At 41.6% G+C, this 288,358-nt stretch overlaps 1 protein-coding gene across 1 annotated transcript; it reads left to right on the forward strand.

The window, feature by feature from the left end:
• The first annotated feature begins 45,870 nt into the window (after positions 1-45,870).
• Positions 45,871-183,111, forward strand: TFEC (transcription factor EC). Its single transcript, XM_065404856.1, has 8 exons — positions 45,871-46,008; positions 144,423-144,674; positions 146,391-146,486; positions 165,512-165,626; positions 166,526-166,579; positions 170,254-170,329; positions 181,669-181,816; positions 182,731-183,111. The coding sequence occupies exons 1-8, from the start codon at positions 45,871-45,873 to the stop codon at positions 183,109-183,111; spliced, it is 1,260 nt and encodes a 419-aa protein (XP_065260928.1).
• The last annotated feature ends 105,247 nt before the right edge of the window (positions 183,112-288,358 follow it).

Below are 288,358 nucleotides of genomic sequence, written 5' to 3' on the forward strand. Positions count from 1 at the left end.
TATGCCAACTCAGTTGCTATAATAACGGTATTGCTAACCCCATGTGTTCAAAAATCACGAGTGAGTCCTCAAATAATCATGGGATTGGCTTAAAATGAGATTTTTAAAAGATAACCCCCCAAGAAATCTTCTTTGTTTACAGCTGATTATTATTTTATTTTATAATTTTTGAGCCTTTAAGGTTCAAGTTTGAAAGCAAGCTTCAAAACAAATCATTCCCATTCACTGAAATAGCAATGAGACTTTCCCTTAAGTACAGTTTTCTGAATCCTTTCTCCATGTCTCAGATTTAATTAGGTTTCTGTTTAGGTTCTTATTCCCAGAAGAGCAAGTACAGCTTCTTATAGTAGAAGTTCTCTCTCTCATTCATAAGGACAAACAGGTCTATCTCTTTGCATCAATATTCACACTTTGCATAAGCTCTTTCAAAGCAGATTTCCATTTTTAATGGTTTTAATTAACATTTACGAAAAACTGGTTTCATATGATATAAAGTGACAGATTTAATTTGTTAAGTGGATAATAATAAAATGTGAATTGATTTGTTTCACTAGAGTTTAAAAGGCTTCTGCTCAATGGGGCCTCCTTGTTAATTCATTAAGCATGCTTTGGACCTTATGGAGATTTTTTTTCTATTTAATTAACACAGATCACTCCCAGGAGATAGTGTCCTCCACAAATGTAAGTGATAGAGACAGTAATTCAAAACCTATTTATAGGTCTTTGTTTTCATTTACTCTAAAAGGGGATTTAAAACAAACCTACATGAGATCATTGTAGTACAGCAATAGCTAGTAAAGTCCTGGAACAATCACACATGCTATGGAAAGATGGTCTTGTGGTTAAAGCACAGGTCTGGGCATTGGGAGATCTTGGTTATATTCCTGGCTCAGGCACTGACTTCTTGTACGATCTCGGGCAACTCACTTCAACCAATACTTTCAAAAATAGACATTTATTTTGGGTTCCTCACTTTGTAGGATTCTACCCTGAGACATCTGGGGTCTATATATCAGAAGTGCTGAGCACCTGCAGCTCTTTTGGAGTCAATGGGAGATGTAGAAACTCAGCATATCTGAAAATCAGGCACAGAATGGGAAGGTGCCAATTGAAGCATGGAAAATCAGTGGCCACTTAAAAACAATTTGGCTATTAACTCTGTTTCTCATTTTTCCATCTATAAAATGAGAATAAATATATTTACTCAACTTCACAAGGATTTACTGTAAGGATTTATTCAGTAAGAATTTAGAAATGAACCCACCAGCTTCAAAATTCTGATTAGTTCAAAAAGCAGTTGCCCAGTAACTCAGCAATACTAGCTGATCAGATCACATTATTTCAGTGCTCTACTTTCTACACCGGCTCCTCATTGAATACAGAATCAAATTAAAGGATTTGGACCTTATTTTCAAAGCCCTTCCATAGGGTTGGCCCAAGTTACCTGAGGCACTACCTTATACTACATGGTCATGACCTTCCATGAGAGCTATGTTCTATTAGTGAAGTGGAATTGTTGTTCTTAAGAGTGAGACTTTCAAACTTGCAGGAGAGAGAGCTTTCTTGACCACTGGCTATGTAATTCTGTTCCAGGAAATAAGAACCCCCCCATGAATCGTACTGACTTCAGGTCCATCACTGTCAATTCTTAAATCAAGATGGGATGTTTTTCTAAAATATGTGTTCTAGTTCAACAGGGATAAATTAGGAAAGTTCTACAAACCTGTGTTATGCACAAGGCCATACTAGATGACCTTCTGCCCTTTATAACCTATGAGTTGGATCAAATTGTAAACCCCATTCCTTTGACCTGATCTTCCCAGAATAATAAAACAAAAACATACCAAATCCCCACGATGATTAGATGATGGAGGCAGAGATAATGTGTTTACTCTTACAATTTTTAGGTTGCTAGAATACCATGGTATAAATATCTAGACAGAAGAACATTTGAGATCTTTGGATGGAAAACATTTACAGATATGCAAAGTATTATTATCCACAGCTGAATTATCTTTTGGTATTGTGCACTACACACAATCCAATTTCTGCATGGGATGAGGCAGGTCCTGAGGAAAAAATATTATGTGATTCCATAATTAAAGGCTGCACCCTAATTAATTTGCCTAAGGGGATAGAGTTAAAGTTGCATGACAACCTTCCCTAACATTAGACCAGCTTATCTTGCAAACTTAATATATTTTAAATGTTGTTTTTGGAATGGATTTTCCTAGTTTTTTTCCCCCCAATAAATAAAGATTTTTAAAATGCTGTCAATTACTAGTTAGCAGAGTGCTGAATAAGGCAGGTCTCCTGAAGCCCTGCTTCATTCAACAAACATATTAGGGCCCTGATTCAAAGTCCTTTGAAGTCTATATAAAGATTTCCCCATGACTTCTGTGCGCTTTGGAACAGCCTATAATAAAGCATACAGAATGCTCATTTAGCCCTACCTCCTTCAGAGCTCTACTTTCACATATCTGATCTGTGGTAATGATGGCTAATTTCTTTTTAATGGTAACTACTGTTTGTATTTGTTCCTGGAAGGTTTGGTAGAAATCTTCCCAATTGCCATTGGCCTCAGAGTCTTGTGCTTTCTATGGGATTTAATGACATTTTCTTGTTCCATTGTTTCCAGTGATTCTATGAGAGCTGCTGGCGTTCAATATGATTAATCAGGAAATTCTGTATTTTGGTGCTGAGATCAAGGATTGCTATTATTCACTGTAAAGTTCCCATAATAGTTAGCAAAGGCTGGAGACAGTTCTTCGCCTTTGTTGGTTATTTTATTCTGTATTAGTTGGCAAATGTAGAGGATTATTCTGGAGGACTGCTGCTTCCTCAGATGAAATGCCAGCAGTGTCCTCCCTCTATTCCACTGTTCCTAAGTTTTATTTTATACATGGCAGTTCAGTTTTCGTTTAATTTTATTCAATTGTGCTTTAAAGATTTTTAGCACCTCTCAGTTGAATTTTTTTGTCTTGCATTTCTAGGTCTGAAATTATAGAAAAATCAAATCCCTTGAGACTCTGTCCATTGCTTTTTTGTTTTAAGAAAGCATTTATTTTTGCTTTTAGGGTTTTTCACAGGATTATTGGTGATACCTCTTTATTGTTGTTAATGTGCAGGTAATTTTTTATTTCCATCGATATAAAATGTTGAAAAGGAAAATCTTTTTAAGGGCAAGCAGTTAAGCTGCAATGATTTTAACATATGGTCTAGGGGATGCTTGTGGTCATATAGAAGACAAGTGGATGATGCAAGAGATATTCGGAGAGAACGTTTACCTTCTGGAGGTTTGTATTCAGCAAGGTAATTAATAGAGCTCCTTGAAAAATCACAACATTTTTACAACCATTTTTATTTAAAAAATTTCAGTGGTTTTTTTTCCACTGAAAATCAATTATTTTGAAGAGCGCATTCTCCAGAAATTCAAAATTCAGTAAGTTTCAGCCTCTTGTAGCACTTAAGCACATTCTTAACTTTTACATCCCAATGACTTAACCACATGCGTAGCTTTAAGCCCATAAGTGAAGTACTTGCTGAAGCTGGGCCTGAATTTCTAGCATAAAAAAGGGGTCCATCCTGGAGTACATTTTTTGTATGCTACTGAAAAAGGTGGTTGGCTCTGCGGTATAAGTCTTTCTTGAGGTATCTGTCAGACTTAGTTAATAATCATTCCCTCACGAGAAAAAACTTTGCTAAGGTTATGGGCATAGGTAGTTGAGTGTATTTTACCTTTCAAGAACACTAGTTATAAAAAACAAAACAAAGCAGACTTTAGAAAACTGGGTAGTTCGGAGTTAAGATTGCACTGTTTATAAAAGGCATCCAACCCACCTGGACTCTGTCGATTTAGGAATGCCCTGAGAATATCAGAAACTTGTACTACTTCATCCTTCCCAGTAACTTAATTTTATCAATGACTATACATACTAGAATAATTTACTTGCATTGTATTGTTATTAGGGCTGTCAAACGATTAAAAAAAGTAATCACAATTAATTGCGAGATTAAAAAAATTAATTGAGGTTTAATCATACTGTTAAACAATAATAGAATACCAATTTAAATTTATTATAAATATTTTTGGATGTTTGTCTACTTTTTCAAATATATTGATTTCAATTACAACACAGAATACAAAGTGTAGTGTGCTAACTTGATATTATTATTTTTGATTACAAATATTTCCTCTGTAAAAACAGATAAACAAAAGATGCAATCTACAAGTCGAAGCATGAAGGGGTACACGAATGTTTAGCATATCTGACACATAAATACTTTGCAATGCCAGCTACAACAGTGCTATGTGAATGCCTGTTCTCACTTACAGGTGACATTGTAAATAAGTAGTGGGCAGCATTATCTCCCGTAAGTGTAAACAAACTTGTTTGTTTTAGTGATTAGCTGAACAAGAAGTAGAACTGAGTGGACTTGTAGGCTCTAAAGTTTTACATTGTTTTGTTTTTGAGTGCAGTTATGTAATGAAAATAATTCTACTATAAATAATATGAAAATAATTTGTAAGTGGCACTTTCATGATAGAGATTGCACTACAATACTTCTATGAGGTGAATTGAAAAATACGATTTCTTTTGGTTATCTTTTTACAGTTCAAATACTTGTAATAAAAATAACACTGCTCTACAGCCAAAATGCTTCTGAAATAAATGTAGTCAAACTTTACTAATTCTGGATCACCGAGAACGAAAATGATGCTTAAAATTGTTGATTGGCTCTAGTTTTCAAGATATGCTATTGGGTCAGTATATACGACCCTTGACTTGGGAATGGCAGAGGATAAGTGAGTTATAAAGGGAAGGGATCTCAATTTAAACCAGAAATGACTAAAATACATCTTTGACTGGGTTTGGACAGTACTTGCTTTTTAGGCAAAACAATGAATGATGCAATCTGAAGCTGGTATTGCGTCATACATGATATGAATTGCATCATGTTATTCCTAGAAGTCATGGATGATGCAATCATAACGAAGCTTACATCACTCTGCTGAACAAATTGCCCTATATCAGCTCTAGAAATCATACAGTGTCGTGCTCTCTTATTTGTCAGTGTTTGATTTTGCAAAGGGACACATTTCTGTTTAGCCAAAGTGAGCAGAGATGCCTCGTACTTGTGTGAACAGTGCAGATAACTTCTGCTATGTTTGTTGTGAAGTGACTTTTGCATCACAAAAGCGCAGTATAACCACTATGGTTAAGAAAGCCTATCACCTTTATTTTGGCTGCAAAATTGGAGATCAGGACAAGAGGTTGGCCCCACACATATGCTGCAACACTTGTGCAACAAAACTTCGCCAGTGGTTGAACAGGAAAAGGAAATCTATGCCTTTTGCAGTGCCAATGATTTGGAGAGAGCCAACAGATCATACCAGCAATTGTTACTTCTGCATGGTGCCTCCAGTTGGGAAAGGTGTGTCAAAGAAGAAAAAGTGGACTGTGCATTATCCAAACATTCCATCAGCTATACGCCCAGTACCCCACGGAGAAGGACTGCCGGTTCCTGATGCACCAGAATCATTCTCACTTGAGTCAGACGAGGAAGAGGAAGAGGATGAAACTTCTGGTCCTGAACCATCAATGTCACAGGACCCACATTTTCTCCCATCCTCCTCCTCTGAACCACACCTCATAACACAAGGTGAACTGAATGACCATGTCAGGGATTTGGAACTACCCAAGAGAAAGGCAGAGCTGTTGGGCTCCAGACTACAGCAGTGGAATCTCCTGGCAGGTGATGTTAGGGTTTCCATGTTCCGTGACCGTCAAAAGGATCTTGTCCCATTCTTCTTCATGGAAGGTGATCTTGTAGCCTGCAACAACATCGATGGTGTGATGGCAGCCCTCAACGTCGTTCACGATCCAGATGAGTGGAGACTGTTCATTGATTCATCGAAGACGAGTCTTAAAGCTGTTTTACTGCATAATGGCAATGTTTTGCCATCAAATCCAGTTGGTCATGCAGTCCATGTGAAGGAAACCTATGACAACATGAAACAACTTTTGAGGTGCATAAACTATGACCAACCTCAGTGGCAGCTTTGTGGCGATTTGAAGGTTGTTGCTCTCTTGCTTGGTCTGCAGACTGGATACACAAAGTACTGCTGTTTTCTCTGTGAATGGGATAGTCGTGCAAGAGATTCCCACTACATCAAGAAAGATTGGCCACTCCGACAGTCATTGGAGCCTGGGAGGAAAAGTGTTCAGCATCCACCACTTGTTGAATCAAGGAAGATTTTGTTACCACCCTTACACATCAAGCTGGGTCTGATGAAGAACTTTGTCAAGGCCATTGACAAAACACAAGCAGCTTTCAAGTACCTCCGTGGAAAATTTCCAAAGTTAAGTGAAGCTAAGATAAAGGAAGGTGTCTTTGTTGGTCCTCAGATTCGTGAACTTCTTCGAGATGATGCATTTGACCATGCACTGCGTGGCAAGGAAAAGACGGCATGGAAAGTCTTCCAGTTAGTGGCAATAAATTTTCTCGGAAACAACAAGGCAGACAACTACAGGTTGTTGGTGGAAAACCTCCTCAAGGCATACAAAAGCCTTGGTTGCAACATGTCACTAAAGATACATTTTTTGCACTCTCATCTAGATTTTTTTCCACCGAACTGCGGAGCAGTGAGCGACGAGCGATTTCACCAGGACATTGCAACAATGGAGAAACCCTATCAGGGCAAATGGAGCCCATCAATGCTTGCAGACTATTGCTGGACAGTGACAAGAGATGCTCCATTTAATGAATACAAGAGACAAGCCAAGAAGCGCCGAGTAGACACTGAATAGGACTAAACTATGTACATAATAGTTTTTTGCCTTTTGTTTCATAATACATTTTATTTATATAACCCTTTTGCTGATTTTTAAAGTGTTACATAAACAGGACAGGTGAAATATTATCATGTAAAGCAACCATAAACACATGAAAAGACCTAGGTTTACAATTTATGATTAAAACTCTACTATCTACACAATATACATAGACATCAAATGTAAAAACTTAAATATCTTAGAAACAGTAGCCAATCAGTTGTTTTAATTGTCATATTTGAATTCAGCACATCAAAATACATAATAAATAGCACATTTTATCTCTGAAGCAGACGACTTTTAAAAAATTGTAGACCAGTGAATATAAAGTGAGTACTGTACACTTTGTATTCTGCATTGTAGTTGAAATAAATATATTTGAAAATGTAGAAAAACATCCACAAATATTTATAATACATTTAAACTGGTATTATATTATTAACAGTGCGATTAAAACCGTGATTAATAATGATTAATTTTTTCAATTGAGTTAATTTGTTTTGAGTTAATCACTTGCGTTAACTGCAATTAATTGACAGCCCTAATTGTTATACTGCTTTATGGCAATACATAAAGACATAGAAGTAGAGCTGCTTGGGAATTTTTCAACAAAATATATTTTGTCAGTAAATGCAGATTCACTGAAACCACAATTGCTCACAGTAGGGTTACCAGATGTCCCTGTAAAACTCCCGTTATTCGTAGCTTTGTCTTATAGAAGCGCCTATTACCCCCCATCTCCTGTCCTAATTTTTCACACTTGCTATCTGGTCACCTTAGTTCTTGGGAAAGGGTTGGTTTTGATAAATTTCCCATTCTGAAAATATTTGAAAATTGAAACTGTCAAAACATCCCAATTTGACATTTTTAAAATAAAACAGTTTCATTTTTCAGGACAAAATGGTTTTTTTTTTTTTTCATTTCAAAATTTAAGTTAATTTATAGGCTTTTATTAAAAAAGTAAACAAAATCAAAATGAAACATTTTAATTGACCCAATCTGAATTATTTTTCAAAATGTCAGCATGTGAAAATTTTTGAAATTTCAGCTTTTCATCCTGATTCAGGATGGTGACTTTCTTTTTTTTTTTTTTTTTTTTTTTAATCTTGAAAATTCTCATAGAATGGAAAAACACTTCCCACCCAGCTTTACATTTAAAAAAAATAATGTCCTGGTTAGACAAATAGCATAAAACTTTTTGTTACAGGCTGGATCCTGTGAGGTATTCTGAGAGCATTCTGACACTTACCGGTGGTGGTCAGAACTTCTGAGGATTACCCCCAAGGGAGAAACTACTGCACTTCCATGAGTAAAAATAAGTGTGTTGACAATTCATCTCGTATAGTACGGGAGATGTGCAAGTATGAAACAAATGATAAAATCAATCTATGCATATTTTTGATACACCCCTTGCAAAGTTGAGGAGATGGTAGGCTGGCAGAGTTAAGGTAGTTTGGATGTCTTGCTCCTGTTTGAGAAGTGCAGCCTTAATTTTACTATTCCTGGGTTTCTAATGTCTAACTTCTTGTGTGTGGCAAGGTGGGGATGAAGTTCTTGAAAATAACATGCAGTTAAACCTCTGACATGTGTCTGCAATTGTACTTCACTTAAATGAAGTTATTTGTGTTGTTATTTCCTTCATTTTTCAAATAGTTTTTATATGGTGTCGAGAACTGAAGAATGCCGAGAGGGGGAGGCATTCCCCCCCTCTTTCCAGACTTCTTGTGGTCTGTAGGAAGATAGACTCACTAAGCAGCTCCAGAGATTTGGAGGAGAGGATCCAGTCACCTGTAAAAGTAGGGCTCTTCCTAGGTCATCAACTGCTTTGCAAGCGTCGTAAATCTTATCAGGGCTTTTCTAACTATTCCCACCCCTCAGATTTATGCTTGTGGAGTCTCTATAAGGTGTAAGCCCTAGGAACTTGGCAGTGAGAGGCTGCTGAGGGCATTGGAGGCTGGAAAGAGCAGAGAGGGCTAAATGAGGGACTTGAGGAGCAGCTCACGACTGCAGGAGAAAACATTTGGGGAAGCATTAACAATTCTCTGGCTTCCACAGCCGATGAACCTTCCCTGGTTTTCAGCAGCAGGACACCATTTAGACATGGGGGAGCATGTGTTTTTCTAGAGGACATGGGGAGTCTGTCAGGAGCAGAGGGTTCAGGGGCAGGGAAGGGGACTCTTGAGCAGCTTGAGGTGCAAAAGATGGCAAAGGAAAAATACTAATGTTTCCTTATCCTGTCTACCATATGAACCTTCTATGGTATGTCAGAGGGGAGCATCACTCCAAGGGAGCCTCACCGGACCTCAGAAAGTCTACAGGCAGGGGGAGACTGGGAGAGAACAGATGTCTTAACATGGAGGAAATTGGGGTGGGGGGGCGAATATTTCTCCTTCCTGAGTCTGCCGGACAACGTCCCTGGGCCTCAGTCAACCATGTGAACCTCTGGGAGGAAAAGTTCTTCTTTTCTATTGACAAGCACCTCTCATGGTCCGGTTACACTTTTTTTCTTGCAGACAATATGCTCAGAGACTTAGGCCTGGATCCACAAATTGACTTATGCACATAGAAAATCACTAGAATCTCCAAAGACTGAGCTAGGCTCCCTATATAATACATGGGGAAAGATATGTACCTGAGAATGGGAGCCAGCATGCTAGGGGCGGAGCTGCATAAGCTAGCCATTGGGAGATGGTGACAAGAGGGGTGTGTCCTAAGCTCCGCTGCTCTCACAGAGTTCAGTCTGGGCTGCAGGGAGGTGCTTGCAATCCCCAGCCAAGAACCCTTTCCTGGAGTCAGGCAGCTTAGGTGCCTAAGCCATTTTTGCAACTCCACACAAAAGTGCTGGAAGAGGGGAGGAGGAGGAGGCTGTTCCGATGTGGAATATTTCAATATACGTCTCTGTCTCTCCTGCTGAAGCCATTATTAAATAATTAAACATTAATTAGCCAGAGAGCGAGAATCACCCTGTAGTCCAGTGTACCTGTACCTGTGCATGTACCTGAGAGGTCTGAAACCTCTGTTCAAATTCCATCTTGTCATCAAACATAGGGGGCAAGTGAACTGGGGTGTCCCACATCCTGGGCTAATGGTTATAAGGAAGCCTTCTCCTTGTTGTTTCATGTGGAGCTACAAGAACAGTTTAGGATTAGAGGTTCTCAGGACTAGCTTAGGGTCATACAGGATGTCAGTAGCAGAAGTGAGAATTAAACCTTGGTCCCTTAATTCTCAGTCTGATGGGACTCACTGGACCACATTGCCCAATATTTCATTCTCCTTCATAAATGTGTTTGAGTTTTCAGTGCTGAGCTGCCCTCTGTATTTTTCAGTTCAGGACACATTTTAAAAATGATCACCCAGGTGCTTCAGCCAGTCTGAAAATATCAGAGGGATCTTGGTTTGTTTTTTGTTTTAGCCTAATTTTTCCTGATATTAGAATTCTTTTGTTTGATTCATTTGACTGAGCGATGGATAACTAGAGATGTATATTTTTGTGACCGAGAATGACTCTGCCATTTTTCTGCCCTTATATTCTGTATAAGAGGAATAGAAATATTGTCCTGCCCAGCTGTATTAGTGGTGTTGCGATGGGTGTAATGTTAAAGTATGGCAACTGAACACTTTTTCCCCTCCCCCCCCCCAGGATATTTAATGCTTACTGCCCTCCTTTTAGCTGGGTTAATCATACCCCTAACATTTAGTGTAGAGCTTCTAAAAAACAAAATATCTCATGCAGACATTTTCACAAGAAATGTAGGTTAGGATTTTTTTGGTCAAAATTTCAATGAAAATTGTCATCAAAATTTCACTTTTTGACCATCTCTGTCATAGAGCTATATGGTGAAATCCTGGCCCAACTGAAGTCAATGGGAGTTTTGACAGATTTCAGTGGAGACAGAATTTCAGCTCTAAACATTCAATTGTTCTATCATTTTATTTAAAGTGTTTGCCTTATTTCTCTCTAGCCACTAGGTGTCTCTCTACCCATGTTACACTGCTCTACAGCCAAAACGCTTCTGAAATAAATGTAGTCAAACTTTACTAATTCTGGGTCACTGAGAACGAAAATGATGCTTAAAATTGTTGATTGGCTCTAGTTTTCAAGATATGCTATTGGGTCAGTATATACGACCCTTGACTTGGGAATGGCGGAGGATAAGTGAGTTATAAAGGGAAGGGATCTCAATTTAAACCAGAAATGACTAAAATACATCTTTGACTGGATCTATGAATAAATCTATGACTGAGTTTGGACAGTACTTGCTTTTTAGGCAAAACAATGAATGATGCAATCTGAAGCTGGTGTTGCGTCATACATGATATGAATTGCATCATGTTATTCCTAGAAGTCATGGATGATGCAATCATAACGAAGCTTACATCACTCTGCTGAACAAATTGCCCTATATCAGCTCTAGAAATCATACAGTGTCGTGCTCTCTTATTTGTCAGTGTTTGATTTTGCAAAGGGACACATTTCTGTTTAGCCAAAGTGAGCAGAGATGCCTCGTACTTGTGTGAACAGTGCAGATAACTTCTGCTATGTTTGTTGTGAAGTGACTTTTGCATCACAAAAGCGCAGTATAACCACTATGGTTAAGAAAGCCTATCACCTTTATTTTGGCTGCAAAATTGGAGATCAGGACAAGAGGTGGGCCCCACGCATATGCTGCAACACTTGTGCAACAAAACTTCGCCAGTGGTTGAACAGGAAAAGGAAATCTATGCCTTTTGCAGTGCCAATGATTTGGAGAGAGCCAACAGATCATACCAGCAATTGTTACTTCTGCATGGTGCCTCCAGTTGGGAAAGGTGTGTCAAAGAAGAAAAAGTGGACTGTGCATTATCCAAACATTCCATCAGCTATACGCCCAGTACCTCACGGAGAAGGACTGCCGGTTCCTGATGCACCAGAATCATTCTCACTTGAGTCAGACGAGGAAGAGGAAGAGGATGAAACTTCTGGTCCTGAACCATCAATGTCACAGGACCCACATTTTCTCCCATCCTCCTCCTCTGAACCACACCTCATAACACAAGGTGAACTGAATGACCTTGTCAGGGATTTGGAACTACCCAAGAGTAAGGCAGAGCTGTTGGGCTCCAGACTACAGCAGTGGAATCTCCTGGCAGGTGATGTTAGGGTTTCCATGTTCCGTGACCGTCAAAAGGATCTTGTCCCATTCTTCTTCATGGAAGGTGATCTTGTAGCCTGCAACAACATCGATGGTGTGATGGCAGCCCTCAACGTCGTTCACGATCCAGATGAGTGGAGACTGTTCATTGATTCATCGAAGACGAGTCTTAAAGCTGTTTTACTGCATAATGGCAATGTTTTGCCATCAAATCCAGTTGGTCATGCAGTCCATATGAAGGAAACCTATGACAACATGAAACAACTTTTGAGGTGCATAAACTATGACCAACCTCAGTGGCAGCTTTGTGGCGATTTGAAGGTTGTTGCTCTCTTGCTTGGTCTGCAGACTGGATACACAAAGTACTGCTGTTTTCTCTGTGAATGGGATAGTCGTGCAAGAGATTCCCACTACATCAAGAAAGATTGGCCACTCCGACAGTCATTGGAGCCTGGGAGGAAAAGTGTTCAGCATCCACCACTTGTTGAATCAAGGAAGATTTTGTTACCACCCTTACACATCAAGCTGGGTCTGATGAAGAACTTTGTCAAGGCCATTGACAAAACACAAGCAGCTTTCAAGTACCTCCGTGGAAAATTTCCAAGGTTAAGTGAAGCTAAGATAAAGGAAGGTGTCTTTGTTGGTCCTCAGATTCGTGAACTTCTTCGAGATGATGCATTTGACCATGCACTGCGTGGCAAGGAAAAGACGGCATGGAAAGTCTTCCAGTTAGTGGCAATAAATTTTCTCGGAAACAACAAGGCAGACAACTACAGGTTGTTGGTGGAAAACCTCCTCAAGGCATACAAAAGCCTTGGTTGCAACATGTCACTAAAGATACATTTTTTGCACTCTCATCTAGATTTTTTTCCACCGAACTGCGGAGCAGTGAGCGACGAGCGATTTCACCAGGACATTGCAACAATGGAGAAACCCTATCAGGGCAAATGGAGCCCATCAATGCTTGCAGACTATTGCTGGACAGTGACAAGAGATGCTCCATTTAATGAATACAAGAGGCAAGCCAAGAAGCGCCGAGTAGACACTGAATAGGACTAAACTATGTACATAATAGTTTTTTGCCTTTTGTTTCATAATACATTTTATTTATATAACCCTTTTGCTGATTTTTAAAGTGTTACATAAACAGGACAGGTGAAATATTATCATGTAAAGCAACCATAAACACATGAAAAGACCTAGGTTTACAATTTATGATTAAAACTCTACTATCTACACAATATACATAGACATCAAATGTAAAAACTTAAATATCTTAGAAACAGTAGCCAATCAGTTGTTTTAATTGTCATATTTGAATTCAGCACATCAAAATACATAATAAATAGCACATTTTATCTCTGAAGCAGACGACTTCTCAAAAATTGTAGACCAGTGTTTTATTAGGAAGTTATTTTTATTTGAGACTCTCTTGTTTTTGTTCTCCCTTGTCTTGCTACATTTCAAGTCTGTTTCCCTGTAAATTTTGCTCCTGTGCATTCTTTTTTAGAGCAATGATTTCCAACCCCCGGCCCCAGGTGTGTGAATTCCAGACATGGTCGGTGAGCCTTTTTATCCAGATAGGATTACAGTTAATGATAGAACCTTTGACCCTACTTAGGTTCTTCCACCATGCTCACCACTGTGTTATCTGGTCACCTCCATGGTGGCAGCTCATTTCTTATTGTCTCCTACTTCACTGACTCTTAGCACTTCCCATCGGATAGTCAGTGGAACTAGTTGTATTGCTTTTCAGCTTACCTGCTCCATTCCAGAGTTTTGGTGACACTGAGTGCATCACAGGGCATAGAGAATGCAGAATTCCTCTGAGAACTCTGAATGTGCACTAGGGGTATGTCTATACTGCAATGTAAGCTCCGTGCTTGAGCCTGGGCTCAAGTCTAACCCCAGTTGTGTCTAACACTGCAATTGAGCTAACCCAGGGCTTGGACCCAGGGTCTCAGGACCCTGGAGGGTGTGAGCTTGAGTTAGGACAGGACCCAGGGTCTGAACTCTATTGCTTTGCAGTGAAGATGCAGCCCTGCTTGACATGGGTCCTGGGAATCAGCAGGAAGTATCTCACAATTCTGTGGGACAACTTTCTTTGTTATACCAATAGAATAAAAACCAGCAGGATCTTATTAAGAGGGATAAGGCAAAGATGCCACATTTATTGTAAATATAATGGTAAAGCAAAAGCTAAAAGTAAACAACATTGTTTGACTACTTATTTCTATCACTACTTATTTCTTATACACACACACACACACACAGATTCATTCACACAATCATTCATTCAAGTTCTGTATAGGTGTTATAGTTACAGCCTAGAAGTTGCTCATGCCAAGTTACTGGCCAGGTATCTTGGTCATGAGGATGGAGCCGAGTCTCTGTCAGATGCACCTGATGCTCCTGGAGGTTGGCAGCAGAACCAGAGACTCAAAGTCATCAGTCTTGAGAGTCCATTCTTATAGGAATTAATTCCTATGTTAGTCTATGGGAGCTGTTTCATTCTGCTGTTGCTGACTCAATCAGCAGATGGCACATTCCTGGGCACATTCCTGGTGGCTCCAAACTGTCCAAAGTTTGTGTTTCTCATCCTTCCAGGTGATGGGGTGGATCCCAGTTTACCCTCCGGTAAACTGAGTGTCTGGTCATCCACTTGACACATTCTTCGGCCGATGGATACTCCCTTTCTAGGCTGGCACCTCCCTAACCATTCATGTATATCAAGCATTCATCAGCATACATTCCATACCTTAACCATATTTTAATTTACTGTCTCCACCACTTTCGGGGTGTGTGCTAATTCATTTGAGACTCCTGGCCCTTTAATCACAGAGGGTGGGGGTCTGTCCTAGGAGCTGTTGCTATTACAATGAAGTGAAAGTCACTTTACGGCTTATAGTGTTTGTTTACATTGTATCAATTACTTCAAGAACAAAGTCAATTAACTTGTTTGTAAGTTTTACATAGTAATAAAGTATCTTTTACAGGATAGATACAATCAATGGTTTCTACAGACAGTAATTTATAAGTTTTAACAGAAGACCCAAGAGATTTTTGTACTTGGTGAAACTGTTGGATTTTAAAGTGTGGGGGACAAATTATGAGGGGGTCACTGTCACTTGGGGGAATCACTGTTAGTACCTTCTTTAATATCCCTACATCTTTGTTCTCTCAATCCCAACAATCTGCAATTCGCTGTATTGAAAATGGAAGCCACTCTCCCGCTTTGCAAACGGCAGCAGCTCAGGTCAGCATTAACCCATTGTCTTCTGATTACCGATCTGCAAGCACACTATCAGAGAGCCTCCTGGATTTGCAATGGAGAGTGAACTGATCAAGTGTTTTGCAAAGGAAGCTGCTTCCTTGTAACATGCACGGCAGTCAGTAAAGTTTTTCCCACAGTGGTCCTAGCGCTAGAGCGGCCACATTTTGGGGGAGAGGGGCGGCACTGGGAACTCTGGGATATGGTTACTTTGACTTGGGTCTGTGCATTGCACTCTGGACACCAGAGCCCTAAATTTGAGCATGGATTACAAAAATCTTAACATAGGGTTAAACTACAATGTGGAAACTCAAGCCCAGAGTTCCCTAACACAGGTCAGCTGACCCGAGTCCCACTAACCCTGGGCTTACATTGCAGTGTAGACATACCCTAGGTGTTGTGCCTTGCTGGAGGAAGGGCTGAATGGGGAGTGGGTATCTTATCCCAGCTCCTTTGTCATTAGCAAAGTCAGAGTAGGGGAATGCATTTCTGGGGCTATATCCTTTATTCTCCCACAAGCAGCCATGGCAGTCATGCATGGATGGTGGGTACAACAGGCCAGAGGAGGCTAAGCCTCCCCAAACAGCTGGCCCACCACCTTTGGAGCACGCTGCTGTCGAAAGGGTGGGTGCCCCTGCTGTGGCCCCGCCTGCACTCCACCCCAAGGCCCCATTCCCGGTCGTCCTCTTCCTCCAAGACTTCGCTTCTTCCCATCCCCGCTCCACCTGCATGGGAGGCGCACATGAGAGGTGACCAGCCAGCTGGCTGGCCAGTGAGAGGGTGGGGGATGGGGCAAAGAGGTGTGTGAGCGGCTGGCCAGCCAGCGGGGCAAAGAGGCACCAGCGACGGGTGGAGAGGGCCTTGAGCAGGGGGCTGAGCAGGGCCAAGGATGGAGCATTGGCAGGGCTTCTGGGGGAGGAGGTTGAGTGGGGGCGGGCCTCGGGGCGAGGCCATGCTCCATGTGTGTGCAGCCTTCCCAAATGGAGGAGTCACGCACCACCCATGCAGTCATGTAACAGTGTCAATGCTGCTTTTAACTAAACCACGATGAAAGCAGTCTCTGAAAGAACTCTCCACTGCTCCCCACCTTGGACCATATGCAATCAACCTGAAAAGGCTTCTCAGAGGCAACAAGGCCTGATATGTCAAGTGGGAAGATGCTGAGACTTTTTTTTAAAAGACTGTTGGAACTGAGACTGGTTTTTTTCACTTATCAGTGTGAGAACAGAGCTGGGCTAAAAGGATTTGTAAATTCAGAAGTAAGGAAAACATAATGGGCCTCATTCTTAGCTCTTGATACAGTGTGTCCCTCAGCCCCCACAGCACAAAGGAGCCATAAAGCTGCCCTAATGTGGTAACCAAAGATTTCCCCCAGAAAGGGGGAATCTGTGTGGCACAAATGTTAAACAATCTGTCTGCAAACCTCTTCCTCACTCCAGGGCTTGTCATGTTATTTCACTAGTTTTTCAGGCATTGTCATAAAGACTTATGGACTAGAGAGGATCTGAATTTATAATGTGAGGAACAAATTGAAAAAATAACCCATCCCTCCCCCCTTTTTAAAAAAAAAACTGAAAGATTTTATTTATCACAAATAAGCGCAAAAAAAAAAAAAAAAAAAAAAAAGACCTCCTCTTCCTTTTTGTTTTTAATAGGTCTTTTTTAAGGGTGCTGTTTTTCTGTTGAAAAATGTTTGAGGACCTTTGCACACAAACCACTATTTCGGCCCTTGTGCAATCGTAAAGGCATTCTCAACTTATTATTGGAAACTGAAAGACTTGAAAGGCTGTAGAGAATGTGCACTGGTGGGCTAAGTGCACATAGCTTTGTTTCCTTTTCTCTTACATCTAAGTTTTGTTGTTATTGGAATCATGCACTTTATTGTCACATTAAGTCCTGCTGGGGATGGTGATGTGCCATGAAACCACTGGAGATTGTAGACCCTCAGTCAGTGTTTACCATTGTTCCAGAGGCTGTATTAGCAGCAGAGTAAAAGGTCATTCAGAGTACTTCCCCCCCACCTCTTTTTTTTGTTCTTTTTGTTTTGGTTTGTTCTCCCCACCCCATCCAACTGGCACTGCTCATCTGCACAGTGTGATGCCCTGAGAGTCAAAACATGCTGCTAGAGTGTTTCCAGTTTGAGATCCACTGGTGCCTTTTAGGTATCCTTGTTGCATTCCCGGAAAGCAGCAGACACAGTACAGATCTACTGTACTGATCTCCCACAGCAGCACTTACAGCCGAATGAGTGCAAAAACCTAAAGCTTTATACAGCTTACTGAGTTTTCAGACCAGTCAAGGTATTGGAAGATTAGTTCTAGCTCAGCTTACCTGCTTTAAGTTTCTAATATGACAGCTTTGTTTCCAGCCTCCCACGCTTTGTTGCAGAGGGATTTTTGGGAAGGTGGGAAAGGCTTAAAATGATATTTGTGATCATGCCAGATTTTACTGTGATCTTACCTTAAACACCCATTAAAACTCAAATTAAGCAAGACTCCTGCTGTTGACCCAGTCTACTGTGAATGGGCCTGTGTAACTGTTCTATCCCCTTTGAAAGTAATAAAGTTGGAGTGGGGGGAGGAACTGTTAAGGCTTCCTTTTTGAAATATAAGAATTTTTACTGTAAGGATGTCTATTTTTTTAATGCTTTGATTGCTTAAATATTTCCACAGAAGAAAGCATACAAGATTCTTAATTGCTTCCTAAATTGGGTAGCCTCTATATCTTAGGCAGAGAATTAAATTATTACGTTCTTCTTGTAGATCTGTGTCTTATTAATCTTCCAGATAAAATGAACTCTGGAGTGAAAATCATTAATCATGACATCTTAATAACACACACTTCAAAAGAAGTATATACCCTTTCAGATTAAAAAGATTCTATCTGTGAAGCCAGTGCTTAATGTGACATACTGGGGACATCTAGTGGAGAAAGCTAAAATAGTAAAAATACCATAAAGTTTGCTAAGGATGTTTCTTTCTCACTATAGTTAAGACAGAATCAGGATCTACATTACTTGTACCAAAGTTTGCTCTAATTTAAAACCCCATAGTATTTGCTTCCAGAAAAAGGGGGGGAAATCTGATTTTTTTTAATGGTAGTGTATATAAAAAATCAACACATTGTACATGCCTTTAAATAACACATTTTAACTATTTTAATTTAGTTTTGGATATATGTTTCTATTAAATACCCTTCCCCAGAAATGCTATATATCCTTCAGAAAGTAAATTAACCTCTCTGCTTCAGATTCCTCATCTGTATAGAGGGAGGACAATACTTACCCACCTTCCTACAGTGCTTTGAGATCCCTGGATGAAAGATGCTCATAAACTCATAATCTTAAAGTCAGAAGGGACCAACGTGATCATCTAGTCTGACCTGCACATTGCAGGCCACAGAACCTCACCCACCCACTCCTGTAATAGAACTATAATCTCTGGCTGAGTTACTGAAGTCCTCAAATCATAATCCAAAACCTGCAAGTTACAGAGAATCCACCATTTACACTAGTTTAAACCTGCAAGTGATTCATGCCCCATGCTGCAGAGGAAGGTGAAAAATCCCCAGGGTCTCTGTCATCTGACCTGGGGGAAAACTTCCTTCCCGACCGCAAATATGGTGCTCAGTTAAACCCTGAGCATGTGGGCATGCTGTATCAGAGGAAGTATAAATGGGCCTTCTTTTGCAGGAAAAGTTGGCATTGAAGTTAATTTGTAATTGTTAAGTATTATTATTATTTATTGAACTTAATCTTTAATTAGCTGTGATAGTAGGCGGAACATTATCAACGTACTTTGATTTTGGGGACTATTGCATTAGATTCTAATCTATCAGTCTGTTTCTCTCCTATCACTATAGTATCTAGTCACTGGCCATATGCTAAATGCTCAATTCGGACTCTATCCTGAGTAATTCTGACTCTCCCACAAAGAAGAGGTATATTAGCTCCTGACTTCTGCTTATGGGAGCTCTGCACAGGGTTGACATATCCTAAGATTGGTCAGGATTTCAGAAATTCCATGGAAGCTACTGCAGCAATGTGGCTGCCTGTGGAGTTGCTACACTCTGAAGAGAAGACTGAGGATGAGGGTACAAAAACACCCTCTTTGGGTGAAATAGCTGGGGCTGGCCAAGAGCTGTACTCTGTCTAATGTGTCTAGATTGCTTTGATGCAGCTGCATGTATGCAAGAGTAATTTGGGCCCCAATAGGTCCTTCATCCTCACCTGCCAGCTCTGTTTTAAAATTGGCTCCAGTGTTTCTGAGGGCCACTTGGTCCCTTCACTATATCCCTGGCTGTCAGTCAGCTGGGGTGATAATGTCCCACAGTCTGGGAAGTCAGGACACTTTCCAGTGGCCCCTCTCCTACATATGGCAGTGGTGGGAGGTGTGGGGTTACTGATTCTGTCTCCGGGGAGGAGGATGGGGCTCTGCAGCCATGTAGCATCTATACAGCAGCCTCACCAGGGATGAGTCTTTCCTTAAGATTTAGCTTCCCCATTGGGACCGCAACATCTGGTTGAGCCATGGCCTTGAAAGCTGGACACCACCACCGGCTTTCGGATCAGGATTTGGTCCTATGCAGTATGTCTATGGAGTGAAATGGCACTAAGAATATTGCTTTCATGCTGGCCACTAGCAAACAAGAATATTAACAAATTGGAAGGAATTTTAAATAGTGACAAAAATGACTAAACAAGAGACTCCCTTAATATGTATATCATGGCCAAAGTAGGGAGGGATGTTGCAATCATTTTGAAGTGCTCTATCAGAAGATGTAAATACCAAGGAATTGTTTAGGGTGACCAAGGAGGTATATCTAGAGTAAGGATTTGAAATTAAACAAAGAATACTTAGGCTGTCTATCTAGTGGTGGTCAGGACTGGCCTTACCATGAGGCAAACTGAGGCGTGTAGAAAACTGTGTCTGCTGCTGGTTCATATGTATTCTCTCTGCTCTAGATGCACGGAGATGGTGGAGTGCTGTGCTGGAGGAAGGAGGGCACAAGAGACATAACAGGCAGGCAGGAGAAAAGGTGAGAGGGAATAACAGAAAGCAGCAGGAGCTGCAGGGAGAGAGAGGAGTAGCAGCCTCTTATGTACCTCTCTAGCACCCCCAGGAGCCTGGACTGATTAACACCAGCTTCTCAGGGAGAGTCCTGTTTCCTGCTGCTTCCCTGAACCCACTTGAGGAGAACAGGCAGTCAACTGAAGTAGTAGGAGCCAGTTAGGCCCTTAAGACGCTGATATCTTCCCACACTCCGGCCCTGCTATCAGCCTGCTTATTTGTCCCCTTCAATTGAGTGTTCAGAGCCACTATAGCTGGCACAGAACAGCAGTCATGAGTGAAAGAAGAAAACACCCATCTGGGGCAGCATTCTGAAAAAAGAAAGAAAGCAAAGGAAGCTTTTCTATCTAAGCAGGAAGGAACTCTCCTGAGATACATAGACACAAATGTTCACGGTGAGCTTTCCAGCCCCAGTGAGGATGTGAGTGGTGAGATGCCTGATCTTCCAGTTAGTCAGAGTGCAGGTGACCTGGCAGCTACTGCAGCATCCATATCTCCATCTCGAATGGATGTGACCATGCACATTCCTGAAGAAAAGTGTAGATCAGAGAAGAGTGTGGTGGAGGTGCAAGAAACAGCTGCTGCTGAGTTTAGTTCCTTAAGTCTAGATGATCCAGGACTGTGGACCCACTTGAGCAGTAGCCTGAGGGACTTCCTTGTACTGCATGGGCCACAGCAAGTGAAAACCTTCATGTTCTCCAAAGACAATGAAAATAGAAGTTTCCATCCAACACATTACTGGCGTGAAATCGCCAGTGGTGATAAAGTGGAGAGGCCATGGCTTATGTACTCAAAAACCCAGAATGCTGCATACTGTTTTTGTTGCAAACTCTTCCAGTCTAATGTTCCAGCCATATTGGGTTCTACAGGAACACAGGACTGGAAAAATCTGGCTAGAAATCTGGCATGTCATGAGAAGGCAGCAAATCACCAGAGACCATTCCATAGGTGGAACGAGCTTGAGATGAGACTAAGGTTAAAGTCCACCATGGATGATCAGCATCAAGAGAAGATTGCATCAGAGTCTCTTTACTGGCAAAATGTTCTGAAAAGGCTCATTGCCATTGTGAGAATGCTTGCTACCCAAAAACTAGCACTGCGTGGCACTTCAGATCAGCTGTATGTGCCATACAATGGAAACTTCCTTAAAATTGTGGAGCTGATGGCTGAGTTTGATGCTGTACTCCAGGAGCATCTAAGAAGAGTCACCATCCAAGAAATGTACACACACCATTACGTTGGAAAAACAATTCAAAATGAGATCATACAGTTACTGGCAACAAAAGTCAAACAGAAGATTGTGGCTGACTTCAGATCTGCCACAAAGATATTACTCTGTTATTCTGGACTGCAGACCTGACATCAGCCATACGGCACAAATGACTTTAATGGTGCGTTTTGTAACAACAACAGAACATAGTGAAAATGTCCCTGGAATGGTGACTGTCAGAGAGCATTTTCTAGAATTTATTGACATTGATGATACTACAGGAGCTGGTCTGACAAATGTGCTTCTTAAAAAGCTGGAAAATACAGGAATTACGATAGCTGACATGAGAGGTCAGGGCTACAATAGTGGTGCCAACATGAGAGGAAAGAACAGAGGACTGCAGACATGGATCCGAGAGTTAAACCCTCGAGTTTTTTTTTTTTTTTTTTTGTCCCATGCAGTTCTCATTCATTGAACTTGGTGGTCAGTGATGCAGCATCAGCTTCTAGTGAGGCTGCTGAATTTTTTAATGTAATTCAAAGCATTTATGTATTTTTCTCTGCATCACTCATCAATGGCAAATTTTGAAGCAACATCTGGGAACATCCTCTCTGACACTGAAACCACTGAGTGCCACATGGTGGGAAAGTTGAGAGGAGGCGATAAAGCCTATCAAACACCAAATTCAGAAGATAGATGATGCCATAGTTGCCATTATGGAGGATAATGCTATGACAGGAACTGTTCGTGGGAGAACAGTGGCAGAGGGAAATGGAATCACCAGAAACATACATAACTTAACATTTCTGTGTGGCTTAGTATTGTGGCATGACATACTGTTTGAAATAAATGTTGTAAGCAAGAGACTCCAAGGTGTTGACCTTGATATCTCTGGAGCAATGGAACAACTGGACAAAGCCAAGTCATACCTACAGTCTTACCGGTCAGATGAGGGATTTCAAAACGTTCTGAAGAGTGCACAGAAGTTGGCAGAGGAACTTCACACTGAAGCTTTTTCCCCACCCATTCAAGAATACAAGAGTCACTGAAGAAGAAGACATTTTGATTACGAGGCGCGGGATAATCCCATAAGAGACCCAAAACAACAATTCAAAGTTGAATTATTTAACCAGGTGCTAGATTGTGCAATACAGTCAGCTGAAGAACGTTTCATGCAGCTCAAGGAACACAGCAGAATATTCAGGATGTTGTATGATATTCCAAAACTCCTCACTATACCTGAAGAAGACCTACACCAGCAATGCGGGGCACTAGAGACAGTGTTGACACATGATGACATGCGCAATATTGATGCGAGTGATTTAGGTGATGAACTGAAAGCCCTTTCAAGATACATTTCAGCAGGATCAACTCCAAAGGCTGTTCTGGAATATATGTGCAGAAATAAGATGACCACCCTCTTTCCAAATGCTTTTGTTGCTCTGCACATACTTCTAACACTTCCTGTAACAGTTGCCAGTGGAGAACGCAGTTTCTTCAAGCTGAAGTTAATAAAAACACATCTGTGCTCCACCATGACACAGGAGAGGCTGGTCGGCCTCACTATAGCTTCTCTAAGAGCAAGTAGCACCAAGATGCCATGTAGGGCAATGATGACAACTGCTATAGGTTCAGTACTTCTCTGCTGTTCTTCACAAGCTAGGAAGAACATGGATCCATTCACAGGTGGTGTCCAGGGGCCTCAAAGAGAGAGGCAGACTGAAACTCAAGCTTTGTATTTTGTAGACTTTGTATTTTGTCCTTTCAAGATACCAACCTGTTTCCACAGCAGCAGACAGTTCACTTTAGATCTAAATGATCTGATTTACAAAGAAACCAGAAAATTCATCAGCATAAGATCAGCTCCACTGTGTGACCAAGCAGCAGTAGCTCAGATTAATCAGGTTATCTGCCAGAAATGTCCACTGATAAATCATCCCAATCTCAAATTGAAGGAGATAATGGCCTTTGTTTTGGTGACAAAGATATAATCTTTCCTTCCTGATATCTAAACCCAACCCAAACACCAGATCCAGAAAGAGCCTAGATATATGAGCAGAAATCCCCCCCACCTGGGACAGTCCCTTGGTTGTCACAGCAGCTGTGAAATTCTGAGCTGATCCAAAATAATTGTCTACATTCCAAAAGAAGTCAATGGGCTTAATCAGTTTTAGTGCCTTTATTTCACCTGCAGTGAAAAATGCCATAAACCCAGCAAGACCTTCTGGGGCGTAATGGGTTGACTGATATAGCAGCACTAACCCTATTTTGAGATGTGCACATGAGATGGGCACGCTTGGTTAAATATTTGTTGTAGTCAGTCTCCTATATTTCAGACTTGATGCACAAAAAAGCATAACCATGCTTCCTGTACAATCTTCCTTTTCCTCATGCCTAGGAAACACAACCAAAGACAGTTGCACCAATAATGGTCCCATTGCATCATCCAACCAACTCTAGGTTATATATGCAAAGTCAGCAGCCTCATCCATATCGTCATGTGAAATTATCTCCCAAGGGAACTGATGGAAGATCTGTAGCTTTACTCTTTTAGAACTGTATTGGATAAAACACTATACTTTGTGTCTGTGTGTGTGGAGAGATCATTGGCAGGAGAAAGCACCTAGATGACCTATCAGTAATAGGAGGAAGTGAGATATTTATATATATAAAATGAAAAACAGTCAAAAAGGGTGGGAGGTTATGAATAAGACTCTGATTTGGAGAGTTGAAAGACGTGACTGGTATTTACCTACTGGTCTTTTTCTTTGGAGTTTGCAATAGAAAGTTATTTATTACGAATGTAGGATTTACTTTCACTGTGTAAAAGGATTACACCATTGGAGAGGTAAAATATGGATCTGGTAATAAATGTAATCTACTGTGTTAATTTCAGCAGATTTACTACAACTAAAAATTCAAACTGAAATTTAAATTTGGAAAAATATCTTGTAGGTTCCAGGAATTTCTCTGTCTTACAGAAAAGCATAACAGTACACAGAAATAGACAATTGCCTAAGGGTTTCATTTCACTGAGATAAATATATGAGATTTACCAAACATTTTGTTAAGACAACACTGACCAGAATGGTGAAACACTTCCTGGATCTCAACTATTCCCTCTGCTTCCACAGTGAAAGCAAATGCTGCTTGGGTAGATGTCCCCTGGGGACTACAGATGCAGGGAGTGCTGTTTTACAGATGCATTATTCACCCTTCCTCATTCCCACAGTAGACTCTCCATGTGTACTCTGGAAGGTTTGGACTCCGCAGTCTTGGAAGGGGAGATAGCTAGGATGGCAGGGGGAGGAACTGATATCTGTGGCAGTCTTTCCTCAAGAGGCAGTAGATATCCATTCAGACATGCATACCTAAGTTAATACTGCTTTGAAACAGTATTAACATTGGCTCCATGCGAGCAATGCCCTCAGAGAAGGGGATTTGCTCAGATGGGACATATGTTTTCACAAGGCAGAGGAGGAAGTAGCTCAGAGGGCTGCTCTTCTGCTGGACTTGGGATTCTCTGTGTTGCAGATTCCCTCGGACTTATGGTTTTGGGAGGCTGTGCTCTCCTCCTCTTGAAAGGCAAGACTTTGTAAAATATTGTGCAAGGTCTTCCTCTAAGACTTTCCTGTCTCCCCTCTCCTTCCCTCCCGCATTCCCCAGAGATACCCAAGGGAGGGTAAAAGAAGGGCTTTTTGCCTCATGTATAATATTTTGACACTGCAGGGCCTGAACATGCTCTCCCTGAAGTCAATGGGAGCAGAATCAGGCCCTCAAGGTATTTAGATAGGAGCGGGTTATGTTTTAAAATTATATGCATATTTTTTTCAAGATGTATACTTTGTATAAACATTACATTCATTTAAATTAACATTTATTAATTGAAAATGAAGCACAAATAGAGTCAACACATTATTATTTTTTGCTCAGTAGCTGTTAGTGTGTGGTGGGGGAAAAGCCCTAAACTAATTCAAAATGCCAAGCCATATAGCCTCCCTTTCCAGGTATTTGCCTTATGCATTAAAAGAAAATGCCCTTACAGTACCTTTTTACAATTTACATAAGCTCAAAATCCATGATGTAGAGAAAAATATGACTTGCATAATGAATCCATCACTAAGAAAAAATGAAGGTATGCAAAATAAACAAATCAACCAGATGAATACTAATTATCTATAAGCAAAATCTGGAAACACTCAGTATGCAGAACAAATCACTTATTGCAGTGAGCACTTATAACTAATTTCCTGCAGGAAGAATTTTTTCCACTAGCTTTAGTGAATTTATATACACTATAGAAAGGTAGTAGCTAAATAAATATTATTTTAGTTTAATTGGATTAAAATTAGAAATGCAAATTCTGATGCACCATGTCTCTAAATCCTTGTGTCCCTTTTTATGGTAATACCCGTCTAATGGTTTAAGCCTATGAAGAAAAAACACTGAAAATTTTAACTAGCAGCTTTGTAGGGGGGCAGAAAGAAGCAAAGAAGATTTAGTGGTGAAAAGAGCAAATAAATAGGTGCTCCAAGATTAAAAAGAGGGTAGAAGTGCATGCTGAGCTGTTGAAAGACCTCTCTGTGTTTAAAGAAAAATATTGTTTGGTTCTTTCACCAGTGCATGATCAAAATAAGAGGTACAAATTAGTTCATGGCTGCTGAAGCTACAAAACATCATGCAGAGAGCTGTCTTTGGGAACGTTTTAATGAGGAGAAGAGGTCATCAGACTGTGACATTGCTTTTCAGAATTCTTCAAGAACAACACAGACTTCCTGTTCCAAATGTGGTAAAGAATAAAACAACCTTAGTAGTAATCGTACAACTTTTGAACCGTGTTCCTTGGAAATACAGTACAGTGCTCATTTTGTAGCTTTAGTTAGCTATCTCAAAGGAACTCTTCCATATTTTCCATGTGCCCTTATTTCAAAAGTACAGTGAAATGGTAGAGCTTCAACGAGGATTATATTTATAAAATAAAGTTTTATTCAGTCTTCTAAAGAGATTTTAATGTTTTCATTGCTCTAGGTGAAATGGTACACTGTGGCTCTGTTCATTAACATTTAGCATCAGTGCAAAAATCAAGGATTACCACATGCAGTTTGAAAGGACATCCAAAATGACTTTGAAATTAAATTCACTACAATCTTAGTTTTGCAGCATTTCAAAACGTGCTTTTAAAATTTATAAGTTAAGATAATGACATTCTAGGTCAAATATACCCAGCCCAATAACAAGTCCCACATAGAATGTCATTACTTAAACTTGCAATGTATTGTTGTATGCTGAATGAAATCGAAGAAGCTTGAGTTTATTTGACAAAAAAAAATAGCCTCAATATTGTTTAGACAGACCACTGGGGGATAGAAAGCATTGGTAAATCAAATAATCGTTCTAAGCCTGAGTAGCAGGAGTTCTGCAATTTAAGTGGCTGCAGGATTAGGCTCTATATTAATAGTATTGTAAACTATCCTAGTCCCAAACAGTCAACAATGTACTTTGCTCCTAATAAATAAATGTTACTATACAAGACAACCCCTGTACTGACACATGCACACAATTCTAATTCCAAAGTCTCTGTTACAAAACTCCATAACAACAAGAGGGAATACAAATAGGTGTGATACAACAAAATATAAGGTAATAGTGATATTATTTTAATTTAAGGATGACCTGGTGTTACTCCCAACTGATAAAGTCAATGCTTAACTTATAGAAAGCACTGTGTTACATTATACACTTTCTCTTTCTCTTGGTTAGAATAGCTATAATTAATTAAGCTCTAAATGAGCTTTATCAGTAGTGGTACAAAAATGGAATAGAGGGAATACTGCTTATTGTGTTGCAGTGTTATGCTATGGTTCTGTTATGTTTCATATGCTATTACAGTACAACCAATTACATTACAGAAGTAAAGTGAAATAAGAACGGTATCATCTTAGCCTTTTGTCTCTGTTTATTCCCCCAAATGAAGAAAAAGTGAAACTGATGCCCACTCCTGCTCCCCAGAAAAAAAACCCTCTCATATTAGTTTCAATGGCATTTTTTTCTGAAATAAAAAATGAAGGCAAAGACCCATCCTCTGACTTTTTTTTTACATTGTATACAATTATGCCTAACATTGAAAGTTTACAAAACATGCATAGCTATGTATATTTCATCCATTTCCTTTAACACAATAATGATTAGATTATGAAATATATTTAAAAATATTTTGTGTCATTAATCTTAATCTTACAATTGTAAATATTAACAACTACCTACATTTGTAATCAGGTCATTCCAACTTTGAGGAATCTTGTATGGATCAGTTTTCTTAAACATATCTATTTGCTTGTCTTCTATAAAGTATGCCACTACTTTTTCACATTTACATGCTCTAAACAACAGTGGGGAATATTTTAGTTGGATGTTTCATCTCTAAAAAATCTCAGTGTCAATTTTTCTCACAAAGACTAACAAGTTTGTTGATTTTCAGTTTAAACCTTTAACCCTGTTTGAATGGATTGATGTCTTTTGCCTTGATTTACGATATTCTTCTGTCAGTGATTAGGGCCTGGGAGTTTGGGCTAATCTGAGATTTCTCCTCTTTTTTTTGTATTGTCATTCCAGTGCCCATTCTTCTTCTTTTTCCCCCCTGTCTAAGAATACCATTGTATTCTATTCAATAACCATTGCTCACTAAAAGAAGATGTCTTAGATAGCCAATTAGCTGTTATGCATAGAGTTTTTAGCCAGCATGGTAGCAGTATTTGTTACAGGACTGTAAGCAAAGCACTGAAAAGTAAATGTTAAAAAAGAGACAGTGGAAGAAAAAGGAGATTCTGAAAATCTGAATTTTGCTTTCAATTATCCCAAACTACATCTACAGGCAGTAATGACAAGTGTCAGTTTTCAGAATCAACATGATATGAGACAGGAATCTTTGATTCAGTGGATAAACTGTGATGTAGAAATATTGGAGCAGCTTTACTAGTAAGTATGCTTTTATAATTAGTGTATCAATGATTCTATGTTTAATGCATAAGTGATACTGGGGTTTTGGAAACTTTTAGCAATTGTCAAAAAAAAAAGACACTGTATCATGTTCTTAAGGTCAAACTCAGTTAAACCAATGGGTCTTTATTGACTACAACAGAGTTACAATGATGTAACCAAGTGAAGGATTTGGCCCCAAATCTTATTAAAACATATACATTTTAATAGGCTTTGAAAAGCAATGATCATAGGCATTGCTAAAATTAATGGATATTTTGCAGAAAAAAATCTTTTATATAAGATCAGAGACTTTTCACAATAGATTGTTTACTGTCAAAATACTTTTTGAGTCAGAAATGAATTATTTGCATATGCTACAGATATAAAACCACTGTTTTTATTTAAAAAAAAATAGATCATTCATATGTAATGATAATTTAAAACTAAAATCCTATAAAATTGCATATATCACATTATGTGTAGATTATTAACATAAATATTCATTTTCTCAGAATTGGTGATTTGCTAAGTATTTGCAAGTGGTTTTACATTTATTTCAGATCTAGATTTTTATTTCTTGGGTCTAAATTTGACCTAAGAATTATACAAATTATAGTGATGTTCTATACTAGCAATGTTCTATTTTCATTCTATTCTCTAAGGGATTTATCCTTCAAATTTCCGGCAAAGGACTTATGCATGTGCTTAGCTTTAAGTACATAAATTAAAGTTGGTTAAAAAACTGGAAACTTCAAACAAAAACAAAAAAAAGGACCTATTTCCTGTTTTTTGTGTGTGAAATTTTCAGTGACACTCTTTACCTACATCTTTATAGAATCTGTTTCCCCAAAACTGGGTTTCAGTAAGAAAATGTGGGTTTTGGTAATCACATTGAAAAGTCTATGATGATTTTGAACGTGATTTTAATAAAATTGTTGGTCAAAATAGCACAGCAAAATTTGCCAAGATTGGAAAATTTCTGTAATATAGACAATTTTTCAAAAAAAGTTTCATTTTTTAAAAAGGCCATTTTTCAACAGAACAATACTGTGTCAAAACTTTTGACCAGATCTAATATGAATAGTCCTACTGAAGTCTGTGACTTCTGGCCAGAGTGCTTGGCACCTTGCTAGACTGATTCTTAAAATTCTAAGTATATGAAAAGAAATCATGCTGATTTACTATAGGATATATTCTTTACCATCAGATTAGATAATAAAGTAAAACTGTATTTTTATAATCTATGTAATAGTATTTTAATAAGCAAACTTACTTATGAGTTGTATAGAGTAACATAGAGACCCTATACTGTATTATATCCTGGCCTATGCCCATAACATCTTGTTTTATGGTCTGATTAGATCTCACACCCTATATTTGATTGGAACTAGTTAGTGCTGAAGTGAGAGACCTAGGAGGAAAATCTAGGTGCTGTAAGAAGTGGTACTGGTGATTCAGCAAGTGGTATAGTTCCCTATGAGGCAATAAAGAACTTGGGCTACAGGAATGTGTTATGGGGTACTGTCATGGAATACAGCTGTCATGTTCTATAGGTTGTCTTATTTTAGCATTGGGCGCAGTGACTGACATAGATATTCTGGCCTAGAATACGCGTGCAACTCCTCACTGAAGTTGACATGAGTTTTCTCTGGCATCTGAGCTAAAATAAAGCCTAGAGATGGAAAAATATTTTGGGGTCCTTTAGGATCAAAGGTGCTATGTAATTGAACATATAATTTCTGGACTATTAGTCTATATATAGCCTATTATAGGTAGATACATTTAGACAGAAGAACTCCATTTAAAACATTAACATTTTAATTCTGAATCATACCTTTCTTTCTTATTGACATTTTTGTGTTTTTTAATGAACTGTACAAGGAAGCACCTGTAGACTATTACTGCATTAGACCTGAGATCTCTAGAATTCTAAAGCCATCGTCCCAACTCTGTTTCCATCAGTGGAAAAGAGCCAAATGGAACCTAGCTGGGACAAGGAAACTGAAAACCCTTTTCTACAAACTAGTGTCCCATTTCTTGGGATACTCTAGAAACTCCTCCAATAGAATCCTGCAGCATTATTCATGCTCAGAAATTTAGGGGTGGAGCGAGAAGTAACTACTCTTGGAAATGTGACTGGGACAGCATGTTGGACAGCCAAGGTGCAGTTAGCCAATAGCAGCATGGTATTTAAAGGGCACATGCTGCGGCTGCCATGGGGAAGAGTGGCCAACAGGGCAGCTGTATGAAGACAAAGGGCCTGTACTGGTGCCCTAAGATCCAATAGCTTTAGGAGGCCCAAACCTCTACCCATTCCATGTGGCTTGGCAAGGTAAAGTGACTCCAACCCCAGGAGAATGTTCCCTTCACGGGAAAGACCTGTACTGGGGAGAATATGGCCCATAGCGGTAAGTCAGGATTACAGAATCTGAGTGAAGGAGAACAGAGAGACAGAAAAATAACAGGAAAGAAGCAAATAATTGGTATTAATAGATTGATAGGTCCAATTCACATTTAAATAAACTGGTAGCCAAACTGTGTGTATGTAAGTAAATGTGGTTTTCTTGTGCCACCAACCATCATTAAAGCTCCAAGGTTAAGAATTAAAAATAAAATCTCTGGTCTTCAAACCTATCAGAATGATTATAATTATGGACAGACATTCAGCTTGATCCTATTCTCTAGCACCTGGCCTATCACCTGGTAGAAGACTGTCAGCCAGTGCTGCATATGAGGCAGGGGCAGGATGTTAATTTTTTGTAACAGGCTTTAGGTGATGTTATCAGTCATTCTCTATGAGGAATACAGACACTTCCTCAAAAGTAAACAAAAAATGGAGTAGTATTTGTTTGTTTTTCCTATAGGATTAGTGTATTGCAGCATATTTGTCTATATTTAAATAAAAGTTGTGGATGTTTTACTACTTCTGTTAAGATGCATATTCCAATTATTTTTAAATCATGATGATTGTGCTGAATGTAAACTCTTGTTACTGCCTGAGCTTTGCATCTGAATAATGAGAAGCTGCCTGCAGTAGCCAAAACCCAAAAGTGATATTCAAATCCCTACAACAGAGACACCTTTATATTTATATGTCATGGCTCTTCTTTATTTGAAAGAGTAGAGAGGCTTTATCTCAAGGCAAAGGTGAAGAGTAGGTAACTAAAGGAGGGTAAATAGATCAGTTTTCACAGCCTATCTAAAGCATTTTGCAGAATTTTCAAAATGATATAAAAAATCTTGACAGGGTCAAAGTTTGAAAATGTTTGCAGCACTTATAACTTCCTAGCAAATGAGGTGTGTGGTGGGTTTTTTGTTTGTTTTGGGTGTTTTGATTTTTGTTTTGTAAAGAAAATCATCTATTTTTACAACTGCTTAATACCTAGGACCGAATTTTTAGGGAGATAGTATCTGGAAGAATGTTAACTCAGAATGTAGGAAGTAAGTCTGTATGATTATTATTCACATGGAAGTGTGATTGAGAACTGCAATTCCATTCACTCATCCTCTTGATCCTACTGTCACGTAGCTTGAGGGAGAAAAAGGTCTCATGCAGGCAAGAAAAACATCACTAGTGAATGCACTTGCCAGGACAGTTCACCCTCATAAAGTTGTTAAACCAGAATCCAATTAAACAAATATACTGGGAAATAGCTGGATACCTCCAAATGCTACTACCCAAATATCAGCTGGGATTGATCAAACAGGTGTTTAAAAAGAAACAAAAGTATATTAGAGATGAAGCTGGCAGCAACATTTATTGTTAAGGTTGCTTAAAACTTCCCATTATAACACACTACTTTCAGTTACTTGTAACTTTGCTGAATCATTTGGGGCTAAAATTTTTCATGCCAGGTCTCTTCCTGAGTCTGCTTTTTATTTATTTATTTATTTTTAATGTTTCCCCCAAAATGGTACTGCTGTCTCTGAGAATGAGGTTAGGGGAAAATAGTTTTGTTTTGACAATGTTAAAAAATCCTTACAACTCTTGGAATTGACAAGCTGTTGAGCTACACAGAGTTCTTCTTCAGTACCTTTCCCTGACCTGAAGAAGAGCTCTTTGTGGCTTGAAAGCCTGTCTCTCTCACCAACAGAAGTTGCTCCAATAAATGATATTACTTCACCCACCTCGTCTCTCTAATATCTTGGGACTGACATGGCTAGAAATACACTGCATACAACTCTTGGAATTGAAACTTGCCCGGGGGTTGCCCTGGGATAAGAAGGTTGCTGTCCATGTGAAATCCACCCAAAGTTGACTAGGGTATAACTGATTTTTCAGAGGTTTTTCATATGATCTGTAGACTCTTGTTAGAGGGTGGCAGCAAAATCCCCTGATTACATCTGCACTGAGTATGCTCCATAGCCACAGAGCCACTGAGTATGTTTCAGCCTAGGGTTGCAGAGGCTGAGCAACACTTCTACTGCAGTTGCTCCTACTGGCTGCCAGGAGCCACTGTGGTGCCAGTCATCAGAAACAAGAGCAGGGAGCCTGTCTCTCCTGTGCTGTCAATGTTCCCCCCTTCTGGTACGTAATAGGTAAGAAAACTGGTTGCAAAGTCAACCAATCAATAGTTAGGAAATGACCAATTTAAGGTAGCCCGCTCAAGTTTACTTTGCCCCTTTCAGGTGCATCCATTATGATACTGTCTTTAATTATATGGTCACACACTATTAATTCCAGAAGAGCCCTGTTTTATTTCCTGTACAGAATGGATAGTGTTTTGGGAATAAATCAAGGTTGTATAGAGAGTGTTGTCTATAGCAGTGGTTCTCAAAGCCGGTCCGCCGCTTGTTCAGGGAAAGCCTCTGGCGGGCCAGGCCGGGTTGTTCACCAGCCGCGTCCACAGGTTCGGCCGATCATGGCTCCCACTGGCCATGGTTTGCCGCTCCAGGCCAATCGGGGCTGCAGGAAGGGTGGCCAGCACATCCCTCGGCCCGTGCCGCTTCCTGCAGCCCCCATTGGCCTGGAGCAGTGAACTGCAGCCAGTGGGAGCCGCGATGCTTTCAATAGAAATTGAAAAAAATGACAAGATAAATAAAAGTGCTGCATCATTAATCATTGGACTGCTGGTGTAATTTGCTTAATTCAAAGTAGAACTGAGCAATAATTTCTAGAGGACTGAAATTGTGCCACTCAAATTAAATAGCTGAGTGTGAAGATCTTGCCCTCTAGTGGCTTGCAAAGATGATAATTGCTAGTACTACTGTTAATTATTAGATCTACTTTTTTTGGATCCATGGGTGGGAAGTTTAAATCCCAGCAAGTATAGATTCCTCCCAAATTAAAAAAATGCTGTTCATATCAAAGGGACTGATTTAATATTAATATCTGGACCAGAAGTTTGCTGCAAATCCAATATCCTGCACCAGCTATGGATGTTTTTGGAGACTTCTATATATAATATTCAGGTTCCCTATCTGCTTCATTAACATAATTAGGAACAGAATTTATTGAGCATTAGACAACTTTTTAAAATAGAAGCTGCTTGTGTGCTGTCTCATTTCTATCTTGAACCTGCTAGGGTATGTCTACACATCATTTTGGAGTCAGCCTCTCAGCCTGGGTTGACAGGCTTGGGCTTGGAGGGCTCCCGCGAGTGCTCTAAAAATAGCTGTGTAGACACCACTTTGAAGTGGAGTCTCAGGCTGGAACCTGGGCTCTGAAGTCTAGGGAGGGGATTGGGATCAGGCTGGGAGGCTGACTCCAAAATGCTGTATAGAGGTACCCATAGAGGGCTCTAGAGTGAATTAACATGAGGGATTAGGGGCCAGATACTGAGAGGAACTGAGCACTTCCTGGAAGGTGCTAAGTACCCTCTCTACTCCTGGTGAGTTCAACAGGAGTTGAGGCCACTCAGCACTTGTTGATTGACATCAGGCCCTAAATCACCCCAAGGCAGTTGTCCTGCTAAAATACTCCTTGAAATCAGTCCCTGGGCTGCTCAGTACTGTAACTGCTGAATCTGCTGATGAGCCTGAAAATAGGAATAGAAATTAGGGGTGAACTTTTCAGAAGCATCTAAATGACCTAGAAGCATGAGTCCCATTGATGGTCAGTAGTGGGAAATGACTCTGAAGTCACCGAGGCTCTTTTGAAAATCCCACTGCAGAATGTCATATTGGGATGATAGGGAATGGTTGAATTTTTTTGAAAATTTGAATTTTCAGTGCCTTTTGGGGGGGGGGGGGGATATTTTCTGACCAGCTCTAATGGCTAATATTCACCTACTATGTTACTTGTCTCATTTGTTCAAAGGGGAGGAGTGTCTCTTGACTGTGGTACTGGTCTGAGGCTCAGGAGATCTGAGTTCTGTTCCCTGCTCTACCAGAGGCTCCCTGTGTGGATCCAAGCACTTAAAACTTGATTTCATGAGGTGCTGAGTACCAAAGCAGAGATCCCAAAACTCCCACTGACTTCAGCTGGTGTTTTAGATGCTCTGCTCTTCTGTAAAACAAATCAGGCCCAAATCTCTCTTTGATGATTTTCTTTACAAAACAAATCAAATTTTTCATCAGTAAAATGGAGATAATAAGACTTCCCTGGATCAAAAGGGGTCTTGTGAGGATTAAATTTGCTAATGTTTGTGTGGCACTCATATAGTATGTCATCAAACACCACAGAAAAACCCATAGTCAAATAAGTAAAGAGAAAATACAGAAAAGCGATGGTGGGAGTCCATAAATTGATGTGCTGCAAGGAGGAGCTATTGTTATGATGGGGGGTACCTGTGACTGCATGACTCACAACCCTCTTTGAGATTGGGTCTGAACACAGTCTTCAGTTAATGTAACTGTCAGGATAACTTCACCACAAGCACCTAAGACAAAAGGAGTTGTGAACTCACCCAACAGTTTGGACTGAGTGAGTGGAGAGCTTTTGCTGAGTGTTGTGTTGGGTAACGTGTGTGAGGGAAGGCAGAACATACAGAAACCGAGAACACACTGAACAGAGAGAGAAGCAGAGGCAAAAAGCAAGAAAGTTAAGCAGTAGCAAGTGAACACTGTGACCCTGGAAATAGCTAGAGAGCGAGCTTTCGGGTCTGTTGGCTGAAGACACTTGGGGCTGTAAACTAAGAAACTGCACCTTTTGTTTTTGGTGCCTCCTGCATTCAGAGAAGCAAGACTTTGTACATTCTTTGTAAATAAACAAGATTAACATAGAAAAATGAACAAAGAAAACACCAGACTCCATCAATTTTCACTTCCAATGGGAACATCCCAGGGCCCAAACTTTGACTAGCCACTCGGGTCAAAAAGGGGCAACACTATTTTTGCAATGCACCATTTTGTTTCATAACAGGAAAGAGGTGATTGGCATGGGGCCCATTTTCCCCTTCTTATGTTTCCTATATTCTAAATTTGTTTTTTATGCTTAATCCAAAAATGTTGGCAAGATGAGTGAGGAAGAGGAACACAGAAATAAAGAAAGATAATTACATTTCCTCACAGATTTCCTTTCTTGTTCCTACCTGGTGAGGTAGGATTGGTGTGCTGAGACAAGCTATACCATTTATAACTAGAAGAAAATATTGTCTCATGTCAAGAAACATTAGTTTTTGTTTTAGACTTCTCTCCTCTAGCTGTGCTGTGCTTGGACTGGCTACCTTATCGACTAAGCATTTATTTGTCTTTAGTTGTGTAATATGAATAGATGGCTAGTCTGTAATCTGCACCATGTTCTAAGCCAAATTCTGTCCTGATATGTGGTCTTCTGTGGCATGGAGCCGATAGGAGCTTTATGGTCCATATGGATCTGCAGACTCAGAAATAAATTCTCATCTGGAGGGAGTAAGACTTCTCTGGGAATGATAGCTTGTGTCCAATTCTTCTGCATTTTCAATGGGGATGTCAAAGCCTGACTGCACTATATGGCAACTGGACCTATAAAGGATGACATTGGGGTGGCACTGAGTGTGCACTGTTGAAAAGCTTAGTGCTGTTGGGCTCAATGGGGGTCTTCCTTAGTTGACTGAGTGTAGGGGAGATAGAATCATAGAATCGTAGGACTGGAAGGGACCTCGAGGGGTCATCTAGTCCAGTCCCCTGCACTCAGGGCAGAACTAAGTACTGTCTAGCCCCTCCCTGACCGGTGTTTGTCTAACCTGCTCTTAAAAATCTCCAATGATGGAGATTCCACAACCTCCCTATGCAACGATACTCACGGCACAAGGAACACCGCAGGTACCTTTTTTGTTGTTTTAATTTAAAAGAAAATAAACCCATCCTCATCTTGGCTCTGCTGAAGCTGTAAGGGGTGATGAAGACTTTGGGCTCCCTCCTCAACCCCAGCAAGGGTCAGAAAAGGAAACTGAGACACATGAGCTTCCCGCCACTCCAGCAATTCCTTCCCTACAGACTGAGTGTGGGTGCTGTTTCTCGGCTTCCCTTTCGCCTTGTGCACTGGGGAGGGGAGAGGGAGCCCCAGAATTGGTCAGGGTGGCGGGCAGCCCAATTTATGTGGCAGTCTGGAGTTTAGGCACCCCAGGAGGCTTTGTAAAGAATGGTCTGAAATTGCCTCACTCCTCAATCATTTGTTAAATTTGTCTTTAATCAAATAGCTGACGGGGGGCAAGGTATGTTCTGGATATGTACAGTGCCTAACACAATGGGGTCCTGGTGCATGAATGGGGCTCCTAGGCTCTGGAAGTATACATCAGAACAGCCTATATTCCATCTATTTCATATTTGTGTGGAAAGAAGGAAACACTTCTCTGGCAAGCTGACCTCTTTTTTTAAAAATAGTAGCTGTTTGAATCTTCTCAGAGTTTTGGATTCCAGCACAAGCGACTTCTCTCACATTCTTCCTTTGGCCCATACATGCATTGTGCCTGGTGTGAGCTTCAACCAGCTTGCTTGAATCCAAGCCACTATCTCAGCCCCGGACCCCGTAAGCAGGGCAAAGACATCCTGTATTTAATTAAAAAGAGCTGTAAAGCTGCATTTTACCCTCACACTGTTAGCACTGCACCCCTAATCATCTCACTGTCTCCTTCATACACGTTAACTATGAAGGGGGGACAAATTAGAACCTGGTGCTTTGTGTTTCAACAAAGGGTATGTCTACACTACGAAATTAGGTCGATTTAATAGAAGTCGATTTTTTATAAATCGATTTGATACAGTCCCCACTAAGCGCATTAAGTCGGCAGTGTGTGTCCACAGTACCAAGGCTAGCGTTGACTTTCGGAGCATTGCACTGTGGTAGATATCCCACAGTTCCTGCAGTCTCTGCCGCCCATTGGAATTCTGGGTTGAGCTCCCAATGCCTGATGGTGCAAAAACATTGTCGCAGGTGGTTCTGGGTACATGTCATCAGGCCTCCCTCCCTCCGTGAAAGCAACGGCAAAAAATCGTTTCTCGCCTTTTTTCCTGGGTTACCCGTGCAGACGACATACCACGGCAAGCATGGAGCCCGCTCAGCTCACTGTCACCGTATGTCTCCTGGGTGCTGCTGGAAGACATAGTAGTGCAGAGCTACACATCGGCATCCCCTTGCCTTGCCTTGCCTTGCGGACGGCAGACAGTGGAATATGACTGCTAACCATCATCATCGTCCCGTGGGTGCTCTTAGCCAACCTTGGTTAGGCTGGTCAGGGGTGCCTGGGCAGACATGGGTGCTCCTGGCCGGCCTCGGTGAGGTCGGTCGGGGGTGCCTGGACAAAAATGGGAATGAGTCCAGGTCATTCTCTTCTTTAAGTTTCATCTAATGGAGATTCAGTCCTGCCTGGAATATCATGCCAGCTGGAGGCTTCTGCCTCAGGCTGCTCTCCCAGTTGGCAGCACCGCGCGGTCGCACCTAACCCAGCCTACCCCTTGCTCCCATGGCTCATGAAGCCTGGACAGTAGTAAGGAGCAGTTCAACTATAGGCTGAGCAAGTGCATAATGGTGGTAGAATGTACCTTTGGACGTTTAAAAGCTCGCTGGCGCTGTTTACTGACTCGGTTAGACCTCAGCAAAACCAATATTCCCATCATTATTACTGCTTGCTGTGTGCTCCACAATATCTATGAGAGTAAGGGAGAGACGTTTATGGCAGGGTGGGAGGTTGAGGCAAATCACCTGGCCGCTGATTATGCGCAGCCAGACACCAGGGCAGTTAGAAGAGCACAGCAGGGCGCACTGTGCATCAGAGAAGCTTTGAAAACCAGTTTCATGACTGCCCAGGCTACGGTGTGAAAGTTCTGTTTGTTTCTCCTTGATGAAAACTCACCCCCTTGGTTCACTCCACTTCCCTGTAAGCCAACTGCCCTCCCCTCCCCCCTTTGATCTCCGCTTGCAGAGGCAATAAAGTTATTGTTGTTTCAAATTCATGCATTCTTTATTAATTCGTCACACAAATGGGGGGATAACTGCCAAGGTAGTCCGGGAGGGGTGGCGGAGGAGGGAAGCACAGGGGTGGGGTAGTTGTAGGGACACCCCCTAGAATGGCATGCAGCTCATGATAGAAGTGGCATGTCTGAGGCTCTGACCCAGAGCGGCCATTTGCCTCTCTGGTTCTTTGGTAGGCTTGCCTGAGCTCCTTAAGTTTCACGCGGCACTGATGCGGGTCCCTGTTATAACCTCTGTCCTTCAAGCCCTTGGAGATTTTTTCAAATATTCCGGCATTTCATCTTTTAGAATGGAGTTCGGATAGCATGGATTTGTCTCCCCATACAGCGATCAGATGCAGTACCTCCTGTTCGATCCATGCTGGAGCTCTTTTGCGATTCTGGGACTCCATGGTCATCTGTGCTGATGAGCTCTGCGTGGTTACCTGTGCTGATCAGCTCGCCATGCTGGCCAAACAGGAAATGAAATTCAAAAGTTCGCAGGGCTTTTCCTGTCTACCTGGCCAGTGCATCTGAGTTGAGAGTGCTGTCCAGAGCAGTCACAATGGAGCACTCTGGGATAGCTCCCAGAGGCCAATACCGTCAAATTGCATCCACGCTACCCCAAATTCAACTCAGCAGGGTCGATTTCAGCGCTAATCCCTTTGTCGGGGAGGAGAACAGAAATCGATTTTAAGAGCCCTTTAAGTTGATAAAAATGGTTTTGTCGTGTTGACGGGTGCAGGGTTAAATCGATCTAACGCTGCTAAATTCAACCTAAACTCGTAGTATAGACCAGGGCAAAGTGTTCATGTAGGAATCACTGGGTGAAATCTATGGGTTGTGTTATCCAGGTGGCCAGATGTTATAGCTAGTTGCGGTACTTTTACTGGTGCACATAAGAGCTAAGTATTATTAATCATTATTTAATCCTACATTAATTAATGACTAAAAGCAAGTTATAATATCACCAATGTATTCACCTTCCACAGCACCTTCAAATCAGACTACGACTGCTGATGTTCCTTGGTTCTGAATTTTTTCTTTCCGTATCTGGGCGCCCTAATGCAGGGAGGAGATAAAGAGATTATCATGGAAGAGCTGAAGGACAATAGGCCTTAGTTAGGATTTTGACTTCAAATGTTTGTTATTTGATGAAAAGTAGGAGGAAACAAAACCACTCATTATGCATCAAACTCTGCTATTGGTTTACCCTCCCACAGCTGAGGTTTTTGTTAATAGCAAGGGAATATCTTTAATGTCATTTTCTTTTGCATCTTTCCCCTGCAACAATTACTTCTTCATGTACTGTTCTTTATCCATGTCCTTAAAGTCCAGTTTTCCATTCAGTTTTCCATCCTCAACTCTGACAAGAAAACTATATTTATAATTATAAAAATAAATTTTTAATTATTATGGGTTTCTTCTGACTTATAGCAGATAACTGTACAACTATCCTCACCTTTCCAGCTCTCCCTGTGGCCATACTGAGCACTACTGATTACATGGACAAGTGATGCAAACATCTGACTTAGAACTTTATGGGCTCAAAGACGTTAGAGAGGAAAAAGACCTGATAGGTCATTTTGTCCATCCCCTGCCAATACAGGTTCATGACCTATTGTCCAGTAGCTGTACTAGTGCTTTGCCAAGTCTAGTTTTAAAGGACTCAAATGATGGGACTTTCTTTGGGACACAATCACTGTCTTTTAAGAGTCACTGTCAAGAATGTTTCATGGTATCTGTTTAACATTCTTAATATACTAATCATGACTCCCAGTGATAACCTCTTGTATTATTATAAACATTTCATCTTCTTCCTCAGTGTTACACCTTTCACCTACTTGTGGACTATTATGCATCTCACCCATTTGTCATTTAATTCTTATAAATCAATCCCCTGACCCCTTAGCAATGCTTGCTGTTATTCTTTTTCACATAATTTCCTTTTTGTGCTGCGGGGAGCTCAGAGCTATATGTAGTAGTAAACTCAATCTCATCAGTGCTGTAGAGAGAAAGGATATTGCCTGATCCATAATTTGAGGCCTTTGGAAATATAACCCAAAATCTCACTGGTGTTCTTTCCCCCCGCTATATTGTAATGCAAGTTCATACCTAATTTTCTGACTAGCTCTCACTCTTTCCTTTCCCGTCTACATTTTAAACATCATTGTTGAAATTCCAATTCAGTGAATCATCCTACCCAGTTTCAGGCTAGCCCACTTATTCATTATCTCCATTGTTTAGTAGTGGAGCTCATCTGACTTGTTTCCCGTAGTCTTTTGTAAAGATGCATCTTTCATACAAAATATCTCCATCTTCTGTTTTACTCCGACTGGAAGTAAAACACACATGCCAGGCTTTGAGTTATATAAAAACTTTTACTTAAAACCAGTAGGGAGCTAAAAGGGGATCTGGGTGACTGCAAGATGGGATTGCTCTCCATTGCCCCCCTCCCTCAAGGCCTCCCCTCTGCACTGGGCCAGGATTAGGATTATTGAGCTGGGATGGAGGGTGCTGCTGTGGGGGGTTAGTGGCACCACCAGTGACTCGTTATGCCCCCTCAGGGCTGACCAGAGGTGGGGCAAAAGCAGCAGTTTGTCCAAAGCTTTGTTTGTGAGAGCCCCCAAACCGCGCGGTGTTGCGACCAGGTATGCGGGGTCATAACACCACAGGCTCAGCACGTAGGCCCCTCCATCACGATTGGGGGGTGGCCAGGACACCTGAGTGGTGCTGTGATCCCGCGTGCCAGGTCACAACACCCTGAGCAGGGAGCCAAGTCCAGAACCATGGGACAGGAGCTGAATCATTGCTGTGCAGTGAATGCGGGGCATCCCCCCCCAAATAAGTCTCCTCTCAGTGATACATTTTTTGGAAGGGTGGTCAGCCTCAGTTTCAGATTTTGCCTCAGGTCCCCCTCTGTGCACACACTCCCACCCTCCCATCCCGGTTGCAAACCTGGCTCTGTCATTGACTGTCTTGCCAGTTTTGAATTCAGGAAGTTGGTATCTCATATAACTCCATAAGGGGAAAAATATGAATAAGCACTAGTGTGTCTTTAAAAATCAGCTTCATCTAATCTGAGGTCACAGACACTAAATGCCTTAATCATAATTGTATGTTTATAGCATGGTATCACAACAGGGCAGAGTTAAGTCTGTCTAGATTCTTTAACTCTGCATTTCCATAAGTGAACATGTTGAGCTTTCTTTTAAATGTAACCTTAATTCCAAATCCCTGCAAGGTCTTTTACCATTCAGTTAGTGATATGCATTGTCAACCTGCACTCCATTTTCACATTCGTTTTTTTCTTTTTTAATCTTGGAATTTCCTTGACCAGTGGAGTTAATTTTGAAAAGTTAGATAATTTTGAAAAGTTCAAAATTTTGAAATTTTGAAATTTGAAAATTTGAAAAGTTCAAAATTTCAACTAAAAAAGAAAAAAAATTAAAGAAAGGCTTAACGATTCCAGCTCCCACCTCCTCCCCCCAGCTCCCACTCTGAAATGAGGAACAACCCAGGATTAGATGGCTGGATTTTTTTTAACTTTGTTTTGTTATTAATAACATACTGGAACAAATTCTGAAAGTAATTTTTAGAAATAGCTGTTCAATACTTTATATATTCGAAGTTAATTTTTACTTTTATGACTTTTTGGGGGTGGAAAAATCTTGAGACAAACATAACTTTTTAAAATTGAAAAAATACTTGAGATTCTTTTACATCTGTTGCAATTGTATCTTACTGTCCTCCTTCCCTGCCATTGTAAGAAAGCATTCTATAATACATATGCAATTTCATTGGTATATAACTCTCTGTCAAAACTTGGCATACAAAGAGTTAACCAAGAGTTCCAATGAAATGCGAAGAAATCTATTTGGCTGAGTTGGTGTGTACAAAAATAATGTTTGTGGGTTTAGATGCCTTTTGTGCTCCTATAGTTCATATATATATTTTCATTTTCAGGTTACCATTGACTGAAATAGATGGCTGCCTTGGGGCATTTTTGAAGGGGAAAAATAAATGAAAATGACTAAGTTCCTTTGTTTAGAAGAGCTACTGTTCTGCATATCCAGTAACATTTTTAGCACACTAGAGAGGGAGTTTTATCTGCATGGGACTGCACTGCAACAGTGATATCCAAATTGACATAAGATTGCAGAGCCCAGGAAGGAGTTCTTGCAGCCACTTGTGTTAGTTTGCATAAGGCAGACTCCTCAGTACTCACTGGGGCTCATATCCAGTACCCAGCCTGATTAATTCATCTAGGCCCTAGGCATATAAGCCGTGGGGTTGGGAGAAGAAACTCTAATGGGTTGCAGAGTGACTGTGGAGCCACACTGCAGAGGCTATTATAGCTCAATGACTGAAGTAGTTTCCCTGTGGCCTTATGTGGCCCTCTCAACCCTGCAGTACAAGGAAGAGAAGAGCTGCATAGAGAAGGTTCCTCTAACCCACCTCTTTGTTTCTTATGTCCCACCTCGTGCCTGGTGCAGCATAGGAAGTTCATGCTGGAGCCAAGCTCCATGCTGTGAATGGGGGGGTCTGATCCATCTCTCAGTGAAGTCACTGGGAGCAGGAGCAGGCCCAGAGTGTGCACCCTCTGAGCAGTATCCCCACATTCAGCCTCCTCTATGCAGAAGCATGGCACTGTTACTGCTGCAAGTGGGGCAGGGCCTATGAGGCTGTCAAGGAGGGGGGTGGATTTTCACCCTTAGTTCCTGATTCTATGTTCATACTAAGCCCCCAAATCCCATTGAACTGAAAGGGAGTTTTGGATGTTCAAGGAAACATGATATACTGTCTCATATTAAGTACCAAAAGAACATTAATGTCTTCAGGATAAAAATAATGCAATAAAAAGGAAACAGGGTTTATTTTCTCTTGTTCGTTGGTGGCACTGGGCTGCGTTCAGCTGCACAAGCCATTTAGTACTTGTGTCTAAGGCACAGCCCTAGGAGCCAAGAGATGCCACATGATTTTATTCTCAGCTCCATGCAGGCTTCCTTTGTCACTTGGGGCAAGTTACCTAAATCATTGGTCCCCAGCAGTAATATGGAACTTTTGCAACGTCCTGTTTTGAGACTCAATTCACTTATGTTTTGGCGCCAAAAGAGAAGAAAGGAAGACCATAATCCTGCAGCCTATTCCAAGTGGGCAGGGCTCCATTGACTTCAGTGGGTCTCCATGTCCGCCTTCATGGAACCACTTGTAGGAGCAGTGCTTAAGTTATTACATTACGGTTCAACCAAGTATGCCCTCGTTATGGATTCACTTTAGCCAATGTCAAATAAACTGCGAAGGATGAAACCTCAGTGAGAGAGCAGTGCACAAAAGTTACCAGCTGTCTTCCACTGAACCTCTAGAAACAACAATAAATAGTAATATTCTATATAATGCTTTAAAACATTTTTAATGTTCCTTGATATGTATTGACACGCTAGCTCATAACAGCTACTTAAGAGCTATTATAGTCTAAATGGTTCATAAAATGCATTTTTCAAAAGACCCTAAGTAAGTATTTGCATAATGGGGGAAGGAGTTATGAGCTTGAGAAAAATAATGCACATTTTTAAAAGTCCTGAGGATATACATTTGGAACATTGCCTATATTCATATTTAGATGGTAGACTCTAATGGCTCCTATTTGGTTATTAATACAGATTTTTGGAAATTGTCAAATTTCATATATGTCTCTCACAGATTTTTTTCTTTCTTCCCTTTTTTTCAAATGAAATAATGTATTAATTAACATTATTTAAAGCTGATTTTAAAAAACAAAACGGCTGCTTACTGCACAGTGTGAAATTTGTCCCCATTTTGCTTGATCTTTCATCTAATATTGCCCTCCTCCAGAGGCCTGGAACAAACAGTGGGTGACCTGATCTCATGTATCAGGCACGTTGCAACACTTAGACCCACCAGTGTGAATTAAAGATGGACTTGAAGCATTAATTCTGAATTTCCTGGGGCAAGTCGATAGAAACCATCTACATAACATTATTTTAAAGTCTATGATGCTGATCCTGTAAATCCTTATGTGAATAATACTTACGTGCTCCTATGAATTGTCCTCTTCACTTCTGCAGGACTATTCCACATTTATAAGGATTACTATTGTACAACAGGGTTTTGCAGGAATAGGTCCCTATTTTGTATGTGACTGCATATAAACTGGACTATAAAAGATTTCCTGCCCCCTAAACATGAATCAATGATATACTTGACTATTAGCAACAAAATTCTTTTAGCAAAGTAGAGTGGACACCGCATATGGAATTAGCTTTGCCTTCATTGCTTTTTTCAAGAGGTTACTTACATATATAGTATAGCTGCTATAGTACAAGTAGGAAACAGAGTAAGGAAAACTGCAGGCTTATATCAATTGTGCTCTATTCTTTTTAACTGGCAGTTGTTCCTATTTTGAGTGTTTGTTTCTACTTTAATGAGGATATCAACTTTCATCCAGTGAGATATGTGGGTCACTTTGTTAGTGCACTTATACACACCAAGGCAATGCACCAGCTGGAAATTTTGACTTTTAGCTGAATTATTTCTCCCCAGCAAATGGCTTTCCTTTTGACATATTTTAATGTACTTGCACACTGAGAGGAAGAGTGGGTGAACAGAAAACAGACTGTTTTATTAACCCAGCAGTCACCTTTGAGGTTCATACATGTCCACTTCTTTCTTGCCTTTGTACATAATCCCAAGAGACTAGTACCTGGCTTCCCTTGGAATAACAAAGTCAGTCACAAACCTCCAAACATGATTGTTAACTGAATGCCAACTGTTTCTTCTCATCTTTTAGTTGGGGATTGTGTCCTTATGGGTGCACTCTAACCACCATAACATTAATTTGGTTTTCTATTTAAGGAACTGTTCTTTCACTGTAGTAGCCTTACATTGTGATATAAATTAAATTGCTGCTGCTATTTTGTGTGTTTTTTACAGTGATTCTTTCAGCTCTGCTAATAGTGGAGCAGGAGGAACTAAAGCTATGTTGCAGATATTAACTGGACTACAATTTCAGCTCTGAGGAAAGATACAGGATCAGGAGCGGATGGACAAACACTATCAAGAAGAGGCCCAGGCATGTTATTCGTGGTGCTATATGCCAGTTCCACAATATCGAGGATTCAAAGGATTTTTTCCAGTGGGAACACACATTCCATCAAACAAAACGTCTGACTTCTCTGAGGTACCCGTATTACCAACAATCATTGATAAAGCAAAATTCAGTATACTGTGCTATGTGTAGAAAGCTGGGGTTTTAAGCAGTCTTATAATATAATGAACTCACTTGGATCCTGAAGGGGAAGGAAAAAAGGCTGCTGGAATTAACACAGCCTAACAGAGGGGCAGGTAGTAAGTAAATCTTAGCACACTGGCTCCTCTTTGGGCCCATCCCTGATCAAAAACACCCTACCTGAGCCAGAAAACTTAGGCTCAGCTTTCTATTGACCTAAACCTGCCCCCTTACAGTGAATCTGTGGGTGACCTTTAAAAGCCAAACCCTTTCCCTATGGGTAGTGGAATGGTCCTGGGGTTCACCCGATTCACCCTACTATACTCATTATCAGTGGATCAGTTTATGGCAGCTTTCCTGGCTTACCTTTCCTCCTCCACTGATGGTGGGAAAAGTCCTGGGCAGCCTTCAAAACTCAACTCCAGTCAACAGCAGTGGAGGAGCAATCAGGCATGGGATGATTGCCATTGCCACTGTTCCCACAGCCCCATGGCTCTTAGAGGCAATAATGCCTCGTCCAGTTCTCCCATCTCAACCAGGATCAGTTTGAGATTGATACCTAGTGGTCATACTCACCCATGTTATTTTGGTGGTGGCAGTGCATTACAGAAGTCAACATTTACCAGCAATTTCCAAAGAGTGGTATCAGCTCATACAACTGTATTTCCCTCTACTCAGAATAGGAGATTACTGTGGTCTCTCAAATGCCACACGGTGGTAGCAGTTGATAAATGCTGACAGTAGTTTGCTTGTTTTTTAATGTATTAAACCAAAGGACACTAATTTACAATGAATGAAATGGCCAAACACCTATTTCAAATGTGATATTCCAGGACTGCACTGGGAGATCATCATCTGGAATTTTATTGGCTTTCTTTCTTTCTTGAAAATAACTACATTTAGCAGTGGGGAAAAAGACACAAGCAGAGGTTCGGTTATTATACAAAATCTAAATATGACCATGAGTGTTCTAGGAGCGTGTTTGACTGCTAATCAACTTCCCCACCCCTATTTGCCATTCCCTTCCCTTTGCCCGCCCCTCCAATCACCCACTCCTGCAGTCTACCTCACCATAGCCTGGGGAAAAAGAAGAGATTTTTTTAAAATAAAGTTTTTATTTATTCCTTACAGCTTTTCTGCCCCTGTGGGCATTTGTCTGCCTGTCTGGCTAATGTGCTGTAATGAATTTGCTGTCTGCCATATATACACCGTTCTATCAATCAGTGAGAGGAAATGCTGAGTATGGTGAGCGCTAACAAGCACTCTCAGTGGGTCCGTACACGTCAGTTCAAATGTACTGGCACTTTACTTTTCCCCTACAGGCTGCCTTTAATTGGGAGGAAATAAATGAGGCCTGCATGTGGTTGGTACCATGACTTCCTGCCAATCTTCTGCTTTGGCAAACTGACCAACAGCTTCATCCTGCAGGGCAGCGCTAACTCCCCTTTCAGCTGCTTTGTTGTCTCTATGGTAACCTGAGACAGGGGGCGCTGCAGGAAGATGCACTCAGAACTATAGCTCACAGGTGATCAATGAGTGCTTAAGAGCCTGCAGGGATATCACTTGCCTTCAGGTAGCAAATCATACGGGAAAATGGAGAGGAAGGGACAAATGGAGAAGGAGGAAAATGAGAGGGTGGAAAAATGGAATATGGCAAGTGAGGGGAAGGAAAGCAGGCTTGGTGGGTGGCAAGGGAAATTACTTGAAGAAAGAAAATGGGGGAATGAATGATTTTTTTCCATTGGAAAAAAGGCCTTTTTAAAAAAACATTTTGGTGAGTTTTCTTTAAATTATCCACTTTTTTCAGTTTTTTTAATAAGTTTTGGTGTTTGAGCTTATTGTTTTTCCTTCTCCGCATCTCCTGTTTCTCCCCTGCTTTTCAGTGGCAAAATGAGGAAGAGAGAGAGAAAAAATCATGGAAGCTGAAAAATAGGAAGAAGCTGGGGTGGCAGAGAAAAACCCAAAATTTCAACTAAATATTTTTCTTTTTTAAATTTTTTATGAAAAATGCAATAAATTTTGAATTGTTCCCTTTTGAAATCTGAACCAATAATGACTTGAAATTTTCCACAAAGAATATTTTTCATTTTTTGACCAAATCTAAAAATTACATTCAGCTCACCAAAGTTCTCTTTACAGTTTCAGCTGCGTACATAATTTATCTTCACTTTTCCTGCCCTAAATGTTGGGTAGTGGTATTGTGTTGCTTTGAAGAGTTGCTAGATACACCCCTTGGGTGCCTGCATTTCAGTGGAGGGTTACATGATTCTTGCATATATCTGCACAGCCCCCTACACGCCTTCATTCAGGAAAAGTCCACATAAATGTCAGTGATAACTTTGGCCTGAGTAAATTGAGGATTGTGCCTATACTGTGTGAAGCACATTAGGATCCCTTAAGGCACAAGGAACTATGTATAATTAAGATATTATATGAATTATCATTATTACTATGGTAATAACAATAAAATATTCAATGCAAGGTATGTTTATTTGTAGGAGAGTAAAAACAATCTTTGAAAAAAGATTAACTGAAAATAAAACCCTTAAAGTAGAGATACAACAAATAATTTTGACTAGTGGCCTCTATTAACCCCCTGGATTGTATCTACTTGTTGTAGGAGAGATCCTGAGTCTCATAATGGCTGCTCTTGGCCACTCTCCCAGCATCTCGCTTCAGCTCATCTCTGTGAGCAAATGAACTCTTTGTAGCCTCAGAGTTTACAGCTCTCCCAGGTGAATCAAACTAGAATGACTACACAGTCCCTGTGCAAGCTCTCCAAAGATTCTTAACTCCTCTCTACAACTGTTACTTCACTGCAGCCCTGCATCTGATTTAGATCAGTACAAAGATCATTATTATATTTATAATTTATATTGTGGAGGTACCAGAATCCGAGCCCCATTAAACTAGGTGCTGTATGGACACAGAAAAAGAGACAGTCCCTACCCTGAAGAGTTTATTCATCTACAGGGCCAGCCCACAACATTTTGGCACCTGAGGCAGGGAGCTCAAATGACGCCCCCATACCCCCTCGCTTGGGCCAAAACTTTGAAAGGTCTCAATTCTGCCTTCTTCCTTTCTACTCCTCTCATGGTACTGCTCTGCTACCTACCCCACTAAAGGAGAACTAACAACTTAAGATGCCTTGTTCAAAAATTTTAAGTAACACTTAACTTTCAAATGCCTGAACAGCAAATGTAACTTTTCATGTCTGCATAGTAAACATTGGCATTTTTAACTGTTTGAATAATGAAAGCGATGCTTTCTGTGCCTTCTTGGTTGCAAAGATTTGAACTGCTTCCTGAAGGTCCACAGTCTGGGCCAGCTCATGCTCTAGTGAGATGGTTGCAAGGCCGACCAGCCTCTCCTGTGTGATTGCGGAGTATAGATGTGTTTTTATTAACTTCAGCTTGGAGAAGCTGCGTTCTCCACTGGCAACTGTTACAGGACGTGTTAGAAGTATGCGCAGAGCAGCAAAAGCATTTGGAAAGAGGGTGGTCATCTTATTTCTGCACATATATTCCAGAACAGCCTTTGGAGTTGATCCTGCTGAAATGTATCTTGAAAGGGCTTTCAGTTCATCACCTAAATCACTCGCATCAATATCGCGCATGTCATCATGTGTGAACACTGTCTCTAGTGCCCTGCTGGTGTAGGTCCTCTTCAGGTATAGTGAGGAATTTTGGAATATCATACAACATCCCAAATATACTGCTGTGTTCCTAGAGCTGCATGAAACGTTCTTCAACTGACTGTATTGCACAATCTAGCACGTGGTTAAATAATTCAACTTTGAATTGTTGTTTGGGGTCTCTTATGGGATTATCCCATGCCTCATAATCAAAATGTCTTCTTCTTCAGTGACTCTTGTATTCCTGAATGGGTGGGAAAAAAGCTTCAGTGTGACGTTCCTCTGCCAACTTCTGTGCACTCTTCAGAACGTTTTGAAATCCCTCATCTGACCGGTAAGACTGTCAGACATAACAACAACCATAGTTCACTGCAATAAGCAAAGCCTTGCTTTTTGTGATCTTCTAGTTGTCGCAAAGATTATTTTCTTCAACCAATCAATCCCTCTACTCCATGTATGCCTCCCTCATGGCACCTCCACAAAGAAATCTAATCTGCCCTAATATCCCAAGCAAACCTGGACTACTGCAGAAGAACCGCTTTGTCTGCTACATCCTTGATGAGAGAGTCACACTGACTTTCTGCCAAGCTTTTCTTTCTGCATAAAGTTGATATCAGTGACTCAGAAATTGCTTTCAAGAGTGTGCATCCCAAAACTCTGTTTACTCTTGTGTTTTTGTGGGTGAGTAACCTTCTTTTGTCTGAGGTCTGAGCTTGTCTCTTCCTGTCTGAACTGGCATTTGTCTGTTCTTCTGAGAATCTATGTGGCTAATATACCATACTAGAAGAGTGGCTGTGAGAGAGAACAGAGTGATAAGAGTCTCTTCCCAGTGGTGGCTCTTGATCTGTATAATGCTGCCTTTCACATCTGTGGAACTCTACAAATAAGAAGTCCAGAACAATACTGGTTTTCCCCGTGTTACTGAATGAAACACATGGAATCTTTGCTACCTGTCAGTCTGAGAGACAATTGACGGGCATTCAGAAGCAGATAGAGAAAGAGGAGAGGGAGAAAGAAGTCGGGGAGAGAGGAAAAGGACAGAAAGGGAAAGAATGAGAACAAGGGGGAGAGGAACAGAGGAGAGAGGGAAATAAAACAGAAAACACAAGAAAATCAGAGTAAAACAAAAGTGTGGAGGAATGGGAAGAGGAGGAGGAAATGGAAGAACAGACTATATGAGCAAATGGAAGGGGAGGGCAGAAACTGAAGAAGGGAATCCAATGGAAGAAAAGAAAGTGAAAGAAATAAACAGGATGGGAGAAAAGAGTTGGGGGAAATTGTACAGTAAATAATGTGAAAACAATTGATTGAAATATTCTAAATCATTGATTCTACAAATGTCTGCAATTTGATTAGAGAGACAAGGTGGGTGAGGTAGAAGCTGCCCCACTGACATAGCGCTGTCTATACCAGCGCTTAGGTTGGTATAGCTACGTCACTCAGGAAAGTGGACTATTCACATCCCTGAGCCAAGTAGTTATATCAAAGTAATTCTGTAAGTACACTGAACAGTCAACCCGTGGAACACCTTGCCAGAGGATGCTGTGACGGCCAAGTCTATAACAGGGTTCAAAAAAGAACTAGATAAGTTCATGGAGGATAGGTCCATCAATGTTATCAGCCAAGATGGGCAGGGATGGTGTCCCTAGCCTCTGTTTGCCAGAAGCTGGGAATGGGCGACAGGGGATGGGATCACTTGATGATTTCCTGTTCTGTTGATTCCCTCTGGGGCACCTGGCATGGCCACTGTCGGAAGACAGGATACTGGGCTAGATGGACCTTTGGTCTGATGCCAGTATGGCCGTTCTTATGTTCTTATAAAGCATAGAGCAGGGCACAAAGTGTCACAGCTAAATACAAGGTGGAACAGATTGTCTAGCATTAGTAGTATTTCAAGGGACCATACAAGGTGAAGTGGCCCATTAACACCCTTCCAGTCATACAGGGGAAAGGCAACTGCGGGGTTGTTAGTGGGTTATAGATTGTTGTAATAAGCCATAAATCCAGTGTCTCTATTCAGTCCATGATTTTTAGTGTCTAGTGAAGTTATAAATTTAAGCTCCCAAGCTCATCTTTTGAAAGTGTTGTGCAGGTTTCTTTTCAGGATGAGGACTGATAGATTGAATATAGAGTGATCACTTTGTGAAAAGTGTTCACCCACAGGCAATACAGTGTTTTTGTCTTTTATCATTTTCCTGTGTGAGTTCATTCAAGAGCCTAGTGATTGTTTGGTTTCATATAGTTGCATTTACTGCACTGGATGAGGTACACCACATGTGATAGGCGTGTGTATGATCCTTGGATCTTGAAAGATGTGTTGTGTGGGGGGGTGTTGATCATTGTAGAAGTGGAGATATGTCTGCTGGTTTTGCATCTGTTGTTCTGGCAGGGTCTGGTGCCACTTGAGTTGGTGTGTCCTGATCCTGGGAGCTTGCTTCTGATGATGAGCTTAGAGAGGTTGTTGTTAGAAGACCAGAAGAGGGGGTTCAGGAAAGACTTCTTTCAGGATGGGCTCCCCATCAAGTAGGGGTTGTAGTTGTTTGATGATACAGTGTGTGGGTAGTAGGTGAGAACTAGAGGTCAGAGGGGGTTTTATTTCTGTATTGAAGCAGGCTCTTTCAGGGTATTTGGGTGGCCTGTTCATGATGCGATCTACCTCTCTGGTGGAGTGTCCTTGTTTGGTGAAGGCAGTTTTGAGTATGTTTAAGGTGTATATCCTGGACTTTCTCCTCGGAGTATATTCAGTGGTATCTGAGTTCCTGGCTGTAGATAACAGATTTCTTGGTGTGTTTGAGGTGGTTACTAGATCTATGTAATTTGACTAGTGAGTCTTCATCATACACTATGGAAGTTTCCATAAATATAAACATATTGATATTCATTGACATACGGTAGTTGCAATAAAGTGATCATGATTGGTGTAATGATAGTAGGAACTTTGTTAAAGTTACCAATAGTGTTGGATGGAGGAATCACTGTGTAAGTGAGCCTTATCAGCAGAAGCACGTGGCTTAAACTTCGCAGGCATGCCAGCAACACCTATGTACTATTCTTAGCAAACAACAAGTTAAGTAAAGCATTTACTGTTACTTAAAATGTTTCCAGTATTTTTTCTTATGTCAGAATAGCAAGTTGGCAACAGCTATTACATGATGCCAGAACAAAACAAAAAGTAAGAAGAGTATAACAAACCTGAAAAAAAAATGGACAAACTAAAGCCTCCGGGAAAGTTCGTGTTTGAAGGAAATGCAACAGAAAACTGGAGAAAGTGGAAGCAAAGATTTGAGCAGTACAGAATTGCAAGTGGTGCAAACAAAGATGAATGGCTGCAAACAGTATTACTTCTTCATGTGGCAGTTTAAGAAGCAAAAACATTTAAGAAGCATTCAATTCGATGCAGGAGATAAAAGAAAAAAATACAGATCTTAAAGAATAAGTTGGAAGCATACTGTGCACTACGAAGAAATGTCACATATGGGAGGGCACACAGAAGTCAAATAGATGGGGAAAGTATACACCAATACATGACTGATTTAAAACTGGCAGTACAATGACTTGTGAATTTGGAGAACTGTGTGAATTGCTCATTAAAGACTACATTGTATGTGGTACTGCGTCAGACTCAGCGCAAGCAAAGTTGTTGAGGAGACTAATTTAACCCTTACACATGCTGTGGACATATGTTGAAACAGTTGAAATGTCTGAGTAAACCAGAAAAATACGTGCACGCATTGCAGTGTAAGTCCACCTTTAGTAAACTCCCAGACATGCAGTCATGTACTGGAGCAGTGATTCTCAAACTAGGGCCGCCGCTTGTTCCGGGAAAGCCCCTGGCGGGCCGGGTCGGTTTGTTTACCTGCCGCGTCTGCAGGTTCAGCTGATTGCAGCTCCCACTGGCCACAGTTCGCCGCTCCAGGCCAATGGGGGCTGCAGGAAGCGGCGCAGGCAGAGGGACATGCTGGCTGCCCTTCCTGCAGCCCCCATTGGCCTGGAGCGGTGAACCACAGCCAGTGGGAGCTGCAATCGGCCGAACCTGTGGACGCGGCAGGTAAACAAACCAGCCCGGCCCACCAGGGGCTTTCCTGGAACAAGTGGCGGCCCTAGTTTGAGAACCACTGCACTGGAGGGTGTCCTGCTTCTAATAAAAGCCCTGATCAAGAGACGCAGGTTTAAAACAAACAAAAGGAAGTATTTCTTCACAAAATGCACATTCAACCTGTGGAATGCATTGCCAAAGGATGTTGTGAAGGCCAAAAGTATAACTGGGTTAAAAAAAATTAGATACATTCATGGAGGATAGGTCAATCAATGACGATTATTCAAGGTGGTCAAGGATACAATCCCGTGATCTGGGTGTCCCTAAGCCTTTGACTGCTAGATGCTGAGACTGGATGACAGGGGATTGATCACTTGGTGATTTTTCTTCTGTTCCATTCCCTTTGAAGCATCTGGCATTGGCCACTGTCAGAAGACAGGATACTTGGCTAGATGGCCCATTTGTCTGACCCAGTATGGCTGTTTTTATGTTGTTGTGTAACTCTAAGTGGTCAGTTCGAATACAGGGAAAACTGTATTCCTGAGCTGCATCTAAAGGCAGAGTGATAAGAACAGAAAAATTATACATCATACATCTAAGTGTAAACAAATGTATATGATAATAGGAACTTTGGAGTAGGAAGCAAAGTTACCCATAATGTTGTATGGGGCGGGGGAGGGTCATTCTGTAGTGAGCTTAGCCAAACTAGTGTAAAATAAGCAACTTTGGGTTTGTTTTTGTGAAGTTGAGTGGGATTTTTCATACAATCATGCCTGCATTTCCCCCCCTGCTTGTGAGGCTGCTTTCTTTTTCTTGGACTGTGCTGTACAGGCATTTTTGCTGCAAATCCCTGTCTAGCATCATGACACCATGTAGCAAATCCTCCCCAGAGTTTGCTTGTTTTTTTGTTTTTTTGACCAGTCAGTAATGTTTTGGGTCGTTTTCCTGTTAATAATACACAAGTTAAGTATTACTTAAGAAGTCTCCAGTATCTTTTCTTTTGTTAAGATAGCAGTTGACAACAGCAAATGGATAGAGCCATGCGTTCCCCTCCCTTACTTCCTGTTTTAGTCAGTGGGATCCCCTTCTCCCCCGCCCCGGTCTTTTGTGATGCAATCAAATCAGCAAGTTCCTTTTACAAAAGTAGTCATGTTCATAAACAGATCAGTGCATATAATATGATGACTTAGCATGAACTGTAGCCTTTTAAAAATATTTTATCTTAGTAACAATCGCGACGCCTTTTGTGTCAAAGTGTTTGTAACCTATTTAGCTAGTGAACAGGGGGGAGCAACGGGAGTCTGACAGGGAGATCCCCTGATGAAGGAGGAGCAAGCACTAAATCTTGGGGTGAGTGAGCTTGTTTGTCTGTTTGTTTTCTCTTTTGGGTTGCTTAAAGTTTACAGTGTGATTTGTTGGGGACTGTGTTTTTGAGGACTGTGTAGGATGGGGGGCCAGAAGCTAGGGTGACCAGATGTCCCAATTTTATAGGGACAGTCCTGATTTTTGGGTCTTTTTCTTATATGGGCTCCTATTACCTCCCACCCCCGTCCTGATTTTTCACATTTGCTGTCTGGTCACCCTACCAGAGGCTGAGTGTGCACTAGCAAGTGTGCACTAGCTGAGTGTGGACCAGCAAGGCTCTAGCCTTCTATCCTTTGACCCTTGATCATCCTTGTGACTCCCCTTCCGCTGGTGTGTTGATAAGGGGGCAGGGTTGACCTAGGAGAGAAGGGCTTAAAAGTAAGATGCTAAGCGACCAAGGGGAGCTAGCAAACAGGCCAGCAAACAGGAGTTTGAGAGGAAGTTTGTAGGAAGAAGAAAGAATAAAATCATCATGGTTTGGAAAGGCAGCATTATCAATGCCAACACTGCTCCTGGCTCCTGCATCTGTGTCCTTACAGAGAATCTGACCATGGATACCTCTACTCAGGTCCTGGTGTGGATTTGCAGAGATTGTAGCCTTCATTTCCCCATCAAAGAAAGCAGTAGCACCACTGGGAGCGGGAGTGTGGGGGGGGAGGAGGGGGGAGAGGGGGAAAGAAACTGCTACTTCACAGGGAGGAAGCTGGCTGCTGATTACTTCTGGCAATAGGCAGTGCTCCACTCCTGCTCCTAGTCCACCCTCCATAGAGATAAATAGTCTGTATGCGGCCTTGGCAATAAGGATCATGAGGAGTCTCCCCCAAAGATGGAGGAGGAGAAAAAGCCATGTACCCCCAAGAGGGGAGAATCACAACCACCACTCCCAAAAGGAAACAAAGGGCTGTGGTGGTTTGTGACTCCCTTCTAAGGCGGATGGATGCATCCATCTGCTGGCCTGACCTGGCGTCCTGGGGTATGCTGCCTGCCAGGGACCCATATCTGAATCATTACGGAAGGTTTGCCAAGGATCATCCGGCCCCCTGACTACTACCCCATGCTGCTCATCCATGTGTGCTCTAATGATATTGCAAGGTATGACCCTGAGTGAGGGTGAAGAAGGTGAGGGCACAGGTGGCGTTCTCATTGATCCATCCAGTCAAGGGCAGGGATCCAGGCAGAGCCAGACACATCCTTGCAGGTGAATGCTTGGCTGTGCAGAAGATATCACTAGAAGGGCTTTGGTTTCCTTGATCATGGGATGCTGTTCCAAAAAGAATGCCTGCTGAGCAGAGATGGGGTCTACCTATCAAGAAAGGGAAGAGTATCTTCAGATACAAATTAGCTAACCTAGGGAGGTGGGCTGTAAGGTTGGTTTGATGGGGGCAGAAGACAAAAGCCCACAGGTGAGTTCAAAACAGGAAGGCCTGGGTGAAGGCTCAGAACATGGGCAGTCATAGCAGGGACAAAGGAGAGACAAGAGGGAATGCAGAGGGGAAATCAAATGAACATCTTAGATGTTTGTATATTAATGTGTGGAGAATAAACAGGAAGAATTAGAATTAGAAATATTAGTGAATGATCACAACTATGGCATAGTTGTCATCACAGGACTAGGTGGGGTAATTCACATGACTGGAATATTGGTATAGAAGGGTGCAGCTTGTTCAGGAAGAACAGGCAGGGAAAAAAGGGAAGAGGTGTTGCCTTGTATATCAATGATGTGTACCAGGGGTCAGCAACCTTTCAGAAGTGGTGTGCTGAGTCTTCATTTATTCACTCTAATTTAAGGTTTCGAGTGCCAGTAATATATTTTAACATTTTTAGAAGATCTCTTTCTATAAGTCTATAATATATAACTAAACTATTGTTGTATGTAAAGTAAATAAGGTTTTTAAAATGTTTAAGAAGCTTCATTTAAAATTAAATTAAAATGCAAAGCCCTCCGGACCAGTGGCCAGGACCAGTGGCCAGGACCCGGGCAGTGTGAGTGCCACTGAAAATCAGCTCGCGTGCTGCCTTTGGCACACGTGCCATAGGTTGCCTACCCCTGATGTATACACTTGCACTGAGGTTGATATAGAAGAGGGAGGCAGACCTGTTGAAAGTCTCTGGGTAAAGAAAAAATAAATGAACAAGGGTGATGTCATGGTAGGGGTCTACTATAGACCACCTAATCGGGAAGAAGAGGTGGATGTGGCTTTTTTTAAACAACTAGAAAAATGATCCAAAACACAGGACTTGTTTGTGATGAGGGAGTTCAGCTACCCAGACATCTGTTGGGAAAATAATACAACAGGGCACAGATTATCCAATAAGTTCTTGGAATGCATTGGAGACAAATATTTATTGCAGCAAGTGGAGAAAGCGACTAGGGGAAAGACTATTCTAGATTTCATTTTGACAAATAGGGGGGAACTGATTGGGAATTTGAAGGTGGAAGGCAGCTTGTGTGAAATAAGAGTTCACATGATTCTAAGGACTGTTAGGAGAGAAAACAGCAGAATAAAGACAAAGAGCTTTGAGAAGGCAGACTTTAGCAACCTCAGAGAATTGGTAGGTAGGATCCTTTGGGAAGCAAGTCTAAGGGGAAAAAAGAGTTCAGGAGAGTTGGTAGTTTTTTAAAGAGACATTAAGGGCACAAGAGCAAACTGTCCCAGTGTGTAGGAAAGATAGGAAGTACTGTAAAAGACCATGCTGGCTTAACCAGAAGATCTTCAGTGACCTACAAGTCAAAAAAAGAGTCATACAAAAATTGGAAACTAGGTCAGATTACAAAGGATGAATGTAAAAAGAACAAACATAAGCATGTAGGGACAAAATTAGAAAGGCCAAGGCACAAAACGAGATCAAACTAGCTAGAGACATAAAGGGTAACAAGAAAACATTCTACAGATACATTAGAAGCAAGAGGAAGACCAAGAACACGGTAGGCCCATTACTCAATAAAGAGGGAAAGACAATAACAGAAAACAGAGCAATGGCCGAAGTGTTAAATGCCTTTGTTTCAGTTTTCACCAAAAAGGTTAACAGTGATCAGACAACTAACATGGTGAACATCAGCGTAAATAGGGTAGGATCTGATGCTAAAATAGGGAAGAACAAGTTATGAATTACTTAGACAAGTTTGATGTCTTCAAGTTGGCAGGGCCTGACTAAATACATCCTAGAATACTTAAGTAACTGGCTGAAGATCTCTGAGTCATTAGCGATTATCTTTGAGGACTCATGGAGGACAGGAAAGATCCCGGAAGATTGTAAAAAGGAAAATATAGCACCTATCTATAAAAAGGGCAATGAGGACAACCTAGCTTAACTTTGGTACCCAGTAAGATAATGGAGCAAAACATTAATTTATAAGCACCTAGATGATAACCAGTAAAAGTCAACATGGATTTGTCAAGAACAGATCATGTCAAATCAACCTAATAGCTTTCTTTGACAGGGTAACAAGCCTGGTGGATAGGGAGGGAAGCATTAGATGTGATGTATGTTGACAGTAGAAAGATTTTTGATACTGTCTCACATGACCTTCTCATAAACAAACTAGGGAAACATAGCCTGGATTAACCTACTATACGGTGGGTGCGCAGCTGGTTGGACAACTGTACACAGAGAATAGTTACCATTTGTAAGGATCCATGGATTAGAGCCTGGGATGGCTGATGTTCCCACAGTGCCACCAGGAGGCCATGCAGGGTCACAGCCAGGGAGCACTGTGGAGAGTAGGCGCCTCAGGAAGTACTGCCCAAAGGAGCCAGAGTGATGGTACTCTGTAGCCCTCTGATTGGCCAAGTGTCCTACTTAACCCTGCCAACCTCATCTCGTCTCCTGATCTCCAGTCTCTGACCCCAGCCTGACTTTGATCCCGACTCTTGCTTATTGAACTTGGCTCTAGCAATTCCTCCAACCCATGCTAACTGACTACTGTCCCTGATGTGTGGACCTCAGATCAGTTGTGAATGCTAGGCCAGACCGCCTACGTCCTGGTCCCTTACATCAATGGCTCACAGTGAAGCTGAAAGGGCATATCCAGTGGGATCCTGCAGTGATTTGTCCTGCGTCCAGTTCTATTCAATGTCTTCATAAGTGATTTGGACAGTGGCATAGAGAGTACACTTATAAAGTTTATGAATGATACGAAGCTGGGAGGAGTTGCAAGCACTTTAGAGGACAGCATTAGAATTCAAAATGATCTTGGCAAACTGGAGAAATGGTCTGAAATAAATAGGATGAAATTCAATAAGGACAAATGCAACGTACTCCACTTAGGAAGGAATAATCAATTGCACAAATACAAAATGGGAAATGACTGCCTAGGAAGGAGTATTGCAGAGAAGGATCTGGGGGTTATAGTGGATCACAATTTAAATATGAATCAACAGTGTAAAACTGTTGCAAAAAAAGCAAACATCATTCTGGATGTATTAGCAGGAGTGTTGTAAGCAGGACAGAAGAAGTAATTCTTCCATTCTACTCAGCACTGATAAGGCCTCTGTGACTAAGTGGGGGTATGCTGTGCTGAGGGAGGCCAGGCCTGAGGGCCCTGAGAGTTTCCTATGCTGTGTTCAATCGCTCAATAAACCCTTCTGTTTTATGCTGGCTGAGTGTCACTCCAGTCTAGAGAACAGGGTTGCATTATTCCCTTTGGGAGTGGAGGCCCCGGGGGTCCAGAGCAAGTGGACTCCCTGAGGGGGCTCACGGAGAAAGACAGGCGTGCTAAGGCTCAGAGAGGTGCGGCTCCAGGAGGTGAAGGGGCTTAACCCCCGAGAGAGAGTGGATCCCCGAGAAGGGCTGTCTCACTGAAGTGGGTTCCCCCCACAGACTGCACGGGGCCAAGAGTGGGCAGGACTTGTGAGTCCATGACAGCCTCAGCTGGAGTACTGTGTCCAATTCTGGGATCCACACTTTGGAAAAGATGTGGACAAATTGGAGAAAGTCCAGAGGAGAAAAAAAAATGATTATAGGTCTAGAAAACATGACCTCTGAGTAAGGCTACAAATTAGTCATGGATATTTTTAGTAAAAGTCATGGACGGGTCACAGGCAGTAAACAAAAATTCACGGTCTATGATCTGTCCATGACTTGTACTGTATACCTCTGACTAAATCTTAGCTCGGGGGTGAGGGACACTGCTCGGGGCGGGGGGTGGGGGGCAGCTAGGGGCCAGTAGCACCAGCTGACAGGGGCCACCAAGCAGCGGCCGCTCCAGCCACTCCCAGGGCTACCCACCTGCCACTGCTGCCGCCACCACTGGGACTGCTGCTCAGGCAGTCTCTGGGGCCAGCTGCACTGGCTGCTGCTAGGGTGGTCCCAGGACCAGCTGCCCAGGGCTGCCTGAGCAGTGGCTGGTGCAGCTGGCCCCAGGGGCCGCCTGAGTGGCTAGCCCCAGGGCTATTCCAGCAGCAGTCAGTGTGGCTGGCCCCCAGTGCCAGCTGCTTGGGTGGCCCTGTGGTCAGCCACACGGGCTGCTGCAGAAGTCATGGAGGTCATGGAAAGTCACAGAATCCATGACTTCCACGACCTCTGTGACAGACCCGGAGCCCTACATATGAGGTTAGATTGAAAAAACTGGGTTTGTTTAGTCTGGAGAAGAGAAGACAGTGGGGAGACATAAGTCTTCAAGTATGTAAAAGGTTGCACTTATAAAGAGAAGGGTGATAAACTGTTCTCCTTAACTACTGAGGACAGGATAAGACGTAGTGGGCTTAAATTACATTAAGGGAAATTCAGATAAGACCCTTACAGTTAGGAAGTTTTTACTAATGTAATTAAACATGGGAACTAATTACTGAGGGAGGTTGTGGAATCGCTGTCATTGGAAGTTTTTAAGAACAGATTAGATAGGTATCTGTCAAGGATGGTCTGGATAATACTTAGTCCTGCCTCAGTGCAGAGCCCTGGACTAGATGGCTTATTGAGATCCCTTCCAGTCCTACATTTCTATGATTTCTATTTGTAATCTAGTACTGCCTAGAGGTCCTAAGTGACATTGGGCCCCATGTTTGCTAAACACTATAGAATCAGAGTAAGAGACTCCCTGCCCCAAAGAAACTACAATCTAAATAGATAAAATGCACCAGCTCAGGGTTTTCCAGGATTCTTGAAGGTATGCATGAAAAAAATGAAATCAAAACTTCAGATACTCAAGAATTGTAGTCAGTTGTAGTCGGCCAGCTCTCAGCCCGGGCTCTGCTGTCATTTCTTTAAGTCCTTTGTCCCTGGTTACCCTCTGGAACCCCAATCCTGGGCAAGCTCACTGTTCCCCACTGGAGTTGTGCTCACTACCACTGTCTTCTCAGAGTCTAATTACCTCCAGTCTGTGGCACTGGACCTCAGGTCCAGCTACAGGGCACTGAGGGAAAGCAGATGTCCAGAGCAGCCCCAGTCAGGGCTGCAGTGTCTGTCTGTCCTAAGTGAGGGGGAGGGGCAAAGGGGAGGCTGGGCTGCCTTGGCTACTGGGCTCCCTAGCAGCCTCTCCTCTTGAGCAAACTTCTCCCTGCTTTGTGGCCAGCTTCACCTTTTGAAGCTCCCCTTCCTCAGGTAGAGCATGCTCTGCATGTGCACCTAATTGGTGCTGCATGAATGCAGGGGCACTCAGGCTTGCTGTCCGTGGGATGAGTGCATGTCCCATCAAATCAATTCCACAGGCAGTATGGTATGTTTTTCTTCATTTTGGATGATGTACTTCACACAAAATCCCACTCTCACTATACTGGGCCAAACACTTGGGAGTCTGCGCTCTATGAGAATGTATCTTTTATAATTAATCATAGCCACCTTATTGTTGACACGTCTCCATACCTTACTATAGACACAGAAGCTAATAGAACAGCTGCTTTGATTCCCCCATATAGATAGACAGATATAGCCTAAATACATTGCTGTCTGGATGGTGCATCCTACTCAAAAGTTTGTCAGATCCAAGTACAAGACAGTTAGAGATGAGTCTGCATAATATGTTATAGCTGTGCTGAAGGCAATGCCTCCTTTGTGACAGCATAGCTACAGTAACAGCAAACAGGAGCAAAGGGTTATCTATAATGGAACAGACGAATGATCCACCTAGTGCAATATTCTGTTTTTGACAGGTGCCCAGTGTCAGTTGCTTTGAGGGAGGACAGAAGGCCCAATTCTTCCTGATTCCAGCTGATGATCAGTTTAATAACCCATATGATATGAAGTTATCCAGGCTGATGTAACTATGGTTACATTCTTTTTAAAATCTTGCCAGGCTATTTGCTGAAATAATATCCGGTGGCCATGATTCCCACAAGTTAATGATATATTGTGTTCACATCTCTTTTTGTATGATATTCATTTTAAATTAGTTACCTTTCAGCTTCAAGGAGGGCACTGATGCTTACATTATGGGAAAGGACAAATAATAGTTCCTGCCTCATCTGCTCGATCTCATTCATTAATCTTTGTTATGTCTCTTCTTTCTCCAAACTACATAGGCCTAGTCTTTTTAACTCCTCCTCATGTGAAATCCTCTGGTCCCACCATATGCCTCATCATTTTTGATGCCATTCTTTGGACCTTTTTATTTTTGTGATGTCTATTTCTGCACATAGCTCCTGATACCTGTTGACCCACTTCTGGGCAATAATTCCCATAACATGGAGATCACCAAATCTAGCTCTTTTCTGTCCTCTGATATTTCTGCTACTGAAAAGGAGAGTTCAGCATGATCTTCACCTTCATCAGATGAAGAAGGCATTAATGCTGGATCATGTCTGTTCAAAATTTACAGTCATTTCTCTCTTATGGAATACTTCTCTAAGGATGTAAAACTGGCACCTGTTCGGATTGTAAAGCACTTTGTGATTCTTTGTATAAAAGGTGATGTACAGTGTAGAAGAAAGAGCTGAGCAGGAGAGGAAAAGATTTGATCCAGCCACAGGATATGCTGCCTTCCACCAGCCTATCCCCTGTTCAGAGTCTCTAGTGGCGGGTGGGAAGTCCACCAGGAGCACACCACATACCTTCTCTGCTGAGAGTCCTGGAGCTGACTGGTATACACCACAAATGGGTGGTGCTAGCCCAAAAAGAGCATGGCCAGGGGTCCAACAGATGGAATCATCCAGGACAGCCATATTTAAAGCTAGACAAGCTGGGTGAGGTAATAGATCTGAAGAGCAGCTCTGTGTAGCTTGAAAACTTGTCTCTCTCACCAACAGAAGTTGGTCCAATAAATTATATTACCTCACCCACCTCTCTCACTAATTCCTGGGACCAATATGACTACAACGACACTGCAAAAGTAGTTTAAAGCTGTCCTCCCATAGTGAAAGTAGAGAGTGATGGTGTAAACCCCGTCTGCCCTTCCTGGTCATGAATCCGTCTCCTGAGTTACAGCAGTTTTACTGGTGCAGGGAGGCAGGGGCGGCTCTATGTTTTTTGCTGCCCCAAGCACGGCAGTAAGGTGGCCATCGGCAGCACGCCTGCGGGCAGTCCGCTGGTCACGCGGATTCGGCGGCATTTCTGCGGGTGAACTGCCGGTCCCACGCCTTCGGCGTACCCGCCACCGAATTGCCGCCGAAGCTGTGGGACCAGTGGATCTCCCGCAGGCATGCCGCCGAAGGCTGCCTGACTGCTGCCCTCAAGGCAACCAGCACGCCATCCCCCGCGGCTTGCCGCCCCAGGCACGCGCTTGCTGCACTGGTGCCTGGAGCCGCCCCTGCAGGGAGGTGCAATTTCCACCTGTCTGTGACGATGAGGGTAAATCAGGCCCGTGAAGTTGCAGATCAGAAGAGTACCAACAATAGGCATTTGGTGTGATGGACTAGGGCACCAACCAAACTGCACTAGTGATATATCTGAAAAACACCAGCTCAAGTTTTGGACTTGTACGGAGAAAGTTAAGTTGAAGGAACATAGTGAAAAAGAGCTTTGCAATTACAGTACTGCTGCTCTGTGGCAAAAGCTATGGTAACTGAATTTTTGAAGAGACCTGACTTCCAAGCTATTAAGTAGCATTCATTGAATTAGTAATTATATCAAATTTTGAAGGATAATATTAATGATTCTTATGCAAGTGTTTGTTAAACCTGTAATTCAGATTTAATGGATAACCAAAGGCCGCTATTATAAAGAAAAGAAAGTTACACTTCACTTGTGAGATTAATTTTATTTAAAGCAAAATATCTCTCTCTAGAAAGCTGGTGGTATTCAGCCTAAATTAGCATCTAGTGAAGTGAGTGGTTGAGCTTCAACTGACATTTATTAGGACAAATGCATAAAGGCTGTGCTGTGGTGCTCCCATTTCATTGTCAGTGCAATTAGTTGCCACTTTGGATGCCAGAACTATCACTGAATAAAAAATCAAATGTAGGGAAATAAACTATTGGTTATTAGGATCCAATGAATAATTGTTGTTGTTTTTTTATTTAAATTTTGTGGCAGAATTTTATACTGCTCATGAAAGCGAGAGACTGAGCTCTCAGGCTAGATCTAGGCATAGTGGGGTGGGGAGGTGAAAGTAATCATATTAACAGTGGTTGGTCTTCCTCAGATGATTGCAAACCAACTCTGACTTTTCCAGAAAACATTGAAATTACTGGATGTGTTTATAGTTGCCCACCTCCTTACAAGAATCAGGATTATTTATTTTCTCCTGCTTGAATATATTAAAATTAAAAAATCCATTTTGTCCTCGTACATTATTCTGAGCTTCACCTTGGTAGCTCAGCAGTTTACCTAGGGCTCCTTTAACAAATCAAACATGAAGTTCATCTAACAGTTTGACCGACTCCTCTTCTTATAAGAGCTTTCTTGTTTTCTAAAATATCCGTAAACTTGAAACCATAATTAAGCCCTATCCCAAAATGCACAGATTACAACTACCCACTCCAACTGGTGCAAACATGAACGTAAGAACTCATCACCTCTTATTATGCTCTTTTCAGGCTGCAAATCATGTGTAAACATTATTCTTTTCAAATTAAATTTTATATATTTGCCATAAAATGGAGCATTATTAGGGGCCCAAGAATGATCCAATATGAAGAATTAACTCTCTCCCATTGAGAAGGTGGTCCCTTCATGTCAAGCCTCAGATCACAAGCAAAGCAGTGTCTGGCAGCATGCACTGTGGCTGCTTGTACAATGGCTGGCCTTTGGATTAATACAGGAATGCAGTTTTTAAGAGCTGCAAGTCCCTTAATCTTTATAAAGAATGACAATCATCTCTAAATGTCTGATCTTTTTCTTTTGTTTTTTTGCTTTTTCCTGTTGGGATCTGTCAGCTAGAAAGTTATCCAGATAAACTTTTGTATCTTGAAGTTTTCATGCACTGGTCAGTGGTGTGAGACCACATGCAGTGGTTTGAGACTAGAATTTTGGTGGGTGGTTGAAACTCTGAAAGGTATAAATTTGAAATGAAGTTCTTCTAATTAAGTCACTGGAGTAGAACTTGGGAAATCGGGCTTCTGTTCCTCATAGTGCCCTAGATACTTTGTCCACACAATTAACAAATTACTTAGACCTTGTCTACACTGGAGAAATCTGACATGCTAACTACTGTTTGCTCTCCCTACCAGCCAGTAACAAATCTCATACCCCCAAAATACAATTATTTCCAGTGATGCACAGGTATTCACACCACTGTTTAGTTTAGGCTTGCTTTGAGCAATGCTAACAATCATGTCCTCCTCTGTTCTGGTGATCTCTGCCAGTCCAGTGACGGGCTGAGCATAGTGTAATAGCCTGAAAGATGCAAACATTCTCCCTCTTCAGTGCATCCAATCACATAAGTTGCCTGTCTAGTTTACTTTCTGATCTTCACGGCACAGAGTCACGTTACTGTACAAATAGTGCTGCATAACTACTATCTTCTGGCAGAGATCAAAGGACTTTAGGGTCAACAATAACAAAGCCTTGGACAGTAGTAATAGGTCAGGCCAGAAAAAAGGTCTTTCTTACAAAAAAAAAAAAAAAAAAAAAAAGCCCAAATCTTTGCAATTCACCCTTCCACTCAGCTTGAGGTGCCTTGCAATGCAGTTGTGAGGGGCAAGAAGGATGAGGAGAAGAATATAAATGCCAGATATTCTCCAGAAGTACTTGAAGTCACATTGGAATATAACTGAAACGTTGCCATGATCTCATGATTTATCTGTGGGACTCAAGAGCCAGATAGGACAGTGTAGGCTGTAGCCAAGCTGGTTCAGGGGGACAAGAAATTGGTGGACAAACTGATTTTCTGCAACAGGTATGCAGCCTTTTATTGGGGCGGGAGAGGGAATTGTCCTGGTCCTCATGAACGCTGCCATTAGTATTTGTAAAAGGGTAGATGTATTCTCAAATATCTCTTTGCCTCTGCCCCAAGAAGTTTCTCCTTCTTTAGCCTCCACTTGCTTCCAGTATTCATCCCTCCTATTGTCTCTACTGCCCAAGCAGAAGCTATCATGCTTGTTCAAAAGCCTCATTCATCTCTGGCACATTGGCCATGCTATGTATTGACTTGTCCACTTTCCTGACAACATCACCCACTATGAAGTTCCTAACCCCAAACCACTCCCCGAATGGCCAGTAACGAGCCAGGTTAATCAGCTTCCCTCAGGAAATTGCCACTTACTATTCTATAGCGAGTAGAACTCTCATCCTGGTTGGTCTGACATGACTAGGTTGGGGCCAATGAGCTACAAAAAAAAAATCTTTCCAGATTCTGGAGTTATAGAGCCATTGCTACTCATTCCAGATGTCTAGAGCAACTTGCTTCATCTGTCACTGTGGTTCTCTGGACCAAAAAACAGCACTCCACCATTTATACCATACTGCATGGAGTCAGCTATTCCAGGCCTGGGGGCACATGTCCATTACAACCAGAATGCCATTAGCTGCTGGTCTCTGTTCCTCATCTCTACACGTATTACTTGTACTACCTTGCTGCAGATGACTTGCCTCCTTATGACTGCTTTACTGAAGTTACACGCAAAACCTTTCTTGCTGAGCAAGGAATGAACACAGACTATGTATCTTGGCCTCTGTTTTGAGACAAGGACAAGAAATGGCACTGGTGCTTAGGGGCAGACAATGATGGGAGTTCCCCAGTGAGTTATGGCAAACTGATATCTTCTGCCACAATTCCAAGAGCCTCCCCAAAGCCCTTCAAAAATCTCCCTCAACCCACTGATTCAGGGAACTGTGCAGTAGGTACACAGAGGACATTGAAACTGCAGTTGTGTAGTACACAGCAAGTGTGGATGCAGAGTAAATGTGCAGCCAAAACTGCTTGGGTAATATGGACACATGCAGCACTGATGGTACTCACATCAGTGCTGTCCACTGGCTCAAATACCAGTGTTTCAATTCTCTAGTGCAGATAGATACACAGCTTTAATTTCTGCACCTCACTTGTAAAATGGGTAAATGAATACTCATGGGGGGGGGGTGTTAGAATAAATTCATGTATGTCTGTGTGATGCTCCGATCTCACAGAGACAAGCACCATAGAAAATCCTTTTAATAAATAAAAATGTGATGCGCAAAACTGGACACTATTTCAGCATAACAAGTTGCATCCTAGTTGCATGTGAGGAAACCTTTGACTGGCAATATCTATTTCAAGAGTGCTTAGGCCAAATGGAGAAAAATACTATTCTAAATTAATCATAATCCACAAATTGTAAATTGCAGCAGTTGTCAAAAAGAAAGCTCCCCCCTCCCCCCCCAAACATTCTACATTCCACTTATTTTACCCAAGGCTGCATATTTATTTTGAGATTAATTTGGTACATGCAGTGAGTATTTGCCAGGTTTTTTTTTCTATTTAAATCTTCAATTCCAAAGCTATGTTTTAATCCTATTACTGCTAATTGAGTGAAGTCTGCAGTCTTTTTCAGTTAGGTGAAGTTCAAGTTGTAATTGGTATCAAAGAAAGGCACAATGCAAGAACTAAATATTAATATTTAACTCTTGCCATTTTATTATTTCCACTTGAAAATCACAGCAGTGGTTAAAAGACCATTGATGAGTTCACGAGGGCAGTGAATTGGGATGAGATTTTCACTTAGGCGGTGAGATTAACAAAGAATTGCTAGCTTTGTAAGAAGTGTAAATTAAATATTATATTGGTGCCCAGTAGAATTGGTTATAGTCAAGGGTCTGGCAGTATTCCCATTATGAAGCTCTACCTACAGGTTAAGTATCCCCGCTGTAAAAATTTGCTCGAGGCTAATACTTGGCATACAAGATTCCAGCCCAGGAGCTATTTTGTTTCAGATATTCAATTTGGCCTTTTTGAGATAACAGGAAAAATGTGACCATGTGGGATGTTGTTTTGGACTTTAGTAGTTTTTAAATGGCTGTGATTTTTAAAGCAGAATATATTCGGTTATAAGTGTGTAATGTAGACTACTTGATTGTAATATTGAAAACAAAGACAAGGAACTGTATTCTGATATCCGATGCTTATACTTGAGCAAATTCATGTTGCTGAAACCCAAGGATGTTCAATTTGCTCAGTATTTGCATAGGACCACTGAAGGCAAGAAAGACTTAGTGGCTTTGGAAGTAAATATCACCTTCAATTAAAGAACATTTGGGAAACTTATCAATTAAGAGATGTTTCTGCCTATATGTATTTCCCTTCCTCCCTTATACTAATTTTTCATAGTTAGGGACATTTATGTGGTTACAAGACCTTAGATTCATAAGCCAGAATCCTGCCTAGAGTGTTACATCCCCCAGTTCCTATGGTTGAACATTTGAAATCAGACTGGATGTGTTCCTCCAGAGAGGAATCATTCTGGTATCATTTTAATTTTAAAAAAAATCTTCTGAATGAGATGTCCCCATAATATTATGAGTGCCAGCAAAACCACTTGCTGATAGGGAGAAAATTGATAGGAAGTAAGGCTGAGAGTTGGAAGAAAGAAACAAATTAGATCAATGTACAGAATGGAGAGCAAAGAGAAGAAAGAAATAAGCAGCGTGAAAAATGTAGAATAAAAATGACAGATGCAGAGCAAATAGGGCACATAGAGAAATAAAGAAAGAGAATGAAGATGGAAATAATACATGCAAGTCAAACAGCCCCTGTGTACATTGATATATAAGAAAAGGAAAAAAAAATCATCATTATTATTATTAATTTGTATCTCCTAAAAGTGATGTTAAGCATCTCATTGGACATAGAGACAGACAAGTTCTTGCATTGCAGACTTTACAGTCTAGGTTAGTCATTTGGTATAACTAGCAGTGGTAATAAAAATGGTTCCAAATTGGGACACTTGATCCTAACCACCCTTCCCTCGAACACTGTGATTTCAGGGCAAAGTCTAAATAATTAATAAAATAAGAGTAGTCACTATGAAGTTTATTCTCTCCTGGAGACACAACTCTCATTAGTTTATTGGGGAAATTGACCAGATCACTAAGCTTTCTACATTATAGTTCCATTTGTGTCTCAAACATAGCACAGTGGCTTGTACAGGTCTAAGAGTCCTGTGACATTTACAGTACATTAATTTGTCCCTAATGGACCCAATTTTTACAAAATCAAAGATTCTAATGACTCATGGCCTACTGGCCTCCTAAAGCCAACGGGAGATTTTCCTGATCAAGGATAATGGAACTGTAACCAGAGTGTGTTTGGATGAATATTAGCCTGTAGCTCCCATTGATGCTACTGGGATATATATATATATATATATATATGTCAAAGGATTACAGAGCCCATATTTTAGTAAAAAATATTTGACCACATTCTCTCCATATATTATAACGTCCATTGTTGTGAAAGGCAGGTCAGAACTATGTGCCAAAGGACTTGAACTTACAAACAACAGTCTGAATAGACTGTCCTATATAGGCTGTAATATCTAAATGTATAGGGAAACAAACTCCTTGAACCTGGTCTTCCAACAGTAAACTCCTAGTGAAACCAGTGGGAGTTCTGCATGGAAAAGAACTGCAGGACCAAGTGCAAGTTAAAGGTGGCTAAAACGAAACTAACATTTGTAATGTGGTTTATATGGATCTTTTGAGCCTGCATCTTTCCCAGCCTGCTCCACAAATGCAGTCTATATGCTGTGCAGAGTCCAAATGACCTCTTTTCCAGGGATTTGGCTTTATTAACAAAGAGTAAGATTTTAAAAAGTTCTGCTCAAACCTTTTACCCAGGATTGGGTCCTGGGGTCCTTCTCTACCTATCTAAATACCTATCTTAAGTACTTTTACAATCCCTCTTACCATAACATCCAAGTATCATAAAAGCTTTAATGCATTTGGCCTCACAACAAGAGCTAAGTGAATTTGTTTCAGTAAAAATAATGATTTGTTTTCACCAAAAAATGTACTTTTGTGGTATCAAAACTATTCACAAATTCAGGTCAAATTGAATAAATAGTTTTGGCTGAAATAAAATAAGAAACATTAGAAAAAAGACTAAACATTTCACTTTGACTTTTTCATTTTAAATGTTTCATTTTGAAAATGTCAAAATGTTTCATTTCAGCTTTTCATTTTGAAATGGCGTTTTGTTTTCAAATTTGGCCAAATAAAAAACAACAAAACACAAAGAAGGGTGAAAAAACACTCATAACCAGCTAAACTGAAATGAAAAAGTTGAAAAAAAATTGTTTTGAATCAAATGAAAAGTTTTGGTGAATTCAAAATGAAATGTTTTTCAAGTTTTTTCAATTTGATGAATTTTTTAAAAATTGGTTTTGATTTGAATCTGATTTATTTTTATTTTTTGGTTCAGCCCCTAAAACAAAAACCTGTCTGTGCAGCTCTACTCACAACACCTCTGTATGAGGTGTTTCCCATTTTACAAATGGAGAGGCCCAGAGAGACTAACTGATTTGAACAGGAATTCTGTGGTAGAGCAAGGAATTGAACCTCTCTTAAGTGAAGCCCTAGGCTTGTACTTGACCTACTGGGCTATTCTTCTTTCATCCTGATTGCTGTTTCCAAAGAACCAGTCCTACCTGACTTATCTCCAGCTTAGGTAGCTAGTCACTTGTCTCAACAAGTCAGCAGAAGCTACTTAACCCTTTCTCAGCAGGATCAACACTTGCTACCAGGGAGGTGTGTTTCATGCAAATACTACTTGCTGTTATGGTAGCTGAGCAAATTTTACTAAGTAAAACAATATGTGATATTAATTCAAGGGCAGATATTGAGTTGCTAAAGCTATCATAATTAATGACACCATTTTTTTTAGAAAGGATATTAAACCTTGTACTTCAGAGCTTAAGCCAATTTCTAACTATTAAAGAGCAGAATGAAATGTATATGGGAACAGATGATCCCACATCTGCCTACCACGAGGCTCTTACACCTTCATCTGAAGTATCTGATGCTGGCCACTGTCAGAATCAGGATACTGGACTACATGGACCTCAGGTCTATGTTCCTATGAAATGCAGACTCTTAGGCTATGTGACATGGTTTGATATTGCTATGATATTTTTGTTCTGCATAAAATAAATGTTGCTTTCCTGCCTGCTGTTTGAGAACTGTCATCTGACCCAGGGCCTGTTCCAAAGGACATTGAAAACAAGGGGCAGACTCCAAATGACTTCTACAGGCTTTGGATTAGGCCCTAAAAGAGGAGCTTTTTTTTTTTTTAGTTAAGGAAAACTATCACTCTGTTTTTTTAAAAAGAAAAATGACTCTGAAAAGGTTTCTAAAGCATTCACATTAGTGATACCACTGTGATGAGATTTTGTCTCAGAAGATATGCCTCTTATTCTAAAAATTTGCATAAAACGAAAGGTATAATTTTGTTTTTAGGAAATGTAACTTAAAGGGAACCTAAACCTGATCAAACATAAAATGGAAAAAATGTATTTTTTTTCATTATACTAAGTCATGTCTCTGTGCATACCAGGCTATTTTAAGCACACTCCCTAGCAGCAGAAGTGCTGATGACATCTCAGAAGTGATTCCCACACTGCTGTGCTAGTTATCACCACAGCTAATGGGCCACTCTTGTGATAACAGCAGTATTGCTTCTAAAAATGTGATGATCGTCTGCAGATAGAAACCTCTTCCCCTGCATTATGCACATTGATTAAAAAAAATACTAAAACACTTCTCCATGGAAAGGAGATCTGGAAGAAATGAGGCTTCACTGGGCTTTTTTTTATTATTATTAAAAATAGAAAAGAATACAAAGAGTATCTCTTTTAAAAGGGATGGATTCTTGTCCTTTTTTATCCTCCTCATTATTAGTAATATTGAATATACATACATGCATATATATAAAATCTGCCCTTTTCCATATCTATATCTATATCTCCCTATATGCATGGTGGCATGACTTAGTATAAAGATTTCAAATAAGGTACAGTAGTATCCAAAGGCCTCACTGTGTTTGACATTGTAAAAATGCATATGAAGACCCAGTCCCTGCCCCAAAGACACTACTATCTGATTCTACAAAATGCTTCTGGTGGAGTTTTGTTCACTTCATTGTGGATGTAGGGATCCTTCCATGTGAAGCCCCTTGCAGGCAAGAAAGCTAGTGACATAGAAAGTTGGGAGAAGATGGTTATATTCAAATATTTATATTTTTATATGCATATGTAATTTTAAAAGATATTATAGGTAGATAGAATAAATGTTACTAGCCACCATTTTCAAAAGTAGGAGCCTAAAGTTAGTCTCCTAAATATATATTTAGGCACCTACCTACAGCTTAGATTTTCAGAAGTGCCAAAGGATATTTCTGCATTGTATTCAGGAGATGTGATTGCAGCATGTATAGACATACCTGAGTTAGCTTGTATCTAACTAGATCAAAGCTAGCTTGAGTAACAATAACAGTGAAGCCACAACAGCATGGGTGGTGGCAGGTCAATTATGAAGACAGGCTTCCAGGCAGATGAGGCTAGCCCTGCTGCTGTCTGTCAGCACAAGTTCCATTGTCTTAAAAGAAACAGTAACTAACAGATGGTGTGGAAATGGGTGTGTGTCTGGAACTTTCTTCATCCCAAACCCTCTAGGATCAACAGCATTGTTGTAGTTAGCTCCAGCCAGACTGCGGATTATTTCTTCCGCTATTGGAGGATGAAAGTGATTCTCTTTATAGCTTTATTAAATTCCTCTGAATCTGGGCATATTCTCAGACTCTTGTTTGCTTTTCCTGCTACCACCATTGGCTGTACCCATTCATTTGGTTCACTAGCTTTCTTTACAACTCTTAAATTCACCAGGCATGTTAGGTCTTTCAGAAACCAATCTCTCAGTGGAAGTGGAATTTTCCTAGGTAAAGCAATAAATGGGGTTCCCTAAGTGTTTAAATAAATGTAATGTATGTCTTTTAAGCAACTACATTAATTAAACACACTGCTGAAGTCTTCTATTATTGCTTGTTATTTAGACAGTAGATCAAACAAGGCCTTAATTACATGTTTGATCAATTCTATTTTTTCACAAACTTTTAATCATTTAGAAAGGCTGAGCTTCCACACCTTAACTCTCAAAACCAATTGGTCGTGCAATTTTTATATCCATACACTTGAGATTTGATATTTGAAGTCTTGTGATTTCCCTCCACTCTCTGTTGAGAATATTTATTTTTTATTTTTCTCTCTCAGATTGGTTCCTGATTTTCTGGTATTCATTTTCTGGCAATACATTGGCATGGATTCCTATATCAAGTTTCCCTGTGTCAGGGTCTCTATTTGCAATTACTTTCTTGTTTCTATTTTCCTCAGTATTGACATGGGGCCCCGTTGTAATAGTTAACTAAGGCACCAACTCATGAAAGCATTCCCATTCTGTACAGTGGTAAGCACATCCTTAAAGTTAAGCACGTACTTAACTGTTCCTTGAATCAAGGCCAAAGTGTTGCAATCTATCAGTTTCTGTAACTATATGTGCAATGCCACAGCTGTGATTGTGCATGGTGATGATTCTTACTGTATAGTTTTAGCTGACTTTCCCACACATAGGACATTTCTTACTAGGATGTCTAGTGCCATACTTCCTAAAGCCCAACTTTTGTGTTATGTTACTAATCATTGCTTCTGTTGATATTTTGTGAAATGCACTCTTTCTAGGAGCTATTTCATTTAAAGCCATCCACACTAGGTACTACTTTGGGAGGGATTTTACTTGATATTGTGAAACAGTTTTTCAGCTCTGCAGATGCAGAAGTTCATTAACATTGTTGCCACAGAAAGGACTATGGCTATATCTTATTTATTGTTACTGCACTGACTCCTCCCCTGATTTGTCAGCCCATGTTCATTTTGTGGTGGTTTGCTGCTCTTCTTCCACAAAGTATTTTTGTGCTGTAAGTTGTTGTAGCAGAACACCAAATAAATGGTTTTGCCCTGTGTGTAGAAACTTGTCGCATTTAGTAGCGAGTTGCTGTGCTTGTGATGTGCATGCCATGGAAGTATAAGGCCTATTTCTCCGTATACCGTCCTGAAAACCTGTAGCATCTTATCTGTTTCATGTGAGTCTTGTGCAATGTAAGCATGACTTGGAAACTGCTGTGAGATCCTCAGATGAAACACACGGTGGAAAAGCAAAGTATTAGTTTTATTATTAAGCAAAATCCTGTAGTCCTCACTCAAGCAAAATTCCCATTCAATGGAAATGTTTCTTTAGCAGAACTTAAGGATTTGGCAATCATAAATAAAATATACTGCTTACTAGCTAAGAGAGAGGATCTAAGAATAAGATGCTATTGACAGGGGAAAAGCCTAGTTTCTGAACCATATTGTTTCAAGAAGAAAGATGAATCCATAAATGTATATGGTTTCAAAACCATTTAATTGCCTTGCAGTATTCAGCAGTAAGATAACTGAGGGCTACACCCTTTTAAATGAAGAATTTAAGGTAGTGGTTCATATAATCTTTACTGTAGCTCATGTATCTTATTTTAAAGAGGGTTTTTAATTTGTTACCACTTTAGAAAAGCTGGGTTTTAGCCTAACGATGTACAGTTCACAGAGGGGTCAGATAGTAAAGCTTAAATTCACTGGGGCCACATAGTCTATATTTACATACAGTGGAGAATCTAGTCAAGCATAACTTAGACCTTTTCTCCAACTTCTTTTTCTGCTGCTTGCCTGTTACTTCAAGTTTAAACTGATTGCTCTTTTTGGGTATCAACCTCCCTTTCTGTCGCTGCCTCTGTTATGTGACTAGTACAAGCAGAGTTTAGTCTGCTCTTGGAGACCTTTTTATCAGAGTGTTTTGAATAATGAGCTGAATATTTATCTGTAAACTGGAAAAACTCTATTCACACCTGGATTTGTATTCTTCCCCAAATTTTGATTGTTCAGTGAAGAAATCATTTACTGGTCCTGTATTTAAAGAGAGTATAGGGGTCTAGAAAACTGGGCCTTCAGTGTACCTCCAAAGTCTTTTATGGAAAGTCCCACCTCCTGAAAAAGAAAGGCAGATAAAGTGGGAGTTTCAAAAGCACTCAGGCTGTGTCTACATTACAAATTACTTTGGTATAACCTACATCACTCAAGGTGTGAATAATCCACAGTCCTGAGTGATGTAAGTCATACCAGCCTAAGCGCTGGTGTAGGCAGCGCTGTGTCAGCGGGAGAGCTTTCCCATTGACATAGCTACTGCCGCTCGCAGAGGCAAGAGTTATTAAGCCGACGTGAGAGCTCTCTCCCATCGGCTTAGAGCATCTTCACCAGAAGTTCTACAACCACTGTAAATGATGTAGCATAGACATATTCTCAGTGTTGGCCTAGCTCTAAGCCAACTGAAGCCGAAGTCAAAGGGAATTTCTATTGACTTCAAAAGGAACAGAATTAGGCCAATGCTGAATACTGAAAATCTCATCCAGGATTGAAAGAGTTCATTGACATAAGAACGGCCATACTGGGTCAGACCAAAGGTCCATCTAGCCCAGTATCCTGTCTTCTGATAGTGGCCAATGTCAGGTGCGTCAGAGGAAATGAACAGAACAGGTAATCATCAAGTGATCCATCCTCTGTCACCCATTCCGCGCTTCTGGCAAAACCGAGGCTAAAGACATCATCCCTGCCCATCCTGGCTAATATTCAGATATTATTATTTATTGCTTTACTGCTTAGAGATCTCAGACAGGTCAGGGCCCCACTGTACTAGGCACTGTACAAATATATATGAGCTCCTGTGCCAAAAGAGCTTATAGTCTAAAAGATGTCACATCTAAACTTTCAAGATCTGGGTGTTAAATATAGCATACATTAAGGAGAATGGGTCATAATATAGACTTGGCTCATATAATCGAGTATGAAGATTATGTTCAGGCCTGTTGGAATGGGCTTGTAATTTGTACCTCCTTATTACAATGGGGATGCTCCACCTGCTGCGGGAGTCACCCTGGGAAGCCAGATGGTGTTTATACCAGCATCCTGCCTACGGATTCTGCTGGTGGAGGCCATCTTGACCGGGACTCCAGAAAAGCCCTGGTGAAACAGAGTTTGGAAGCAGCCCATCGCTCAGCCATTCTGGCCATAATCCTTCCTTGACCATTACTCTCCACTTTGCGGGCTTCTCTGGCCAGCTCTGTTCCTCAGCAGTGCAGGGGTATGTGGGGAACATTTCCACACAAATTGACTGCTGTTGGGAATCTTATGTCCTAAGATATGTCAGCAGTAGCAATTTTTTCTCTCTCTCTCAGCTCTCACACACACACATAAGCACACAAGCTGCCATAGTTGAATCAAGCCAGGATCTGTTTCTTTTGTAGTTCAAAGGATTCCCTATATGGATTCTTGCATGTAGTGAATCAGCACAGTATGTAATTTGGACATGAACCTTGGTTTATTTGTTACATTAGACCTAATTCTCCACTGTCTTGCACCTTAAATAGTCATTTACGTCTCTGAAAACTGGATGTAAAATACAACCAGATTGGAATGGGAGACTTTTAGATTCACTTTGCATAGGTTTAAACATCTACCAAAGGTGCAAGGCAATGAAGAATCAGGCTCCTAGTGTTTAAAGTGATAGGGTCAGATTCAGATCCTCCTCCCACCCCGCCGCTCCTCTCCTCCAATGTCCTAGCCCTGTATGCTGCTCCAGTGGCATAGAGAGTCCAGATCTATGTTGCAAGGGGCCAGAGGAGAACTCAGGCATAACAGAGCCCCTTCACAAGGACAGGTGAAAGGGGTGTGCTGAGGGGGAGGAAGTCAATGGGCGAGGGAATAACTGCAGTGCATGCTATATATCCCATGAGCATCTCTCAGAAGTTATCTATACATTAGAGCAGCCATTGGAACTGCTTTAATTTACGCGGGGGGAGGGAAGTGTCATTTTAGGCTGGAATAGTCCTGCATTCCAAAGGCCACTTTTGCCCTATTCTTCCTGGTCTGCACTTCCTGTGCAGCACAGAACGTCAACTATGGTTCTGCCTATTCACTGCTCTACAGCCAAAATGCTTCTGAAATAAATGTAGTCAAACTTTACTAATTCTGGGTCACTGAGAACGAAAATGATGCTTAAAATTGTTGATTGGCTCTAGTTTTCAAGATATGCTATTGGGTCAGTATATACGACCCTTGACTTGGGAATGGTGGAGGATAAGTGAGTTATAAAAGGAAGGGATCTCAATTTAAACCAGAAATGACTAAAATACATCTTTGACTGGATCTATGAATAAATCTATGACTGGGTTTGGACAGTACTTGCTTTTTAGGCAAAACAATGAATGATGCAATCTGAAGCGGGTATTGCGTCATACATGGTATGAATTGCATCATGTTATTCCTAGAAGTCATGGATGATGCAATCATAATGAAGCTTACATCACTCTGCTGAACAAATTGCCCTATATCAGCTCTAGAAATCATACAGTGTCGTGCTCTCTTATTTGTCAGTGTTTGATTTTGCAAAGGGACACATTTCTGTTTAGCCAAAGTGAGCAGAGATGCCTCGTACTTGTGTGAACAGTGCAGATAACTTCTGCTATGTTTGTGGTGAAGTGACTTTTGCATCACAAAAGCGCAGTATAACCACTATGGTTAAGAAAGCCTATCACCTTTATTTTGGCTGCAAAATTGGAGATCAGGACAAGAGGTGGGCCCCACACATATGCTGCAACACTTGTGCAACAAATCTTCGCCAGTGGTTGAACAGGAAAAGGAAATCTATGCCTTTTGCAGTGCCAATGATTTGGAGAGAGCCAACAGATCATACCAGCAATTGTTACTTCTGCATGGTGCCTCCAGTTGGGAAAGGTGTGTCGAAGAAAAAGTGGACTGTGCATTATCCAAACATTCCATCAGCTATACGCCCAGTACCTCACGGAGAAGGACTGCCGGTTCCTGATGCACCAGAATCATTCTCACTTGAGTCAGACGAGGAAGAGGAAGAGGATGAAACTTCTGGTCCTGAACCATCAATGTCACAGGACCCACATTTTCTCCCATCCTCCTCCTCTGAACCACACCTCATAACACAAGGTGAACTGAATGACCTTGTCAGGGATTTGGAACTACCCAAGAGTAAGGCAGAGCTGTTGGGCTCCAGACTACAGCAGTGGAATCTCCTGGCAGGTGATGTTAGGGTTTCCATGTTCCGTGACCGTCAAAAGGATCTTGTCCCATTCTTCTTCATGGAAGGTGATCTTGTAGCCTGCAACAACATGGATGGTGTGATGGCAGCCCTCAACATCGTTCACGATCCAGATGAGTGGAGACTGTTCATTGATTCATCGAAGACGAGTCTTAAAGCTGTTTTACTGCATAATGGCAATGTTTTGCCATCAATTCCAGTTGGTCATGCAGTCCATATGAAGGAAACCTATGACAACATGAAACAACTTTTGAGGTGCATAAACTATGACCAACATCAGTGGCAGCTTTGTGGCGATTTGAAGGTTGTTGCTCTCTTGCTTGGTCTGCAGACTGGATACACAAAGTACTGCTGTTTTCTCTGCGAATGGGATAGTCGTGCAAAAGATTCCCACTACATCAAGAAAGATTGGCCACCCTGACAGTTATTGGAGCCTGGGAGGAAAAGTGTTCAGCATCCACCGCTTGTTGAATCAAGGAAGATTTTGTTACCACCCTTACAGATCAAGCTGGGTCTGATGAAGAACTTTGTCAAGGCCATTGACAAAACACAAGCAGCTTTCAAGTACCTCTGTGGAAAATTTCCAAGGTTAAGTGAAGCTAAGATAAAGGAAGGTGTCTTTGTTGGTCCTCAGATTCGTGAACTTCTTCGAGATGATGCATTTGACCATGCACTGCGTGGCAAGGAAAAGACGGCATGGAAAGCCTTCCAGTTAGTGGCAATAAATTTTCTCGGAAACAACAAGGCAGACAACTACAGGTTGTTGGTGGAAAACCTCCTCAAGGCATACAAAAGCCTTGGTTGCAACATGTCACTAAAGATACATTTTTTGCACTCTCATCTAGATTTTTTTCCACCAAACTGCGGAGCAGTGAGCGACGAGCACGGCGAGCGATTTCACCAGGACATTGCAACAATGGAGAAACGCTATCAGGGCACATGGAGCCCATCAATGCTTGCAGACTATCGCTGGACAGTGACAAGGGATGCTCCATTTAATGAATACAAGAGACAAGCCAAGAAGTGCCGAATAGACACTGAATAGGACTAAACTATGTACATAATAGTTTTTTGCCTTTTGTTTCATAATACATTTTATTTATATAACCCTTTTGCTGATTTTTAAAGTGTTAAAGAAACAGGACAGGTGAAATATTATCATGTAAAGCAACCATAAACACATGAAAAGACCTAGGTTTACAATTTATGATTAAAACTCTACTATCTACACAATATACATAGACATCAAATGTAAAAACTTAAATATCTTAGAAACAGTAGGCAAGCAGTTGTTTTAATTGTCATATTTGAATTCAGCACATCAAAATACATAATAAATAGCACATTTTATCTCTGAAGCAGACGACTTCTCAAAAATTGTAGACCAGTGTTATCTAACATATGCAGTATTGCCAATGTCAACCTCAAGCATTCAAAAATGAGGAGTTAGTCCCCTAAAAGTGATGTGATTGGTTTAAAACTTGAAGGGATTTAAAAAATAATAAATGTGGGACTCTTCTGAATCTTTAGGGTTGATGTTTTCAAGCTTTTCTCTGTAGCCATGAGGGATCACAATGAAAGCTGAGATTCCCACATAGCTGATGCCAGGTGCTGTGGTTTAAGAAAAAAGCCAAATATTGTGAGAATTGAGATAAAATTACAATATAGTCTAGTCTAGTGTGTAGTTTTTACTCAGTCTCAAGCCCAAGTCTGTTTAAGTAGCATTGCTGACTCAAGCTACGTCCTGTTTTATAATTATAGAAAACTTTATCACTATATACTAATTTTCATTTATAATAAGATTGCTGTACTATTGCAGAGAAAACTCAAATGTCTTGGTTCTTTAAATCACCTATTAATGAGATAGAAACCTTATGCTTGGTCTTTTTAATGAGGAATAGGCAAGTCATAGAATGTGAAAGATGTCTACTTTATGCATGGACATGGTTATGTAAGAATAAATTAATTCACAGAACTCTTTGTTGTCCTCCTAGTTTTCATGTTACAGTAGCTTTTGAATCTGAGTTTGAAAGTGAACACTTAATAAGTCTGAGTTCCTGAATAATGAGTTTTTGTATTAGCCAAGCCAATGAGTCAATCCAAAAAGAAAGGTCACTGATAAAATCTTGATTAGACTAACCAGACATATTTTACATGAGCTTTCACCTGAAGATAGAACCTGAGTCGTTCTGAGTGCATGTGTAAAATATAATGAATTGAACAAAGGTGTTAATAATAATCTTGTATTCTGAAGTTTGTGTTCATGGGGGGAAAGGAAGCACCATCCTGAGCTTATTTAGGTTCTTGTGGCAGAAAAATGAAATCTATAAACAAACTTTTTCCTTTAATCTTTTTCAACTAGCCTATCCTCCTGGGTGTTATACAGATTCTTATGTAAGACTCTTAATTATTGAACTGTTCTTTTGACCTGGTTGCTTGTAGGGTATTGGATTTCTGTTCTTTGCTGACAGAGATTAACACACAGGTTGTCAAAAATGCCAAAATACTGCTAAAAATTTGCTTTGAAAACAGAGATATTACAAAAATCTCCATTTTGTTGCTGTAGCTTGAACATTCCAAAAGCTTCAATTTTTAGCTCTATGCCACTATACTTCATACCTGTTAACGATAAAACCACCTCTAATATAGGGATGCTATTCCTTAGTTGTTAGCTGCACAGAACCCCATAATGACAGCATCATGTAATATTAAAAATGAATGGTACCCCTAAAGGTAATAATTAGCTATCTGAAAGGTTACTTAAGTTCCTAGAATTATGATTATATTTAAAATGTTATAGAGTGTTCCTTGCAACTGATGTATTTTTTGTTTACTGCACGGTATGGACCTCATTTTAAAGGAACATCCTTTTTTGGGCACATGTGAAATGTATACACTGAGGGCTTGGTTTTCAGCTGAGCCTCGGCACTCTCTTTAAGGGTATGTCTACACTGGAGCTGGACGTGTAATCTCCGTCATAACCATGCTAGCTCTGATTGTGCTACTGCGCTAAAAACAGAAGTGTAGCCACAGGGATATAAGCAGCAGGACAGGCTAGTTGTCCAAATATGATTCTGTCTCAAACCTTAGGCACATATTTGCACCATCACAGCTACACTTTTTCATGCGTTTGCTCAGTCAGAAGTAGTATGGGTGTGTCTACCTAAATTGGAAATTGCACCTCCACCTTCACTGTAGACATACCCTAAGGGCCCAATTCTGCCACTCATCCTCAATATCCAGCTCCTCAAGTATTCCTACTGATTTCACAACTCACAGCCACATTGCAGTGACCATAACAAATTATGAGGCAACATTAAGGCACAAGAATTTGATTTCAGTGGGACTTTTTGAGGAGTAGGTTACTACTGAGTGTGCGTAATGGTGGAAGACTACTGTTCTAATTTTGTGAGTGCTATCTTGTTCCTGCAAATTCCCCTGTAATTTTGCATTCATAATTTGTCATCATGATTGTGGCAATGTGGGTGCAGGTATTGTGACAGCAAAATTACATCCATATAATTAGAGGCCAACTCTAAAAGTCCTCGGTGTAAATATCCACATTTGAGAATGCAAACACAGCAGTTAAGCATGCATTTACTAGATCTTGGTGCTGAAACATGGTAACTGAGAATACCAACAGATACACACACAGTTCGAATTCACAGGAAAAGGAGGCCCTTTAAGCATTTGGTTCTCTGTTTTTATTTCCACTGTTAAAAAATTGTCCCTTTTTTTAATTATAAAATTTTAGAATTGGAATGTTTCAACTAGCTCTAATCAGGAAACAAAACAACTTGATTCTTCTTTCTAACAATGAGACTATATCCAAAAATTATATATTATAGATAGATATAGATATACATACATCTCTCTCTATATCTATCTATCTATCTATGCATCTATCCATGTATCTATATAAAGATTTGTTGAACTCAGTGTAGTTACTGTCTGACAAAGATAAAAAAAAGGAGGAAGCACTCCATTATTATTTGGTTGCTGTCAGTGGCTTCCAGGGGGGAGAAAGAATGCAATATTGTAAAATTTTCACCAATTAGTTCTTAAATCTGTCTGTTGCTTTATTGTAAAAGATCTAGTCCAAACATGCAGCAGTTGTGAGTACGGATGCAGCTATGTGGGAAAGAAAACCAGGTTGCTGTGGCTTGTGGCCTCCCTGGAGAAAAGAGAATACAATTGTAGAACATTACCTAACAAGTTCTTAAATCTGCTTTGGCCTCTGTCATAGGAGCCCTAGTGAAAATATTTTAGGCAAAGCTTTAAAAGAACCTGGAAGGCTGTACAAAAATGCTAAGAATTGGATTAATTGGCATAATACAAGGTGGCTGGGCACAGTTGGGGAAAGTGTCAGTGTAGGGAGAATCCCCACCAAGTAAGACTGTCTGTGCAATTAGCTATCTGAACTCTAACCCTTCTAGAATAATTAATGAATAACAGAGGGGATCAAGACAAAGACACAAAGTGATTTGGTGGGTGCTAGCAAGTAATACATCAAAGAATGCTGGTAATTGGCCCTGTGGCTTTCATTCTTTGCCCTATTTCTTTCAATTCATTGACTCAAAATAATGGGTTCAGGTTCATTATCAACAGGTTTTAGCTGTAAGAGCACAACACTTCAACAAAGCTATGATTGTAGCAGTGCTGGTGGCTAAGTAAAAAGTTGTAGACTGCAGCACTTGAAAGGGAAAGTAGCAGCATAGGCGTGCGCTTCCTATTACATGAAACAGTTGGTATTCACAAAATTATTTTGAATTTCCTAAGGCTTGGTTTCCCTACAGTTACAATGCTGGAGTACAGTTGGTATGGGCAGGTATGTATAACTCCACTTAAAACAGTCTTATAGCAGCAGTGAATATATTATGTTCCTTCAGTTGTAAGAAATAAAATTGAATTCTTGGCATCACGTGTCACATGAATATGTCACTATTTACATACTAACTGAGGCAATTCCTTATTTTCTTTCATTGTTCTGGAAGTATTGTAGTAAATTGCAAATAGTTCGTTTTCAATCCCTAAAAATATTTTCTTGGTCTGTAAATGTTATGATGGGTTTTTTGGCCTGAAATGGACATGAACTATGTTTAACAGTCTACAAAGGTTTTATTCTATACATTCATTGGAAAGATATTGACCTGAGAAAGGAGGATTTTTCATTAAAGATATATAACTTGAGGAAGAAAATTCAAGACACAGGAGAGCAATAGGGCAGGTTCTCTATCAGGTATTTCAGAGTGGTGAATGATAAATATTGCTTCGCTAAGGCTCTGTTATTCCAGTTTTCCATCATTGTTCTCATATTTTGCCCAACTAGTTACAGACTGTATTATATGTTATCATTTTATTAGTAGTATTTGAATTAAAATTCCATTTGCAGCAAGTAGTGTAACGATAAACTTGTCATTTTTGTCTAATATTTGAGAAATGCATTCATTGATGATTTAAGTTACATAAGCACGAATGCTGTAAGGACCCTTTGTTAAGGTAAAATGTTGCGGATTTGTACATAGTGAATGTGCAAAATGTGTAGGTGCTTAAATGACCACATTGCACTTCCAAACTGCTTCAGAACACTCAACATTTCAAACTGTTGAATAGTGAAAGGCATGCACCTTACATTCTTCATTAAATTAACAGGCATTTTATTGCTATTGAATCCTAGGAACTGATCCAAACCCTACTAAAGTCAGTGGAAAGACTCCCACTGATCCCAATGGGCTTTGGATGAAACCCCTAGTTATGAAATAGCTGCTGTTGCAACTATTGGCTATTTGAACATTCTAGGTCAGATTCTGAACTTGTTTACACCAGTGTCTTTTTGGAGTAGCTAGCAGCAGTGGCTTCAGTGGAGCTACTCTGTATTTACGCTGTGGAACAGAAGTCAGAATCTCATCCTGAGGGTTTTAAAGTTTGTAGATGTTAGATAGAAACTCAGTGGTTAACTTCTTCGATTGCTTCACAACCTACAATCTTGTACAACAATAGAGATGGATAAAAAGGTGTTGATATGGTCTGATGGTATTTTTTGTTAACTATACTTATGCTTCTAAAATGACATTTGTTTGTGGAGCATTCAAATATAGGTATGATGAGTCAGACTGTAATTATAGCAGGCATAATCCATCCTCCCCCTCTGTCCCTTATGCGTGTATATATATAGATATATATACACACACTGATTTTAACAATGTTCGAGATCTATTTATAGGCATTATGGACAGATATCGCTGTCATGCTTTCAGTCTCAGCATGTATCCCTTCTCATTTATTGCATAGCATGAGAAAAATCTTTTATTCTGTAAAACTAATGATCACATTTGTATGTCTTCTGTATTAATCAGCCATTTATTACTTACCAACAAATTATTTGCAGCAAAAATGTTGCTTGACACAGAAAAGATTTTCACCAAACTATTCAGATAAAACAGTTAAGCAACATTTTTGCTTTTTATAATTTTTTTCCCTCCCAGCTGATTTTATTGGAGATTTTGAACGTAAAACAGATAAACAATATGTGAAATAGGCTTGGTCTAATGGTCTGAGACAGGATCAACAGCACTGTACTCCTGAGTTCATATTCTATCTCGGCCACTGGCTTTTTATGTGGGGCAGTTGACTTCTTGGCCTCAGTTTTCCCATCCGGAAAATGGGTGTAGTGAAATTTAATTGTATCTTCCTCACAGGGTGTTATCTTTTTAAAAGCACTTTGAAGGTGATGAACATTGTGTAAGTGTTGGCTATTATTCTTGTTATTGGTCTTAATGCTAGTACCTAGTGGTAGAATAATAAGAAATAGATACAATCATAAAATAAAATTGTATAGCATATGATCTATAGAAAAGTGATCCCTCATCCAAATAATCTTAGGAACTGATAGATTAAGATAGCAGTTGATTTTCCTCCCCTCCCCCCCAGATGTCAGCATGCTTTTTAGGACTGTTACTTCTCTTTATGTATCTTTATAACCTTAAAATGAGTAAGCAGTAAGTGTTCATGTATTGGAAAAAAAGTGCAGGTTATAAAAATATCTTTGTCTTGAGTGATGAAAATATTTATTAACCTCCTTGGATATTTATTTTTTGGTGTACGGAGGGTCTGAGGCTTGAGGACACTGATGTTGGTTTGGAAAACTGGAGGCTTTATTATAATTTAAATTTGCTTCTCAGTTTTCTTGATAGGCATATATCAAGCTCCCCATGGGTACAGATTTACATGAAATCTGTGGTTGGCAAAATATCTGCTATTGTTTCTACCTGTGGAAACAAAAATACACCTGCTCTGTGGGGCTAACCTAAACTGCTCGTTGCTCATGGAAATATGAGGGAAAACCCATCTCTGTGTATATACAGTGCCTTGCTACCATGTAGAATGTTACCCTCACATTTCCAAAGTTAACAACATTTCCCTCTTTAGCCTACAGGGAGGTAGTTTTTTCTACTACTGATAATGAGTTCTGCACATGCATATTGACAGGAGATTATATTTGGTAGCAGAATGTGTCTTATATTTGGGTGGTCCTATGAAGCCATTTTTTGCCCCTCAGCTGTAACCTATTCCTGTCCATTATTATGAACAGGGACAACTGAAAGATTTTAAGAAACATTATCAGACAGTTATTTAAGTTGTTTTATATAAAAAGTGTGCAGAGGATGGAGGGGATTTTTACATGGATTTAGACCGGTTTCTGTTTTCCAGTCTTCACGAAGTGGATAGTGAGCTCTTTTAAAAATGAAAGCTGAGAGTCTCTTTTCAATGTCTAGTCTCCCCAACACAAGGGACCCTGTGGTTGGTAGCCCTATGGCTAACTCTGTCCTTGATTCAGAATAGCTCTTAAGTATGTGCTTAACCAAGTCCATCCTTATTCAGGAAAGCACATTGTTTATGCACATGTTTAAGTTATGTGCTTAAAGTTAAGGACATGTTTAAGTGCCATTCATGAATAAGGATGGTTTCCTAAATCCGGACCTTTGTTTGGCAAGTATTCATGTGCTTAAATATCTCAAACTGTAAAAGGATATTGGGCCAGATTCTTGTTAAGTATAATTTTATTGCCTTTAATGGGGTCATATGGGGTTTAATTTGGTCCATTATCTACTGTAGATCAAACACCAAATTAAAAAAAAATCACTATTACATCCCTTGAAGTCATTGGATTAGGCAGAGGGAAACACAGGGCACCAGTAGTTAGAACAAAGGTCTGGAATCTGTACTTCTGAGTTTCATTCCCAATTCTGCCACTGACTAGCTGTATAACCTTAGGTAAATCCTTTAATTTCTCTATGACTCAGATTCCACACCTGTCAGACAGAGATAACAATACTTACTTACCTGCATAATGCCTTTGAGATTCTCAGATGGAAGGCTTTTGCAGCAATGGATTGATTTATTCTCATGGCCATTAGTAGCAAAGTTAGTTTGATGGGTATCTTTGTGAGCTGTCTCATTGCTAATGTTTTACCTATTTGCATGATGTACTCCTCAGGTATTTTGATAACAGCCTCTCTTGATTTCAACCAGGAGGATCTGATGAGTTTGTCAGGTGAGAGACCAGGAGTACTGATCCGCACTGTGGGCAGGAGATGGCCTCTCTCAGCCTACTTGTTACCTAGCCCCCCCTTTCCCAGCTCCATGTGGATTTCATGGAAAGCAATGACTAGAGGTGAAGGGAAGAGGCAACATGGGGCATGTGGGGAGGGAAAGGGGAAGTATAGGACATTGCCTCTACCCTCCATGTTTCATTGGCCAGTTCATGGAAACAGGATGGCCTGATGGGCTTCTCCGCCCTTCCCCTGGCCTCTAAATGGCTCTTCCCAGGCCAAGGCTGCCATCTTTAGGACCTGAACTGCACCATTCACCCTCCTTATATGGCTTTTGTTGTAGTATACATGCGTTGGTTCTCCAGGATTGCTGTGGGCCTGGCCACCTTGGAGTGTCAGGATTTTCTCACAGAGCAAAAAAAAGCACGTGGACTTTTTTCACCTTATAGCACGCTGGAGTCCTGGTTTTATTAGGGATTTAATTGTGTTGAATTTATCACAAAATTTGCCAATGTCTAGTGTGGTGAATGCTAGATTGTAAATGCTAGTTCCTTAGGTAAACCCAATCATGGGACCCATGAGACTTTTGTTAGGTCCTGTATTCCTTGGAAGACAGAGACCCCTCATTCATATCCTCATCCTGCTACAAAGGGAGAGAAGTTACATTTCCAGCATCTGGGCTGAATCCTTTGTTTGGAAGGCTATGCAGGGGGCAGCCTGCATTCCTGCTGGTTTTAGCTTGAAGCTGATTTTTGCCACACTGGACCTATTCCTGGCCAGGGTACAGTTAGTCCCTGTTGGCTATGTTATAGTTAAAAGAAGTTGTGGCATGTTGCTTAAACCCATTCTCTGCCTTGTTTGCTTATATGTTCTGAATAATGCATCATGCACTTTTTGCAATGGAGGCAAATTAAAGCTAGTTTAGTGTCATCTTAATAGAAATAAATTAAAAAACCCATGAAAATACTGTACTTGTTACTTTAAATTATTCATTTACCTTTTTATTTTATAGTCAGCAGTTCCCTTTCTCCTCCATTCCATCATCTCTTCAGCTATTCCACATCCCTTCTCCTATTCTCTGATGTAATAATAGGCCCCTTCACCATCTAGAGTGACTATCTAAACATATCTAGAAAAACTGAGTGGGGAGATGATGTGTGTCCTTTGATTGTGAATCTTAGACTTTGGTTGGACAAGTGGGTGTAAAACCTCCTATTTGGAGGCAATTGAAACTCTTCAGATACAAATATAGTAGCAATGTCAACTGGGCCCAAAAGTGAGAAAAAAAAATGCCTCTCTGCAGGCTTCAGAATATAGCCCCAACTTTTAAGAAAAGCTCATAAAACTTATGATTTTTACGATTATTCATAATTCTGAATAAATTGCATTACGAGAAGACCCTGATTATAGCACTTTTTAATCTCAGTCCAACAAACATTTCTGCATCACGACATATACCTGAGTTGCCCTTTTAAATACCTAAACCTTGATCCATATTCAAGGCTTTTTTTCCCCTTGAGTGTGCCTGCTGAGATGAAAGAGTCATCTCATCATGTATTAATTTTGTCTGGTATATGGAATATCATTATGCTACAGCTTTTGGGATAGGCTTGCTGGTACATTGGAGAATGTCTCACCTTTAAAGTAATCGTTAAAGTTTTCCTTTCAGCTCAAAATAATATTTTGATGGGGGGAAAGAAGGGGGGGTTATATGGAGTCTATTTCCATTTTTCATTTACTACATGCAATTTTTTAACAATTAAATGAAGTTAATTTTGTGAGGAAACAACTGATCTTTATTAAGTCCCTGCGTGTTTCCCAAGACCCAAATCCTACCCCAATCTCTATGTCTGCAGACAGCCCTGGTCAAGTGAAGTGGGTGCTTCCTCTGCACCCTGCAGACCTCTGATACTTAAGTGTTTCCTGGGGTGAGGCAGGGGATGTGAAACCACCTGGATCACTGATGATTTTCTTCCTTGTAAATGGAGCATACTAGCCAGATAGACAAATGCAGCAACAGAAGATGCAGTAATGGCTGCTCAGCTGCTGCTCCTCCTCTGTGGGGATCCAGAGCACATGGCCCAGCTAGTCAGGCTTCACTCTCATAGGGCTGGTCTACACTGGGGGGGGGGATCGATCCAAGATACGCAACTTCAGCTACGCGAATAGTGTAGCTGAAGTCGAAGTATCTTGGATCGAATTACCTGGGGTCCAGATGGCACGGGATCGACGGCCGCGGCTCCCCCGTCGACTGCGCTACCGCCGCTCGCTCTGGTGGAGTTCCAGAGTCGACGGTGAGCGCGTTCGGGGATCGATATATCGTGTCTTAACGAGACGCGATATATCGATCCCGGATAAATCGATTGCTACCCGCTGATACGGCAGGTAGTGAAGCCATACCCATAGAATTTAAAGCCAGAAGCAAAGGGACTATTATGATCATCTAGTCCAGGGGTGGCCACATGCGGCTCTTCAGAAGTTAATATGCGGCTCCTTGTATAGGCACCGACTCCAGGACTGGACCTACAGGTACCAACTTTCCAATGTGCCAGGGGGTGCTCACTGCTCAACCCCTGGCTCTGCCACAGGCCCTGCCCCCACTCCACTCCACCCCTTCCCACCCCCTCCCCTGAGCCTGCTGTGCCCTCACTCCTCCCCCTCCCTCCCCAGAACCTCCTGCATGCCACAAAACAGCTGATCAGGAGGTGCGGGGAGGGAAGGGAGGCGCTAATCGGCAAGGCTGCTGGTGGGTGGGAGATGCTGGGAGCGGGTGGGGGGAGCTGCTGGGGGGCTGCTGACATATTACTGTGGCTCTTTGGCAATGTACATTGGTCAATTCTGGCTCCTTCTCAGGCTCAGGTTGGCCACCCCTGATCTAGTCTGACGCCCTGCACATTGCAGGCCACAGAACCTCACCCACCCACTCCTGCAATAGCCCCATAATCACTGGCTGAGTTACTGAAGTCCTCAAATCATGATTTAAAGATTTCAAGTTACAGAGAATCCACCATTTACACTAGTTTAAACCAGCAAGTGACTCGTTCCCCATGCTGCAGAAGAAAGTGAAAAACCGCCACGGTCTCTGCCAGTCTGATCTGGGGGAAAATTCCTTCTCGACTCCAAATATGGTGCTCAGTTATACCTTGAGCATGTGGGCAAGACCCACTAGCCAGACACCTGGGAAGGAATTCTCTGTAATAACTCAGAGTTCTCCCCATCTAGCCCTCCTCTGTCGCCTCCAACTGATAAGTCCCCAGGTTATAGCATTACTTGTTGTTAGTCCCTAAATGCATGACCTTGCACTTGGCACTATTAAATTTCATCCCATTTCTATTACTCCAGTTTTCAAAGTTGTCCAGATCTTCTTGTATGATATTCTGGCCCTCCTCTGTATTGGCAATACCTCTCAACTTAAATTTTATTAGTGCACTCCCACTTTTTGGACCAAGGTCTTTAATAAAAATATTAAATATGATTTGTCCCAAGACTGATTCCTGAGGAACTCCACTAGTAATCTCCCTCCAGCCTGACAGTTCACCTTTCAATATGACCCATTGTAGTCTCCCCTTTGACCAGTTCCTTATCCACCTTTCAATTCTTACATTAATCCCTATATTCTCCAGTTTAACTAATCTCCCATGTGGAACTGTATCAAATGCCTTACTGAAATCCAGGAAGATTTGATCTACTGCATTTCCTTTGTCTAAAAGATCAGTTATCTCCTCAAAGAAGGAGATCAGATTGGTCTGGCTCAATCTACCTTTTGTAAAATCATGTTGTATTTTATCCCAGTTACCATTTACCTCTATGTCCTTAATTACTTTCTCTTTCAAAATTTGTTACAAGTCCTTGCATACAGTTGAGGTCAAACTAACAGGCCTGTAGTTTCCCAGATCACTTTTCCCCCTTTCTTAAAAATAGGAACTCTGGTTCCAGCTGTAGGGAAGTACTAACTACAGAACAGTGTTTAATTGTTTAGACATTAGTAATTGATTTAAATGCATATGTTTTAACTGTAGCTGAATTTGCAGTGCTTTTTTTGTGACAGGAACTGATTGAAAATAACTTGTTAACCAATGCCTCTGGATTTAAATCATGTCACAATTGAACTATTGTACCTCTAGGGTTGTTGTATTGCACCATAACTAACAGGGGTTAAGCTAGGCTATTAACCTAACATACTACTTACCGAGGAGACATGAACATTATATTTCCCAGTTTGCTAAAATTATTTTTTATGAATTAGTAACATAAATGACTCAGAGTACGATCTTTCACTGCTTACTCACACAAAGCTCCTGGTAAATTCAATGGAAGATTTGCCTGCATATTCAATGCAAGACTACGTTCAGGTAATTGTATATGCACTGTAAGCTAGCACACACTTTTCTTTTCTAGTATATATTTATGCTTGGCACAATTTTTATTTTTTTATAATTTTGATGGATAATATTGTTTAATTAAGCTTTTTTTGCACTTATGTTCTTATGTTCTTACACCTCTACCCCGCGACCCGATATGACACAAATTCGGATATAACGCGGTAAAGCAGTGCTCCAGGGGGGCGGGGCTGCGTACTCCGTCGGATCAAACCAAGTTTGATATAACGCGGTTTCACCTATAATGCAGTAAGATTTTTTTTGGCTCTCGAGGACAGCTTTATATTGAGGTAGAGGTGTATGTATTTATATATCACTTGCATGTTATTTCATTATAAATTTTAGAATTTCCGTTATGGAATAAAGAGTGAATAGTATATGAACATTATGTATGCATACAAGTCTTTATTTGCATGGGTATATGAAGATAGACTATAATTTAAATAACCATGCATACTGACTGCTGAATATAACTTATTTGTTCCCAAGGGGGGAAAACCACATAAAATGAAAGAAAGCTATGATCACCAATGAGAGACTCTATTAGTTTAATAATTGCTTCCAAGGTCATGGCCAAGTGTTTTCCAACTTGAGTGCCTAAAATTAGGCACCTAAGATGGGATTTTCAAAAGCACTTAGATGACTTAGCACAGTTCTCAGTGAAAATGAATGGGACTTGTATTCCTAAATCACTTATATGATTATGCACCCCTAAATGCATATTTTGGCACCTAAATCAGTGTCCTGTTGTTCAGTTGAGTTATACATCCAAAGCTCCAATAGGCTTCAGTGGAAACTGAAGGGGCTGAAGTGCTCCAAAAAATCAGACTGCTTATTTAGTTGCCTAAATGTCGATTTAAGGTAACATTTTCAAAAGTGCCTAAATTGCATAGGAACTTCAGTCACATTTTCAAAAGTGACTTATGCCCATATTTTTAAAGGTATTTAGGCACTGCTGTGCTCAGCATTGCAATGCTTAACTGATTTAGGAGCCAAGTGTCTCAGTGCTTACATGCCTTTAAAAATTAGATGTAGGATCCTTAATCAGTTAGGTGTTGCAAGGCTGAGCGCACAATGCCTAAATACCTTTAAAAAATCTGGGTGTAGGAACGTAAGTCTCACTGAAAGCCAGTGGAAGTTAGGCTCCCGAGGGCTAGATTTTCAAAGGTATTTAGGCATTTAGAGATGCAGATAGGGGATTTTCAAAAGGGCTTAGGTGCCTAATTTCCATTGGTGTGACATTCTCCAGGGTACAATCTGGACTGCTGGACAGCTGTGTCCCCTCAATTCTCCAATCTGGGGTGCTTTTTCCATTGCTTTTTCCATTGCTTTGCTGTGAGAGCCTTGCTCACACAGCCTCTAGTATGAAAATTACTCCCAGCAGAGTTATGAGTGCTTCTAGGAAACTTCTAGAAAACCTGAATGATATTGCAGAATGACACCAGCAAATTCCCTTCTGTGCAATACAAGTTCATAGAAAGTCTGTCATTTCATTAGTAGAAAATGATATGCAGAAACCCCGTTATCTCAGATGGAGGTTCCCAAACACTTCAATCCAAACACAGTGGCTTAGATAAACAATAAAACAAGTTTATTAACTACAGAAAGATAGATTTTAAATGATTACAAGTAATGAGGCATCAGTCAGAATTAGTTACCAAGAAATAAAAGGTAATTTAGGTATTAGTTTGCATTTTAACAAGCTAAATGAATGCAAAGCAAAGGTTTTTCTCGCCACAGGCTTTTCTTGGCTGAACTCCTTCAGTCAGCTCCCCCCACCCCTCCCCAGTTCAGTGTTTCTTCAGGCGTCGATGTTGTGAGCAGAGATAAAGAGGGGAGTGTTTTGGGGTTTCTATTCTCATTTCTTATAGTTCTCTTTTCCCTTTGAAGATCATCTCCACCTGGGGTTCAGGAGACAGGAGGTCTGGGGAACAGGAACCCTTAGCTGTTTCTTTGCCAATATGTAAATTTCTTGCTCACTGTCTTCTTCCTGCCAAAGACTGGCTGCTTAATCAAGTGATAGTCCACTTGATTATATTGACATCTGGCTGAGGTGTTGGCTAGCCTTTTGTCTCTGGGGAACTGGTCTGAAGATGTTTCCCCAGACTTGGAACATGCCTCCTACAGTAGAATTTTATAACTTTACATACAATGTTGCCATACATTTTACCAGGACAATAATGTTCAGCAGATTATGAGTTTTCAAATTATCCCTCACAAGGCAATATTTTGTACAAAATTTATCATAGATCTGTAAAAAGGGGGAACATAAGAATACAGTCTGTCACAGTGGTCCATATCCAACAAGTGTCCATACTGCTATTTGACTTTAATGAAACTATGCTTATTCACCAGCTGAAGATCTGGCCCTGTAAGTACAGAACAATGAGACAGGACATTATTTTGGAAAAGTGTATGTCAGAGTGACTCCCTCCTTTAAGAGGGAGCAGAGTCCCCGTGCACCTAGAATGATTATCCGCTGACCAACAGGGCTTAAGGGGGCCACCTGCACCTTGCCAAGGGGAGATTGCTAACAACCACCTGCAGCTGTCTCCCCCTTGATAAGACACAGGTACATTCCCTTAAGCCCTGTTGGGCAGCAGCTGATCAGTCCAGGTGCACCGGCCCCCACTCACTCTTAAGGGAGCCAGTCACTCTGTGGCAAATGTGCATCTTGCACATTGTTTCAGATTTAATAAATGACATTCCTAATATAGCAATTTATGAACACTAATCTTCATTTCTGTAAAGCTAAATTTTAGAATTAGTCTGCAATATACTATTTTTATTATGGATTGATGTTAAGATACCATGAACTTTTTTTAGAAGAACTTCAAATTTAGAATGCAAGATTTCTTTAATTGTCCCAATAAAAATCAGATGAATAAGCCAGAGCACAATCTAATAATTTAATCCAAGCCTAATACTCTTTGTTCTGAATGCTTCTGGAAGGAAGCAAAATTGAAGAATGATAACGAAGTTAGGTTTTAAAACACACATTGCATTTTAAATTTTATCTGTTTAAGTTTGATTTACATATAAAAAGACTACGCATACTGCATACCTTTGAATTTCAAGAATGTTCAACACCTGAACTGACAGGAGACTCCAAAGGTGACAATTAGTGATAGGAAGAACAACTCTTACAGAATTCTTATCTGTGTTAATTTCACAAGTTGTTTACACATGCTGAGGTGGGAATTGCAAATGCATTTGAAAACATGTAAATTAAAGAAGCTGACTTGAGCTGTGGCTGTAAAAGGGGAGCAAAGGTGGTTTTAAACTATGTTTCCACAGCACCAGTCTTTGACTAATATGTACACTTCTCCAAATTGTGCCAGTTTCTTACAGCCCTAAGGGGTGGTTTTGGCAGCCAGGGATAAGTAGCCATTCTTCCTACACTGACAGCTGTTTGAACATCCCCCTGCACAGAGGGGCCTGGATAAAATGACTAGGGCAGCTTTGCACCAGTAAAAATAACAGGAGTACTTGTGGCACCTTAGAGACTAACAAATTTATTAGAGCATAAGCTTTCGTGGGCTACAACCCACTTCTTCGGATGCACCAGTAGAGCATTGCAAAGCTGTCCTAAAGCAAGATCTTCACAATAAACTGCCAGGGTTTCAGGATTTCCATGCTCTGCTCACGGTTATCATTTTGTTATTGTTGCTCATATGTACCTCATATGTATGTAGCCTATTTAGATTGTAAATTCTGAGCTAGAGAACCGTGTCTGTTTGTAGAGCTCCTAGCACTTGTTATACTTTACTGTTGCATATGAACATGGAGAATGCAAGTTGTGACTCTACACTGCCTTCAATACAGGGCTGGGTACAACATAGAAAATCTGCCCCATAAATAGTGACAATGTAATGCATACTAAGAAAAGGTGCGCCTGCAAAAACTAGTAGTTCCAGCTGCAAAAATGCAATTGTCACATGCAAATCAAGCAATTGTGCACATAAATGGCGTATTAAAGTCTTCAGCTAGGTGTCTGAGTTACATAGGCCAGTTCAAAACTTGGTCACGTGAAGTTTGGTTGGGGGGAGTTGTAACAAAAGTCTCAAGACTATACTCACTTTATGAAAAATGTATAGTAATTTCTTTTTCCTTTAGCAAAAAAAAAAAAAAAGTTGAAAACATAGACAATGTGTGTATAGCTCAGCTTTCTTTGAAGTTGGTGCACAGCTCCAAGGCAAGTGTTCATCCTGCTCTTCCCCTTTAAGGATTGCCCCCTATTCCCTTCCCCATCCTGAGGAACTGGCTCTGCTGGCCTGTGCTTGGGGGGGGGGGGGGGAGAGGAGCCACAGCTCCACTACCTTTCACCTTACAGATAGCAGAAAGGTGGTATTTTAATTTTTTTAGGTGCTTAACAAACATTGATGTAAAGAAATGAGGAGTGAATTTGTTCAGAGGAAATAAGTTCAGCCAAACCTAAATAAAATCTGTAATAAATCAAGGTCCCTGCCCTGAAGAGCTTACAGTTTAAATAGAGAAGACAGACAAAGAGAAAGAGGAAACAATGGCAAATTGAGTTGCCCAGAGTCACATAACAGGTCAATGGCAGCCCTGAGCTCAAGTGTCCTGGCTCAGGAATCTAAGCCCAGTGCAATCTCTACTAAACCAAACATATTTAGTATATTTTTAACCACCGCCTCCCGACACTTACTTCTGCATTTCCTGATTCCAGCCAGGCCAGGGTTGGAAACAGTTGTCAAAATAGTGGGGGGAGGGGGAGGGAGACCTGCTCTCATAGACTTTCCAGCCTAACCATAAACAGGAAGTATTGAAAATATTCCAAGATAGCCAAACTCTCACAAGACTTTGTTTTGCAGACACAATGAGCCAAATGTATCTGTGCTGCAAACCAGTTAAACTCCATGGACTTTACTGGAATTGTTCCCACTTGAACCAAGTTTGAATTTGGCCCAATAAATATGGATAGTTTTATTTTACCTTATTGTTCATTGTTAAGTGCTGCATGTGCTCAGTGCTGTAGAACAGAGGTTCTCAAACTAGTGCACAGAGCACTTGCTAGTAGTCTACAGTGAACTATCTGATCACATTGTGCTGGTTCTCCTCCATATTTCCATCAGTTAGTTCATTCAAAGACTGCTACAATTACACAGGACACTTGCATAGTTTTGTTTTTATATAAAGGCAATTGCTGTGGTTGCTGCAAGGATGTTATGTGAGTGCCAATGGAGGGGTTTGGTGGACAATGAGGCAATCTCTTTGTATTGAAATGTGGTCAGCGCTATGAAAAAGTTTGAGAACTGCTGCTGTAGAAGACACATAATGAGGATAGTCCAGGTCCCAAAGAGTTCAAAGTCTAATAGAGAAGAAAGGATAGACTATGAAGTTGGGAGGTGGGAATAACTTAGGCCTTGTCTACACTACGGGGGTAAGTTGACCTAAATTATGCAATTCCAGCTAGGTAAATAACGTAACTGGAGTCGACGTAGCTTAGGTTGACTTACTGCGGTGTCTACACTGTGCTTGGTCGACGGGAGACACGCTCCCATCGACTTACCTTACACTTCTCATTCTGGTGGAGTACCAGAGTTGACGGGAAAGCGATCTGTGGTCGATTTAGCGGGTCTTCACTAGACCCGCTAAATCGATCCCCAGTGCATTGATCTCTGCAGTATCGACCCGATAAGTGTAGACATGCCCCTAGTGTTCTTGCTTTTTATTTTTATTTTGACAAAGTTTAAATAAACATCCAGCTTTTTGGGTGAACCTGTTGAGGTTTGCCTATCACTATTCTAAAGAGACTCCAGTAGACTCTTATCTTCTTAACTTGCATCATTCTATAATTTTTGGGCTAGAACTCTATTTAAAGACAATTTCTAAAAATAGGACAGTGACATTTCATTACCTTGAGCAACTAGGGTATGGTTCATGCTATTTCTTAGAATACACTGGTGACCCCTTGTTAATTCATATTAAGGGTAGCCTCTGTTCAGTTTTAGTTACTCACTGTAAAGCTAGCTTCTTTACAGAACTTTGGTACCTATTGAAGTGTTTTTTCTAGTATCATAATTTAAGGCTATAAAACAAAGTTAAACCATAAGTGGCCTACTCTTCAGTTGGTATCAATTGCTGTAGCTACTTTAATGGAGCTACACAGATTTACAACCGCTGATGATCTGGCCTAATATGACCAAGCTGAAAAGGTAGGGATTGTCTCTCTTGGAAGGTGAAATTGTATCTGTAACCCATTTGTATTAAAGTATTTAAGGATGATAAACAGTAGTTGTCATTTTGTAAAATTTTAACCTTCATGTACCTGTTTAGCTTCAGCTCTGAAATATTCCAGTCTCTGCTGATGTAGCCAAGGATGCAGGGCTCTCAGTAGTAGCAAGTCTATGTAAGGTGTGTAATAGGGTACTTGGAGGGCTGGGCAGCCTAGCAGTTAGCACACCTGATGTTCCCAACTGTAGGTGTCCCCAACTGTGCAGCAGAGGTGTCGGGGGATGTTGCAGGCAGGGCCAGCTCAGGCTTTTTTGCTGCCCCAAGTGGTGAAGAAAAAAAAAAAAAAGCCGCGATCGGCGGCGCTTTGGCGGCAGGTCAGCCGCTTCATTCCTCGGCGGCAATTCGGCGGCGGATTCTTCACTCCGAGAGGGACTGAGGGACCCACCACCGAATTGCCGCCACCGCCCCGGACGTGCCGCCCCTTCCCATTGGCTGCCCCAAGCACCTGCTTCGTTCGCTGGTGCCTGGAGCCGGCCCTGGTTGCAGGGAGACCCAGGCCCTCCCTCTCCACCAGGTCCCAACCCAGGGCCTTGTGTGAAGCAACACTGGCAGGGTCCTCCCAGCAGACAGCCTAACTCCACTGCCCTGGGCTACTGCCTACCCATGACCCTTCAGTTTGGGCATGGCCCCTATGGTCCAAACAGTCTGTAGTGTCTCACCTGGAGTAGCCTGAAGTCCCTCTGGGCAGAGGAAGATACAAAGTTGGAGGGGGCCTAGCCCCACAATGGCCTTATAGTCAAAGAGTAAAGTTCCTCACTGCTGGGTGCTCCCCAGGGGCCTTAACAGTCTCTCTCGGTCAGGGGGCAGTACTGCTGTCCCAGCTCTCATGCTTGTAGTTAAGCTCCCCTCCTGTAGAGAGAAGCAGTATTAGCTCTTGCCTCTTCACCAGCCAGCACTGAACTGAGCCAGGTTCTCTCCTTTTCTTCCTCCTCCAGGCCTGGCACTGGCTGCAGGCATAGCGAGGCAGGGCTAGCTGGGCCCATAGGCTCTCTTTAACCCCTGTTCTGCTGGTGTGAGGGTTCTCTGTTCCATCACAGTAGAGTAAGGTGTGAAGTGCCCACCAGGTTCCACTGTGCTAGGGGAGCCAGAAGTGCCAGTACTGCCCTCAAAATGGTGGTGGCTGGGGAGGGTGTATAGCCAGAGGACACAATGGGATTTGTTCTTTCCCAGTATATTCTAGGAAGCCTCCATCAGCAGGGCTCCTAAGGTGCACTGGATATGTTAGGGTTTTATTCTGGCAGGTGCTCAATGCCTCCTGGATGTTTTCACTTCCCATTCAGGCTAATGGTGCTGGGGGTGCTCTGAGAAATATAGAAGGCATCCAGCACCTTGCATCAAGAAGCACTTTAAAGTCCTCCATTGCTAGATTCCCTGGGAAGAGCCAAACTCCAAATGTTGACTGTCTTACCCCAGGGATAAATGCTTTTGTCAGCAACTGTGGCTTCCTCAGGTGCAAAGGGATGCAGTTTGCAACCTACATGCCACTACCTATAGATCATTCCTTGCCTGAGTCTGCAGCCTTCTGCATTTTACAGTGAAATCCCAGAAAGAATGTCTAACCAATTATAAACACCAACAGGAATCCTAGTTTATCTTTATAGTTATTAATATGATAGTAAGTTGAAATATTCCTCCTTTCTAACCAAACTGAATTAATCAAACTTATCTTTCTCTTTGATGCCCACAACTCATCTTCCATGATGCATTCTGCGAAATGCTCAAAGGGTTAAATTAAAGATGAAACAGCATGCAATAGTGTTCGGCAGAGGTTCCCCCCCGCCCCCCAAAAATCATATTTAAATGATAAAAAGCCTTTCTACAGGGTTATTTCCAAACTGTAGAGTTCCTGTTATATTTAATAATGTAACTTCATACATAATGATAAAACTTAATTCTTTAAATTTAATTTCTGGAATTACCAGAATGAATTTACTATTGATGTACAAGAGGAGTTGAAATAATTCACATACTGTTTATCTGAATATTGTTTAAAGTTAACTGTTTATATGATACACCCATTTTTTTCAATGGCCTTTAATCTTGAAGTCCTCCTTTTATTTTAATTCCATTGGTTTCATTATGTTTTCTACATTGCTGTTTCTGAGTTCATATCATTGCAATTATATTTTATTTTAAATTTCAGTGGAAATGTGCTCTGTTTGTATGTTATGAAGGTTTGCCAAGAGCACGTGCCAGTGAGGCCATATGCCACTTAGTGTTTGGAACAACTTCATTACATAGGATATTTCCAAAGGCAGATAGCCTGGCAGCTGCTGCATGGCTGGGAGGTTACTTTCTTCTTTAGCCTATTTCCATGAAACAGGAACAAAAGGGATGTTCAATGAAACTGGAAATGGATTTATCCATTTAAAATGGATAAAAATAAACTTTTTTTGGTTTATAAAACACAATATAACCTGTGGAACTCTTTGCCATAAGATATCTTGGAAGCCAAGTGATAAACCAGATCCCATTGTTTTAAAGCATCTACAGTTACATTAGAACAAAACTTTTTTAGCAGAGACATATACTCATGTTTCAGGGCAAAAGTCAATCATTAACTGCTAGGGCTTAGCAAGAAACTTCACTAGGGACAGGTTATTCCATAATTGTCTATGCTGAGGTTTCTTACACTTTCCTTTGGATCATCTGGTATTTGCCACAGGATGCTGGACTAGATAGGCCAATTGGTATGACTTTTCCTTTATTCCTTTACTATCTCTGGCAATCACCCCTTTTCATAGACAAGTAATGCAGTAGAACCTCAAAGTTATGAACACCAGAGTTACAAACTGACCGGTCAACCACACACCTCATTTGGAACCAGAAGTATGCAATCAGGCAGCAGCAGAGACAAAAAAAAAAAAAAAAAAAAAAAAAAAAAGCAAATACCATACAGTATTGTGTTAAATGTAAACTACAAAAAAAAGAAAAAAAAAGTTTTTTTAAAAAAAGAAGATTTTATAAGGTAAGGAACTGTTTCTGTGCTTGTTTCATTTAAATTAAGTTAAAAGCAGCATTTTTCTTCTGCATAGTAAAGTTTCAAAGCTGTAGTAAAAAGAACAGGAGTACTTGTGGCACCTTAGAGACTAACAAATTTATTTGAGCATAAGCTTTCATGGGCTACAGCCCACTTCATCGGATGCATAGACTGGAACATACAGCAAGAAGATATTTATACATACAGAGAATATGAAAAGATGGAAGTAGCCATACCAACTGTAAGAGGCCAATCAATTGTAGTAAGTCAAAGTTCTGTTGTAAACTTTTGAAACAGCCATCATAATGTTTTGTTCATAGTTACGAACATTTCAGAGTTATGAACAACCTCCATTCCTGAGGTGTTTGTAACTCTGAGGTTCTACTGTAATGTGTGTTCTGGTTGACCTCTTAGCTTATGCAGTCGTAAATGGGCCAGGCCTACCTTGTCCCAAAACCTAAATAGGCTTACAGTTCAATACAAGTGACTGAGCCAGATTATCTCCAAATCTCAAAGTGAGAGAGTGGACATTTCAGCTGACTCAAGTATCATTAGTTCCAGATGGTGGGTTGATGCCTAATTCACAGGAAATGGTTTATCCCTTAATTCCAAACCTGTCATCCTTTTTAAGGACAGTTCCCTTTGGACCAAGAACCAATCGTTAAATCTGGAACGAGGAGCAGGGATTAGCTAGTGGTCGCCCACCTACCAGAAAAAGCAAATTCCATTGGTCGGACAGTGCGGCAGTTTCACCACAGGAGGTTGGTTTTGCAGCATCAAACTCTGCAATGCAAGGCCAGCTAGAAAGGCTGCTTATGTAGACTGATCACACAGCAGTAAATTGGATATTGCTTTGGATATGGTTCTCTTGTTCAGTTATGGGATATGACATAGTGTGAATTTTTAAATTGATGCCTTTGGACAAAGATCGTTGAACAGTGGCAGTGATAGTTCACCTGCTACTGTGCAAAGATCAGGATAATATAATATAATGATAGTTCCTGGTGAACTTTTAAGCTATTGTAACATTTGTGCAAAATAACAAATACTTTCAGAATAGACCCAATCGTTTGAAAAAATATATATAATGTTTACCGTAAGTTAGATATTTCCAAAGGACAGGTTTTTGTCAGGGAGCAGTATACTTGAAAACAATTGTATTTCTTTTTTGTACAATAGAGAACAAAGTACACCTCTTTTTCTGATAACCTTGGCATTTTCTTATCATACATGCTTCTATACAGAATGAGAAAGTTACTGCTTGCAAGAGATTTAGAAACTAATCCAAAGTCAATTGAAAACAAAGGAAAGACTCTGATTTACATCAGTGGTCTTTGTGTGCTACCGTAAATGTCAGTGATATGTAATTTTTTTAAAAATGTATAGTTTTGTGTGTGTATGAAGTTAAATGTTTAACAAAATTGGACAAAAGCAAAATCTAATGAATTTCACTGTGTAACTCATATATCAAACTGGAATCTCTGAGAGATAATATGCTATTAATTTAATTAGAATTAAAGAATTCAGAAGTAATTTATTCCCAGAGTGCATTAGCATGGGTCTAAGATCAATGAAATGTGTAGTAGAATCCACCAACCTGCAGTGCACATTGAGACACTGATTAGAGGGACTGAACTAGAAGGACAGAATCGTTGGACTAGAAGGGACCTCAAGAGGTCATCTAGTCCAGACCCCTGCACTCATGGCAGGACTAAATATTATCTAGACCATCTCTGACAGGTGTTTGTCCAACCTGCTCTTAAAAATCCCCAGTGATGGAGATTCCACAACCTCCCTAGGCAATTTATTCCAGTTCTATTTGAAGTCAATGGAAGTTGAAGATGCTCAGCACTTCTGAAAAATCAGGCTGAATTTGAATTTTTGGATCATTAGATTGGTCTAAAATGCACATTTCAAAAGAGGCCTCCATATTTGTAAATATGCATGCTGGTTTGCATCTGTGTCCCTTTGCTAACTGATGGGGATCACACTCATAGATTTGCCCTGAAACCACTCCAACCTCCCTCTTTGGACCACTGTCCAGTCTACATTTTCCTGCTCCTTGCAAGCCACGTGTCAAGGATTGGGATTATGTCTGGACCCTACACAGGTGCACATCTGTAAGGTGAATCTTTTTGTGCCCTCCCATCCTGGTGCACTCATACAGGAGGTCAGTCTAGCCCTTGCTGGTTTTACATGGTTTCTGTTGAGAGGGTGTCATGAATGAAGTATCACAACTAATTCACAGTGTTGCATGTAATACAAATTTTTGTTAACCGTGCAGGTGAAGTTTGAGAATGCTATGCATTATAATCAGATATTCAGCCAGTTCTCATGGTCCTTAAGAACTGCTGTTGTCCTTCAGTCAAAGACTTTTCTTAGACTGTCATTACTGGGTCTAAATCTCGTTCTTTCAACAGTAATAACTTTATTTTAATAAATGGAGTTACAATGGTGTAAACATAGTGAAAGAGAGCAGACAATCAATCTTATAATTTGAAGGCCAATACAGTGGGAAGAGACTGTTTTGTAGCTTGCCTTTTGAGTGAGTGAGTGTTCAGTAGCTTGCCTTTTGAACAATATACAAGAAATAGAGGCATCTAGTTTATCAGTCGGCAGCAGCTTTTATCAGACCCAATGAGATAACCACATGCATATGTGTATCAATACCTGAAATGAACCTTGAACTAGAGAGGAAATATGTTAAGAATGTTGAGAATCCGCTTCTCCCTCAATGTTCTGCCCATTTCTGATCTGGTCAACTTTAAAATCTAATTTTTATTAAAAAACAAACAAACAAAAACAGTAATCAAGTTAGGCCCTGAGTTCCCATGGCAGGATACAAGTGACATACATTAAAACTAATGAGATTAATTAATATCCTGAGTTGGAAGTGTAGAGCTCATTGACTGTAGTCTGGGGTCTAAAGCTTTTGAGATAAACCTCAAGCCCTCACTAGCCCCTTGACACTCATAGCTCTTCCTTTGCAGAACCTCTTACTTCTAAGAATACCTTTTCTAGGTACCCCCTTCCCTAGTGAACTCCCTAAGCAGCTCCCCTGGAAAGACCCTCTCATCAGCTTCTTCCTGTGTTCTGGTCACTCCTGACTGAGCCCTCATAACACTTTATTAGGCTCATGTGTTACTTAGTTAATTAACTGTCATTCAGCCACCTGGTCAAGTAACTACTCACAGGTGGATCTGGGTTAACTCATTCTCCTTAGGAGAGCCTGTCACTGTTGGCTGGGTGGCCTGACCTGCTGAGAGGGCCAGCTACCCTGCGACACCTTTCAGCCTAGACATCACTGATTGATTGATTTCGGACTGGTACCATGACAGACATGAGGCTGAAGGGTAGGAGATGGGTACTGATGCAAAATGGTGGCCAGCATGAGATCCAAGGCAATCAGTAATAACAAGTGCTTTAACTGAGAGGTGATTTTTAAAAATATTTTGTAGTATGCATAAGCTACTATATAAATATTATCTGAATGCATTATCATTTAGTTTGCTGAGTCATGTGGCAGAATTCTGATAAGAGTATGAGATCCATTAGGAAATTCATGAACATTTGGCATGTTTTGAACAAGTCTTTCTTTTTCTTTTTCTTTCTTCTCTGCAATCACCCCACAAAAGTTGATTTGGAGGATCTCAAATGAAAGTTTTATCTCCTATAAATAAGTGATTCCACAATTACTGGAAACGCAAAAGGGACATGCATCCCCCTACTGTTTGCTCTGAAGACCTCTTATGTTGATAGTGTGGTTGTCACTCAATAAAAGTAGGCTCTGCCTTATAATGGATGAAACGCACCAAAAAACTTATTTGCCCTCGTTTCTTCTGCTTGGCTTTGGGAACACTGAGGATGTTTGCATTTCACCAGGCAAGGTAGAAATAACATATGCTAAAATAACAATTGCATGTGGCGTAGTTCATAGAGATTATCACTGAATGCATGTGTCTGAATAGTGGGGAAAGGCTTTCTGATTAATGTTCTTGCTACTATATTATAACCAGTCCCTGGCTACACAGGAATGCATGGTTATCACTAGATTTCACACAATGGTCCTCCAGCACCAAAAAGCAACAGCCCTACCACTAGCACAACAGGAGAAGGTTCTTCAGCTAAATTGAGTACAGAGCCTGTAATAAGTAGTTGAACATTTGTGTTTCTATCCAGAAAATGGCAGTGGCATACATACACACAAGTCAATGTGTTTGTGTTTACAGTACTTTGTTTAGATATGTTCAGAGACTCTTCAGTAAATTTCCTGAAGTATTTAGTACTTCATTGGTAGATTGGGTCTATACTAATCTACAAAGATACACAAAGGCAATTTTTCTTGGCTAGATGTTATTGTGAACTAGATATTGCTATAGCTTATGGAAGACTTTCATATCTGGAGACCCAGGTTCAGAAACCTGCTGTTATCTTGTAAATGAAACGTATTTGGTGATATTAATCTTGTCCTAAGCAGACATTTATCCTTATCACAAAACCACCGCATCAGATTTTATGGATGATAAAGGTAAGCCCCAATAATTGAATAACTGTAGTGTTGCAGGTAAGGACTGAGGTGTGTGAAGACTCTTTCACAGGATCTGCCTGCATTATACCTATATCTATCTCACTTTTATGAGTGCTACAATTCACATACAATTATTTTTTCTCTGAGAAAGGGCAAACAGTTGGTGCCAACCTACAGAGTGGCTAGCTATTGTTATTCCTTCTTTTTTTAATTAACAAAAGCACACTGAATATTCATAAAAAGTTGACATTATTTCATTAGTGGTTGTAGGGATATGTATAAACCTACTGATATGTTCTCTGCTGGATGTCTGCATGGATGTTTCTAAAACATGACTTTTGGAGAGCACTGCAGGACATGCAGCAATAGACAATTAACGTTATTGAATGTGTGTTCCCAACCTTTCATTCCTTCTCTCTTCTTTGTTAATTCAGAACTGTGCGCTGATTATTATGAGTGAGATCTGGCACATGAGCTGCAAGCCCTGGCAGAGAAAAGCAGATATGTGGGATAGAAAGAGAATATTTTTCAGACCTCTTGTCTCCTTAGATGTAACAATAACAAAATTTTTTTCCTAAATGTCATTAAGACTTTTTTTAAGGAATGAGGTTGTCAGGGTTTTTTCCAAATGAGCATTGCAGTACAGCCAATCCCTAGAGTTTGAAAATCATGAGTCTGTTCCCCTTCTCCCCCCAAAAAATCACAAGATTTCAAACAAAAATTAAAAAAATAGAGCAAAACCAATTTCTCTCCCCACTTCCACCCCCCTGTGTGTGTGTCAGTTACAGTGTGACCAACTCTCACAATCTTGATTTTGTCCACTGCTGCAGGAGCTTTCACTAGAGGACCCAGTTGAATCCCGTTATGCTAGGCCCTGTATAAACACATTGCTCTTTGGGTCAGGGACTGTCATTTTGTTCTGTGTATGTATAGTGCAGGGATCAGCAACCTTTGGCATGCGGCTCACCAGGGTAAGCACCGTGGTGGGCCAGGCCAGGCCGGTTTGTTTACCTGCCATGTCCGCAGGTTCGGCTCCCACTGGCCGCGGTTCGCCGTTCCAGGCCAATGGGGGCGGCAAGAAGCGGCAGCCAGCACATCCCTCGGCTCGCGCTGCTTCCTGCCGCCCCCATTGGCCTGGAGCGGAGAACCGCGACCAGTGGGAGCTGCGATCAGCCAAACCTGCGGACAAGGCAGGTAAACAAGGGTGCTTACCCTGGCGAGCCGTGTGGCAAAGGTTGCCGATCCCTGGTATAGTGCCTTGCACAATGCAATCCTGGTTGACAACTAGGACTCTTAGGCATTATCTCAGTACAGAGAAGTAAGTAGTCCCTGTCCCAAACAACTTGCAATCTAGTGGGAAGTTTGTGGCAGGGGAGCTGGAATTGGGACTTGCCAAACTCATCTCATATAGGGGCTACCAAACCATCCATTAGTAGTTCTTAATGTCCACTGAGCTAGGCAATATTCAAACTGGTGATCTACAGGAGACAGGCTCTATACTTCACTGGCAACACCCTGAGGCATCCAGTTCCCCATAAGCATTAATGTTACACCTTAAAGAAGGACACATGGTTCCTGGAAAGGAAAGTTTATTAAATCAAGTTCTGATCTTTTGGGAGTTTGCATAGACAGGGTCTTCCACTCTCTGGCCCCACATGCAAAAATCTTCCACAGCTTGCTGTCTGTCTCAAACACACTGTAAGTCTAGCACACCCCATTGTGGAAGGGGAAACTCCCATTAACTAAACACAAATAATAAAAATGCAGCAGTAAAGCATGCATTAGCACACATCCAAGTTCACTTCTGAATACGTTTTGCAATAAAATAGAATCATCAATCTTACAATTACCCCCAGGTCTTTACACTAACTTTTACCCATAATTTCTTTTTCACACCCACATGGGTTATCAGCAGGATATTAACTCACAACCTTCAGAGGTGGGAGCCACTGGTAGGAGGAATGCATGCTGTTGTCCTCTGTGTGGACCAGTCCGTGCAGGGATATGCTCTCAGGGCCAGTGAGTTACAGAAGGAGACAGCTGGAATGCCGGGCATCCAGATTCTTGTTTTCCTTTCCCTGATCTGGAAGAGGAGCATGGTCTAGTGGTTTCAAACAGCATAGCTGAGTTATCTGACAGGGTAAACCCAGGATGTAAAAAAAGTGATTTTTCTACCACTTAAGATAAAGATTCAGATCTTGGTATGGAAGCAGTTGCAGAATCCATAAATCTGTCATAATATGTCTCATTGCTATAGTGTGATGCAGAGCCACACTGTATAAGTCTATGCATTTAATTTGCCATGCTCCTTCTGAAAGACTGTGTGGCAAAGTGGATGAGACTTAGCTCTGTTCTGTTAGAGACCTGGGTTCTATTTTCAGCGTTTTCTGAAGTGATTTTATGCAAGCTGTCAGTTATTTTAGTTGTGAAACTGGTGAATGATAATTACTCACAGTGCATGAAACCTTGGCTCATAATAAGAGTAGTGAAGTGCACAGAAATATTAACAGCAGTCAGTGGAAGAGCAGGGACTGGAACCCATGATCTGTGGGCTTGAAGCCGAATGGGGCCACTAGCAGATTACTGTCTCCTAGGAACAGGGAAGGAATTGTCTCTCTGAGGCATGCTTCATAATCTGTGCTGCTCCTGGGGGCAGATTGTAATGGCATGGTCTAGCCCTAAATTTGAAAGGAACAAGCATCTGGTCTCCAATTCTACAGCAAGAGACTAAAGAATGTCTCCCCGCCTCCACCGTGCACACATTTTTTATGGAAAATGAGTCAGTTAATTTTAGGATAGAGCTGACATTATGCATAATTCATCCACTCATGTGGCTGATCATGTGGTGTTCCTGGTGCCGCACTGAAAATTTTTAAATGAATGTTTTAGTGACAAATAATGAATAGTGGACATTCCTGAAAGGAATCAAGTTATCTTTGGGGATGGAGGTTTGCTGATCTGCACCAAAACGCAAAGCCAGTATGAGTCCCATCCATCTTGCACTGAGGTCCATTGGGTTTGTAGACATTGTTTACAAGGCAAGAGTCTAGCACACCTTTTCAAAATCTCTGCGTAAGTGGATGGAATGTATATGCATCAAAAGCGTTATGTGTTCTATACCTAAACAGTACACATGATTATATAAAATAAAGGTTCAGTTTCTCTGCTGGTGTAAGTCACTTTAACTCCATTGTACAGCTACACTGATTGAAACCAGAGGACTTAATCCTACATTCTTCTCAGATTTCTTTCAGTTTTGCAAGCAAGGCCATATTTCGAGTCTATCTTTTAAAACAGAGCACATGTAAGTCACGTATCCAGCTATGTGAATCAAACATACTATTGAGTTTGATAGTTATATCACATGTACAGGTACATATATTGTTGCTTTAATGCATTCTCTCACTACTTTGATAAAAGCCTTAAGATGTTACCACTAGTTCTTTGATGTTTTCTTCTGATGTTACAGGACATCTTTTCCCCCCTCCTCTAAATATTCTGTTTTGCATAAATATGAGCTGGCAAGTTTTTTTCTAGTTAAGAGTAGAAACAAAGTTTTATCAATGAGAACAAAAAAAAAGTAATGCAGACTTTTATGTACTGTTGTCAAGCACAAAAATGTTCCATGTGGATGTTTACATTGGACTTGTGGCAAACATATTATTAATTCTAAATGAAGTAATACATTGTTAATGTATTTTCAAAAGTCTGTTTTCTTTTGGTACACATGCCTACTTCCCTATAGTATTTATAAGAATGATCTCTGGTAACTCCGAAGGAATAAATTTTACAGTGTTTATGATCCTATAGTTCAGATGTTGCTTGTGGATCCAATCCTGTCCATAAACTTATAGTAAGCCCTAGTCATGCTTATCAGGGATTGATCTGTTAGCAAAATTCAGCCCAGCCTGAATTTCGACAGGTTTTAGCCCCAAATTAGTATTTTTATCTTGAGAAGAAAAATTGGTTAGATGGTTCTTAATTTATACAAGTAAAACATCATGAAATATTTCTAATGATTGTCGCTGTTGTTGACTCCAGAGATCCCAGCCAATATCAGGGCTCCACTGTGTTAGGCACTGTACAACGTCTCTGCCTATAGAAGGTGCACAATCACCAACAGTGCCACCTAATAATTAGGCTGGGTTTTAGCATGGCGTTTCCCCATTGAAAGCACAGTCAGATCCCTCAGTGCCCCACCCCAAGGGTTTCCAGTCATCCCGTTTAGCACAGACACTTTGTTGGGGCTGGGCCCTTGAACAGTCAAGGCCTTTTCCAGGAGGTCTCTCACCTAGGTGAAGAATCCTGGTGTGGTAATGCCCTCTTGGGGTAAATAGGGGAACCCAGGCCCATCCTCTCCACCAGGCTCTGATCCAGGGCCCAATGGTGGGCAGCCACACTCGACATCTTGGGATGTTAAGCTATGCCCTCCCCAGGATCACTTCCTACCCCAGTCCCCTTTTGCTTCCTGGAGTAACTCACTCTATTCAAGTCTCTGGCCTGCAATCTCAGTTGCCTGCTTCTCCTCCATGGGTTTGCACAGGCCTGCGTTGCCTGGTCCAGGCAATGAACTCCCAGGTAATATTTCCCCTTCAGAGCTCAGAACAGTCCTCTGCTCCCTTCCGTGGTCTCTCTCTGAACTGCTCTGCTCCCCTTTGTAAAGTCCTGCCACCAACTTGTTCAGGGTTTTCAGGTGTGTCTGGGCAGGGCCGCCTGGGCCCAAAACTGTTCCTTAACCCCTTGCTATCCAGGATAGGTTCTGTATACCACATCACACTGCCTAAATATATCTATCTAAATATATAAAGGGTGGGGGAAAGGAAGTACTATTAGCTGGGGAAGTGAGGCACAGGGAGATTAAGTTACTTGCCCAAGGTTAGACAAGAAACATGTGGTAGAGCCAGGAGTTGAAGCCCCATCTCCTATGTGCCCCTGCCCCAAGGGTTTCCAGTCCTCCTGTTTAGCACATCCAGTGGTATTCTATGCTACTTTACCAGTAAAAATTGCTCTAATCTACTCCTCCCCTGGCTTCCTTTCTTGCTCATCCTCCAGGCAGATGGTCAAGTGCTGGGGGCCTAGATTCTGAAGCCCTTTATGTAACACTATTAAGACTTTGAATTTGATGCTGACATACTGACATCCACTGAAAATTGTGGATCAGAACCAACTGTTAACATCTTATCTAGGGAATTAGGAGAGTAGTCTGTAAAAGTGACTCACTAGCTAGTGTACAATCTTGTGGCTGGGTGCAGCATGGTCAGGTTTTCCCTCGCTGTTGCCTCACTCACCAGCCATTCAGGTCTGCTGGTGGCTCCCTTTAATCTTGTGATGTGGTCCTCCGGGCACATCAATTTTTAGTCTCTTCCATTTCAGGGTAAGTCAGCGTCCAGTCCAACAGCCTTGTTCCAGGACTCCAGCCCAACTCTTGGCCCAGTAGGCCTTATGTACCTTGTCCAGGGCCTTCACTAGGCCCTCCATTGTTTGCAGGGGAACCCAGCCCCTCCCTTTACCCTGGGTTCCAACTCAGGGCCCCTTTAGCAAGCAGTTAAAGTCTGCTCCTTAAGACATTTTGTTTCTTCCTACCATAGCCTGCCTCCAGGGCCGGCTCCAGGCACCAGCCCAGCAAGCAGGTGCTTGGGGCGGCCAAGGGGAAAGGGCGGCACGTTGGCCTCTTCAGCGGCAATTCGGCGGTGGGTCCCTCAGTCCCTCTTGGAGAGAAGGACCTGCCGCTGAAGAAGAAAGCGGCGCGGTGGACCTGCTGCCGATCGCGACTTTTTTTTTTCCCCACCACTTGGGGCGGCAAAAACCCTGGAGCCGGCCCTGCCTGCCTCTAGGCCTTCTTCCCCAGCCTCAGAGGAAAGGTAATAAAGGAAAGGCACAACACAAAAAGTCCAAACATACCCCTAGCCTCCCTCCTTTCAGGAGATACCTGACAAGCCAGAGCCCACCTCAGTGTCTATCACACAACGTTCAAAGCAACTCTATGCCAACTGCATCCTTCGCCGTGCTCCTTTCTAAGAGCTAGTGCAGAGAGGTCTGCTAACCCTAGGCTTCTCCTTTTTAAGGCTTCTCCTCCAAGACTGGCATACCTTGCAGGTGTGGCGGGGCAGGGCTGCCTTAGCCCAAAGCTGCTCTTTAACCCCTTTTTGTCTGGCGCAGGGTTTGTACGCTCCATCACATCTCTACATTCTAGAACCATTGCTGACTTCACTCACACTTCAAGGAAAGTTCAGAAAAGGACTCATTACATTAATCTAGCCTGGATAGCGGGACTTTGCAGATAAGTTTGTAACGTGGGCCTTCTTACTGAAGTCCAAATCCTAGGGTGAATGCACAGCCTGACTAACCATAATTGTGTGCTGCTATGTTCCATCCGGACTAGGAGAAGGAATCCTTCCTACTGGCTACGGAGTTATTCTGTAGCTGCTACTGCAGGTGCAGGGCTGCAATATCCTCAAGGCGCCTTTCCCTCTTTCCAAGTGAAGCATGGTCAGTGGGTTGACATAGTCACACTGGGCCGCTCTTCCCTGAGTCCATCCCCAAAACTCCCCTACACAGTGTGGTACAGAGACTCCCTTGGAACATAGTTCAGGATCACACAGGGGTTTTGTGGAGTTTTGACTTGGTTCAATGCCATGAGATGGTCAAAAGCCTTACTGAAATTAGCACCATTGCTTTATTTTCCTTCCAAAGTCTTTCTTATGCTAGTCACTTCATTCTGGCAGAACAATTTACAGCACTTTTTGGCTGATGCACTGTTTTGATCTGTTGTTCTCAAAGAGCCATCAGCGCGCTTTGCTGTGCAGGCATTAAATAGAAGTGGTGCATGCAGTGAATTTCAATTTGCAATTAAGAAAATATTTAAACAGTAGGTGTCACTTATGGTATGAAAAGAGAGTTAAATTTGTTCTGCACATTCCCTGATTTATTTTTTAAATAATCAAAAGCCTCTGATACAAGACTACCAAGTATTCTTTTTTTGAGCCATATCTAGTCACACATGTCCTATAAGTCTATTTTTAATGTATCCTTCCATGTTTTCTGCTACCTGTCCTATTCTAGCAAACTACCTTGGCTCCCTTCATAGTAGTTATCTATATTTCTTCTCTTTATTTCACAACATTCTCCAGTTCATTGTCATTTTATCTTCTTCCTGTGCAATTTCCTTTACCTGGTTTTGCTTTTTTACCAGTTGATTTTTACTAAGATGCCAACCATACTTTTCCCCCTACTTCACTATCCAGCTTTGTCCTCTGTACTTTCTTGGTGAGTGCCTTTGTTTTTGCTTAAAATAACATGGCTAGTAATACAAAGATATCAAAAATATCATTACAAGCAGAGATGAGACTTGCTGTTCAGTCTTCCAAAGGCTATTTATCAAGCCTTAATTCTTTTCTTGACCTCATCATCTTGCCTGGATTAGCATGCAATGGCTAGTCCAGCTTCTAATTATTTTTCATCCATAATACTTTCTCTTTCACAATTGTATTAAACATGATTTTGGTCCACATATTCATCATGACTCAATGTTTCCTACTCTTCCTAGTAAAATTTCTGATCATTGCTTCAAAGTTTTTCAGCAAATATAATGTCACCTGCAAATCTAAGGTGACTTGGGTATTCTCCATGTATATTGCTATGCTTTTCTTCTCATTCATTCAAGGTTTATGAAGACCTTCTCCAGGCAGGTTGTGAAGTATTTTGGTGACATAGCTCAACCTGCTCTATTCACTCTCCTTGTCAAACATAAATGTCAACTCAACTGCACTAAAAGTGTTTTTGAAGAGAGAAAATTTACAATAATGTGAACTGAACCTTTGGAAGTAAAAATGAAACTTTAGTGGTTAACATGAAAGTCTTGCTTCAGGAGTTGAAATGTAGGTTAAATTTAGCTAGGCAGAAGACTTGAGTGTTATTTTAATGTGATATGCTACATTCTTATACTGGAGATCCAGGCTTCAAATGCACTTCAAATTAGTGGGATTTCCTGATCTTTTGGGAAGGGTAGCCTTGTGCTATACTTGGAATGCAGTGCACCATTTGGAAGTACAACTATGAGAACGGGGTATTGAGGGGGGGGGGAAATCAGCAGAACAAAGAATGGCACAGATTCAAATGTTGGGACCCGACTTACCAGAGTGAGTGTATCCTGGTTTACTTTGTGAATTCTTCACTCATTCTGGCAAGCAGTTATTCATGCTAGCAGTTCCATTAACTTCAGTAGGATTTCTCCTGACCAGAACTACTCACCAGAGGAAGTCTAGACCTTAATTAGAAAGGTGAAAACCTTATTGACTGAGGGAGAGTTAATGGAGAAGATACTTTGAGTGCCTTATCACCAAAATATGTGAATATATAATAGTCATATCCACATGTATATAAACCTGATGGAAGAGAAAACTACTGAAGCCAACTATAATCAGAGAAAATTGTGGAATTGACTTCAGAACAATGAGTCACAAACAAATATGTTGAACGGTGTGGAGGATATTTCCAGTGTTTGATAGACTGTTAGTCTTCAAATACAGGAAGTTAGTCCATCCTAGATAAGAATAATAATATATTGTTAGGAAAATGCTGCCTTGGTGGGTTTTTTTGCAAAGAAACAGTGATGACAGAGCAATAAAGCGATTAAGGAAAACCACAAACATAGCTATTCCATTACCCTATGGTTTCACTCCAGCACTGATTCTTCAGTTAGTAACACATTTTACACACAAATAGGAAGTGTCTTTGCTTGAAAGTGCTGTATCATTTCTTCTTCCTTAACTGAAATTCCAGACTGACTGTAATGAACCACTTCTCTTTTCTTTCCCCTCAATTAACTGAGTTTTTCACAAAGCATAACATACATTATTCGTGGTCAGGTATTTTACTGTGTTATTCTTTTGTTTGTCCTTAGCAAGCTACTTACGTTCTGGTAACAGGACTCGGAGTTGATGCTATAAGAGCAGGGCCGGCTCCAGGCACCAGCTTACCAAGCAGGTGCTTGGGGCGGCCACTTTGGAGAGGGGCGGCACGTCCAGCTGTTTGGCGGCAATTCGGCGGACGGTCCCTCACTCCTGCTCGGAGCGAAGGACCTCCCGCCGAATTGCCGCCGCAGATCGCGATCGCAGCTTTTTGTTTTGTTTTGTTTTTTTGTTTGTTTGGCTTCTTGGGGCGGCCAAAACCCTGGAGCCGGCCCTGTATAAGAGATGATAAAACTGACAAATCCAGTCACAGCTGGTAGGTAACTAACCTACTGAGTCAATGTTTGTACTTTAAGTGGTAAAAGCAGCCTAATCAATACTTGCTTTATGTTGCACATGTAACTTAGCAGAAACTGGGATTATCTTGTTAAAGCAGATGGAAAAGACGACATTTTGCATCTTTTCCATGAGGAGGCTTACTCATAATGCTGGTAACAAATACTGCTATTGGTAAATGTCACCCTATTTGACATTCATATGTCTTCAGTTGCTGTTGAACAAATTCTTTGACATTCCCTCATTGTTAGAAGTTCTGTATCTCTTGTAGCTTACAACTGGGAAATATTTTAAAATACCAAAATTAATCAAAGTATAATGGAAATCAGAACATGCAAAGACATAAACATCAACAGGCCTGCTCAATAAGATGTTTTTATTCTTTTGTGATAATTTAATTTGAAATTTCACCTCATTATTACACATTTCATGGCATTAATTTAGAAACAGTTTCAGTATGATTTAATAATATAGTGTTCTTTGCTATTAAAAATGCTGGATCCATGTTTCAGATTTGAAAAATGAAGTTTAGTAACCACGATAATTATTTTCTATGGAATTCTACATTTATAACTTATGTGCTTTTTTACATTAGGACTATCGTGTTTATAAGGCTTGTTAAGTCTTCCTTATTCTGTACTATAGATCTTTGAATGATCACTCTTAATAATGTCATATCCATATGTGACAAAGTTCCTCCTCTATCTTGGTGGGTCCTGTGCTTATTGGCGGATTTTCTTGTCTCAGAGATTCATCATGTGGGTTGGGGAACAGCCCAGAGACCTTCCCCTCTGGAAGAACCCACAGTCCAGGTCAATTGGGAGGTTTGGGGGGAACCCGGGCCCGCCCTCTACTCCAGGTTCCAGCCCAGGGCCCTGTGGACTGCAGCTGTCTAGAGTGCCTCTTGTAACAGCTGCATGACAGCTACAACTCCTTGGGCTACTTCCCCATGGCCTCCTCCAAACACCTTCCTTATTCTCACCACAGGACCTTCCTCCTGGTGTCTGATAACGCTTGTGCTCCTCAGTCCTCCAGCAGCACACCCTCACCCTCTCACTCTCAGCTCCTTGCGCCTCTTGCTCCTAGCTCCTCACACGCTCACCACAAACGGAAGTGAGCTCCTTTTTAAAACCCAGGTGCCCTGATTATCCTGCCTTAATTGATTCTAGCAGCTTCTTCTTAATTGGCTCCAGGTGTCCTAATTAGCCTGCCTGCCTTAACTGGTTCTAGCAGGTTCCTGATTACTCTAGTGCAGCTCCTGCTCTGGTCACTCAGGGAACAGAAAACTACTTATCCAGTGACCAGTATATTTGCCCTCTACCAGACTCCTGTACCCCACTGGTCTGGGTCTGTCACATATCCCTCCCCCCTGCTCAACGCCAAGGGGTTGGGCAGCTTGGGACGCCAGACAGTGCACACGTGACAAGCCATCGGCGTTGCCATGACAGCTCCCTGTGTTGCACACGGAACTGGAAAGGTTGGAGGGATAAGAACCATCTGGTCACCCTTGTGTTCTTCTCCTTGTTCCGCTGCATCCATTGAAGAGGGGCATGGTTGGTCACGAGGACAAATCTGTGCCCGAGCAGGTAGTAGCCCAATGTTTCCATGGCCCATTTTACAGCGAGGCATTCTCTCTCCACCACTGCATATTTTCCTTCCCTTGGAAGGAGTTTCCGACTGAGGTATAGAATTGGGTGTTCCTCCTCCCTGACCATCTGTGAGAGAACGGCCCCCAACCCTACTTCCGATGCATCCGTCTGCAGGATAAACTCCTTGGTGAAATCAGGGGCTATCAGTACGGGGTTACTGCAGAGGGCAGTCCGTAGGTCTGTGAATGCTTCCTCAGCTACGTCAGACCATCTCACCAGATCAGGTCCACGGGCTTTCACTAGGTCTGTCAGGGGGCTTGCCCTTGTGGCAAAGTGGGGGATAAATCGTCGGTAATACCCCACCACACCTAGGAACGCCCGGACTTGTTTCTTGCGACCTGGTCGGGGCCAATTTTGGATGGCCTCTAACTTGTTCACTTGGGGTTTTACCAGACCTTTTCCCACAATATAGCCAAGATATTTGGCCTCCGTAAACCCTACAGCGCACTTGGCAGGGTTTGCTGTAAGGCCAGCTCGCCTGAAGGTATCGAGGACTGCCTACACCTTCTCCAGGTGGGTTTCCCAGTCTGGGGTATGAATGACCACATCGTCCAAGTAGGCAGCAGCATAACTGTTATGCGGGCGTAATAGCTTGTCCATGAGGCGCTGGAAGGTAGCTGGGGCCCCATGTAGTCCAAAAGGGAGGACAGTATATTGAAAAAGACCCTCTGGTGTAGAGAACACAGTCTTTTCCTTTGCGTCTTCTGCAAGGGGAATCTGCCAGTACCCCTTTATCAAGTCTAGGGTAGTCAAGTACTGGGCATTACCCAGACGATCCACTCGCTCATCTATGCGAGGTATGGGGTATGCATCGAACTGGGATACTTTGTTTAGTCGCCGGAAGTCGTTGCAAAATCTTGTGGTGCCATCAGGTTTGGGCACCAGCACGATTGGGCTGGACCACTGACTGTGGGATTCTTCGATGATCTCCAACTCCAGCATTTTTTTTTTTTTTTACTTCTGCTTTTATTTCCTCCCTTTTTGCCGCTGGCACCCGATAGGGCCTCATTGTTACTCTGGCCCCAGGGTTCGTGACGATGTGGTGATATGTCTCGGTTGTTCGACCCGGTTTTGTCGAGAACACATCTTGGTTCCGGAAGATCATCTCAGACACCTCATTCTTCTGGTCTGGTGTTAAATCGGGAGACACTCTCACCTGTTTGGAAGGCTTGTTTTCCTGGGTTAGGTCTTTTTGGACCGTTGTGCATGCCTATTGTACATGCCAGGGTTTCAGAAGGTTAACGTGATAAATCTGTTCTTGTTTTCTGTGTCCTGGCTGCCGCACCTTGTAGGTTACTTCCCCCACGGGTTCAACCGGCTCATAGGGCCCCTGCCATTGGGCCAGAAGCTTGCTTTCTGCTGTGGGTACCAACACCATAACCCGATCCCCTGGTTGGAACTGTCGCACTTTTGCCTGGCGATTGTAATGGGTTCGCTGGGCCTCCTGTGCCTTCTCCAAATGTTCCCGCACAATAGGGGTAACCCAGGCTATCCGGTCTCGCATCTGCATTACATGCTCCATTATATTTCTCCCCTCATTGGGTTCCTCTTCCCAGATCTCTTTGGCGATATCTAGTATGCCACGGGGGTGACGCCCGTATAATAACTCGAAGGGGGAAAACCCACCTTCCTTATCATAGCCTTGAGGGTTCGGTTAAACCTTTCTACCAACCCATCAATCTGCGGATGGTAGACCGAAGTTCTCAGGGTATGTATATGGAGCAGCGTACAGAGGTCCTTCATTAGCTTCGACATAAATGGGGTTCCTTTGTCGGTTAATATCTCCTTTGGTAGCCCCATTCGGGCAAAGATCCCCACCAGCTCTTTGGCTATAGTTTTAGAGGCCGTGTTCTGCTGGGGGACGGCTTCTGGGTAGCGAGTAGCATAGTCCAAAACAACAAGTATATATTGGTGGCCCCGAGCCGTCTTCTCCAGGGGTCCCACTAGGTCCATGGCTATTCACTCGAAGGGGACCTCTATGATGGGAAGGGGTACTAAAGGTGCCCTCAAGTGGGGACGGGGACTGTGCAGCTGACACTCCGGGCAGGAGGCACAGTACCTCCGCACTTCTTCATGTACTCCGGGCCAGAAGAACTGTCGTAGGACTCGTGCCAGGGTCTTCTCTACCCCCAAATGCCCCCCAAAAAGATGACTATGAGCAAGACTTAATACAGCGTTCTGGTGTTTTTGAGGTACTAGGATCTGCTGTACCTTCTGCCCCTGTACTGGTGCAACCCGGTATAAGAGATCCTTCTTCATTATGAAGTAGGGTCCTGGTCCCTGGGTTTTCCCTTCCACGGGGACCCCATCTATTTCAGTCACCTCCTTCCTAATATTGTCATACCTTGGGTCTTCTGCCTAGTCCCGTCCAAAATTTCCTCTCCCGGGGCTAATCTGCCCAAGATCTAGGGGCCCAGTCTCTGTTGCCTCTACTGGTTCAGAAGCATTAGGGTGGGGGTCAGACTCAGGTGCTTCTCCCTCCTGCGTGGCCTCCTTTTCAGCTGCGCGGGTCCGCCTACCTACAAGAGCGACCCTCTGGCTTTGGGTCAGTATTCGGGTTCCCAAGGCCTTAGCTGCCCTTCTTTCCCTTTTTGTCTTTCTACCCTGTCTGGGAGTGGAGAACAAATCTGGGGATATTTCAGAGAAGATTGGGGGTTGACAGTCTGCTGTGGATGCCTCATCAATTTTAGGGTCCCCATCTTTCTCCAATCCCCCTACTGGGAGTAAGTTTCCAAACCCTGGGAAGTCCCTCCCTATGAGCACCGGGTATGGGAGTTTAGGGACTACACCTGCTGCTACCTCAGTAGTGTTCCCTTGGATCTCGATTTTTACTGGGATGGTGGGATAGTAACTAGCTGTCCCATGGACGCATGTTATCCCCGTACGTTTAGCCTGCAGCAGCTGACTACGCTTCACGAGTGTCCCTGAGATAAGTGTGATAGCACTCCCCGAATCAACCAGTGCCGTGGTCCCTACCCCATTGAGTTTCACTGGTCTGGTATACATATGTGGGGTTAGTGAGACCCCCACAAGGTGGATTAGGGAGCATGGATCTGCCCAGTTCCCCAGGTTACACTGCATCGGCTCCTCAGCATTGAGACACTGTGCAGCTATGTGTCCCCACTCCCCGCAGGCATAACATCTGTATGGAGCCCTAGGCGTTCCCCGGTCTCTTGGTTTGGGCAGTCTAACATCACGATCCTCTTCTCTCTCAGTGCTCAGACTCTTTGTGGACTTTGATGGGCCTTCAGCCTCTCTCTTTTTCCACCTGGGCCCTCCTGGTGGCCCAGTCACCCGAACTTTAGGGCTTGGTGCTGCTAGTTTAACCCGGGGTGCCTCTTCCTTAACTGGTCGGGTCAGCTCCCTCGCTGTCCTTCGCCTCTCTACCAGGGCAACAACCTCGTCATAGGTGGCGGGTTCGTTCTGGCTTACCCAGGCACGAAGGTCTGGCGGTAATCCCCTCATGTATCGGTCGATGACCAGAACCTCTAGTATCTCTTCCGGACTCCGGGACTCTTGTTTGCAACCACTTTCATGCGAGATGGATGAGGTTATACAATTGGGACTGCGGGGTTTTGTCTTCCTGGTATCTCCAACCGTCATACCGCTGGGCCCGCACTGCGGTCGTTACCCCAGATCTGGCCAGGATCTTTGCTTTCAGCTGGGGGTTGTCTGCCTTCTGGGCCTCCCCACACAGGAACGGGGCAAGGATGCCAGACCACTGATCTCGAGGCCAGGCCTCCCGTAGGGCTGTCCTCTCAAAGGCCAGAAGGTATGCCTCTACATCATCCTCCCGTGTCATTTTCTGCAGCCAATGGCTGGCCCGTATGAGCCACGTCCCATCATGGCCGCGATTCAGCTCTGTAATGGACTTTACCTGGTTTACCAGTTCCCACAACATAGCTCGGTCTTGAGCAGCCTGGTCCATCAGCAGGCGATTAGTCTCTTGCTGCAGCCGCACTGCCTCCTGTTGGGCGGCTGCCTGGACACGGGTAGCCTCCTGCTGGGCCGCCATAGCTTGTATCAGTGCACGGACTACGTCATCCATTGTGGTGAAAAAAAATAAACCCTCTCCCTTTTTTTTGTTTGTTTTTTGTTGTTGTTGTTTTTTTTAAATCACCCTCCTTCTTCCGCCGTGCTGTGCACCCCAAGATCCCATTCCTGACACCAGTGTGACAAAGTTCCTCCTCTATCTTGGTGGGTCCTACCCTTATTGGCGGATTTTCTTGCCACAGAGATCCACCATGTGGGTTGGGGAACAGCCCAGAGACCTTCCCCTCTGGAAGACCCCACAGTCCAGGTCAATTGGGAGGTTTGGGGGGGAACCTGGGCCCGCTCTCTACTCCGGGTTCCAGCCCAGGGCCCTGTGGACTGCAGCTGTCTATAGTGCCTCCTGTAACAGCTGCATGACAGCTACAACTCCCTGGGCTACTTCCCCATGGCCTCCTCCAAACACCTTCCTTATTCTCACCACAGGACCTTCCTCCTCGTGTTTGATAATGCTTGTGCTCCTCAGTCCTCCAGCAACACTCCCTCTCATTCTCAGCTTCTTGCGCCCAGCTCCTCACACACCCACCACAAACTGAAGTGAGCTCCTTTTAAAACCCAGGTGCCCTGATTAGCCTGCCTTAATTGATTCTAGCAGCTTCTTCTTAATTGGCTCCAGGTGTCCTAATTAGCCTGCCTGCCTTAACTGAGTCTAGCAGGTTTCTGATTACTCTAGTGCAGCCCCTGCTCTGGTCACTCAGGAAACAGAAACCCTGTCTGACCTGGGATTAATAGATCACTCTCCTGTAGCCCTCTGGCCTGGAGGGAGGAAGGGAAGGAGGGGGCTGCTCCTCCTCCTCTTTCTCTACTACCTGCTTGCTAGCTGGCTGGCTGCTAGACCCATCCACACCCTTGGTTGCTGCAGCTGCAGCTCCAGCTCCAGCCCCTTGGGGGGGGCCTGCTGGCCCACTCCCCAGAGGAGGGGAGGAAGAGATCCCAGCCATTGCTCCTGCTGCTGGGGATGCCACCACCACCTCCACCTGAGAAGGGTCCTTCCTGCTGGCCACCAGACTGCCGCCTGGAGCTGCTGCGTTTGCTGCTGGGGAGCTACTGGAGCCCTGAGGAGAAGAGGAGGACCATCTGCCAGTGGGGGAGCGCGTAGGAATTCTACAGACCACCGTGGAGGGGGCCCTCCCGGACTGAGTAACTTTTGAACTGTGTTCTTGTGGTGGGGATCTAGACTGTGTTTGTGGGGACACAGGGGGTGTGGTGTGGAGCCTGCCCCCTGGTCCATCTGTGTCCCCCCCCCCGATCCCCACCACCACCATCATCGTTGCCCCCTCCACCACCCCCACTGGCTACTTACCATCTACCTTGAGTTCCTGTCTCTGGGATTTCAGCTGCTCACCTAGGCTTGCTACGCCCTGTTGCCACCATTGGGCCTGATACAGCAGCCAGCTTCCAAAGACTTTCTTTTGCTACAAGCGCACGTGGCTGCACGTACCCCCCCTTTTGGACTGACCCCCCCCGTGCAGCAAGCCCCCAGCTTTGCCCCTGCTGCCTACCCATTTGCCCCTTGCTGCCTTTTGCCCCTCCCCCTTGCCCCAGCCCCTGGCTAGCTCCAGTTTGTTTGCCTGCCCCGCCCTTTCCCTCTGCAGCCTTTGTTTGACCCGCCCCAGCCTCTGAAGCTAGCCCCGTGGTTCCTCTGCCCCATTTCCCGCCTGGTTGCTCCCTTCCCCCTGCGGTCCCCTTGCCCTGATTAGCCCCTCCCCTCGTGCGCCCATGTCCCCTCCTATGCACTTGTACCCCTCCCCGTTTTAGTTTGCTCTGTCTCACTACACCCCCCAATGCTGTTATATCCTCCCTTCCTTGGTGCAACAAGAGGAGCCGGAAACCTTCCCTGAGTCGGTGACTGACCCCTAGCCCTTGATAGCCCCCCCCATCCACCCCCCCCTTTTTTTTTTTTGGCGCCTTCCTCCCCTGCCTACAGCCTAACGGGGAGGAGTGGTCGACCTGCTTCCCCCTTCCCTACCCCCCCTCCAGTGTTTACTCTCCCCCCGTCGTCATTATGGCAGGGGACGAGGAGAGTGAGACCCCTCGGGCAGACCCTGCTGCCCCTCCTCCACCCTCCCCACCATCGTCCCCCCTAGCCTCTACCTCAACCGCCGCTGCCGAGCCACCTACTACCACCCCTGCTGGAGCACCGGCGGTGGTGGGTAACGAGGTGACCTCCGCTGCTGCCACGTCCCTTGCCCCCTCTGACTCTGGGGGAGTCCCTCAAACCGGCAGGAAGGGCCAGGGCACAAAGAAGAGTAAAGGCCCCGCTAAAAAAGCCAGGCCCTCCATGGCAGGGGGTGCCCCCACTGCCGCGGCCCTGCAACCGGCCACGGCGTCCCTCCCTGCTGTTCCCTCCACCAGCTCTGTGGGTGTCCCTCCCTCGGCCCCCAGGGCATACGCCCAGGTGGCGGCGGCCCCCCCGCCTGCCGCTACGTCATCTCCCCCATCCACCGCCTCTGCTACCATCTATAGCGGCCGGGGCCCCTTCCCCACCTTGACCAGGAAGCACGGCATCCGTTGCCTCCTGGTACCCGCTTCACCCCACGTGGAGACCTACGTGCGGGCGTTGGCGAGGGTGGTGGGGCCCACGGCCATTGTGGCGGCCTCCAAGATGTACGGAAAGGTCGTCTTCTTCCTAGCATCGGAGGCCGCCGCCCAGGAGGCAGTGGAGAAGGGCCTGGCGGTGGGGGGCGTGTACGTCCCCCTGGAGCCGCTAGAAGACCTGGGCGCCCGACTGGTCCTGACTTCTGTCCCTCCCTTCCTTCCAAATGCCGCCCTGTTACCTGCCCTCTCTACCCTGGGGAGGCTGATCTCTGTGGTCAGCCCTCTCCCATTGGGCTGCAAAGACCCCACCCTCCGTCACGTCCTCTCGTTCTGCCGGCAGGTACAGTTACAACTGCCGCCGGCGGCATGTGACGGTGAGGCGCTCGAGGGGTCCTTCTTGGTCCCCTACCAGGGGGCCCGCTACCGGGTGCATTATTCAACGGGGGAGGCCCGGTGCTACCTCTGCCGGGCGATGGGGCACGTCCGGAGGGACTGCCCCTTGGCCCAGCACGGAGGGGCATCCGGGACCCCTGAGCCCCGGCAGGGCGCCGGCCCCGTCATCGCCGGCGCCCCTGGCTGCCCGGCGCCCGAAGCCGCCCCTCCTCCTTTCCGGCCCAACAACGCTCCCGCTCGGGCCCAAGGGGTATCTCCCCTAGTGTGCCCAGACGAGCAGGAGGGCCCCGCCTCTGCCGCCTGCAATCTGGCGGGGCCTGTGGAGGAGGGTGAGATAGGGATACCGCCGGGCATAGAAAAGGGCATGCCCCAGGGTGGCTCCTCCCTCCTACATGCTGCCCCACCATTGCCTCCCCGAGTCCCTGAGCCTTCGCCCTTGCTCCCTGACCCGACCCCTGTTAGCCAACCCCTGGATGATGCCATGGAGGGCTGGTCCTTAGTACAGGGGAAGCGGGGCAAACGGAAGGCTCGAGCTCCGCTCCTCCCATCTGATGCGGTAGCCCCCCGGAAGACCAGGAAGGGGGGCACCGATGCTGAGCCTTCCGCTTTGCCCCCGGGTGGGTTTTGTCCACCATTACCGGCTAGGGAAGACGTGGCAGCATCGGAGGAAAGCACTACCCTTCCTCCGGTGTCCCTTCCTATGGAAGCCCCTGATGGAGCCCCTCTCGCCCCCTTACAATCTGAAGCCCCTGCATGCACCAAGGTGAGCGTCGCTTCGGGTGCAGGCGGGGAGAGCCCTGGGGTGGTGGAAGGTGATCTCCCCTCCATTTATGAGGAGATAGAGGCCCTAGGTCTGACCCCGGTTACCCAGGGGGAGGACGACCCTCTGCCAGCGGGCCTCGATCTGAGTGACCTCGCCTCAGCCCCCCTTTCCCCATGTTCTGTCCCCTTACCCACTGCTTCCACTCCCGCCTCCGAGGAGCCCCTGGACTCTTCGACCAACCCAGCTGCAGATGGCACCCCGCTAGCGGCCGCCGAGCCTCTTGAGGCGACGGCCAGTGCCATGCAACCGGGACCCGAGTCGCCAGGGGACTCCCTCATGGCTGAGGGGCAGCCGACCTCCTTCCCGGGTGAGGGCCCCATCGTTGTTTCTCCACCTACAGATGCCGTGGCCTTACCATCTGCCTTGGAGCATGAGCCTGGCATCGCGGAGGGCCCACCTCCCTCCCCGCAAATCCCTGAGCCCATTTGCGGGGTGTTACCCCCCCCACCCAGGAGCCTGGCTGCTGGGGCCCCCGATCCCACTATCGCCCCTTCCCCTGTCCCTATTCATGACTCCGATCCTGCCCCTGACACCAACCCAGTCTCTATCCCATCCACTTCCTGTGATGCTATTGCCGCCCCTGGGGCTGTCTCCTTCCATATCCCAGAGGACGACCCCCAAGGAGCGGCCTTTGTTTTTCCCTGTCCCGACCCACCAGGGGCTGCTATTTTCCCTCCGCCGCCCCCCATTGAGCCAGGATCTGAGGCGGGCCACGTGGCGTCGGCCCATCGGACGCCACGTCGAGGGTCTGCCCCCTGCTTGCCCGTCTCGGTGGGCCACGGGGCTGTGACAGGGGCCCCACTGGGGGAAAGCCATAGATCAGTGACCCCACCCCCCCATACGCTGAGAGAGGAGCTACGGGAGTTCCTTGAGGACGTCCGTGGCTCCCGCAACAAGGTACAGCTTGCACTCCAGCGATGGGGGGATTTTCATCAGATCCTCCGGGCCGCGAGGGCCCTCATGGGGGAGGGTAAAAGGACCGGGAGGCAGGCCGCTGCGGCCTACCAACGGGTCCGCCTCTTCCGTGACTCCTTAATCGCCCACGGGGTAGGTCACGGATTGTTGCGCGGCCCGACGGAGGCCGTGAGCATCTCTGCCGGCGAGGATCCCCCCCAGCCCTCCTCATGGCACCGATCATCTTTGCAACATTAAACACCCGGGGCTGTAGGATGGGTCTCCGCAGGAGCCAGGTGCTCTCCTTTCTTCGGGAGGGGGGGTACTCTGTGATTTTCCTGCAGGAGACCCATACGGATCCGGCCGCTGAAGCTAGCGGCTGGAGTGGGGGGACAGGGTCTATTTTAGCCACCTCACAGTTCGTACGGCTGGAGTGGCGACCCTGTTCTCCCCCGACCTACGGCCCGAGGTGCTGGGGGTCGCCGAGGCTGTGCCAGGCCGCCTGCTACACCTCCGGGTCCGCATGGAGGGGCTTGTGGTTAATCTCGTCAACGTTTACGCCCCGACATTGGGCCCGGAGAGGTTGTGTTTTTATCAGCAGGCGTCCGCCTTCCTCGGCACCTTGGATCCTCGCGAGTGCCTGGTCCTGGGCGGGGACTTTAACACCACCCTTGAGGAACGGGACCGCTCGGGGACCGAACAGCATCCGGCCGCCGCGGATGTCCTCCGGGAGATCGTCGAACATCACTCCCTGGTGGACGTCTGGCGCGACCACCACCCGGATGACGTTTCGACGTTCACTTTTGTCCGGGTGGAGGTCCATCGGTCGTACCACTCCCGGTTGGACCGCATCTATATGTCACGCTTCCATCTTTCCCGGGCCCACTCCTCCAGCGTCCGGCCGGCCCCTTTTTCAGATCACCATCTAGCCACCGTGACAGCCTCTCTCTGCGCAGAGAGGCCAGGGCCGGCCTATTGGCACTTTAATAATAGCTTGTTGGAGGATGTGGGCTTCGTGGCGTCCTTCCGGGAGTTCTGGCTGGCCTGGCGAGGGCAGCGGCGTGCCTTTCCCTCAGCGCGGCGGTGGTGGGACCTGGGGAAGGTGCGCGCCCGGCTCTTCTGCCGTGACTACACCCGGGGCGCCAGCCGACGGAGGGATGCGGCGATAGGGCAGTTGGAACGGGAGGTCTGAGAGCTGGAGAGGCGTCTGGCCGCCAGCCCCGGTGATCCATCCCTCTGCGGAGCATGCCGGGAGAAGCGGGAAGAGCTCCAGACCCTCGAGGACCATCGGGCCCGAGGTGCCTTTGTTCGATCCCGCATCCGCCTCCTTCGGGAGATGGATCGCGGCTCCCGCTTCTTCTACGCCCTGGAAAAAAAGAGGGGGGCCAAGAAGCACGTCACCTGCCTTCTAGCAGAGGACGGCACCCCCCTCACGGATCCGGCGGAAATGTGCGGGAGGGCCAGGGCCTTCTACGCAGGCCTTTTCTCCCCAGATCCGACCGATCCTAATGCTTGCAGAATGCTCTGGGATGAACTCCCGACGGTCAGCGCGGGCGACCGAGACCGGCTGGAGCTGCCTCTCACTCTGGCCGAGTTCTCGGAAGCCCTCCGCCGCATGCCCACCAATAAATCTCCGGGCATGGACGGGCTGACCGTGGAGTTCTACCACGTGATTTGGGACGTCCTCGGCCCGGACCTTGTCACCGTCTGGGCCGAGTCCTTGCAGGGCGGGGTCCTCCCTCTTTCGTGCAGGCGAGCCGTGCTCGCCTTATTGCCGAAGAAGGGGGACCTCCGCGATTTACGGAATTGGCGTCCCATCTCGCTCCTCAGCACCGACTATAAAATTGTAGCGAAGGCCATCTCGCTGCGGCTAGGGTCCGTGCTGGCGGACGTGATCCACCCAGACCAGACCTACACCGTCCCGGGCCGCACCATCTTCGACAACTTGTATCTGGTCCGGGACCTCTTGGAACTCGGGTGTAGGGATGGTCTGTCGTTCGCCCTCCTGTCCCTGGATCAGGAGAAGGCGTTCGACAGGGTGGACCACGGGTATCTCCTGGGCACTCTGCGAGCGTTTGGCTTCAGGCCCCAGTTTGTGGGTTTTCTCCAGGTGCTGTACGCCTCTGCAGAGTGTTTGGTCAGGCTCAACTGGACCCTGACCGAACCGGTCAGCTTCGGGCGAGGAGTACGTCAAGGGTGCCCCCTCTCGGGCCAGCTGTATGCTCTGGCGATCGAGCCCTTCCTCTGTCTCCTCCGTAGGAGGTTGGCAGGGTTGGTGCTGCGGGAGCCGGAGCTGCGGCTGGTCCTGTCGGCGTACGCCGACGACGTGCTCCTCGTGGTCCAGGACCCGGGCGACTTAGTGCGGGTGGAGGCTTGCCAGACCATCTATTCGGCGGCCTCCTCCGCCCGGGTCAACTGGGTCAAGAGCTCTGGCCTGGTGGTAGGGGACGGGTGGCAGGCAAGCTCCCTCCCACCCGCGCTTCAGGCCATCCGGTGGAGTGCGGGTCCGCTGCTCTATCTCGGCGTTTACCTTTCTGCCACGCATCCGTCTCCGCCGGAGAACTGGCTAGGTTTAGAGGGCAGGGTGTCGGAGCGGCTCCGGAAATGGACAGGACTGCTCCGGTGTCTCTCCCTTCGAGGGAGAGCACTGGTGCTCAATCATCTAGTCCTGTCCATGCTCTGGTACCGGCTCAACACCCTGGTCCCGGCCCCGGGCTTCCTGACCACCCTCCGGACGTTGATTCTGGAGTTTTTTTGGTCAGGACTGCACTGGGTCTCTGCGGGTGTTCTCCATCTACCCCTGGAGGAGGGAGGGCAGGGCCTGAAGTGTCTGCACGCTCAGGTCCACGTCTTCCGCCTCCAGGCCCTGCAGAGGCTCCTTTATGGTGCAGGTAGTCCGGCATGGAGCGTATTGGCGCACGCCTTCCTGCGTCGCTTCCGAGGGCTCCGATATGACTGGCAGCTCCTTTGTCTCCATCCGAGAGGTCTTCCGCGAGGCCTCTCCGAGCTGCCGGTCTTCTACCAGGACCTCCTCCGGACCTGGAAACTGTTTTCAGTGACCAGGTCCGTGGCGGCCACCGTGGGGGCAGATCTCCTCGCGGAGCCCCTGCTACACAACCCCCAGCTTCGTGTGCAGGTGGCGGAGTCCCCCATGGTGCGCCAGAGGTTGGTCCAAGCAGAAGTCACCAAAGTCGGAGACCTCCTGGACTACGACCGGGGAGACTGGCTGGATCCCCTGACGCTCGCTCAGCGCATGGGGCTCTCCAGACCTCGTACTCCCCGGCGCGTACTTCAGGAGGTGAGGGCCGCTTTGCCGCCCGCTGCTCGGGACTATCTCGACCGGGTCCTGCGAGAGGGCACACCCCGCCCACCCTCCACTCTGTCCTCCAGTCTTTTTCATCTGGCCCCTGCCCTGTGGACCCAACCAGCCCCCTCCCCTTCTATTCGCCATGAGCCGGCTGCACCATCTGCAGCCGGTTCTGTTCCGGACCGCGCCAAGGAAACATCTATACACGCTCGTGCTCCATGTTCTTCATGTCCTCACCCTCGCATCCCGCCCCGATACGAAGTGGCGGGACCTTCTGCCACCTCTGGAGGGTGAGGAGCCCCGGTGGGCCAGCCTTTATTCTGCTCTGATCCCGAAGCCCACCGGGGACATCAGTTGGCGGCTCCTTCACGGAGCCGTGAGCATGGGCGTGTACTTGGCGCGGTTTACCCCTATCCCAGACACCTGCCCCTTTTGCGGCGTGAGGGAGACCCTGGCGCATGTTTACCTGGAGTGCACCAGGCTGCAGCCCCTATTCCGGCTCCTCACGGATATTTTGTTAAGATTTTGGTTGCACTTTTCTCCTCACCTTTTTATTTATGCACTCCCTATCCATCGCTCCACAAAGTCGTGGGATCTCCTGGTCAACCTCCTTCTGGCCCTAGCGAAACTGGCCATCTATAAAACCAGAGTGAGGAGGTTGGCCGATGGAGTTTCCTGTGACTGTGGGGCGTATTTCAGGTCCTCCGTTCTTTCATGTATCCGGGCAGAGTTCCTCTGGTCGGCGTCCACTGGCTCCCTTGACGCCTTCGAGGAGCAGTGGGCGCTGTCCGGGGTTCTCTGCTCGGTGTCCCCGTCTGGTTCGCTTCATTTGACCCTTTGACCTCACTCCTGTCCCTGTTCTTTTATTAGTTGTCCCCCATAATTTTTTGGTCTCCAGGTCCTGTGGACCCCCCCTTAGGCTGGGGGGGATCCTTTAGCAGTGGGCGGGCTTCGCCCGCCCACTTCCTGGATCCCATAGGTCTGGTCACTCAGGGAACAGAAAACTACTCATCCAGTGACCAGTATATTTGCCCTCTACCAGACTCCTGTACTCCACTGGTCTGGGTCTGTCACACTGTGCAAAAAGTTTCTCTCCATTTATCAACTGCAATATCCAACAGTTGCTAATCCCTTAAATTGAATAATGTCAACAATAAAGACAAACTGGAAAAACACAGATGTGTTTTATTCACAGATCTAATTAAATCAGTGGGACCACGGATGGAGTAAGGTACTATTCAGCATGAGTAACAATATTAGAATCTGCTCCATAATTTGATTGTGGTGCCTTGGTGAGCCTGCATGATCCTATTAGAAAAAAAACAGGTTAAAGAATATTTAGTTAAGTTAGATGTATTCAAGTTGGCAGGGCTTGATGAAATTCATCCTAGGGTATTTAAGGAACTGGTTGTAGCAATCTTGGCACCTTTAGCAGCTGTCTTTGAGAACTCATGGGGGATAGATGATGTCCCAGAGGACTGGAGAGGGACAAATAGCTTTAAAAAAGGAGACCAGTCAGCCTGGAAAGCTACTGGCACAAATTATTAAACAATCAATTTGTAAGCACTTAGGAGATAATAGGGTTATAAGTAATAGCCAACATGGTTTTGTCAAGAACAAATCATGCCAAACCAATCTAATTTCCTTCTTTGACAGGGTTACTGGCCTAATGGATAGTGGGGAAGCTGGAGATGTGGTATGTCTTGATTTTAGTGGTCTAGATGAAATTACCATAATGTGGGTGCAAAACTGGTTGAAAGACCTCAAAGAGTAGTTATCCATAATTTGCTGTCAAACTGTAGGGATGTATCTAGTGGGGTCATTAGTGACTTGATAACAAGAGTGGAGAGCTTAGAGGGGTTGCTAGAGGACAGGATTAGAATTCAAAATGACCTTGATGAATTGGAGAACTGGTCTGAAATCAACAAGATGAAATTCAGTAAAGAGGAGTGCAAAGTACTACACTTAGGAAAGAAAAATAAAAAAATCAAATGCACAACTACAAAACGGGCAATGACTGGCTAGGCAGTAGTACTGCTGAAAAGGATCAGGGGGTTGTGGTGGATCACAAATTGAATATGAGCCCAACAATGTGATGCATTTACAAAAATCCCAATGTCATTCTGAGGTGTAGTCATAGGAATGTTGTAAGTAAGACACGGGAGGTAATTGTCCTACTCTACTTGGCACTGGTGAGGCCTCAAATGGATCTACTCAGCACTGATTAGGCCTGAATTGGAGTACTGTATTCAGTTCTGGGCACCACACTTCAGGAAAGATGTGGACAGATTGGAGAGAGTCCAGAGGAAAGCAACAAAATGATAAAAGGTTTAGAAAACTTGACCTATGAGGAAAGATTAAAAAAGACTGGGTATGTGTAGCCTTGAGAAAAGAGACTGAGGGAGGACCTGATAACCGCCCTTAACATATTTGAAGACTGTTATAAAGAGGACTGTGATCAATTATTCTCCATGTCCACTGAAGGCATGGGCTTAATCTGCAGCACCTGTCTGGGGTGGGCTAGGTTTACTTGATCCTGCCTCAGCACAGGGGACTAGAACACTTGCTGAGGTCCCTTCCAGTTCTACGTTTCTCTGAGTAACTATACTGTTTGGTCTGATTCCTAGTTCACTTTTCAGTTCTAATCTTTAATTTAAATTACATAGTTTGTAAAAAATAATGCCTGTAGCCTGTTTGTTTTGTTTAAGATCATGTACTGTTTTTAGACTGCATGTTTTGAAACTAAAATCCTTCTGGGCTAGGGAGTTAAATTGTTCTTAAATGCCAATAAAGTTATAAAGACTTAAATTTTATTTTAAAACCTGACATGCTGGCCTTAAAGCCTTAGGGCTCCTTTCAGCAAAAGTCAGTTAGATGATTTTGGCCAAGGAGCCATCAGAGGTTTGTGCTTCTTGACTGCATGAGTTCAATTAAGGAGCCAAAAGTCTCTCCAGTATTCCAGTGCAATTGGGACAGCAAGCTTTGATGATATCCCTGTAGTTGTAAAGTACAGCTAGTTGGCCTCACACAACTCATTTCCTACTGAATGAATGTTGTGTGAACAATGGTGTTAACAGACAGAAACAGAGGAAGGAAAGCACCTGAGCTCAACCAATGAATGTTAGCAAATACCACCTTGGGGAAATCCTGTCAAAATAATTATCTTTCCAATTCTTAAAATAACTTTGCTGGGAATGGCCAGTTCTAAGATATAGCCCCTAATGGCCACATGCTGTTGTGTTGATCTTCTGGCCATGGGAGAGCTGTTGTTCTACTTGTACCTTTGTTCATACCTTGCAGAGAGCTTTTCCTTATGCAACACTGGTATTTGCAGTCTCTTTTTTTACATTTGATCCACACAGTCCAATTCCTTATGTTTGCTAATTTACTGAACAACTTTTCTTTAGCTCCTTTGGCTGAATTGTGTATATTTAAACTTGTTTCCTAAGATAATTGCTGTGACAAGTGGGTGGGCTTTTGGTAATGGTCTGTATATCAGGACAGATTAACAGTGGGCAAAGTGAGCAGTTGCCTTTCTATCTTGGGACCATGTGGATTCCTGTCTCACCTTAAGATCAAAGGACTGCAGTCATTCAGTCTTTACTTCAGCCTTTTAATCTAACTCACTTCTCTTTCCCAGAAGCCTCCAACTTAGAGCTGGGTCAAAGTATTTTTCAAAGTATTGTGGAAAATGTGGAAATTGTTTCTATTTTGCAGAGTTTGAACCAGACCTACTTTCCACTAACAAATTGTGAATTTTTGCAATGAAATTTTGTGTAAAAAATGTTATCAAGGTCATAATTGAAATGATTATTGACATTTTTAATTTAGCAAAAATGAAGTTCAATTGTAGGTAACTATTTTAATGATACACACACATGTGTGTTCTGAGACAGTGTCCAAGACTTTGATCCCTGCAAACACTTGTACTCAGCTTTAACTCTAACTTTTTTGCAGTCCTATTAGCAAAACTTTTTCATATACTGGTTTTTTTTTTTTTTTTTTGGTCAAAAAACATTGACTTGTTAAAGATTTCAAGCCATTTTGTACAATTTGTACATTTTCACAATCTCAAAAGCTAGCATTTTCATTGTAAAAACTTTCTGCTATGAATGTTCTATTCTGCTCCAGGCCCTGGTCTTACCCAGCAGCTTGTATGAGAAAAGTCCCATTGAAGTGCATTTTGTAATGAACTCTAAAAGTCAATGGGGTCGTGCATGGGAAGAGGTGTCAGTCACATGAAACAGCTTGTAGGCATGGGGTCCTATTTATCCTCTTTATTTCCAGGTTTCATGTCGACCAGAATATGAAACATTTGTGGTTGTATTTTGCCAACTGGAGCAAAACTTGGAACTGTAATGTCATTCATGTTTCAATAGTTTGTCTATCAAATTAGAAATTTGTGTTTAATTTTTAATTAGATTCTGGACACTTAAATACTGAAAAAATGTTAATTAATGGGCTTTTTCAAGGTCCCACTGAAGTAATGACAAAACTCCCATTGACTTCAATGGGAGGAGGATCAGACTTTCTTGAACATCTGTGAAGCAGATGGAATAGAATACTGCAGTTTAAGGTCTTGATTCAGGAAAGCACTTAAGTGTGTGCTTAGATAATTCCTAATCAGGAAAGCACTGAAGTTTAAACTTAACTTTAACACACATTTAAGTATCAGGGCTCATCTACACAGTGTGTTAGTCTGCACCAGAGGGTGTCAGTTCTAGTGTGCACTAGTATATTGCTCACTAACTGGCCCGTGTGGACCCTGCTGATGTACACTAACATTTCTCTAGCATGCATTAATGTAGCATTGTTTGAAACAGGACTATATTAATGTGCACTAAGGAACTTTTAGTTCACATGAGCAAGGGTCTTTGTGGGCCACTTAGTGCACATCATGCTAGTGTGCACTAGAATTTACACACCTCTAGTGCAGACTAAAGCGCCTTGTAGACAAGCCCTCTGTGACGTCTCTGGGAATTAAGTGCATACATAAGTGCTTTCCTGAATTAGCACTTAAATGACATTTTTTCAAGATAAGAATAAATGTCTACAATCATTGTAATCTTTAAAATGAACAGAAAACGTATCATAGCCCTGATCCTATATCTGGATCCACTACTGTAGACCCAGGGTCCATACTGCTGAGTCTCATTGTCTTTAAGTGTGTATTACAGTATCACCCATGTCCTTTAAAAGTAAAAGATGTCTTTTTGAAAATATTGTAGTCACTTTAAAATTATATCATTTTTCTTCTTTGCAGACAAAAACAACAAACATGCCATGTAAATGTATTTCAAAAGAATATAAATGACAAAAGTTAATAATATATTTCTTACCTAGCTATAGTTGCAGCTGATTTTTAAAGATTTTTGTATTAAATTTATATCATGGCTCTAGTAATGACTGACAGCCATGATAGAGTATTTTAGAGTCCTACCCTTCCCCTTCCATTTATAGCTGTGAGAGCTATTTTAGGACATTGAGATACCAAAATAGAGAAGACAGTAGTGATTGTCAAAGACGTGGCCTTTGTAAAAGAACTTTAAAAATGCACTTTTTTAGTCTCTTCAACCTTGAAAGAACGTTCACAACTTATTGATGAATATGATGTCAAAAGGTTAAACTGGATGAAAAATAATTTATTAGAGTCACATGAGAATTTTGTTTTAACTTGAAAGCTACTATATAGCATCAGCTAAACATAGTTGTGGATTGCCAAACTGGATGTATTTTTCCTTTGTAATCTCTCTTCATGCATATTAATAGAAAAGGTCTCATCTAGTCAGATCAAAGTTCCAATCAACAAAATTTCACATTAAAAAAATTAATTACTGCATTTAGCTTAAATAATTGACATCATCACACATACTTTTAGACAGCAGCCCTAAGACAAGCAGCAACATTATTTGGTGATAAGTTTTTAGATAGAATAAAAATGTTCCATTGTTAACTTTAATTGAAATTTAATTTTGGTATGAAATAGTCTGACAAATACATGCTATTTTTAATAAAGCTTAACAGGTTTAATAAAATGATCAGGACAAATAAATAATTTGTTTGGTGCTGCTAGCAGTTAGGAAAGGCTATTTCATCATCAAATATACTATCTTTCTGAAAGCTCCTTGAAAACCCACAGAAAAATTATTATAATAGTCTATGTTGCTGTTGCACTTGTTATCTTAAAATGGAATTACAGCTTTAGGTTCTTACAGAATATTTTTTTAACAAAGAAGTCGTAATTCAGTGCTTATTTTCTAGTACTAAGATTGAAAGAACGTGAAATCCTATAACTAGAATAGTTACAGTGAACATTGTGTTCCTGTCAAATGGTGATGATGGTGTTCCCCTCAGTGTAACTGTGACTACCACCAGATAAATTTATTTCACAAATAGTTAAAAATGTGGTAGTACATTCATCTGTTACATAAATGGGCAAACTGTAGTGAAGTCAATTAAGTTGCATCCACTATATCAAGAGTGAATTTGATCTAGTGATTTTATAACAAGGTTTTCAGTTTTACCGTTGTTTGCTGAAAATTCAAATTATTTTTACAGCTACTTTTTCTTTGATAAAGCAGTCAAATTTATAACTTCATAGAGTAAACTTCAGAAGGGACCATTAGCTCATCTAATCTGACTTCCTGTATATCACAGGCTGTTAAATGTCACCCATTAATCCCTGAATTGATCCCAGTAACTTGTGTTTGACTGAAGCATATCTGCTAGAAAGGCATCTAGTCTTGATTTGAATACATCAAGAAATAGAGAAGCCACCACTTCCTTTGGTAGTTTGTTCCAATGATTAATAACCTGGATTGCTAGAAATGTGTGTCTTATTTCCAATTTGAATTTGTCAGGCTTCAGCTTTCAGCCACTGGTTCTACTTATGCTTTTCTTCATTAGCTAAAGAGCCCTGATATTTTCTCCAAGTGAAATTATTTATACACCTCTCAATCTTCTTTTTGATAAATTGAATAGATTAGACTCTTAACATTTCTCACTGAAAGGCATTTTCTCCAATCCTTGAATAATTTTTGTCTCTTTTCTGAACCTCTTCAACTTTTCAGCATACTTTTAAAAATGTGGATGCCAAAAAGGAAGACAGTATTCCAGTATTGGAATCACCAATGCCATATACCAAGTTCAAAGGACCTCCTTTCTCCTACCACTGCTCCTCGGTTTATACTCCAATGATCTCACCAGTCCTTTTTGCCACAGCATCACACTAAGAGCTCCCATTGAGTTGCTTTTCCACTATAACCCTAAATCCTTTTCAGGGACACTGCTTTCCAGAATACAGTCCCCCATTCTGTAGGTATGGCCAGCATTCCCTGTGCCTACATGGTGTAACTTTGCATTAGACTCATTTTGTTTGGATGGGCCCCATTTTACCACGCAATCAGGTTGCTCTGCATAACAGCCCTGTCCTCCTCCCTATCCGATGATGTCTCCGCACAGTCAACTATTTTTTGAGATTTCTCAGGCTACATCTACACTACAGCCGGGATCGACGCTCTGAGATCGATCCACGGGTGGTTAATTTAGTGGGTCTAGTGAAGACCCACCAAATTGACAGCAGATCGCTCTCCAGTTGACACCTGTACTGTACCCCCAACGAGAAGAGTAAGGTAAGTTGACAGGAGAGTTTCTCCTGTCGACCCCCCACGGTGTAGTCCCTCCCCCTGGTAACTTGACCTAAGGTACGTCGACTACATAGGTTACGTAGAATATGTTGACTTACCGCAGTAGTGTAGACATAGCCTCAGTTAGTCAATTCTTAATCTATTTAATTTGTGCTTTATTTAAATTGTATAGTGCTAATTTTTTAATCAGAATGTCACATGATACTATGTCAAACGCTTTACAAAAGTCAAAGTATGTTACATCTGAACAATTATTTTAACTCGATCTGTAATTTTATCAAAGAATGAAGTAAGGTTTGTTTGACATTGACCTATTTTCCATAAAATCATATTGATTGGCATTCATTATATTCCTGTCCTTTATTAATTGAATCCCATATCAGCCTTTCCATTATTTTGTCAAGGATTGATGTCAGGCTAATTGGACTATATTTACCTGGGTCATTCTGCTTGTCTTTTTTAATTACTGATACAACATTAGCATTCTGACTTATTTGGATATTTAGAAGAACTATTCATGACTCCCACCTACCCTTCAAATATGGGCTTTTTCTTACCTTTAACATGACTACTATGAAAACCATAGAAATTGTTTGTTTTTCCAATTGAAAAATCCCATTAGCAAATAATCTGGTTAATGTTTGCTTAAATAAACAAATTGGAAATCCTAGCTATGACATTGTGAAAGATACTAATTTTACTTTCATTTTTTTAAATCTAAATTTCATACTTGTACAGAAATAGAATGGATATTACACTATTTTACCATAGATTTACAACACAGTCAAGATGTGTGCTCAAATTAGAAAGAAACGAAGACTTTTGCAGTTGCATCTGTGACTCCTAGAAGAATTATATTTGTACTCATAACTGGCTTGTGAATGGAATATAAATTAGAAATATAGTACATATGAACATGTGAGCTGACGTTTCAAAAACAAGACCTAAACTTTCTCCAAAGTTTGGGAGTGTTTGGATTCAAGGTTTCGGTTCAGCTCAAATAATAACATTCGGCTCTGGGTTTGGGTATGGATTTTTAATGCCTTCAGTGTTCAGGATTTGGGATTCTGGTTCTGAACCATCTGATTATGTAATCCTACCTGAAGTAGGTAAACAGAATCAAAGTACAAAAGGAGTGGGCAGGAGATGAAATGTTCTCTGCTAGAACTTACGCCAGCTTTCATTCATTAAAAAGTCTTAGCAGTAATCAGCCGGGCCTGATTATAACAGCCACAAAAGAATGGTTGGGAGGAGAATCAGTACCGGCTCATCTGCACGTTTCTGCTATCCTGAGTGTTTACCAGTCACATTTTCAAAAACATTTAAGTCACTTAGGAGCCTAAGTCCCATCCCATTCCAAAAGTGAGTTAGGCATTTAGTATAATTGAAAGTCAACGGAACTTAGGCTCCTCAATGCTTAACAACTCCCTTTTGAAAATAGGACTTGCACTATTAAATTACTTAGCTGATTTTGAAAATCGTACTCTCAGTCTAGTTAAAAAAATCATTGCAATTTAGGCGTAAAGCCCAGATTTTAAAAGTGATTTTGGTACCTAAATAGGAAAATGGATGCTTAAGTCCATCATGTAGGCACCACTGACATTTTCAAAACTGGTGCTCAGGTGCCACCTAATTACCCCCAGGCACCTATATTTTGGCCAGTCAACGTTTTCAAAGCAATTTAACTGCTGCCTCAACTCCATATCCAATGCGCAGCTCCCAGCCCTATCTCAAGACGAAGCCCCAGTGGGCCTGAGGTGGGGAATGCCCATCTCACCAGTGGGACTTTATCCCATAGGCTAGTGGTCACCAACCTGTAGATCGTGATCGACGGAGCCTCTGCCAGTAGATCATGATCACCGGCTGCTAAAAGTTCAGCGGTGCAACAGGGCTATGGCAGGCTCCCTCCCTGCCAGCCCAGGCCCCGCGCTGCTCCTGGAAGCAGCCAGCAGTCCCCTGAGGCCCCGGCGGAGAGAGTGGGGCAGGGGTCTCCGTGTGCTGCTCCTGCCTGCAAGCACTGCCCCAACAGCTCCCATTGGCCGGGAACGGGAAACTGCAACCAGTGGCAGCTGCGTGGGTGGTGCCTGCAGAAGGAGCAGTGCACAGAGCCATGGGCTGGGGCCGCAGGGGCATAATGGCCACTTCCGGGAGCAGCGTGGGGCCGGGCAGGCAGGGAGCCTGCCTTAGTCCCGCTGCACTGCCAACTGGGAGCCACCCGAGGTAAGTGCCGCCCAGTGGGAGCCCGCACCCCTCCCACACCCCAGCCCTGAGCCCCCTCTTGGAACCAAATTGCCATCCAGAGCCACACCCCCTCCTGCAGCCTAACACTCTGCCCCAGCCCAGTGAAAATGAGCGAGGGTGGGGGAGAGTGACAGAGGGAGGAGTGATGGAGTGAGTGGGGCGGCGCCTCAGGGAAGGCGTAGATCCCCGTTGCACTTAAATTCAAAAGTGATTTTGTGCATAAAAAGATTGGAGACCACTGCCATAGGATCTTGTCAGGATCTTTGTTGCTCCCACTGAAAGAAAACCATTGATGGCAAGCCTGATTTCTGAATTACAACTTTTTTTCAAGTATAGAATATCAGGGTTGGAAGGAACCTCAGGAGGTCATCTAGTCCAACCCCCTGCTCAAAGCAGGGCCAATCCCCAGACAGATTTTTGCCCTAAATTGCCCCCTTAAGGATTGAAACCCACAACCCTGGGTTTAGCAAGCCCATGCTCAAACCACTGAGCTATCTCTCCCCCACTGCTCCATGGTTAGTAGGTTTTCATCCATGGAAACCGCAATGCAATATGACAGTGACAAAAGTGGTGGTCCAATTGGCAATCAGGTGCCACAAGCTTTCATTGATCATCCTAAAAGCCTAAGAAACAAAAAGATAGTGTCTTCCTCCTCCACATCATCCTTCCAGTAAAGATCCTGGTAATAAAATCAACTAATTGATTAAATCTCCTAGTTTGCAAGAACAATTTAAATTAAGGCAACGTAGACTAATCTAATGAACTACAAATGCTTTATACATTCCTTTTTGTTTATTTTTTACATCTAGTAGTGTGGTTTCAATGTTTCCTGCAGGAATTTGAATCTCCAAGCCATTTTTTCATACATGATAGAGTGATTTCCCCCTCAGTTTAAGAAGAAACTGGTATGGAGAGCCTGTGCAAAGTCCTCCTCATCTGTTATGCCATGCAAAGGGACTCGGGGGGTTCTACTAGCAAAACTGCTGAATTTGGATGTCTGTGCACCACAGGAAGTGTTTCTGCACCAGCATAGGCAGTGTGGAAGTTCGGGAAGGCTAGGAGAGGGGACATACATTCACTCCTTTGCAGTGGCTCTAGGACCATGTGTAACTAGTATGGAGGACCTGTGGCTCTTTGTGGAATGGCAGCATAAAGGAAGGCTACACAGTAATTCTGTACCCTGGTTCTGGATTGGGATCAGTTCCCAACCACGCTGCACTCCACTCATAGAGTGTTCAAATTCCGTAGCTTAATGGGCATGGGGTAGATTTTTACACTTAGGCCCTAATTCAGCAGCATATGCTTGAATTTGAGCACGGGCTTAAATCCAAATGAAGTTAAAGGGATTTAAGCACATACTTAAATACTTTGATAAGTAGGGATGGATTTAAGTTTAAAGTTAAACACATCCTCTCGTGATTTGATGAATTGAGGCCTTAATTAAGGGCACATTACTTTCCCAAACTACCATGAAAATTCCAAGTAAGACCTAACTATTTTTATGGGTATACATTTGATCTAGTTGGTATTATTGAAACCTGGTGGTATGATTTACATTATTGGAGGGTTAAAATCAGTGGTTATAACCTATTTAGGAAGGACTGAGTGGGCAAAAGGGGTGGGGGAATGGCACTATGTCAAAAATGGCATTACCTGTTTCTAAGTCACTGATAACTCAGAAGAAAATGATCCTGAATGCTTATGGATCAATGTGCTAACAGATAAAGCACAAGATGAAATATTGGTGGCTGCCACAGACAAAAATCATATCTGGGAAGAGGATGGCCACTTTCTTGCATACCTATCTATAATGTGTAGGGGAAAAAAGGTGTGTTATCATGGGGAAGTTCAGTTTGAGTTACATCTGCTGGAGGTCTCATGCTGCCAATACTAAAATATTCTTGGAATTTCTAAACATTATAAATGACAATTTCCTAACTCAAAAAGTGTTGCAGCCAGCACAGGAGAATTCTTTATTAGACCTTGTCTCAACAGATAAAAAGGAACTGACCATAGAACTAAAAATTACTGGTAGCTTAGGTACAAGTGATCATGGCTTGATCAAATTTATAATGTGCACACAGAATAAAGTCCAGACAATTAATATATTTATGATACTTTAGTAAGGCCAATTTCACAAATCTGAAAACAATTATGAGCCAAATTATGTAGTAGGAAGAATTTAATGAGACTAATGTGAATGATAATTGGAATATTTTAATAACAGCTTACTGGACTCTCAAAGAGCCCTCAATCAAGGAAGAAGGCTTTATTAGTTAAGAAATAAATAAATAACTGGTTTCGAGGGGGAGTGAAGGCAGCTGTACAAAATAAAAAATAATATTTAACAAATGGAAGAAAGGGGAAGTTGATAATAATGAATATAAATCAGAAGTTAGGAATTGTAGAAAATTGAGAAGGGAAGCCAAGGGGCACAAGAAGAAATCTATGGTAAGCATAGTTAAGGACAATAAGGAGGAGTTTTAAAAATATATTAGGAACAAAAAGAATCCTGATAATAGTATTGGTCCATGACTAGATGAAAATGGCAGAATTATCAATAATACTGCAGAAAAAAGGCAAAAGTATTCAATAAATATTTCTGTTCTGTATTTGGGGAAAAATAGATGATATAATCTCATCATATGGTGATAACATTATTTCTGTTCCCATCTCTGGAGGACATTAAACAAAAGCTACTAAAGTTAGACATTTTTAAATCAGCAGGTCCAGATAACTTGCATCCTATAGTTTTAAAAGAGCTGGCCAAGGAACTTGCTGGATCATTAATACTGATTTTCAAAAAGTATTGAAGCACTGGGAAGTTCCAGAAGACTGCAAGAAAACTTTTATACATTTTTGTAAAGGGTAAAGAGGACGACTGGATAATTATAGGCCTGTCAGCCTGACATTGATCGCAGGCATGATAATGGAACAGCTGATACAGGACTCAATTAATAAACAATGAAAGGAGGATAATGTAATTAATGCAAATCAACATAGTTTTATGGAAAAATAGATCTTGTCAAACTAACTTGATATTTTTTTTATGAGATTACAAGTTTGGATCACAAAAGTAATAGTGTTGATGTAATATACTTAGACTTCTTAAGGTGTTTGACTTGGTACCACACAACAAAAGTAGAACAATATAAAATGAACATAGCACACATTAAGTGGATTAAAAACTGGTTTACAGATATGTTTTAAATGTAATTGTAAACAGAGAATTGTCATCAAGCAGGTGTGTTTCCAGTTTGGTCCTGCAGGGCCTGATTCTTGGTCCTACGCTATTTAACATTTTTATCAATGTCCTAGAAGAAAACAAAATCATCACTGACAAATTTTTCAGTTTTAGAAAAATTGAAGAAATGGTAAATAACGAAGAGGACAGGTCACTGATTCAGAGTGATCTGGATCACTTGGTGAACTGGATGCACACAAAGAAGATGTGTTTTAATACAGCTAAATGTAAATGTATATACCTAGGAATAAAGAATATAGGTCATACTTACATGATGGGGGATTCTATCCTGTGAAGCAGAGACACTGAATCATGATGCATATCAGCTGAACATGAGCTTCCCCTCTGATGTGGGGGCCAAAAGAGCTAATTCAATCCTGGGATACATAAAAAGGAGCATAGAGGTTATTTTATCTCTGTATTTGGCACTGGTGCAACAATTGCTGGAACACTGTTCAGTGCTGGTGCTCACGATTCAAAAAGGATGTTGATAAACTGGAGAGGTTCAGACAAGAGCCATGAGAATGAGTAAAGAATTAGAAAGCATGCCTTATAGTGGTGGAATCAGAGCTCAATCCATTTAGCTTAACAAAGAGAAGGTTATGCGATGGCTTGATTACAGTCTATAAGTACCTATATGGGGAACTGTTAAAGATTCTGTGTGTAGTTCCATTCTGGTGTCCCATTTTTCACAAAACTGTCTCTCCTCTATTTAACTCAAATTAGCCCCAGGGCTTGCAGTCTTCTTTTACCTCCCTATCAGTTCTCTGGAGCAGCCTAGGTTTGTAGCCCCTCCATCATCTCAAGCCCTTCTGCCTCCTTTCTCCCTGTTCTCCTTCCCTTATACCTGGGCTTGTTTTCTTTACTGGTCTTAGCTGTCGGTCTGTGTCTCTGGCAGTTCTGTGCCAGTGTGCTCAACCTGGTTGCCTCTCAGTGAGGAAGGTGCTCCTCTCTCCTCTGCCTATGTCCTGTAAATCCCATTACAGGAACAAATATTTAATAACGAGCTCTTCAGTCTAGCAGAGAAAGGTATACACGATCCAATGGCTGGAAGTTGAAGCTGATAAATTTAGACTGGAAATAAACCATAAATTTTAATGGTGAGTGTAATTAACCATTGGAATAATTTACCAAGGGGTGTGGTGGATTGTCCATCAGTGACAATTTTTAAATCAAGATTGAATGTTTTGGGGAAAGTTTTATAGCTTGTGTTTTACAGGAGGTCAGACTAGATCAGGGGTCGGCAACGTTTGGCACACGGCTCGCCAGGGTAAGCACCCTGGCGGGCCGGGCCAGTTTATTTACCTGCTGACGTGGCAGGTTCGGCCGATCGTGGCCCCCACTGGCCGCGGTTCGCTGTCCCGGGCCAATGGGGGCGGCGGGAAGCCGCAGCAAGCACATCCCTCGCCCGCGCCGCTTCTCGCCGCCCCCATTGGCCCGGAATGGCGAACCACGGCGAGTGGGGGCCGTGATTGGCTGAACCTGCCGCGTCAGCAGATAAATAAACTGGCCCGGCCCGCTAGGGTGCTTACCCTGGTGAGCCGCGTGCCAAACGTTGCCGACCCCTGGACTAGATGATCACGATGATCCCTTTTGGCTTTGGAATCTATGAATATTTCTTGTGAATTAAATGACTCCAAAATATATATGAATATACAACAGCTATTCATAGGATGTATATATTCATAACTTAAAATTATAGGATCGTCTAAACGGCATTCTTAAAATTTTACAGAGATGTTCTACTGAAATGCAATTTAATGTCTTTAAAGCCTATATCATGTACACTATAGCAATGTAGATGTATATTTGTTATTGCAAATCTTAATCTTTTTATATGACTGAAAAAATTAGTTTATGGGAGCCACAATTAAAATAATTTGCAAAGTACCAGCATAACACTAATAAAATAAAATAAATGCTGCAATATTGTACCAAAATACAGCTAATTTAAATGCAAAACACTTTTTATGGGCTATTTGTCTGTGCTGATATATGTTAGGGGAATTAAAAAGAAGTTTATTTAAGTAGAGTGAAAAAATAGAGAAAATAAGGGCTGCAAAGCGAGATTTACTACTGTGTAAGAAATATTAAACATGCCTGCACAAAGGCCACTTGAGGAAAATTGATTACAAGAAATTTGTGACTAGTCATACCGTGGCATAGAAAGAGAGCCACAGGGCTGAAATGACAGTACAGTTTGTGGTGGTTGAATTGTAGGAATGTGACATTGATCTGAAATGGGACCCGTTTGAAGTAGTAATTGTCAATCTGTGCAATTAAAGGATGGCCCAAAGTCTTACTCAATTAGCTCTTTTGGCATGACCACTTAGTTTATAAAATCCCATCGTCTTCAAAAACTGTCATTCTTCAAGTGGAGCCTGTAGAAGACGATTTGGTTTGGGGTTGGTTAGTAGCCATCTAGGATTGTATCTGAAATTTTCCTTTTGCAAAAATACAAAAATGCCTCATTTAACAGACTGTTCTTACTACAAGGTGAGCTAATCAAATATACTATGAGATTTGATGAATGAATGCTGCTGTTTAATTACTGAAACACAGTTAGATTACATGTTGGTTTAGATTCCGTTTATTCATTGTGACACGTATAAAACAATATGTTTTATTGTGCATGCATGTTTAAACATTTGACTGCCATTTTTTGCAGGTATGGTCAGTGTTTTCAATTAGAGATGAACAATGAGTTTGAAAAAAAGAAAGAAATGTACCACAGTTACTCTGTATTCTCAAGATTATGTATAGTGATTGTATTTCTCTCCCCTCTTTCCCCCGTCCGGTCATGTAAACAAATTATGTAGCCCTAAGGAAGGGGGAGGGGAATAATGGTATGTGAAGTATCTAATTAATGTATAAGGGAGTAAAATCTACCAAAGATTGAGATTTATAATGATTCTACAATGCTGATATAAGGGCCAGATCTTCACCTGGTTTAAGTCAGCGTAGCTCCATTAAAGTAAATGCATCTATTTACTCCAACTGAAGATCTGGCATTTTATGTTCTTCTTTACCACAATTAGATTATAAAGCAACATTATGTATAAATAATTGTATTGATAAATGTAAACTTCAAAAATTATTTCCTTTTCCCCACAGGTACAAACACACTTGGAAAATCAATCTAGATATCACATTCAGCAAAGCCAGAAACACCAAGTGAAACAATACCTGACACTTGACACCAAGCTCTCCAGCCAAACCCTCTCACTGTCCCACTGCCATACAGTCCAGCCTGCAGGAGCTACACCCGTTCCAAGAAACGGACATATGCCTCCTGTCAGCGATATTGGCGCTCCAGAAAGTCCGGTTACCAAGTTACTGGGTCTTGGAGGACAACATGAAAATGTGGTATGGCATGTATGTTTAAGATACAGGCAGGGCTGAGGGCAAGTATGGGAGAATGGTGGTTATCTTGCACACCTTGTGCTAATTGTGAATAATAATTAAATGTATGTGTACCAGTTCTTTCCTGCAGCACATCAGTGTTCCCTTTCTTATGGCCTTACTTTGCAGCCCTTGTTCACCCGAGTACTCTTTGCTTACACAAGCAGTCCCATTGAAGTGCGTGGATTCTGAATGCCAGTGTGACTAGCTGCTTGCAGGATCAGACACTTAAACTTTCAGTATATACCTGGATATTTTGTATTTTCAGAATGCATGTCAAATGCAAAATCTGACAGTAGTATATTACTGTCCGTTTTTTGAATATGCACCTGGACGTACAAACCCTTGTTATTTCTGTCTAATAATATTATTTCAAATATATAATGAAGTTAAACACCAGATCAGACTAAATTGTAGATGCAACAACCCACTCATTAATTTTTCAGTTAATTGCTGTATTTTATATAGGCCCAATCTTCAGCTGGTGTAAATCTGTGTAGCTCCATTGACTTCAGCACTACCATTGACTTCAGTGGAGCTACACCTAGTTACACCAGCTGAGGACCTGGCCCGTACATCTTATGCAGTCAGATATAGATCATGTTGGTCTTCAGTACTTCAGTAGATTTCAAGAGATGTTGCATACTAGCAAAAGGAGAATTCATCCAATGGCATAAGAAAAGGAGCAGCTTTATCCCATGATGGGATTTAAATAGAACAAAAAAGACTGACAAATATGCTGTTACCACAGTGTGAAATCCTTTCCACCTACATATGTCCTGAGTAGTAGAGTTCTATGTCAGTGGAGTGTGAAAGGGCTGGGGAAGTGGAATCCAGTACCCCAGTGTAGGGACAAGCTCCCCTTGTACAAACCCTCATAGCATGAGTAAATCTTATCTATAGACAACAGAATTAGCAACAGTATTTGACTATGAGGCCTTCTTCAGGGCTGCTTTGTTAAGAAAACAAGGCATCTGTGAACCAATCCAGACTGTTACTCAAAACTCAAACTGAACCCAAACTGAACTTTTATGGAGGTTTCAAAAAGTATTTTAACTTTTTTTTTCTGTTTAATTATTCATCAATATCACATGTTTCAGCAGTTTCTGATTCTGGCTTAGGACCAGACAGGCTGTTCTGGATATGTGTCCAATCTTTGGAATGAATATCTAAACTGAGGTACCATGAGTTTGTGTGCTTCAACACACAACACATTACTCAACCTGCTGAATTTTGGCAGCAGCATTATATGCTGCAGTATGAGTGACCCGGATTCTTGAACAACCACAGATTCCTGGCAGCCTTCCTGGACCAGTAGACAAATGTGTTACGGATGTGACACACTTGAGAGGGGTTGGGATTGATGGTTACTAGTTACCCACAACCCTTCTAACATCTGATCTTGATGTGACAATGTGGTAGGCTCAGAAAGGGGGAATGGGTAGAGGGCTGTTGGTATTCAGGGAAGAAAGTAACGTAGTGAACCACAACCTCTTTTACTTTACTCATGGGAACTAATATACGTAAAAATCCTGCACAGATAGTAAAGTTTGTATGAGGCTTAAGAATTTGATCTTTGTTTTTAATTCACTTTTGTTGATTGCAGTTTATTTTCTCTTTAGTTTCATATTATCAAAAATATGGATCGTCATTAATAGTTTAAAACTATTATTTTCTTAGATGGAGGAGGTTATTGATGACATCATCAATATGGAATCAAGTTTTAATGACGAAGGGATAGGTTGCTCCGAAGCTACACTACTAATGCAAAGAACTGTAAGTATTTTATGGACTTTAATCCTGCTACTAGTAATATAGATTTGTGATATAGAATTGAATTGTAAACTATAGTTTGAGGGAATAAGCAGTTTTTTCAAGCGGTGAAATTTCCTCCCCATTGTCCTGAGTTATTTGTCTTTGTGCCAGGAAATGCCATAGGGGTTGAGGGAATCCACAGCCCCAGGATGTGGCCAGGATAAGGATAGAGGGTTCCAGCACAGTTCCTCTATTGCTATTATTGTAGACTCTGGGATGGAATAGTAGCTTCAGTTCCTCAATACCCCATGCAGGGGTTTTATGACTAAATAGATCCATGAAAGCCAGTATAAAGTCTCCCCCCCCCCCCCCAATAGCATGCAAGGAGTTCAGAGATCCTCAGTGTAGCAGCTACTCCTACACACTACTCTGAAGGGAGAGAAGGTGGGGTGAGCTCTATTTGTTGCAGAGCCCCTTGGGCTGACCCTCTAACAAGGGTAAACAGCACCCATATGGAATAATAATAAGCACTGAGGTAAGAATACTATCCCTTGTATGAAAAATACCAGTTGAATAATAATATTAAAGCAATAGACTCAATTTTTAGAAAATGTGATGAACAGTCTGTTTACATTGTCAGATATGTTACAAGTTTGAGGAAGGAGAGTGGACAAAATTTGGGTAGTAAATAACATAGAGCATTGTGTATTTGGGGAAATAATTTGAGTGTGCAAACTTTACTTAAGATGTCATCTGTTTTCTCCTCTCAGCCCCGACTCATGTTGTGATCCTTATTTCCAGACTTCACCCTCAAAGTGATAGTGCCCAGATTGGCAATTAGAACTTGGAGTGAGTGTTCAAACAGCTCTATGCCAGTTACAGAGTTCAAATTCTTATTTTTATAGCACGTTGTAAATATGCAGAACACTTTACAGATGGTTGATGAGCAGAGTTAATACTCTAACTCAGATCAGTCTGATGAACGGGGGGAGCCTTACAGTTGCAAGGTGGTATGGAGGGATGGTCAGTGAGAGTGTAAAAGGCTCCATGAAAAGTGGGTTTTCAAGCAGGATTGGAATCCTTCTTTAAAACTGAAGATTTTTCATTAACTAGGTATGCTAATTCCAGCCTCATTAATGTTTAACTTCAGTCATGAAGTACAAACTCTCTGTGTATTGTCTACTCTGTGCATTGTCTACATGGCTACTCTCTTCTTGCAGGTGCAAGTCAGCATTTTGGTTTTAATCTGTCAAACACTATGGACGAGTTTTCTCTTAATTACACTGTTTTGACACTGTTGCAACTCCACAGGGCCAAACAATGCCATTTAGCAGCTGGCTCCTGTTGGAGAAGACACTGGGAGGCCAGAGAGGTACAACCTCTTTCTGAACAGCCCGGTGTGTGTCCTTTAGGATAGTACAGCCTGCTCCCCATGGAGCTCCTGGCTCTGCCTCCTACCTGCCCCCTTTGGGTGGTTAGATGACAGTTCTTGAGTTCTTCAGATACACTATTGTCCAGCATCATGTAAAGCAGAGGAATATATTATTTTCCTGAGTTAAAATATCTCTATATATTTGGTCATGTTATAAAAAGATAACATAAGCAGCTGGTCATCTGGCTTTTACTGAAATTTGGTCTAAATTTCATTGTATCAGAAAACCATCTATTCCTGGTCCCTTGATTAAGAACTACTCAGAGTGGAGAATGCACTAGCTGTATTTCTTCTGCACTTAAGTGTCTACTTTAGATCAGGGGTATCTTTTATCACCAACTTTTTAAATCACTTATGCAAAGAAAGATAAGGGGACAGAGAACATTTAGTCTAGCTGCCTCAATACTTATGCAAGTATTTGTAGACCCCAGTTCTGTCTCTGACCATGAAACATTGGTTTCAAATAAAGCATATCTATTACTATCATCTATTACTCAAAGGAAATGTAAGACTAGCATTGTTTCAGCAGTACTACAGCAATGAAAGAATAACAAACCCGAAACACCATTTTGCTGATATAATCTAGAACTTTAATTAGAAAGACAAAATTAAAAGTCAAACAGAATATGATCGAGTCTCGTTTTTCCATAATCATGAGGATCTAGTATGATGAGACCTGTTATTCTGACTGTTATTAGTGTCTCCAGGCCCACCAACAGCAATTCCGGGCCCCAGGACAGAACAGTCAATGGGCCCCCTAGAAAGGGTCGCTGGGGTGGGGAGTCACTGCTGCTGCGCATCATGCAGGGCTGGAGACGGGCCCCATGCTGCTGCTGGCCCGGTGTGGTGTCACCATATGCGTGCGGCGCTGGACCACGTGTGGGGCTGGTGCACGCACACACACACAAGCCGTGCCCGCTGCTGCCGGCTGGGCTGCTGGTGCCCAGCAAGCTGCTGCTGGCTGCGCTGCTGGCTACGCTCTTCTGGCACGGCCAGGGCTTCCACATGCCCACCTGGCTGCCTTCGGCTCCGCTGGTACCATCCTGCACATGCCTAGGAGCCCTGCAACCCGCCCGGGTGATTTAAAAAGGTCCGGGGCTCCCAAGCCCTTTTAAATCACCCAGGCCTCTGGAAAATTGCCCCCTTTGCTCCCCTCATGGGCAGGCCTGAGTGTCAGCTCTAGAAAATAACTTGAGAAAGAGAAAGAATGACTTTTTTTAGATGCAAAAAACTTGTCAATTTTTTTGACCACCTCTAGTGCTGCGCAAAGCCAACAAAAAAAGCCTTAAAATATTCCTTCACAAATTGAAATGGCTTTATTTTGTGTCCATTTTTTCTGTGAATATTCTAGTCAATTAGTTTGCTAGCAGTAATATTTCCTGAGAACAGAGAATTATAAGCAAATACTGGAGAATACTGGTGAAAAGCACATTTTGAATTCGTAATTATAAGTACTTGCACCAGAAACATGATTGTAGGAATTATGTTCATTCATTTAGGGAATAGAAACAAACCATGTGACCTAGACAAATTTAACCTTGTTCACTGATTACTGAAAACAACCTCTTCTCATAAAATCTACAAGAAGTGTTTGCCCAAAATATTCATGAATGAAAAAGGTTTAATACATCAAACATTGTGAGTTATTCTATCAGTTCTACAGTTATACCATAAGACTCATGGCCAAAAATCTCTATAGGGGCTTAAGGGTCTATCTGCCCTCGCCAAGATCTTCAGCCTCAACTTTGGGTCCTTTAAATTTAATCTTTCTCTAGGGCTTCCAAGTGAGCCCTGTCCACTTCTTGGGGATCCTGGGGTCACCCACTATTCCAGGTTCCGACCCAAGAACCCAATAAACAACAAACAGATACTTCTCAATTCAACTTACTGCTGCTACTTCCCTAGGCCTCTTTATCTTCACCCTTACTTTAAGGCCAAAGTTCTCAGCTGCCTCTCTCTCTACGCAAACCCAGTCAGCAATAAACCTTGGCTAATCCTCATGCTCCTATAACCAGAGAGAAGCATACTTCTTTAATCCTCTGGTGTCGGCCAGGGACTGGCCTACTAGGGCCCTGCATCTCCTTTTATCTGAGCCTGCTGGGCTCTGATTGGCTGTTGGTAGCCCTTCTAGCCCTAGAAGGACAAGGCCTCTGTAGTTTCAAGATGGCTGTTCCAGTGAGGCTCTTCTAGGTAGGCCTGGCAGTCTTACTTTTTGTGCACCTTTTCTCCTATATTGTTGCTTTCTTGAGTGGGGTGTATTAGGACTGCTATGCCTTCTGTAGGGAGCTGCAAAGGCTAGGTACACCCTTTCACAAGGGGATAATACACATGTGCAGAAAAGAACAACAGAACCCACAAAAGTGAGCTAGTGTGTTACAAGGGAACAACCCATTAGGCCACCTGTAAAAATTGCTTCACCTTGCTAAAGAGAGAGGTAGCTGCAGTCTCACAGGGGCCTGCAACCACTGGAAGAAAATACATAGATGAGCCTTGTAGCCCTTACAGGGAAACAATTGATTAAGCAATTGTCAGTTGCCTAGTGGCTCAATCCAGGCTAATCCTTGTGATGCTGATAACCTGCAAAGCAATAGGAATGTTCTGTAGGGAATAATCTTACCCTGACCGGGGTATGGACTAGATGACCTGATAGGTCTTTACCAATCTGTAATTTTTATGACTATGTTAACAGCAGTGGATAAAAAGCTCTCATTAAATCTCTCTGAACCATGATGAATGCACAGTGCTATCTATCTACAAAATCCCATTGCTATCACAAGGTCTTTGAGGTCACAATTGCTCATCATGGCATTAATAATTTGTATTTAATTATTTGTCAAATACTGATGGTTACAATTTGATAATTGAATGGATTACAAAAAATTACTGTCTGTCCCATTTGCTAGAAACCACACAGAAAAAAATATCAGGATATTTCTCTGAGTACTTTATTTAATAACTACGATGATCATTCAGGCAGGTATCCTTTCTGTTAAAAGGTGCACAAAATAATGCTGGCGTAGGCAGCCCAGTGCTGCACATTGTATGGGTAGTTTTCAAACAGTAAGCACTGATGTCATTGGCAATTTTCATAAACTGCTAGGGTTCAAAGCCATTCTAGAGAAAGGGCCAGAGTAAATATTAACAGCCCTCTTTGCTTACTGTGGGTAACTTGAAAAAAGTGCATAACATCGATGTGAATGCTTTGTCAATCACATTCTACACCAGATTAGTCTTAAAGTCCAAGGAAGAATCAAAGTTCACTTTGGTACATAAGCTTCAGCATAGCTCTCCTGGATATTGTTTACAAGATTAATGAAAGAGAAAAATGAAGGAGAAAGACCAAACTATCGATATTGTGGAAATAATAGACTCTTCAAAAATAAAACTGGTGAGCAAATATTTTCTTTGTCTTTCTCCACTAATTTTGACTTTAAAAATATATAAAGCATGTGGATCATGAGATACTAATCTTAGAACAAACAAGATAAAGTACTGGGTTAGAAACTGTCTAATATGTATAGAACCAATAATGCAGTTTGTTAATTTAGATTGCCTCAGAACTGTTTACTGCAGCAATCTTTGAGGAGACCTCTCTTGATATCAGAGAGGACATTCTCTTCTGTTTGTAACCGAGCTGCCAAAACAAATGTTTAGTACCAGTTTTTCATGAGTTATACCAGTCTGAAGCAGGACTCTGTGGATGAAACTCATTCATGGTGTGGAAGACTGGTACACAGCTCTCTGTCCGAGTCAAGCCCTTCATAAGGGCTGCATGGGGGTTATTTTGAGGAAGTGGCAAAGCAAGGATGCCTATGTATCCAACCTGCCACAGAATAGGTTTTTATAACAGCTCTACAGAGGCCAGTACAAAAACTAAAATGGGTGTAGTCCAGGTGAGGGGACACAGGTCCACCTCACAGTAATCAGACATCACTTCATTAGTTTGCTTTGAATTCACATTCTCAGGTTATCTTTGCACCCAGAAGGGCCAGGAACATTTTAAAAAAGGATTTAAATTTATAGTCCAGCACACAACTCTACATCAAGGAGTTGATTCCACACCAAATTCCATAGCTGTACGGGATACATGAGGCCCTGGTCTTCTTTGGCCAAGCCTTTGGCTAGACCATGGATATTTATGTATATGGTAGGTACTAACATTTCTTCTGGGCATATACTGTATGTGGGAATCTGAAACTAGTTCATTTTTCTCTTGTGAATAATGAACAAGCTTGCTGCTCATTATTCAAAGATAAAAATAGCCAGTTTTCATACATAATATATCTGAGCGTTAAGTACCAGGTCAAGCAGTGTACAATTATTAACCAGGTTAAAGATAAATGTAGAAGGTGCTGGAATTTGTGCTGGGTGCAAGTACAGAGGACTGAAACTTGGAGCACTTGCTAATTTGATGTTTTACACGGAAATAAAGAAAAAAGGAAAAGGTATAGTTTTTATTAGTTAACATCAAAGCAAGTTTATTTCCCAATATACAGTGATTGTCATTTAAAAGTCAGTATTTTTAATAAGTAATTATTTAAAAGTTTAATTACTGGAGCACCTTTAACATCCAACTGCAAAAGGGATCCCTAGGCCCTGTAAATGCTCCTAGTAAGAGAGAGCTTTTGCGCCAGAGAGTTGACAGTCTAAAGCAGTGGTTCTTAACCTGGGGTGCACACTCCCTCTGAGGGTGCGAGATTCCCTTTCTGGGGGTGCAAGACATGCCAGATTTTTTTAGAAGGTAAATCATCGAAAACACAAATTAAGCACAGGCACATAAGTACAACTACTTTGTTTCATCAAACCTATGTATTTATTAACATTATACATTTTTAACGATTACTGTAATATACAAACAAAAAATATATCTAGGTTTAAAGAACTGACCTATTTCAATGATTTTTGATAAGGGGTGCGAGAACATATTTTGATTTTTGATAAGGGGTGCGAGAACATATTTTGAGAATGAAAGGGTTGCAGGCTGCAGTAAAGGTTAAGAACCACTGGTCTAAATAGACCAGACAGACAAAGATTTGGGCAAAGGGAGTATTGTTATCTGTGATCTTACAGAGTGAGTATATATATATAGAGAGAGAGGTTTACTGAGTTTTCCCAGGTGTCACAGCAATTCTATGACAAAACCAGAAGTTGGACTCAGATCTTCAGAGACCTGTTCCAGTCCTGAATCACTAGACTATATGTCCCATCTATATATCCCTTCCATTGTGTGAGCAGTTAGCACACACTAAGCCAAATACTGAGAGGTATTTCAGATATCCCAATTTCCCCCCTCTATTTAAAAATAGGAAGTATTTCTGACATTTCAGATATTATTGTATAGTAATTGTATGAGCAACAATTCAGTCACTAGATAGTTATGGACTAAAGTGCAGAAAAAAATCAATGCATGTTTTGAAATTCATATCCATACTCCAGAGATTAAAGCCAACTGTGTCACCTGGTTACACTGAACAAACAAGAGGTAAACGATAGGGAATGAAATACTTTGTTTTTACTTTTTGAATCTGAATGAATAAAACAAATTACATTTTACATAATACATGAAATGGACAATCAAAATGGTTCTAACTTTAGACTTCCTTCCACTTAAAGGATACAAGTGACACCAGTGTAAAAGCTTTATTAAGGCCCCGTCTATAGTTATAATTAGAAAGAATTAGCAAATGCCGTTTTTAAGTAGAAAGGTGCTAACATACTTTTCCTGAATAAGGTAGACCAACAAGAATCATTTTACAAAATTGTGCTATAATTAAAGGTCCAATATTAATATGATTTAAGAGGTGTATAGTTATGGTGTAAATGTGAATGACAGAATGTCCTAACATTTAACATGCAAGCACTGCAATTTAGATGTCATCTGATGTATTAATTTCTATCAAGCAGAAATGGAATTTTACAATTGCAGGTATTGTTATGATACTGTACCCTCAAGAAGTCGGACCAAACGAGTATAGCTATTAGAGATACATGTGTTTGTGGAAGGTATCTATTCTTAACATGTATGACTCCTCCTCAATGGATGGTGACATGCATTTCAAGGTCTAATGGAACAATGATGGCTGCTCACAATATGAGTGCCTCTTGCCAGCTAATTTTAGGATAAATCAGGGATTATTGATTTTGGCCTACTCATGTGGGTGGAAATACACCAGTGCAGATGACTAAAGTGGAATAGAGTTTATAAAGAAATTAAAACTCTATTTAGAGCTGGGCTTTACTGCATTCAGTAGGACTTTACAAATGCAAGAAAATCTAGTTTATTTTGGAAAAGAAATTACCGTTTACTTTGTGTTTGTATAAGACCTAGTAGAATCAGGCCCTGATCCTCACTGAAGACTTTGGATGCTACTGCAATGCAAAAAAAAAAAGGTAACCCGGAAAAATAGTAATGTGATCATGAAATTAAAGACTGTATCATAATTAAGGATACAATTCTGTCATGGAGGTCATGGATTCTATGACTTTCCGGGATCACTGTGACTTCTGAGGCAGGGCTGGAGCAACGGCTGTCTGCCCCTGTTTCAGGAGCAGCGGTGGGGCTGGAGCAGCACCTCGTGGCCAGCTCCGAGGCTGCTGGAGCTGTGGTCCCCAGAGCAGCAGTCCCTAGGGGTCAGCCCTGGGGCTGCCAGAGCAGCTGATTGGTGGGCTGACCGCTGGACCAGCGGCCCCTGGGCTGAAGCAGCGGCTGGGGTTGGAGCAGCTGCCAGAAGCCAGCCCCTGGCAGTGCTCTGGTTTTTAGTCTCCCCCAACCCCCAGGGTATTTTTAGTAAAAGTCAGGGACAGTTGCGGGCTTCTGTGAATTTTTGTTTATTGCCTGCGACCTTTCCCTGACTTTTACTAAAAATACCCATGACAGAATCTTAACGTTAATCATAAGGTTACATTACAAGAAGTGGAAGATTGGAAAAAATGATCAGGGAGGAGTATAAAAATATTGCTCAGTCATGCAGGAGTGAAATCAGGAAGGCTTGGAGTTGCAGCTAGCAAGAGATGTTAAGACTAACAAGAAGGGCTTCTTCAGGTATGTTAGCAACAAGAAGAAGGTCAAGGAAAGTGTGGGCCCCTTACTGAATGAGGGAGGCAACCTAGTGACAGAGGATGTGGAAAAAGCTAATGTACTCAATGCTTTCTTTGCCTCTGTCTTCACGAACAAGGTCAGTTCCCAGAATACTGAGCTGGGCAGCACAGCATGGGGAGGAGGTGACCAGCCCTTTGTGGAGAAAGAAGTGGTTCAGGATTATTTAGAAAAGCTGGACAAGCACAAGTCCATGAGGCCAGATGTGCAGCATCCAAGGGTGCTAAAGGAGTTGGTGGATGTGTTTGCAGAGCTATTGGCCATTATCTTTGAAAACTCATGGCGATCGGGGGAAGTCCCGGATGACTGGAAAAAGGCTAATGTAGTGCCCATCTTTAAAAAAGGGAAGAAGGAGGATCCAGGGAACTACAGGCCAGTCAGCCTCACTTCAGTCCCTGGAAAAATCATGGAGCAGGTCCTCAAGGAATCAATTCTGAAGCACTTAGAGGAGAGGAAAGTGATCAGGAACAGTCAGCATGGATTCACCAAGGGCAAGTCATGCCTGACTAACCTAATTGCCTTCTATGACGAGATAACTGGCTCTGTGGATGAGGGGAAAGCAGTGGACGTATTATTCCTTGACTTTAGCAAAGCTTTTGATACGGTCTCCCACAGTATTCTTGCCAGCAAGTTAAAGAAGTATGGTCTGGATGACTGGACTATAAGGTGGATAGAAAGCTGGCTAGATCGTCGGGCTCAACAGGTAGTGATCAATGGCTCCATGTCTAGTTGGCAGCCAGTATCAAGCAGAGTGCCCCAAGAGTCGGTCCTGGGGCCGGTTTTGTTCAATATCTTCATTAATGATCTGGAGGATAGCGTGGACTGCACCCTCAGCAAGTTTGCAGATGACACTAAACTGGGAGGAGTGGTAGATATGCTGGAGGGTAGGGATAGGATACAGAGGGACCTAGACAAATTAGAGGATTGGGCCAAAAGAAATCTGATGAGGTTCAACAAGGACAAGTGCAGAGTCCTGCACTTAGGACGGAAGAATCCCAGGCACTGCTACAGACTAGGGACCGAATTGCTAGGCCGCAGTTCTGCAGAAAAGGACCTAGGGGTTACAGTGGACGAGAAGCTGGATATGAGTTGACAGTGTGCCCTTGTTGCCAAGAAGGCTAACAGCATTTTGGGCTGTATAAGTAGGGGCATTGCCAGCAGATCGAGGGACGTGATAATTCCCCTCAATTCGACATTGGTGAGGCCTCATCTGGAGTACTGTGTCCAGTTTGGGGCCCCACACTACAAGAAGGATGTGGAAAAATTGGAAAGAGTCCAGCGGAGGGCAACAAAAATTATTAGGGGGCTGGAGCACATGACTTATGAGGAGAGGCTGAGGGAACTGGGATTGTTTAGTCTGCAGAAGAGAAGAATGAGGGGGGATTTGATAGCTGCTTTCAACTACCTGAAAGGGGGTTCCAAAGAGGATGGATCTAGACTGTTCTCAGTGGTGGCAGATGGCAGAACAAGGAGTAATGGTCTCAAGTTGCAGTGGGAGATGGTTAGATTGGATATTAGGAAAAATGTTTTCACTAGGAGGGTGGTGAAGCACTGGAATGGGTTACCTAGGGAGGTGGTGGAATCTCCTTCCTTAGAGGTTTTTAAGGTCAGGCTAGACAAAGTCCTGGCTGGGATGATTTAGTTGGGGATTGGTCCTGCTTTGAGCAGGGGGTTGGACTAGATGACCTCCTGAGGTCCCTTCCAACCCTGATATTCTATGATTCTATGATAATGCATATGTACAAGGGGGCCAAATTAAGGCAATCTTAATTCTTGGATTTTCTAAGTTTTGGGTGCTTGGCTTTGCAACCTTAATATTCTTTTAACAAAGATTATGTATGTGTGTGTGTAATATTGATATATTATATGTTTCATATATGTGGTCTCCACTAAAAAGACATGTACAAAGAGTTACCATGCTGTGATATCTGGAATACCACAGTATTTCCCTACGTTGGGAAATTAGTTTGTTTAGCAGCATTATATTTTCCTTAGAAAAGGAACTATGGTATTTCAAAAAGAACAGGAGTACTTGTGGCACCTTAGAGACTAACAAATTTATTAGAGCATAAGCTTATGCTCTAATAAATTTGTTAGTCTCTAAGGTGCCACAAGTACTCCTGTTCTTTTTGCGGATACAGACTAACACGGCTGCTACTCTGAAACCTATGGTATTTCAGATACTGAATTGTGGTAACTGCCAGCTCTTCAATAGCAACCACAAACTACATTTTTATAACATTCATGTCTGCAGCCATACTAATTCAAGCTGTAATCTCATTAGATAGCACAAATTCTTCAGGGTCAGGCATAGGTGCTGGAATTACAGGTGCAGGGGGGTGCTGCTGCACCCCCTAGCTTGACGTGGTTTCCATTATATAGAGGGTTTACAGTTTGGCTCAATTGCTCTCAGCACCCCCCACTATAAAATTTTTCCAGCACCCCTGGGGTCAGGCCTGTTCAGGAGTTGGATGGGAGAGCCCTAGCAAAAGTACTGGAGCTGCAGAGAGTGCTATTGGGGGCACTATGGACTTGATCTTGCAAAATGCTGCTGAGTCCTAGCCAGAGACTCATTCACACAGTTAAAGTTAAGCATGGACTGAAGTGCTTATTGGTCTAGGCAGGAGTGCACTGTTCAGCTCCTTTCAGGATTGAGCCCTACATATGAGAACCACCATCTACAGATGAGATGAAAAACCAAAATTCTGATACAGTCATTGAAGATCCAGTGACACTTTTCTTTATAAAAGCAAGAGCGTGAAGCCTTGCCAAATGCTAATTTGGTTAATTACATTCTGCTTTCATTAATTCCCCTTGCAGTTTTAGTTAGATATAGTATTATTCACTTCCAGTAATACACTGTCACTGGATGTGCCTGGTTAATCATTTCCTGTGTTAACAGTTGCTATCTTTCTCCGACTGCACTTTTTAAGTGGATGAAATTATTATATGTGTTTGTACATGTATATGATATACATGTCATTTACAAAGTACACACAGACACAAAACTGAGAGCAAGCATGTATATTTAGTACAATTAGGAAATTTTTAAGTGCTTTGGATTCATCACAATTAATGGTGCTATATCGGTGTAAGGTCACTTCCATACACATAATTTATAATTATATCATTGCAAAAGTATTTGTGCTTTTTTGTAAGGTTACAAAGGTTTTTGTGAGGTTGAAATACAGATTTGGAGTATATTTGGTTGAAGCCACAATGGTGTATAAACTTTCAGTGCTACATCATATAACATCGTGAAATCCTGTTGTGACATACAGCATCTTAATATATATGCAAGTAGCCTGATATAATGTGAATGACGCCTAATAATTTGTACAATATTTTGGGGTATATTTTTTTCTTTTATATTTAATTCCAAAATGCCCACATTTTGGGTCACGTTTAAACTAACTTCTGTAACATTTAACCAAGAAACAAAATTAATCATCTCTCATTACAGCAAGAGTGACCACTCAAGGTTACAATTAAATTTCTATTTTAACCTCCTATTTGTTTGGTACTAGAATTTTCCATCCTTGGTACCATGCCAGAGGTGAATTTGTTTAGAGAGTTTCAGCAAAATCCTTTAACAAATTGTGGAATTTTCATATGGGGGGAAAAAAACTCCCCAAAAAAACAGAAATGTGTATACATGTCAAAGGGGCATCAAATTTGTTTGCTTTGTAGATCCTAATGTGATTTAAACAAGAAGCCATATTTGAAGGAAAATAGTTCCGAAGCTTTAATACTAAGAAAACTGACAATTTCTTTTTAAGATATGTACAATAGGACTTCCTGAGGTTTTTGTTGTTGTTTTGTTTTGCTTCATCTATACCTTGTAGTATTGTGGACACATAACTGCATTAAACTTTGCTATTATTTTTTTCTGCTCTGTATAAAGCAGCTTCAAACACTGTGAGGGCACTGTGCAATCTAGGCTTGTAAGGATGTTTAAAATCTCTATATATCCTGATGGAGGAAGCAGAACCCCCCACTCTAGAAGAAAGCATCTATAGTATGAATGGAGGAGGGGAGCCCTGAACCCTGGAGTTCTACTCCCATCTTTGTTATTGACAGGCTTGATAATATTTTGTATTTATATAGCATGTACCAACATTATTTCATTCAGGCACTATAACACCAGTATGTGAGGAAAATTAATATATTTATACTCATTTTACAGATGGGGAAATTGGCACTCAGCGAGGTCAAACAACTTGCACATGGGCACACAGCAAGTCAGTGCCAAAACTAGGATTAGAACCCAGCACTTTTGATGCTGAGGCATGCTCATAACCCCCCTAGTACATAGTGGATGTCAGTCTCTATTGCCTTGCAGCATGTGTAGTCACGTACATCAGTGCAAAGTGGATATCAAATGTTATCATTCTGACTTAGTGTTTTACACCCACTTTGTGCTGAGGTAAATGTCTACATCAAGTGCAGGGTAATTCAGAATCAAATCTAGTGTCTTCAAGCGAGATCACTTTGGGTATGTCTACACTGCAATTAAACGCCCATGGCTGGCCCATGTCAGCTAACTCAGCCCAAGCCCTGTGAGTCCATGGGGCAGTTTCATTGTGGTGTAGATGATCAAGCTTTGTCTGCAGCCCAGGCTCTGTGACCTCCCTGGGGGGATGTCCTAGAGCTTGGGCTCCAAGGTCCCTGAATCATAGTTTTGCTATCTGTACAAAAGGGCTAATAATATTTTCCTACCTACATCGCAGGAACATCCACCTTCATGTCTTTTTGCTTAATACAAAGCTGGCACTTAATCTACTGCCATTTTAGTTTGCTGACTTTGGGCATTGTGTGGAAACAAAAATTCACTTCACAGTACTTCTATTTGATAGAATTGGTCTGACTGCTTTCATGGGTGCAGATTTCTCTGACTTTTCTTACTGAGTTTAGGATACTTTTGCTCCCTAAAATGCTGGCGGCTTTAGGGAAACTTTTACTTGTGACCTGTAAGTTGGCTCCTCGCCCCACGGGGCTTATAAATTCAAGCAGGGAGTTATGGGATCAATTATAAGTCAGAATTGTTAAGATCTTTTTTTGGGAGGTTAGGGTGCCATTATCTTCGTGATGGTTAGGCCCTTGCTCAAGAAGCCACCTCTTGATACTATTTTTTTCTTCTCTCTGTCTGAACATTTCAGTCCTGTTTGTTTGTTGTTTATTTTGCCTGAATATGGCAGAGTGATTGGGCTAATGCTATTTATCCAATGATTTCCTAGCGACTGACAAAGGACAGATGTCTATGCTGATTCTTTTAGGTCTATTCCCTGTCTTTGATACCATTCACCACAAGGTTTCATAGAATCACCTTGTTCCTCGGCTGGAAAATGGTAAGTTACATTCGGGTTCCACTAAAGTCAATAGAAATTTTGCCATTGACTTCAATGGGGACCAGATTTCAGTGGTCTCTCTCTTTAATGGCTTTGTTCTTATCTTTCCAAGTGGTTTTAGAGGGCGATTTGGGGGCAATTGTTCATCTTCCCAAGGTGTTTCTCCACAAGACTTCTTTTAGACACTCCTTTTTAACACCTACATGGAGCTTTGGGGAGATGGGGAGATTATTTGGACTGCACTGCCATCAGTCTATGGATGACATGCAGCTCTGTATCTCATTTTTATCACATACAGATAGGGTGGTGGCTTTGCTTTCCCAGTGCTTCATTGAGAATGGAACATAGAGGAGAGAAAAACTGTCTGAAGTTTAATCTCTATGAGACAAAGGTGATGTTAGTGGGTTGGGAAATGATTCTGGGCCTTTTATATCAGTAGTGGAGACTCAGGCCGGGTCTACACTACAGAGTTAGGTTGATGCACGGCAGCTTATGTCACTCTAACTATGTAAATGTCCACACTAAAATTTCACTCCAACCGATGTAATTCGCACACTACACCAACTTAATAACTCCACCTCCATGAGAGCTGTAGAGTCAATGTCAATGTAGTTAGGTCGACGCAGTGTCAGTGTAGACACTGTGTTGCTTACATCGACTTCTTGCTGGCTTTCAGAAGCTGTTCCACAAAGCCCCACACTGACAGTTCAATCCGTGCAAGCAGTCCTGGTGAGGACCTGTGCCATCTATAAAAGGAGCAAAGTGTAGACATGTACAAGTGATGTAATTTCTGTGCAGCTGTATGCTGACATAAGTTAGGTCAACTTAGTTTTGTAGTATAGACATGCCCTCAGGGAGTTTATCCACCCTTTGTTGAGGTGATTGTCACTGCAGAGGTACTTTTGAACCCCCATCTGCTCTTGGGCTCTCATGTGCAATTCATGGTTAATGCATCATTTTTCATCAGCATCTAGTTAGATGCCTGTGATCTTTTTTCTCAGAGTTGGACTTTGTCATTATAACTCATGCCTTTGTGATTAGATGGTGGAGATTTGATTATATCTATATGACAGATGGCTTAACTCTTGAGTTTTAGATGTGTTCTTCAATTTAACTCATCTGTTCATATCATCCATCCCATTCTTTGTCATCTACACATTCTTATTTAATGGCACTGGTATCTGTGATGGGGCAGCGTGCTGCACTCCTGCCTCTTCCATGAACACAGACCACACTGAGATATTCTTGTTTGTAAACACCACCGTGTTGTTTATATATAATGTTTTAATTCCTCCCCAATACATAGCAGTGCCACAATACCTTAACAGACTATATCTCAACTTTCCCCAAAAGGGGTCAACGTGTCTCTGCTCAGAGGAACTCCTGTGTCAGGCTCTCCTAGCCTTCTGTTTCTCTCCTTCTCTTTTCCCCTGAGCACAACTTGCTGTGCCCTTTTACACAGTTTCCCTGTCAATGGGCTAATTGGCTCATTGACTCTCTAACTCCAATGTGGCCTGGTAATTAGGTACACCTCTGCCCAATTAGGCCTTCTCCAGGGCAACCTAATTAGCATTAGTTTCTTTCCCCTTTAATGGGGGTTCTACCAGGCATCTGCCCCTCCTTGCCCTCAGAGTCTTCAACTTGGATCCTATTACAGGGGCTATCCATTCTGCACCCACAAAAATCACATTTGGTGCGTGGGGGTTCTCCCCATAATTCTGTCTCTGCCTGTGGTCATCAAACCAAGAGCAGCCTGTTGAGCTGTTCTCTCCTCCCACCCCCACTTACACCTTCTTTGGTGGTGGGCGGTCATACTTGCCTCTCTGACTCCTGGGCCTCTGTTTCCATCTACTACTCTTGCCACGCTACATTTCTTGCAATATTTATCTGCGGACTGGCCCACCAGATCCAAGATGGCTGCTTTAACCACGTTATAGTCTCTTGCATGCTCATCACCGAAAGCTGTATATGCTGCCTGTGCTTCCTCAGTTAAATAGGCTGCTAGCCAGAAGTCCCACATTGTTCTGGCTCCCACTGTCACCCTTTCAAAAGTAATCAAAAATGCATCAGGGTAGTCTGCCTGTTCCATCTTATCGAGTCCTATCCCCTGTGCCTAGTTTCTCTTTTCCATTGTAGGACTCAGCAATTTAAACTTTGCAGGAATTGTTGCTGAACCTGGATTTGCTCCCATATAAATTCCTGCCGGCTTTTTTGCTGCTCTGCCTGCCAGGCAAGCAAGGACTATTTATCTGTGTGGTGCGATTGTTGGAAGGCCTTCAGTGTCTTCTACAGGTTTCCAGTCCACACAGATACAGGCACAATCCCAGACAAGCCTCCAGGTTGTGACAGGGCAGCATGGTGCACCCCTACCTCTTCCGTGAACACACTACACTGAGATCTTCTTGCTTGTAAACACCACCGTGTAGTTTATTTACAGAGTTTTAATCCCTCCACAAATACATAGCATTGTCTCCACATTTACACACTGTATCTCAACTTCCTGACCCAGTCTCCAAAAGGGGAGGGAGGTAAGGTGTTTCTACTCAGAGGAACCCCCTGCCCTCCACCCTCCCTTTGCCAGGCTTTCCTAGCCTTCTGTTCCTCTCTTTCTCTTTTCCGTCTGAGCACTCCTTCCTGTAACCTTTTATATAGCTTCCCTGTTAGAGGGGCTAATTGGTTTATTGACTATTCCCAATCTGGCCTGGTAATCTGGTGCACCTCTTCTAATTAGGCCTTCTCCAGGAGAACCTAATCAGTACCAATGGTGAGCAGAGTGCTGGCTCGGTGCTAGCCCTCAGCACTCTGTTACATAACATTACAAATTATAACGTATTTACCATTACTACGATATTAATACCTGGTTTTGAATATGTATGCATAGGTGTATGAGAATTTTACTGCAGTTATTTGAACAAATCTCATTTGTTGGACTATTTGTATGTAAGAAAACTATTATTTTATTAATAGTTATTTTCTCCCCGTCATTTCACTAAAACAATAAGACTAATCCCAATAAGGGCCCGATCCAAAGCCCATTGAAGTGAATGGTAACATTCCCATTTGGAAGATTTTGGATTAGGCTGTTGGAAGTTATTGATTTAATCTAGTGTCAGGAGGCCAAATTCTGCATTAATTTACAGTAATGTAATTCAGAGGAGTGCCTAAATATACACCTGGAGCTGATACAAAATCCACTGTCATAGTTCAGTTATAGTATGACTGCAACACAGACATTGCAAACTTAAAACTATAATAAATACTTCAGTATTCTTTGGTTCACTACTCAGGAATGAAATAAAGGTGCTTAAGATGGGAATGTGCTTAGCTTTCAAATCCTACATATTAAACGTAGCTTGTTCTTGAGTAATACTCAAGTGAATTCCGAACAGTCTTTAAAATTTATTTGCATTGAGAGATCAAATATTTAAGCGGATTTTCAAAACTGATTTGGCGTGGTGATTTCTAACTGTGTTTAGGAACGTTCAGTGCTCTGAAGTGTTAGTCTTCTGATAAGGCGCTTTGAAGTACACAGGTGGTATTATTTGTATGTGTGCAACATGTGCAATGGTAGATTCATTCTACCACTGGTTATTAGGAGAATTTGCAGTGAACTGGAATCTCAAGTGGAAAATCTTTAAAATTAAAGAGATTTCTTCCCCCTAGAAGATAAAGCTTCTTTGTAATTAGATACATAAAATGACTCACGAAAGAATGTAGTAACACTAGCATGGGACACATAAGCATTAAACAAATCTTTACCAAAGTACCTTAGTCCCAAGCATCTTGCAATGAGGTACATGCCCAACCCTAGGGAAGGTACAGAAATAGTTAATTAGGGGCTCAGGAACGTAAAGGGAAGGCAAGGGAAATCTAGAGGAGACATCCTGAGGGGAAGAGGTAGAAGAACTGGAAGTGTTTTCCCAGCCCAATCCCATGGTCAAGATGCAAGAAAGAACTGGGACAATGAAGGTCTATACAGTTTAAAAGAGACTTTGTATATTAAGGACAGTTTACTTTTCCCCCAACTAAAACAAACTGTCTTTGCTCTTTTCATCTACCTTTTTTAAATTTTTTGGACCAGACTGACAAAAGCCCCAGCCCTAGCTCGTTGTACATTGGCCACGGGTGGAGAAATGCTGTGCACAGTAGTTGTGTATGCCATAAAATGGCAGAATACAATACTCGGCATCTTTTCTTCTCGTTTTCCCTGTCTTATTGTCTGTGGGGCTGGCTTGAGTCACATTTGTACACAGCTTTTTTTCACATGGACACACAACAGTGTTTAATTGTAAGTCGGGTGCAGGGATAGTGAGTGATGAAGGGTTGATTATATGGGATTGGAGTCTAAACTGTTCATTTCTAGATTTCCAGAACTGGGTTTTATTTTAAAAGGTTTTAGAATTATTCAAAGAAAGGTTAATATCTTGGGGTGCTAGCAGGAATCCATAGAAACACTCTTTCAACCTTCACTCCCTTTTAACACGTTTTGTTTTGTTTTCAAGTATCATATCACATTTCACAAAGGAAGGAACAATACAATATCATGTACAGCCAGACATGGTAGAGCTGAATCAAGGCCATTAGAGTTTCTGGTCTATCCTTGTAACTTTGCAAGATTTGCCACAACAGCATGTTCTCCAGTGTTCTGTTCACTCCTATTTTAAATGCAATCGGGCCTTAACCTCTTTATATTGTTAAAGCATAAACAATCTGAAATATTAATTCTGAGTTCAATGGTGTGGTTAAATTTTCACTGGGGACTAGGTAAAGACCAGCAAAGTTCTTTTCCCTTTCAACTTACCTCATGTTTGAAGTGTAGCTGCAGTAATCTTGTTATTGGAAAATAGGCTACAGTATTATTTCAAAATCAGACACCAAGAGCCATATTCTGCCATCACTCAACATACAAAACTCACATTGGCTTCTATCAAAGTTCTGCATGTGGAACAATGGCAGGCTTTGACCCTTAACCTTTAATTTTATTTAATACAAGATAATGCAAATTCTGCTTTAGATGCATATATGCAGCTCACACTGAAGAACATGAGACATGAATATGCATCTGATAGAGAATTTTGCTCTTAGCATTTACATATGCTTTTTACCTTTTAAGCTTGTAACATATTGTGATTTCCCCCCCCCCCCCTATTTTTTCCTTTGTTTCCTTAAGCTGTCCAGTAGCATTTTGGATATATACAACAGGGACCAAGGATTGTCACCTTCTAATATGGGTCTTACAAATGCTTCCTGCCCATCTTCTCTACCAGTAAAAAGGGAAATCACAGGTAATATAGCTCTGGGATTTTGGCATGTAATAATTTAGGAGGCAGTGATGTTTGTTTTAAAAGTTCAGTGAACCTTACCAATAAAATATTTGTGAAATACATAGTATTTTTTGCTTAAGAATTTGCAAAGTGTATGCTCTTTCCTTTAAGGAGTTGAGCAAAGAGCAAGGGAAATGTTTACACTGTGTCCTCTACTTTAGCAACTCCGAAACAATGTGTACTCTGTCATCTTTATGAACATCATGCTTCTAGTAAACCTAATTATTTTAGGAAACATAGAGGATTCTTCCACATTTTGGCTCCTAATCAATAGCATAAATAAATTATTGCCCATTAAATTTGTTCCAGGATTGAACAAATGGCTCTTTTAAAAGCTTACAATAAGTCTATTCAAGGAGAATCTATATTAATGGATTAAGAACTTTAAAAGTTACATTCAGTTAATCCGAAGAATGCTAACAACCATGTACAGTTTATTAGTGTCACTCAAAAGAAACAGTGAGTTTGTTCAATATGAATATCTGATTAACTCTTGCATTATGGGATATACAAATCCAGATTCACATTAGTTTATTGTAAAGGTTGGGGGTGGGGGTTCCTCCTACCGTAAAGTACAGCAACTTGGAGAAAAAAGTACTAAATGTAATGTTCTTTCTTGGCACTTCTAATTTTTTTAATTAAATTGCATGTTCAATAAAGTCTTAAGAAACCTGTCAGATGCACTTGAAAATGCAATACTGGTCAAATGCACAGTCTTCTTTAGTAATGTGGGAATTGATAAAAATGCTAAAGTTGTTGCCTATAAATGTTGTCTTAATGAAAAGAGGACCTGTAGCAGGGAGAAAGTAGTAGAACTATGACCCAAGGCTGTTTTAATATATGTTACTTTCTGTCATAAGCAGATACACGAGCAATGGCAAAGGAGAGGCAAAAAAAGGACAACCACAACCTCAGTGAGTATATGTTCTACTTCTATATCATTACATGTTGTGTACAGAGAGAACAGAAATGGAGTGTGCTAGCTATCAGTTATCTGCTGTTATCCAAAACTAACAGAAAGGATCTGTTTCTGGAGGGAAGACACAAAAGAACTCCACAAATACATTGCTTTCTTCCCTGAGACGATAAAATAATACTATGCACTTGTTTAACATTTTTAACCTTTGATGTACTTTACATATTTTCATGAATTAATTCTTACAGCATATACTTATAAATAAAAACTTATAATAAATTATATTATAGTAGTGATTTAAGGTGGCAACCAAGATTGAGGCTCCATTTTTCTAGGCGCTGTACAAATAAATAGCAAGAGATAGTCCCGGCCTCAAAGAACCTACAGTCCAAACAAAGACGGGCAAAGGGTGGGAGGGGACACAGAGATAAAGTGACTTGCCCAAGGTCACACAGTGAGCTGGTGACAAAGCTGGAATGAGAAACATGGTCTGCCGACTCCCAGTATGATACACTGTCCACTAGACCATACTGCTTTCCTTACTTCTGTGAATTATGTATGTATTATTATCCCCATTTTACAGAATAGGAAACTGAGACCCAACTATTCAATGACTTCCCAATTCTGTGGTCAGCATCAGACTAGGATTAGATCTCAGGAGTTCTTATCTCTCCATCTGCTCAGATAACTTTTGACATAGGTTAAGCAGGATACTTCCTGGCATGGTACTGGGAGTGTAGTATCACCCACCCACCCATGCAAGCTACTCTTCACTTGCTGTAGAGTACTTTTTGCTCACTTAGCCTCCCCCCCTCCAGAAGGTATCCTTGTTTCCACCCAGATGTTTGTGGATGGGGCCTTTGGCTTACAAACACACCCTGGAAATCTTTCTGATGGCAGCTGTGGCATCCTTTTTGAAGCCCTGCAGCAGCCACTGCCTGTTTCAGATGATTGGCCAGAAATGGAGTTCCTTCTGAAGGAGGAAAAGACACAGGTAGGAAACTCCAGGTGTTGCTGAGTTGTTTGGATTAATGAGAGGGAGGAAAGAGAGGAGCAAGCATACATTACGGGTGCCAAATCTTGTCTTTGCTTAGTTTGCTCCCTCTGACTGCTAAACCATAATCACCACATGCAAATTAGCTAATTAGGCATCTCAGTGGGTGAGAAGGATGCATTTAATTGTACACAATATTGGAGGCTGGGTTGAAGCCTAGCTATATGTCATGACTACAATATTCAGCCATGGGGCATGTTTCACATTGCTTTGGTTCTGTGTGTACACTTTAGAGCTTAGACTCTATCTGGAGGCTAACCCTACTATCTGTTTGCTTGTACATATTAAGGCATTGAATATAAAGGTTTTGCTGGTGTGATTTAAAAAATAACCCTTTAAAGTAAGCTCTTTTATGAGGATCATATTTTTTAGAGATGGTCTGAAGAGGATTTGAACTACACTAGCATTCAGATACCAGGCACAATTAAAGTTCACATTTTGTAATTATGATCAAAATTTTGCAAGTACATCTGAAAAGGAACTGGAAAAATAGGCTGCATAAATTTCTGGAACCAAAATCATGGAGATAGGTTTGGATCTCAGAAATCAACTCTAATCTATATGAAACTTTAAGATTTTGGACGGGTCCCTATGGTTTTTAAGTTTGTTTGTTTTTAAAATAAATGTTGAAGCTTGTTAGGTGTTTCATGCTACACCAGATCAACAGTCACATCTTAGCAGGTGCCATAATGGAAGGAGTAGTGGTTGATAACTAAACAAAACACTGCATAAAGCTATCTCAAAAATAAATTCCATGTGTTCACTTTGGAACAAAATGCTCTATCTCCTTGTCCTTATAATACAGACATGCTGATGATATAACTAGTTTCCCCAGTAATGCACACTCCCATTGGCAACACATAAAAGGGAGAATACACCCTTTCCTGGGTAAAATTATTAACCAGTAGACTAGACATCCTATTTATGTCTGTCTGTCTTATTGTTTCAAAAGAATTAATAAGGTGAGGGAGTGTAAGTTGCCTGATGCTTTGACCCAGATACTTGGCTTAAGCGGCCAGGTACATTTTCAGAGTCTCATCTCTTAGAAGGTGGCAGACATTCCCAGAACCGTACCGTTGGCTTGTCTACACAGTGGGCTAACATGCTTTATTCAGGAGTGTTTTCTAAAGCTCACTAAGGTATTGCTCATTAATTAGCCCACATAGACCCCGCTAGTGCACTTTAATGTAGTGTCGTTTGAAACAATAAAGTGCACTAGGGTAACTTTAGTGCTCACCACTAGGGTGTCCATGGACCAATTAATGTGCAACACAGTGTGCTTTAGAAATCATACCTCCATAGATTACATTACCCCATTGGGTAGACACGCCTTCATTGTGTAGGTAACTGGAGGAAAGTGGTTTGGAAAGCAAGGGTGGATTCCCTAGATTGGTGAGGGGGGAGGGAGGGAAAGAAGAAGGAGAAAGGTGACAAGACTGTTGATTGAGGGAGACTCTCATATATCTTGCTGGACAGCAATGCTATGAGGACGAAAGGACCTGAGTAGTCAGAGAGAGGGGAGAGCTTTTAAGGGATCAAAGCTGTTTACTTTTCTTTTTTCCCCCTCTGTAACTAAACTGAGAATGTCTTTATCTAGCTCATCTTATGAGTAGTGTAAATCTAGATATGTTAAGCAAACTGCTTGTTTTGTTTTCATTTCATCTTCTCTTTGTTTCTGATAAATCTTGGTTTAAGATTGCTGTTGTGTGGGTAAGTTTTATAGACATAACTAAGGAGAGGTGCTGAAGGGTAAAAACTTTCTGGAATGCAACCTTTACTCCGTCTCTATTGAGGGGCATGGTCAGAGATGTCCTCTTCCAGTGATTCACATGGCTATCAGTCTGCAGCAGGTGAACACAAAGGGAGAAGCTGAAGCACTTACCAGGAAACAAGAGTTGGTCGGGCTGTTGGTCACAATCCATAAAGGGAGTTTTTGACTGATTAAGGACTGTGGGATCCCATAATATTCCTATTGAAGTCAATGGCAAAAAATGGCTCTCAGTATTGAGTCCTACATAGGAAGAATTTGGGAAATGAAAAGTTAAGTATGACCTTATAAGCAATATGAGCCCAATTCATTCCTAGGATTGTGGGCCCACAATGGAGGCAAGTGCACCAGCTACTTTGAGGACCAGAAATGGCCATTACAGGCAGGAGAATGGATGTGGACAGGGGACAATCACAGGCACCTAGTACATGTGATACTGGGGTTTCTATGGAACCCCAGCCATAGTAAATGGTGGCAACCTTAACCCCATCTGCCCTGAAGTAGTGCCCCTGCAGGGAGAACTGCCCCTGTGGGTGGAGGGATATGAATTTGCTCCCTTCTGGACCACAGTGGTAAGTCAGTTGCATTAAAAATCAAAGCAAACCTACATTACTAAGACCCTGAGACAAGTAGGCAAAGGGATGTTGAGCTATAAAGGTTTTGAATTTGACTTGGTAACTTATTATTTCTAAGCTAACTTCAGGATTAATTCTATCATTGTAAATCAGAATGTATTGCACTGGTCCTTATATTGGTCTGCTGTTTTTAACTAATTAAAATGTTTCATTAGGCCTTTTCCAAAGAATGTTTCATAATGAAAAATAGTAAATTGTTATTTTTTTTTAAACAGTTGAAAGAAGAAGAAGGTATAATATTAATTACCGAATCAAGGAGCTTGGCACGCTTATTCCAAAATCTAATGATCCGTGAGTTCAACAGTCATTTCTATAATAATGTCTATAGTATAAATATAGAGGGGAAGGAGCAATAAGATAACCATGAAAATGGCTAATAGGATACAGAGACTTTCACTTCTAGGTCACTAGTTCAAATCCAGCCCAGCTGGTCAGATAGGTAGCAAAAATCATTAACCTCTGATGGCTGTAATGAAAAGAGTTGGTGGTCTTATTGCATTTCCTCAGACAGAAGTTTCCACACCACAAAAACTACCATTACATCTGGGAATAATTGCTATGCCTGTTTGGAGTCTCACCAGAGAGGCCCTGGGTAGAATGATAATGGAGAATGAACCTTCTCATCCCTAGAAATGGTCCCTTTAATGGGATGAAGCAGCATGTGCACTGCTGCTACCTGCTCTTTAGATAAACAGAATAATTCAGTCTCTAAGGCTGTTGATTTGGCACCTTTCATAAAAAAACTACATTCACTGAAAAAAGAAGCTGAAAGTCAAGGGAAAATCAGGTACTTTGAACTGGTACAAAAATGGCTATAATTTTTATACCAATGTATAAATAAATGTACGGTAACTCAAATTTTATGCTGCTAAACCCTACTGCATTCTCTTAATGTTTATATTTTCATCATCCCTTTTAATTTATTTGTAAGAAAATAGTTTGTGTTGTCAACAGTTCTGTTTAATAGATAGTATCTAAAGATTAGCTTTTGGAAAGTCTTTGCAATCAGCGTGGCCTATTAAAAGAGTCGACTTTAACACTTTTAACATAGAAACTTTCAAAACTCTTCAGTAAATAAAATGGGAGGAGGGAAGACACACCATAGTAAAGCCTATTGTAGGATTAGCAAGAACAATTCAGTAAGTTATTTAAAGCCTAGACTTTTAGCTTTGGATTTTTCATGTCACTCAGTGAAGCCTAAAAAGTATGCACCAGTATGATTGTGACTTGGATATAATTGGTTATACAAATATTGTGGGTTTCATTTGTTCGTCAGTTGCGGCTTTGTGATGCTCAGAATAAAATTTTCTGTTGACACTTCAGCCTTTTTTCCTCAGGGCTAAGAAGTTTTTTTTATTAAATTAAGGATTTTTATAATACTAATAAAGCTGTGTGAGACTTACATAAGTATAAGCGTGGCATGACAAGCCACTTTGAGTGAAATCGCCAGTGAGAAAGTTAACACAGTCACAGTCCTTTCAAGGGAATGACATTTTCACAAGCTCAGCTTGTTCTCTGGCATCAACCCAAAATGGATAAAATGGGCATATTGTTGTTGATGCTACTAATACAATGATGGGTGTACCAATTCAGATAAAGTAAGACCCACCCTAAGCCCCCAAAGAAGATTTTGTTCACATCAGATGTCCTGTATAGACACATTGGTAATATTGGATTTAATTTTAGTGTTATATCGGACAGTACTTTAGACCATTTAAATAAAGAATTGTGAGGAAAGATTACTCTGAGAAACAGTGGATGGCGCTGTTGGTTTGCAGCTATGAAGTGCAAGTCTTGAACTGTGATTAGAAATGGGCGAGAGCTGCAAACTCCAGATATGAATCAACATTTTTCAAAAGTATGTAGGGGTGTTTGGGTTGAATATTTTGGTTTGGATTCAAGTCTTGTTTTGATATTTCATACATTATACTGATCTCCTGTTAAAACACATACATTGGCCTTAAATCTGTTGTGGTGCTTCCACAAACACATGATGGATTTAAACTCATGTCACTCAGTGAAGCCTAGAGAGTATGCACCTGTATTTTGGTGACGTTGCTTTACAGTTTTTTGGGAAAAAATAATGAACATGTCACATTTTTGTTTCTTTCGGTACTTGCCTGGTTAGACGACGTGACAGTCACAAAATGACCAATGGATTTGGGTGCCTCCATTTTTAAGTTCCCAAGTTGAGGCACTTTGAAGGGGCCTGATTTTCAGAGGGCATGTGCTCAGTACTTTCTGAAAATCAGGCCCCTTTAAAGTGTCTCAACTTAGTTAAGCATCCCAAAATTGAGGCATCCACAATCACTTTTGAAAATGTAGCAAATATAATATATTATGTATATACATATAGGCCATACTCTAACTTTACTACTGTCTGGTCAGATTAAAATGCTTCAACGAATTAATGTATATGAAGTTCCCTTTATTTGTAATCACAAATTATCCTGTGCCTTGAGCCCATCACATCTATCAATTACTGCTTCCTGGCATGGTACGTCACCAACTCCCTACACCCACTATTGAGGCTCTTGTTCTGCCTACCATCCACCTTCCTCTTCTCTCAGTCAGCCCTCTTTCTTTAAAACACACTGCTTTATACTATCAGTCTGTAACTTTCCTCAAATTCAATATTGTCACCATATTTACTAATTTTAAAAGATGTTTCTGACGCTGGGGACTTGGTTGCAAGGGGAAAAGCTTGGATGATAGTTGGACTAATAACAGTGAAGCAAATCATCCTTAGCATTGGAAGAACAATGCAACTGAGGCAGAGTGATTAGCATGCCTATCCTGGATGGCTGCCTTTGAGAAGATCACATTCAAAATCAGGATCAAAAAGGATATTTATAGAGGCCTCTTATGAGGAGGACATGTCTAGTGGGGTTCTGCAAGGGTCTGTCCTGGGTCTGGTACTAGTCAATGTTTTCATTAATGTCTTGGATAATAGAGTGGATTGTATACTTATAAAATTTGTGGATGACACCAAACTGGGTGGGATTGCTAGCATTTTGGAGGACAGCTTTAGAATTCAAAATGACCTTGACAAATTGGAGGACTGGTCTGAAATCAACAGGATGAAAGTCAGTAAAGACAAGTGCATAGTACTACACTTAGAAAGGGGGAAAAAACAGATGCATAGCTACAAAATTGGGAATAACAGGCTTGGTGGAAGTACTGTTGAAAAGGATCTGGGGGTTACAGTGGATCACAAATTGAATATGAGCCAACAGTGTGATACAGTTGCAAAAAAGGCTAATATTCTGGGGTGTATTAACAGGAGTGTCATATGTAAGACATGGGAAGTAATTGTCTCACTCTAATCAGCACTAGTGAGGCGTTAGTTGGAGTATTGTATCCGTTCTGGGCACCATGCTGTAGGAAAGATGTGGACAAATTGGAGAGAGTCCAAAGGACAGCAACAAAAATGATGAAAGGTTTAGCAAACCTGCCCTGTGAGGAAAGGTTAAAAAAACTGGGCATGTTTTAGTCTTGAGAAAAGAAGACTGGGAAGAGTGTGTGTGTGCGGGGGGGGCTGATAAGTCTTCAACTATGTTAAGGGCTGTTATTCAGAGGACTATGATCAATTGTTCTTCATGTCATCTGAAGGTAGGACAAGCAGTAATGGGCTTAATCTGCAGCAAGGGAGATTAAGGTTAGACATTAGGAAAATCTTTTGAACTCTAAGGATATCTAAGCACTGGAATAGTCTTCCAAAGCAGATTGTGGAATCCTCATCACTGAAGGTGTTTAAGAATAGGTTAGACAAACACCTTCAGGGAATGGTCTAGGTTTACTTGGTCCTGAGTCAGTGCAGAGGGCTGGACTAGATCACCTTTGGAGGTCCCTTCCAGCCCTACATGTCTATGATTCTATGATGTACCTTTACAGGGCAGATTTTGCTTCTTAGAAGTGTTTATATCTCACTTTTATTTTCTTGTGTCTTTGCTGAACTTCTTTTGATCCAGTTGAACTTCAGGGGGGACTCACTTCTGACTGCACTGCAATCCCTTTTCTTCTTTTTAGTTTAGGGGCATGGATTATGTTGCTTAATGGAATAGATGTTTTGAATTTGCTTTATCAGTGGGAGAAAACTTGAGGTGGGAATGTTGTCTCTATTAAGTTACAAAATACTTTGTCTTTTTAGTTTAATTTTAAGTGCTTAGATATCCAAGTGATGGGTACTTTCAAAATGCAAAACTATTAACAGGTAAGCAAAATCATTTAAAAATAAAACTGGATAAAAACACAACCAAACGTTGATATTTTGCTGAAAATTCAAAACCAGTGCATTTAAATATATGTATTTTTTCCATTTTCCTTTTCATGTGTCTCAGCACTTCCAAGTTCCAGTTCTGATTCGTTAAACCAGGCTCCAGCTGGAACCTGGAAGTGCCAAAATACTAACTGTCTCTCTCATGGTATCTCCAGTGAAACTGAAGAAGAAATGGAAAGAATATTTCTTATCCCAGAGCTGTGAGCCGCAGCAGCGGCAGGAGCTGGACTCCTGCCCCTCCTTCCCTGCGGCAGCAGGGCTCGGGTTTTCATCCCCCCGTCAGCCCTAATTTGTCACCGTTATTTTTAGTAAAAGTCAAGGACAGATCACAGGCTCCTGTGAATTTTTGTTTATTGCCCATAACCTGTGCCTAACTTTTACTAAAAATAAAAGTGACAAAATCTTAACCATACACATAATATAATAGTCTGGGGTCAGATTATTGTTACAGTAGCACATAGATGCCATGGGCAGTACTGAGGTTTCACTGTGATGGACTAACATAGGAAGACACAGTAGGGCTGGATTAAGGGGCAGGTGACCCAAGCGACCATCTGGGGTGCTGGGCTTGGGAAGCACCGGGCTTGGGGTGCTGGTTTTCGTTGTTAGTGACAAAAGGGAAAATTAGAATGTTTGAAGTAAATGTTTCAGGTATTCCGTATGCGGATTCATTTTTCACTATCCTCCTAGAACGTTCTGGATCTTTGTAGAATCTCATGGTACCTACCAGACTTTCTGAGAACTACATTTTCCTCAAACCTCCTAGAATGTTGTCAGCCATGCCCTCACGGGTAAATAAGGGACAGGGTGTTGCCAGTCAGTCAGTGAGATATAAGAACAAACTGAAGTGAAAGCCCAGCTGTGATATTGGGAACCTTGTTTTATTGTGTAAGTGTGAAAGTGTACTTGTGTTTTAAGACTTGAACAGTGAAGTAGTTACTAATAGTTTGGCTTTCTGGGGCTCATCAGGTAAGTTGTCCACTTAACATAATGGTAATTTCCTCAATTTGGTAGAACTCCATGGAAATACAATGTCATGCATGAGCACCTACGTCAAGTAGTTTGTAAAAAACCTATGGACCATTACTGCAGCAAAACAATTCAAAATGAACTGATTGACCTTATGGCAAGGATGGTGCTTGATAACATATTGATGCAGCTTGGCAAAGTGAAGTACTATGCCATAATAATGGACTGCACTCGTGACATTAGTCACAGTGAAAAGATGTCATTTACAGTAAGATTTGTTGACAATGAGGATGGCTGTATCCAAGTAAAAACACTTTATCTGTTTCCAGTCTGTGGACAACTCTACTTGAAGAGGCCTAACAGAACTGTTTATGAACATTTTGAATGAGAGTAAAATAAAGCTTCGAACTGCTGCAGCCAAGGCTACGACAATGGCACTAAAATGAAGGGAAGAAACAGGGTTGTCCAGGCAAGGACCCTTGCACTGAATCCAAGAGCTTTCTTCATGCCTTTTGGATGCCATTTCCTCACCCTGGTTGTGTCAGATGCAGTGTCGTCTTCTTTAGATTCAGTATCTTCAGATTACAGCAAAGGATATACCTCCTGTTTTCAGCATCAACTATTAGGTAGAAAATCCTCATGAACAATGTTACAAATCTGACTGTGAAGCCACTAAGTGACACTCACTGGGAGAGCTTTATTGTCAGCATAAGGCCAGTGAGGAACCAAGCGACTGAGGTTTACGAAGCCCTGATGGAATTGGCACAGTCAAGTAAAGCCAAGGCCGGAATCTGACACGAGATGCACAGCCTGGCAAACTAGAACACTGATTTCAAATTTCTGGTCTCAATTGTGGTTTGCCATGATCTCCTGTTCTAAGTAAACATTATAAGCAAGGTATTACGAACTCAGTCGATGGACATCGCGACTGCTACTACTTTGATGAGACGCTGCCTTGCTTTCGTTGTAGCCTACAGAGACAATGGATTTGAAGATACCATCACTGCTGCCAAAGAAATGGCAGAAAACTTAGGAGTTGAATGTGGCTTCAAGGAAACTTGTATTCCTCAGAAGAAGAGACAGTTTGGCTATGAGGGCAGAGATGAGGTGATGGGAAACTAGGAAGAGGGAGTATTTTTGCTCACTTGTTGACACCGCTGGAGTGTCCATCGAAGAAAGGTTCGGACAAATGAAGCACCACAAAAAGACCTGGGTGGTTTTGTATGACCTTAGTAAGCTGCTGGTGGACAGGAAAACACTCTTGAATAATTGTACTGACCTTCACCGGACGCTGACACATGGGGAATGTTCGGACATCAATGATAAAGACCTATACGTCGAATTAGACAACATCTGTTACATTTTGCCACATGGGAAGCATTCTCCACTCCAAGTTCTCCGGTTCATTCATGATGCAGAGCTGAAGGACAACTTTCCTACTGTGTGGATAGCTTTGAGGATTCTGCTCATGCTGCCAGTCACAGCCACGAGTGATGAGCACAGCTTTTCAAAGCTCAGGCTCATTAAAACTTATCTTCGATCGATGATGGTCAATAAGATGTTGACATTACTTGCTATTTTATCACTTGAAAATTCCATTGGCTAGTCTTTGGATCTCTCTGATGCTGTGCTTCAGTTTGTGCGGGCAAAGGCAAGAAAAGCGACCTTTTGAACTAAAACACTAGGGCAGTGTTTCTCAAACTGAGGTTGCCGCTTGTGTAGGGAAAGCCCCTGGCGGGCCGGGCCGTCTTGTTTACCTGCCCCGTCCGCAGGTCCAGCTGATTGCGGCTCCCACGGGACGAGGTTCACTGCTCCAGGCCAATGGGAGCTGCTGGAAGCGTACGGGCCGAGGGACTTACGTGAGAAACACTGGACTAGGGTTAACCTTCTAAGGCTGTCACCTACTGTAACACTATTTAATACTGGTCCACCCAATGTTGGTGCACAGTTCAATTTCTTTGTTAGTACATTTCAGTTATTCTTAAAATTAAAAAGTTTCTATAAACTTAGAGGAAATGATTTTTTTATTTGCTTATATATGGCATGAATAAATACAGATTTATACAGATCCTAGCATGCAGATTTATTGTCTTATATGACAGGGAAAACCTTGCATGCAAATGGTGTATCAAAATTGTGAAATGGGCTATATATTACATATGCAATAAAAATAAGGTATTCAAAAGTTTAATAAATGGAAGGGGAGCACTGAAGATGCTCCTCACATGGGGCGCCATTAGGTCTAGGGCCGGCCCTGGACACAGTCCTTATTGTGAAGAGTTTACAGTCTGAGGTCGTAGTCCTGCAAGCGCTTATTGAGCTTAAGTGACCTGCTCTTGTGTCTGGAGTTACATATGTAAGTATTTACAAGACTTGGGCCTAATTTAAGACATTACATTAGTATGACAAGCAATAGAAAAGAATGGGGAAAGAGGACAAGAATAACAAGTAAGGTCTGAAGGTCTACAGGCTAGTTATATGCACAATTTGATGATTCTGAATTATTTAAAATGTAGCCGTTTTTAAACATTGTTTTAAAATATTATTTACAAAATCAATCAAATAAATAACAACTAACATCAACTGCTTGACTTTGCAGATTCTCAGATGAGTTTGCAGCACTGGTAGCTAGAAAATCACAATTCTCTCTGTAAACGGAGCGAGGTTGATATAGAAATTACTGGGAGACAATAAACATGGAATTCCACAATGCCACTTTCAGTCACTTTTCACTTAACTTTAACTGCATTTCAACTTCAAATTTCGAAGTTTTGAAGAACAGGAAATTGTTATGGGAATTGCTAAATTATACTGATGTTATTTTTTTTTTTTAAGTGACAATATTTTTCAGATTCTATGATTTTTTCCTCTTAATGTTGAGGAACTCAGCTCTCAAGGAAGTGAAGGCCAAGTACTAACTAGAGCTAGGCATACTGCAGGTAATTGTTACGCAAGCTGTGAGGTGGCTGCCTTATGCTGCACTGCCAGCAGAAGTTGGTGCTAACGTGGGCATAGCTGTCCCAGGAAATCACACCAGTGGAAGGGGAACCTCTGTGATGTAGAGCCAGCACAGAAGCTCTTTCATCATCTCTCCTCTGCTGCTGACATAAATAAGTATGGATGGAGCAAAGGGCCTATGGATGGCGCTGTCATACACCAGCTGATCCAAAACCAATCCTTTGCTGTTGCATGCCTTTCCCCTCCCTGCATAGGTCCTAGTATATGAGGGAACTTCTGTCTCTATTTCATGCACTGGAAGGATTAGCTATAATACTCTTATTTCATAAGACATCCCACCATATATTTGCCAATTAGGAGGAATTTTGTACTTACTATCAGGTATTGAATAATACGCTTGTTGGATATCACACTTAAGAAATTGTGACTGTCGTTCAGTCCAGAACTTCCAGACTTAAAAGCAAGGATTCAAATTTCTTTACTAAAGTGATATCAGAAGGGTTGCAAGCTTTTCATCAGAGTTCACACTGGTGGGCAAGCCCCTCAAGTTTGTTAACGTCACCTTATGAACTGTCTAGCATTTGTGCCTTAACGCTTGTGAACCATGTAGCAGTTGACTATTTCCATTGTAAATCTGAATGTAGCAATTAGACTCTCAGTGAAGATCTAACTTAAAGAAAGAGATAAAAATAGCACCATTATATCAGTAGAAATGTCCAGCCAGCACAATTAGGAAATGTAAATAATATTCAGAATATGATATTAAGGTTACTAACATTATTCTGTAAAAAAAAAAAAAAGATTTCCAGTTGTTGATTAGTGGGTTCAAAACACAGTCTATAACACATGATTTATTCTAATGTCTAGGAGGAATATACACTGAAAAAACTTTGTTGTCAAAATTTGCCTGTTTTTGACTAACAACACTTGTGTGAAACTGTTGCAAAAAATATTGGAGTTTTGTATGAATTATTTTTCCACTGTGAGGATGACTCTGTCTTAATCATTTCTAATTTGTTGAACATTGAAGTATCTTGGCACCTAATTTTGCAGCATTATATTCTTTATTTTCAAGCTGAGCGAGTTGGTTGTGAGTGGTCACATGGTATTGTTCTGGTTCCTTGATAGGATAGGCTGACCTTATGTGGATAGGATGATTGGCAAAACCCATTTTGGATGTATTTCTCTGAAGAATATGCTATAAGTATTCTTATTTCGGTATCACTTTGCAAAATTGCCATGAAAATTTACCAAATCAGGCACAAGATCTAGTCACTCACTCTTTTCCTTGAAAATAGAGAAAATATAAATGATATTTTAGTCACCACAAGTTAGTGGGTGAGTACAGTTTTCCAAGGCTGTCTCTGAAATAGTCGAAAGAAGTCTCATTCTGTGCTCTTTTGGTGCCTACAGTCCAAAAATCAATGGGAACTGATTATTGATTTGTTTTAAAATTTATATTTCATTTTCACCATTTACAGAGCATATACGAGTATACATTAATGGCCCTGATCCTGCAAAGCAGCCTATATGGGGGTTACCTCTTACCCCACCTTCAGATCCCAATTTACTACATCCAATCAGTGTCAGAGTTCATGGCAACAGCACTAGTACTGCCCCTCTCTGGTCCACCAAAGGCACCCACTTGTGACTCCCTGGCTGTCATGTCTCTTGGGAAGATACATGCGTCTCACTCCCTCCTGACCAGGGTATTTCCAGGTGACACCGTTCCTTGCCTGCTCTGTGAATTCCCCAGCAAGTCAGACTGCCTGAGCAGGCCTGCTTTGCTTTTCTCCTCATAGGCTTTAATCAGTGTAATTGCCCATAGTTATAAGGTACTACACACATTTTCCTAATCAAGCCATTTATTCTTAAGGTGAACACATTATAGAGAAAATATTTTTAAACAATAAAGAAACCTACACACATGCTTATCAGAGCTCATTGCAACTCCAGCAAGGGTTCTGGTAGGAGACAGTCCTTCAAACCCCACCAAGGGGGTTTTCTGTGGTTCATACAAGTTACAAGTTCATAACCACCTTCGCTCAGAACGAGTACACTCATGAATGTATGAGCCACCCCTGTATACAGATTGGGCCTCTGATCTTGTCCTCATGTAACAGGCGATCAGCGGACAAAGGTCCCCATCTCAGGGGCTGGGCAATGCTTCAAAAGGCTGAGTTCTTACATAACCAGAGGTATATTAGTATATACCACCCCTTAGAGATTTCGTGGGAGACCCCACTTTAAAAGTTCATATTTGTCTGGTCCATTGTTTCAAATAGTCCTTGGAAGCTCATAATACTTCCCAGGGTTTACATTAGCCATGTTTCCCTACTAGAAATGTTACATACAATCCCACAATAATATGTAATCATTTGCATATTTAATACAATGAGCTCCTAAAACTTAATTCAATAAGGTTTGTTCAGAATATTACAGGAAATTATCATATCTGTCACAATCAGCTATTACATGTACAGGACCCGGGGCCATGTGAGTTCTTTCCTCTGTATGGACTCCTACAGGCATTCTGTCTGAAATTGGTGACATGGATTTGCTAAAATCATGCAGGCTGTACCCATACCTGTATTATAAGATTTAGAACTAAATCAAAAAATCTGCATGCTTCATAAACCTCCCCCCCCCTTTTTTTTTTCAAGGCCACAGATCCACAAAGTCCTTGAGTGCAATGTTAACTTTAAGCACATTGACTTTAATGGGACTACTTGTGTGCTTACAATTAAGCATGTGCTTAAGATCTTTGTTTGATCAGTCCCACAGTCAGTCTGATCCTTGGAGAAGAAGTATTTTTCTTCTGGGATGTATTTTTATTTGTGCTGCTTAACCAGCTATATATTGTTTCAAGTGTGGTCAAAGGGTTTGATTGTGATTGCTAAACTATAATTTGTCTGCTTCACCATCAATGAGGACCAGCATTCAGCCCAGACCATTTTTTTCCCGACAAGCATAAAAGCTACCTCATTAGAAAGTCAGGTAAAAGGAGTAGTATATTTGAAATGATCTTTAAAAATTTAGGCTTAAGTCCTCAGTAATGTATATTTCCTAGTTCATTAATGCAGAAATACTGCACGGAGATTTTAATCTTAGAGTTAATAATAAAAGCAATTTTCACTAAAAATATAAAAACTGTAATGGTAGAATCATGATATTGCATTTTAGCTCTCCCACAAAAAGTCACTTTATTACTTTCTTTTGACACTTATTTTCATTCTGGGATTAATTTTACTATATAAGGGCTTCTTAACTATTCTATTAAAATTTCCATTCAGAAGCAATAATATCTAAGAGTGAATAATAGTCATGTAAATCATTATTTCATATTAATGTAAAAGATTTTGTAAGTTCTTATGAATTCTGCTGACATGCACAATTGTGAAAAGGTTATCTCTACATTCTGCAGTGATATGCGCTGGAACAAAGGAACTATTTTAAAAGCATCAGTGGAGTACATCAAGTGGCTACAAAAAGAACAACAGAGAGCTAGAGAATTAGAACACAGACAGAAGAAATTAGAGCAGACTAACAGAAGACTTCTACTTCGAATTCAGGTTTGTATAAGAATGTCACTATGAACTACAAAGATTTCTCACTACTTATCCATCATCAAATTTAATTCATCTATGTCATTTTTTCTTCTAAATGCCATTTATTAAAAGTGGATTGGCCATTTCAGGAATGGTACAATTTTACATAATTTTACGAGTCCATATTTATTGCTATGCAAGTTCTTTAGATTTCTAGAAAAATCCTTTGATAATTGGGCCTTATGCAAGGTAACATATCTATAGAGAACTAATACAATATTTTGAAGAAATGTTGCCTTCTTATGTAGTATATCTACATTATAACTACAGAAAAAAATTCATTTGTTTCCCTAAAACAATATTGAACACTAAATCCTCCTCCATATTTTCTTTTCCTCTTTGTAAAATTTCCACGGCATTGCATTGCCTTGGGGTACATTGTGCCATGTTATATTAAGTCACACATCATCAGTTCATGTGACATAAAGTATCAGAATCTGGGTCTCCATAGCTTGAAATGCAAGATTTAAAGACATATATCATCAGGTAAGGTACCTGCTATCTCTCCAGATAGCAGCCTTGAATTTTTGTGGATAATTAATAAGTAGAAATGTCTGCAGCATTTTTCCATCACTTTTAAGTGGTTCAGTACTGTAGGTAATGGTATTATGGGGGCTGTCATATCTCCTATATTCCCATAGGGCATCCACTTAACTACAGGCTGAGAATTAAAAAGAAAACCAGCCCATGTTGTTTATTGCTATTTATCATGGATTGTCCATATATTGTATTTTGAAACATATTGCCACAACTGGATTAAAAATTACAGTGCATGTGCATGTACAATATGTATGTATATTTAGAACCTTCAGTGGTTCTAAAGAAATCAAGTTCCCTTCCAAAATCATTATTTAAATCTTTTTTGTTTGAAACCATAGGAACTAGAAATACAGGCTCGTGCACATGGGCTACCACTCATGTCTTCACTCAGTGCTGTGGATGTAGCTGCCCAGGTCATCAAGCAACAGACATATCCAGAGGAGAATTCCATAGACTATTCTCAGCAACTGGTTCTGGTACATGGACCAAGTGCTGACCTTTGTGATGGATCAACAGCCTTTTCTGATCCTCTCTCGCATTTCACCGATTTGTCTTTTAGCGCTGCTTCAAAAGAAGAACAAAGGTTGGAGGAAATCTTGCTGGATGACACAATATCGCCATTTGGAACAGATCCACTCTTGTCTTCAATATCGCCTGCTGCATCAAAAGAGAGCAGCAGAAGAAGTAGCTTTAGCACAGATGATGGAGATGATTTCTAAAACTAGAAAGGGCATAATTAATTTTTATAATCATTTGCTGGTGCTAAGAGATTGTGTTATGAATGTAAGTGTGATGTTTGTACTCAGTTCAAAGAAGGTGGAGAACTGTTGTGCACATAAACTGCTGCATGGGTAGGATGTAGGTGAGTGCATATTTCACAGAAAGACGAAAGATGGACATGGATTCATATCTCTTTGCCCAAAATTGACTACATCTGTTCAGAGCTAGCATTTGCACAGACCCTTCCTTATTCACTGGGAAGCCTTTAGCCATTTCCCCCCGCATTCTCACAGCAGTATTAAGATGGTTCCCAGGAAAATGAACACCCACATTGCAAAAACATATTCAAATGCTCTGTTGAATCTACCACTCGCTTCTCTCAAATTTAACAATGTTTTAGTCAGAAATATTTGTTAATTTCTTTTTAAGTGAAAAGGAGAAATTTCAATAAATACAATTGCAACACAACAATGAGGAAACGTTTGAATGTGATGTTCCTGCAATAGAGAGGTTACAAACATCAAAAAAAGGGAGCACAGCGCTCTTGTCAGAGTAAAGTCAGCATAAATTCAGCGCTTCATGAACTGCATCTCTTTATAATGAAACCACAAAGTCCATAAAGTTGTTTTTAGAATCCTTATAATTTCTGTTTTATTCCCATTTAGAAAAGTATCCAATATTTTATGTTTATTTTCGAACGCTTTAGTGCAACCGAAGAAAAACAAAAACTAACATAATGATAGTGATTTAAAAGAATTAATCAGACAGAAACAGATGCAAGGTTTAAGCAGCTTCAAGGCAGATTCTGTTCAGGCAACAGAACATACTAAGAATGCAGGTATGTTCAAGACACAATTAACATATTCAGTGTTACAGTTAGTACAAATAAAAACAGCCATTAATGCTAATATGGCTAACACCAGCTCTTTGTTGCAAACTCTTCTCTCTACTGTTTTTCTTGAGAAAGCTTTTTCCAGATGTGAATTGTACCTTGTTTCCTGTTATGGCATAATAAGGTTTTTCTAAATTGACTATATCTAAATTGATACCTACGTCTATGAGCCAGTTGGATATGGAAGGCAATGCATTGGATTCCCATTATATGCATTTTGTCAGAGAGAATTTCACTTTAAATTCATCTCTAGATTCACTATAAAAATGAAGTAGGCAGACCTTGGAATCATAAGGGATATTCCTGATACCTATTGATATGATCCACTGCTTTCTAACATGCTAGTACTGGGCACTCACAAAACATGAGGTTTGGCAGTTGGAGGGCAGGTAGAAGACACATGATTTTTGTACATAGTGGGATTTTGGAGAGTGATGTATATACTTGGAATAGATGATGTGCAATCATTCTAATGCTATTAGGAATACACTGGAAATTGAGCTGGCCCAAGTTCTTCAAAGCTTTCCTCAACTGAGTCAAAAGAGCATTGTGGGGGTCTTGGTGCAAGTCAAAAAATGTTTCAAAAGTAAAAGTGTTGTGTTCCACTTTGCTCTGCCACAGCCTGCCTAAAAAAGGTATCTTATAGATATGGATAGTGGAGTAGCTAAGGGAGAGTCAATTGGGCTGCTAGTTGAGTGAATGGACATTTATTGTCCAAGAATAAGTCTTTACCCTGATAGATTTTTATTTTAAAAAAAACAAATTGTGCCCAGAAGTCAAATGAGACCTCCTGGAATATCCATTCAGGTTGCTAAATGGATAGTTCCCTTAGGTAAATGCTTTTACAGGGGCCATAGCCCAGGCCTGACTAGTGTGCTACAGCATATCCAAACAGTTTGAGGTTTATACTTATCTGGTGTACTCTTGATGGAATTTTATCTTCTCATTCCATTTCACTTGGACTGACTTCAGTGCATTGCTAGGAGTTTAAGACATGGATTTATAAATTGTATAATTGCATCCAAGGGTCTAGAAAGCATTGCAGACATGTAGTAAAACCAATCTCTATCTGTCTAAAGGAAACATTTGAGTTTTTCTGTCAACTCAAGGAGTTCTATTAGCTCATATAAATCAAATGATTAGACTGTAAGTGCTTTGGGGCAGGGACTCTCTTCTTGTTATATGAGTGTATGAGTGCCTATTCCAATGGGGCTCTGATCCTTGATTGAGGCCCCTAGTTGTTACTACAATGCAAATAATAAATAATAACAACTGACATGTTAAGTATTTTTTTTAAAGAACATCGGGAATGGGAGCATGAAGGGATATTAACCAAAAGTAATTGAATATAGGAAGAAGAGCCATTTTAATTAGAATAGCTCAGTAAACTAGGGTCATCAGGAGAAGAGCCTACTTCACTAGAGTTCACAGTTTTGTCAGGGACTAGCTCAGCGGTTTTCAACCCGCAGGCCGCATGCGGCCCAATTAGCACACAGCTGCGGCCTAGCTCAGCTGTGTGCTAAAGGCTTCTCCATGTGGCGGGATCTGGGTTCCTGGCTGCCTGCAGTGACAGGGTCTGGGGCTGCCGCTCAGCCCCACAAGCTCTGGGGGTCTGGGGTGGGGCAGCTGCCTGGCCCTGTGAGCTCTGGGGTCAGGCACCGGCTGGCCCCGTGAGCTCTGAGGGTCGGGCAGCCAGCCGGTGTCGGGGTCTGGGCTGCCGGTCCTCTGCCACCCGGCCCCTGCAGCCCAGGTAACACATTGTGGGCCGCATATGTAGCCCACAATGATAAATAAGTTGAGAACCACTGGACTAGCTTGTAGTGAAAGTCAAATACAAAATAGGATATATCCAAAGTAACATTCATGCACAGATTCCTAATTTACGATGTGTATTGCCCATTTCAATTGCCAAAGGGAGGGAATTGTTGGCTAATGTCAAGTATTTTCATTTGTCTTTGTGCTGTAGTTTCTACTACATTAGTTTTAAATACACCAATGTGAGTTTGCTCATAATGGAGAAAAAGAAATTAAATATGAATGTGTTACATGATTTTCCCATTGAATTTTTAGACCATACCTAGGAACCATATTGACTTTAAGGAAGATCCTGAATTTAATCACTTCTACAAGTGCTGCCCTAAAAAAGTATTACAGTGCATCCATGAATTTTTTTAAAGTTCATTTTTATTCATCTTACAATGCCCTCAATATGAAACACCAGATGTATTTTCTGCATGAGAAATCTAACAGGCAGTGCTTCTATTTCCAGATACTGACTGCTGTCTCTGCAAATAAATATATTGACAACAACTACACTCTCATCAAGCTGTAGTCATTCATGAAAATGCTTATGATAATGCCGTGTCAATGCCATCAAATCATTTTTCCAGTAGAAATTCATCATTTCAAATAATCATTAGTGTTTTCATGAATTACTACAACTTAATAAAAGATATAGTGTCACCCCTGAAATCAGTGATATAGAGTGGAAAATACTTCTCCGACTCATCTGCTAGGGGATGAAGCTTTGGGGGAAAAAGAAAATTAAGTTGGCTGCTTAGTGGCAGAGTCTATAGTTTCCTGGTTTGATCTATTAATACAAACACGTTAATGCTTACAAAAAAGGCAATGGAGAGGTGCCCTACTGAGTTAAGGAAGCTTCAGAGAAGGCTAGATGGCCAGAGCTATCTCTCTGTTGGTCTCACTATCCAAAACTTCCTAGAATAACAAATTATCTGTGTCAGCTCAGCTTTAGGGAGATGATACTAAAGCTTAGTACTTTCTAAACCAGGGCACAATGCTTTCTTCATTGCACGCCTGTGCAGAGGAAAGGGATTTGATGAATATGGGGACAAATCCTGAAGCAAAACTCCTATTGATGTCAATGAGTAAATTATGTATTGGGACTGCAGGTTTTGGTGCATGAGCAATATGTCCAAATTATGTCTAATACAGCCTTGTTTGTTGAAGTCTTATACAAGAGGTGTGGAGTGTGTCTATGACTCAGGCCCTAAGAAAGAAAACTTCTACAATTCTTCTAGGATATCCACTATCCACAGGTGCTGGAACTAGGGGTGCTGGGGGTGCAGCAGCACCCTCTGGCTTGAAGTGGTTTCCATCATATACAGGGTTTACAGGTTGGTTCAATGGCTCTCTGCACCCCCACTACACAAATTGTTCCAGCACCCCTGCCACTATCTTCATTTTTTATAGATATGTTAAATGAGGAGCTTTTGCCCATTTTCAGTATTAAAAGCTGGTTGTCATATTCTTACAGTATACATGAACCAGTGAACTGATAATTATACAAAAGGAAAGGGAGTTGAAATATTACCATCTTGTTTAATTCATGAAATGGATATAGATACTATACTAAGAAACGAGACCTAAATTATTTCACTATCTACACTGGGGATACTGTTTGAAAAGGTAAAGTAAGTGCAAACATTTTAACAAACAGAACTGCAGTTGCTTTATAGGGTAAAGGACTAAATATAATTCAGTCATTTAATCTTAATAAGAACATTGTTATTATAAAACCTTTTGACTTTAATAGGGCTGTATATATGAATGGAGGTTGTAAAATTATTGTAATTTAAAATTATGTTAAATCTGTTAGATCAGTAAAGGCATTTACATTACTAGCATGAGACTAGAATATTTTTATAATAATTGCTATTTTTCGTTGTTACCCATACAGTATCTTGTTTTCTAAGTAAATGTATGTGACAGAATATACTTTATTACATACTGTACATGCAATCTTTATAAAAAATACACTTGATATGTCCTGGTATTTTATGTTTATTATATTAATACAATTAAAGAACTAAAATTAAAACTTTTTTTATATATATCCCTTGTGAAATCTCACTGTCCAGACTCACTAAAAACCCACTGAAAAACAATATAATAACATCAGCCAAGAGCATCTGAGGAGATACCTACTAGGCTTCACAACTGCTAAACATTTAGTCCATTAGGATACATCATGATCCAGAAGCCTTCCATTAATGAATATAATTGATATATTCTTTAATATGTTCTCCTGCCGTCTGCTTATTCCTGCTGCTAAGGCTTTGATTTATGGAAAGTGTTTTCAGAATGTTGCAAAATTGCTAGCAGGCACGATGGTATCTGTTAAATCACTAAGATGCTCTACAAAAATCTTTTACTATACTAGAAGTTCCCCAGACAACCTAGGATAAACAGAATATTGTGTTTTAAGATGTAAAACATTTTTAAAGCTGATAATTAGGCAACATTTTGAATTAGGTTAGGATTTGGGTTGAACATTTTGAATTACTAATATCAGAAGTGCCATCTCAAGAATATAGCTGGCATTTATGTACATGAATAGTACAAATATTGTTAAACAGGAATATATATTTCTAGGATTTTGGTAGCATTTTTGTTTATTTCTTTGAAAATAAGGATTTTCGTTGTTTTATACAGCACTAGATAAACATTTTATTTTAAATGAAGATAGTATTGTCATCTTTATTATTATTATTCCATTAGTCCATTCATTAAGATTTCCCTAATTAATGTTAAAAACTGAACAGGCTAATTATTACTTGCATACTAAAGTTCTGTGATTAGCCAAAAGGAAGGAAACTTTGCTTGTGCATACATTATACACAGATCTGATTGTGAAAGATTCTCTGTGCAGTGCTGAGAGCTCTCCATTCCATTTGAAGAATGGAGGTGCTCGGCATCTTGCAGAATCAAGCTCCTAATGGTTAAATAAATAGCATCAGGAAATCCAATCAGAAGTTATTAAAAAGATTAGGAAAGACACTGTGTGTTAGACTGCTTGATTAAAAATGGTGATGTTAGCAAATGATAGCCAATCAGGTTCGATGTAAGCATCACTTGTATTGACAACCGATGGGAGATTAAAGGAAAACCCAGAAGTTTTGATACTAATCAGTTGCAGGGCCAAAAATCTAATTATAGGGGGGGAGGTACAATAGTGAAGTATGCTAAGGCTTATTGGTTAAATCACTGATACCCATCAAGTTAAATATATATCAGTTTCATTAATTGGCAACCACAAGACAAGTGTACTATATTCCGGATGATGATGATTTTGATATAATCCACCACATTGTGGTTAAGTATATGATTCATGTAATAAGAAAAAGGTGCCTGCGGGCTATTGTTCCTAGCATGGATTAAAATTTACATATTGCTTCTCCTTATGTCAAAACATCTGGTGCCTGCTAATGCTAACATTTCGTTAAAAAGTTTCATGAGCTAGGAAAAGTGGATTGGAAACATTGCCTGTGAATCATTCAAGCATTATAATGGAATAAGAGGCTATGTTAGGAAAAGGCAGATTGCTGAAAACAATACTATAGTCAACGTTGCAGACTCCTATGCTTGTCTATGTGATGAGTAACTCTATGTTTGTAGGAGAGGGGAAAATGTCCCAAATCTTAAGAAATAATTAGTAATTTTCAATGGTTATGAAAAATTTCTTACATTCAAAACTAAACAAAACAAATTTTCATTTAATTAAAAAAACGTTCATTGAAAATTGCCACAAAATTTGAACCAAATGAAAAATGTTAATTTCCTTTCCCAATTTTTCACTGAAATTGATTGATACGTTTCCACCAGTCCTATTCTATAGAAAAAGTGTAATGAGTCCCAGTCGAGGAGTCTGGTGGAATCAGATGGATTGGGGGACGCACGCCAATAAACTGCCTATTGAAGAGAAGATGTAAGTGGCTTTTAATGCCACCTTTTCTTCAGCTCCGTGTTTTGGTATAAGAATGTCATGCTTCCTCTGAATGAAACCATCATTCCCATTCACTGCATAGGCTGAGTTGCTATACGGTGTTTAGCTATCTATCATTCAGATGTCATTTTGTTTACAACTATGCATTCACTTTAATCTCTAAAGTTGTTTGCTTGTGACAGTGTAGATCCAATGAAAAGTGCATTGGAACTACCAAAGAAGCACAATTGTGGCGGGTACTTTAGAGGAGGTTTTTGGCCGATGATTTGGTTCAGCATGTTATCCATACCAGCTAGATGTGCTTGAAAGTGTGGTACAACTCACTGATACAACTGACCATAAAACTAAGCATCAGGGCGAGTGAATGGCCAACATTAGTCTTTTTTACTGTTACTTATTGTTACACTAGATCACTAGATGTAAAAAAATATTAAATATGTCTACATTTCAATTAAACATGCAGAGCTGGCCCACGTCAGCTGACTCGGGCACACTTGGCTTGGGCTGCAGAACTATAAAATTGCAGTGTAGATGTCTGGGCTTGGCCCAGAGGTGAAAGTAAGCCGGTATGGTCCGGTACGCCGTGCCAGACTGGACCGGCTTCTCCGGGGGTGATTTAAAGGGCCCAGGGCTCCCGCTGCTACGTGGAGCCCCGGGCCCTTTAAATCATCGCCAGAGCTCTGGCAGCCGGGCTCGGGCGGGGATTTAAAAGGCCCGGAGCTCTGGCAGCACTTTAAAGGGCCCGGGGCTCCCTGCAGTGACAGGAGCACTGGGCCCTTTACATCTCCGCCCAAGCCCTGCCACCCCGGGTAGCAGCGGCAGGGCTCCCGAGGTGATTTAAAGGGCTTGGAGCTCCGCGGTGGCCGGAGCCCTGGGACCTTTAATTTGCCCCTGAGCCCTGGGGCTCCCAGCTGCCTCTGCAGCTGGTAGCTCTGGGGTGATTTAAAGGCCCTGGGGCTCCCAGTCAAAGCCGGAGCCCCAAGGCCTTTAAATTTTGAAAGGCCCCGCCCCTTCTGGTTGAGGCCACACCTGTTCTGGTTGAGGCCACGCCCTCACTCAGGACTCCAGCGTACCAGTAAGTCCTTTAAATTACTTTCACCCCTGGCTTGGGCTGAAGCCTAGGCTGTGGGACCCCATTAGGGGGGAGGGTCCCAGAGCCTGGACATCTACAGCCCCGCAGCCTGAGCCTACTGATATGGGCCAGCCACAGGTTTTAATTGCAGAGTAGACATACCCATAGTGGCTCCTGAGGGTACTTCTACACTCCAATGTAATCCCAGTGTTCAAACTCAGGCTCAATCCGTCTCCCCCTTCCTTCTACATAGAAATCATGCTAACCGAGGGCTCAACCTCAGAGTCAGGGGTTCAAGCTCTATTGCTTTGCAATGTAGATGCAGCCCCACTGGACTTGTGCTCTGGGAGTCCGCCAAAAGTATCCCACAATCCCATGGGCTGACTTTTTGTCCTCTGCACAGTCAGGTTTGGTGGACAGTCAAGTTTACCCACACTGTACCATGAACAAAGGCCTAGAGCGGCCGCATTTTGGAAGGGCGCTAAGAAGTGGATATGGGTGGTTGGACTTGGGCACGTATAATGCAGTGTAGATGCTGGAGCCCCAAATTGGGACCCAGAGTTAAACAATTCCTAACCTGGGGTTACAAATGAGTGTAGATGCTCAGGCTCTATGTTAACAAACCCAGGGTCTGCTAACTTGAGTTCTACTAACCCTGGGCTTACATTGCAGTGTAGATGTATTCTGATAGGCGACAGCGGATGGATTACTTGATGTTTACCTGTTCTGTTCATTCCTTCTGGGGCACCTGGCATTGGCCATTGTCGGATAGGGTGACCAGACAGCAAGTGTGAAAAATCAGGACAGGGGGTGGGGGGGTAATAGGAGCCTATATAAGAAAAAGACGCTAAAATCGGGACATCAGGGCACCCTATTGTCGGAAGACAGGATACTGGGCTAGGTGGACCATTGGTCTGACCCTGTATGGCTGTTCTTATGGTCTTGCTTTTTTCCTCCTGACTGTGAGTAGAAGCCCCACCTAGGTAGATTCCTACATCACTGCAGGGCTGTGGTAAACTGGGACAGCAACAGGCGCCTGAGAAAGCTGCAACAACACCATTCAAATGTGTTGACAAAAAACCGGTGAGGGGTAATTAACACATTAGCCATCCCACTGTAAAGTCATAGTAGAGACAAGGCACTTAGTTTTGCTGTGAGGTAAGCTAGGCGCAGCCAACAACTGGCGGGGAGTATAGTGCAAACCCCACCTCGCTTCCTCACAGTATGCACTACAAGTGCCTTGGCTACACTTAGGATTTTACAGTGCGATAACTATCGGGGTTTGTTAACTCAGTGTAAAAAACAAACAAACAAAAAACCTTGGCATCAGTGAAGATAAAGCCCAAAACATCTGAGGGCAAGGAGTGGGGAAGAAGGTGCATTTTTGTTCCCCCAACTGCCAAATTGGAATCTGTTGCACCTTTAAAGTGGAGGGAGGATACCTTGCTCAGTGGCAACTGAAAGGGCTGCTAGGAAAGGGGCACTGAGGGGCCAATGGCAGCTCTTGATCAGACAGAGATCGGAAGAACAGGGAGCTGAGAGCTCATGGCTGGGCTCGGTAACCAGGTTCCCAAAATGGATCCACAATCCAACGTTCTTTTTGTCTTCATTTTTTTTTGAAAGAGAAAGACGGGGGCTCATTTCCTTCTACTCTCAGGACTTCGTCAGCTTCCATAGGGTGGGGTTACAAGTGCTTCTTCCCAGACCCCTACAGCTGTCTCTCCTCTTACCCTTTTGAAACAGAACTGCATTCCTGGAGGAGGAAGGTGCATTTGATCCCGGACACCCCTCTGCTGTCTCTCTCTCTGCCCCCCCGTTCTGTCTGGGCTGTTCCTCCCCAGGGGGAAGCTGCTCCCAGATGGAGGGAGTAAAGATGTACTTTTTCCCACTTCCCCTCATTTGCAGTTGTTTGAGTGCTGCTGTACCAGCTGGGCCTGGCGGAGAGGGTCAGCAGGGGCCACTAAAGGTAAATTAGTGCCACTGCATAAATAATAATTATTCATATTTTTAAAAGATCAAGATGGGCTATTTACTCATCCTGGCCCTCATTTTTATGAAATGTCATAGACAGTTAAATATATATATATATATATATATATATATATATATATATATATATACACACTCACTTTAAAGCTGTGATTTTTCAAGGGTCCTCAGGGTACCCAAATTTTACTGGGATCCAATGGGAATTGGCTACCTCACTCCCTTAGCCCTCTGAAAAACCCACTGTATTAGTATTACAGGTCTGTCTCATCTTACGCTGGGGTTACGTTCCGCGGTCAGCGCATAAAGCGAAAACCGCGTATAGTTAAAATTACATTGAGCAATCGCCCGCACTACAGGAACAGTATTTAAATTGTTATTTTTCTCTTTTTTTTGTTTTTGTTTTTGCCGACTGCGTAAAGCTGAATTTGCACATGTTAAATGCGCGTAAGATGCGACAGACCTGTATATATTTGTATTACCATAGTGCTTAGCAGCCCCAGTCATGGACCAGGACTCCATTATGTTAGCTCCAGACATCTTAGATGTCATTGAATAAATTTACTCTCACGCATATTCCCTGATTATGGGAGCAGCCCTATTGACTTTACGGCGCCTTCTCTTGCAGTAAGGTTTTGCAAAGTCAAGTTTTCAGATTCAACAGGTAGAGCAGAAGAATGTGAAAATGAAAAATGTATTGTGTTAAAAACCATTCAACCTTATTCTCAATTCAGGAAGAAGTAGGGTCAGTTCTTATTTTATGCAAAGCAATTATCTCATCCTTAGCAGTATGTATATTGACTCTATTGAGATTAACTAAGTTGTAAAGGAGAGGAGAATTTGGCCCTTATAAAATTAACAAGATGGTTGGACATATACATATTTGAATGTACATGTACCCCCACTCAGACACTTGGAAGGATTCAAAAAGTGGAAGAGCAGGGAAAGATAGACTGGAGAGAAATTGTCATGTTAACCACCCCAGGCAATTGGCTCCTGTCTGGTACCTATCCGCAGGACAGTAAAAATAAGTTTTTCTGTGCAGCTAACTGCCTTATTTCACATTTCTATAAATGTAGTATACAAACAAACTAGTACATTTTGCAGCAAAATGCTTTTGCAGAATGCAAAATGCTTTTGCCTTTCTTTGGGCTTTTGCCTCCGTAAAACCCATTTATTTGGGCAGGTGTTTTGGGGTCTGAATAGGGGATGTGAGCTATTTTTTTGGGGGGGGGGAGGGCTAGAATTTGGTGAGAACTGTGGGCAAAGAAGTTGGGGGTTGTAGATGAGCTGGTTTTGTGAAGAAAAAAGCAATAGGTTTGCTATTTTTGTCTCTGATTGTACTTTAAATTCTCTGGTCAGGTCCTATAGTTTGGGACAGATTCTTTTCATGGCTGTATTTTGAAATCTAAGTGCCAGATTCTGCCTCCTTTATTCACACTGAGCAGTGCCTTTGTCCACAAATGGGTCTATATGTGGAATAAGGTGCTCTTCAAAATGTATAAGAGTATAAGGATCTAGCCCTAAATAAAACATGACAGGCATATTACAGAGTCCAGTAATATTTTCCTCCTTTGTGGCAGAAAATTTGTAAGCATTGTTCTCCTATTCCATTCCTGAGGCACATCTGCGAGCAAGGGGGATGAGGAAGTTTTAGCAGCTTTTAGCACCAAGTCCTAGGGCATCTTCCCCATCTTGGGACCCTCAGTCTGTATTATAAATAATAATACGTGTATGTGGTACATGATTCTAATGATGTAATTGAGTTTCAGGTTTTTACTACCATTCATAAACTGCTTCAGCAGACCTCTTGTAATTTATTATATCAATAGAACCCCTTAAATTACATCCTATATTCTGCCATGTATTGCCCTATGAAACAAAATGGGTTGTATCCAATATGATTGTAAGAGCAGCATTAAAGGCAGAATGAGCCAAAAGTCAAGTGTCCTTTATTGAGGATGCAAGTTACTGCACATGATAGGGTATAAGGCAACTGTAAGCTTGAAAAAAATAAATATAATACACAACTTAATTATTTGCTTCTGAAGTACATTTTGTTTTCCAGATAAGCTTGCAAAGATTATGTAACTCTGGGTGAGAGACTGTGCACCTCTTTGTACCCTCCTAACTCTAGCTGTTCCAGGGGCTAAAATAGGGGGCTGTGTTAAGGGTATATCTACACTGCACACTCCTTATAAGTTGTGTGTAGAGTACATACTCTGCATGGCCCTGTAGCACAGGTACAAATAGCAGTGTAAATGGTGAGGCAGTGTCTAGGTGAGTAAAGACACGCCAGAACCTTAGGGTATATACCCTACACAGTTCATTACATGCCCAAGCAGTGCCTCCCCCTGTCTACGCTGCTTTTTTAGCATCCCACTACCAGAGATTTTACCTGCTACCTCCCCCATGCCAGAGCCTTTCACTACAGTGTGGACATAGCTTGTCTTTCACTGCGGCATGTAGCTCACATACACCATTGAGCAGGGGGTTGGACTAGATGACCTCCTGAGGTCCCTTCCAACCCTGATATTCTATGATTCTATGAATGGCAAGCCCATGTAGGGTGAAATGCAGACATACCCTAAGTAATAGCTGACTGCCTCTGCGGGAGTTCCTGCCCAGCATCCCTAGATGGGGTACAGGCCTGCCACTTGCTGTCACTGGTGTGGTCCCTGTGCTGGGGCTAGTGGGGGGTCAGCAAAAGGACCCTTATGGTGGCCCTACAAAATGCCTGCACCAGGAATAGTCTCTCTCCAGTGGTGATGGGGCTTTCATGGCGCCTGTATGCTGGGGCATCATGCAGGGACTATAGTATGACGGAAGATCCTGATAACAGATGAGATGATGTTATAATCTAATTCAGATTTATATGCCAGTTGTTTTGAATATCTCTAACTGAAACAAACTGAATTTGTTTCTTCTGGTTTTGTGGGTGCAGAGGGCAAATCCTAGTGAATCCAGTTGGGGGTGGACCACAGAAGGGTTGGCAGCATTTCTTCTTGTCACCTGTCACCTAGAACCCCCTGTAAGAAGGTCAAGAGCTGCAGATGGTGAGGAGGTGGGCAATGGACTCTTCGCAACTCTGCAGAGAAAACTCCCCAAGTTAGTGCTGACTGTGTTAGCTTTAATTCAGGTGCTTTCTTCCTCTGCAGTGTGTAAGCCCTCCTTTGGGGGCAGTCCTGGGGGCAGTAGCTGGAGGGGGATGTCCTGGCATGTTGGCTCCAACAAAGCCATTCTGCAGTGAGGGTTCTGCCTGACGGACTGGGAAGCAGTGTGGAGGTGCGGAAACTCATGCAGTTTTGTATCCCATGGCTGGTTTTGTCCCGCATAAGGGATGGCTAGCCTTCAATTATTAAAAGCATTAGGAAATAATGTGTAGGATTGTGTGGCACAAATTGCACTTGCAAAGCCACCAGAACTCCTCAATGACCATGTTTAATTTTATGTTGTGATAATTTCCTGACAGTTAGTGCATTTGATTGTTTGCTATATTTCAATGATGAAAGTCATGTGTATTAAGGTATCAAAGTGGGATTCAGAAGAGACACTAAACCCACTATACTGGCCAAAATATTTGAAATGTTAATAGGATCCTTAGTAGTTGATAGTGACAGCTATGATTTTTCAAAGCATTTTAATGGAGTTTGACCTTGATTGTTACCGCTGAGGGAAAATGACTTTAGACTTGAGCTTTTCTCTTGTAAAAGGAGCAAAAACAATTGCAATTTATTTTATAGATCTAGGGAACCTGTTGTAGTTTCAAAATCTGTGCGATTGGTATTGTCTGAGCAGATTTACTTACCTGAAAAAATCTAAAAGGCTTGTTCTAAACATCCCACAACTTTGAAAAACAATTGGATGTGGACCTAAACTTTTGGTCTTGGTCATATTGTATGAAAATGTAACTTTGAGACAAATGAGACACCGCACTTGAAAATTTATAGGCTTTTTATACAGTTCTTATACTAATCTTATCGTAGATGCACCTCACTATTTATATAGGATAACCTGCCAGCTCATGGGAATGTTATCTATACTGCCTTTTATCACATTTACTGTATATTGCCCCAGGATTTTATTTAGCAAATTCTTTTTTTGTGGAACTTAATTCTGATTACATTGTGTATTTTCCATCAACAAATGAAATGAAATGTATACAGTAGAAAATGAGTTGTGTTTTAAAATGTTCAGACCTGTCAAGTGTCCATTAAACTATAGATATATTCTGTGTAGGAAGTAGAAAGCAATATGAGTTTTTACATTCTTTGTATTTAATATTTAGCTGTGGTCATGTATGAAATAATTCTAATAAAACTGCAGCTACTTACAGTTTACAGAATGGGACTAATGCCGGCAGTTGATCCTAAACTGACACAAACCAGATATTCTCTTAATGTTACTCCAAGGAATTTTAAACTGACTCTGTTAAAGCCAAGGTTATTTGCCTTGGGGATGCCTAATGGAAGGGTTATTATAACACTGTCCGCAAATAGGTGTCTTGAGAGAGCCCGGGCCATAATACTTCATTGACAGCTAATAGATTGTGCTATTGCTGTATCATAGTGATCTTTGAGGTCAAAGGTCATATCTCTCCCTTAATATTTAAATAAAGATACTTGACTAGAGCAGAAAACAGCTTATTGCCAGTGATGGCTGCTGCTCAATTTACAAGAACCTTTACAAAGTCATGCTAATTCCTGGCCTTCTTAGAATGCACGGTAACCTTTCATAAATCCATCTTTTCCAGATGTCCTTGGAAATGACAGTTATAAAACTACAAATGATTTGTAATGCAAAATGGGACTGACAGAGTTGAAGATTAGTTCTCAATGTACTAAAATGACTGAAGACTATAGCTAACAAAAGGCTTAAAATGCATTAATAAGTATCTGCCAAAACAGCTCATGACTATCTTAAACAAGCCTATAACTGCTGGAAAATATGAAATACTTGTGTATTTATGATATGCAAGTAGCAGTTTTCCTCATCCTGGAGCAGAACTTCCTCTGTTTTGGGTCAGTCTGGAAGACCGATTTTAAACAGATCACACCCTGACCTTATTTTTTTGTATCATTTTCTTTATGATTGAGGCCCAACTTGAATGGCGGGATGATTGTCAAATAATTGCAGATGAGTTGCGGACAAGACATGTAAAACTGTGGAAAAATAATAATGGAGCTAAATTTGGAAAAGCCAGAGAAGACCTATTTGTTTAAGAAAAAATTGTGGGACCACTCTAAACACTCAAGTATTATGTTATGCCTGCTAATTGTTTTGATAAACAGACATTTTGCTGCAACTCTATTGCAGTCATTAATGTGTGAGGCTGACAGCAGGAGCCCTGCTGCCCCGCAGCTGACAGCCGGAGCCCCACTACTGTCAGCTTGCATAAATGGAGTTCTTCTGTACTAATGGGGGAAAAGTGTGTGTAACAAACTTCAAAAGGTATGCAAAATTGTGGGCTGTGCAAAGTAAGCTAATCAAAATTAAAATTCTGGTGGAAGCCTAATATTGCGGGATTAGCAATTTCTGCAATATCACAAATTATGAAGGGCCTTATTTATGATGCATAAACAAAACTGTGGGGCCAAATACTGCCCTGATTTACACCAGGTGCAATCCAGTGTGGGGATTTATGAAGTGTCAAGGCACATTTAGATTTAGAAATTTCTACAGAAAATGTGGCTGGCTGAAATTAATAATAATCTCTCCATGAAAATTTAAGAAGACACACAAAAGCCTTGCTTATTTTATTCTACAGGGATTAGCAAGTATATATGATCAAGGGTTCAAATTTTCAGTGAAATTATATAGGATAATGTATATTTATAGAAAAAAATATTTTCTGCTACTTCAGAGATTGTTTATAATTTATAAAACAAAAATGGATGTTTTAGAAATGTGCCTTTATGAGCAATGTACAGTTTTACTATCTATTTTCAATCAATGGAGAAAATCAGTAGAAATAAAAGACACCAAGGATTTCTGTTTTCTAGTAAAGGACAAGAAAATATTTTCTATCACTTTTTAAAGAATAGCTTTTGATAGCCCAAAACACAGACTATATGCTCTTTGGCACACAGAATCCATTCAGGGTTAGCCTGCTTTATAAAGCATTACGGTGACAGCAATAGCTCATAGAGCCAACAAGACCTGCTGTGGGCTAGGAATCTGCTTGACAGCCTAGATCCACAACACCTCTTTTCTTTATTCTCTCTCCTACTTTCAGTTTATATACCCTCAAGCCCCTCATCCAGAACAGTTAACCCCTGGGAAACGATACCACACAGCATCATTGGAATTCTGTGGCATTTTTTGTTACTGAGGTGTTTTGGTACATTTAAACAAATAACAAATGTTATTGGTTGTTTTAGAGCAATATATGCTGTTGATAGGGTCATCTTATTCAGATTTTCATACCTTGAAAGTGACCTAGAAGAATAATAGTACTTATTAGAACCAGTCAAATGATTAGTTATGAATATATTATCAGATGACATTAGCCCTTTGTGAATTTTTGCCAATCCTGATAGATTTCCACAAATGTATTTGTTATGTACAAGTACTGAAGAATGTTTCAAAATATATTTCAGCCTATAGGGTATTCACAAACTTTTGCCTAAGCTATTTGGCATTTCTTATTTGAGGGATGTGACTGTTGGTCCAGATCTTGTGGTATCATTCCTGCTCTCTGATTGGATGAGTGAACGTTATTAATCAGCCGCTTCCCAGCATAGGAACAAAAAGTTATTCATACAGATGTTGATGAATAACAATTAATGCAGGGCACAGATATGGTCAAAACAAACAGTTATTCAGAATCAGAACGCATGTTTGTGAAACTTGTGTTTATAGTTTCCTTCCAGCTCTAGTTTTTATCACCCATGTCTGTGTTACACTTTTTTACTCCCCTCATAGTCTTTGGGCCCTGGCTTAGAGCATATGACAATAGCTATTGTATTATGCTTTACGGACGGTTAATATATAGAATACATAGAATGAATGAATATAGAATGAATACAAGGGATTAATATAAACAGCATGCCTTTTAGGTGTAACTGCAATTCTGTGGTTCTACAATATTTGTGGCCTACTGTGCCTGTGGATATGCATCAGAACAACGTTATCTTGTTTTGGAATCCCAGTACTGCCTTGACCCCATAACCCTTTGATCTAGTTGGCTGTGACAGGTTAACAAAGGAAGGGAAGAAAGTCTTGTTTCTTACCTGAGCCCTGAGGAAAGCTGGCATGAGGGTGTAACATCACAAGCTGGTTAAGTCTCCCTCATCAATACCAAGAAGTCCCAGTGCTTACTGTTCTCAGCTGACTGTTCTTCCAGAACCTTCTGATTTACTCACCTATATAGCTCACAACTAGAGGGTGCTGGCAATTTCCTCTTAAGGCCACAGTACCAATTGCACAGAGACATCTGAGACAGCTGACATTTGATTAAGACACTGGGTGATTAGGTTTGCAGTTATACTGATGTAAATTCAGTGGCTTCAGATTTACATTCAGGTAACTGAGCTCAGAATCTGGCCTTCTATACCAGTTATAAATCAAATTTACAAAGGATCCCAAATGACTCTAAGTAGAGAATACACTTCTAAATACATGCCTGGCTTGTGAGTGGTATATGGGCAGTTTGTTTGGCTACACAGATGTTTAACTAAAGCCCTTAAAAGTAGTAAAACCAGGGCTTTTAAAAAAAGAGACAGTGAAATGTACAAAGGTCAAAGCTGTTTGTTTTGTGGGGAACAGAAAACTGGGGAGATAAAAGAAACATCCCCATTAGAGGTAACAAGATCTGAGCATGCAGTGTAATATGAGTAAATCTAAGAAATACAGCAGGGCAAATAGTACTGTAGCAGCACCATTGTTCTAAGATCTCTGATCTGTGGCTACATATTCACATAACAAATCCCTGTGTCCCACCACTTACCATTCTTTCTTGTAGTTTCTTGATGGTGAAAGGGGACAGAAGGGGGTTTTACATGGGCATGTATGAAGTAGTTTGACATAATCCATCTGACCCAAACCAGTAATTAAATATCATCAGGGAAAACAAAAAACAAACAATAAAACACAGTAAATTGTCTCTAAAGGATACAGATGGTAACTTACATTAAGTTAAAAATAATGTTGCTGTGCCTATTCTCCATTCCTATACTCTTAGACTTTAAGCCCAGATGGGACCATTATGATAATCTAGCCTGACCTCCTGCACATCACAGGCCACCGAACCTCACCCACCTCTTCCTGTAATTGACCTATAACCTCTGGCTGAGTTACTGAAGTCCTCGAATCATGATTTAAAAGACTTCAAGTTACAGAGAATCCACCCTTTATTCTAGTTTAAACCAGCAAGTGACCTCTGACCCAAGCCCCATGCTGCAGAGGAAGGTGAAAACCTCCCAGTCTCTGCCAGTCTGACCTAGGGGAAAATTCCTTCACGCCCCCAAATATGGTAATCAGTTGAACCCTGAGCATGTGGGCAAAACCCACCAGCCAGACATCTGAGAAAGATTTTTCTGTAGTAAATCAGAACCCTCCCCATCAAGTGCCACAGCTCTGGTCATTGGGGATTTTTGCTGCTAGCAGTGGCAGATGAGCCACATACCATCCCCTCCATAAACTTATCAAGCTCAGTCTTGAAGCCAGTCAAGTTTTTTGCCCTCTTTGCTCCCCTTGGAAGGCTGTTCCAGAACTTCACTCCTCTGATGGTTAGAAACATTTGTCTGATTTCAAGCCTAAACTTGTTGATGGCCAGTTTATATCTATCTGTTCTTGTGCCAGCATTGGCCCTTAACTTAAATAACTCCTCTCCCTCCCTGGTATTTATCCCCCTGATATATTTATAGAGACAAGCATATCTCCACTCTGCCTTCATTTGGTTAGGCTAACCAAGACAAGCTCCTTGAGTCTCCTCTCGTAAGGTAGGTTTTCCATTCCTCTGATCATCATAGTAGCCTTTCTCTGCCCCTGTTCAATTCTGTATTCATCTTTCTTAAACATGGGGAACCAGAACTGAACACAGTATTCCAGATGAGGTCTCACCAGTGCCTTGTATAATGGCAATAACACTTCCCTATCTCTACTGAAAATACTGTACCTCACCTGATGCATCCTAGAATTGCATTAGCCTGATGAGAGCACAAAAATAAGTAGGTGGTCAGAGAGAATATGTCATATAATCTGTACATTACCATAGCCTTCCATGAAGGAAAAAAATAGTACAATTGTAAAGAAGGAATTAGATCTCTTCTGGGAACAAGCTTTTCCATTTCCTGATTCTCCTCTTCTATAATCTAGTTCAGTGGTGGGCAACCTGCGGCCCATCAGGGTAATCTGCTGGCGGTCCGCGAGACAGTTTGTTTACATTGACCGTCCACAGGCATGGCCACCCACAGCTCCCAGTGGCTGTGGTTCGCCGTTCCTGCGGACGGTCAATGTAAACAAACTGTCTCGCAGCCTGCCAGCGGATTTCCCTGGCGGGCAGTGTGCGGCCCGCGGGCCGCAGGTTGCCCACCACTGATCTAATTGGTTCTAAATATAACAATCTATTTTTCCTTTCTCCGATGATCTCATTGTCATCCAGAAAACAAAGCTACGTGTACAGGTATTTAGACCTACTGGTATTTATTTCACACAAAACCAGCTGCCACCCCAAGGTGTCCATCCTCCGAATCAGAGTTCCCAGTTTTAGAAAATGCTCAGACTTAGGTAACCGTCAGTTCCCCTTCATCATTAGCTGAGAACTATTGGTATAAGGCCTAAGAGAAATATGAATAACTTGCCTGGTGAAAAGACTTTATAAATGCCATCATCCTCCCATGTCTGAGGAGAGTTTAATTAATGCAAATTAAGAAAATTAGAGGTGAGTGGAAAAATTAGGGCAGAAGCTGAAAATAAAAATAGATCTGCAAAATATTAGATCTCCCTTGGTCTCAAAAGAGATCAATAAAATCTTAACAAGAGAAAAGGCACTTTAAGCATTCCTTTGGGGCCAACAAAAGTCTAAAGTGTGATATTTTGAAAATGCCATAATTTAAGGACAAAACAATGTTATTTTTATGTGCTACAGAACCGCACAACTCCACCTCACTCTCCTGTTAAAAATCATACTCAATTACGTGCAACTCATTGATACAATATCCTGGGGTTTTAACACTTTCTGCCCATTTTTTCCCATGTCGCAGCAGTTCCAGAAGTCAGTCACCAGAGAAGTCATAATTATGAAATTATTCTTTACAATTCAGACAGGAATTACAGATTCCTTTTTAAATTATGTACCACACAGGAGACTAGCTGGTAAACAGTACTACAGTAAACGGGCCCAATAATTTTTGCAGGGCTTCCTACTCTGAAGGTTTAAATCTCTGATGAACTGCTTACTCCACCTCTAATTAGCATTAACACTAATAAACACTATTTACTATTCATATTTGCTCATATCCTTAGCTTAGACTAACCACTGTTTAATATGTGGTTAAAATTATTCTGCACATCATCAACTGATCTATGTGAAATAGCACAGAGAACAAAAGAAGCTTAATCTTCCATGAAGCTTCAGTCAAGTGAAACTGTACATAATCTAGAGACAGTTTCTTTTTGATAACCTGTCCTTGATACACACTGCATGTCCCATATCTCTGTCTCTGCATATTTTGTACCTGTTCATAAACAATCATGATTATCATTAATTTGCTGGTTTTCACACACACAGGGCCTGATTGTGTAAACCCTGGGTGTAGTGCTTGTTACTGTGAACTGTCCCATGGACAGCACTTTGGGCTAACTACCATGATGCCAATGGGACCACTCATAATAGCATTATACCCAGGAAGAAAGAAGGGGTTGCAGGATTCAGGCTTTGAATAGTAATTGTAACTGCAAACTCCTTGAGGCAGGAACCTGTCATTTTTGTCTGCTAAGTAATGGCACTTCGATGGTGTTGTACAAATAAACACACAAATAAATAAATAATTACAAATTAAGAATAATAGCAGTTGGCAAACCCTTACTAAATGATAAAGGCAGCAGGATTGCTGGTGACTTACTCACATGAGCAGTCCCAGTCTCTGGTTCCCCTGTGGGATTAGTCACCTCCATGAGTGTTCATCCGTGTCAGGGCTCCATGAACAGGCCTTTGTAAAATAAACAAGATTTTCAGACTAAATGCTCCTGTAGCTTGAAATATTAAATATTATTTTTAAAAACTCGCATGTAGCAGTAGCAGTATTTTAATTTGTCAGATTGTTATATCCCTTAACAACTTTGGGCTAGATCCTGGCATGGCTCCATTGAAGTCAGTGGAGTTACACCAATTTGCTCTAGCTGAGCATATAGCCCTATACCTTTACATACATCTTTTATCCAGATTTCACCCTTCTTGTCATAATATCTGTCTCCCTGGGCCTCCATTTTCACGTATCAGCCCTGATTTTGTATCATAGTGTACTGTATGCACAGTAAATTAAGCATTACAGTAATTCTTCAGTTTCCTGGATGTAACTTTCATTATCATGAATGGAAGGTTTGTGTATCTAGAGAGACGACCGGTCCCCTTAATTATCCAAATTTAGAAGGAACAAAAACAATATGCTCACCATTTAGTAAAGCAAAGTTAAGACTGTACAAGCTAGGCAAAAACAATAAAACCGTTTTTAGTTACACACATTTTATGCCACTAGAGGTCTCTCTCGTAACAGCTTTCCTTCTGCTGGGATCATTAATTATTTTACTCAAAGGAACAATTCTACCTTTTAGATTGGAATGCCTCACTTTAAGTATTATGCTAGAGAAAGATATAATGCCTCCTTAGCTTGTTCTCCTGCTGATGAGTAGATGTTGGGTTGACTGAATGAATCATCTTGGATATTTTAATACACAATGGATATACTTTAGCAAAGAAGTTTGAGCTTTCACCTTGGCTTCTGAAAGGTTGAAAATTTGACCAGATAAAACAATATGCTACAGTAAAAAGTGCCTTACCATTGAGAGACAGGCAGCATGATACTTCAAACTCTCCTAAGGACACCTAGGAGCTGGTATATACTTAGATCCCATAATTGCAAGCATGAACCCTTTCACATTTATTTCTATTTCTTTTTAGAAGAAAAGAAAGTGTGTTTTCCCACTTGAGTTGGCCCTAAATGTTTAGTATTTTACTCTTTCTAATCCTGCATCTATTCTTTTTTAGAAAATGGGAATATTAGCTTAGAGAGATTCTCTTTTCATTGTATTCTCATTATGAAATAATAATAAATGATTATAAACTATTTAGATACAATATTTCATTTTTAAAAAATTCTTGTAGGTGGTGCCCCCAAGGAACCTCCTACCTGGATGAAACACAACAATTAACAACTTAAACACAACAATTAACTAACTTAAAATAGGGATGCATTATTGTGATTCTTAAAAAACAAAAGAGATGAAGAAAATGAAAAGAAATGAAAAAGAACCCCCGCCCCATAAACAATGCAAACCACGTTTGAATAAAGTATGGAAAAGCACACTGATATCAACTGAAAGACTATATAAATATTCATTGGGTATAAAGAATTTTCAGATTTCTGAGGACAGTGGAGGAGAAAGGTGGAGAGACAGTTGCATCTTTCTCAGCACAGGGAGTTGCATGTAAGAGGCAAAGAAGGACATACTGTAGCAAATCAATTCCAATGTTATGCTGGAGGAAGAGTCAGTGTAAGTGAACAGATTCCACAGCTAAACACAGAGGTAGGCATTGTATAACAGTGTGGGGAAACAAAGAGATTTGAATGAATAGCAGTAATATGACACAACCTGGCCAAAATCAGAAGAAAAAGTCATGAAGTTCTGGGCGAAGATATACTGTAACAGTGTTGTGAATTGAACAAGACAGCATTTTAAGGGGTGTATGATTCCCAAAACCACAGAATTCAGGCTGTGCTGAAAGATTTTAAGATGAAGCCTATTTCCTGTAACTAACTGGAAAGTACAGTTACTGTGCAAATATATGCACACCACAATATTTTATTGGGATTGTTAAAAGGTTATATAGGTCCTGATTCTATCTCTTATATCATTTTCACACTGGTGTAACTGGATGGTCTCAGTGGAGATACTTTTGATTTTCAACCCATTGAGATCACACTCAGATGCTTAAAAAGCAAAGGCTTCTTTGCATATCTTTTATAACGCCAAAGTATTTGTTCAGGATCATGCTGAACTACAGAAAATACTTCCTTTAAGATTTTTAAGGGCCAGACTTTCCACTGCCATGTCATTCCCATCTTTCCAAAATGGGTGTAAAAATGCTACAATTCTGATTTTGCAGCATTTTGTACACACTTTGCACTGCAGGGCAGTGTAATTATTTTTCAGTGACATTTTTATTGTTAAAATATATAATGGCCCAAATCTCAGGCCATGGCACATCCAAAGAGTGACAGGCACAGATCTGACATCCCTGCTGGACTCCACACTCACACAGGCCTGTGTTTATTCTGAGGCTACCTACATGCTGTCATATCACACTGGCCCCAGACAGGATACCTTTGCTTTGTTTCTGCAGTGCTGCAGAGAAAGGATCCAATCAGTGGAGGGAGTTGTGTTACCCAGTTCAGCAGCCAGCCAGTAGAGGGCTCCTACAGGAAATGGAAGTAGTGTCCTAGAGTCAGACTCTCCCTGAGAGCAGGAGCAGCAAGCCAGAGACAGCAGCGTGGGAGCTGGGCAAGGGAGCCGTTGGGGCTGTTGGTGACCCTACTGAATACAGAGTAGCAGTTTGCAAAGAGGAACGACTGCATGTGTGATGGAAGGAGGCCTGAGCATACCCAGTGCCTCCCTGCTTTAATGTGGTGGGTAGACTCCTGCTCATGTGCCTGACAGACAGAGAGACTGAAGGTGCAGCCCACAGAGAACTCCTGCCTGTGAGCGCTAACAGGTATGCAGGCTGGGACCCTGGCAGATCAATCTTCCCATCGTGTGGCCATCAAGGTAGGAGGACATAGCAACTTTCCTAATCCACCCCTCTTGCATCAGGAGACCATTTTATTTTGAAGCACTGTTAGGGACCCTGTTCAGTCCATCTCTCCACCTCCTTGAGCAATTCCATTGTGGCCTCAGGGCTGCAGTCCTCCCTATGGTTCCAGGAAAGGGAGAGAAGGCCCAGGATTATTATTCATCCTTTGTAGTGTTCTATATTATGACAGTAGCCCTGAGAGGCCCCAATTGAGATCATAGCCCCGTTGTGTTAGGCTCTATGCAACACTAAGTAAGAGACAGTCCCTGACCCAACAAGCTTATATGTAAGTAGACAATACAAACAGAAGATGGGAGGGGAAACAGCCTCAGAGAGGTGAAGTAGTCACACCCAGATCTCCTGCCCTACCCCCTGACCATGCTGCCATTCACAGGGTCTGTGGAGGTTTTGTTCTGGGGGCATGAAAAAAGCATGCCCAGTGCCTTCCCGAGTCAGTGTGGAGGGTAGACTCCTGCTTGTCTGCCTGACATAGACTAAGACTGAAGTTGGCCCCTTTGAGTAGCTTTGCACCACCCACCGCCTTCTTGCAGGTGGGATGATTTGTACGGCTGGTTTGCTTAATGCAGGACCAGATTATGCTGCAGCAAGGACAGGGGCTAAAGTAAGAGGGAGTGGGGGGGGGGGGGGGAGTATGGGAGGTACTTAGCTCTCTCTGCTCAGCTAAAAGCAGAGGGGAACCCCCCCACACACACTTGTTTCTCCTAGTTTGGGGCAGCAGTACCTGCCTACAACTCCGCCTGATCCTTAATTATTGCAGTTAGATTCCCCACTCCTCTTTCAATCTACTTTAACCACTCATAAGGGGCTAACCACACCCCTCATTGCTGCATAAGGTACAGCCATGGCCCCCACATTTTTAACTGGATTCTAATTAGGCTAATGCTATAAATTAGGAAAGTGGGAGAGAGCTTTATTATCTCTGGATGTGCCCTTGTTCTTCAGACCCTTAACATGGTGTCAGTAATCACTAGGGTTTTCAGTTAGCCTATTCCTGTGATGTGCACTGTTTTTAACATTTACTAGGACCAAAAAAAAAAAAAAAGCTGCCAGTTTGGGAGGTTTTATGGGTGACAAATCTTTAATAACTGTGCCAACCAGGTCTTTAATATAGCTGACATCACTTATTTTAATGGGCTTCACTATAGAGTCTAGAGTGAGGGGTGACTTTTGGCTGGATAGGAGACCACCAAAGGTGGATGTTTCACGGGGGCATCACCAACTCTTGGAAGAATTCCACTGCAGGAGGATGATTTCTCGTGAGAGGGCTTCTACGCTAGAGGAGAACATTGTTTAACTAGGGATAATAAGAAAAGGCTTCCTGGCTCTGGAATTCCATCCAGGGAGCATAGGCTGTGAAAGGAAGGAAGATGGCCAGGAGACAAGTCCTGCTTTAGCAAGGAGGAGAAAGAAAAATTTGGAGGCCAGAGGTTAAAGGAGAATAATGTAGGGGAAAGAAAAGCAACCCAGGAAATGAGGAAGGAAAAGAGAAGATCCGTCTCTTGGCTGATTTGAAGGATAGGGTGCCAGAAAACATCTTTTCCAATGGCACTAATACATACAAACTGCCCTGCAATGGAGTTAGGTGTTCTCTGAACCTAGGCTACTTCCTATTTGAAGGGGAGATTACCTGCTACTCCCCTGACCCCCATGGCTGTGCCATATCAAATCAGGCATTCTCCAGTTATCTCCTTCCTCCTTCACCTTTCCCAGCACGTAAAAGAGAAAAGCTCTAGGTTGGTAGTAATTCCTTTGCGTGGCAGGAGCGAGGTGAAATAGACCAAGTGTAGGTGCTATAAATCTAAGAGTCAGGAACTGTGGAACATAAGAGGCAGGAAGCGAGCTCATTTCCATCAGCTCTTTACCCCACCCCCTTAGGGAGCTTCACAACTTGCTTCAAAGGATCAGGGTTTTTTTTTTTTTTTTTCCCCCCCACAGAAGGCTAAACTTTCTGCTTATGCAGGCTACACCATTGACCTTCTGAGCAGGCCTTAAAAGTGTTCTCAGTTTTCCTTTGAAATACTGTATTACTGTTCTGTTGGTTAGGATTTTCACCAATGAGTTTGATAACAGAGTGATTTACAGCTAGTGATAAGGCTTTTGAGCTCATGCAGTATCCGTGCTATACGGTGACTCCCCATTCGCCAGTCAGGTTATGTAGAGCTCTGCATATACGTAGTAAGAGCAGACTGTTGCAGTTGAGTTCCACTGTGAGACTCAGGGAACAAAATTTTGCCATAATAATCATTTTGTCTTTAAAGAAATATTATGATATGAACCCTTTCCTGATTTGAATTATTCTAAGGAGATCCTATATCTACTACTTTTGCCCTGGTTTCCAGTTTTGAAGATTACCAATGTGGTTGGTTGGAGCTGGTTGCATTTATCAGAGTAGAGAATCAGACCAAAACAATCCTTGAATTACCGTAGAAACCTCCCTAGTTAGCTTTCAACACAAAAGATATATGGAATGCCAATATATTTATATGAATTCTGAATTGCCTATGTGCTTATGTGTCTGCGCGTGTGTTCATGCTGAACTTTAAAAAGTTCTTTGTCGGTAGCTCATGCATAAAGTAAATGGCTTTGTTTACAGCAAAATGGTGGCATAAATAAATAGGAATATCAAAACAATTGCCTTCAGCAGCCAGCACTGTAAATCATACACAAGCTGTCATCACGACTTGAAACACGTCTGCATATTTAGTACCATGTTTGGCTTGTCTAATCAGAACAATATGTAAACTGTTAGTGCACAGGAGAGCTTGCCAAGCCAAAATTATTTACAAGTTACATTTTGTGTTTCTGGAAATTTTCAAAAAAGAAAATATTTCGACTGTGAATATGTGAGGAAGCCAACATATTGGTCAGAGTAATCAGACAAACACTGACAATGTTTTGTTCTTTGACAATATGTTGCACTAGATCTCCAGCTTGTGTAAATCAGAATAGTTTTATTGAAGCCAGTGAAGCTACACAGATTTACACCCGCTCCAATCTGACCTAAGTGTTACTTTCTGTTAAAATCAGATGAACGTAAACAAATTATTTAAAGCACACAGATTTTTCAGCTTGCATTCATTTTTCAAACCACTGTACCTTCCAATTATTTATTCTGATCATAATATTCCTCTCAGTTTCTAGCTTTCATCCTTTCGAATCTGGATGATTTGCCAGATTCTCAACTGGTGTAAATTGAACGATTGGTTTGAATGGTGTTACATCAGATTAGGTTTCAAGGCCAGATTCACAAAGAATAGAAATATTTGAAAATAAGAACAAAAATAGAAAGCTGCGATTCTCCTTTCTTTTATTTGGGGGATGGGAGTGGGGAGCCAGGGGTTTCACGCTGCGGAGGAGAGAGGCAGAGCCCCTATTAACAGCTCACTCCCAAACATCCCTCAGTAGTAGCCTATTCTGAACCTGTACTGCACCAACTTCCACAGTACGTGGGGAGTGTATAAGCTTGGCTATTTTGACCCCTAGGATTGGGCTTCAGTGGTGAACTAGCCTTCTCTGTTGGGATGAATTTCTCAAGTGGGTCTAGATTGTGCGTTTAAGGGAAAAGACTGCTTTGGAGGCAACATAGAGGTGCCCTAAGGAGTCAGCTTTGGGTGGCATTGCAGACAGTGCCCAAGACAAACTGCCTCCCAGAGTTCACTGATGCACAGTGTGAGTGCATATGTGGTAGCTTCGCCTTAGGCTAATGTAGCTCTGGTGGAAGGGGATGGGATCTTGGCCACAAGTCAGTTGTGCCTTGCCTTCTTGTGCAGAGAGGAGAGCAGGCAGGGATGGCTCCTTAAATCCTCCCTCCATTGCAAACCAGCAGTAGGGCCAGATACAAGCTGTCATTAATGTACAAACTAATATTACCATTGATTACAAAGCCAGGAGAAAATTGCAAAGCAGCAACAGATTTTATATTATAAATAGTCTGCTATCTTCCTGACAATAAAGAGCACGTTATTGTAGCACAGATGCTTTCCTTGAGTGTTTGCTGTTCACAACTAGGATTTTCTTTTGTTATTAAATGTGCCATCCTAGTAAAGGATCCTTTCTAAAATTTCTGATTTCTTTGTAGGCCACACACAATTTAACCATGGTGGGCTACAAGGAATAATATAAGTAGAATTACAATAGCCTCCTTTAAATCATGCCTTGGCACTTGACCATGAACATACACATACTTGGAGGTTTCCACTTATTAAAAATCCAGCACTTTTTATTGATCAAATTAAATGGCTCAAAATCACAATGAAATAGCACTATTACAGCTGATCTTACCTAGAAAAATATGGCACTAAACCTAATGAGAATGAACTGTTCTGTCTCCATTTTACATACATTTCTGACATCCATATGTGGCTTTACTAAAACTATCTTTTGCCTTTTTAGAAAATCTTAATGTGTATTTAAATGAAAACATAAGTGGACTACAATCCTCTAAAGTCCTGTATTCAATTAACTTTTTTTCTCTCCTCAGTAGAAAGATTTGAATTATTTTATATTGTTTTGCTCCCTGAAAGTCTCCAAAATGATTACTGTGATGGTGCCATTTGTGCCACTACGGCTACATTCATGTCATATTTTTCATTTATAGCTCCTTATTTCAGATTTTTATGAAGGAGCCATTTAGGAGCCTGGTCCTGCAAAGACTTAGACCCCAATCCTGGAAACACTTATACATGTTCTTAATTTTACAAGTGCAAGAAGTCCCAGTAGTCAAATTAAGCATGTTTGTAATGTTTGCAGGATTGAGGCCTTATGCGTGTGAGTAATCCCACTAGCCTCAGTGGGACTCCTCCCAGTGTGTAAAATTAAGGACATGCCTAAGTCTGTGCAGGATCAGGGCCAAAGTTTGCTTTGGGATGAAACTTGATCTTCTGGGTCTTTGATCAAAAGCAAATGATTTTGAGAAAATTGGAAACAATTTGTTTTGGTTGTTATTAAGTCATATAAGTGCAAAATATAGAAATGATATGATTTTTAAATGCTTTTTTTATCTTATGAAATTTTAAATAAATATTTTAAATGAAATTTTGCAGGTCATTAGTCTTCAAAAGGCAGACGGATATTCAAGGGTAGTTTGAAATTCTTTGATAAAAAAAATTAATTAACTGGTCATGTTCACACACACACACAGCCACAGACCAGGCCATTAAAAGTCCAGTTGGCGTGGGGCTGGCAGGCTCCCAACCTGGCTCCGCATGACTCCTCAGAAGCGGCGATATGTCCCTGTGGCTCCTAGGCAGAGGCGCTACCAGGGGGACTTTGTGTGCTGCCCCCACCCTGAGTGCCGGCTCCGCAGCTCCTATTGGCTGGGAACCGCGGCCAATGAGAGCTGCAGGGCTGGCACCTGCAGGCAGAGGCAGTGTGCAGAGCCGCCTGGCTGCGCCTCTGCCTAGGGATATGCTTGCAGCTTCCTCGGAGCCACCTGAGGTAAGCACCTCCTGCAGCCCACACCCCGAACCCCCCCAACCCCCTGGCCTAGCCCTGAGCCCCCTCCCATACCCAAACCCCCTCCTGTATTCCATCTCCCTGCCCCAAACCCCCTCCCGCACCCAAGCTCCTTCCCAGAGCCTGCACCCCCTCCTGCACCCCAACCCCATTTCCCAGTCCTGAGCCCCCTCCTGTACCCCAAACCCCTCATCTCTGGCCCCACCCCAGAGCCCGCACCCCCAGCCGGAGCCCTCACCTCCCTCCACATCCCAACCACCTGCCCCTGCCCGGAGCCCCTTCCCCCACCCTGAACCCCTTATTTCTGGCCCCACTCCAGAGCCTGCACCCTCACCCCAGAACCTGCACCCCCTCCTGTGCCCTAATCCTTTGCCCCAGCTTGGAACCCCCTCCCGCATTCCAAACCCCTCAGCCCCAGCCTGGAGCCCCCTGACTGCACCCCAAACCCCTCATCCCTGGCCCCACCCAAGAGCCCACACCCCCAGCCGGAGCCCTCACCCCTACCCACACCCCAACCCCATGCCCCAGCTGGGTGAAAATGAACGAGTGAGTGAGGGTGGGGGAGAGCAAGCGACAGAGGGAGAGGGATGGAGTGAGCGGGGGTAGGGCCTCGGAGAAGGGGCGGGGCCTCAGGGAAGGGGTGTGGCAGGGGGTGGGGCAAGAGTGTTCAGTTTTGTGCGATTAGAAAGTTGGCAACAAGCTAACTACAGTAGTTGACAGTAAAAATTCAGCATTTGCCAGCAGTTATCACATATCACATAGAGATACCTGGACATACCAGAGTAGAGCCAGATACTTAAATAGGGAATAAATGCCTTGTACTACAACCTTTACTCATGCAGTGGTCCTCAGTCACACAAATAATCCTGTTGGCTTTCATAAGGATTGCTCAAAAACCAGATTATGATCCCATCACTCACATTGCTCAGCAGGTACACAGATAGTCCCTTTAAAGTAGAAGAGACTCCTTGTATGAGTAACGGTTCTCCTGTGTAGGTAAAGGGTCCCTGATCTAGCTCCAATTGATTAAGGATTTGCAGAATAGCACTCTCCAATTGTAGTGATTATGTGATAAGCATTGGCAAATGCTGACCTTTTAAAATACAGCCACTCCAGTATGCCTCCTCTAAATTAGCACATGTTCCAAAATCCATACTTACCTAATAGACAGTTTTTCTTAAATGCAACAAGTGCATCAAACTGTAGCCCTGATCCTGCAGACGTTTATAGATGTGCATAACTTATATATCTTAGCAGTGCCATTTACACACATACTTAAATGTTTGCTGGAGTGGAGTCTGATGTTACATAAACCCACATTTTTGCATTTAACATATATATGATTTTCCTTTTTTCATACACTTAGGCCCTGGGTCTGTGAACTTTTACCTATGTGAGAACTTTATGCACACAACTAGTCCCATTGACCACAAAGACACTACTCAAACATGTAAAGTTACTCACACATGTAAGTTTTTTGCAAGTTGAGGGCCTTAATTTCCTATTTTTACTGTTTAATATTTAAAACTGAATTCAGAAGTTTTCTTCATTGTGATTAAATACAGGTGAGGAGAAGAGATTTTAGATACATAGTTTCCTTTCATCTTTATTAAAACTTTTTAAAAAATTAAACTCTTCACCGTAGAGTAGAGTTTGAGGCATGATAGCGCAATCCAGATGGGAAATACCCAAAGACATGCATAAAAGAAAATGAACTGCAAAGAGGGCTAGAGTTAAAGAAGTTGACAAAGCTGTAATACTACCTCCAATTTAGTTTCTAGTTGTTTGTTTTTGCAGTGATCACAGGTTTCCATTATAACATTTGCCTGTATGAAAAACGATGGCAAGACTTGGTTTCCATGGTGACATTTCTCTTTTCATACATATTTATCATTAAAAAGCAGGAAACCCACCCTTTTCTATCAGAGAATGCTACTTTTAGCGCTTAATAATTGAAGTCAAAGCTGATTTATTTTTTATGTCGGTGTCTTATACACATCCCTCTATCAGTGAAAACTCATGCAGTATTACAGTCATTTTCTTGTAAGTAGTTTATTTCATATATGACTTCAGAAAAACATTCCGAGTTTTTAAAACTGGAGAAGAGTCTGCCTTCCTCCCTCCCCCGGCCTTCACCACAGGGATTCATGGCTAAGCTTTCAAACTATTTCAGAACACAGGCCTCACTATACACAAAACCTTCTGTTTCATTAATATGGTATGCAAGAATAAAAACTGCATTTCTAACCCTTGCCAGTAATCAGAGAGAACTGAAAGAGCAAGAAATTTGACAAAATTAATCTTTTTGAAACAACCACTTTGCTTTTACCTGGGTTACATTCTTTTGAAATTGCACTATAGCTGCTTTTTCTACAGAGCTCAAATACATACAAAAAAGAATCTAAAATATCCCCAATGTCAGATTTACTGTTCTTAAAATCTGCATTTTATGTGTCACTTTCCTAATGTTTCTCAGGTGATAAAAGTTAGAAGCACAATCCCAAACAATTTTCCATTCTTAAGATCCCATGTGGCTGCCTTTTATTAGCTGTGCTTTGTGTTCTGAAGGATAGATACCCTTGTGAAATGTATCTAATTAGTTTTGAATCTAAAAACATAAAGGATAAGTGACATAATTAAATATACAAATGCTACTTGAACCTAAACAACGCTTACAGAAGCTGAGGTGAGCATCTGAAATGGTTCATTTAGGATCATAATGAAGGACAATGAATTAAGTGTATATACCAGTGGTTCTTAACTAGGGGTGTGCAGAGGTCTTCCGGAAGGTACTCAACTTATCTAGATCAGTGTTTATCAACCTGGGGGTTCTCAACTCCCCTGAGGGCCACAGGACAAGTTTAGTGCGGGTCGCCAGTGCAGAGCCGGCATTAGGGGATGGGAAGCAGGGCAATTGCCCGGGGCCCCACATCACAGGGGGTCCTGAGAAGCTAAGTTACATGCTTCAGCCCTAGGCGGCAGGGCTCGGGCTTCAGACAAGGCTCACAACTTGTGAAAAGCAGGCTCAAGTATCACACTGAAATGTAAGTACAATATTTATATTCCAACAGGTTTATTTTATAATTATATAGTAAAAATGAGAAAAGTAAGCAGTTTTTCAGTAATAGTGCACTGTGACACTTTTGTATTTTTATGTCCGATTTTGTAAGCAGGTAGTTTTTAAGTGAGGTGAATCTTGGGGTACGCAAGACAAATCTGACCCCTGAAAGGGGTACAGTATTCTGGAAAGTCTGAGAACCACTGTATACTCATGTATATTTTATAGAACTGTTACCCTAAAAACTTGTCAATTGCCTCAGATAGCTATGTAACTTTACTTTAGTATTTGCAGCATTCTCTAGTGTTTATCTAGTATAATAAAAGGGATCCTATGAGTCCATGGAAGGCAGTATAAATCCATGTTTAAGAAGGTGGATGTTGCTCTTCAGCCAGTCTTGCCCTTCTCATATCTGGGATACCTATTATACAGCTATGGTGATGAGTGTGGTATAAAAACATAGGGATTTTATCATTTAATGGCCTGGAGTCATTACCACATTAACCAAAAGTGGGACGACTATTACAGACCACAGTGCAAGTGGATATAAGTATTAAAAAATACCTTGAAACAAGTTACAACATGTGGTAAATAGCAGTTGTTTCAGACACTGTTTTTTCACTCAAATCCAGATGCTAGGGCCTGGCATGCGTAGCTGAGCTCGGCATGGGGGAAATGCATAGGAGAGAAGGAGAGAGGAATCCAGTGGCTGAAGTGGTCTATCTCACAAGCACCATAAGGGATGGGAAGAGCCACAGCGATAGAATGCCTGTCCTGCCCATAAGCCATCTCCCTCCACACCTATGTGATGCTAGGTAGCAGGCACTCTCAGAGCAGTCCTTTGTGACACACTGAGAGTGTGGATACCTCTCCCTTTTCCAGTCCCCTTCGCCCAGCCTTATTAAATATTACATATAAAGAAACAAAACATGTTGGAAAAAACAGTACAAGTGGCTTTATACAAGGGAAGAGAGAGAGATGAAGTTGAAACTCAGGGCATTTGAAAACCATATCTAGGTTATGTTCAGTAAAATAACACTTTTTTACGTGCATGTTTTCCTATTTTAACACCATTTATCCATTGTTTGTTTTCCGACATCCTAACAAAAACATTTAACTTTCCCTTTCCAGCAACTTGGTTGATCACACCATGTGCAGCTGTTTCAGTCTAGGCCTTGGTCATATCCTCTGGATTTATTTATCTTCCAGTGTAGAGCAGAGGTGGTCTTTCATATATATGCTAATAATGTTTACATTTATAAAATGGAACACAGACTTTCTGTTGAGGTAGAAGATCACAAGGTCAAGGAAACACAGAGATTAGATCTTCTATCTAAGCAGACTGCAATGTAGAGGAACTTTGGAGATCTTGATCGGTAATGCTAATATCCTGCTTTACAGATGAGGCCAAGGCCTTGTGTACCCTAGCATTTTTCTTAAAATTATCCTCCAAAATTTCTTTAAATTACCCTCGAGTACTGGAGAAGCGCTAAGCATGGTAACTAGCAGTGGGAGCATTTGTATAGCACAGCCATTGATGTTATCATCATCATGAGTATATCTTCTCTGCTAAGTGAAGGTGTGTTTGTCACAGAGATAGGCATACCCACGCTAGCTTTAATATAGCGAGGATGGGTAACAACTCTAGTGAAGATGTACAGGCAAGGGCTTGTACTTGGGCTAGGTACCTGAACCTTTGCAAGTACTTGGGTTGCTAGTTTGTGCTGAAGTACATGCTGCTACGTCTTCACTGCTGCTGTTTCTTGTGCTTGCTAGATTAAAACTAGTTCAGATATGCCCAGCCGTGCTATAAAACACCTTCACTTTGCAGAGCAGACGTACTCTATGTTCCCTAACCCTAATAGAGCAGAGTTAGCCAATCGGGGGATTAAAATGCCAGTTGCCACTGGCAGCCCATCAACACTAGCATTCCCTTGCTATGATTAGTAGACAGGAATTGGTGGCAATGAAGCAGTGAGGAATTTTAAGAAAAATAGTATAGTGTATTGTTGTGCTAGTGTAGAGTAGGTTCAAGAAGGATGAAGATTTTTGTTGTAGAAGAAATGCATTTATAAACAGCTAATAAATGATGAAGGCGAAAGTCAACATCTTGACTAAATTATCTGGGTAGCAATATACCTAAACAATTAAGTAGACTATGCTGCTGAAAATACTCTAGAGAGAAGCTAACTCATGAGTACAGAATTAATTGGTGGATACATCTGACTTATTCAGATATAGTGACATGGGTCCAAAATAAATGGTATGGGACTCAGGAGTTCCTAGGACCTGAACCATGGTAAAAGAGCCAACAGATTTTCCTAGGGGGATAGTCACTTTTGTACAAAGGGCCAGCACCAACACTATGAAGTATGCGTGGAGTTCTTGCAAATAATTCATGAATATTTGGAATTTTTACACTATACAGTAGAACCTCAGAGTTACGAACACCAGAGTTATGAACTGACCAGTCACTTCATTTGGAAGCGGAAGTGCTCAATCAGGAAGCAGCAGAGATGTGTGTGTGTGTGTGGGGGGGGAAGCAAATACAGTACAGTACTGTGTTAAACGTAAACTACTAATAAAAGAAAGGGAAAGTCGCATTTTTCTTCTGCATAGTAAAGTTTCAAAGCTGTATTAAGTCAATGTTCAGTTGTAAATTTTTCAAACAACTACTATAACGTTTTGTTCAGAGTTACAAACATTTCAGAGTTACGAATGACCTCCATTCCCGAGGTGTTTGTAACTCTGAGGTTCTACTGTAGATTATGGACTCAGTCACACAATGTGCTCAGCACCTCTCAGTTTTGGTTCCTATCTGAAGCAAAATTTGAAATTTAAACATAACGCTAGTCAAAGACATGGATGACTGTGACCATAATTCAGTACTTACTGCACAAGGAGTGCAAAATAGCTAAGATTATTATGAGTATGTTCAGCACATAGCACAATGGGGCCCTGATCCATGAATGGGGCTTCTAGGCACTACTGTAATAATGTTAACAGTAATAATAAGACTAAAAATTAGAATTTTAAAATGGAATTGGATTCTGTAGATCTGCGCTATTCGGATTAGAGCTATCAATACATGGAATTTCCATCCCATGGAACTACATTTGAAATATCAAAACTTTCTGTAGTACAAAAAAATCCAGAAAAGGTCAGTTTTTTAACTGAAATGTGGGTTCGGGTTTGTCGACCTCAAACAAAATGTTTTGGTTCAGGCAATGTTAATCTATGTATCTGCGTTAGCTGATGTGATGTCTTATAGGAATTATAGTACTGGGTTCTTCATGCCACCCTTGTTCCCTGTGGGACATGTTCTCCAGTTGGACTACATTTTCTATGATGAATAGTGGTCTCTCCCTAAGGATGAACTGTTACAGTGCTTTGTGGGGAGAATGCGGGCATAGAAGACACAGAACTACAACTCCCATGAGGCACTATGGTAGCTCAAGTGGATGCAGAGGTTAAGTTTGCCCAACACAAAACATTTCATTTTGGGCCAATAAACTGAAATGAAGCATTTCATTTGGAGCCAGCCCTACCCAAAATATATGTTTCAATGTTCTTGACACACAATTCCAACAAAATAAGTCCTTTCCTGTAAGAAAATCAATTTTGGCAAAGAAAATATTTTGTAAAAATGTTTTACACAGTCCCTCATTTTGATCAAATAATTTATAGATTATGCAACATTGTCTGTGGAAGTCTTTCTCCTTAGTAATCCGGGAAAAAGATTAATTCAGAAATTGTACTGTTGTGCATCAAGCTGTGTTTTGATTTTTTAATCAGTTTTATGAGATGGATGAGTTTTGTAATCAAAATAAAAAACCTTTTGGGAAGACTTTAAGGTAGCCAAGAATATTACTGGTGAGTCTTCAGGTTAAAAATGAAGATCCTAGCTTAAAAACAAGTACAGTAGAATCTGTTTAACCAAGCCTTCATTATCCAGCTGTCCATATTAACTGAACCACCAGCCACCCGGGGCTGACAGTGGCTGGGGCTCAGGCTGTTAGCCTTGTGCAGCTGAGGCTTGGGGCTGTTAGTCCCGGGCAGCTGAGATTCGGGGCTGACAATGGGAGCCCCAGCCACTTGGGGCTGATAGCCAGAGCCCCAGCTGCCCATTCTCTGGTTTATCCAGATTTTTGGTCATCCAATCTGGCCACGGTCCCAATTGGATCGAATAAACAGAGTTCCACGTTATTGTTATTAAATGTTTGATGGAGGAATATTTATCTTGCCTGAATATTTTAAAGATTACTAAAGATTACACTAAAGAGGAAATTCACCCCTCCCTGCATGAAGTCCGAGTTAGTAACCTTTGTGCAGGAAATTTTGCAGCATGTCTGAGAATGGAGTACACTTCCTTTACCTGTGGGCAGGCAACTGAGCTGACCACCATCTCCTCTGCTGCTGCTCTGCCTGCCCCTAAATGTTCCCTTCAAAGAGGTTCCTGTCAACTGAATCTGCATGATTACAGATTGCTTGGCCCGTCCCCTGGCCTACCCCCAAGAACCCTTTTGCGCTGGCGTCGTTTGGTTTACAAGGTTAGGAGAGTCTTACAAAGTCTATTCATATGTGGTTGAATTGCAGTCTAAAGCATTTAAACCTCTTTTCTGAATCAAAACAAGTATATAAGGAACACCACTGCTGGAGTGCACAAAACCTACAAAGTCCATGTATCAGAAAGAATGGGGTTGTATAGTTATTGGGATCCCCCAAGACCATCTTCCATTCAGTTCCCAAAACCTCAGTTTGATTCTGGAATTTATCGCTCAGGTACCTTTATTTGGCATACAGTAACACTACGCCTAAGCTGAAACACTACGCCAAGGTGAAACGCACGGTATGAATGCGGGGTACACAAGCTTTTCCTTATGTGTATCTTCACTAACTCCTGCATTCCTGACTATACATTGCATCATGTGCTTCAGAATTGTCTTGGTTACTTTTCAGGAACCAATCCCTGTACAGCATACTCTGTCCATAGCTGTTCATGTATAACCTGATCTCCACATTCCAGGTTTATCTTGTCCATTGTCACTAGTAACAGGGTGTTTCTGCTTATCTTAGCTAGACTGACTCCGGCCTAATGCTTGTTATATCCTTCTCCCTTATATCTTATAGCTCCCATTGAGAAAGGAGAGCTTACTTACGTCAAGTTACTCATGTCAAGTTACGCCTACCATGGCTTGACCTGATAGTGACGTAGAGGCTATGTAGGAGACAGTGTCTGTTCTTCTTATTCTTCAACACTTAGCTGAACGGTCATCCATTGCAATCGTTTGCCATTTGCTCCGTTCCTGTGAAGCCGCCAGGGCTTGACAGGCCAAGAGTCCAGTGTCGGAACAGACTTAAGGCACCTATTTAATAGGGGGTCTGCCTCTGGGCCACCTCCATCCCTTAGTTGGTGGACTTTTACCCTGGAAGTTACAAGCCACCTGGAGAATGGTGTTCGCAGGAATGTCTTGTGGCCTTCGCATGACATGCCCCCAAAGCAAAAAGACGCCATCTGCGGACAATGGCCCTGGTAGTCTGTAGACTGGAACAACCATAAACATCTTCATTACAAATAAAATCATTCCACTTCATGCTGCCCAATATATGACGTTGGCATTTTGTGTGGAAAGCCTCCTGCTTTGCCCATTCCGAGCAGCATAGTGTCCATGTTTCACAACCGTACAGCAGTATGGAGCGGATACAGCTTGAAAAGATCCCGAACTTGGTTATGCCTGTAACAGTGCCTGCTATGCGGCCTCTAAGACAGACGGAAGACTGTTAACCTTCATGTCACAAGATAGTGGCAATGGCTAAGGGCTCTATATAGAGAAAGGGTGGTGGAAGGGGGTTGTAATGTCTGCCCAGGGACAGAGACACATTTTTAGTTGAAACCAAAACATGGGAGCCAGATCAGACTTTATTCCAGATCTAGGCAATCCCATGCTAGATTTCTGATTCCAGTCAGTTTCTAAAAATAACATGAAGGCTGTGGTGAAAACTGATAAAAGCCTGGAAATACCAGATTACAGTTAGCACTCAGGTTCTGATTCTCAGTTGTATTAAAGCCCCTTTAAACAGTTCTGACAGTGTAAAGAAGCTTTAAAGTGGGTGTGAATTACATAGTTAAAATAGCTATGTCTGGTTGATCAAAAATAGTGTTGCTATATAAGGTCATGGGAATAAGTATTGTCTAGTCTTGTCTTCTTGCCCTGTACAGGTCTGTAGAATTTCACATAATCGTAGTGTGGTATTAGATAGGGCACAATCACAGTTTTACCATATTCACTACACTGTTAGAAACTCATGCTTGAACCAGATGCTCACATTTCTCAGTATAGTAGGTTTTAATGCACAGGATATCAAAATTTAAATTAAATTATTTTTTATTAAATAAAACCTGAAATTGTCAGAAACATTTTTATACCATATTCCTAGCTGATCTCTGTACAGGACCATAGTATTAGAAATATAGCATGTTGTTTAGACAGAGTTATGTAGACTTGATACAGTAAAAGTCTAAAATTCACTCTGTAAATAACATCTAATTCAACTGTTGCATCTTAACTTTAACTTAACTTTTATGCAAAACATACTCAGTTTGAGTAAAAAAGTGACCAGACAGTGGTTTCCTTGCAGTTCTACCTAATCCAGCTGAAGCTCCTTTTAATAGCCATAATTGGTGATTTTCTAGAGCAAGGGTCTTACTCAGATCAACGACAGTGGCTTGTGTATATTGATTACAAACCATGCCTATGAAAATATCATTTGTTACCTTGGGAATGATAGTGGATGGACAGGCTAACCCCAAATTGGATGGGATCAATATGTTGCATGTAGGTAAAAAGAAGCATGTTATCTGAGAGAGCATCAATTTTTCATGGCCTGTGGGCAAAATACAAAATGAAAAGAAACACACTACATCAGTCATTCAATTATTAAAATCCTGTGTTTGTTTTCTAGAAAAATTCTGAATCAAATACATGTTGTGTAGTTCATTTTTCAACCAGAGAGAAAAAATAAGAATTCCTTAATCCTTGTTAAACTATGCAGGGCATATCCATTATAAATAGAAAAAACCCCCAACAACATTCACTAGCATCCACTCGTGTATGTAATGTTACAGAAACGAAAGATAATGTATCCTCTTTTGAACACTTACTGTTGAGTAGGCATGTGCTGAGTTACCCACAGGTGATTTGTAAATCACATGTGGAGCTAGACAACCCCCAACACCTATTAAAGCTACATATAAATCCCATTCAACTCCCCTCCTCAAAACTCCTGGAAATTAGTAATAAAAATAGAGACACAGAAATCATATACAAATATGTTTCTTTGTAAGCACATATCTTAACAAGCTATTTCTTCACCTACTCTGGACTTGAGAAAAAGGGATTGACTAGCTTTGTAGGCCTGACCGTGGGATGGCAGGAAGACGGCAAGCATAATAAAGTAGTAACCATTATAGTTCATACCCAGGATATTTCAAGAAAGACATGGTGTGCAAAAATGAAAAGAGACATAAAGGACTGCAAACTTTTAGCAGAACTGTATTTTAAGATTCAGACTCCTGGGGAGCAGTGGGTATCCCAAAGGGTTCAGTAGCAGACAGAGAGGTTCCTGGCAGTGTGCTTTCAATATGACCATGCTGGAGGAAGCTAGAGAAGGGGCTGGCGGCCCTGGAGTCAATATGGAGGCTCAGGGTTCTGTGCAGACAACTCTGGATCTCCAGCAGACCTCCTGAAACCTGAACAGTTATTAGGATTTGGAGATTCTGTGGGTCAATCCCTTGCTTGTTCCAGGAGTACGGGAGAGGGGGGCAAATCCTACCTCCTGTAAAACAATCTGATGGAAACTGTGGATTTTTTTCCTCTTTGTTTGGTTTCTTCCATTTTTTTTTTGGTTTTCTGCAGCAGGGCCTGATATGCTAGCGAGTTGTGATTACTGTGGTTTCTGATACTAACTAACTAGCTATCAGTTGTGCACCAGCTAGTCTGTGCTAAAACAACCTATAATTTTAGTTAGGCCAACCTCCTTTCCTCTCTCCTGCCTGTTTGATTTATCCACCAGTCATGTCCTGTCTTTTAAACTGTAAACAATTTCGGTCAGGAATTGTCCTTTACTATGTGTTTGTACAGTGCATAGCATAATGGAGTCCTATGTAATTGAGGCCTCTAGACACAAATATAATTATAATAATATTTTGTATTATACAGTGTTTAAATGAACTAGAACAATGATCTGAATACAGAGACATAACTGATTACCTTTTTCAGGATCTTTTTATTTGCTCTGCATAGTAGGAAGTTTTGATATCATTTTGTCTAGGAAAGTCCTTCAGAATAGGCCATTTTTTATCTTGCAGCCCTGTGAAGTGTACAGTGCCGCCAATCATGTGATTTGACCATGAGTCCTGTGCTGTTTGCTGCTTTTCTTAAAATTCCAGTTCCTTGATTAAAGAGACTCTCTGCTCTCTTAAAACAAAAAGTAATTTTCGGGCTCTCATGCTTGTGGAGAAAGTTTGAAAATATGACTTGAGTGCCCCCTACAGGTTCAAAAACCAGAAGACAAATAAAAGCCTCCGCAAAGGTGTTTTTTTTTTTTTTTTTTTTTTAAATCTCACGATTTTTAAACCACTCTCATGATTTTGACAGCTTGGGGCTGAATGTAACTGTGGCTGTTATAAAAACAGAAGAAATTGCTTACTTCTCAGTCATATTAGCTTGAAATATTACAACCCTAGGAACAGACATAATTCTAACATCCTGTACTTCTTTTAGATACTGTTTCCAGCAGTGACGGGATGACTACAGAATAAAAGGCTTTCTACTTCATTAGTGAAGACCACTGTGTCATCACAGAGTTTGCAAATTATCTGCTGCTACTTCAAATAAATACTTCTCCACAGTGCAGATCCCCTAAAATATTTTAGGCAGATGAAACAAACCAATTGCACTTACATAGATGGGGAAAAAAATACATGAAAAGAGGAAAACACAAATATTACTGTGGCTTATGGAATTTGTAGCTTAAAGTAAACAAGTAGCTAAAATGTTAATCCTTTATTTGTTTAAAACAATGAAGGTCACGAAAACACTTTACAGTGCAGAATCTGGCATACGCTGGAGGAGTGGGCGCCTCATCAGCAAAGGAACAAATGTTGGTATTAGTTTGCTAAACTGGATTCGTGCTGCTTTCTGCTTCAGCTGCTTTTCCTTTGTTTCTAAACATTAGACAAAACTAGCTTTCCTAGCTTTGTTTTTAGGCAACATGATTAAAACAAGACGCTGACTACATTGCAAAGAGCAAATACAAGCTGTCTCGGAAAATTAACACCCTTATTATATGGTTCAGGTTTTAAATCAAAATTGACAAATAAGAGTGGCACACTACTGTATATGAACCATAGGGCAGTTTTTACATATATAAACACAAATTAGCATTTCACATCAATGTGTTAATTTAATTAGATATTTTCAGCAATTTTTCAATATTACTTAACTGGAACGCCCATATTTAAAGCTTTTATGTGAAGGTCACATGGGCAAATCTTGTTTTGCCAGGTGGACTGTCTACAGTGTACAGAGTCTTGATAAAAACCAGCTGCAACTGCCTGATACTGGTTAAGACTGAAAAATCAGACTGTGCAAACAAATATATCTTGGCCCTCGATACTTGCCACATCTGCCAACAATTAGTTATATATCAGAACTAGAAAGAGGCACAGAATAAACAAGATCTGATTTCAGAATAAGCAAATAAACAAGGGGCTCAGGATCATTATTCATCAAGTGGATGTGGAATTACCTAACTTGGAGGCTCAGACTTGGAACTGTCAATCCTGGAGGTTTAACTAAACGTATTGGGTAACAAAAGATCTGATTGACGAATACTTTGCAGATGCCCTGGGAGCAAAGGGCCTGCATGTCTGTTCAAGAGTGCCACCCAAACTGTCAATTGGGATGCTTACGTATTTTTGGGATGCTTATGCATCTTTCATATTAGTTTGGAAGTACCATCTCTAAAGTGTACTCTAAAGTATGCCTAAACAATGTTGTTGTATGGAGTGTTGTTGTAGCCATGTTTGTCCCAGGATATTAGAGACAAGATGTAATACTGGAATTACACAACACTGTTAGAGAGACAATGTGGGTGAGGTAATATCTTTTCTTAGATCAATTTCTGTTGGTGAGAGAGACAAGCTTTGGAGTTTACAGAGAGCTCTTCAGAAAGAGAAAAAGAAAGAAAGAAAAAGAAAGAAAAAGCTAGCTTGTCTTCTCACCAACAGAAGTTGGTCCAATAAAAGATATTACCTCACCCTCCTTGTCTCTTTAACAATGTTGTGTAATTCCAGTATTTCTAGAAATACACCTCTACCTCGATATAACGCTGTCCTCGGGAGCCAAAAAATCTTACCGCGTTATAGGTGAAACCGCGTTATATCAAACTTGCTTTGATCCACCGGAGCACGCAGCCCCGCCCCCCGGAGCACTGCTTTACCGCGTTATATCCGAATTCGTGTTATATCGGGTCGCGTTATATCAGGGTAGAGGTGTACTGGTCTCAAGGAAGTTGCTTTAGGAACATCATTGTTCAAGACTAGAAACTGAGCCACAGGGGTACTTGACTTGCCAAAACTAGTCAGTTGTAGTGGTTGTGAGAAATGCCCAGGTGTCTTGGCTCTAACCACTGTCTTTTCAACAAGCAGTTGCAGGTTTTCAAAGTTTTCCACTTTGTTTGTAGTGTTGTTGTAGCTGGGTTAGTCCCAAAAGGTCCCACCTTGTCTCTGTAAAGTTTTCCAGGGCATTGTGACCTGATTTTAAAGCTAATGCAAATGGAACAAAGGTTTCAGTAATCATAAATTATTTAATGAAAATAAAATTGACAAATAATAGGTCAGGTTTACTTTACTATCCAGCCAAAGCAAGCCTCTCTGATATTCTGTTTCACTTGAAAGATTGTATTCAATTAATATCAAAGCAGAAAGGAATTTTACTAGCTGCATGCAATGTGGGATATGATATAATGACCTTCATTCAAAACCCCAATCATTAAAACTCTCTAACTGGTGACCAGGGAGGGCTTCACATTCAGGCCCAACAGCTGCAAAATATGAATAAAAACTATAGCTTAATTAAATCAATGATTCTAAATCTTAATACACAAATGGAATGAGGAAAGCAAGGAAGTGGGAAAAAAAAGTTCTCGCTCTAATCTATTAAATTTTATTTTGAATAATTCTCCAGCCCCGTTATGGTGGTAAAACCCAGAAAGACATTGCACAATATCAATTCTGCTTGATGCCCCAGTTTTATTCTCTTGAATGAGCTAATTAACATTTGGTTTATGAAAACGTTACAGACAAAATATATTGATCCCACCAAAGAAAGAGCAAACTCTACTGGAGGCTACTGCTCTCATCTTCTGTACAACACAATTTTTATACTAGGCCAGATTCTGATCTCAGTTATGCTACTGCAAATCAAGAGTTAATACACTCTAGTGCCTGACCATTCTCCCAGGAGGGTGTGAGAGGAGATACTCTGAAGACATAGTTTTGAACCCAAGTGGATGTGGATGATGCTCAGCCATCTGCACAGCAGTTTTTCCATGAGCCCATCATGGGTACTCAGGATCCATTCATATGGCCTGATACTACAGTTTATTGAAATTGACGGATTGACTTCTGTTGACTCCAGCCAGCTTTGGATGAGCTCTTAGAGAGCAAGTGAGCCATGGCCAATACTAAGTGGGATCTGTATTGTCCTTCCTAATCCCTGTGGGGAACCCATTCTAAGCAGAGAATCTTCTCATTAGGGAACAGCCATTAAAAAGGGAAGTTCCAGGAGTAACTGCTTGTTTGGGATTTTCTGGCTTCCCAGAGGCTGCAAAGCTAATGTTGAAACATAGGACCTTGTGTCTTGTGGAACCTGTGGGATATGCAGGGTCAGGTACGGTACCGACTTCTCCCAGGGGGAAGAAGGTGGAGCTCCGCTGGCCTCTCTGGTGGAAGATATTGGAGGAAGCTCCACAAGGGGATACTCATGGAGATTTCTCTCCCAGAAACTCTCCGTATCTTTTTCCACACAAGGTGACACTATTTTCCAGAATTTGGTCCTTTGTTTTTAAATTGAGTAATAAGAAGGTATAAAAAAGTACAATAGAACCTCAGAGTTCCAATCACCTCAGGAATGGAGATTGTTTGTAACTCTGAACAAAACGTTATGATGGTTCTTTCAAAAGTTTACAACTGAACGTTGACTTAATACAGCTTTGAAACTTTATTATGCAGAAGAAAAATGCTGCTTTCCCTTTTTTTTTAGTAGTTCACGTTTAACACAGTACTGTACTATATTTGCTCTTTTTTTTTTTGGTCTTCCGGTTCCAAATGAAGTGGGTGGTTGACTGGTCAGTTCATAACTCTGGGGTTTGTAACTTGGAGGTTCTACTGTACTAACCAAATTCCTGGCTAGGTTGATAATGCTTTGAAAACTCACTGAAATATTTTCTGGGCTAATTAATTTTTTTTTTCTTATTAACAATATTTAACCAACTCAGCTGAAGCTCATTTTTAAAAAAACAACAACCAGAAACTGGAAATGAACTCATTAAAAAGTGAATTAGCATTTCATTGACATATATGTTTAACATGGATGTATTTATACAGTACAACTATACTATATTACAAGTCATTAGCATATGTACCTATTGTATGTATTTTGATGTTGTAACATAGTAGGTATGTCAAATGCTAAGTAAATATAATTATTCCTAATATGTTCTGCTCCTAAACAACCAGTTATTAGATGCACATAACTTATGCACAGAATATGGTTACTTGCCCATAGAAAGTCTATGAATTTCTCATGATATATCACTATGGCCTGGACCAAGGGGATATTAGCTGTCAGGGAAGGCCTTGTAAAGATATTTTTGGTCTTACATAGACACCAGACCTGACCTTTTCTCTTTAAAGTCAGGGATTCTGCCCATTGCTGCCAGAGTCCTGGTATTGATATTAGGGGAGTCATATTGAGCATGCTCAAATGCTGTCCTAACATTCTACTGTGCTGTGCAAGTTCTTTTCTGTCATGCCCAAAACAAAATTACCAGTGTGAAAAATAAAATGTATTTGTATAAATCATTGAAACAATTGTAAGCAATGTGTAAATTCTTAAAAATCCATGGTAGTCTGTGTACAGCTCTTCAACAGAAAAATGTGTCAGGCTGATTATTTACTAAAAAGAGTTTGACCAGTTTTATTATAGATGTTTACTTGGCCACATGTCACTTGCCAAGGAAACTCACAGTGTATGCACATTCTAGAATTTTTCCTACGAGGAAAGGCAGTCTGGGTGGAAGCTTTGCTTGGATGGAAGTGAAGTCCCTGGCTTATCAGGCAAGTTGGTAAATGGATTGAAAGGCTGTATGATTAGTTTAAAGAATCACTTTCCCCTCCCGGGTTGTAAGGACAAGTGTGTAGATGTGACTGCTCAAGCTATAAAGACATAGCATCTCCAGTTCACAAAACAGGTTGGTACCAAGACAAACTTCATTTGTCTAAGGACACCCTCTAGGTAGGATTCTTACTCCTGAGTCTTAGCTCCTTAGTGAAAGACTGGTAGAAAGAACTCTCCTAGCTCTTAAGCTTTCTACCATTGAGGGCAGTGGTAGCAGGGCAGAATGCGAGTCAAACTTCCTTTTGACTGTAGAGTACCACCCCTGCTGGGCTTAAATGCTACATTCTGAATGTTTCAGCCAGTTCCTTGTTGACTGTGGTTGGAAAAAGAGTTCCCCACAGGAGCAAAAAAACCATATTCTTAAGCTGATTTTCAGTTGAAACTAGTCTAGGAATCTACCAGGGCCACTGCTAACAGATAACTGAGCCAAGAAACCCCATTCAATATGGTTGCCATGCCCTTGCACTCTCTTTTGAACCAGCTGATGAGTAACATGTAGAAGATCCTTCATACAACTACTCCAATCTCAAAGGCTAATGGAAAAAAGGTATGTCCTCCTCAAGAGTGTTGCTGATTATGTGTCCGGCCCTCCTCACGAGCAGGGCTGGCCTGAGGAACTGAGGTGGCTGCCTCAGGTGCCAAGCTCGGGGGGAGAGGGGGTCGCCACTAGGACCCACAGTGTAGAAAATTGTCTGCTGCTGGTGCATATGTATTCTCTCTCCTCTAGATACACAGAGATGGTGGAGTGCTGTGCTGGGGGAAGGAGGGCACAAGAGACATAACAGGCAGGCAGGAGAAAAGGTGAGAGGGAATAACAGAAAGCAGCAAGAGCTGCAGGGAGAGAGAGGAGGAGGAGCCTCTTATGCTACCTCTCTAGCACCCCCAGGAGCCTGGACTGATTAACACCAGCTTCTTGGGAGCTTCCTGTTTCTTGCTGCTTCTCTGAGCCCACTTGAGGAGAGCAGGCAGTCAGCTGAAGTAGTAGGAGCCAGTTAGGCCCTTAAGATGCTGATATCTTCCCTCAGGCCCTGCTACTAGCCTGCTTATTTGTCCCCTTCAATTGAGTGTTGAGAGCCACTATAGCTGGCACAGAACAGCAGTCATGAGTGAAAGAAGAAAATGCCCCTCTGGGGCAGCATTCAGAAAAAGAAAGAAAGCAAAGGAAGCTTTTCCATCTAAGCAGGAAGGAGCTCTCCTGAGATACATAGACACAAAAGTTCACGGTGAGCCTTCCGGTCCCAGTGAGGCTGTGAGTGGTGAGGAGATGCCTGATCTTCCAGTTAGTCAGAGTGCAGGTGACCTGGCAGCTACTGCAGCATCCATATCTCCATCTCAAATGGATGTAACCATGCACATTCCTGAAGAAAAGTGTAGATCAGAGAAGAATGTGGTGGAGGCGCAAGAAACAGCTGCTGCTGAGTTTAGTTCCTTAAGTCTAGATGATCCAGGACTGTGGACCCACTTCAACAGTAGCCTGAGGGACTTCCTTGTACTGCATGGGCCACAGCAAGTGAAAACCTTCATGTTCTCCAAAGACAATGAAAATAGAAATTTCCATCCAACTCATTACTGGTGTGAAATCCCTAATGGTGACAAATTGGAGAGGCCATGGCTTATGTACTCAAAAACCCAGAATGCTGCATACTGTTTTTGTTGCAAACTCTTCCAGTCTAATGTTCCAGCCACATTGGGTTCTACAGGAACAAAGGACTGGAAAAATCTGGCTAGAAATCTGGCATGTCATGAGAAGGCAGCAAATCACCAGCGAGCATGCCATAGGTGGAACGAGCTTGAGATGAGACTAAGGTTAAAGGCCACCATGGATGATCAGCATCAAGAGAAGATTGCATCAGAGTCTCTTTACTGGCAAAATGTTCTGAAAAGGCTCATTGCCATTGTGAGAATGCTTGCTACCCAAAACCTAGCACTGCGTGGCATTTCAGATCAGCTGTATGTGCCAAACAATGGAAACTTCCTTAAAATTGTGGAGCTGATGGCTGAGTTTGATACTGTACTCCAGGAGCATCTAAGGAGTCACCACTCAAGAAATATACACACACCACTACCTTGGAAAACCAATTCAAAATGAGATCATACAGTTACTGGCAACAAAAGTCAAACAGAAGATTGTGGCAGATCTGAAGTCAGCAAGATATTACTCTATTATTCTGGACTGCACACCTGACATCAGCCATACGGAACAAACAATTTTAATGGCGTGTTTTGTAACAATAACAGAACCTAGCGAAAATGTCCCTGCAATGGTGACTGTCAGAGAGCATTTTCTAGAATGTATTGACATTGATGATACTACAGGAGCTGGTATGACAAATGTGCTTCTTAAAAAGCTGGAAGATACGGGAATTGCAATAGCAATTCCCGTATGAGAGGTCAGGGCTACGATAATGGTGCCAACATGAGAGGAAAGAACAGAGGAGTGCAGACACGGATCCGAGAGTTAAACCCTCGAGCTTTTTTTGTCCCATGCAGTTCTCATTCATTGAACTTGGTGGTCAGTGATGCAGCGTCAGCTTTTAGTGAGGCTGCTGAATTTTTTAATGTAATTCAAAGCATCTATATATTTTTCTCTGCATCAACTCATCGATGGCAAATTTTGAAGCAACATCTGGCAACATCCTCTCTGACACTGAAACCACTGAGTGCCACACGATGGGAAAGTTGAGTGGAGGCGATAACACCAAATTGGGAAGATAGATGATGCCATAGTTGCCATTATGAAGGATAATGCTATGACAGGAACTGTTCGTGGGAGAACAGTGGCAGAGGGAAATGGAATCACCAGAAACATACATAACTTCAAATTTCTTTGTGGCTTAGTGTTGTGGCATGACATACTGTTTGAAATAAATGTTGCAAGCAAGAGACTCCAAGGTGTTGTCCTTGATATATCTGGAGCAATGGAACAACTGGACAAAGCAAAGTCATACCTACAGTCTTACCAGTCAGATAAGGGATTTCAAAACGTTTTGAAGAGTGCACAGAAGTTGGCAGAGGAACTTCACACTGAAGCTATTTTCCCACCCATTCAAGAATTCAAGAGTCACTGAAGAAGAAGACATTTTGATTACGAGGCACGGGATAATCCCATAAGACACCCCAAACAACAATTCAAAGTTGAATTCTTTAACCAGGTGCTAGATTGTGCAATACAGTCAGTTGAAGAACGTTTCATGCAGCTCAAGGAACACAGCAGTATATTTGGGATGTTGTATGATATTTCAAAACTCCTCACTATACCTGAAGAAGACCTACACCAGCAATGTGAGGCACTAAAGACAGTGTTGACACATGATGACATGCGCGATATTGATGCGAGTGATTTAGGTGATGAACTGAAAGCCCTTTCAAGATACATTTCAGCAGGATCAACTCCAAAAGCTGTTCTGGAATATATGTGCAGAAATAAGATGACCACCCTCTTTCCAAATGCTTTTGTTGCTCTGCACATACTTCTAACACTTCCTGTAACATTTACCAGTGGAGAACGCAGCTTCTGCAAGCTGAAGTTAATAAAAACACATCTACGCTCCATAATGACACAGGAGAGGCTGGTCGGCCTTGCAACCATCTCAATAGAGCATGAGTTGGCTATTGTGGACCTTCAGCAGAAAGCAGTTCAAATCTTTGCAACAAAGAAGGCACGGAAAGCACCACTTTGATTATTCAAACAGATAAAAATGCCAGTGTTTACTATGCAGACAAGAAAAGTTACATTTGTTGTTCAGGCGTTTGAAAGTTAAGTGTTATTTAAAATTTTTGAACAAGGCATTTTAAGTTGTTAGTTCTCCTTTATTGGGGTAGGTAGCAGAGCAGTACCATGAGAGGAGTAGAACAGGAGGAAGGCAGAATTGAGACCTTTCAAAGTTTTGGCCCAAGCAAGGGGACATGGGGGCGTCATTTGAGCTCCCCGCCTCAGGTGCCAAAATGCTGTGGACCAGCCCTGGCTATCACAAAGCTCCTGTGGGAGTTCCACTTCAAAACATGCCCTAAGTTGTCTACTGATTTAAAAGAGATAATATTCCTTTTCATGTATACGTTTAGTGGTCATAGAATATGCTAGAACAGGGGTCGGCAACATTTGGCACGTGGCTCGCCAGGGTAAGCACCCTGGCGGGCCGGGCCAGTTTATTTACCTGCTGACGCGGCAGGTTCGGCCGATCGCGGCCCCCACTGGCCGCGGTTCGCCGTCCCGGGCCAATGGGGGTGGCGGGAAGCCACGGCCAGCACATCACTCGCCCGCGCCGCTTCCCGCCGCTCCCATTGGCCCGGGACGGTGAACCGCGGCCAGTGGGGGCCGCGATCGGCTGAACCTGCCGCGTCAGCAGGTAAATAAACTGGCCCGGCCCGCCAGGGTGCTTACCCTGCCGAGCCGCGTGCCAAACGTTGCCGACCCCTGTGCTAGAACAACAACCCTAGAGATTGAAATCCTGTGTTAATGCACAAAACAGGTGCAGCTGTTGCAGAAGCTATACAAGCTCCCCCAACTGCTCCCTTAGTCTTAGTTTTGTTCTACAGGGATTTGAGGTGTGAGGCGAGGTCAGTCTCCATAGTCATTCAGTTTTTATCCTCCCTGCTGAGACAACCACAAGGATGCCAGCTTTAAATTGTACCACATGTGGTGCGGTGATGTGGGCACCTGTACAAAGGGAACTGGACTGGGAATAGCAACTCACTGCACACAAGCCACCCAAAAGCCTTGAAATGGTAATAAGGTTCAGGCTCCACTGATTTGAGCTGGATTCAAATTGACAGGTGAAAAACTCCAAACCCTTTACTAATCCCCTGAGCCAAGATTTCCCTTTGCTTTCCAATTCCTATACTTTTAAGGTCAGAAGCATGACCAGCCAAACTTTTATCATATGCTCCTGTGCTGTTTGGTAGGTTGTTTTTGTCCTGGACCTGCAGCAAGAAAGGCAAAATGCAAGGGATGTGGTTTAAGTAGGCTACAACTCTCTGCCTTTGAGGATGCAGAGGTTCTACATATCAAACCTGTCTATCTAGGAACTTATGACTCATCTGTGAATAATGGATTTTTCAGTTTGCTGGCAATTACAAAAAAGAAAAAGAAAAATTGTTTGGTGTCAAAATGAAAAGAATTTTTTTGAAGTTACTGGGGAATTGAACAGTTAAAAAAAATATTTTGGACCAAACTAAATGGCTTGTTTTGACAAAATCAAAACATTTTGATTTTGAGCATTTTAAAGTATTCTTGTTTGTTAATAAAATTAAAGGAAATTTTGAAATGAAAAGTTCTTTCAAATTAAAAAATTGAAATGTTTTGTTTAAAAAAGCCTTAAAAATACTGAAAAGAACACATTTCAACAATTTGGTGAAACTGACAAAGTCACGAAACAATTTGATATTACCAAATCTACATTTTTTGCTACACAAAAATTTGGTATCTCCCAAGTATTTAAAAATAGAAAAACTATCACAACTTCTCCCTTTTTTTCCTTCCGAGCCTGTAGGAGAAAAGGTTTGATTCATTTGTAAGTGTTTTTAAAAATAGTTTGGTGTGTGTGTGTATTATGTGGCTATATGTATGTTTGTAAATAATTTTATTGAAGAAAAACTAAATAAAAATGAGCTTTGCCTTTCGTTCTGAATGGAGTTAGTTCCATGGTCATTGTGAGTGAGTACATAGGCTAGTTCCAGATCCCCTAAAAGTTCAGAATCTTGCACTTGAAAGCCTCCCCCTACTGGTCAATGTAATGCTGCCTGTAGTGACTCAAGAGAATGAATACCAACTTCAGGGCAGATTATTAAGAACCAGGGCACAACTCCCAAATTTGGTTGTGAATTCTATACCTAGATTTCACCAAACAATTATCATGTGTAAACTCCTCAGGCACTATAACAGCCTAAACATGGAGTCACAGACAGTCCCCTTGGGTATCCCAATCTGTCTTGCCACCCAGAGTGCGTATACCTTTGTGATAGATGGTCCCTTACATCAAGAATCACAACAATATTCAGGTTACTCACAGTCCTAAATGACCAGTCACTTAACCCAGGTCAATTGCACTTTAGATCTCACACCAAAGACAACACTTATAGCCAATCCTATAATGAACTATATACAGGTTTATTAATAGGAAAAAGAAACAAGAGAATTATTAACAAGGTTAAAGAAGATAAACATGTACACAAAAGAGTTACAATCTTTAGTTTCAAAAGGTAGTAGACGTTTCTATAATAAGCAAGCTCTATATGACCTCTACAGCTAATTCAGGCTAAGCAGTTGGGGATCTCTTGCTTATTCCTAGAAAACCTTGCCCCCCAGAGATACAGTTCCCTCTTCTAAGGGGTTTTTATCCTCTCCTCCTTTGTGCTCTGAGCTGCAAACTCAACTGATGGGAGGAATTCCTTTTCTTGACTCATCTTCACAGGGGCAGGGGACGACAGAACAGCAACAGATTTTGTCCTCTTTAACATCCCACAATGGTTTGTCAGGCATCGATGGACCTTTCCTGTTGGGCAGGACGTAACACCTTCTGTTGGAGATTAGTATTTCACATTAGTTAATGTCTCTCTCTTGGCTGGTGATTTATATACAGTACTCAGAGAGGCTCACAATACAAATATTACCTTACAATATGGAATACAGAGGTTATAAGTGAGCTTAATGCATGCAGCAACTCACAAGGATTCAATGAAGTTTAAATATAAAGCACATTCTGATAATTTTAATACCAGTTTTAACAATACTAACACACCAGTGAGCCAGACTGATTCTAGCTATGTTTTTGTCAGTGTTCATTTGAGACATGGGGACTTTGGCATGAGCTGGCACCTGGTCTGCCAGCATCACAGTTGAAAGGGTTCATGATTGAAGAAGGAGGGACCGTCTCTCAGGTAGCTCTTGCCAATCACATGGTGGGCTTTGAACACCTATTTTGAATTAACGTTTGTTTTCAATGGAGAACTGTAACAGAATACCAAACACCAAGGTGATTTGTTTACTGGCATCTGGCAGCAGTCTTGCTTAATAGATGGACTGCTGCATTTTATACCAATTGGAGTTTTTTCATTTCTAGATGTGAGTTGCATTAATCAGGTCCAGGGGAAAGCGGGATGTATGTGTCACAACGTGTGTCTCACTGTGGCTAGATCGGCATCAAATAATATAAGGTGCAGTCTTCTGGCAGTCACAGATGGAAATGGTGGGGCTTGCTGCTGTGGTATTTGAGCATCTAACAACAGTGAAGTCCCAAAGGCTGAAGATTAACTGAATGTGAGGGCATATCCTTTCAGTAGTGAAGTATGTTACAGAGGAAGCATGCTTTTGTCTTCCTACCAGGAACTCCTCAGTCTTGGTAACATTTTCTCAACAACAGCAACAATAAAAATACTGTATTGAAAGAGGTAAAAAAAAATATTACTTTTAAAACCATTTTACCTATGTAAATATGAAAAAGCAAGAGTTAAAAGAAAACCAATAAAATGTGTCTTTTCTTTTACATTCATGGCTTGTACTACAGAAGGACTTGGAAAGTCTGTAGTTCATACCTCCATCATCTTCTCCCTAGACATAAAATAGCAGGGAAGGCATAGATTAGAAGTGAACGTCCCTTGATTCTTGTCACCCACATACAAATGTGTGTGGATGACATAGCACTGCTAAGAATAAATCTGTTACAGAGAAACCACTTGTTACTGGTTTAGTGATAATAGATGAGTGTTAAATGGAAATAAGTCAAGGTCATGGTTTTGGACCATCAGTGAAATTCATCAGCTTCAGCCTTTCTTCCCATATCTCCTCTGACTTGTGCTAAAACTTTTTTCTTTTTCAGATGACTTATGTGAAGAATTCTTATAGTGTTTTCAGTGGCATATTTCAGTATGATACTCGGAATCCTTAATAGGGAAATTACAGTGCCTGTCAAATTGTTGCTCAAATGCTACTGTGCTTTTGTGGGATAGTTTTCCTTTACTTTGGTATTTGTTTCCAAAAGAACAGACATATTTGTATCAAGTTGAGTAAAAGGTATTCATTATCACAGTATGTTTTTTAAAACAGCCAAAATATAAAGAGTAAATTATTGGCTGATTATTTTGCAATCAATTCAAGATCTCAAAATTCAACTTCCTTTTTTTTCAATTTTTAATCCATTGCTAAACCATTCATAACAGTCATGTGTTGTGGGAAGTGTATACATTACTGACATAAATATACAGTAGTAAAATGTATTAAAGGCAAAATTATTCTCTCAGATCCACATGCTGGTATTCAGCTTCACTATTCTCTCTTTACATATATGGATCACGCATTGTCACCAGAGAAAATTGAGTGCTTCCATACAGATCTGAGAAGACATTGCCTGATAGTTCTAAATTGAAAAATATGGGGTCAAATTCTACAGTCTGTAATGAAGGTTAGAGCTGGCTCGAGTTGGTGAACACTTTTTCCCATGGGATATGTCACAAAAGAATGTAACACTTTGTTTGGTGTAGTTTCTAACAAAATGTTGAGGAATCAAATATTCCTCCCAGTTTTTTACATATCAGCTTGGAAAATTGGCTTCTGGCTCAAAATTCCATGATTTCACAAATTTTGAAACTTGGCCCAAAAATACTGTGAGATGCATCTCAGCAATTTTGGCTTGGGAAGAGAAACCAGGAAGAAGAGAGTAACTTATACAGGGAGTAACACAAAAAGTCATACAGTTTTTTGTTATGTAAACACAGATACAAACATACAAATTCATACCAAGTTAGGTGGGAACTGATGTGACAAGGAATGTATGCACTTTCTACCGCTAGTAGTGGCACTAGTATCAGTCTCCCATCTTACGCTTGCCAGTTGAGGAGGGGCATGGATTTAAATCGGAATTTTGATCTGCTGAATTAGCGAAGACTGTTTTTGAGGTTGAGGGCATGACAGCCATTCTTTTGATTATTTCTGGTGTGGCAGCACATAAACAAGCCTGTCTATTCTAGTGTATCTATCCTTTACCAATCCTAGTAACCTACACATTATGGTCCAGATTCTTACCTGCACTGGTTTGGACCCTGACACAAGTTTGAATGATTTGGGTGTGTAAAGCTGGGTTGTTTTCTGGGTTTGTATCAAAGCTATGTGCCATTGGCCGTTCAGCTGAGTTTTATATTGATTTTTTGGGATTCATTTGAACATGAAACTCGAAGTGAAAGGAAAGGGATGCAAACCCACATAAATAGAAGCAAATATCCACATAGACACCCGTGAAGTGAAACCACTCTGTTTCGCTCAGCCCTCTTAAATAACTAGCTATGGATATCAACAAAAGTTTTCTGGTTCAGTTGTACCAGTGAGTTTAGCAGCTAATCATCTTTACTTTGCTCAGCTCTTTGTGAGCCTGATAGAAGCCTCCACCCACTTTATGCCCAAAGGTTTGCATGCACAAATATTTTGGGGTATAATTGATACCATTTACTGTCTAGTACTTGATTGGCTTTAAGTAAGGAATCATTTGGCAAGGCTCTAGCTTCCACAGAGGGAAAGTTCAGGGCAAGGAGACTTTAAAAATGTTTTCTTTAATATCTTTATTAATCTAAAAGATATGAACAAGACGTTACATATGCAAATGATATTAAATTAAGAGATGTTGCAAATACCTGTGAGGTCAGTAAATTATAATGGAGTTAGGAAAGTTAGCAAAATGGGATGAGAATAAAGTCACATAGATGAAATTCAAACTGGAAAAATGCAAGATAATTTGAAACACAGATATTCAGTGGAAGGGTAGTACTTGAAAAGTAGCAATGCTAAGAAGACCTATTGTGATATAGTATAGCAAACTGGTTATAAGCTTACAGTATGACATAATGACAAAAAAACAAAGTATAGTTATAATTAAACCATTTTTGATAGAAAGTTCTGGCTTGCCATTTTGCAGCTGCAGCATATCTTGAGGCAAGGTCATTGTCTCTTGTTAAGTATTTTATTATACTCCAATTAAAACCATGTAATTTCCACAAAAGAGAAACATTTTAGTATTCTATATAGTGAAAGGAATAAAACATGTATCATTTGTTCTTTCAGCCATCATCTATGGCTACTGCTCTGGAGAGACTTTTTAAATTCCTTTGTTTGCTTGTGCAATAATAGTCTCATCAAGGATCACCTGAAGATGAAAGTCGTAGTTTATCAATTTCTGAATTCTATCCAGAATCAGGATAAAACAGATTTGTTTTTATCCTTATTATCTTAGTGTTCTGAAAATAAGGTACATTGCACATCCAACACAGGCCGATCTCTGTGTAATCTATTACTACATTATCCAGCAAGACTAAGAGATGATCTAATAGCATGGATTTGCTAGCTTGAATTAAGTTTTCTTTTAACCCTAACAGGGAAAAATGCTCTTGCCAATTGATTTAGTTTAGCCAGATCTGATTTAAAACTGCAGTCATAAGAGATATTTCCACTACACTAGAACTGGCAAACAAGCCCCTTCAGTGTGATTCATTTTGCCTTGCAATGAGGAAGTTGAAATCGGGTTGGCAAAAGAAAATGTTAAGCTGTTTCAAATACAGGTTAATGAAAGTAATATTCTAAATGAAGACACTGAGTTATCTGATTGTGAAAACAATTTTATTTGTCTGCATCCGTGGAAGCTTGAGGATCACAGAAATTGAGATAAGAGGAAAGCTGAATATGCCTGGAGACGCAGAGGAGCACCTGAACTTGTAGCTGTTGTGATTGTTGATGTTGGAATATTTTCCTTTAAAATGATACTTCAAGGAATGGCATCACAATTTCTAACTGGAATGATAGAATTTTGACACAGAAACAACCAATTTCTTCTTCCCAGGCAATCCTTCTGGGAATGATTAAAAAAAAATCACCTAAAAAACCTATACCTGTACCTAGTCGTGGACCATCTCCAGGCACTAGTTATTCCAGTTTGATCTCCATTATGCAATGGCCTTTTGTGGAATATTGGAGTGTCAATCAGGAAGGGAAGAGAAAAACTGAAGGCAAGTTAAGCATTCAAAGAACATTTACAGTATTTTGTTAGTTTTCATAAGTATGAGTAAAAATGTCTGTCACAACTGTCATGAGTCATAGTTGCATGGCTTTTTTTCTCTTTTTAAATGGTGTGTGACTTATGATATTTGGGGTTTTTTGTGGTTGTGTGGGTGGGCAGGTGGGGGGAGGGAAAGGGAATGGTTAAATAAATAGGTAAACAGTTGTATAACCTTTGCTTAGTCTTAAGCCTTACGTTCTGATGCTTCACCTGAAACTGAAGGCGAGATGAAAGGGTTTCGTAAATTGATTGAATCAGAGCCCCACTGCTCAGTAGTTTCACATTATGTAATTTCCAGGTGCTTGGTTTTCACAAGAATAATAGTGTACTTTGGTAGATAGTAACAGAAGAGGAAGTAGCAAATTCTCACATCATCTGCAGAGCTCTGACTCTCTGGGATTCTTCTCTGTATTCTGTGGAACACAGGGAATGATGTGTTGTGAAGCTGTTGTGTTTCCCCTTAGAGCTTTTCACTTCTTTTCTACACAGGTTTGCTTCCCTTCTCCTTTGAGGAGAGTGTCTCACTCTAAGAAAATATGCACATTCATTGAATCAACCCATTCATATCTGGTAACATTTTGAATTCACTGTGCATTCACTCTGCACAGGTGTAAATGAATTCCAAAGTGTGGAAAACCAGGCCCTCAGTGATTGAGGCAGTGTGTGCTTGGAGAGCCAGACAGAGAGCTACTGATAGCTAAAAATGTTGAGAACAGTGTTTTAGCTGGAACTCTCTGAAGCACTGCTGCTGTTTCTGCCATCTTTTTTCAGATTAACAAGACTTGTAAAGTGGCACATACTGGGCTTGATTCACCAATGTAATTTGATGTACGAGCTGTGACCATGGGTTTATACTACCCAAGAATTTCCTTTAAGCAAGGGGAATCCTCGTGTGGCTGGATCCGTTAAGTTTATGGATGCTTTGCACCATCAGAGTGACACAGAATAGCCAGAGGGCATCTGAGGATCTGGCCCATGAACCCTAGTGGCCTTGAATTTATTCTCACTTGCACTGGTGTAAATCGGTAATAACTCCATTAAAGTCGATAGAGTTATAGTGTAAAACTGTTATAAGCAATAATTGAATCAGGCCTCAAACTGTTTAATGTCTCTGAGTTTAATGTTTAATGTTTAATGTCTCTGTGTTATGCTTTTTTGTGTTATAACCTGGGCACTTGAGATTAAAAGCCTAACGTAAGAAAACAATGGACTGCTGCAGTCAATATATTTTGGGAAGAATACTCTCCAGTACTTCCAAGAGAATGTTAACTTTGTTCTTAGATCTAAAGCTGAAAAGTTGTGTCACTGGTTATTACATGTGGATAAGAAGAAAGCCATGCAGGAATATGTTCCCAATAGGTTCCCTAGGAAATCCAACAATACATGAAGCAAAATGACTGTACAACGGCAGGGACTTGGTACCTGTTAGTCATCCCAACTAAGAGGGTGGGCTGTTTATCAGCTTGGATTTCACTCAGACCTGATCATTGTTTTCAGTTTTTGGAAAGAGGTGACATGGAATGTTAATAAAAACCAGGCGGATATCTGTCAAATAGTCCCTCTCATGTATGATCCCCCTCATCACACTGAAAACCATGAGACAGGATTTTGAAAAGATAGCACCTAGTGCAGTAGGGATTTTTCCCCTGGGAAATCTCTCCTGATTTAAAATAGGGGAATCTCCCCTGATTTTAGCCAAATCAGAAAATGCTATAAGATTTTTCCTACTTAAGAAGACTCCTCCTATTCCATTTTTTTACTTACCTTACTTGATCCAGGGTTTAAGAATAGCATACATGCTTCTTTTTATTCTAGAGTCAATCTGAAGAAGAAAATACAAAGACTTACTGAAAGTCTAGCCTGATGCTGCTGCAAGGTGTAGTTTAATGAAGAGAATGGGACCTGCAAAAGCTCAGCTCCTCTGTCTCCTGCTTCTTCCACAACTTTCAGTAGCTTTCTCCAGTAAACTGTGGCTCTGAGTGAAGAATAGTGGAATTGATGATAACGTGTGACAAAAACCTCAGCAGAAAAAATCTGCCTACTTCCATCACACTGCCAGCTCCTTCTAACCTGAGTCATACTGAAATCACAATAGTAGGCTGGCAGGGTTTTGAAGATCTCCTTGGGTACTGACTCCTGAAACCAAATGAGTGTCCTGCCTGTCAAGGTTTTTAATACTTCCCCTTTCAGCTTTTATGGAGAATTCATTCATTTTTATTTTACTTTAGCTGGGAATGTGGTTTCTACCAATCCTGCAGTAGGACTGAGGCATAACTGGTGAGAAAATGTGAGTGCTTGGTGAGCTTGGCGCAAGTGCAGGGGTGTGGGTATGCAGAGTTTATTGCAGGATAAGGGCTAAGGCTGTTAATTTGTCATGGGAAAATCATCATTGTAGGTTTTTTGTGTGTTTTTTGTTTAAGAAATGAAAGTGACACAATATTGTAAGTATTAAGTTAATTTTCCATTGGAAAATATAGCTATCATTAATAATTTAAAATCAAATAAAGACAACAAAGCCCCAAGAAAGAGCCAAATGTATGAAGTTATTTTGAAGAGTAGAGAACAGAATGGGGTGAAAAAGACCTCAGTTTAAAAAAAATCCTAAAAATCCTTATTTTTTTTTTGCCTAGGGAATTATGAGAAACAAGCTGCCTTAATTATGGCCGTGTGCTGTGAAAGGTAATCCTGAGTATAACATGTGATATATGTATTATTATTTCACCCCCACCCAACCCAGTGTACAGCACTGGATTATTGGAGAGGTCCATTATGGTATTTGCCTGAAGTATTCAGCAGTAATAATTGCAAGGAGGAAGATGCTAGAGGAAAATGGTCAGATTGAGTATAACATATTTTATTATTGCTCTTTCTTAAAGACACTCTCCTTTAAACTAGTGTATATCAGGACTATCTTCTTTGGCCTAAAACTGATGAGAGGAGAATTAGGAACCAGGATGTGAAATGGCTTTTTTTCTAGCGAGTCATTTGTCATCATATATTATAGTGACTGTAAGAAGTCATTTCTTTCTTTCAGCTAGTCCAATGGAAGGCTTAGTAGTGATTAGTATGAGACAGCTCTGACTTTCCTTGCCTCGATTACATGATTTTGGACCTGATGCATTGCCCACAAAAGCCAATGCAATGTTGAAGTACACATCAACACCAGAAGCATAGAGCAGAGTTCTTAATAGGTCTGATTCTGATCTTACTTATATCTCACCAATGTAACTCAATTTATTTCAGTGGAATTTCTCCGGATTTAAATTAAATGTACTGAAGTCATTGGAGGTACATTGGTTTAAATCAGCTGAGGATCTAACCATTTTCCCTCTTCCATTGTTGTTGTTGCCTTCATTTACTCAAAATTCCCTGACTATAATTTCATCTTTATCTCATGACCTTTGTTAGTTTTAAAAGGAAAGATCCAAACTTGCCTGCCAGACCACTCCCAACTTTAGTTGAATTGATTTGCATTATCATGTTCATGAACAGAAAGATAAGTAAATTGAATGTGTTATTAATTGAACAAAGCATAAAGTCTGTAACATTATTGCTGGACTACTTGCAGGTCATTTTCAAAGGGTAGGAACAGGCATTCTAATAAGGAGTGCATGAAATATGATGATTATTTTATTGAATATAAAACATATCCTACATCATTCTGTTCCTTTTTATTTAACTTTAAATGTGTTAAACAGTTTCTATGATGTCCCATGGAGGTGACATAGTGCTAGTAAAATGGAGAAAGCCACTGGATTTGAACATGATAATGCAGGTGCTACCTTGGAGGAAAGATTCATATGTATTCTTTTAATAGCCCACTTTTACCAGAACACTGAATGGTTTCAAATATGGTGACCACACATCCTGAATTGGGCAGGACAATACCAAAATACAGAGTTCAAGTTCCAGTCCTGGGCTGAATGACTCTGGGACAGCATTTGTCCCGGATTCCCAGCAGCACCACTCCATGCCTGCCCAAGGCTCAGGAGTGGCGCCAGCCTCTTCCTGTCGGTGAGGAGGTGGGGGACTGAGGTGGGTCTTAGCCTCCCTTTGCCATGAGGTCCCACCCCTGCTTCTACTCTTCCCCTGAGGTCTCGCCCCCTGACCAGGCTGGAAGCTGGAGCCTGGTCATGGTAAGAGCCACTCAGGGAGCCCAGGATGCTGTGGGGAACTCCGGACCCACCACCTGCCCTAGGTGGCATGTCCCAGGGGGAGGGACATGGGCCAGGGGCTGCTCTCGGGCACCCTGCCCCCCCGCCCAGGTCCAAGGAAGAGCAGGGGGCGAGGCCACAGAGGGAGGCGGGGCTCCTGCATGTGTCCCGCTTTTGCCTTTTGAAAAGGTGGTCATAGAATCATAGAATATTAGGGTTGGAAGAGACCTCCGAAGGTCATCTAGTCCAATCCCCTGCTCAAAGCAAGACCAACACCAACTAAATCATCCCAGCCAGGGCTTTGTCAAGCCAGGCCTTAGAAACCTCTAAGGATGGTGATGCCACCACCTCCCTAGGTAACCCATTCCAGTGCTTCACCACCCTCCTAGTGAAATAGTGTTTCCTAATATCCAACCTAGACCTCCCCCACTGGAACTTGAGACCATTGCGCCTTGTTCTGTCATCTGCTACCACTGAGAACAGCCTAGCTCCATCCTCTTTGGAACCCCCCTTCAGGTAGTTGAAGGCTGCTATCAAATCCCCCCCCCACTCTTCTCTTCTGCAGACTAAATAACCCCAGTTCCCTCAGCCTCTCCTCATAAGTCATGTGCCCCAGCCCCCTAATAATTTTCGTTGCCCTCCACTGGACTCTCTCCAATTTGTTCACATCCCTTCTGAAGTGGGGGGACCAAAACTGGACGTAATACTCCAAGTGTGGCCTCACCAGTGCTGAATAGAGGGGAATAATCCCTTCCCTCGATCTGCTGGCAATGCTCCTCCTAATACAGCCCAATATGCCGTTGGCCTTCTTGGCAACAAGGGCACACTGCTGACTCATATCCAACTTCTCATCCACTGTAATCCCCAGGTCCTTTTCTGCAGAACTGCTGCTTAGCCAGTCGGTCCCCAGCCTGTAGCAGTGCATGGGATTCTTCCTTCCTAAGTGCAGGACTCTGCACTTGTCCTTGTTGAACCTCATCAGATTTCTTTTGGCCCAATCCTCCAATTTGTCTAGGTCACTCTGGACCCTATCCCTACCCTCCAGCATTTCTACCTTTCCCCCCAGCTTAGTGTCATCTGTGAACTTGCTGACGGTGCAATCCATTCCATCATCCAGATCATTAATAAAGATATTGAACAAGACCGACCCCTGGGGCACTCCACTTGATACCGGCTGCCAACTAGACATTGAGCCGTTGATCACTACCCGTTGAGCCCGACAATCTAACCAGCTTTCTATTCATCTTATAGTCCATTAATCCAATCCATACTTTTTTAACTTGCTGGCAAGAATACTGTTGAAGACTGTATCAAAAGCTTTGCTAAAGTCAAGATATATCACATCCACCGCTTTCCCCATATCCACAGAGCCAGTTATCTCATAATAGAAGACAATCAGGTTGGTCAGGCATGACTTGCCCTTGGTGAATCCATGTTGACTGTTCCTGGTCACCATAGCTTCAGATGGCATCTTCAGGGAACCACATGTTTGATGCTTATTTATAGAGGAAATTTAACATAGTCTACCTCTGGTTATTTCTAAAGATGTTTTTCTTCTTTATGTTGCATTATAAACATATTCTGATTAGAATGAACTATCAGGATGCAGAGATTTATACACTGATAACTTATTCTACAGTGAAAGAATGGCAGTGGACACTAATAAAATCTCAGAGTCAAGTTGTAGCTGGACTTGTGTGAAGGGTGCAGAGGTGATGAGAGGACTCAGGGAACCTCCTCCTACCTGCCACAGTCTCAGTCCTGGAGCTCCTAGAGTGCAAGGAGTGTTCCATGTTAATCGCATCCATGATACTAGCATCTCCAAAGTGGCAAAATCATATTCCAGAGGGCAGCATGGAAGGCAGAGCTAGCCTAATGTGGAGAGGAGTACACACGATCTGGGAAAGACCTTTCATTGAGGGAGGAGAAGTTTAGTCTGAGTCAACCAGAGTTTCTGCAGGGGCTCCCTCTTCTCCCCAAAGAGGACCATTGTTGAAAGCCACATTCTAACTCATGATGTTTACTGGACCACAAGTTGCCTTGCTGAATGATAGCTTGTCAGTAGTGGTGGTGAAATACCCCAGATAAGTCATTCTAGGAGACTTCTGCTTTCATGTCAAAAGGCCTCAAATGCAAAAACCTATCTTCTCACTTGTTTCCCATAGGGACTTTCGTAGTGCAGTCCACACAGTCAGGTATGCCAGGGAGCTGGTCTTTGGTTAAATGTTGATTTAGAAGACATTACATCCCAGCCATTAGCTTGGACAGACCATCACCTCCTTAGAGCAGTGGTCTGAACTCCCAGGCAACAAGACAGACGCATGAACCTGATTTGTCCATGAAAAATCATGGACTCCATCAAATCGCAAAACATGCTACAGGACATCAGCATTCCATCCACAGGTTGAGAATGTGATGAATCATTATTGTACATTAGCCTCTACCATCAATGTGCTGGCCCTCATAGAGCTCCTTCCTCCCCATTGCCTACATAGCTCTGCTTGGTTTTCTGGCACCCTGCACTAGATGAAGAGAAAGGGGTGACAACTCAAGCACTGGTGACTGAAAATGGAGGCTCAAACGGACAGATTGAAACAAAGAATTTTTCCATGTCTATGATGAGGCTGTATTACAGGTCAAGAGAACCTTCCTGTCATTCTCCATAGAAGCTGCCAAATCCCACCAGAAGGAGCTATGAAGGGGGCCTTCATTCCTTGAGTTAAATACATTCACTCCACAAGAAATACTGGATAGCCAAAAGGAGTCTCAACAAGACCTGTGAATTAGGGGCAAGAGCCAATGCTCCATTCAGGGAGGGAATCTTCCTTTCCTCCTTTAAGCACACGATAGTCCGACCAGACCTGAAAAAGCCCATCATTGATACATTGGTTCTCGCCAACTGCCATCCAGTGTCAAACCTTCTGTTTCTCACCAAGATCATAGAGAACTACAACGTCTTGTAGTAACACTTTTTACCATCTCTGATTGGCAGTGCGAACTACAAGCTCATCAAAAGCCACTACAAGCTTATCTAACCAAACTAATATCCTACACCTGGCACATACTGGAATTAAGCCAGGATACGGGACTGATGGATGAACTTATGCTGTTGATGGATGGTAGGCAGGTGTCCATTGTCATCCTCCTGGAACACTTTTCAGTATTCAGCACTGTTGAGTGTAAAATACTCCTGTCCTGCATGAGAGAGTTGACAGGGGAATACAGTGAAATGGCTTAAGTTTTCCTGGATGGATGCATCCAAAGGGTAGTGATGTGTAACTGTGCCTCCACATTAGACCCCTCACTTGTGGAGTCCTACAAGGATCAGTTCTCTCTCCAGTCTTATTCAACATCACATGCAACTGCTAGCTGAACTGGGGGTCTGCAGACTATGTCTAAGATTTCCAAAGGGGTCTGCACCTCCATTTGAATTTTTTTAGGCATCCACAAATGAAATAAGGTTGAAAACCACTGATCTACAGAAATAATGTTGCTAAAAGGACACTGTCAAGGAAAAATTATATATAGTTGGTACTCTTTGAAATTCAACTCTACCAGTAAGGGACTGTGTTACCACCAGCTCTGCAACTCTGGATGCCTTAAATGCTATGTTGCTGTGGCTCACAGTCCAGATGCAAGCATGCAGGCCACACGCCGGCTTCCATCACCTAGTTATTCGTCGCAGGGTGACTCCAACATCCCTTTAGTCCTGAATTTCCCCCAAACCTTCTGCCCTGTAGTGTCCAGAAATCTCATTGAACACTTACAGATGTTATTAAGTTCACTGCTCACTTAAAGCTTATTACCTTAACTGGAGTTAACACACTCTGTTTTATTCAAAGCACTGAATTGGTTAATAGTAAAAAATAAAGCAAGTTTATTAAACAAAAATACATAGATTTAAGTGTTGCCAAGTATAAGGATTAAAGATAGAAACGGTTACAAGGAAACAAAAGTAAAAATACGCTTCTAAGACTAAAACCTGATTTAACAAACTAGAGCTGTGGTGGGCAACCTGCGGTCTGCGGGCCTCATGCAGCCCATCAGGGTAATCTGATTGCAGGCCACGAGACATTCTGCTGACATTGACTGTCCGCAGGCACCCAGTGGCCGCAGTTCGCTGTTCCCGGCCAATGGGAGCTGTGGGAAGTGGTGGCCAGCATGTCCCTGCGGCCCGCCACTTCCCGCAGCTCCCAGTGGCCAGGAACAGTGAATCGTGGCCATTGGGAGTTGTGGGGAGGGGCCGTGCCTGTGGACGGTCAACATCAGCAAAATGTCTCGCGGCCCGCAATCAGATTACCCTGATGGGCTGCATGCGGCCCACCACTGAACTAGAGTCTCAAAGAAGTTTCTCACCAAGTTTCTCATGAAGTCTCTTTTCCAGCATGGCTATGTGGCCAGGACCTTTCACAGAGCTCAGAATTCTCTTCCTTTGTCTCCTCAGGTGAAGGATGCCAGAATGGCTTTTTCTCTCTCCTTATATCTTCCCATAGTTCATTGTCCCTGCTTCAAGAGGCAATAAAGATTTCTGGGGGTGTAGTCTCCATTCCCCTGCGATATTGTTAAGTGGTCATCTTTCCCTGCTTGTTCTCCTGATGGCTTTGTTTAGCTTGCAGGTAAATGTGCTTTTATTTGTCTTTAGTCACACCTGGCTTACTTTACATTGGAGACACATCCTAGGAGGCAGAACCACATTCTTTTGTCTGAAAAGGGCCTGGCATAGGCCATGCTTGGCAAATATATTTTAAGACCATATTTCCAGCACATACTTATAACTCTGTATATGCCCCGTACATATACCACGCCATGGTTTTTGGGACCATCATGTTACCTGTTTGTATCTGACACATTACATGACACCTTTTAGATACAGATTACAACAACAGTGTGTGAGGTATAGTGAAAAGAGTTGCTGATGTAGTGAAACAGGCCTCTGTGTCGCGATAGTTCTGAAAATGTTTTACCTAATATAGTGACAAATGTTGTAATGCCTAGGTTTGCTTTCACTGAAGGATTAAAGAAAGGAAAATACTTTTCAGATAACGTTTTTTTGTTTTTGTCCGTATTTTAGGCGAGTCAAATTTGCTCTGTATTGTCAGTGAGTCTGACGGAATCTAAGAGGTAGGTAAGTCTAGAGGGAATCTAAAAGAAGTCCAAATTCATGTAACATACATGTTGTGGCAACCAGAAGAGAGCATAAATTACACTGACTTAGTCCTTCTTTAGACTTCCTCAAGCTCACGTCTGAATTTGGCCCAGTTATGGCTTAAGACACTACCCATATTGAAGTCAAAGTGAATTTTTCCATTGATTTTGGAGAACATTTGGATTAGAACTTTAGTTTCCAGTTTCCTCTGTTATTTGTGTCTCTCAGATAGCAACTGGGGAAAGAAAAAATGTTTGTGAAAATAGGAAAATGGGATTATAAAACTCTGGCAGAAGGTCTCAGGAGCATCTTTTGGACCAGAAATTACTTTTTTTTTTAAATTGAGTTGGTTTTATATTTACTATGTGCCTTTATAGTAAATAGTTTGTTATATCTAGAAGCAGTGCAAACTAGATTTGGTTTGAATCTTCTTTAATTAGTATTGTTTGTCACTGCAGGTTATTTTTAGAAGAAATCTAATATTCAGAAACAAATCCAGATGACAACATATGACAAAGTATAACAGACATCCTTCTCCCATAATGAAATGTGGACTGTAGCAAATAATAATAGACATCTACTGAACAATATTCCTTTATTCTTGAATTTTGATAATTCTGGCTATTGCCTACTACTAGGTTTAACATCTTTGTAATATTTCTCCAATACTGCATCTTCTTGTATATTTATATTTTTTGTGTTCCTGATAAAATACCTGATAAAACTATTTAAAATAGACCTACTTACCCTGGATATATAAATGAGTTTTCATCTAATCATGTTTTTATGATATGGCAATATTAAAGAGGATGATAACAAAAAATCTCTGGTACAACAGGCAAGGGAATATCACAAGATTAAAACGCTGAGATAAGACTGAAAATGGTTTTTAATTTGTATCACTTTTATTTGATATCACAACCTTTATCTTCAGAATGTATTATTTCTTTTGTTTTTCCTTTATGTTACAAACTTTAGGCATCAGAAGAATTATAATTTTATTTTTTTCCCTAATGAACTACAGCAGTATATTCTAGTACGTATTTTGACCTCTTAAATACTCTGCATTTTGATTGGCTTGCCATTCCACCGTTCCCTGAAAGGTTATTGAGGCTGTCAACAAGAGAAGGACCAGAATTACCAGCCAATCAAATTACAGAATACTTAAAAGGTCAAAGTAGTACAGCACACTAACATAATTCACAGAATATATGAGGCATTAAAATCCTAATACCTCATTCTTGTAACAAAGGTTGTAATGAGAAGAAGAAATGGCACAACATGAATTCATTCTCATGACAGTAATTATAACAAGAACCTGAAATGCTATAAACTTAACCCATTCTTGCTGCTAAACTAAGACTGTACCTTTAGATTCCTTTGTAATACCAAACTACCCCCAAATATTAACTGTTACTGGGTAATACTTTACTTTTATAATATGCGTCAAATTAATTGTTAATCATCATCCTATATTTGTCATCTGAATTACATTATGTCAAAAACAGGCAGTTAGAAAATTATTTAGTGGATAATTTTCTGAATTATGTTTATTTGCATGCAAAAGAATTGTTGTTATTCACAGTGGTAAAATGTTCCATTACATCTGTTTCCATTTTGCCACTATTAAACTCAAGTTGTATTGTCTAACAACTGGCTTCTCTGCATAATAGGAATGCAGAAATGCCACTCAGAAGTACAGACACAATAATTTTTTTCCCAGAGAAATTCATGTGTTGCAAAGAAATTAGACTTGTTTTATAGGACTCTTTAGTTCCCCCATCATTGCAGTTATTAGAACATGTAAAAATCTGAAGGCTTTCTTTCTGATGGACCTTTGAGCTTTAGATCATAAGCCTTGTCAGTATAAATAAGGATAACTCTGACAAGTAGGCCAACCTTTAACTTTCCAGTACTATAGGGAGGGGGCAAAGTTAGTTTTAAATACGTTTTTATTTTAAATGCCCTTTCCTCAGTGAAACATATAGGATAAATCCATTAAGTAGTTCTATCTATGGAGGGGAAATAAAGACTGATTTAATATGGAGGCTTGTGGTTAACTTCTTCCTAAACTAAATATAAAATGTTACCTCATCTTGAAATTAGAAGTGGAAAGGGGGGGAAAAACCCGTACATTCCCTCATTGAGAATCCCTTATATATAAAAAGAAGAGTCTGCATATAAAAGACAATCCACAGACATCTTTGAAGGTTCTCTTTCAAAGCATTTCCACTTCCCAGAGTGTCTGGGGATTTCTGTTATTAATTGAAGTTAATTTTCTAGGATATCAGTTTGCCGTGCACGTGGGAAAGATTGATAGCCTCTTCGATTCTCAAGAGTGTTGAAAATGACACTGTTCCATCACCGGGTGCCTTCACTTTTATCATCACAAATCAAATTATAAACATCGGGGCAACCTTGCTGGAATCTGGCTTCGGGAGATTTCCATAAGATTAATTAGGCGGCCAAAGCAAAGATGGTAAAATATAAAGGGGGGCTGGTGGGGAGGAGAGTGTGTGTGGGGGGGGAGAGAGGGAGAGAAGAACCATTCATTCCTTGTAGAATGGGAAGTCATTTCAACAATGGGTAATTAGCGTGGGCCATGGATTCTCAAAGGCACAGAGGACACTGGACTCTTTCTCTCACTCTGATGTTTAGTGCTGTATTGTGGACCCCTCATTTAATTAGTGCACTTTGATACCCACAGGAGCTTGAAGCTCCAGGGCATGCTAAACACAGACTGACACCAGCAAGCTTCTGCCTCCTTCCACTCTAATTAGAGACACAATGAGCTGCAAAGACAATGTTTTACTCCAAGATTTCTTCTGCAGATACCTCTGGCAGGAAACAATCGTTTATTTTGTGTCTATATTGGTATTCAGATTAAATTGTTAGCATGCAAAAGATGAGCTAAGGGCACACAGCTATTAATGTTTAGCAGAGTTCAGAAATGATGGAAGCAATTTGTGTGGTTTTTTTAAAGTGTCCCTTTTGGAATCTTAGTTATAGTATTAGTATTATATTTATAATTGTTCTCTTATCTAATTAGAAGTAAATGGTTTGACTAAGAAAGCCAAAATAGGCTGAACTCCAAAGCATCTTTTATAAAAGGTTTTTCCCACTTTACATTAATAATTTCTACTTCTCAAACAAGGGAATTTTTAACTTAACCATTTACAGAAGGAGAGGGGGGAAACAGAAAAAAAAGAAACCAACAAGTTCTTTTCTTCATATTGTCTGTTGAAATGAACAGCCATCTGACTGTACAGTCATTTTTGCAGAAGGATTATTAATCTGACTGCAGCTCTTTTATAGAAGAAGCCCTGAAAAGTTTGTGGTGGCAAGTTAAAATATATATATTTATAATGTTACTTTTGATGGACAGTTCTATGCTGATTGCAAGAATATAAATATCCCAAGGGAAGCTGCATGTTGAAAATTAATCTCAGCATACACAAAATAGTTGTATGTGCTGCTTAACAATATCTTGAAGATCTATTGCTCCTAAAAATTCAACATTGATTTTTTTTACTTTATCATTATTTTCTATTTATTTCTTCAAATGATTAGTAGGGAACTAAAATTTATTAATATGTTGACACTGGAAATCAAACAGTACTTCACTAACTCACACATTATGACCTGGAAAAATGTACAGTCTATCAAGTACACCTGTACCCCGATATAACGCGACCCGATATAACACGAATTCGGATATAACGTGGTAAAGCAGCGCTCCGGGGGGGCGGAACTGAGCGCTCCGGCAGATCAAAGCAAGTTCGATATAACGCGGTTTCACCTATAACGCGGTAAGATTTTTTGGCTCCTGAGGACAGCGTTATATCGGGGTAGAGGTGTAATTATAAGAAAAAACATCAGAGAAGGTTAAAAAAAAAGTTACATTTACATACATAGGACAAGATCCTTGAGTTTGGCAAAGCAGTGCTGAGAGGAGGCAAAGGTAAAGTTATTTCATGCCCTATTCCTCCCTCCAAGTCTTAGTGGCCAACTGGAGCTAGTTTTGCTTCTGTCGCAAGATAGAGCAACCACAATGTTTCTGAAACGTGTACCCAGCTGTAGAGGGCCCTTAGCAGCTAGGCATCATAGCAGTTCTTCCTCCATACTCTCCAAAGACCTCCAGCACTAGGGCCAGAGGGGGGAAGTGGTGGCTGCACCACCTCTACACCATCGATGAGTCAGAACAATATAAAAGCAAATGCTAAGGGAAGTGCAGGCTCCAGTCCATAATTTTTAAATCAGTGGCCAAATTTGGCCAGCAGTGGGAGCACAGAACAGATTTTTTTTTGCCTTCATTCTGGTTCCATGCCTAGCCCCAAAGTGAACACTGTATAAGGGCTGGTCTTCACTATCCGCCCGGATCGGCGGTAGAAAATCGATCTCTTGGGGATCGATGCGCGTACTCCACCAGCCCAGGTAGGCGTAAGCGCCGTCGACGGGGGAGCCGCGGCGGTCGATTTGCCGCCGTCCTCACAGCGGGGTAAGTCAGATCAGATACGTCAAATTCAGCTACGCTATTCGCGTAGCTGAATTTGCGTATCTCAAATCGATCCCCCCCCCGTAGTGTAGACGTAGCCTAAGTTGTCTATTAATAGAGCCAGGAAGGGTCATACTAGTTCAGTGTGTGGTCTATATGATTCTTATCTATGACCCCTAACCTGGCAATGGCAGGCACTCCCTCCCCTATAAAATAACTTCTACTTTGGGCAGGAATAATCTTCCTGAGAGCTCTGTTGGCCAGCACAAGTGCACATTAGCGCTCATTTTACTGTGTCCATGTGTAGCCTTTTCTGTTCGGGTCTTATACAGCACTCATCTCTGAGGCTACATCTACACTACAGGGGAGGGTCGATTTAAGATACGCAAATTCAGCTACGCGAATAGCGTAGCTGAATTCGACGTATCGCAGCCGACTTACCCCGCTGTGAGGACGGCGGCAAAATCGACCTCCGCGGCTTCCCGTCGACGGCTCTTACTCCCACCTTCGCTGGTGGAGTAAGAGCGTCGATTCGGGGATCGATTGTCGCGTCCTGACGGGACGAGATAAATCGATCCCCGAGAGGTCGATTTCTACCCGCCGATTCAGGCGGGTAGTGTATACCAGGCCTTAGTAGCCAAATAGGGCCAAACAGTAATTGGCCAAATGAAACAGATCAGAATTTGGCCCCATGAAATCCTAAAACTTAAACTTTCTGATGAACAGAGAAAACGTTAAATTCTCTTATGAGTCATTTTAATTGTAGGTTTATTCCCTACCCACTCTCGGCTGGTCCTGTAGACCTGACTCTGGGAAAACCCTGGAAGTCAGATGCTTTGTCTGAGCAAAGACATAGTTACTGAGGCTCTGATCCTTAAATCTAGCCCACTTTCTAAGTAGGCTAGAGCAAGATGGTCTGCTTCAATCTTTGGGGAGAGAAGGAACTGGCAGCAACAATATGTCTTCTAGTAATAATACTTTACTGTAGCTAGACTTACTTTAAAGGCGGAATCTGTTCTCCCAAAGGCAATGTATTCCCTATCCAAAACATTAAAGTAACTGCTGAATAATTAGCTGTGGATACCTGGGAAATTAATGTTTAAAATCAGCCACGACTGGAAAAAGATTAGTACCTTTTCTGCAGGAAAAAAGTGCTTTAAGATAAAGAAAACTGTGCTCTTTTCAGATGTGACCCAAGTGCCCAAGGAAAGAAAATAAGGGCTGTTATATATATTTTCCAGGTATCCATTGTTTTTTGTCTTTGTGTCTGTGTGCACGCGTGTGCATGCATGAGCATGCACACCTATTTTGCATCTTATATGAAAAACAATCTTGAAATTAATTAGGCAAGTATAAGGATTTCAGTAGGTTATAGGCAACACATAGCTTTTTGCATGAATAAAACAAATCCTGTGCCTGATGGATATGAGCCACAACTGAAACAAAATGTTTGATGCTGTGTAATAATTAGTTATCTCCTGGGCTTGAAAAATTGATATTGTCACCAACCTTCTCTGGCAAGCGTGGGGTTCTAAATACATTTCTGCATATTTTCAGTTTTCATCATGAATCTTTCCTAACAGAAATCGATGGAGTGTTGTCTTCCTGAGTCTGCACAGCCAGTGACAGTGCCTTACTGCTGCTCATGACAATGGTGTAGCTACATTTACACAAGTGGTGCAATCATGCCAGGGCCCATGAGGCAATTTGGGGGGGGAGGGGCAACCAGCAGAGGCTGCTCTACCTACAGACTACCTATAGGCAGACTAGGCAGCTGCCTACCAGCTGCAGCTCCGAGGAGCAGGACGTGGCCCTCAGCTGGGATGCCGAGGAAGAGCTCCCACTTCCTCCCTAGCTGCTCTTCACCCCTGGTGTGGGTAAGATCACAGGTGTGGCTCAGACACTAAGAGTCTTGGGGCTGCTCATGCTCACCAGTGCTGCAGGGGCTCCATGTCAGCACCCAGCCCACACCTGCTGCTTCTCACCTTGCCTCCATGGGCCCTTCTGCCTGGGCAGGCCGATCTCTGCCCTGGACTTGCACTGAGGCTGCCACTTCAAGAGCAGAGAGCTCATCCAGAATGGTGTGGGGTGTCCGGCAGGGGGTGAGGTCTGGGGATGGGAAGTGTGTGGGGGTCCAAGCCTGGTGTGTGGGATGGGATTAGGGGCATGGAGTGTGGGGGGCCAGGCAGAGGGTGTCGGCTGGGACACACTGTGCTGGTGCCTTGGGGGGACTCTGGGCATGGGGTGCCCATGTCCTGTTATGGTTGAGCTGGGTAGCTCCAGGGGAAGGGTTGCAGAGGCGGGGGTCCCTGGCCTTGGTGGGGAGGGGAGGGGTTTGGAGGATGTGGAGGTTGGGGGAGGGTTGCAGAGGGCAGATGGGAAGTAGCCCCTAATTAGAATTAATCGCTTTACTCAGTTAGAATGTGTTTCTCCTAACTAGGCTAAATTTACTGATGCACTTTAGCTCCTATGGAACATCTTGACAATGGAAAATCATTGTCAACCTGGCCTGATCAGCTACTTTAATTGGGTTTATGCAGGTGCCCAAAAGTAGCTGAAATATACCAAAGAATCTTGCCCCATATAGGATAGGATGAAGCCCTATCCAAATAGAGTGTGTATCTTAGAGGTCTTTAGAAGATGTTACAGATGTTGTTCAGGGCTGGCTTTTGTTGTAGATCAGCTAACATTTCTATGGTATGGAAGCCAGCATATCATAAGTGCCTGATTTATATATTAATGTACAATTGATTATGTATCGTGATCCATGAGAAGTGCTGAGGATGTTGTTGTTTTACTGGTTAAGTTTGACTGGTTTTTATTTTTTAATTGCATGGCTGTATGGATCTTTGTGTTTGTTTCAGTGACACATTTTCAAGAGTGGTCTGTTTATATGTGACAATGCTGGTTTGCATTTGGTGTCCAGCCACATGATTGGTGAATGCCGAGCAAATGCTGTTGATGCTCACATTCCAAGTTTTTCCAGGGGCAAAATAATGGGTTCAGGTAGAAAGATCTGGGGCTTGATTCTCTGGTGAATTACTCCCCTTTTACAGCCCCATTCATTTAGTGCCAATAGAGTTGCACCAGCTGGAAACTGAAGCAACACAGTTGACTCAAGCAACGGTGACTCACTATATGTGTGCTTTGCCTGTGCCTTGCTACTTAGTTTAAAGTCTGGCTTATAAAATCTGTGTTACGCATGTTTTATGTTTGTACAATATGTGTATTTATGACTAATGTGTGAAATCTCATAACTTGTGCAGCTTTCCAATTAGATAACATTTACTGGTAAAATGTTTGAATAGGCAGGTTTTGAATATGGGTGCTTTGTCTTCTGATGACATCACGCACAAGATAGCATTTGGAGACTATCTCATGTGTGACAGAATGGCCAACTTAAGATCATTTCTGCAGGGCTCCTGCACGTAAAATATAGCCGTACATCACTGCCAGTGAGCATTTTGTATAAGTGTGTAGATAGAACTTTTCTGTGTAAGGATAGCCTGTGTATTGTGTTCATGTATTTATGGAGAAGAGGAATATGTTCTGATTCTCCAAGATGGTAAAGGTAAGCAAAATTTTAGATTTTGGAATCAGGAAGAGGGCCCCTAACCTGTTCTTGCACTGGAGCCTCTGGGGGCTTGCCACGCCCTGGCTTCTGGCTTTGTACAGCAACAGCAGAGTGAAATTAACGTGACAGTGGGTAGTTTCTATAAAGTCATGTCAGACTTATGCTGCTATTGCATATAACCCCTAAGAGGTGTCTTGGGACAGTCCCCTGCTAAATATCCCAGCATCCTCTCATTTCCTAGCACCATCTGGGGTTGGGGAGAGGAAGGACATCTCGTCAGCTATTGTCCCAAGATTTCTCTGCTGTGGGTTTCTCATCTTCAACTTTTGTATCTAGTAGACTTAGTCCTCTGGTTAGTTATTGGTTCAGTTTTCAATCCAGGTTAAATTTGACATTGGGTCAAAACCCAGCAGCCCCTTAATGAGCAAAACTATTAATTGTGATGGTAATTTTATCCGAGTAAGGACTGTGTGATTGAACCCATTTTCTGATGCATTATTTCAGATAATAGGGTAAACCAATAGCCAAATAACAGTATTGCCAATAAAAACAAGAAATAACAGAAAAAGGCCTCTGTGGTCATGTTCCCTGTTCCTTATTGTTTTCCTTATTTCCATTTGCCTATTTTCTCCCCATTCCTGCCTACACTGTCTTTGTTTAGAAATTCATTGCATTCCCTCTTGAATTCAGTGATGCTCCTTGCTTCAGGGTCCCTTTATAGTAATTTATTCCATATGCTTATAACTCTTTTGTGTAAGATAGTTTTGCCTTAGCTTTTTTTCTTGTTCCCTACTTTCTAATTTTTAGATCATGTCTTCTAGCGTCTGTGGTCTTGCAAGTGTAAAGAGCTTGCTTGGATCAATTTTATCAATCCTCTTCATAATTTTTAAAACTTCAATTGGGTTTCATGAAGTCTCTTCTTTTCCACTGAGAATATGCTCAACTTTCCCAGCCTTTCCTCATACCAGATCTCAACGATTTAAGTTATCATTCAGATAATTGCTCTACACTGCTCCCCTGAAGAGCAATTAAACCTTTGCAAAGGTATGGTGGCCAGTACTGTATAAATTACTCAAGGTAAGGGTCTAAAAAGTACCTTAAATAGGGATAATTCTGATTTCTTTGATTTAGATAGGAATTCCTTTAGCATCTCTCCCTTACTTCCAATTTACTGTACTTTTAATTTCAGTTACACAATGGCATGAAGCATCCAATCTGATTAAAATCATTTCCCATGTATAATAGGTAAAGTTACAGTTTACACACACCTATAAAGGTGTGATAGCTAGAAAAATAGTGCAAAATCAGAAAACTGAAAAGGGTTAGCTGTTTAAATGGCAAATTAAACATGACACGGGAAGGGGCTAACATGCCTTCCTCCATCCTCCTGAAATGCATAGGGCAGTTGTCAATTGAGGAAGAAGGATCAATTTAGCCCTAATTACAAGAACACCGAAAGAATACACTCGCAATGTTTGGCGTTGTCAGTGCCCTATCTCAGATTGTCTAACACATTTGATCCCACAGTATAGAGACAAACAGTTGTGCTTTGTCTAGCTTGGCTTTAAGTCACTAAAGTGACTCTTAAGTTCTTTTCCCATTAGGTAGCAGGAGCACCACCTTTCCATTAAATAGATTTTTTTTTCTTCTCTCTGAGGCTTATATTTCTCCACCGTTCTCTGTTCTGTACTGTATTGCATATACCACTGGTGCACCCATCTACACAAAGGGTCTGTGTTTTTCAGAAAGCACAGCAGTGTTCTTAAATATTTCCTATTTACTATATGTAATTTTGGAAATCTTGCTTTCAGTAACTACTCATGTCATATTCCTGACCTGTAGCAGGTGGTACATTTTAAAGCAGAAAAGCATTCATACATATTTTAAAAAGTTAAAGTGGTTGAAAGCTTTTAAAAAAAAAAACTGTTAATCTCAATTTAAAAAAAAATAATGCTCATTTTCAAAAGCCCTGTGTTGATGTAGCTTTCTTCTGAACAATGTGAAAGATTTGAAGAAATGTGGGTCTAAGAGAGGGGTGGGCAAACTTTTTGGCCCGAGGACCACATTGGGGTTGCAAAACTGTATGGAGGGCCGGGTAGGGAAGGCTGTGCCTCCCCAAACAGCCTGGCCCCTGCCCCCTATCTACCCCCTCCCACTTCCCGCCCCCTGACTGCCCCCCTTAGAGCCCCTGACCCATCCAACCCCGCCCCCCGCTCCTTGTCCCCTGACTGCCCCCTCCTGGGACCCCCCGCCCCTAACCGCCCCACTGGGACCCCACCCCTTATCCAATCCCCCCACTCCCTGTCCCCTGACTGCTCTGACCCCTATTCACATCCCCGCCCCTTGACAGGCCCCCCGGGACCCCACACCTATCCAACCCCCCCTGTTCCCTGTCCCCTGACCGCCCCTCCCCAAACCTCTGCCCCATCCAGCCGCCCCCTGCTCCCTGTCCCCTGACTGCCCCCGGGACCCTCTGCCCCTTATCCAATGCCCCGACCACAGCCCCCTTACCATGCCGCTCAGAGCAGCATGTCTGGCAGCCGCGCCACCTGGCCAGAGCTAGACACTCTGCCGCTCTTCTCGGCAGGAGCGCGCCACGGGGGTGGGGGGACAGCAGGGGAGGGGCCGGGAGCTCAAGTGTCTGGCAGGACGGTCCCGCGGGCTGTAGATTGCCCACCTCTGGTCTAGGAAAACTGCACTTAAACATGGAGTATTTAAAAGCTATTTGGCCTTACTTTTTAAAGGGAGTTCAATAATAAGCAGATTTTTAAAAAAATTCTCCAGTTGCCTGCAAAACTATTTGGATTCAGTTTTAATATTCAAACTTGAATGGCTAAAGATGCAGTACAGTGTACATGCAACAAATGGACACTTCTGCCGCCCCCATGGTGCAAACTGCTCTTTGAGATGTTCCTTTCAGTAGTTTCTTAAATTCAGGAATGGCAGATAATGATGATGCTAATGGTGCCTTCCAGAAAATGAGATGCTTTTCTTTCCCACAAGGTTGTATTCTTCTGTTACTCCTATTAAGATAATGTGCCAGATTCTAACCTGATATAAATCGGCTTAGCTCCATAAAACCAATGGACCTTTGCCAGTTTATAATCGCTGAGGATCTGGCCCCTTAATAGGCCCAAATTCAGCCCACCTATACGTATATGCAGCTGGTGTGTAAGCCAATGGAATTATATGTCCTTATCCTCAGGAAGAATCTGGGCCAGAAGCTTTAGGCTCCTTCATATAACAGTCTGATGAAGCTATTGAAAGGTCCCCTCCCAAGAGAATTTTCAGTGGAGGAATTCCCTGGAGAGCCATGGAAATCTTTGCAAAGCAATTCCCTACATAATCCTGGGACTCTTCAGAAGGAGAAGTTTCCTTTTTAAGAAAAGGAAGGATCACTGATGACTCAAAGCTGTTTCTAGCAACTGAAATCTTTGGTAGAGGGATTAAGTTAATACTGCTTCTGTATTCACAAGCTTCTTAAATAGTTACCACCTTCCTCAATTCAGCAATCTTTCCATCTGTATTCCTTTAAGATGCAACCTAGCTTCTCTTTTAGCTCCAAATCAGTCTCTTACCCATAGGTTGCACACATCTATCCTGGCTACATTTATAAAGCCACAGTCATTCTTAGAAAGTCATCCTTTGATGGGCAGTATAAAATGAAAGCTCCACTTTGCAGTCTAATGTACTTCTGCTTTCAGAAAGATGTGTTAGTTTTATCTTGCAAAGAAAATATTTTCCTTTATCTCATTTATACCCACCACCACAGTATATGGTATAAATATGGTATAATGTGGTATAAATATGCTGTTTTAGGGCATATTTAAAATAATGTATCTGTTCTCTCATCATTGCCTTTAACATCATTCCTGGCAGAGAAATCAGTGTCTTTTGGATACAAAAAAAAAGTCTGTAAAGTTTTCCGTAGTCTCCAACTGCCAGCATGTCCTTCCTCATTGTGAGCACCTGTCAGGGTTCCCTCCCCACACTGAACTCTGGGGTACAGATGTGGGGACCCGCATGAAAGACCCTCTAAGCTTATTTCTACCAGCTTAGGTTAAAACTTCCCCAAGGCACAAATTCTTCCTTGTCCTTGGATGGTATTGCTGCCACCACCAAGTGAGTTAGACAAAGATTCAGGAAAACGACCACTTGGAGTTCCTGTTTCCCTAAAATATCCCCCCAAACCCTTTCACCCCCTTTCCTGGGGAGGCTTGGGAATAATATACCAACCAAATAGGTAACCAAGGTGAGCACAGACCAGACCCTTGGGTTTTTAGGACACTAAAAACCAATCAGGTTCTTAAAAGCAGAACTTTATTATAAAGAAAAAAGTAAAAGAAGCACCTCTGTAAAGTCAGGATGGAAGGTAATTTTACAGGGTAATAAAAGGATTTAAAACACAGAGGACTCCCCTCTGGACTCTGCTTCCCAGTTACAAAACACAGGAATAAAACTACTGCTTAGCATAAGGAAAATTCACAAGCTAAAACAAAAGATAATCTAATGCATTTCCTTGCTTTACTTACAATTTTTGTAATCTTAGATGCTTATTTCAGGTAGGGTTTTAGGAGAGGTTTTTTTCCTGCCTGGTCCCTCTCTCTCCCCCGAGAGAGCACAACCACAAGAGAACAAACAAAACCTTCCCCCTTACCTCCAGATTTGAAAGTATCTTCCTTCCCCATTGGTCCTTCTGATCAGGTGCCAACTAGGTTAATTGAACTGAGTAACCTCTTATAGGTAAATAGCAACAGAGGGTCCTGTGGCACCATTAAGACTAACAGAAGTATTGGGAGCATAAGCTTTCGTGGGTAAGAACCTCACTTCTTCAGATGCAAGTAATGGAAATCTCCAGAGGCAGGTATAAATCAGTATAGAGATAACGAGGTATGTTATAGGTAAATGATTCTGTATCTCTGGCCAAGAGGGATTTTGTATTACTGCATACATAAAGGTTGTTACCCTTCCCTTTATATTTATGACAGCACCATTATCTACTCACTTGTCATTTGAGGTACTCGATCGGCCAAGGTCTATCATAAGCTCTACTGTATCTTTCTCATACCATACATTTTTCTTTTGTTTGTCACTCACTTTTAACTCTCTCTATATATACTATATTTCTCGTCTTCCTCTTCCTCTTCCTCTTCCATAAAGCCTGTTTTCAGCTTGTTCCCATTGACCTCCTTACTGCTTCTCATCTTCTGCATTTAAAACTAACCAGGTTTCATTGATAAATCTTACACTCATTTATCCTCTTGAGGACCTCTACTTCTCTATCCAGCTCTTCCACATGCAACTTAAGATTCGTAATTGTTAAACATCCATCACATGTACAATCCTCTCTAAGTCCCTCTTTGTTCACAGATGAATGCAAACCACAGCTCTAGCAACTTATGACTGTACCATACTCAATTTAGAGTACTCTGGTTTTAACACAAGAGGGGCAAAATGACAAACTGACAGAAACTTACCACGAGCACAATTGCAAGCATTATATGGAAAAGTAAGCATAGTAGCAAAAGGCAAAATGCACTGTAATCTTTGTGGTGCTAAAATGAATGTACCGAGGAATGCAATACACTGGAAGTGCAATACAGTAACTCCTCACTTAATGTTGTAGTTATGTTCCTGAAAAATGCAACTTTAAGTGAAACGATGTTAAACTAATCCAATTTTCCCATAAGATTTAATGTAAATGCGGGGGGTTAGGTTCCAAGGAAATTTTTGGGGGGCAGACAAAAGGCATTATATACTGTACAGTACTGTACTCTACTGTGGTTGGGAAGTGCCCCTGGCTTACCCCACACAGGCACAGCCCGCTGCAGGCAAGGACACTAGGAAGCACCTTCGCAGCAGCAGCGTCAGCTTCCCCGGAGAAGAACAGGTGCCGAATTTGCTGGGGGATGCTCCAGGCCCACCTCTTCCCACCCCCACTCCACCTCCTCTCCGGATCACACCGTGTCCCTGCTCTCCCCCCCCCCCCCCCCGGAAAGTCCTAAGTGCTGGGAGGGAGGGGGAGGAGGCGGAGAAGAGGAACTTGTGCAATGCTCCCTTGTAAAGACACTGCTCTTCCACAGAATCTTACAAGCAGTGGACAGAGCAGGCAGCCAAACGATGTTATAAGGGAGCATTGCACAACTTTAAACGAGCATGTTCCCTAATTGAGAAGTGATGTAACTTTGAAACAACGTTAAGCGGGAGGAGTTACTGTAGAAGAGAACATACACTCCGTTTTCAAATGTAGGCTCCTTTATTGGATGTTCAAATCCAACATTTGGATGCTCAGAACTATCAGTCAGGCACAGAAATAGCCTTTTATCCTTACACCAAAAGAGCTCATTTGAATTTGCAGATGCAGATTTTTAATTGTGCTTCCCAAGTATAAGCAAAGTGATAACAGTGGACCATATGCAAAATCTTTTTGAGGGTAAAATATTGGAGAAGCATCATCAAGTTCAATAGAACAAAAGGCAAGGCCACAATTTTTAAAAGTGGCCATTGATTTTGTGTGTCTCTGCTTTTGAATGGCCAGCATGGGACACCCAAGACTGATTTTCAGAGGTACTGGGGGCTAAGAGCTCCCAGAAATCAAGAAATCCAGGGGGAAAAATTACCTTTACGAAATATTACAATAACTGACAACCTTTATCCATTAGGAATAATTCTCTCCCCCCCCCCCATGGAAGTCCCTTTCTCAATTGTGTGTTACTGATGGCAGCAAAGCCCCCCTAGAAAAAGCTGCAGAGAGGCAAGGTGGAGTGTCCGTCCTCTCTGTGTGGCCAATAAGTGAATTGGTGAGTGGTCTAGGAAGCAGAGAGAAAGAGGGGAACAGCCACTTTAAGCAGCATGTTCCCCCTTGTACATGGGAACAACAGGAATTGGTTAATGCTGCTCAGAATCCTACTTATCACCCTCATGTCCACATTAGAGAAGTCAGCCCTATTGGAAGCTTAGGATCCAAGAGGGAGAAAAGATTGTTGCATCCTCTTCTTGGTCCTTTTCAGCTTCCTGCTGCTGCTGCTGCAGTTCTTGTTCTGTCCCCACGGTATTGTGATGCCAGCCAATGATTGTCAGAATTCAGTGCCACTCCAGCTGCATCCGCTAGTCCTGAGGGGTGGCCCCAATATGCCCCCATGCTAGACTGGGAAGAGGGAAAGGATGGCAAAGGGTCAGCTCTCTTCTTCATCTTTCCTGCCCTTTCGCACAACCAGATCAGTTCAGTGAAGTTGGATTGCGGGGAGGGGGAGGCGCTAATTTCTGGCCGCCTTGATTTTTTTATTCTCTTTCTGTATGTAACCTCCTCCCCAGACCTCTTAATAGTTTTCACTGCCCTTAGTTTAAATCTTTTCTATTATGAGCATGTCCTATTCAATATTGGATAACCTAAACGTAGCACTGTATTTAGGATGAGTCCTTACCATTGATTTATATAAAGTGTGTGTATATATATATATATATATATATATATATATATATATATATATATATATATATATATATATCATAGTTTACCATTGACTTATATAAGGTACTATAATATGTTCTCAGTTATCTATTTCCTTTTTAATACAGCCTAACATCTTAGTTAATATTTTGTCAGTTGCTTTTCACTGACCAGTCCACAATGATGCCTAGATCTCTTCATTAATTTGGAGCCCAATACCTGATGTCAACCAATACTGCAGGTTATTCCTTCTAATATGTGTTATGTTGTATTTCATCTGATATTGTTCTTTTATTAATTCTTCTTCTTAATACATTTATGTAGCAGTATTGCCTAAAGGCCACAACTAGGTTGAGCCCCATTGTGCTAGGTGCAGCCCAGATGTATAGTGAATGACAATCCCTGCCCACAAGAGTTTACAACGTAAAGAAGATGACATACCAGGTGAACAAGGCAAACAAGTGGGCTGGGGCAGGAGATACCCCAGCATTCACCTTCTCTTCCAAATTATTCATAGTTACATTAAACAATGCTGGTCCTTGTACTGATCTCTGATATACCACTAGTAGCCTCATGCCACACTGAGAATTGGCCATTTATTTCTACTTTTTGCTTCCCATCTCTCAAGCCTTGAGGTTATCAAGTTTCTTTAAGAGAGTCTTACGAGGCACTTTAAGCAAAGGCTTGTGAGAGTCAAATATCAATTTGTTTTATTTGTTTTGTATTTGTAATGTTCATATTGTATTTTAGATTATTTCATTGTGTTACCCAGGAACCCTAGCACCTTAGTTAAAAATAATAAAGTTATATATAAAATTTATATATCAATTTATTATAGAAAATTATATCCAGTAAATGCCTTTATTTTTAAGTCTTTCAACAGATTTCAGAGATGTACTGTTTGCTCCTTGCTTAGGACTAAACTCTGTTACTTAGGTACAAACCTGCATTTGGAACTTTATCAAAAATAACAGAAAGCGTGGCATGATCTGACATGAAAACACAGGCAATTCTAGGAACAATCATCTGGTCAACCAAAGACACAGAAATAAATATACATATAGTCTATCAATGAAAAAGAACTATATGGCAGGTAAAATGGAATATTGATAGTCCTTTAATACAGAAGTCTCCAGTTAGCTTCTGGTGCAAATTCTTTGTAGAGGGTTCTCATAAGGACTCTTAAGGCTGGACGCCCTATCCTAAGAAGGAGACATCATACTGGTAAAATCACCCAAAGGACAATAGGCCCCCCGTTCTGACGCAGGTTGGTGCAGTGACTATGGTCTGTCAGGTATGTGATTTTGGAGCTGATTGACATTATTCCACTCAGGCTGAGCACAGTTTGGAGAAAGGAATGCTATACATTGTAGCTAGACAGACAGAACAGAATCACAATCTGGAGCTGAGAAGAGAATATTGTCTATGCTAAATTGAAATGAGTGGGACATGGAAGTCGTATCCTTGCAAAATGTGGCCACTGTAATATCAGTAAGAACTGTAACTATATGATACTAACAGGGAAGAGGAGAGGCCACATATGGGACAAAACAGCAGTACTGCCAATATCAAGCATTCAAAAACCCTGAGTCAGACACACTTGTCAGTTCTCGGGCAGCTGATGGACACCACCTATTGGATGGGCACTGAAGCATCCTTAGGGCACCCCCATGTGCTTAAGTGGGGAGGCCAGGGGCCCTGCCCGCTCTGTGGCCCTGTCTTTGCCCCCCCTTTTCCCCCCGAGGTTCCGCCTCCCCGCCAAACCAGAAGCCGGAGCGGCGTTGGGGAGCTGCAGACCCTCCACATGCCCAGGGTGGGAAGGCCCAAGAGCAGCCCCTGGCCCGTGTCCCCACCTCTTGGGCCCCCTGCCCAGGGCAGGTGGAGGGCCGTGGCTCCCCACAGCTGCCTGGGCTGGGCTCCTGCTGCTGGCCTGGCCAGGGGGCAGGGCCTGAGGGGGAGGAGAGGCAGGGACGGGGTCCATGGTGAAAAGTGGACAGGCCAGGCCCATCCACTTCCAAAAAGTTGGAGGGCCATAGCCCCCTGACCCCTCCCTGTTCTGGCGCCCCTGATTTGGGGTCTCTATGATAGAAATAGGGTTAAATATTCCTTTTGGATTGATGGGGACAGGGCTTGTGGTTCCCACTCCCATAGTCCCTTTTGTCTGTTCTCAGATTCCCTAACCCCAGAAGGGGAAGAGGGTAGCAGCACCAACCCCCTAACTGGCCTGCCTTGCGGATTGCCAAATCTATCTTACCCGGACAGTATACCAAGTTGTTGTCTCCTTGTAGGCAGGGGTAGCACTGGTAAATGGCCTTCCTGAGGGCAGTTCCCCTGGAGGCTTCTGGGACTCTCCTTTGGGAGTTGTAGAGCTGCCATCTGCTCTCTCCGAGAACTGCCCAATGACTGCCAGGCACTTCCTGTTTTTAAGCCCTTATTTCATCCTTGACATGATTGACAGGGCTGGAGGGGCAGGGCCAGCCTTGCCCATAGGAGCTCTTTAACCCCTTCATCACCAATGTGCAGTTTATGCAACCCATCACCCCCCACACTCAAATTTATGAGATTGGTATAAAAATAATGAGATTTTTAAACATAATACTTTTTACATGCCTTCTGGCTTCATAGTCTTTAGGGTATACTTGGCTCACAGCTTCACACTTTTCTCAGCAAACATGAGGACTAGAAACTTCATTTTAAAAAATGAAAGCTGTAATTCTTACATATTCACATGACTCCAGGACCTGGGGCTTGAAGAAAACAATACATATTGCAAGACTCGTGATGAAATCGCAAGAGTTAGCAGCACTGAAACTGTGTACCAGCTTAAGAAAAAGAAAGTTAAGGGAAGAGCAAAACAGATAGGATGACATATTTCTACCTTTAAACAAAGAAAGGTAATATATTTGGCATTCATTCTTCCCATTAATACTGGTATGAAAGTGACTCCTTCCATTTTATCAGTAATAGGGCTTCTTCGTGACCCTGGGCCACCACCTCCTCTTGGAGGGTTTGTGGAATGTATACATCATATTGCACGCCTGAACCTTTAGCCCTGGCGGATACAGGTGAGCATCCTAAACTTCTTTATCTCACAGCCACTTCTTGGACTCAGCATATCCCATCCTTTCCCCCTGTAATTTCTCTCTTTATTCCCAATGCTCTTGTCTCCTCGGTGTAGGATTTTCACCTTATCAATGAAACAGCGGAGCTGCAGTGTAAGAGCTTCTTGGTCTTTTGTTATCTGAAATGGAAGAGGGGCAAAAATGAATGCACGGTGAGCAAGGTCAGTTTTAATGCAGTTGTGTTTGTATTCAAGTATGAAAATCTGAGGGACCTTTGTTTCACAGAAGGGTGTGGGATGGGGCCTTCATCCCCCTCCAGGAGACCCACAGTGTGCAAGACCCTTTATTTTTGTTTTCTGAACCTTTCATGTGCTTTCCTATTATCACACCATGCCACCTTTCTTGGTGAAGGTGCTGCAGGCTCTCATCCTCTAGGTTGGAAATCCTTTCCTTTGCTTCCCCATTGCCCATTCATCCCACCAATTCACTTAGCTTTCCAGCTATCACATTTACAAACAGAAATAGCAGTAGTCTTGATTGAGACAGATATTATTTTAGGGTTAAGGTATAACATTTTCAAGGAGTCTTATCTTTGTCAAAGGTTTTTTAGGCCTTTAAAGATGCAGATAGCTCCTACTGGAATTTTCAAAAGTGCTGATGCATGTTAGATGTCTAACTTAGGAGCTTTTAAAAATACATCTGGGTGCCTATCTGCATTTTTGGGTGTTTAAACACCTTTGCAAATCTGGCCCTGCGTGGCATATGCACTTAGCCCCATTTTCAAAAGCGACTTAGACAAACAGGAGTGAAAGTCAATGGGCCTCAGGCTACAAGTTGCCTAAGTCACTTTGAAAATCAGACTTAGAGGTATTTAGGGATTGCTCCACTCAGTGTTGCAATGCTTAGCTGATTTAGGAACTTATTTTCAAAAGTGACTCAGGCACTTAGGAGCCTAGGTCTCATTGAAAGTCAGTTGGGAGGGACAAAACTCCCAGTGACTTCACTGGGAACAGGATAGCACCAGTAAACTGTAAATAAAGCAGCACCGAAACATCTCTCAACAACTTGGGAACAATTTGTATAGTGGGATGTGAGAGCCATTGGACCAAACTGTAAACCCTGTATATAATGGAAACCCTTTCAAGCCAGGGAGTGCAGTAGCACCCCTAGTTCCAGCAGCTATGCTTGGGAAAAATCATCTTGCCTTTTCGGAACAGGGGCAGGTAATTGAGAGCCTAGGAGAGAGCAAATCATACCCCATGTCTTCTATGTCACTCCCCAAAAATATAAATTCAAAGAAAAAATTACAAGAATGTCAGTCTTTCTGGTTACATAAAGAGAAATTCAGAAATATGAGTTATTACATGTATTACTCTTGCAATTCCAGTCTATATTTTTACCATTTTTTGCTCCCATAACTAGAGGACAATTATATGTCCAGTGGTTACAGTCTGTGCCATTTAACGTACAATGTAAGAAACACACACATACTGCCAAAATCATTTAGTTTTTATTACAACTTTTTCCCTTCCCATTTTCTATGTGTAATGAGTGCATAAAGGGACCCCTTTCACCCTATTGTTTTTAGTCTAAAAGCCACTTTACTCTTAATAAAAGGAATAATGAGTACCCGTCGTAAAATAATCTGTCAATCACTCCAGCACGTACCATTGTGTAGCACCTTTCCTTTGGACCTCTTAGAGTGCTTCAGAAAAGATAAAAAAACAAATAAAGTCAAATTACAATTACACATCAATGTAGAATTCAAATAGTCAGTTTTCGATCACCTGCATTTTGTTACTAGAAGCTGAAAAGAGAAAATGTTCCTCTGAACACCCAGTGAGGAGCCAAAAGCCTCAGTAGCCTTGTCCATGCTGATCGTTGCATGAGCCTTTTCATAGGACTCTCATTAGGCACAAAGCTGAGCAGTGGCAGGAAACATCATCTTCTGCCCTTACGCTGAACAACTGGTGTTGTTGGGTTTATTTAATCTGCCTCTTTTTGCTTTGCTGTACTTTCTTAAGCATGTGTATGTCAGCGGGGAGTGGAGTGATTAATTCCTGCGATAGATAACAAATGCAACTAATCATAAAATCTCTTATGAAAGTAAATTAGAAACACTGAGCTAACAATAATGAGAGTTATGAGGACAAAACTTGAGGGCCCTAGTCTTGTTATAAGGCCCAGTGCAGCTGCTCCCACTGTGAGGATGCTGGTTTATGAAAAACACTTCCACATATTTTTTTAGTCTGTGCACTAAAAATGGCATGTGGTAGCACCCATAATGTGCTAGGCATTTTCCACGCATTCAAGAAGGGACAGTCCCTGTCTCAAGTAGCTCACAAGCTAAGGACAGACAGACAGCTGGACAAAGGTGAAGGGAAAGGGAACAACAATAGAGATATTTATACAAGGGACAGTTTTTATGTAACTACTTGTTGCTTGAAGGTGATCTGCAGAGTTGACAAAAGAACAGTTAAAGCTTTAGCTGCTGAGTGCTTCAAATAAACAAAATGGGCCAAATTCTGCTACTACAGGGAAAGAGGAACAGCTCCCCAAGAGGCCCTGTGGGAAGCTTCTGATCACATGACAATGACCATTAACAACCTAAGTGCTTGAGTATTGGGGTCTGATCGTGGAGATGAGATCAATCCATTTCCTGCCCCATCCCCAAATATTCCTGATGGGAGTTTTTCAGTATTCTGATTTGAAAACCTTAGGATATAACATGAGAATTTTAGTGGCTGAGAATGGGATTAAGGTGGCCTTCTGGCCAGCTCCATGAATCACCCCACTAGATGACAGGAAGGCTAGCAAGAGATGGGGCTTTATTTCCGAGCCCCGTCACATGACATAAATTAGAAAGGGTTAATATACTTATCACATGACAGGAGTCAGTTTGAACTGCCTCCAGAGGTCACTGTTACATCTTTCTTTTTTAAAAAACCAATTATCAACCAAAACCCACAACAACAAATGAATCCAGCAAACCAATAACACACAGCATTGAAGATGTTTAGGATGGAGGACAGAGAACTGGAGACATGTCAGTGACTACAGTTTCGGTAACTCAATGTAAAGGAATTCTGTAACTCTAACCAATTCCTTCTAAACAGTTCCTGTTTGAGTTGGATCTACCACATGGAGCCCATGTTTGTTGCTCCTGGTTCTTCCCATTGTCAGTGACTCAGTGGCAGTGTTACTGTCAGCACACAAAAACTGTCATTAGCACTATGGATGACCTCAAGAAATAGGGAGCCAGTATCCTCCTGGGTTTTCTTTAGATGTTTTCTGTTCTTCCTATATGAGTTACCCTCAAGGTGGTTATGACACATGCTAGTTGCACATAATATCTCCATTGCAAGGTTCTTGGATGGGAATTAAATCAGTTCTTAGCTGGGAACAGGCTTGTCACATCATAATTGTTTTCTCTATTTCCTTTGGCTATTAAGAAAACCTGACAGTTCAGTAATCTAGGCATAAAAATGTCCTCGGGCTCATTTAGGCCTCGATTCAAGAAAACACTTTAAACGTACTTAACTTTAAATTGAAGTGCTTAAGTGCTTTGCCAGTCGGGGCCTTAGAGCAAAATACTAACTTCTACTTCTTGTACAGAAACAGTGAATCAGAAAAGTTAATTCTTCCAGAGCTAGCCTCTACAAATATTTTATTTCAATTTTTTTTCTACTGAAAACATAATGGGCCATATTATCTACCACCCTCAGTGGCATTATCTTCTTTAAAATTCTGTTAGATCCATTAGATTCTTTCCAACCAGTTTCAGAGTGGTAGCTGTGTTAGTCTGTATCAGCAAAAACAACGAGGAGTCCTTTTGGCACCTTAGAGACTAACACATTTATTTGGGCATAAGCTTTCGTGGGTTAGAACCCACTTCATCAGATGCATGGAGTGGAAAATACAGTAGCAGGTATAAATACTCAGGTACTATGTATTTATACCTGCTATTGTATTTTCCACTCCATGCATCTGATGAAGTGGTTCTAGCCTACAAAAGCTTATGCCCAAATAAATTTGTTAGTTTCTAAGGTGCCACAAGGACTCCTCATTGTTTTTCCAACCAGTGGAACTTTTTAATGGTGCCCAGTTTATAAATATTTTTTAAGTTAACATGACTTGTTGCAGCATTCTTCTAAATTAATGTTTAATTTTTGAAAATACATTAGAAATGTTAGTGTACACATACACATGTCAAAAGTATTAGGAGGACAAGCTAATAGTATGTTAACATTCAAATGATAAATTTATCTACGTTATAAGAAACAGTTTTCAGATTTGAGGCTTCAAGTTAAACAAAGGAAAGGAAAGCTGGGAGGAAAAATGAACGAGTAGAAAGGATGAATTAATAATGACTTACAAAAAGAAAAAAAATAGCTGGGCTACAGCAAAAACTAGGATACATATCACAACTGAGAACTAACATAGAGATCACTAATACTTTAAAGGTGCGTCTGAGCCATTTTGAACATATAGATGTAAAATATTTTTTTTAATATTATATCACATTTGTAATTCTATATAACTTCACAGTATTAAGCACAATTTTTAAAAACTTAAAACATGCCATTTTTATTAGTGATCCATTTTAAAACCACCAAACATTTTCATGTCAATTACTAAAACAAGGTTTAACGCTGTCAAAAAGCATTACTGCAAAAAACAGTCATCTTCTCTGTGTTTTCATCTGCAAAACATTACAGTTTATAAAACAATTTTAACTTGGACTACGTAAGACTCTGTATGAAGGTTTCCATATGTTAAACATTTTATTTGTGTGTTTGATTTTAAATTGCTTTGAAAAACAGACAGTTGAGTTTTTTAGAAAGGAATCTTTCGTTTAGGAAATAAATGTCTCTAAAGTACAGGGCACCAGCAGTAAAAACATTCTAACCACAAATCAGAAACATATTGAGAAGTGTTTGTTGAGTACACCTTCTGAAACCAGAATTTGTTTCTATTTGCTGGAAAATTGCAAAATCTGTTGTAGCTTGGCAGCATGCTTTCCCAGTTCTTTCCCAGTCTGCTTATGCAGTAATGGCATTATTATGCAAAAGGCTTATATAGCTTTCAAGTTCCTTTTTCATTTAATTATTTAACATGTACTTGCTAATACTTTGCATATAACAACAAACACAGTTGTTTAATGAAGTGAAAAAAAATTATACTCTATGGTATTTTTGTTAATAAAATGTGTTTTTAAAAAGAAATGAAGACAATTAATCAGTGTTTCAGCTTCTCTGTGGCACCAAGCCAGAAGCCACCAGGCAGTCAACTGAAGTTTAGAGTGTTTCTGAAAGGCTAATTTAAGGTGAATTTAGATGGATTCAAGATTTATAAGCACTACAAAGTCCTGACTGGAGCAAAGTTCAAGTAAGTAATCCACTGCTCACTATGCAGACAAAGTGCTGCAGCCGAAACTTCCCTGTGATTTAGTCTATAGTCAATGAGAATTTTCAAAACAGGGAGGAAGACTGAGTTTCACTTCAAAGGTCTTCTAATAACTGAGAGGATTATACTCTTTTAACCAGTTAAGAAGGTTAGATGATTTTGAGTTAGTGGCTTTATACCTGTCAATAATTCGAAGTTTAAAGATAGTGTAGGGCAATATACATGCTTTAACTCTTTAATGGTTGCAGTGTGGCAATGCACCTGTATTGTATATTTGTCACTGTGCCAGAATAAATCATTATTTTTTCTGAATTATTTTCTTGAAATCAGGTTGTTTGTAACACATTTATTTACTGAAAGTGGGATTATTTTTACTTAAGACGCATCTTTTTAACTCTTCTTTTTAATTCTTTAAAATATTGCCAGTAAATATGAGCTATGTAGACTTTGATATTGGTACCTTTTACCCCAGCATGCTAATACCATATGTATATTTGAACATATTAGGAGGAAAAGTATCAAGGGGTAGCCATGTTAGTCTGTATCCACAAAAACAACAAGGAGTCCGGTGGCACCTTAAAGACTAACAGATTTATTTGGGCATAAGCTTTCGTGGGTAAAAAACCTCACTTCTTCAGAAGTTTCAAATGCTTGCAGTTCTAGTAACAAAGGCACTGCCAAAGTCAAAAAGCTGAGGATTGTCAAATTAAACTGAAAAAGCATGCAGGAAGTGGCTATAAATTTCCCTTTTTTTCAGGGATGACAGGAAATTAGACATCATAATAAAAGAACTATACTTTAGCATATCAAGTCTTTCTTTTTAACTTCGTTTTGCTCATGTTTACCATTATTAGTGCAGTCAGAAAGCCCAGTTATAAAAAATTAATTCTGCATTATATAAGTGTACCTACAATGAAGTCAGGGTACTACATGTACACGGAATTCATAAAGAATATCAGAGAATTTACTGTAACTTTTTATGTAGCCCATATTAACATTAATGTGGCATGTAGAGTTTGGAATAGTAGCATCCAAAAAAAATCAAATGTTATGTAGGAAAAAATTGAAGTGATCACATGGACTTCTCTCTCTTCTCTTACACCTGCCATTTGATTTTTTACTCATTGAATAAAAAAATGAGAGTAGGTTCTTTAACATTTTAATTGATAGAACGACCATGTCCATTTTATAAAATGAAAAGCAACTTAATTTCTAAAATGAGAACGTTTAAAAGGTGAGAAATGAGTCAAATTCACAAAGATGATTTTTAACACTGGTTGAAACGACATCATTTTTCTTGGAAATTTTTATGAAAAATTTGCCGCTTTTCCCCCTCAAAATTGGAAATTTTCTTAGCAGCTCTGTAGCTGACCCAAAAATGGGATGACATTTTGCAAAGTGTTTAGAAAACTTTAGCCTTTTTCCCCCCAGAATGTGAAATATTGATGAGAAACCATCAACACTGTGACTTTTCTTTAAAGTTCGCTTGCAATTTTAAGGTACTGACGTTTGGGAAGAAATTAAAGACCGTTTTATTGTAAAGAAACATTTTTTATCCAAAATCTTTTAAAAAACCTCAATAACAACAACCACTGTTTTTCTCATTGTTCTCTTCTGCTCCTTGTATCCGTCTGTCTGAAGCTCTTAGGGGTAGAGACCATCTTAATGTTATGTATTTGTACAGAGCCTAGCACAGTGGAGCCTGGTTTCATTATTGAAATCTCTAGACCCTACCCCAATACAAATAATGCTTAATATATTAAGGTCACAACTTTTCATTCTTTACATACTCAGAACTGCAAAGTTAGCTCAGTGGAAAGGCAGCTCAAAATCTGCATTCTCTTACTCAGTGGGAGTGTTTCTTCATCTTATGTACTGTACCACACGAATCCATAATAGCAATTATACAGATTTATTTTTATGAAATAGCTCAGAAAATAATTTTGTAAAATGCTTACACATTTATAGGCTTTATGTTCAATCTTCACGCAGACCCATGGTAATCTTGGTTTATATGCTCACTTTTTAAACAAACATATGGCTCAGAATTGCAAATGTTTACTAACAGGTGCATTACCTCACCTATATGGTAGGAGAGGAGGGTTGGTTAGGGTGTAGTCTGGGCGTTAAGAGTTCTGGGTTCAATTCCCTGCTCTGCCACAGATGTCTTGTGTGATCTTGGGGAAATCACTTAATATCTCTGTGACTCAGTCCGCCCTGGGTTGTTGTGTGGGTAAATACGCTGAAGATTAGGAGGTGTTCAGATATGATTGTAATGGAAGCCATATCAGTACCTGAGATAGTTACTAACTCCAAATTATTTCCGTTGAATTAACAGTGGAAATAGTTCAATGGGACCAGTAAGCACTTTGCTTGATAGTAAGTGTTTTCAGGACTGGCCCCTTTTTACTTTCGAGTGTATTTGATGTGCATTGAAGCTTGGCACACATACCCTTTTGTCTCCTTTTTTGGGGCTATATTTCATTCTGGAGAGATTGCTTATATGTTAAGAAGATGAAGTTAAATGATTAAATGTGCCTCCCTTTGGAGAGCTGTTGGGATTCTGTTCTCCGTAATGAAATGCACAGAGGTAAACCTACAGCATGTAAATGGTGGGCACAGCTTTTGGGGAATTGAATTGCGTGCTGAATAAATGCTGTGAAAAAGACTGAAATAAAATGGGGTGTAATAAGTCTAGAAACTGGTGGCTTAGTATCCAGACTTTAATTCATAATAACTACCATTAGGCATATTTACTGCATTTCATTATTATTTTCCATTTGTTATATAGGTGTTTTTAACTAGGAAAAAATAGTGTTTTATCTATGTGGAAGTCAGCTACAAGGGTTGGGTCAGTAGCTGCTACATGTTGAATGAGATCCTCTTCAGTGAATACACAATCTGGTGCAGCTCATCAAGGGTGCAGTTCAATCACTCCTAGAGAGAGGGGTTTTAAGCTGGGTGAATGTGAGTCCCTGTAAGCTGCACTCATGTATCTTGTCCATCAGAAGAGTGGATTAATGTGGTTTTTCATCTGATATTTCTGAGACATTCTAAAGTGTTGCCTTTTTTATCAGTAGGTGGTACAGTCTGCTTGATATAGAGTGGATGCTTCATTAACCAATGCCTGACTGCATCATAGAGGCACTATAGATTCTGGGCCAGGTTTTGTATTATTAATTCAATCCTACACAGTGCTAGGCTAGGAAGCCTTGAGAACTGAGGGTGCTGAGCACCTCATGAGATATCTCAGCACCTTGCAGTACTGAGCCCTAAATAATGGTGGTGAATTAAAGCAGCATATTAAATTTCACAGTCTTCTTCATAATCAGATGGGGGAAAGGTCATGATATATCCACCAGTGCTTCGACACTAGTCAAGCTCCATCTGTATGTATGAAAAGCAGCAAAATGTAGTTTAAGGAATGTACTTTTAAAAATTGATCTAAGCACTGTAAAAGCACTCATAGCCTTTTAATATGTATTTTTGCAAAATGTGATTCCATAAAACACAGATAGCTCAGAATAGAATGTATATACTAATTTATCTGCAGCATGTCAGCGTAAAATGGAAACGTTTGTCATCGTCCTAATACAAATGAAATAGGAAACCATAACCTACATGGGACAAATCTTTCAAACATTTTAGAAACAATTAAGACTGAAGATTGGCAAATGGTCAGAGGTAACTGCAAACATGTTGATACTGTCTGTTTCAATACATAGGTTTTTTTATATTTGTAACTAATAGGTAGATACTTCATAACAGACATACAACATATACATCTTCCTATCTTTAATTTATTTTATGATGAAGCCATTGTATGAGGCACTGTGGCTGGGTTTTAGGTTATTCAATATAATCCAAATCCTGCATTCCTTTCTTATGCAAAACTGCTACTGAAACCAACTGAAATCAATGACCTGAATTCAACGGGAATTTTGTCCATGAATAGAGACCCACAGAATTAGTTCCAGGACTTTAAAAAACATGAGATAACTATCAGTGGAAATACCCAGCACCATGTAGGACATGCACAGCCCTTTGCTGGATCGAGTTATTAGTGATCACATTGGGGCAGGTAGTCCTAACTTATAGGACAGTACAACAAGGAGTCTGGTGGCACCTTAAAGACTAACAGATTTATTTGGGCATAAGCTTTCGTGGGTAAAAACCTCACTTCTTCGGATGCATAGAGTTATAGGACAGTAGATGAATGGGATCGGAAAAAGTACAGAATTTGGCCCATGATGTGTAATGACAATCCTGTAATGAACAGCCAGTGTGTGTACAGATTTCAAATTGCTGGTGACGTTCCTGAGAAACAGTACAGTAGTTTGAGCTCCTGTCCAAACTTTCCACTGAAATAAATGGGAGTGAGAAAAAGTATTGCATTACCCTTTGGGGAAAAATAAATCCCTTGTTCTGTGCTCACCCCTTTTATTCATGGTGAACCATAAAAGAGAAAAAACTTAACAAGGGGCAATAGGTTTTTTCACCCCAAATGGAATTGGTAAACATTGTAGAAACTATATAAATGTATTTAAAAGCCTTTGAAAGGTTATTAATGTCTCGATTTCCCATTCTTCCTCCCCCATCCCAAACGCTGTGTCCATACCTGCATTGGGTGGGTCTCAGTACACATGGGGAGTTCACCTGGGTGGCTGAGTATTTCTTACCTGTCTATCTCTGCAAACAATCCACATAAATTTAAAACAGAAGGAAAACCTGCTGCTGCCATGCAGCAAGGAGTCTATTATGAATCCCTGGGTGGTATGGAAAGCATTTAGACTCATTTCATTCACATGTCAGGTAAAGCCTTTCATTTAGAAGTGAGATGAATGCTGAATAATGGATCTTTTGAGTAATGTAATTAAGAATTCATTAAAGCAGCCTTTAAAATAAAATCTCCAAAATGCAATACATGTATCCTTCCCAGTCTAATGTAATAGAGAAATAAAATGAATGGACAGAAAACAATATAATAATGCTGTTTACAAAAGTCTCATATTAAAATTAAATAAATAAGCAATCAATACACTATATATTAATGTTTTATGGCTTCCAAGCAGTCGGGAAGGATTTGGATGCTTGGAATGAGTTTATTCCTTGTTGGGAGAGAACTGAATGTATCTAACTAAGGATATTCTTTCCACGTCTGTTTTATGGAATATATGCATGCTGTGAAATCCTGGCCCCACTGAATTCCATAGCAAAACTCCCATTGACTTTAGTGGGGCCAGGATTTTGCCCCTAGTTCTTATTACTGTTTTGAGCCAGCAAAAAGCTTACACAGATGTGGCCCCAACTTCCAGTGTGGAAAGCTTTGTATCTTAACTCCCTGCCAAGCACTTTGAAATAGCTTTATCAGAATATGTTCTTGGGCTGCAACTCAAAAAGTCACTAGGCTCAGCATCTGGGGGTTGCTTAGCTTCTCTAAGAAAAGTGATCTAACTCATCCAGGGCCGTATCCTACCCAATCTTTAACTCCAACAGCACAGTGGGAACTCTGGGATGAGTACTTTCAAGGATAGGACCCCAGCTGGCTCAGGATAGACTCCTCCCAGTCTCATCTTCCATCCAATCCAGGAATTCAGCAGTATATAGGGAGTCATGAGGTTGAGCCTTTTAAAGGGCTTGGATATTTACAAAGTGATGTAGCGAGGGAGGAGATTTTAGAAGATACCTATCTCATAGAACTGGAAGGGACCTTGAAAGGTCATCAAATCCAGCCCCCTGCCTTCACTAGCAGGACCAAGGATATTAGGAAACACTATTTCACTAGGAGAGTGGTGAAGCACTGGAATGCGTTACCTAGGGAGGTGGTGGAATCTCCTTCCTTGGAGGTTTTTAAGGCCCGGCTTGACAAAGCCCTGGCTGGGATGATTTAGTTGGGAATTGGTCCTGCTTTGAGCAGGGGGTTGGACTAGATGACCTCCTGAGGTCCCTTCCAACCCTGATATTCTATGATTCTATGATTCTAAGATTGAGCTACACTAATGTACCTCTGCCATGGTGGGAAAGAGGAAACAAGGCAAGAATAGATTTTTAAAGAATTGATGATGAATGAGGCTCCTGATTATGCATGAATGACTGATAACCAACACTGGAAGTGCAGGACTTTTGTTAGACCAGATGCCTTCGGCTGTATATTCAGTTTAGCATCTGTAAGTGGGGGAATGGGAAGAAGATGTGGCGAGGTGAGTTGCATCTGACATCAGATTCAAGAGTTGTCCTGTGTTACAAATGGGTCTAATAGAGTGTATTCATCTGTTCTGAGGGCCTGGCCAAAGTTGAGGGATTAGTTTCAGATGGCTCAGAGGAGCAGACCATTTGATTGATGGCCTGGTCGGACATTATGATAATATTTTGTCCACAGCTATAGATACACTGGGATTCATCCAAACCTCCCATTAAGACCACATAGGTCCAACCATTTAAATCAAGATCTCCCATCATTCCAAATAAAGTGAATGATAAATGAATTAAGCTTTTTAAAGAAGTTCTGACATTGATATTACTCTTCCTATCAAAACAGATAAAATGGGGGAAGGGTACCACTTTGATTGCATTCATATTCACTTTCCCTCCCATGATGAGTTCCCTCCAATGCCCAGGTCATTCTTCATTTTCTCTAGAAAACATTTACAGAAAATAGAGAGGTAGATGGGAACGGGATATGAATTCCCATGTGTTAAGTGAAAAAATGGAAAAGGCCATCTGTTTTCTCTGACATGTTGCTTCAAAAGTAAATAAGGGTGCTCAACATTCCACAGAAGGTGCTCAGCAACTCATAGGATCTGGACCTAGGTTTCCAGTAGCACATTATGTTAATATCAGGGTCTTACAGGTTTTTTTAGCTGCTCTTGGACCCTACTTTGCAATACTACCTCTACTGTTCCAGCAGTAGAATTGGGAACATTTGTAATTCAAATCTTGGACATTGGAAGGGGTGGTTTCCTTGGATTATTATACTGCTTCCCCTGTGCAATTCATTCTTTTTCTCCTGAGAGCACTATTTGCATGTCTGTGGGGGGGGAGGAGGGAGGAAGCATGAGCATTACCCTGCTTCCATCAGTGCTTATGAGGGACTTTGAAATCAGATTTCTGTAATTTCTACAGCCACCTGACTAGCTGTTCCTCAGGATTCTTGAATTTTAAAAGCCACTCACTATACAGAAGCAGGACCTGATTTGAGCACAAATTGGTTTCCAGATAGAAAACTGTGAATAGTCATTAGATATGTTGGGACCCGAAGTTGCCTGAGTCTGACCATCCTCCTGATCTTTAAGTTTCCCTGTGCTTCAAGTAAGTGTGTTCAATGCATCCACATAGCACATCCTTTGGCATGGGCTCTGTATTCTCAGGCATTTGGCCAAGAGTTCAATCATGACCCTGAAGTCAAGTAATGAAACTAGGAGTCAGGAGTTATGAGCTCTGTTTCTTGCTATGCCACTGTCTTCCTGTATGCATGTCAAGTCATTTAACCACTCTGTGCCTCTATTGCTCCTGCTGTAAAATTGGATTAAGAAAACCTAATTAGTAAGGGTGTTGTGAGGCTAAATTAATAAATTCTGTAAAGCACTTGGAGATGCTCAGAAGGAAGGTACTACAAAATTGCAAAGCATTGTTTTTAATGCTTTTAATGTCTCCAGGGAGTGCAGGAAGGTTGGCAGATTGAGATCCTGTGTCTCTGAGAAGTAGGGCAGTGGGGTTTGCAGTACAGGCTCAGAGAGGAAGATAGAAAGCCACCAACACAACAGCCACCAAACAGCTGTTGGTAATGGACAAAAGAGGCAAAGCAGGACAGTTCTTTACAAATGGATCCATCCCACTCAGAGACATTTCTGGGAGATGGATCCTGCTTAAGAGTCCCAAGGAAGGCTGGAGCCTTCAACTTGGACCACCTGGGCCTAATGGAGGATTCAGCCCTGAAGGGAAGAGCCCATATTTTCATTAGGGACTTAGAGAAAAGACATGTTCAGTGGAGGTCCCCAATGTCACTTGTAGTCAGTCAGTTGCCATATGTGACAGTTAGGCTAGGTTGGGCTACAGGCAACTTTTATTATTATTATTTATGGTTAAGAGACTGGGAATAGCCTATGCAGCTGGGAAGCCAACCAGGCCCATGGAGCTTCCACAAGCCGGCAGTCATAGAGGCAATTTATTGAAGAATAAAGCCCAGAGCTAGAAATTCATAGGGAAGAAAAGCAATGATATGTTTTACATTACAGAATTTCACTCTGTCTGGGTATCAGCCTCTGAATATTTCAAAGACGTTGCCTCTCACATCTCATCTACATATCCATTGAGAAGTGTTGAGCAGAAATTGCCCTTTGTTCTCAAGCACAGAATTAAACGGGCTTGTATCTCAGTGCTATACTTTGGCCCCTCTAAACAGAATGAGCTTTGTGACGATTTTAGAATTGCCTAATCTCTGCTCTTGTCAAACTAAACTGTGGGATTATCATATGGAACTTTTTTCAGTGTCCACATTAATCACACATGACAATCGATCTTTTATTCTACCCAATAGGGAGCTTCTGTTTTGTGTTTTCTGGGCTTTATTTAACTATTGTGTTCTGCAGTTTGTGACACTTGTTTTGTATTACACATCATATTATGCGGGGAAATCACTAAAAATAAGGTTTATTTTAGTCTCTTCTAGGAATGCCCTGCTTTTCTTTTCATCCTCTGTCTCTAAATATCGGTCTGCTTGTCTGTCTCTCTATCTAGGCATTATGGAATATACAGCATGTTTGACATTGGCTTGATATTGTGATATGCAGCCTGTTACAGCAGAATACTAATTCCCACAATGAGCCACTCATGGCAGTTTCAGTGATCATAAAATCATCAGCTATCAGTTTTAATAGATAAAGTGAAGCATTGTTTGCACATCAGAGTTAGGTTATAGATTCAGGCCCCAATCCTGTAACTGGATCCAGCTGAGTGCATTTTTGCGGTTGTGCAGATCCCTGTTGAAGCGATGTGGTTACTTAAATTAGCTAGGTGCATAACTGAGTGGTTTCAAACCATCTGAAAGATTTTTCCTTCTATAAATAAATGAAACAGGGAGATATTTTTAAAAGCGTAAAGGGCAGTTAGGCACCCAGCTCCCACTGACCGTAAATAAAATCAGCTATTTCCTTATTGCTTGGCTGATTTCTTGTAAGTATCACAGCCTCTTACACATGATGTTGATCAAAATGTTAACAGGACCATGTTGCCTCAAAACAAATCCACCCAGCATGTAAGAATGACCATTTCTTTGCCTTTGGCAGTTCAGTGGGAAATGGGATTTATGAGATAATGATGTGCAACTGGAGTGTAGGCTGTTTACCTTGTACAGGATTCCATGGAAACAATCTCAGGTGCAAACTTATTGCACCCCAGTGATTAATGTACCCAGGTGTGGTGGTTTGAAAATCTCTTGATAGATTTCCCATTTTCCAGGCCGTGTCTCACCACCACCGTCTTAGTAGGTGCATTTTTTTGGTGGGCAGAACTCATTCATTCCCCACTAGCAATCTCCTTTGAAAATTTACAGGGATTGCAGATGGCACTGGTGCCTGTTATTGCAGAAGAATGTGTCCTGTTTAGTGGTGCTAACAATTTAGAATTTTTCATTGTATTTTCAAAATAAGATTTAATTTAATGACCTACCAGCACTAACTCCCCCTCCCCAGCTTGTATCCTGTTTTGAAGACTGAATAATGTTGTTGGGGAGCCACTGGTTTTATGGCTCCTGGGAGTAACTTAGAGTGACTCAGAATTTGGCATATTTATAAAGGTATTTTACTTAGAATAGTTATGGTAACACAGATGCAAAGTAACATGTTTTAAACAGCAAATGAGATGATTTTTTAAAAGTTTGTTCATATTTAGGCCTCAACCCAGCAAAGAACTTAAGCACATTCTTAACCTTAAGCACATCAGTAGTCACATTCAGTAAAAAGGCCTTTACAATTTCTATTTTCGCTTGGAATCACTGGCATGGTGGCTCATCAGAGACAATGAGACCTATCTCATCTATGCAAGTTGTTGCACATTAAGGCTCCCCAATCCTCACAAACATGAGCTTATCTTTAAGCACATCAATAGTGCCACCCATCAGGGCAAATTGTATTGATGTAAATAGGTATGATTGTCTCTAAGAGCTGATGGTCCATCACGCTAGTGATTCCTAAACCCTAATAGAAAATAAAACGGCCTATTCCCTGGATCATTAACACTCCCCTAAAGAAATATTGACAGGATTTAAGTCCATTATGGTCTTTTTTGGAGTTATTTAAGGTTAAGTTCACATGTATTTAAAGAATGTATTTTTAAAATGAGAGGTGGGGGTGGGGGGATTTGCATTGGAGAATGAATCAAGAGGCACCTTACAGTAGGTAATATGGTGAAGGGTGTGACATAACAAGGGACTGAAAACAGTCTAAAAATCTCATAGAACAACTACTTGTACTCCTCCTGTCTCTGTTTTTCTGTCTCTGTTTCCTTCCTCTCCCCCCACCAACCCTTTTCTCAGTTATTGAAAAAAAATACAAAAGAAATATTTGTATGTATAGTCAGTAGGATGGAAGAAGGAGCCTTTTTCAATCTGAGATTGTGTGGCACCCCCTAGAAAATAAATTGTCCCCACAACACTTTAGGATTTTGACACTCTGAGATGCAAATTATGCAGTTTCTTGGGGGGGTTTTTTTTGCCACCTCAGATAGTTTATTAATATTGGAAAGGCAATTGGACAGTGGGGCCGCCTCAATCTTGGAACTATTTCAAAAGCAACTTGAAATGCCCTGGCAGCTGTACTTCACACAAAGTAATGTTAAGGTTGTGACACCAACTAACAAAAGGCTAACACAGTGTCTCTAGCTTACCCTGTTGTGCTTAGGTAATGGTGAGCTCTCAGATCTATGCGTGATGTTATCATAATATGTTCTTCAATAATGAGGCATAGAAGGATGAATTGAATGTAGCATGTTATCCTTAACTTTGAATTTCCTGGTTTTGGTTATTTTCTCCCCAGAGCCATAAAATTAAATATTTTAGTATTTATTAATTGTATAAAATATTGATAAAGTTTAAGCTATAATAGTTCTCCATCAAAGATGGTTAGAGTTTGAGGGTAAAATTTTCAAAAGTGCCTAGATATCATAGGAATTAGGTGCCAAAGTCACTTAGGTGCTTTTAAAAATTTTACCCTAGTGTATTAAAAACACTGAGCAGCTAACCAGGGACAGGCATGAGCTAGCATCCAGAAATAAATTTCCGCACATTTAGGAGTGTTCAGAGCTGGGGTTTTGTTCTGAGTACATTTCTGTTTTTAACCAAATAGCTACTGCAAAGTGCTTCACTTAATTTCATGGGACAGTTAATCCAGAGTTGGAATTTGGGGTCTGAGTTTCACCACAGCCGCAGTAAAATAATAAAAATAATTAGACAAATATAGCACAAGTAATACCCTCATATTTTTGTAAAATGGGCTAATATCAATCACTGTGTAAACCACTCTGCCTGTGAATGGTTAGCAGCTTCCAGTGTCTCAAAAAAGAGAACTCACATGTTTCTCAGTAAAGCCAAAGAAAAATTGGCTTCTCAAAGATAACATTCAGTATTTTTACACTCTCCAGTTACTTTAAATCAAAGTATTAACTGTTCCTCTCTTCTTACATTTACTATGTTAGTGTAGTAAGTTTTTTCCCAAAAAATGTTTGACATTATATTATTTTTATGTAATTATATAAACATGCCCCCAAAATGCAATTTTGCAAGCTGAAGCTGAAGTTGTAACTTTGAGTCTGGGCTCATGCACACAATTGAATTTTCAGGATCGTTAATAATAAACTAATTATAGCACACTACCTGAGTAGTTTTTTTTAGAGAGGGGAAGAATGTTGTTTACTGTGCAGTATATTTACCTACTGGGTGATGATTCATAGTCATTTGCGGTCTTTGATCTGGGAAGCGGAGCTCCTTAAGGCCTGGTCTACACTAGGAGCTTATATCGAATTTAGCGCCGTTACATCGAATTAACCCTGCACCCGTCCACACCAGGAAGCTACTTAGTTCGAAATAGAGCTCTTTTAAATTCGACTTCTGTAATCCTCGAAAACGAGAGGAGTAGCGCTAAATTCGAAATGGCAATATCGAATTAGGCTAGGTGTGGATGGAAATCGACGGTAATAGCTCCGGGAGCTATCCCACAGTGCACCACTCTGTTGACGCTCTGGACAGCAGTCTGAGCTCGGATGCTCTGACCAGCCACACAGGAAAAGCCCCGGGAAAATTTGAATTCCTTTTCCTGTCTGGCCAGTTTGAATCTCATTTTCTGTTTGGACAGCGTGGAGAGCTCAGCAGCACTGGCAACGATGCAGAGCTCTCCAGCAGAGTTGGCCGTGCAATCTAATAGAAAGAGGGCCCCAGCATGGACTGATCGGGAGGTCTTGGATCTCATCGCTGTGTGGGGCGATGAGTCCGTGCTTTCAGAGCTGCGCTCCAAAAGAAGGAATGCAAAGATCTATGAGAAGATCTCTAAAGCCATGGCAGAGAGAGGATACAGCCGGGATGCAACACAGTGCCGCGTGAAAATCAAGGAGCTGAGACAAGGCTACCAAAAAACCAAAGAGGCAAACCGACGCTCCGGATCCCAGCCCCACACATCACGTTTCTACGAGGCACTGCATTCCATCCTAGGTGCGGCCGCCACCACTACCCCACCAGTGACCGTGGACTCCGAGGATGGGATATTGTCCACGGCCGGTTCCTCCTCGGAAATGTTAGGTGACGGGGAAGATGAGGAAGGAGATGAGGAGGACGAGGCAGTCGACAGCGCTTGCACCGCTGATTTCAACGACAGCCAGGAGCTCTTCATCACCCTTACCGAGATCCCCTACCAACCGTCCACAGCCCTTACCCCGGACACCGAATCAGGGGAAGGATCAAGCAGTGAGTGCTTTAAACATCTAAACATTTCATTTTAACATAAGTGGAATATTTATATTGTTAAGAATGGGCTTTTCAGTCACTCAGTTAAACATAGAAACTTTTATTAATAACAAAACAGGAATAATAACTATATCAGTAATTTGTTGTTCATGATTTAGTTGGCTTAGTAAACTTTTTTCTACTAACTATGTATAGAAAATCAAGTACTGTCCGGATATTCATGATTAGTCCACAACACGGCCCCTCCACTCTGTAGTCCGTTATGCTCTACTTAAAGGAAAAGGCGGTCAATGTGCCCGGGAATGGACAGACAGTCCTCCTGTGATAGCTCCGCATAGCTCTCCTGGAGGTACCGCTCCAGCATGCACACGAGGTTCAACGGCAGGGCAATCTTGTTTGGTCCCCCGTGGTAGCACACGTTCCCACGCCATGAGTCCATGAGGTAGTCGGGGATCAGTGCGCGGCACAGCATGGCGGCATATGGCCCAGGCCTCTGCATGCATTCACGCAGCATCCTTCCCCTCTCGGTCTCCGAGATCCTCATGAGGGTTATGTCACACATGACGCCCTGCTTTAAATTAGGGAGGGGAATGTTAGTATTTGGACTGCTTTACAGCCACGCGGTGGAGGCGGCAGAGGGGCAGCATACAGGGATCTTTCCCGGGGACAGCCGCGAGGTGGTGGGACAGGGGCAGAGCTCATGCTTCCCTGATTGCTGCCAGCAGAGAGTGGCCTTGCATTCAGTGCGAAAGGAGCCCAGTGCTACTATTACATGTTTAAGCTGCCACAAGTCTACGGCTTACCATGTTTTCCCGCAGCAGAAGTAGAGGTGTCCTGCAACGCTTCTCTGATCGCAACTGCAGGACCCCAGACACATAAGGCGAGGGCCGAAAATTCGACCTTGTCCTGAGTGCGCATGTGAAAGGTGCAGTGCATGGTGTTGTTCACAGAGAAAGACTATGCTCTTTGTTAGCAACTTCATTTATCTGTCTCAGGAATTTACTCCCTTTTTCCCATTCCAACAGACACATCTGCGACTGTCTCCCAACCCAGCCTGGCATCACACTCCCAGAGGCTAGCGCAGATTAGAAGAAGGAAGAGAAAAACTCGTGAAGACATGTTTTATGAACTTATGGAGTGCTCACGAGAGCAGGCAGCCCAGACGACACAGTGGAGGGAGAACTTGTCACAAATGCACAGAGCAGTCATGGAACGGGAGGAGAGGTGGCGCCAGGAGGACCAGCAGGCTACTCAAACCCTGCTTGGACTAATGAGGGAGCAAACGGAGACGCTCCGGCGCCTAGTGGATGTTCTGCAAGACCGGAGGCAGGAGGACAGAGCACTGCTGCTGTCTATCTCTAACCGCCCTCCCCCGCCACCAAGTCCCACACCCCCCTCACCAAAAGTACAAAGAAGGAGGGGCGGCAAGGGCCGTTAAAACTGTCAGTCGGCCACTGCACACTGCTGCAGCAATGGAAGGCTCTCGTTCCAAAGTTTGAAAAGTCCTTTCCTACCCATCTCACACTAGCCCATGTCCAAGTTTCCTTCCCCCCCCCCCCTTCTCATGTGCGGTTCGTAATAAAACATCGGTTTCTGTTAAGTACTGTTTCCGAGAGTGTCTTTTGGAGGGGATTCTGTCTGAAGGGGGGGAAGGGGTTTGTTACTTGGACAGGACAGTCACCTGTAGCAGGCTACAGAGGCGGGGGCAGGTCCAGCATCAGGACACATACACAGCACAGTCACCAGTTACCCTGGTCAGTCCGGGAGGCGGTTTTCTTGTTCTGGGGTGCGAGGGGGTTGATCTGTGACTTTGTGTCGGGGGAGGGCAGTTAGAGATCCTATGCCGCGGTCCTTATCCTGGATCACAGAGCCACGCAGCAGGGGATCTGTTACCCTCCGCCCCCTGCCAGAAAGTCACTTGGCCGGCACATACATCCAGTCCCGCCCAGGACTGCTGGCAGGCTGCGTTGAAACAACCAATGCAGCACTGCGGAGCCTGTCATTCCCGGACTTTAGAAGCATCATTTGCATCAAAACAGTAAGCCCGCCCCCCGCCACAGTCTGCGTCCCCGGTTTAAAACATTCCCGCGAAAACAGTAAAAAAGAGAACCTTGTTCATTAACAGAACAGAACAGATTTTATTTGTTGGGAAGGTGGGGAAGGGGGTATGTAACTTGGAAGGATAGTCAACAGTAACTGGGTAAAGAAACGGGGGCAGGTTCAGCATCTGTGTCCACAAAGTAAAAAGTCACTGGAGACCCTGTTCAGTCAGGA

The sequence above is a fragment of the Emys orbicularis genome, chromosome 1, assembly GCF_028017835.1.
Source record: "Emys orbicularis isolate rEmyOrb1 chromosome 1, rEmyOrb1.hap1, whole genome shotgun sequence".
Taxonomy (NCBI): Eukaryota; Metazoa; Chordata; order Testudines; family Emydidae; genus Emys; species Emys orbicularis.

Excerpts from the sequence above, each read along its gene's own strand:
- TFEC (XM_065404856.1), top strand. The coding sequence starts at position 45,871 with ATGGACAAACACTATCAAGAAGAGGCCCAGGCATGTTATTCGTGGTGC. Across the intron at positions 46,009-144,422 it reads AAACGTCTGACTTCTCTGAG|GTACAAACACACTTGGAAAA; the intron begins GTACCCGTATTA and ends TTTTCCCCACAG. Across the intron at positions 181,817-182,730 it reads GACTTCTACTTCGAATTCAG|GAACTAGAAATACAGGCTCG; the intron begins GTTTGTATAAGA and ends TTGAAACCATAG.